The sequence below is a fragment of the Aethalodelphis obliquidens genome, unplaced genomic scaffold, assembly GCF_003676395.1.
Source record: "Aethalodelphis obliquidens isolate GAN/ISIS:26980383/991018 unplaced genomic scaffold, ASM367639v1 scaffold21, whole genome shotgun sequence".
Classification (NCBI taxonomy): domain Eukaryota; kingdom Metazoa; phylum Chordata; class Mammalia; order Artiodactyla; family Delphinidae; genus Aethalodelphis; species Aethalodelphis obliquidens.
The window spans coordinates 26,890,462-27,176,926 of record NW_020837965.1 but is presented as its reverse complement, the minus strand read 5'-3'; the positions used below and the strand labels follow the sequence as shown (position 1 = coordinate 27,176,926).

Here is a 286,465-nt window from a genome sequence, read left to right as displayed (position 1 = left end):
GAACAAACAGTATGGAGGTTCTTTTAAAAACTAAAAATAGAATTACCATATGTTAGAGCAATCCCACTCCTGGGCATATACCCAGAAAAGATGAAAACTCTAATTTGAAAAAATACATGCACCCCAATGTTCATAGCAGCGCTATTCACAATAGGCAAGACATGGGAGCAACCTAAGTGTCTCTCAACAGAGGAATGGATTAAGAAGGTGTGAGATATATCTGTGTATGTATATATCAGAATACTACTCAGCCATAAAAAAGAATGAAACAATGTTGTCTGCAGTAACATGGATGGACCTAGAGATTATCATACTAAGCGAGGTAAGTCAGATGGAAATGGCATATGATATCACTCAAATGTGGAATCTAAAAAAATAACACAAATGAACTTATTTACAAAACAGAAACAGACTCACAGACATAGAAAACAAACTTACGGTTATCAAAGTGGAAAAGGGGGATAAATTAGGAGTTTGGGATCAACACATGCACGCGACTATACATAGAATAGATAAACAACAAGGATTTACTGTATAGCACGGGGAACTATATTCAATATCTTGGGGTTTTTTAATTCTGGTTTGTTTTTTGGTTTTTTTTGGCTGCATTAGGTCTTAGTTGCGGCATGTGGGATCTTCGCTGAGGCACATGTGATCTTTCATTCCGGCACACAGGCTTCTCTCGTTGTGACGTGTGGGTTTTCTCTTCTCTAGTTGTGGCGTGAGGGTTCCAGAGCGCGTGGGCTCTATAGTTTGTGGCACGTGGGCTCTCTCGTTGAGGCGTGCGAGCTCAGGAGTTGTGATGCGCGGGCTCAGTTGCCCTGTGGCATGTGGGATCTCAGGTCCTCGACCAGGGATCAAACCCATGTCCCCTGCATTAGAAGGTAGATTCTTTACCACTGGACCACCAGGGAAGTCCCTCAATATCAATATCCCTATAAAGCAAAAGAATCTGAAAAAGAATAGATAGATAGATAGATAGATAGATAGGTAGATAGCCAGATAGGTAGATAGGTAGGTAGACAGATAGATAGGTAGGTAGATACATAGGTAGGTAGATACATAGGTAGATAGAGAGGTAGGGAGATAAATGTATACACACACACACATAACTGAATCCCTTTGCTGTACACCTGAAACGAACACAATACTGTAAATCACCTATACTTCAATAAATAAATAACACGCGCACACGCACACACACACACACAAAGAAACAGACCCAGAAGTGATGCAGATGATAAAATCAGTTCACAAGAACATTAAAACTATTTTTGTAACTATTTCAGTATGTTCAAGAAGGTCTAGGAATGCTTAAATACATTAAGCAGAGATTACACTATTAAACAGACCCAATCGAACTTCCATAGGTGGAAAATATAATGTCCATGATGACAATTACACTGATGTAATTAATACCAATTAGACACTGCAGAAGAAGCAATTATTTAGCTAGAAATAGAAACTATCCAAAGTGAAACACAGAGAAAACAAAACTGTAAACAATGAACAGAGGGGCTCCCCTGTTGCAGTGGTTAAGACTCTGCGCTCCCAATGCAGGGGGCCCGGGTTCCATCCGTGGTCAGGGAACTAGATCCTGCGTGCTGCAACTAAAGATCCCTAACGCAGCAACGAAGCTCCCATGTGCCGCAACTAACACCTGGCACAGCCACATCAATCAATCAATCAATCAATATATAAAAAAAAACAATGAACAGAGCTTCAGGGAGCTTTGGGTCAACCTCAAATGGCCTAACAGACACCATATTAAGAAGCTAGAGGGCTTCCCTGGTGGCGCAGTGGTTGAGAGTCCACCTGCCGATGCAGGGGACACGGGTTCGTGCCCCGGTCCGGGAAGATCCCACATGCCGCAGAGCGGCTGGGCCCGTGAGCCATGGCCGCTGAGCCTGCGCGTCCGGAGCCTGTGCTCCGCAACGGGAGAGGCCACACAACAGTGAGAGGCCCGCATACCGCAAAAAAAAAAAAAAAAAAGAAGAAGCTAGAAAAGCAGAACAAACAAAACCTAAAGTAAATAGAAGAAGGGAAATAACAGAGATAAAAGAGTGGAAATCAATTAAATAGAAAACAGAAAAATAATAGAGAACATTAATCAAACTCAAAGTGGGTTCTTTCAGATGATCAATAAAAATGATAAACCTCTAGCCAGGCTGAGAAAACACAAAATCATCAATATTAAGGACGGGAGGGGGGACTTCCCTAGTGGTCCAGTGGTAAAGGATTCACCTTACAATGCAGGGGATGCAGGTTCGATTCCTGGTCAGGGAACTGAGATCCCACATGCCATGGGGCAACTAAGCCCGTGCGCCACAACTACTGAGCTTGTGCGCCTCAATGAGAGAGCCCGCATGTCACAAACTACAGAGCCCACGCGCCCTGGAAACCGTACACCACAACTAGAGAGAAGCCCGTGTGCCACAACAAAGGATCCCTCATGACTCAGTGAAGATCCTGGTGCCGCAACTGAGACCTGACCCAGCCAAAAATAAACAAAGTACATAATAAATTTAAAAATCTTAAAAAAAATCCTCCCTGAAAACCATCAGGGAGTTTGGGTTTAAAAAAAAAAAAGAAGGGGAGGGGACTTCCCTGGCGGTCCAGCAGTTAAGACGCCGAGTTTCCACTGCAGGGGGGTACAGGTTCAATTCCTGGTTGGGGAACTAAGATCCCGTATGCTGGGCAGATAAATAAATAAATAAAATTTTGAAAAAATAAAAGAATGTGAGATGGGACACTGTACAGATGCTACAGATGCCAAACGAATACTAATGGAATATCATGAATAACTTTATACCAATAACTCTGACAACTTAGATTACATAAACAAATTCTTTGAAAGATACAAACTGATAAAACTCCCCTGAGAAGAAATAGATAAACCAAATAGTCCTATATCCATTAAAGATATTGAATTTGCATTTGAAAATGTTCCAAGAAAGAAAACTTCGTGCCGGGGTGGGGGGCGTTGGGGAAGGGAGGAAGTAATCGCAAAGGGCCATGTTAACCCCGTTGGGGGGTGGATCTGCTCCTTACCCTGGCAATGCAGATGGTTTCATGGATGTATGCGTAGGGCAAACGCCATCAGACTGTACGCTTTGAACAGACATTGTAGATTTTACTATATGTTAATTACCTCTCTAGACACTGAAAAAATAAAGACAAGGGTGATCCCCATATACAATGGAATATTACTCAGCCATAAAAAGGAACGAAATTGAGTTATTTGTAGTGAGGTGGATGGACCTAGAGTCTGTCATACAGGTGAAGTTAAGTCAGAAAGAGAAAAACAAATACTGTATGCTAACACATGTATATGGAATCTAAAAAAAAAATGGTTCTGAAGAACATAGGGGCAGGACAGAAATAAAGGCGCAGATGTAGAGAATGGACTTGAAGACACGGGGAAGGGGAAGGGTAAGCTGGGACAAAGTGAGAGAGTGGCATGGACATATATACACTAACAAAGGTAAAATAGATAGCTCGTGGGAAGCAGCCTCATAGCACAGGGAGATCAGCTCGGTGCTTTGTGACCACCTAGAGGGGTGGGATAGGGAGGGTGGGAGGGAGACGCAAGAGGGAGGGGATATGGGGATATATGTATATGTATAGCTGATTCACTTTGTTATACCGCAGAAACTAACACACCATTGTAAAGCAATTATACTCCAATAAAGATGTTAAAAAAAAAAACAAAGAATACCTGATTAAAGTCATCAACTATGTGTATTCAATAGTATCCATTGCAATTTCAGAGCTATTTTTTTAGATGAGGTATGATTAAAAAATAAAATAAAATAAGACTTCAAAAAAAAAAAAAGAGTGATCCCCAACGACTGGAGGGCTTGAGGGAAGCTCTCTTGGACATGTCCCCTGCCATCTGTGTGCCCCGCAGTCTTCAAGAACCACAGCAGATGCTCAGAGAGCCCGTCACAGTGGACACTCACCAAGTCACCAAGGGTGTGGAGAAAGTAGGGAACTGTCATCTGTCCCTCCTCCTCTATGAAGATTCTCAACCTCAGGGGCACTTGGACGTAGACTCACTATAGCCTGGGGGCAGCCTCCAGCAGGTTGCCCAGGCCCTAGGGACTCAGGCAGGGATGCTGGGGACAGAGGGACCGACAGGCAGTGTCTGTTCTGGGCTCTTGCTTCCCTGGGGATTAGAGGCTTGGGACATCTCCAAAAGCCACAGGTTCCGGGGTCTGTCTACCCTCATTCCTCCAATTCTTTTCTCTTGCTGAGATCGATTACTTAAGACAGTGGTTCCCAGCCTTGGGCCTCGATCAGAATCACCTGGGAACCTGGCCAAGGCGTGGGTTCCCCGTCCATCCTGCTCTGAGCCTGGGCCTGGTGACCTTCGCCAGCCCTCCCGGTGACAGCCACATGGCAAAGCTGGAGACCACTCGCTCAGAAGACTGGTTTAGCTACTTTAACAGAGACCAAAATAACAATGGCTTTAAAAAGAAGCTTAATTTCTCTTGTGGAAAAGACAAGCTGGTAAGTGGTTCAAGGAACCAGGGTGGTGGATCCCTCGAACTAGTCCAGGGTGGGGTGATCAGCTGTCCCAGTTTGCCCTGAACAAACAGGGCGCCCAGAACATGAGATCTCCAGTGTTAAAACCTGAAAGTCCCAGGCAAGCCTTGACGAGTTGGTCAGCCTCATCCAGGGAGGCTCTGCCATGGCCCAGGGTGGCCCTCTGTCTGCAAGGCCAGGGCGGGCTTAGCACCAGTGGCCTGGTTCCACCCGGAAAGGGGCAAGAGGAAGTAGAGGCAGGCCAGAACCCCACACTAGCAGCCCAGGGGGCCAAGTGCCCAGTGGACACTAGGGGCTTCCATTGCTAAAGAGATTGGGTACTGGCGACCCTGGGCATAATGCCAGAGAGAGGAGGGGGTCGGGGGGCAGGGGCAGGGGGCAGTGTATGTCAGGAGAGACAGGGCTTGTCACAGAAAGCCCCAGGGACCGAGGGGGCGTGGGCTGAGACCCCACCCCATTGCTACCTGGGCTCTTCCCCCCATCAGCCCTCCCCCACGAGGTATCACCGTCCCTGCGATAAGCTCTAGCTCTGCCCCACATCAGCGCTCTAGGAGTGGCCCTGCAGCGAGCCCCGCGAGATGGGCACTACCAGCCCCGCTGCCAGAGGAAGCAATGGGCTCTCTGAGAGGAGGGAATTGCCACGGTCACTTGCTTATGGGCGGCAAGGCTTGTAACCACGACTGACTCTCAGTCTGTGCCAGGATGGGGGAGGGGGGTGGGTACGGCCGAGGAGGGTCCTCCATCACTTCAGCCCCTAAGCCCTCCAACCTTGCCCCTCCCGGTGACCAGAGCCCAGCCAGGCTGGGCACGGTAGCAGGCAGCCGGGCGCCAGTATGGGGTGAGGTTGGAAGCAGGTGGAGCCACCTGAAGTTGGGGCCCCGGGACCAAGCCCTCTCCCCAGCCCGGCTCTTCAAGGCAGCAGCTCGAAACAGAAGGGGGGAAGGGCCCAGGGGCCTGGGTCAGGGAGGCGGGAGAAGGTTTCAGGAGGTGTCCCTTCCCCAACTAAGAGAAAGCTGGTGGCAGGGGCTAGGGGCTTGCTGGGAGACCACGGGGCCAGAGGCAAGGCAGAGGCTGGCAGCCAGGCCAGGTCGGGACCTGGCCACCCCCCTACACGACTGTCCTCATTTCTCTTCCTCTGGGGCTGGAAGGAAGAAGAGACCACGACGAGGCCCGGGGGAGAAAGGACAGCCAGCCCGGGACACGATGATGCTTTAGAACATATGTTTATTTTCATCAGTCTGTAATGTATATATTCACATCGTACAAAATGATTCCAGACCACAGACTAGGCAACACCCCATGACCCCTCACCTGGACCGCAGCAGGGGAGCCCCTGCCTCTGGGCTGCTGGGGGCACAGCAGGCGGGGCAGGAAGAACACTGTCGAATGAAGCTGCCACTGGCGGTCAGGAGACAGCGTCAGCATGCTTGCCGAGACCCTCTGGACCCCTCAGAGCACCGTGGACCCGGCCTGGCCCTGCTGTGCTCCCGAGAGGTGGCTGCAGTAGAGTTTACTGAGCAAAAGCGGAAAGTGCTGGCTGGAAGGTGGACCCTCATGCCGAGTACACGACCCCCTCCCCCAGGCAGCCAGAGGGCCCACAGCCTGGGCTGGGGCCACATCCTTCTGCGCGCGGCCAGCTCTCTCCCTCCGCGCCACGCCTCCTGTCCTCACATCCACCCTGTAGGGGCCTGGCATCCGCCCTCCCACCCCGCGAACCACCACCACCACACTCACGAGCTGGTGACTGGCCTAAAGCCATCCAGCGGGTCCGCGCGCCTCCGGTGGGCCTCAAACCCAGGCCTGTCCGACCCGCCATCCAGGCTGCCCTTCGGCTCCCCTACTCCCGGGGCCAAGGAGGCAGGGACCTTCCCTCCCCAGAGGGTGGCGCCAGACCCGCGGGCCAGGCAGGCTCCCGAGCAGGTCAGTCTCATCCTCCGGGAGGGACGCCTCGCCCTGGCGGGAGGTGGGAATGGGGTGACACTTTGCTGAGCCCCCCCTGGGGCCAGCCCCTCCCAGAGATACGCGGGCTCCCGCGGCTCCCACGGGACCTATCGGGCGCGTGCTCCCAGGACGCACTGCAGAGGGGACGCCCTGGCCAAGGCGGTCCGGCCCACCGAGTCCGCGGGCTTGTTCCCCTACCTGGGTCGTGGTCTCCCAACTTCCTCCCCCCCACACGTTTCTGTCCCTGGGGGTCCTTCATTCATTCCACACGCTGTCACTGGGCGCCTGCAATCGCCCCGCACGGGCCCCCTTCGAAGCGAAGGCTCCGGCTCTCCCCCAGCGAGCCTGAGCCCACGACCCACTCCCGCCCCGGAGGGCGCGGCCGCCGCGTCACCAGGACCGGGAGGCCGAGGGCTAGGAGAGCTCCTTCACCCCGCGCGGCCACCGCCAGAGCCCGGCTGGGAAGCCGACGGAGTTTTAAGTGTCGGAGGGGTGGGGGGGTGCTCGGGCTACAGCAGGACAGCAGTGGCTTCTCCGCGCAGGCAGCACGCCAGGAGCGTGGGCCCGGCGCGCCCAAACCCCAGCCCTTCCCAGGGCTTCCCAGCGCTTCCCAGGGCTTCCCAGCGCTTCCCAACCCTTCCCAGCGCTTCCCAGGGCTTCCCAGCGCTTGCCAGGGCTTCCCAGCCCTTCCCAGCGCTTCCCAGCCCTTCCCAGCGCTTCCCAGCGCTCGGCGCCATCACGCCCCGCCGCCTCCCGCTGCGCTCGGCCCCAGGCCCGGCCTCGGGGTCTGCCGGGCGAGGTGCAGAGGGCCTGGGCCGGCCTAGGGTGCGCGGCGCAGGGTCCGAGGGCTCCTTCCAGGCGCCCCCGCCCCCGGCCCTGCTCCCGGGCCGCGCGTGGGCCGCTCCATTGCTGTCGCTGCGTGCAGGCCCGCCGGGTCTAGTGGTCCTAAACATTTCACAATTGCGCTACAGAACTGTTGAACTGTTAAGAACCACTGAACCCAGCGCGCGATCCGCGTCCGCCGCGCTGTGGAGAGAAGAGCCCCGCCGCCCGGGACCCCGGCCGCGCGCCCCGACTCCCGGACACGCAGGGGGAGCGCGGCAGCCGGACCCAGCCCCGACCGACCGACCGCGCCCGACGAGCCCCCGCGAGCCCAGCCGTCCCGGCGGCGCGTCCCCTCTGCCCACGGCCCCGCGATGCCCGGCGGTGCGTCCGTGCGGCGGCGGCCAGTGCCGCGGCGCCTTTTAAGCGGGTGGCCGCCCTCCCCCGCCGCCGGAATGCGCCCGGGCCGCGCCGGCCCGACCGGTTTTTCCGGGCGGGGCGGCTCCCGGGCCGGCAGGTCGCGCGGCCGGTCGTCCGCGGCCCCGGTACCTGCTCGGCGCGCCCACGCGGGGGTGGCCCTGACTCACCGGCCTGCCGGCCCCGCCCGGCCCGCTGCCCCCGGCGCCCCTGGGGTCCACGCTTCGGGCCCGGGAACCATACCCGCACCGTCCCGCCAGGGACCCGGGGCGCCCGGGCTCACTGCGGGGAGGTGGGGATGGCAGCCGAGTTGGTGCCCAGGTGAGGACCGGAGCCGGCAGAAGCCCGGGACCCGGGTACCGCCCATGGGTGGCGGGAGGGCCGGCTGGACACGCCCATCCGTGTCCCTTCTCACTTCAAAGGGAACTTCGTGGGAGAGGGGAGGAAGGGAACAAATGGAAAGTGAAACTAGAGGGAGGGTGAGGACGCGCCGGCAGGTTTCTGGTTCTCAGACCCTGTCTCCTCCCAGAGGGTAAGGAGGGCAGCCCGGACCCCTCCTCAGAGCCCACGCTGGAAGCCCCATCCTGCGCCCACACTCCCCACCCTGGGCGGCAGGGGAGCCAGGGCACAACATTCCTGTCCCCGTAGAGCCCTGGGCCGGCACCCCGCAGCCCCGTGCACCCCGGCCTGCCCACTTTAGTCACCTGGACATGTTGGGGCAGCGGAGCTGCCCACTGGGGGCTAATGGCAGAGTCCAAGCTTTAGCAAAGAGAAAATTTGGAGGGAGGTGACCCCTAAAGTCCTCGGCCCAAACCCTGAGCCACTGGTGCGGCCCGGGGGTGGGGGGGGGCGGCGGGCGGTCACCATCGTTTGGCCAAGTCCAGGGTGGCCACACAAGGCCGCGCCACCAGCTGCACCCCCGTGTCCCCTGGGCTCGGGAGCCCAGGCTGGTCCCAGGTCGGGGTGCAGCCACCGAGGTGTGACGGACCCTCTAGACCTCGTCACACACGCTGTGTGCGGTTTACCTGCACCAGCACCCAGTAACGTGAGTAGCAAAGGTTTCATCGTTTCCATTTGCAGTTGGGGAAACTGAGGCTCAGAGAGAGGCAGTGACTTCTCAGAGGTCACACGGCGCTCCATGGTGGAGCTGGGACTCCACACCCCACATCTCTGCTGAGTCCACAGGCCTGAGTGGCAGTGTGTGTGGGCAGGAACTGGGGGGAGGGGGGACAGAGGTGTGTAACCAAGACAATGAGCTTGGGCGCTCCTGCCCCCCCACACACACACGCACACCCCCGTCACTGCATGGGCGGAAAGACCCCACCTCTCCTGTCCCCTGTTCTCGGCCCTGGTGCAGCCCAGTCCGGGGCAGACCTCTCCCTCCACACTGCCACTGTTGCCGGCACCAGAGGGGACTGGTAAGAGTGGAGAGGAAGAGGTGACCAGTACCAGTGCCTGGGGCCCCCACTCGCAGCAGGAGGTATTGAGGTGTGACCTGTAGCTGGGGTGAGGGCGGCCCTGACTGAGAAATCTAAGGACGGAAGACACTGGGTAAACGTGGATAACGGCCTAAATGAGAGATGTTTCCCAGCGATAACCCTGGGATCCCAGTGACAGGAGATGGGCCGTTGGGAGCCGGAGCGCCATCCCAAGTGAAATCACTGGGTGCGAGCCACGCAGCTCCGGCCCCTCCGAGACCCCGAGGGGGTCTGGGCGCCTTGCACGTGTACCCCGCCCTCGCCAAGCTCGCCTCACTCCCGCATTTCCCACCAGCCCGGCGACCTCTCCCGCTGGCACTACCTTCAAGAGGTGAGGAGGCCGGTGCAGTGCCAGGCGGGCTGGTAGCCCAGCTCTGCCACGTGCCTACCTGGGACCCTGAGCACAGGCCTGGGCCTTAGTTTCTTCAGCTGTAAAGTGGGAAGGAAGATGGGCTGGTGCCCATTCGGGGGCGTCGCGGGATGGAAGCTAGCTCCCGGTAGGTGACCCTTCAACTTTGTTATTCGCAGGGCTACCCCCGCCTTGCGCGCTGGGCAAGGAGGGCGGCCCCTTACTCCCCTGCTGCGACTTGGCCACTCTCTGAGGAATGGCCCTGGGGAACTTTCCAGACAGATGTCTGAGACTTTCCAGAGCTTCCTGGGACACCTGCCCAGTCCAGGAGCCGCTCACTGTGGGGCTCTGCATCCCCCAGGTGTGGGGAGGGGCCTGAGAAGTGGGGGCCTGGAGGGGAGCTCCCCGCATCCGCCCCGCTGGCAGAAGCCTCTCCCCTCCCCTCGATGACCCACTTGGGGAAAAGCCAGTGCAGCGAGTGCTCTCGCCCTGGGACACCGGGTTCCAGTGGGCACCCCTCCACTGGCCGGCTTTCTGGGAGGGAGGGCCCATGTGGGGTAACTTGAGGCAACGCAGCTCTCACGATCTGGGCTCCGCGGGGCCTGGGAGACGCGCTGAGTGTGGCGTGGCCGTGAGCACAGGCTCTGCCCCATCCGGTCCCCCGTCCCTTGGCAGCAGAGCCAAAGGGGATGGCTGTGTCTGGTGAGCTGCTGTGTGCCGGGCGCCACGGAGGACGTGGGGATGGGTACCGGTCGTGGGATGCGGAAGGTGCTCTCCAATTGTCCAGGTGTTTGTCCAACGGTCCTGCCGCCTCTGGCCTTCTGAGGGTCCCAGCCCACCGGCAACCGCAGGGGCTCCCGGCTCTGGAGCCCCAGGGCCCCTCTTCCCCCCAGGCCCCAGCTCACTGGGCTGTCGTCAGGGTATGGGGCCCCACCACGCTCGTGTGGTGTCACCTGTTTGTGCAAGACCCAGGCACACCCGTGTCTGGGCAAGATCTGGAAGGCTGCCAGCCCGGGCCTGGGAACCGGGCTGAGAAGCCTGGGGGTGCGGGCGGAGCCGCCCCCGGCCCAGCGCCTCTGGGAGAAGCTGCATGGTGGGTGCAACGGAGAGCTCTTTAGGGTCACCTTTGCCCTCATGCTGGGCCCAGCGGCTTCCTGAGCCCCCAGCTCAGGGGCCAGACGGACAGATTGAAGGCAGTCCTTACGGGGGCAGTTAGAGAGGGGCCAAGGTGGTGGGGGACCTGGAGCGGGGAGGCTCCTCACGCCCAGCAGGGCCGGGGGCGGGGTGGGGGCGGGAGGCCTCAGGCCAGCCCAGGCCCAAGGTCATGCCCTTGTCGCCCCACCGGACTGCTTCCGGTGCTTCCGGTTCAGGCCGTGGGTCCAAACACCTGATTTCAGCCCCAGCGGGGCCTCTGGTAAGGCACTGACACTGGCCTCAGAGAGCCACACCCACCAGGCCCGGGCCTGCCCTGCCCATCCCACACCTGCGCACAGCAGGGCGCTCCCACCCACCCAGGCTCCCCAGGATGGGCCTGGCTCATAAGAGGCAGCAGGTCTCGTGCTACCAGCAGATCAGGGGCTGCAATGAACGGGGCCAAGGGGCCGGCACACCGCAGAGGCCCCTGTGAAGAACGGATGAGGGGCACCGGGAGAGGTAGAGAGATGGTCTCCATGAGGAGAGTTCAGCAGAAGCAGATGTGGGTGGGGGCTGCCTGGAGGAGGTGACCCCAAGCTTCAAGAGGAGGTCTGGGAGGAGAGGAGATGGGGCAGAGGTTGTCTGGGGAGGGAAGAGCCTGCCCACCCCGCCCAGGGGCCCACACTCACACTCACTCCTGGTGCCTTGGGAAGGATTGGCGGACCGTCCCTCACCCCCAGGGTGCTGAAGACACGCCCTTTGACCCACAGCCTGGGGCCTGACACCCCACACACACACCCACGGTCCTGGGACCCAGACAGACCCACTGGAGCCGGGCTTTGGAGATCTCGGCAGGGAACGGCCCTCCGAGAGATTTTATTGCCACTCGACCCAACAAAGACCTTTAGGCTGCATTGTGCAAACAGGATGGGGAGCAGCTCCAGCAGCGAGGAGGGGGCAGGGGAAGGGGGCGCACAGCACAGTCAGAGCCACAGGGGTGGGTCTGCTGTCATCCTTCCAGCAGGTCTCAACAGGAAAGAATGGCTTACGCTGCAGCAGGACAGCTTCAGGTTAGACACCAGGCAGCACTTCCTGACAATGGGAGGTCTCTAGAGGAGTGGAGGCCCAGGTACTGTATGGGGCCAGAGCAGACAGACAAGCCCGGGCACCTGTCAGTGGGAAGCAGCCTTTCACAGGGGAGGGACCCAAGGACCTGAGCAAACCCAACCAGCCTGGAGGGTTTTCTGGAAGGCCAGCTGATGGGGTGGGGGTGGGGAGTCAGCTGGAACCTGGCCCACCCAGCCCAGTGGGTGCTGGTCCTGCTGGGGTGGGGCAGGGCGGGCAGGCCCCCTCCAGGCTCGGGGAGCTTCTTGACCACGGCTGGGGCCTCCAGTAACACGGCAGGGTGCGCCATGGGGCAGGGTGCACTATGGGGCGGCTTGACAGGACGGAAGCAGGGGGTCTGGGGTTGGCCCTCCCTCCAGGCAGTTTGCAGCTTCCCACAGAGGGTGCGCCCCACCCACAGGAGGGGCCCTGCAGGCCCCACTGACTTAGACCAGCTCTGTCCCCAGGACACAGTCCCCACCAGGTCCAACCCCACAGGGGGGTGGGGGACTTACTGGGCCCAGGGCCTGGTCACCAACCCCACCCTGAAGGCTCTGCAGAAGGGCCACCACTTCCAGGTTCCCAGCTGCCTCTGCCTGCAGGGTGGGTGAGGGGGAACGCGGGAGGGGCTGCCTCAGGGACTCGGACCAGCAACCTGGCCCTGAACCCCGCCTCCCACCCCCAGTGGCCCACCAGGCTGCCCTCCCACCCACGCACCAAGGACCCCATGACTCCTCCGTTGCCCTTGTCCCCACAGGTCTCGGCCCTGGGAGGGAACCTGGGACAGGAAAAGGGACAGCCCTCCCACCCCTGTGGTTCCCGCACATGAAGTGCATCCACCCGGAGAGCAGGAGTTGGGCATTTGGGAAGCGGGAGCCAATGGAGCTGTCAGGGAGGCCTTCCTGGACGAGGTGGCCTCAGAGGGCACTGGCAGCACTCACGACATGCAGGGCGCTGCGCCCATCATAGCCCGGCTGCCTCAGGTCGGCCCCTGCCTGCCACCATGCCCGCAGGCCTTCACAGTCTGCCCTGGATGCCAGCCTGGGAGGGGGAGTAGAGGACGGGGAGCCGTCAGAGACCACCGGGCACATGTCCATCTGCCCACCGGCACTTTTGCAAAGCCAGCCCCCAGCAGCTGACCCAGCAGTGCCCGAGCCCTGGGGCGGGAGCGCAGGAGTCGCTGCAGGCCAGCTGACGGCCTGGAGTCTGGTTTCACCCAGCAGGGGTGACTGGGACTCAGGTCAAGGGTGCACACACGAAGGCACACGCGTGAGGATGCACGCACGTGCACACCACACACACCCCACCGGCTGAGTGCCGCCCGCCAGTTTCACATTTCACAACACAGCTCTCCCTGGCGGGGCCCACAGAGGCAGGCCGCATGGGGGGGTCCTGGTAGGAGGGGGCCTGGGCCTGCCTGCCCTAGGGAGGTGGCGGGGGACTCACAGCGCACCTCCCGGGCCCTCGTGGGGTCGTCTGCATCCTCCCTTTGCTCTCACCCTGGGACCAGGCAGGGAAGGGGTCCAAGCCAGGTGTGCTGGCCAGGACTGCCGGGCGGAAGGGCCATCCCCCAACGGGGCCCTAGGGACTCCCTCTGGGTCAGGAAACGGCAGCAGCAGCCCCCAAAGCGGCGCTGGGTCATCCCTGAGGTGAATCACGCTGACGCTGAGGGCGCCACCACCCGCCCCGCCCCCAGATCTGCCTGCAGGCCTCTCGCGCTGGTTCCCACACACGCTCACCTCCTGGAAGAGCTGGCCAAGGGCCCCCCACAAGTCCAGCCAAGCGGCTCAGGTCGGATGACCCACTCCCGTGGGAGCTGCTGTCACCTCCCCCCTCTGCCTGTTGCCCCATCTGTCAACGGAGCCGTCGAGGCCCACCTGGGGTGCAGCTCTGAACCAAGTCACCCCAGAAGTCCCTTCAGAGCCAAGACCCTCCCCGCCTGGGCCCCGCCACCATCCCGCACATCTGAGACCCCCCAGCCCCGCCCGCCTTAGCCCTGTCGGTGCTGAGAAGAGGCAGGTCAGCCAGCAGGATTCGTCCCCCCAGGGACGCTGCACTCCAGGGAGGGAGGGGCTGAGGCCAGTGGGCTCTCTCCACCCCACTGTGTCTAGGACGGGGGCCTCCAAGGCTCGGGGGTGGGGGGATGGCCGGTGGGGACGAGGGGGCCAGAGCTTCAGGTCCTCTTCCTGGAGAGCAGGCAGCCACCCCTCCTCACACCACAGCAGCCACGGTCTAAGACACTGCCCTTGTCACCCAGCCCACGCCTGGGGGCTCTGACTTCCAAGGCGCTTCCGGCCCCCAGCCTGCCCCCCCCTCGGCCCCTCCCCTCCTCGAGGCCTCAGACCTGCCCAGGGCAGCCCGGGCTGGACACAGGAGGGGCTGGTGGGCAGGGCGGGGTGGGGGGGAGCCACGGGGAGGGTCCCGGGGACGGAGGAAGGAGCGGAGGCTGGCAGCCCTGGGCCTGCCCCCGCCCAGCCTACCACCACCCCTCCCGGGTCTCAGCCTCCCCAGGTCTGCCTGGTGGCCACTCAGAGCGGCTGGGGTCAGAGTCCTGCTGGCAGCTGACAGCCGAACGCCGACCAGGGCAGGGTAGCTGCTGGGCCTTGGTGTCCTCCCCACGGGTGAGAGCTGCCGACTGCCCTGCCCCCACCCCGTGCCCCCAACCTCCCCAAACGCAGCCCAGGCACCCTCCCAGCCGACCCCTCCACGGCCCTCCTCTACCCACACACACGCACGCACACTCTCACACGCACCCCCTTGCTGGACTGCTCCCTCTCTAGGAACAAACGCCACCCTCAAGTGCTCCAAGGGCCCAGCGGGTGCACGATGGGCTCTCTCCCCTCTGAAGCCCGCGTCCCAGGAAGCACAGGTATGCCTGCGACCCTCACCTGCAGAGCTCTGTCCCCGAGTCCTCCAGTTCCTGGGGGGACAGGCAGGCCCCAGCCCCCCGCAGCAGCCCAATGACACCCTGATGCCTGCCGTGAGAAACAGCGTGGTGACCGCCTGCCCGCCGCAGCCTCTGCGAGACGCCAGCAGGGCCTTGTCCTGTGCCCAAGACCAGGAACCCACCCTCCCCAGACTAGGGCCACCCCACCTCGGTCCCCAGCACCCAGACCCACGCCGGGGGGGCGGTCAGTCAGCCCCGGCTGTGCAGCACCTCCGTCCGCAGCACCCCCGCCAGAGGCCCCGAGGCCCCGCTCTGGGCACCTTCGGACGGCCCACCCTGGAGGAGTCTCCCTGCCGAGCTCACACCCGCCAGGGCCGAGTCTGGGAAAACGGAATCCCTTGGGCCAGTAGTCTGCCCTTGGGGATGGGGTGGGCATGAGACATTGACGGAAGAACGTGGGCGTCAGGCTGGCCCGGAGCGGGGCCCAGAGGCCTGTGGGTGTCAAGGCACCGGCTCCGAGCCCAGGAACAGAGAGCACAGAGCCCCGAGGCTGCCCCTTCCCCAGTTTGGGGGTGTACCATCAACTGCATGGTCACCCCACTTTTAGGGAGCTGGGGAGGAGAGTGGGGCCCCCCCACCCCCCCGGAGCCCTCCAGGGTGAGGCCAGCCCCTCCAGGGCACAGCAGGGCCCGCTGGGGGGTGAGCCGGGAGACCAGTTCGGGAGGCGAGGGAGCTGCCGTGACAGCCAGCTGGGGACGAGCGGGTGGGACCAGGACGGGGTGAGCTCACCACGCTGCCACCCACACCCAAGTGTGAGCCGCAGAGTCTCCAGCCAGATCACCCGGCCTGGGCGCCACGGGCACACCCCACGTGCAGCCCTCCCCCTCGGTCCCCCACCTGTTCTGAGAACCCTTTGATGCTCCCAGGAGGCTGGGAGGGAGGGGCTACCCCGCTGCCCACTGCCCCAAGGGTGAGGCGCCCTGGCCCAGGGCTGAGCCGAGCGGTCTGGTGGCCTGGGCTCTGCATAAGACTCATGAGACCCCCAGAAATGACCCAGGGTCCTGCAGGCCGAGAGCCCCTGGGGAGGGCCCGGGCCCTGGCAGACGCTAAACCGAGGCCAGCTCTGCATTCGAAACAGCAAGACTACGAGGGATGGGAAGCAAGGCCTGTGACCCCCGTGTCCCAGACACACCCTCACACCCGGGCTCCCCAGTGCGCTCACACACACACGTATGTGATGGCCCTCCCAGCTGCCGGGCAAGGGACGGGGAAACAGGTGGGAGAGTGGGCCCGCCCCTGCCCCTAGGTCTTCCCAGAAAGTTCCAGGCCTCGGAGCAACGTAAGCCCCTAGAATGCAGGGCCAAGTGGCTACCAGGCCCCACCCGTGCCCATCCGCCGTCAGAGCAGGAGAGGCCTGCCCCTCGGAGAGATGCCAGGCGGGCCGGGGAGGACAAGGAGACGGCCGCCCCAGCAGAGGACACGGGTACAGGTGTTCACCAGCCCCGATGCCTGCTCCTCCGGCCTCGGCTGGCTGGCTGCCCGCCCGCCAGGCCCAACCCCAAGGGAAGGGGTCAGAGCCTGTGACCCCGGCTCCCGGGTGGTGACCACCAGCTCGTGTGTTTTCCTTCACGTTGATCCTCACACAACCCGCCCTGCAAGGTGCCGCCGCCCCAGCCTGCAGTGCGCGTCACAGGTGAGCACACAGGGCGGCCCCTCCAGGGGGCCCCAGCCTCTGGCCTTGGCTTCAGGGCAGGGGGCCTCTGCTGCTCCTTAGAAGGAACCAGACGTCAGGTGCCCACAATGACTACCCAGGGCCCTCGGGCCTCAGCAAGAGCTCAGCTCTGCAACTCTCCACTTGGGCGGGGGCCCCCAAAAAAACCCAGGCTGGGGCCCTGCCCTAAAGAGCCAGGATTTGTTGGATGGGGCCAGCTTGGGGGACCCCCCCACTAGCATGCATGCTGAGCCTGGCCCCTTGGGGACCTGTGCTCACCAGCCCAACGTCTGGCACTATGTCACCTGCTCTGTACCTGCTCCATCCCAGTGCTGGGTTGGGGGTTTCTCCCCTTGCCCCACCCCCAGCCCCTCAGGTGGAGGACGGAGGGAACACACATGAGACCCCTGTGCTCTGTAAGCGTTTTCCTTTTCTAGAAATTCCGTGCCAGGGTCTTGCCGGGCCTGCCTGGCTCAGCTTGGTGGTCACCTCCAGGAAGCCCTCCCTGACCACCCTGCCCAGAGTCAGTCCTCCCAGTCTGTAGGGCCCAGCTGGAGGTGGGCGAGGCTCCGGGAAGCAGGCGTCCTTGGTCCTACCTGGCTGTGCCTGGGGGTGCTGTGTGACCACAGGCACACCGAAGGCCCCCTCTGAGGCATTCCTGTCCAGGCCCTGCCCACACATCCGCCACAGTGCCCGCCCCCCCCAGCCCAGTACCTGCCCCTCACGGCCAGCAGCAGCGGGCTGAGGCCATCCTTGTCCCGTGCGTTCACGTCCAGCCCTCTCTGCAGCAGCATGGTGACCACCCCAGCCTGGCCCCCTCGGGCGGCCGAGTGCAGCGGAGTTTGACCACCAAAGTCCTCCAGGCTCAGGTCACTGCCCTGGGGCGGTGCAAGGGATCACCAGCCACTGAGGGGAGGCCGGACAGGGCCAGGTAGGCCACAGGGAAGGGACAGGGTTGGGGTGCACCCAGGGGGGCCTGACACAGCCACGTGCCCCCCTCGGCTGCGGGGAGGTGAGCAAGCCCCGGGACAGGCAGTCCTGCCCACATCTGGGCAGCGCCCCACCCCCCGGGGCCTGGTGCAGCTGGAGCTGGTCCCCGAGGGCGGGCAGGGTCTCACCAGCTCCGCAAGCACCTGCAGGGCCTCCAGGTCGCCGGCGTGGGCCGCGGCGCAGGCCAGGCTGGGTACCAGGGCATCTTGCACGTCCTCAGCCTCCTGGGGTGAGGGGCGCCGCAGCACCTTGGGACCCCTGCCACTTCCTGGGGTCCTCACCACCCCCAGGAGTGGGCAGGGCCAGGAGCAGGGGAACAGGTGGGCAGAGGTGGGGCGCAGGGCCCGTGGGAACCCTGCTGGCCCACACACCGCGCCGGCAGTGAGTCCCAGGATGGGGTCCAGGGCCCCCTCAAGTCTCGACATGGTAAAAGGAAGGGGCTAGGCACCACATCCGAGGCCTACTCGGGACCCCCAGCCCTGGGAGCAAAGTCCAGGCAGGACACAGGCCACCACCTGGCTCTGTCCCATCAGCTGTGTGACCGGGGCCTGCCACCCGCCCGCTGAGACCCACGTCCTCGCCTGCCTCTCCTGCGGGCCAGGAGGCAGGGGTAACTCATAGGGCACCTGCCTGGGGGAGGGTGGGAAGGGGTGCCTGGCCCCCCCCAGCAGGAAGGGACACTTGGACCCCGTGCTGGGGTCGCCTAACAGCTCCCCAAGGCTCCAGACGGCTGGGGGTCCCATCAGAGGCCCCCGTAGGCATCCCCGCGCCAGGCACCATGGCGGGGCCTGAGATCTGGAGTCATTAAGGCCCGAGGCATCCACTGTGACGACAGGCCGCACACGTCTGGCTGCTGCCCATCCCTGGCAAACAGGTTAAGTTCCTGCCACTCTCCACTCTCCCACCCTCACTCTGCAGAGGGGAAACTGAGGCACGTGGTGTGACCCGGGTCAGCAACGGGACACAGTGCCCGTCTCCTGCCAGGCGCACCAGGTCTGGACACTTCTCCCAGAGGCCAGTGCTGGGGGTGGTGGTAAGGTGGGGCACCAGGAGGCCCCAGTCACCCCCGTGAGCCTGGCCCAGCTTAAATCTCAGATCCCAGGCCCTAAAGCAAGTCCTCGGTCCCTTCCTGGGCCTGGGCACCCTGGCTGAGAAAGGGAAGGAGCTCCAAGCCTGGCCCCTCTTCCCAGGGAGACCCCAGAGCAGACACCTCTCTCCCGCCAGCAGCAGGACGGACGGAGCGCCCATGCTGCCTGAGAGCACCCCCCTCACGAGGCGGCCCTGCACCAGGGCCAGCAGGCCCGGCCCGGCTGCCCACCGGGTGAGCGGCCACGTTCTGAGCACCGTGTGCACGCTGCAAGGGCCCCTCTCGACTGCCCGGCCCCTTCCCACACGCTGGCCCACGAGTCCCTGCAAACCCTCCCCACTGTGGCCCCGAGCCCAGAACCAGTTCGTGCCTGGTGGTTTTCTGCTCCTGGCACCAAAATGCCAGGGGGCGGGAGCCCATCCCTCAGGGACCCACCGCCCAGACCCCCTCGCCCACGCTGGACAGTACCTGGCTCAGACTAAGAAGCTGGGCGACCCCGCGGCCCAGCGTGCTGCCCTGCAGAGAGGGCCGGAGCTCATCCGTGGCGGGCAGCGTCATCTCCCCGCGCAGGTCCCTGGCCAGCAGCTGCCGGTGGGGGGGGCGCACGGAGACCCGGGCCAGCTCCATCAGGGCCCGGGCCCAGCAGCCCAGACAGACCTCGCAGGCCAGGCACCCCAGACCCCGGGAGAGGGCTGCCCAGGGCCTGAAACTCCTCCCTCGGGCTCCATGCCTGAGGCCGGAGCCTAACCCCAGGCAGAGCCCCACACCAGGCCAGCCCCACCCTCCAGCCCTCCAGCTCAGGGTCTCCCCGGGCCCCTGTGGCCTCTGCCCAGCCCCAGGGCCCAGGGACAGCCGTGTCTGAGGCCAGCCTGAAAAGCAAGAGGGAGGGGATACCCTGGGACAGTTTGGGGATCCTTAGCCCAAGCCAGACCTGGGGCTCCTCAAGGGGAGGACAGGCAGTGCCCGGGCTTGGGGTTGGCAACCGATCGGGGGAGCCCCCCCCGTCCTCGCCCCACTTCCAGACCCAGGCACACATCCCCCGGACTGGGCCCCACCGCCCACCAGTGCAGGCCCAGGTCCCCAGCCGGAGGGGCACGCACCTCCTTCCTGCCATCCAGGCTCAGGCCCGGCAGGCCAAGCACATACGACAGCTTGGCCAGGGCCGCCTCCGATGTCATGTCGGAGCCTGAAATGGTGCCGGCTCCCGCCAGGGCCTGCAGGAACGGAGGCACCGGCGGACGATGGGGCACGGGGTCAAGCCAGACTTGCCCCTGCCCTCCCTCCCAAGGCCTCGGTGTCCCCGCCCCACCGTGCCAGCACCATAGTCCGAGGTGACGGCGCCCTGAAGGCAGTGGGTGCAGTTGACGATGACTAGGCCTCGCTCAGCTGCCTCCCGCAGCTCCTGGAGCAGGTCGGGCTTGGTGGGCCCGTTTCCCGATCCGAAGGTTTCCAGGACCACGCCCTTTAGGGGGGGCTGCAGGAAGACCCGGACCTGTGGGGGCCGGGAGGCGAGGGTGAGGGGCCTGGCTTCCTGCTCCAGCAATGGGACCAACAGGCTGGCCCTGCACCCTCGGTGCCCGCCACGCTCCCCAACACATCCCCCCAAAGGGAACCTTGTCCCCTTCTAAGTGTTAAGGCCACAAACACCGTGGAAATGGGTCAGAGGTCACAAGGAGCCAGCTGGAGATGAGAAAGGCCATCAGAGGTCTCACGGAGCGAAGGGCCCCCATCCCAGCTGGGCCACCACACCGCCCCTCCCGGCCCCTGGCCCCTCCATCCGGTCCAAAGCTCTGCCCCGTCTGACACACAACAGGTGATGCTCCCAGCAAGCCAGTGTGTGGGGAAAGGGCCCTGCAGCTAAACACACACACATGCAGGGTTCTGCTTAAGCCAGGGTGCTGTCCGCACGTCCCACGAGGCTGCAAGGCTCCACTCGGAAGACAGAGGACGGGGGCTTCCCTGGTGGCGCAGTGGTTAAGAGTTCACCTGCCAGTGCAGGGAACACAGGTTCGAGCCCCGGTCCGGGAAGATCCAACATGCTGTGGAGCAACTAAGCCCGTGAGCCACAACTACTGAGCCTGCGCTCTAGAACCCGCACGCCAGAACTACTGAGCCCGCAGTGCCACAACTACTGAAGCCCACGCTCCTAGAACCCATGCTCTGCAACAAGAGAAGCCATCGCAATGAGAAGCCCACACACCGCAACGAAGAGCAGCCCCCGCTCGCCACAACTAGAGAAAGCCCACGTGCAGCAACGAAGACCCAACACAGCCAAAAATAAATTAATTAATTTAAAAAAAAAAAAAAGAAGAGGACAGGGTCTGGGGTTTACCTCAAACAAGGATGGTCCCCTCAGAGGCCACCCTGCGGGGACACCTGTTGCCCCGCTCAGCCGTGCCCTGTGTCAGCACAGAGGCCCCAGGGCTGAGCACTGTCTGTCCCTGAACCTGCTACACAGGGGGAGCCCAGAGGCCAAGCTGCTGGCCTGTGCAGCAGGCGTCCAGCCCTCTGGCTGTGCCCCACTCAGAGCCTTTCAGAACTGCCATTGGCTCCCTCTGCTTCTCCAGGTAGAGGCCAAAGGTGAAAGCAGACCTGTTGCTGGCAGATACCCGGGAACGGGGAGACTGGAGACCAGGACCCGCTGCCGCTGGAGCCTAGGTCACCAGCAGCAGGCCCTGCCCCGACAGCCCGGAAGTCCCCGTCGAGCGAAGCCCTGGGGGTCCCGTCCCCCCGCCTGAGCTCAGCGCAGCGTATGGCTCTGCACTCCCCCAGCTACGGCACGTTCTACAAAGACTTCACAGGCCGGCATGCTTTCCCAGAAGGAGCCTGTGCAGCTAAGCCCCACTTAGGATGGCAGCCTCGTGCAGTGGCCTCTGGCTACTACACGACGTAAGACCCGTGCGTGGGATCCGGCCACCAGCCCCCGGGACGACCCTCATCTTCGAGGGCAGCCCTCACTGGAGCACGCCTCCAGCAAAGCCCGTCTGTCCCCAGCGCCCTGGGAGGGGAGCAGCTCCAGTTCACAGACTGTGGCCCAGAGGTTAAAGGCAGCCCGATGCCGGGCCACCCCAGCTACAGCGACACACCTGGGAAGCCACGTGTGTCGGGTGGAAGAGGGGGCCGCAGTGCCCCGCCGGTCACAGCACTGAAGCAAGCGTGTTCTGAGCCCCTGCAGCCCCGCACTCAGTGCCAGAGACGCCCAGAGGCGCTTCTACCCGAGACCCCTCCATCCAACTGGCAGCCCAGCGTCTGGGCCTGACTCACTGGGCAGGACGGAGGCAGGCGCCGTGTCCGCCCCAGGAACAGCTGGTGGCCAAGGGGTGGACGGCAGGGACCACCAGAGCGGCCACAAGAAAGAGCAGAGTCCAGGGCCACACCCCCTCAGCCTCAGAGGAGCCCTCGGAACCCGTGCTGTGACGCCCGCAGGGACAAGCCCAGGTCACAAGTAAGGTGAACGGGCTGAGAAGGCAGCGGAGGGGCTGCAGGTCCCAGTGACACGACGGTGGGGAGGGGAGGGGGTACAGGAGGCAGGCATCGCGGGGGCTGGGCCGGGGTCCCTACCAGCGTGGCGGGGATCCCGGGGTAGAGACGCAGCAGGCCCACGTCGCGCTCCATGCCGCCGTGCACCACCAGCCGGCCCTGCCCACGGACCTTCCGCACCAGCTCCCGGTTGACTGCGAGGACAGAGGGACCGAATGCACACCTTCCGGCCACCTGCAGGCCACGGCCCCGGCCTAGCCTCCCCGGACCCCCCGGCCTCTGTCTGGTGCCTCCGGAGTCCCGTCCCCTGCCCCCTCTCCCAGCTCACTCAGGCGAGGGGCGCAGCTCCAGCCTGAGCCAGCCCCCGTGGCGGGCGTGGGGTCCAGGGGGCGAAGAGGACCCTGCAGGGACAGAGGCCTCCAGAGCCCAGCAGGCCACGCCAGTGCAGGAGAGGGGAAGGGCAGGTGGAGGAAGGGCCTTCCAGGCAGAGGGCATGGCACGTGCAATGGCGAGAAGCACAGCAGACGGGGCAGAGCTGGGGGATCACCAGGAACCTGCAATCCTGGGTCCCAGGAGCGGTCAGGGCGGCATCCTCTGACCAGCCAGCCTCACGAGCCCCTTACTGGGCACCGCCCTGGCCCACGGCCCAGCAAGTCAGTGAGTGAATGAATGACTGAGCCTTCTGGATCCCTAACCTTTGGGGAAAGGAAACCTCCATCTCATTCACCCCAAAGTCTCAGAGGCCTAACGTGAGCCCAGCCTGCTCTCCACGCCCAGGGCGGCTCCTGAGCCCCGTGGAGCGTGAAGGGGGCAGTTCCGTGGGGCCAGTGCCTGCCGTGCCGAGAACTCCCCAGACGATCAGCCTCTCCATGGGTCTAAAGGCTGCTGCTCTGCGGGGACCAAAGGCCTCCCAGGCCTTCTGCTCCAGCCATGGGCAGGGGGCAGGCGTCTGGGCGGCAGGCCTGGCCTTCGACCTTCAGGAGCCCGGCGCTGAGCCCAGGGTCAGGGTCCCGTTCTCTCGGCCCCTCGCACATGGCAGCCTCGAGCAGGCAGAGGCCCCATTGTCCAGCCCAGGGAAACTGAGGCCCAGGGAGGGAAAGGGCCTTGCCCAAGGCTGCCCAGAGTCAGGTGCGGAGCCCGGAGGGGAATGTGGGCTCCAGGGCCCCCGCCCAGGGCTCCTCACCAGCCCGGTCCCGTGGAGGGGGTGCAAGCCTGCGGGCCTCCTGCTGTTCCCACCAGAGCAGTTCTCATACGATAATAAACTGAGGAACGTTCCAGACACGTGCTGCCCTTTCGCGGGGAGCTGGACGGGTGGGAGACGCGGGGGCTCTGGGGCATGGGCTTGGGAGGAGGGCAGCCGCAGCATCCGTCAGCAGCGAGAGGCGTCCTTCAATTTCGGGCCCCGGCCCCAGCTGGGCGAGCAGATAAGACGGCGGCGGGTGGGAGCGAGGCCACCAGCCAGGAGTTATGGCTGCAGAGGGGGGTTTACGGAGACAGAGCAGGCCCACGCCGCCCCGCCCAGCCAGCCCATCCCCCTCAGAGTCCATGGGACCCCAAGTCCTTCCACCTGGGCCTACTGGACACCAGGGGACCGCTGTCCCCATGCGCAGAGGGGCCGAGAGGAGGGAAGGTGGTGTGAGGACCACCGTCCCTGCTCGTTCCTAACACTGCCACCGCAGGGCCACACAGCGGAGCCCACGTGCACAGGGGACACTGGGTTCCACGTCCCCTTCAGCTGCTGGGACCCCGCTGGCCCGAGCCTGTCGGCCTGACTCCCCCTCCCTGGGGCCACGGCTTCTGCACAGCGAGAACCTGGGGCTCCTGGAGGCCCGGTGTGACCGCACGTGCCTCACCCACTCAGGGAAGGGCAGTGCCAGCACCCACCCCCCACCCCCCACCGTGCACCCCTCCTTGCCCGGCACAGCTCCCCCACCGAGCCCCGAGCCCCTCGTCTGTGACAGCCTCACAGAGGGGAGGGAAAACGCAACAAAAAGCAGTGAGAGGGCGCCGGCCGCCCCAGTGCTGGTAGCAGCCCCCAGCCCCCGCCTCCCCAGGGGCCCCGCCGGGCACACGCCTGGCAGAGGCTGGTGTTTCTCAGCACCTGGTGCCGGGACCAGCCCGGGACCCTCACACACCACACGGGCACCCTGGCTGGGGGGACACAATCCTCCTGGGATCATGGGCTTGGGGGTCCAAGGGCGGCCTCTCCTCTCAGGGCCAGCCTCAGCCCCGCGCCCGGCCAGCCGTCCAGCCCAGCCCGCACCAGTGTGCCCTGCACCTCAAGGCCGGCGCGGGCTTGGCGTGGCACAGGTAGGGGCCTGGGGATCCAGGGTGAACTCCGCACCTGCCAGTGGGCTGTGTCCTGGGAGCTCCCCTCTGAGCCCCAGAGAAGGTGTGACTCAGCCCCCACGGGGGAGGGAGGCCTGCACAGCGGCCGCCCCCTCCTTCCCGCCCACTCCTCCTTCCTCAGCTGGCTGGCACTGGGGCAGGAGGGGCTGAGCGCCACTGCCCACGACAGCAAGGAAGCGATCCATCTGCCAGTACCAGCACATGGGCCACCTCCTCCAGGAAGCCTTCCTGACTCTGGCCCCGAGAACCCGGGCGTGCTATACACACCTTAGATGCACCAACCGTTCTGGGCCTTACCAACCCCCAGGCCACTCCAGCAAGCAGGGTGGGTGGGCAGGGGGAGGGAAATGCAAGGTAAGACCCCCAGAATGAAGTCAGGGCTCGGGGCCGCAGTGCCTCCCTGCATGGTCCTTCCCTCCTCCTGCTGTAGCCCCACAACCGCCTGGCAGAGGTCCTGCCCGCCACCACGCCTGGATGCCCACGTCTCGAAGGCACAGGAGGAGACACGGTGGGGGGGGGGGGGCGAGGGGGCAACATGTAGACGGCAGGGACCAGGCGGACAGCAAGGCCACCGGAGCGAAGCCGTCACGCCGCCTCGTGGAGGGGCTGGCCATGCCCACGGCCGGAGGGGGGGCGGGGGACCCCGGAGACACCCAGGAGAGCGGACATCCTGGGTGGAGAGAGTCTCCACGGCCATGAGGGCGGCTGAGTCGGGTGAGGCCTGAGCACCAACCCCGCGGCGCTCGCCGAGGACTCGGCTGGAGACGGCTCCTCACCAGGGCCGGCGTCGGGGGTCCCCTGGGGGGAGGGCTCAGGGTCCACCACCCACGGGAGGCGTCGGGCAACCCCAGGACGGGGGCTGGGCGGCCTGAAACACCCCTGAAAGTCCCCAGGACGAGGTCGCACTACCAGAACCATGTCCCCGGGAGGCCGAGGCGAGTGGCAGAGCCACTGACCGTCACTGAGGGACTCCTGGGCCTGGGGCCACGTGGCCGAGGGAAGGCACACGAGGCTGATCGCCCAAACTTGGCCCCTCCCGGGATGGCCCCCCGGCTCCGAGCAGGGGTTACCTGCTGGGGCCTCCCCACTCTGAGCAGCGCCCCCCGGCCCCCGGCTTCTCCGCAGCCCAGGGCAGAACCCCGAGCCGTGCACTCCCACCCAGGAGGCCCCGCACGGTCCCCACAGCAGCTCCCTGCACGCTGTGACACGACGTGACCCCTGCTCACTTACTTGTGACATCAGCGCCCACGGTGGCCAGAGGGGGCAGATTGGGGGAGCAGAAGGCCGCAAACCTGCGCGTGTCCACCTTGGTCACTCGGTTGCCCCGAAACAGCTGGTTCTGGAAGAACAGGCAGACCTGCGGGGGGCGGGGAGCAGCTCAGCGCCGGGGAGCCCCCACCCTGCTCAGGAGCTGTTCCCGTGGGGCGGGCTGGGCACCTCGGCAGTGAGACAGGCCCTGATGGCGTTCCATGAAGCCCCTCCCCAGGGCGGGCGACCCCCTCCCAGGGCTCCTCTCCCCGTCCCCTGAGATGTGAGGGGGGATCTTGTAAATGCCTCCCTGTGTCACCACGTGACCAGGAAAGATGAAGAGGAAAAAGAGCCCGTTCCAAAACCAGTACGACCTACTGATGGGAACGTGCACACGTACATATGCACATGGTATAAACAAGTATACACCATATCATAGGCATGAGACAAATATACGTAAACCACACATATATGCACATGACCCGGAGAAATCCACCACACTGTCAGCAGCAGATGTCTCGGGGGGTGAGAGGCAGCGACAGTTTCCTGCCGCCTTCTCTATTTTCCCATTTTCTCTACGGTGTACTTCACGTTCAAGGGGAGAGACAGATCTTTAAACCCTTCCAGACGCGCCCCCGTGTGTCCCCCTGAGCACCACACCCCGAGTCCCGGGCCTGGGTTCCCAGGAGCCGCAGGAAGGAGGCAGGAGGAGGTACCTCGGGGATCACGTACTGGCCAGCCAGCAGCAGGGCACCCAGCAGGTTCTCACGGCCATCGTTCCACAGGGCGTGGATGGGCACCTGGAGGAGAGGCCACGGAGAGGAGAGGGGCTGAGGCGCTGGCAGCGTAGGACGGAGCCAGTGCGGAGCCCGGGCAGGGGTCCAGGAGAGGGGGCAGGCAGGCTCGGGTCGGTGGGGACCGCTGCTCAGGGAGCTGCACCTGCTGGCCATGCCAGTCTGGCCCGCACCCCAGCGCCCTCTGCTCCCCGCAGGCCCCAGTGCCCGCTGCCGGAGGCCGGCCAGATGGGCTCCTGCCCAGGGACCCGCCACTGCCCAGCCCAGCTCCCTGGCCCCGGGGCACAGAGGCCCTGCTCCCTCACTGCCCCGGCCAGTTCTGGACCGGGTGGCCAAGGGCTGACCGTGGGTGGACGCGATGGCCAGAAGCCTCACGCAGGACCTCCGAGCACCAGGTCCCAGGCCTGCTCCCGCGTCTACGTGAGGGCCAGTGCCCCCGGGGCTGACTCTGACCCGTACCCAGATCCCCACCACTCCTGCCCAGGAAGGCAACAAAGGGGTGTGCAGACGGGCCGGCTGGGCAGGGGTGGGCCCAGGGCCTCCAGAGGACGAGCCCTGGCCTGGGGCCACAGTCCTGGGTCCTCAGAAGGGGTGTGGCAGGGGGCCAGCAGCCCCGCGCCTGGAGCCTCAGTCTCCCCTGCGTTATAACAGGGACGCTTCGTCAGGCCCGGCGCGGGGGTTAGAAGAGCACGAGCGCGATCCTTCCCCGGGGCCGGCAGTACTCAAAACCCTCCCCTTCATCCCTTGGGAGAGGCCTGATGGCGACCTACACCCAGGGGCTCAGGAGGGTCTGGGAAGGGCCAGGGTCAGCCTGCACCCCATCCCTCCACTCGAGCTCCGAGTGGGACGTGCTCGGCAGCAATGGGGTGTCTGCAGTGAGGCCCTGGGTCTCCCCTGAGTGGGGCCGCCCCACTGTGACACCCGCGGGGACCATGGACAGAGCAGGGCAGGCAGCCAGGTCAGCACCTGGCAACGGGGTTTCCCGACCTCTGACCCCGGGGAAGGCTCTCCAGGGCCTTGGGGAGGGCTGGCCCCGTGGCGCCACCGCAGGCAGCCTCTGACGGGGGTCCAGGCTTCCCCCACCACCCCCCTTCAAATCCAGCAGTTTTCTAGAATATTCCACCTGTTGGTTTTGGGGGTTGTGCTGGGTCAGGGTGAGAGAGGAGGGGGTAGCATGCGCCCAGGTGCCCAGGGATGGCATCGGTGGGAACCACAGTGGGAAGAGGATGACAGTGACAGAAGGAGGGCAGCTGGACAAGGCGGGCAGCAGGCTGTGGACCCACCAACAGGGTGGCAGGGCTGGCACCAGGCAGGACCAGGGCACTGACCAGCGCTGGCCGGCTCAGGCAGAGCAGGAACCAGCTCGGGGAGCTGCCGGACCGAGCAAGGAGCCCGGGGACCCACCTGGGCCCCCAGCAGCGCTGAACTGCCCTGTGGCCTCAGGAAGGCCCGGACCTGGTGCCCACTGGGCAGCCCGGGTTCTTACCTGGGCACCAGTGAGGATGACGGTTTTCTGCAGGTTTTCCAGCATGAAGGAGAGCACGGAGGCGGCGAAGGCCATGGTGTCGGTGCCATGGATGACCACAAAGCCATGGTACTGCCCGTAGTGTCTCTGCAGGAGGGGCGGCGAGCTCAGGCAGGCCTGGCCTTCGGGGCCACCAGGAAAAGGAAGGTAAGGGCCCCACATACAGCTGGAGGGACCCGGGGAGGTGCCAGTGGGACCCGGGTCACCGCTGGCCGGGGAAGCGCGCTGGAAATGGAGCTTCTGCCTGGAGTCCCGGCGCCCGTGCTCTCCTCGCGCCCAGAACAGCCTCATCCCGTCCCCTCGGGCCTCCCCGTGACACCCCTAACCCACGAGAGAACTCAGGTCGGGGTCTCTGAACACTCTTATCTGAGGATGGGAAGGTCTGCCCCGTGCAGTGCCCGGTCTGGGCTCCCGAGCACACTGGTCAACTCGGTGCTCCTGGAGGGCCCCTTGCACACTGGTCAGCTCGGTGCCATGGAGGGCCCCTTGCTCAGTGACCACTGCCCCTGGGGCAGCAGGGGCTGAGGGGTGAGCAAGCCTGCCAGCCTCTCGGTCCAGTGGGAGGGCCAGGCGCGGACACAAGGCACAGCCAGTGCTGGGAGCCGGCTGTGATGTGGGAGGTGGAAAGGATGCCCGCAGGCAGACGTGGGGAAGGTGCCTCCAGGCACACAGGCCACCTCTGCAGGGACGCAGCCCCGGCCACCACCTCCTAGCGGGCAGCCAAGTCTGGGCCTCAGTGGGCAGCTGGCCTGGGTTGTGGTTGCGAGGGGCACAGTCCCGGGAGACAAGGGGACCTCAGGGGACCATCTCTCGCGGCCCATTGAAAGACCAAGCCAGGCTGGGCCCGTAGCTGCAGGGGAGCCGAGCCACGTGGCGGGCTGGGGCGCCCTCTGCTGGCCACACAGTGAATCTGCGCATGGCTGGCCTCTGCGGCCAGGACCGCGGCCCTAGGCGTTCAGAGAAGCGGTCGGGCCCCAACTGTAGGATGCTGCTGGCCACAGAGCAGGGAGACTGCCCCAGAGCACGGCTACGGACATTCAGAGACACAAGGGCCGGGCCCAGGGCCGCACGCGGTCCCAGGCGCTCACCGTGAGAGGGGTGAGGCCCCGGAAGCCGTTCTGCCCCAGCAGAACAAGACAAGTGTGGAACTGGGGCCAGCGTCCTGCTGCCAGGAAGGGGCAGGCTGTGCAACAAGCCTCTCTGTGGGGAGCGGGCTTTCTTAAGGGAGGAAGGTGAGAAATGGGGTCCCTCGATGCCCACCCTCACGGGTGCAGGTAAAAGGGCCTTGGGAGCCTTGCAGCTGAGGTGCGACCCACTTGGCTCCTGGCCCCAGCCCCGCCCACACTCCCCCGTCACCTCACCTCAATGGTCTGGGCAATCTGAACCCACTCAGTGATGGTCATGTCACTGGAGTCGAAGAGAGGCTGGCACTCCAGCACCGTGTACATGACCCTCTGCTCGGGGCAGGCGGGGCTGGCAGGCCTGCAGGAGGTGGACAGCAGGCTCGCACTCTGCGCCCGCCTGCCTGCTCACTCGGCGGCCCCGGTCCCTTCTGCCCAGCCAGGCCCCCGCACCCAGGGCCGTGGCCGTGGGCTCTGCATCCCCACCGGCTCCCTTCCACTCGAGGCCCCAGGAGCAAGGACCGTGGTCCCGGGAGGGGCCAAGGACAGGCCAGGCCAGGTTGCTCCAGAGCAGTGTCCCCTCCCCTCGGTGAGCCAGGACGACCCTGGGAGGAGGGCTACTGGCAGGAGGGAGGTCAGCGACCGGGAGGGCAACTCCCCGCTCAGCCGGCCAGCAGCGAAGAGCAGCGGACAGCCTGGGCCACAAGCTGGGAAACAGAGGGACCGTCACAAGGCAGGGCACCTGGGCCAGCCCTTGCCTCTCCTATGGGCTTCAGTCCCCATGGGGCTCACTTGAAAGGGGGCTGTAGTCAGTTCTAGAGCCATCGAAATGGGAGCCCGTGGGGACAGCATCCTCTAGCAGCTCGCCATGGACACACTGAGAAGCCACAGCCTGGCAGGCGCCAGTCTCAGGATGCCCCCCACCCCATGACAGCTGGCCATCATCCCTGCCCGGGACCCCCAAGGAGCCGACACTCACGGCAGCACTAAGGTGTCCTCGGGGAGGCCACAGGCCTGGGCATGCCCCTCATCGTGGAACATGGGCAGTGTCCTCAGAACGGCGGCCAGGCCCTTGCCAGGGACGAGCACTGCAGGCGGGGTGGGGCAGGGAGGCGGAGTCAGAGGCTGGTAGCCACCACCAGCACCGCCCCCTCCACACACACCCTCCACCACCGGCCCCTCCCTCCTCACTGGGGGCCGGGCCCCAGCAGGGGTGGGGGGCTGGGAGCTGGCTGGGTGAGCTCTGGCCCTCAGGGAAGTCAGAGGCTGGGCAGACGGGCCTGCAGCTGCCCCGGGCCCTGGCAAGGATGGGCAGCTGCCCCGTGTCGGGACTGCTACTCTCACCCAGACAGCCCCAGGGCTCCGCCACCGAGGCTCAGCGGGCCCTGGCCCTCTCACAACTCGGACACCTGTGCCCACTCTTCTTCCCCCACTTCCCAGAACGTCCACACCGCTCTGCCCGTGGACACGCTGTTGGCTCTGCCTGGAAGTCCTCTATTCCTTTCCGCTTCTCACCCAGCAGGTGCTTCATCCCAGCTCAGGATACCACTTCCAGGAAGCCCTCCTTGATGTCCAGGTGCTGGTGCCATTCCCACACGCTCCCCGTTACCGTTTCTCCCTACGTGGACTGTGTGTGACACCTTCAGGGTCCAGCCCAGGCCCTCTGCCTGCAGCCTCCATGTCCAGAAACATGCATCAAAGGAGGCACTGGGCAGAAATGGTGTGTGTTCTAAGAAAACCCTGAGAAGTCACAAGTGTTTCCTGGAAACAAACAACTCCTCAGCAAAGGCTCCCAGAAGAATCTTTGCACTGGGGCCCTGGCTTTTTGCCCCACCCTGCTCCCTGCAAGCTCCGTGACCTTGGTCAAGTTGGCTAAACTTCTCTGGGCATGTGCACCCCTCACTGAGGTTCTGTTGGGCGTCTCCCACGCGCCTGGCTATGTCGAACACCTGGACACAGAGGTGAGAACAGCAGGGCCCCCCCTCGAGAAGCACCCTTGGCTGAAACATGTAAGACCTTCAGGACCAGGGTCAGTGGTCACCCTGGGCGACGACATTGCTCCCAGCCTTCACCCCTTGCCCGGTGTATCAGTCTCCTGCTGCCGCGTAATAAACTGCCCCAAGTAAATCCCAGGCCCAGCTCTTGCCAACCCCAGTAAACACAGTTGCGTTGGCCCAAGGATGTCGTGGTGCCGTCTCCCCAGCCAGAGAAGGAGACCCAAGGGGGAGCACCTTGAACAGCCCCCCAACCCAGGAAGCGCCCTTTAGGGGCTCCACACGCTTTGCTGCAGGAGTGACGGGGCTCAGTAGACAGAGGGGACATCGTGTGTGACTGCCAGCCCGGCCACCCTCCCGAGACGCCTGAAGTGTGACCAGGACACACACCTGCCTCCACAAAGGTCTGGACTCACCAGCCCTGACGGCAAGGAGGCCTGAACTCCGGACCCTGGGCATTGAGGGAGGCTCAGAGCCACCCACCCTTCTGCATCAGGCCCCCAAAGGTGTCCCCTCCTGACCCCCGGGACCTGAAATGCAAAGTTTTTGAGGCCGTGATTGAGTTAGGGTCCTGAGATGATGAGATGATGCTGGCTTATGCGGGTGGGTCCTGAGTGCCACCACTCACATCCTTGTAAGACAGAGACGGAAGAGAGCTGACACCAGAGAAGGCCGTGTAAGGACAGAGCAGAGACACGAACACACCGGCCGGCAGTGATGGAGCATCTCCCGAGAGATGCTCCTGCTGCTCTAGGCCCCCGTTTGCGGTCATGGGTCAGGGCAGCCGCAGGAAGCCCGCACGCCACTCTTCATACTAGCTGCCCTCCCAGTGGGTGTTACTGGGGTGTCCATGTAAACCTGGGGATCTGCTGACGGGGCAGGTGATGTGCACGGTCGCCTCCAGAGCGAGGCTATTGCTAGTGGACAGTGGGACACTGGCTTCCGGGGACACCCCACGCCTCGGGGCGGCAGGAAGGTGCAGGGCCAGCGAGCCCCACGCGGCCCAGACCCTGGTGTCCCCGCCTGGGGAGCGTGTGGGTGGACAGGCAAAACCAGCCGAAGAGAAGGCTAAACTCTCCTCTGTTCTATTCGCTCTGTGCAGAATTCTGCCGACACATCATTACACCAAGCAGCCAAAAGTGTGGGGAGAACAGCCTGGAGGGAGGGTCAGGAAGTCAACGAACAAAAAATATTTTTCTGGGATTTGTAACGTCCTTGGCTTTTCAGAACTAGCAGTTTGTTGTGATTTCCTTCGTCATTCTAAATAAACACCTGTCCCCCCCAAAACAAACAAAAACAAGGGGACTTCCCTGGCAATCCAGTGGTTAAGACGTCCACCGCAGGGGGCATGGGTTCGAGCCCTGGTCGGGGAACTAAGATCCCACGTGCTGCTCGGTGCAGCTAAAAAAACTAACAACAACGAAACAGACAAACAGACAAACACACACCTGCTTTTTCATCTAATTCTGATTTTGCAAATTGTAGTCTCTTTCTTAGCACGGGCCCCCAAGCCTCAGGCTCTACAGAAGCAGAAGCCGCCCTGCCCGGGCCTTGTCCCCAGGCCGTGCAGGCAGGGAGCTGTCCCTGGCAGCGGCTCCACGAGACCCACTCATCTGTAAGGGCCGTCCCAGGACAGTGAACTTGTGAACGTGTGGCAACTCGCTCAGGAAGGGGGTCTAGGCCAAGGGCGCAAGAAGCCATGGACGTCACCCCTCCGGATGAGGCTTGGCTGCCAGGCCCTCTGGTGGCCTCCTGGGATGTCCTGGCACCTTCAGCCGCCAGGCTCCGAGGCTCTACTCACCCTGCTACGCCCGCCAGGAGCCAGGCCCACCGGGACGCTCAGGGCGTCAGGGCTCCTCGGCCGCGATGTGGCTCGGCCTTGGGCTTGGGGTTACCTGCTGATACGGGATTCACGATGTCCCTTGTGACATCTTCCCCAAACTCAGAGAGGGGGTGGGTGGCGGGCGTCCCTAGCTGCCACGGCCTCTGCCCTCCCGTCACCATCCTGACCTTTGGCAGAGTTCACGTGTGGGGCGCCGAGTGCCCTGCAGGCCACTGTTTACCAGCAGGCGCAGAAGGGCTCCCAACAGCGACAATCTAAACAGCTTTGCTGTGGCCGCCCCTCACCCCCCCTCGTGGGCCGGAGCCCACATCAGCAGTGCCAGGCGAGTTAATCATTGATGCCCTCCGCCCTCCGGATCAGAATGCCCCGGGCAGGAAGGGCCTGGAGTGTCTGCGTCCCCCCAGCCCCCAGCTGGGCTCAGAGAGGGCAGAGGCCGGCAGAGCACGGCGGCCCACCGGGCCCAGGCCTGGCTCCTCCATCCATCTGGCTCCGTCCCCAGCCTGGGGTGCTGTCCTGAGGTCTCGTGGATGACTCCTGCCTGTCTGTCCTGTCCCACCACACCCCGTCTTTCTAGAGTCGGTCTCCAGGTCACCTTCCAGACGTGGGAGTTTACATCCTCTCTGGAAAATGCAGCGCCTGGGAGAGTGAGCCTAAGGGGCCCCGGGGAGGTGGGGGGCTGTGAGGGGACACGACGCAGCGCAGGTGGGATCCAGGTCAGAGTCCACCTTGTCCCTGCAGCCTGGACCCTGGAGAACAATGAGTGAGCTCAATGGAATCCCAGCAATCACAGTTGGCCAGGTGCCAAGCCTGGAGGGGCAGCGACAGGGGTGGGCCAGGGCCCCAGACAGTCCAGGGATGCAGACAGGGCCAGCCACTCCCTGCTCTCTGCCCCAGTCCTGGGGCAGCACAGGGCAGACTCCCCAGCAGCCCGGGGGGAGCAACTGGGGGGGGAAGGGTGTGAGGGGGTGTGGAAACCATGCTCTCCATCCCTGAGCGCCTCCAGGACAGGGCTCTTTGGGGGTCTGAGTCCTGGGGCCCAGCACAGAGTGGGCCTCAAGAGACGTCTGCGAATTGGCAGTTGGCGTCGGGGGGTGGCACGAACAGGCCCAGAGGACCCAGCAGCAGTTGCTGGAGCGAGAAAGTGCTAGTGGCATCTGGATAGCTGCTTCAGTGGAAACGGTGGCCAGGAGGGGGGTGCTGGGGAAGTGGCCCCAGGACCAAGAGCAAAGGCGACCGTCCTGTTAGCACGGGGCAGCTCTGGCAAGTCCCCCGCTGTGGAGCTGGCAGAGGATCCGAGTAGGGGGACACTCCAGGGCCAGGTGTGGGGTTGCCCCAGGTGTGAGGACAGCCCGGACAGGCACCTGGGGCCAGGGAGGGAGCCCGGGGGGGCCTGTGTGGAGGGCACAGACAGTGTCCGCTCTCCCGGGAGCGCTGGAACATTCTGGAGGTGTGTGCAGTCCTCTTCCCACCCCTGCGGGGCCCAGGCTCCCCAAACCCGGTCCCTGCCCGAAGGTGCTCTGCCCGGCCTGGGGGCACCCCTGCCCCAGTGGCCCGCAGAGCTCAGCGCCCGGCCCAGCAGTCACTGCCTCGAGGACCCACTCAGGCCAATGTCACAGGGGCAGAGAAACGAAACGCCCAACCTGCCCGGACTGCTCGTGCACGTGAACACTTCCCAAAGGTGTCTGGTGCCCGCTGCCCAGCCGAGCCCGGGCCGGGAACAGCGGGAAACGGCTGGGGTCGCCTTGCAGCCGCTCGGTGGTCCCCAGTGAGGGGCCTCGGCAGACTCTGAACACCTGCCCACCGGCTTGTCTGTGCGGGGAAGGGCGCTCAGACAGACGCCACGGTGGTCGAGGCTCGGCCCCGGGAGGAGCCGACGACAGCGCGGGGGAGAGGCTGTGCCCCGGGGCGGGCTGACCGCCCACCGGGAGCGGCGGGGTCAGGTGCGCGGCCCTGCGGGGCCTGGAGACCCCCGACAGGCCAAAGGGCGAGCGGACGACCCCCACCCCACCCCCGGTGCCCGGGCGCCGGCACCCACTCACCGCCGCGCTCGCTCCGCATGCCGATGGTGCCTCCGGTGTAGATGGCCAGGAGCCGCCGCTCGGGCCCCGCCGCGCGCGCCATGCCCGGGGGGACCGGGGGGACTGACGGCAGGCGGCGGGGCGCGCAGAGGGCTGCCGGGGGGAGGGGCGGAGCCTGCCGGGGGCGGGGCGGGGGAGGGAGGGACCTGCGGGGGGTGTGGAGGGACCTGCCTGGGGGCGGATACTCGCCGGAGGGTCGGGGCCTGTCCCGGGATGGGGGGAGGGGTGGGGGAGGGGCGGGGCGGGGCGGGTCCGGTCCCGGGTGGGCGGATAGGGGACAGGTCCCGAGCGATCCCAGGCGATCCGACTTCAGTGCAGCGGGCCGGGGCGTTTTGAGTAGCTGTGACTTGTGGCTCAAAGGCCAGGTGCCTCACGGACAGTGGTGCCAGAGGACCCCCAATGCGGAGCGGGGTCGCCCTCCCCTCCCAGGCAGTCCCCCCAGGCCCTGGCGCTCCAGCAGATCCAGCACTGTTGACCATGCCCTCGGTGTCCAGTGCCTGGGATGGCGGGGGCAGGCAGAGACCCCAGCCGGCCCACTCACACCGTCCAGAAGGGCCCGAGGGGACCCCTCCAGGGCTAGATAGAGCCCACCACCTTCAGTCCCAGGAGAGCCTACGGAGGGAAGGGAAGGCGGATGCAGGGTAGCGGGAGGAACAAGCCGCAGGCTTCATCTCAGATGCATTGAGTCCGTGTTTCCCTCCCTGGGTGCCGGCACACCAAGGCCCTGTACCCTGACTGGCGGTGGTGGCGGGCTCGGGGGACGACAGGGACCACGACGTGGTTTGCCAGAAAACTGATTCCTCTCCAGAGAGAGCCCTTCCCGTACTTGGTTTTGATTCCATGGAAGTGATGAAATAAAATTCCTATCTTCTGGCAAGACAAGAGTAAAAGTAATTCTGGCCTCAAGGGAACAAAATCTTCCTAGGAGGAACTGGCTTTTCTCCTATGCCTTTCAGATGTCAATGTTCTACCTGGTCCTCTCTGGGAACTTTAATCCCGGCCGTCTTTTAAAAATGCAAATTTCAGGACGGTAACTCTTAACCTAAGAAAAAACAAAAGGGAGGGGAGGGATAGGTAATTTGGAACTTGACTTGTCAAGGACAGATACAAATGTCTTCTCCCTGTATATTAGTAAAAAGGGTTTAGCCATCCAAACAGGTGACCTTGATCTGTTCCATCCGCCAGAAACCCAATTTGAAGCCAACCCCTTTTGTAACTGATGAGATTTTTTGCGGGGGTAACTTTACCTTTTATTATTATTTTTTTCACTGCAGTATAGTTGATGTAGACATTATATGTTATAGGTGTACAATATAGCGATTCACAGTTTTTAAAAGTTATGCTCTATTTATAGTTACGTGAAACAAAATTCAGATTTTATGGCGAGACAAGAAAAATGTGAACATAAAAACGCTTCTCTGCCCTTTGGCCTCCTCGCTTCCCGCACTGTGCATTGTGTGTCTGCGTTAGGCGTCGACCAGACCTCCCCCTCCCCCATCAGCAGGAATACCTGCTCAACCGTGAAGAGGAACTTTCTCCTAGCGTCGACAAGACAACTCCTCCAATGGTCACATTCCTTCTTGATCTTGTAAGGGGTCACATGACTCACCAGGATGACGCTTAGATCTGGATTATGTAAACTGTCAGTAATACGTCATCTGACGTACAGCCTTCTGTCTCAACAAATTATAGAACTGTGCCTTGACTTCTAATGGGCAGAACAGTTCTCAGAGCTTTCTGAGATGCTCTTCCCAGGTTAGAGTCCTCAAATTTGGCTCAAATAAAATTTTCCGTTTCTTTCTTAGATCGACCGATTGCTTTTCCATTGACAGTTATTATAAAATATTGGCTATATTCCCTGTGTTGTATGTAACTGATGGATTTTGTACTCTTGTACCTGACTCATGGTTGAAATTTTGGAATGGGAACTATGGGGTCTCTGTGTCTGTGTGTTGTGTCTATATATATGTGTGTGTTGTAGATGTGTGGTGTCGCCAAATTTAACTAGTAAAAGAGCTCTATTTAACTGGCTTAAAGGGAATTAAGCAGTTCTATAAACAAAGACCCAACGCAGCCAAAAATAAATAAATTTTTTTTTAAAATTTAGTTATTTTAAAAACAAAAATCTTATTCCTGTTGCAAAATTTGTCAGCAAGAAAAATAACATGATATGATGAAACTTTTAAGTAAATTAAATGTAAATAAGAGTTTCTAGGTGAATTCTTTAGGAAAAAGTATGTTTTAGGACTGTCTACTTAAAAATAGTTTCTCCAGGTTTTTGGTAACTTGAAACTGCTAAATTAAGTTAAATGATGGGAATTCATTGAATATCCATATCATTTCCAAATAAGATACTGAAACATTCATTGCTAAACGAGTCTAAGTTTACCTACTTTTGTCTTTTTTTTTTAATTTATTTATTTTATTTTTGGCTGCATTAAGTCTTCATTGCTGCACGCGGGCTTTCTCTAGTTGTGGCAAGCAGGGGCTACTCTTCATTGCGGTGGGTGGGCGTCTCATTGCAGTGGCTTCTCTTGTTGCGGAGCACGGGCTCTAGGCGCACGGGCTTAAGTAGTTGTGGCACACAGGCTCAGTAGTTGTGGCTCGTGGGCTCTAGAGCACAGGCTCAGTAGTGTGGCGCACGGGCTTAGTTGCTCCGTGGCATGTGGGATCTTTCCAGACCAGGGCGCAAACCCGTGTCCCCTGCTCCGTGGCATGTGGGATCTTTCCAGACCAGGGAGCGAACCCGTGTCCCCTGCATTGGCAGGTGGATTCTTTACACTTGCGCCACCAGGGAAGCCCTTACTTTAGTCTTCTTATTAGAGAAAAACTAAAGGTGTTTTTCTCATTGGACAGGTCTTGTATCCCACTGAGGAAAGAAATTAGTTTCTAGACTATGTTCTTAAATTTGCCAATCAGGAAATGCTGGTATGATAAATAGTTCATAATTAACTTCTTCTTGGTTTTCACTAAGGTTTTTTAAGGTTTTAAAACTAAGGTTAAAAATTGTAATTAAAATATATAATTAAAAATTAATAAGGAAAACACTACTGTATGCAAGGAAAAGGAAGGTAAAAGAAATGGAAATGTGTTTTTGTAAAGGGAAAAGAAAGTAATTTTGTCCTAAAGCTGGCTATTTCTAAATAGTATAGAAAATAAAGCACAAATTAATATGGATATAGAAAGTTGTAGAAGGTTTGCGGGGGCGGGGGAAGATCTTTAGAAGGGAATTCTAGGGACTTCCTTGGTGGTCCAGTGGTTAAGAATCCACCTTCCAATGCAGGGGACGCAGGTTCGATCCCTGGTCAGGGAAATAAGATCCCACATGCCGCAGAGCAACTAAGCCCGTGCGCTCTGGAGCCCCCGCACCACGACTAGAGAGGAGCCCACACACTGCAGCAAAGAACCCGCGCACCGCAACAAAAGATCCTGCATGCCACAACAAAGATCCTGTGTGCCGCAACTAAGACCAGATGCAGCCAAATAATTAATTTTTTAAAATAAAAAAAATAAAGGAATTCTATGGTGGTCAGGACTAAGATTTAGATTGAATTTGAGTAAATGAATTTTGTTATTAAAAATAACCTGGTGGGGGCTTCCCTGGTGGCACAGTGGCTGAGAGTCCGCCTGCCGATGCAGGGGACACGGGTTCGTGCTCCGGTCCGGGAAGATCCCACATGCTGCGGAGCGGCTGGGCCCGTGAGCCATGGCCCCTGAGCCTGTGCGTCCAGAGCCTGTGGTCCGCAACGGGAGAGGCCACAACAGTGAGAGGCCCGCGTACCGCAAAAAAAAAAAAAAAAAAAAAAAAAAAGCTGGTGGGAATTCCCTGGCAGTTCAGTGGTTAGGACTCGGCACTCTCACTGCTGGGGCCGCGGGTTCAATCCCCGGTTGGGGAACTAAGACCCCGCAAGCTGTGCGAGAAAAAGAAAAAAAAAGGCTGGCGCAAAAATGGAGTATGATTTTCTCTTTGTTAAGAGAACAAAGTTTTCTTAGAATATCAATCTGCTTTTGATAACAGACTGTAAGGTTCCTTTACCTTTTAATTAATCTATTGTAACTTTATGTATGTGCCTTTGAAATCTTTTATTGTCACTTGGTTAAGTCAATAAGTGTTGTTTCACAGAGACCTATGATCCTATTTGACAAAGGGTTTTTAAAGCCTTTTTGATATTTTTGACAAAGATCAAATTCTAATTGAAGTTTGTCTGACCTCTGACTAACTTTGAGGTTTCCCGAAGGCCCCCAGAACACCTCAAGAGAATTGTTTGCTCTTCTTATCAAAGAAGCATATTAAACTAATTAGGCTTATTTGGTTGTTAAATTACAAGGGAAGCATCATCAAATGAGTGATAAACCTTCTTAGGTTATATTGTATGGGTAAATTTTATTAAAATAGATAGTCTAGAAATTATACAGGAACGTCCCTGGTGGTGCAGGGGTTAAGAATCTGCCTGCCAATGCAGGGGACACAGGTTCGAGCCCTGGTCCAGGAAGATCCCACATGCCGCGGAGCAACTAATCCCGTGTGCCACAACTACTGAGCCTGTGCTCTAGAGCCTGCAAGCCACAGCTACTGAGCCCACGTGCCACAACTACTGAAGCCCACACACCTAGACCCTGTGCTCCTATACAAAGACAAGCCAACCCAGTGAGAAGCCCGCACACCACAATGAAGAGCAGCCCCCGCTCGCCGCAACTAAAGAAAGCCCACATGCAGCAACGAAGACCCAACACAGCCAAAACATAAATAAATAATTAATAAATTTATTTTTTAAAAAAGAAATTATATGGAACTCCTAAAAATCGGGTATATCCTGATAAAACGTTATCAATTATAATTCTTGTTAACATCTTAAAATGTTGTATGTCACAACAGTAACAAAGTTTGTCAACTGCATTGTAATCAGATCTTTAACCATGCCTTTTAAAGTCTTTTGTCATTTATAGATAGTTATTGTTTTACTCAGATGCTTTTGCAAAAATGCTCCATCTTCAAGAAGATTCATATAAAGGACTTTTGGACAAGTACAGGTTTCTGATCACTTTCAGGTCATACTGCTGAGCTGGGTAAGAAATTAAAGCTGTTAAAAGAAGATTAAGGATTAGTCACATAGACTGAGCAACCTGATGAGTATGGTTATAATTTTTGGAGTTTTTGTCTGGAATATTACTGGTTTTTAATCTGTGTTTTCCAGATATAAGGAAACCCTTCCCCTTAAGCTACTTATGGCTTAAATTTGGTAAATTATACCTTTGTAATTAGAACTGAAACACTTATCTTTTCTTTCTACCTGATCCCTCCAGAAACTGGAAACTCTTAAGTTCCCAGCAGCCTTTCCAGGTGAACAAGGAAGGCCACCTCCTGACAGGTGTAAGAATCTCAAGATACTTGGGGGACCTCTAGAAGAAAGGAATCCACCCAAATCTGTAGATATTACAGGCAGAATCTGATAACAAGACCTTGGCATGGCTTTCCTGGCCTTGAGAGGTCTTTTATTTTTATTTTTATTTATTTTTTTTTTCGATACGCGGGCCTCTCACTGCTGTGGCCTCTCCCATTGCGGAGCACAGGCTCCGGACGCACAGGCTCAGCGGCCATGGCTCATAGGCCCAGCCGCTCCGCGGCATGTGGGATCTTCCCGGACCGGGGCACGAACCCATGTCCCCTGCATTGGCAGGCGGACTCTCAACCACCGCGCCACCAGGGAAGCCCAGAGAGGTCTTTTAAAAGTTCAATTTGAGATTCTTTATAAAAAGTTCCAGCACAGCCATATTGTAAGAACCCGTATGATCAATTACACTTATGGAAATAATCAGGCCAAGTTTATTGAAACCAGACTTATTTTGCAAATTAATTAGTCTTAATTTGGCTATATCATTGGTAGAAATGAGGGTAACTTTAGAGAGAAAACGATTACATTTCAGTGAACATTAAGTTCTAGTGTTGCTGTCTTTAAGGGTGTTTTTGCTTTTGTTTTGTATTTACCACCTAAGAATCACTTCCCAGATGGCTCCTTGTTGCTATGTTACATTACCGTAAAGTTTAACTGGATTATAGTAAAAGGACATTCTAAGTTTGTTTCTGAATCTTATCGCAATTATCTATCTTTGGATGAAGATCGGATGCCCCGTGAACTTCGATCAGGAGATTATGCATACTGGAAAAGGCATCAGATAAAGGATTCTTTACAGCCAGGTTGGAAGGGACCTCAGTCCTCCTCTCTTGAATTGACTGCAACTGCTGTTTCTGACACCCTACTTACTAAGACCAGCACTACCAGACCAGGATGAGGAGACAACAAACACCTGACGTAGACGCCTGACCCAAGATGGTATACAAGACCAGGCTTGCATACCAATAACTGATAATTGTTCACACTTTTGCTTAGGAACCAAATGTATTTCTCCCTTTGGCTCAAGGTCACCTGTGGGTAGTTTTGGAGGCAGTCCCTGCCAATCTGCCTGTAATGTGAGCACCCCGGGTTTGATCGATTTTCCAATGGTATGACCACTTGGTGGCAATATTTGTCCCTTCACTTGGAATAGAATATAACATTAACCACAGAGGCTTTAACAAAGGTTACTCAGCAAGCTCTGGTAGTAATCAAGCCATTAGCTTGCTTGATTCAGAAGTCTTCATCATGAGGAAATCAGTCCTGCAGAATCGTAGAGCCCTAAATATTCTCTAACTGCTCTCCAAGGGGGAACTTGTGTTATGACACATACTGAATATTGGGTTTTTATACCTGATGAGTCTTCTAACATAATTCATCTTAAGATACATATGAAGAATCCAACTTCAGCTCTGAAGAATCCTCTTCCCAATTTAGGGGAGATACTAGGAAAATGCTATGGTTTAGCAGGATCTTTGCTTAAAACTTTACTAATGACATTGTTACTGTTATTGTCAATTTTGATTACAGTTTGTATAACATAGAAAGTGATAGTTTTGGGGGACTTCCCTGGTGGTCCAGTAGCTAAGACTCAGGGCTCCCAATGCAAGGGGCCTGGGTTTGATCCCTGGTCGGGGAACTACATCCCACATGCATGCCACAACTGAGAATTTGCATGCTGCAACTGAGAATTTGCATGCTGCAACTAAGAAGTCTGCATGCCACAACTAAGACCCAGAGCAGGCTAAATAAATAAATAAATAAACATTTATAAAAAGTAAAGTGATAGTTTCTTGCCTTTCGGTCTGTGTATCACCTACTTCTATTAAGATGATATCTAAACAACTTGAAACTATTGCTCACACCTATAGTTCTCTACAAATTAATGAACATGCACATGCAAGGTAAAATTGCCATTAAGTCCTATCGGACAAATTGGAATTCACCATTAGTCCTCGCCAAATATCTTACTAGTGCAACCCCTAAAGGGAAAGAAAGAACTGGGTTTACTAAGACCCAACATTGAGGGACATGATGGACTCAGGGCAGGTAAGCAGCCACCCTGATATTGAGGGACCAAATATTTGACCACCTAATGCTTTCTATCAAAAGATTAATGATCAAAAGGGGGAAATTGATGAAATAAAATTCGTATTTTATGGCAAGACAAGAAAAATTTAAATATAAAAATTTTCTCTGCCTGTTTGGGTTTCCTCCCTCCCCCGTAGTGTGCACTGTGCATTTGCATTAACCAGACCTCCTTAGTAGATAACATTCCTTCTTAATCTTGTTAAGGTTGAAATGACCCACCACATTCTTAACTTCTTAGGAGACAAGCTTCCTTCTTAATCCTGTAAGGGGTCATGATGACCCACTACTCACTTTGAACATGCAGATCTGAATTGTGTAAACTGTCAATATGTCCTTTGACGTATAACCCTTTTTCTCAAAATATCTTACATAAGTGTGCTTTGACCTCTAACAGACAGAACAGTCCTCAGAGCTTTATGAAAGACTGTCTCCCAGGTTATAATCCTCAGGTTGGTTCAAATAAAATTTTCCATATGTTTCTTAGATTGACTGTTGATTAATGTTTTTCATTGACAGAAGTTATTTTGATAACTGACAACAATGCAAAAGTAATTCTTGTCTACACACAAGCAAATGAACCTGTCCGGGGAGTGTTTGTGTTAATCAGCTCAGGCTGTTACAACAAAGTACCACAGACTGTGTGGTTTAAACAACAGAAGTTTATTTTCTCACAGCTCTGGAGGCTGGAAGTTCTATGTCAAGCTGAGCAGGGTGGGTTTCTTCTGAGGCCTCTCCCTGGTAAGTGGATGGCTCTCTGCACACACATCTCTTTGTCTCTTTGCATGAACACATTTCCTCTTCTTAAAAGAACACGGGTCAGACTGGATTAGGACCCACCCTAATGGCCACATTTTTTTTTTAGTTTTAACCTAATCATCTCTTTCAAGGTCCTGTCTCCAAATACAGCCCATCACATTCTGAGCTGCTGAGGAGTCAGGGCCTCACCATGTTAATATAGGGGGAGACACAGTTCAGCCCCTCCACCCAGAAAGCCCAGTTTTGCGTCTGTTTGCACATTCACATCACCGTTCCTGCTCTATATGTGTGTCTGTCATTGGGCTTCTCCCTGGAGCGGGTCCTAACACCTGCCTGGGCCCCTGCCTGTGGGGTAAGTAGACTCTTTCATACGTGCTCCTCTGTCTATCTGAGCCACAATTCACCTTGGGAAGCCATTCCTTTACAACCCACTGGTTAACCGTAAGTCCCAGGAAACCAAGTTTGTATGTCGGGCAGGGCTTTTCTGGTGATATCCTAACAGTGGCTTCTTTTCCAGGGTGTGTGACTGAATGTCGTTTGCAGACACCGTCTGGCAGCTCAGCTCCTCTGCCAGCCTTCTTCACTATTCTGCTTTGATTGTATTTTTGCTTATGGTTACTTACGTCTAAACGTTCTCTTACTTAACTGTTTACGTGACACGTGTGTGGGTCCCTGCTGTGTGCCAGGAGCTTCTCTAGGCCCTGGGGACTCAGCCCCTGTCCTCCTGGAGTACACCTTCTGGTGGGGAGGAGCAGCAACAGACGACCCTCCCCCAGTGTCGGGTGATGACAAGTGCTGTAAGGAACAACAGGGAGCAGAGTGATAGATGGTCCTGCTTCCAACAGGGTGGCAAGGGACAGTCTCTCTGAAGGGCTGATGTCTGAGCAGAGCCTAAGCAGAGAGCAAGCATGCCAGGCAGAAAGAGGCAGGGGCCAGGGCCCCAGGCAGGCACAAGCCTGAGAGTCTGAACAATGCCCAGGAGGTCAGATGCTGGCTGAGGGGCCGTGGAGCCAGGTAAGGACCCTGGGTTTAACCCTAAATGTGACTGTCAGCCCCCAGAGGGCTGGCTGGTTCGACTTAAGCTCTGCTGTGTGGAGAGAGGCAGACAGGAGGGGTCAGGAGAGCCGCTGAGGGCTGTGCAGTCAGGGTCCCGCAGAAGCGTGACAGTGGCTGGGGAGGAAGTGAGAGGTGGTCATCCCGGGAGCATGTTTTGAAGCTTGGGGTGTGAGGCAAAGACAAGACTCAGGGACGACTCGTGCTCACTCTGGCAGCACATATATGAAAACTGAAACGATAGAGAGAAGATTAGCGTGGCCTCTGCACAAAGATGACACGCAAATTCGCGAAGTGTTCCATATATTTAGGGGAATATAGCCAATATTTTGTAATAACTGTAAATGGAAAGTAACCTTTAAAATTGTATAAAAGGGACTTCCCTGGTGGTGCAGTGGTTGGGAGTCCACCTGCCAATGCAGGGGACACGGGTTCGAGCCCTGGTCCAGGGGGATCCCACATGCCGCGGAGCAGCTAGGCCTGTGCACCACAGCTGCTGAGGCCCGCGCCCCTAGAGTCCGTGCTCCGCAACAAGGGAAGCTACCACAGTGAGAGGCCCATGCACTGCGGCGATGAGTGGCTCCCGCTCGCCGCAGCTGGAGAGGGCTCCTGCACAGCAGTGAAGACCCAACGCAGCCAAAAGTAAATAAATTATTAAAAAATAAAATAAAATTGTATAAAAATAAAAATCAGGGCTTCCCTGGTGGCGCAGTGGTTGAGAGTCCGCCTGCTGATGCAGGGGACACGGGTTCGTGCCCCGGTCTGGGAAGATCCCACATGCCGCGGAGCGGCTGGGCCCGTGAGCCATGGCCGCTGAGCCTGCGCGTCCGGAGATTGTGCTTGGCAATGGGAGAGGCCACAGCAGTGAGAGGCCCGCGTACTGCAAAAATAAATAAATAAATAAATAAAAATCACTATAAAATTTTTTTTAAAACACACCACTGGACAGTGGATTAATGCAAAAGTGGAAAACAGTGACCCATGGACCAAATCTGACCCACCACTTGGGCCAGTTCCAATAAAGTTTTTTTTTTTTTAGTAAATTTATTTACTTATTTATTTATTTATTTTTGGCTGCATTGGGTCTTTGTTGCTGCACACAGGCTTTTCTCTAGTTGTGGCGAGCGGGGGCTACTCTTCGTTGCGGTCCGCGGGCTTCTCATTGTGATGGCTTCTCTTGTCGTGGAGCACGGGCTCTAGGCGCGTGGGCTTCAGTAGTTGTGGCTCATGGGCTCTGTAGTTGTGGCTCGTGGGCTCAAGAGCACAGGCTCAGCAGTTGTGACGCACGGGCTTAGCTGCTCCGCGGCACATAGGATCTTCCCGGACCAGGCCCGAACCTGTGTCTCCTGCATTGGTAGGCGGATTCTCAACCCCTGCGCCACCAGGGGAGTCTCCCAATAAAGTTTTCTGTTCTTTTTTTTAACATTTTTATTGGAGTATAATTGCTTTATAATGGTGTGTTAGTTTCTGCTCTACAACAAAGTGAATGAGTTATACATATACATATATCCCCATCCCCAATAAAGTTTTATTGGAACACTAAAAATAAAAACAGGGACAACTCAAGTTTGGACCAGAGCAGCACCTTTGATGGAGATGTTCTTTCCCAAGTCCAGAAAGCCTGGGGCAGGAACTGGGGCCATGCTGGGTGCCTTATGTTTGAGATGCCACCTGGAGAGCCCAGAGGAAACAACAGCTGTATGCTCTAGAGTCAAGAGCACAGAGATGACATTTAAAGTCATGGCAACAAGGTGTCTTGGAGTGGAAGCAGGGAGACCGAGGCCCAGCCTGAGCCTGGCATTGCAGCTGTGAAGCCAGGAAAAGGGGAGAAGCCAGGAGAGTCAGGGGTGAAGGTGGGGTCCACATGCCAACACCAGGGTTTGAGTGTGTGTGTGTGGATGGGTGGGTGGGGTGCCCAGACCCTAAGGAAGATGAAGGCCCTGGGCAACCTGACCCCCCGTTGTGGAGCAGAGGGGACAAATGACCCCTGGAGGGCTGCTTCAGTGCCCATCGTGCCCCTGCCGGAGGATCTGGCTCCTCCCACAGGGATTGGTCTTCCCAACTCAGTGGTTGGGGGTGATGACATGTGCAGCCCTCTCCCTGGGGCGGGAGCTGTCCCCAATCCTCTCTCTCCCCCTGGGGGCAGGGAACTGTCCCAGACCCTCTCCCTGGAGTGAAGAGCTGTTCCAGGATCCCCCAAGGCTCCTCCACTGGTCAAGCCTTGCCAGTGGTGCCCAGACTGGGAGGTGGGTTTGGAGGACCTGGGCAGGGCCATCAGTTCTCATCAAGGTCACCCCAACCCCTGCCTTTATCTGTTTTACTTCTCAAGTTGTTCAGAGGAACTTGTTTCTTGGACCCCCAGAGACCCCTCGTACCCTCTTTTCTCTCTCTCTTCCCATCCACACCCTTGCTAGAGCCATTTCCTGCCCCCAGCGCAGGGGTGCTCGGGGTCAGAACCCCTCCCGGGGCATTTATAAAATATGACGCCCAGCCCCACCCCAGACAGCGGGATCACGGCGTGGGAGGCGTGTCCCAGACAGCGGGATCACGGCGTGGGAGGCGTGTCCCAGACAGCGGGGTCACGGCGGGGGAGGCGTGTCCCAGACAGCGGGATCACGGCGGGGGAGGCGTGTCTGGGGCTTGGGAGCTCCTGGCTGGTCCCAATGCACCCACAGCCCCATCTACTTGCTCCCTGCTCACCCGGCACTCGTACCCGTCTTCCGGAGCAGGGCTCTCAAAGCCAGCCCTGGTCTAGAGCCTCACCTGGAACTTGGAAAGGCACACTTGGCAGACGGCCTGACTCAGAAACCCGGGGGTGGACCCTGACAATCTATGCTCCGATACCCCCGCGGGGGAACAATGACGCAAGCACAAGTTTGAGAACCACGGGCCTAGACCAGGGGCCAGCAAACCATGACTCAAGGGCCAAATGTGGCCCAGCTGTCCCCGCAAATGAAGCGTTATGGGGACAGTCACGTCCACACACTTATGTGCGGTGTGGGGAGCGACTGGCGGAGAACCGGTGGCCACGTGGTGGCTGGCCTGCCGGTGGCAGATGGGGACCCCCCTCCACTCAGCCCACCCACTGGGGCAGGCTTTCGTCCCTGGTCGTCGCCTCCGCCCTCACGGGTCTCGAGCAGCGGTCCGAGGGCCTGGCCTCTGCAGACAGACACGTGGGGACTCCATGGGGGCAGAGCAACCGCGGGTCCTGAAGGTATGGTGGGCACTGGGGAAGCAGCCCCCCACCAGTCCTCTGGGAAAAGCGCACCCCCTCTCTCCTGAGGCCCTGGCAGACACCGGGGGGCCACAGTCTCCCTCAGCTTCTCCCCCTTTAACAAAGCCATCCGAGGGGCCAGTCACTGCGGGACACCCTCACGAACACGATTCCTTCGGCCTGGGACGCACCTGTGTGTCACGTGAGGCCCCTGAGGCTCCGCGAGGCTCCTGTGGCCAGTGAGCAGGGCGGGCCTGTGGACAGCACGTGGGGGCAGCGGCAGGCACCGGCTCAGACGGCTGCAGTGGAGACTGAGGGCCGTCAGGTGGGAATGACGAGGTAAGGTGATTTTTAAGGCAAGAAAAGAAAAAGTTAACATAAAATTTTCTCTGCCGTTGGCCCCCTGCAGCACGCCCTGTGCGTCTGCGTCACACACTAACTAGACACCCCCCCCCGCCGCGAGACACGCCCAAAAGGCCGGTTCGCCTGGCGCCAGCAAAGTCACTCCTTAGGAGATAACATTCCTTTCTCAATCCCATAAGGGGTCACGATGACCCACCACTCCCCTTGCTGGACTCTGTAAAGTGTCCACATGTTACCTTGACGTATAACCCTTTGTCTCAAAAACATATACAACTGCGCTTTGACCTCTAACGGGAGGAACAGTCCTCAGAGCTTCTGAAAGACTGTCCCCCGCGTTAGAATCCTCAGGTTGGCTCGAATAAAATTTTCCATTTTTTCTCATTGAATATGGATGAATGTTTTTGTCAACAGGAGGCTCGAGAACAGAGCAGGGAGAAGAGCTGCACCTGGGACGCGGCGGGAGGCGCGGGAGGGAGAGGCGCCAAAGAAGCCCTCCCGATGGGGGATGGGAACCGGGGAGAAGAGTGGGGAGCCTCCTCGGCTACGCCCAAATGGCCCCCCGAGCTCGGAGCCCCAGCTCGGGCCTTCCTCCCAAAGGCTGCGGCTCCACACGCCCACCGCTGACACGCTCCTGCCTGAGCCCGGTCACTGGGGGCAGCAGCTGTTCCCACCCCGGGACTCAGCCCCGGGAGGGTGGCAGCAGGCCCCCTGGCATGCCCGCCCAGGCCGCTGTTAACTGCACACCAGACTCAGGCCTTGCCTCTCACCGCCTCGGGACACTCTGAGCTGTCACAGGGTAGCCCACTGCTCTGGGGACAAAGGGCGGTGTGGAGGACGAGGGACGGGCTAGAAGGGACCCAGGGTGACCCGGGCACCAGGCTGAGCCTTTCTGAGCCATGCAGAGGGTGGCGTCGGGCTGCAGGGCAGGCCCCTGCGGGGATGCGAGGTGTGGCTTGCAGAGAGATGCCACTCCTCCTTTCACTTGAACACTTAGGGGCCTTTGTAGGGGGATTAATTGGCCTGATTTCGTGCTGTCATGCCGCAGGGGATGGGGAGGCCTGGGGGGAAGAAGCGGGGGAAGGGGGGGGACGCCGGTCAGCAGTCAGAACACAGGCACATCCAACCATTAAGGTTGCCGGCTGACATGGGTGCAGTTCAAGGCGCCCCAAAACAATGACAACGTAACTTCAAAGGTCACAGGTCACCGTAACAAATACGGTAATAATAATAAAGTTTGCGATACTGAGAGAATTACCAAAACGTGACAAAGTGAGCAAATGCTTCCGGGAAAACAGTGCCAACAGACGTGCTGACGCAAGGTCACCACAAAGCTTCAGTTTGTAAAAACACACGGTATCTGCAAAGGGCAACAAAGCAGCGTCGGCCTGCAGTGTCCACCCGCCGGGAGCTGCACTGATGTGAGTGGTCCGTGATGAGGGCGCCCCCTCTGGCCTCCTGACCCCGTTTCAGTGAGGTTTCCCTCCATTAATCTTCACACCCCTTTTGGACTAATCTGGTGTAAGCACCATGTTTCCCTGAGTTCTGCGAGCCGCTCTAGCAAGTTAATTGAACCTGAGGAGGGGGTCACGGACACCTTGATCTACAGACGGTCAGTCAAAAGCCCAGGTGACAACCGAGCCTTGTGACTGGGGTCTGACGTGTGTGTGAGGCGGGGGGACCATTCTGCAGGGCTGATCCCTGGACGTGAGAGCTGACGGGACGTCCCAGGCACCTGCTGAGGCCCAGGGATTGCTTGCTGGAGGTGAGGGGGAAAACACCCCGCCTGGAAACTGGTACAAGGAGCCGAAAGGGACCACGTGGATGCCTTGCACGCGAAGACCGTGCCACGCGTGTGACCAGGGGCTCTGGGAAGAGTAGGCCGCTGTTGCCCTCCCACTCCCCGGAGGGTCCAGGCGCCCTGCAGGAGCCCCACCCCTGCCCCCGGTCAAGGAGGTGTGAGGTGTGGCCGGGCCCTGGGGTAGGCTGATTGGGGGGTGCTCTTGGGACGCAGCCCTGCAGGGCAGGGAGGTCCAGCCCCAGGGAGACCCCGGCCAGCCCAGGGCCTCGGGGCCAGCCTGCACGGCTGTCTGGAGTCAGAGAGAAGGTGCTTTCAAGCCCTGTATGGGTCAGTCACTGGATGCGCACTTCCTCTGGAGGAAAGTGTGATTTGGGAAGCAGGGGAGGGCAGGGCTTCTTCAGCAAAAAACATCCCCAGGGAGAACTGACAGCCGCGGGGCCCTGCCAGCTGGAGGAGAACGTCTGCCACCTTGAGGGGAAGCCAGTGGAGCACTGCAGCATCCAACAGGACGGGGAGGTCTGCTGCAGTAGACCCTCCAAGGGAGAATATCCTCCGCCCCGACCGCACCCCGCACAGGAGTGAACCTGACGCGGGTCACAAGCGCAAATACAAACGCTAAAACCGTAACATTTCTAGAAGAAAACACAGAAGCATTTCTCTGTGACAAAGATTTCTTAGGAAACTCAAAGGAACTAACCATAAAATCAAAATTTTAAATTAATAAACATCAAAATCCCAAACTACACTTCATCTCAAGACACTGTTAAAAAATGAGTAGACCACATATAATAAATAACTCAAAACGGCTAAAAAACCTAAACGTAAGACCTAAAACTATAAAACTCCTAGAAGAAAACACGGGAGAAAAGCTTCATGACACTGGACTCGGCAGTGATTTCTTGGATGTGACAGCAAAAGCACAGGCAACGAAAGACAAACAGACAGACAAAGGGGACGAGAGTAAACTTTAAAACTTTTGTGCATCAAAGGACACAATAAACAAAGTGAAAAGCAACCTACAGAATCAAAGAAAGTATTTGCTGATCAGGTACCTGATAAGGGGTTAACAGAATATATAAAGGATTCCTACAAATCAACAAAAATCAAATGACTCACTTTAAAAATGAACAGAGGGGCTTCCCTGGTGGCGCAGCGGTTGAGAGTCCGCCTGCCGATGCGGGGGACGCGGGTTCGTGCCCCGCTCCGGGAAGATCCCACATGCCGCGGAGCAGCTGGGCCCGTGAGCCATGGCCGCTGAGCCTGCGCGTCCAGAGCCTGTGCTCCGCAACGGGAGAGGCCACAACAGTGAGAGGCCCGCGTACTGCAAAAAAAATTAAAAAATAAAAAAAAATAAAAATGAACAAAGGACTTGGATGGACATTTCTCTAGATTATATACAAATGACCAATAAGCACCTGAAAAGATGCTCAACGTGACTAATCATCAGAGAAATGCAAACAACGCCACAACGAGACGTCACCTTATACCCAATAGTGTGGCTACCATAAAAAACAACACAACAGAAAACAACAAATAGTGGCGAGAAGGCAGAGAAACTGGAAGCTTTGTGCACTGCCGGCAGGATTTTAAAATGGTGCAGGCACTATGGAAAACAGTACGGAGGGTTCTCAAAAAATTAAAACTAGAACTACCATATGGTCCATCAATCCCACTTCTGGGTATTCATCCAAAAGAATTAAAAGCAGTGTCTTGAGGACATCTTTGCACACCCAGGCTCGCAGCAGCACTATTCACAACAGCCAAGAGGTGCGAGCCACCCAAGTGTCCATGGATGGATGAACGGAAAAGCCTGATGTCCATCCACACAATGGACTCTTGCTCAGCCTTAGAAAGGAAGTAAATTCCGGCACAGGCTGCAACACAGGTGAGTCTTGAGAACACTACACTAAACGGGATAAGCCAGTCACAAAAAGACAAATACTGCATCAACCTACTTATGTGAGGTAAGACAGAAAGGAGAGTGGTGGGTGTTGGGAGCTGAAGGAGGAGGGGCGCGTGCTCTTCAGGGGGCACAGAGTTTCAGATCCACAAGATGAAAAGGTCCTGGAGACGGGTTTCACAGCAATGTAAATACACTTAACATTTTGTAACGGTAATTGTTTTGTGTTTTTACTACAATAAAATGAATAGGCAAGGATAGACTAGGATAAAATTTTCGCAAAACATATACCTGACACAGCACTTATATCCTGAATAAAGAGCTCCTACAACTCAGTAATAAAAACACCAACCCCCAGGGGCTTCCCTGGTGGCGCGGTGGTTGCGAGTCCGCCTGCCGATGCGGGGGACACGGGTTCGTGGCCTGGTCCGGGAAGATCCCACATGCCGCGGAGCGGCTGGGCCCGTGAGCCGTGGCCGCTGAGCCTGCGCGTCCGGAGCCTGTGCTCCGCACCGGGAGAGGCCACAACAGTGAGAGGCCCAAGTGCCGCTAAAAAAAAAAAAACCAACCCCCAAAACGAAGCATAAGCCTTGAGCAAATACTTCACTGAGGAAGATACAGGTAAAATTTAATACAAAGAACAATTCATGAGAGGGGCTTCGCCACTTTAGTTCAGTGGGGCAGACGGAATTCTAAAGACACAGGAAGAGGAGGCTCCAAGCAGCCACCACTTGGGAAAGGTTGGTCAACTCCTTATAAGTCCAACCACCATCTGCTCTATGACGCAGTAATCCCACCACTCCTAGGTATTCATCCAGGAGACATGAAGACATGTATCTATAAGGACTTGTTCACAGCAGCTTCATTCGTTACAGGCCCAAAGTGAAAACAATCCGCGTGCCCATCAGCAGGAGAGCGGATAAATAAACCGCTGTTTTCGTACAATGGACAATAAAAGAACAAATGACTGGTTTATACAACGACACGAATGAACCTCAAAAATATTATGTTGAGCAAAAAGCAGCCTGGCCGAAAGAGTACATTCCGCTGTCGGATTCCACTTACATGAACTTCTACAACAGTCAAAACTACTGTGCAGTGAAGGAAGACAGAACGGTGCTTGCTGTGCACGTGGAAGCTTCAGTGCTGATGGAGACATTCTGTTCTCTTAGCAGAGGTGTGGCTGCATGAGTTCGTCAGCATTCGCTGAACGATGACTCAGATGCATACACTCCCTGTGTGTAAACTATGCCTCCATTTTTAGAAAAGGCAAAAATAGCCGCTGATTTAGAGCTGTATGAAAAAGGAGAGAACATAAAAAGACCGGGCAATATCTTTTTGTTTTATGCGTTCCCAAATCGTTATTTTGTAATAAGCCTGAGCAACCAATAATATACAAACAATAAAACTTATATACCGCTCCATATTGTTTATAAAAATGCTTCCACAAAGTTGGAAGAAATTCAGAAAAGCTTCAAAAGCGTTGCCTTTTGCTGAGGCAAAACCTGTAGTTCCAGGAGAGAGGCGCCAGAGGGCAGTGCTGTCATTCTGATGTTTCTCCACTTGCGAGGAAAAACATGTTCCCCACACTGGAATTGGTTTCCTGAAACCCAAGTATAAGTAGCTCATTATGAAATGTAATTTAAGCAAGAAAATATTATGTAAGAGATAACACGCCTCTCTCTAACTGCAGGTCTTCAAAAGCACAGTCTAATTTAAGATTCCTCTGAAGTCTTTGCCTATCATCTTTCAACATTATACTACTTCTCTGAGGTTATAAAGCCATTTTTCTCTTTTGCTTGAAAAAAAAATCTTTTCCAGTTAATGTTCTAAAACTATTGTTCCAATTCAAAAGCAAATCCAGGGAATAATCCATAACGTGACAGAAAGCAGAGCACTACATTCTGCAGCACTTCCTCACGTGGTATTTAATTGCACTCTCAGCCATCGTTCTCTAGTTTCTAGGGAGTCTTAACTTGCCGTCAGGGACTGGATCAGATCCATCTTTTGCATTCCTTAATGTACAGAGTAACTTCATGGTGGAGAGAGAAGATGCTTAGTAGAAGATGCTTTACTCACTTGGATTCTGGCAATTTGGATAATGTCTATGCTTCTAAAAGGAAGCCTGGACTTTTCAGAGTGGGAAGCAGGTGGTCAAGAGTTACTTTGAATTCAGCCAAGTGAGAACGTATAGCCTGGAAGCAAATATCCATGACTGCACTGAATCTAGACGATATCCATTTGCCTTGGTCTCTTCTTGCGATTTTCAATACTCCTCCTGTAACTGAGCACTTTGTTGACTGAACATGTATTCTTTTACTTTTTAAGTTCTTTTTTTAAAGTATATATTGTATCAAACAGGAACTATGTTCGGCTGCTTGTAACACAGACCAAAAGTAACAGAGTTTAAAAAGTTAATTTCCCTCTCACATAAAAGAAGTCTAGAGGTAGGCAGTCCAGGGCTAGTGGGATGGCTGGTTGACAGGAACCCAGATTCTGCCATTGTATGCGGGTGGTTTCCACTATCAAGGTCATCTCAAGGTTGAAGATGGCTGCTGAAGCACCAGCCATCAGGTCTGTGTTCCAGGAGAGCAGCAGGAAGAAATCTAAAAGGGCCCATCCCATCCTAGATGACAGAGGTCATTATCTAGAATGTATCCTTCCACATTTTTCTCTGTGCTCTTAGTCCCTTCCAGACAAGCATAAGCACAAATACACACACGCGTACATGTAACGTGGTTACTTATTTTTAGAATGAGATAATATGCACATTTCCGCACCTCTCTGTTCCCACTCGCCCTTCCTTGTGGAATCCCTTCAGGGAGCAGCTCTAATTCTCAGCTCACTCTTTAATGGCGGCGGCCAGATCTTTTTGAAAGTGCTGTATCATTTTAAAAGTTGCTGATGTGGAGGTGGAAGGGAAAAATATATATATATTGCTGGTAAAATATGAAGTGTTTTAGCTTCTTTGGAAGTCAATCTGGCAACATCTGTGAAAATTGAAAACAGGCCTCTCCTTTAACTTTGATATGTCAGGACAGCTGTACAGTGTGAGGCAGAAGAGAAGTGGTGACTACCCGTCAACGTCAGGGAATAGCTGCAGCTGTATGATACAGCACTTTAAAAAGTCTTGCCCACCAGTCTGTGGGTATAAAACTCGCTGGTTTCTATTTCCCTTACTCCTAAGGAATTTGAGCATTTTCATGTTTCTGGCCATTAAGATTTGCTCTTCTCTAGAACTTCTATTCATATAATTGTTGTTTTTCTGTTTGATTGTTGCTCTTTCCTGATGGGTTTTTTTTTTAAGGTTTTTGCATGGTATATATTAGCCCTTGGTCATCCACATCACAAATATTTTCCATTCTACCCGTTGACTGCTTATGGTGTCTTTTGCCATACGACGTTTTTCAGCGTTAATCAAATATGTTTGTATCTCCTTGTACAGCTTCTGGTTCTCCCATCTAGGTTAATGAGGGGCTGCCCGTACCTCAAGCAGGATTCTGTCCTTGGGCATTTGCTCATCCACATACAATTTTAAGATATTTTCATCCAAATCCAAAAAGATACCTCATTGAGATTCTTACTGGAATTGTACTATATTTGCATATCAACGACATCTTTCACGATGTAAAATCTTCCGAAGTATGCTTTTTCATCTGTTCAGATTTTGTTTCTGTCTTTCAATATCATCTCAGTTTTCTTCATGAGGGTATAGATGCTCCACCTTTATTCTGAAGCATATTTTTTCAGGATGCACATGGAAGGCCTTCTAGGCTCTCGTCGCCACGGAAGCTAATGACTTTTGTATCCCTAGCGTGTGTCCAGAAGCCTTACCAAAGGATCTTGTTGTTGCAGAGCTCACACAGCAGGCACGATACTGGACACCTGGAAAGGCTTCTGCTTGCAGGGCTGGCCTTTGCCTGGCATCTGGGAGCTTAGACTTCAGGAGGGTTCCCGCCGTTCTCTAACTGATAAGGGTGACTCACTGAGCCTAAACCCTTTGCATAAACGCTGAGGTTTATGCCGAACTGGGAGACTGGCATCGCAGCGCATGTGGGGCAGAGGGGGCCTAGGCGACCAGCCTCCAAGATGACCGACCCCTGGGCACTGAGACTCCGAGGAGATTCCTGGTGGACAGCACTTCACACAGGCTGTCACAGCTCATTGCCGGACAAATTAACGGTGTGTGACTTCCCTGGGAGAGGACTCTTGGAAGTTTGCACCTGCTGTTTTCATGGACTTTGCCCATGTGCCTGCTTCCTTTGCTGATTTTACTTTGTATCCTTTTGCTGTCATAACTCTTAGCTGTGAGTCCTGCTGGGGAATCACCAAAACTGGAGGAGGTCTTAGGGACCCCAACACACAGATTATACATCATACCAGCAAAAAAGAGCTTTATCTATGTCTAATGTTGGATCAGTTATTCCATCTTTCTAGGTTTATTGCATTTGCTAGAACCTTCGTTTTATTTTTAATAAATTTATTTACTTGTTTTTATTTTTGGCTGTGTTGGGTCTTTGTTGCTGCACGTGGGCTTTCTCTAGTTGTGGCCAGCGGGGGCTTCTCTTGTTGCGGAGCACGGGCTCTAGGCGCACTGGCTTCAGTAGTTGCGGTGCACGGGCTTAGTTGCTCCGAAGCATGTGGGATCTTCCCGGACCAGGGCACGAACCCATGTCTCCTGCATTGGCAGGCGGATTCTTAACCACTGTGCCATCAGGGAAGCCCCTTCAAGTCGTTTTAAACAATAGGGACAGGAGACATCGCCGTCCAGTTCCTAATTTTAACTGAATGGTCTGAATGCTTTGCCACTGAAGAGAACACTTACTGTGGATTTTGGGCTTTCATTCCTTTTCAGGAGCACCAGCCTCCCAACAACTCGGTTTAGACCCCAGTCCCCGCAGCGTGGTGACCGTGAGCAACTGAGCCCGGGACGAGCCAGGCGCGCGCTGAGCTCCTCCGTCCACACTGCGTTTCTCCCGAAGTCCGTCGGTCCCTGATCACTGAGTGTGTTATTTCACTCATATACAAACTGCAAAGTCTGTAGTGGCGTCGCCTCCTTGCCTCACCAGGGACAAACTCACATGATGTCTTACAAAAACGGACACTTGAAAGAGGAAATCGGCCAACTGAGGTGAAAGTGCAGCAAAGATAGGAAAAGCGCTGATAACACTGGCAGTGAAATCGGAGTGGACCCTAACGCCCCTAGAAGAGAGGCTGCAGGGGACGCAGGCCCTGCGGCTGCTCTGGGGCTGGAGGTGCGCGGCCCGGGACCTGGGGCAACGGGGAGGAGGACGCCGAGGGAGCAGGGCCAGCTTTCCGGCAAGACGGCGATGCTGGAGGCTCGTCCCGACCTAGGAAGGACTGTGACGGTTCCGTGCCAAAAGCTACACGGTGAAAAGAGGGAAGCGCTGTTCAAACCACTGTTTTTTCACTTTCTCAGTGTTTCCAATCTTTTAAATTACAGTGTACAATATGCACTAGATTGACTATTCTTTTCATTATTCTCTGTATTTGAAGCGGACAGTGTTCCACTGTTCTGACCAAGCGTCTCACAGGACAGCTTCGCAGACTGCCTGCATTTTCGCCGCCCCGCCTGCTGTGCAAGAACTGCCTGCAACTCTCTGCTGTTTCTACTTTACTTCATTTTTTTCTTTTGACTTAGCAATGGATGCTAAATTTCATGAAATGCCTTTTCAGCATCCACTGAACAGAACCACACACCTTTCCTCCTGTATTTATGTGGGACTTGACTGATGGTTCTTGACATGAAACTGCTCTTACATTCCTCGAATAGGCCCTGCTTTGTCAGTTACTTTTTTTTTTTTTTTTAACATCACTGGATTCCGTTTGGTGATAATTTAGTTTTTTCTGTCTGTATTCCTAAGCGGGCTCTATGTAGTGACATTAAAGTCATGCACCAGCTTCTTCAGATGAACTGAAGGTGGCTTGAGAGAGATTAGTCAGCATTTGGGTCATCTGTTCTCTGCAGGCTGTGAGCCAAGCTGATGCCAGACCCTTTTTTAGTGGTGGAATTTTACTCCGTTTAGCCTGTTTTGCTCCCGTTCTTATTTTTTCTCTTAGTCAGACTTGTGAAGGGCTTATCTATTTTTATGAAACCAGCTTTTTGGACTTACTTATCCTGATTAATTTCTATTTCCTGATTTTATATCTTTACTATATTTCTCTTCCAAGCAATTTCTAAAAAGTTTTTTTTAATATTTTACTTATTTTGGCTGCAACGGGTCTTCATTGTGGCATGCAGGATCTTTAGTTGTGGCATGTGAACTCTTAGGTGCGGCATGTGGGATCTAGTTCCCCGATCAGGGATCAAACCTAGGCCCCCTGCACTGGGAGCACAGAGTCTTACCCACTGGACCACCAGGGAAGTCCCAGCAATTGCTTTTCTTTGTCTAATTTCTTAAGAATACTTAGTTCCTTTTTCTTTTAGCCTGAGAATCATACACATTTCAGCACAGAGCATCTTTTCATTGCATTCTTGGCAGTTTGTAATTTTTCTTTTAATTTCTTCTTTTGATCCAAGAGTTATATATGTGCATCTTCTTTTTCTAATTTCCAAGCAGTTAAAATTTGGAAAGGAGGGGGACACCTTTTTATTATTTATGTCCAACTTTAATGGATTATAACAAAAAAATGTGGCCTTTAAATTCTCTGATTTAAAAAAATGTGTTTCTTTGTAGTCACGTACATGATCTATTTTTGTAAACATTTCACTAACCTAAGGGAAAGGATACTTGAAATGTGAGGGATGCTGGATTCTACATACATATTATATCAGCTTTATTGACTGTATGATTTAATTTCTGTATCCTAATTGGTCAATTAGAATGCTCAGGAGTGAACCCAGGTGTTCCAAGATCACCCATTAGCACTGTATTTGCATGAAATTCTCCCAGCATTTCCAGAAACTTTCTGTTCACGCTCTCCATCACTCTGCTGCTTGGTGCACACGTGTTCCTAACACACCATTAATTGTGCCTTTGACATTTCATAACATTCCTCTTAATTCAACACACTTGACCTTAAACTTCACCTCGTCTGATGTTAACTGCACATTCTGCTTTTTGTTCTCATTTATTTGGTATCTTTGCCCTCATCTTTATTTTCAACTTTCACCACTTTAAGTGTGTTCTCTTAAAACACTTAAAGCTGTGTTAGCTGTGTAGTGTAGAGCTGGGTTTTGTTTATTTCTCAGCTCTATTTAGGTACCTGTCCTTTGGTGGGAAAATTCAGTCCAGGTAATAACTAACACTTGATTCTGTTCCCTTCACCTTCATGTTTATTACTCATCACGAAGGGACTGCCTCTGACCACTCCCTCCCCAGTTTCCTGGTCTGCCCAGGTTGCAGCCACTGCATCTCTCCCCTTGCTTGTTTGTAAGTCCCCATTCAGGGCTCCCCCCCTTCCACGGCCCTTGTGACCATGGCCATCACGTGAAGACTAGTGTCCAAGTACTTCCCACGCCAAGATGTTTTCTTCCCCCATCTCCCCAACGCACTAACCATGGCCCAGGAGGCCTGTGGAACACTGACTTTTATGATCGGATCCCTACTTCTAAAAAGAAGAATGGGCAGAAGCGGAGGAAAAACAGAAGCCACGGAGAGACTGGGTCAGGAAGTTACTGGATCAGAGATGCTGGTGGCCACCAAGATGGTGACACATGATGGAACTGCAGACGTGTTTTGGAAATTAAATTCTAAGAGAAAAAATAAAATAGTTCAGTGACCACCTGTAAATTGCTCCATCCAAGACCCTTCCCTCCACCCAGATGCCTCTCCTGACCTCCAGACACCTCACAGCTTCTTATACATCTTTGCTCAACTACCCATGGGTGATTCAAGCTCAAATCCATAATCTTCCCCATTCCACCAAAACTGTTATTTTCCTGGCAAAAGATGTCACCATTGACCCAATTATCTAAATTAAACCCTAAAGGCCACCCCAGAACACTGTTCATCACTCAGTTATACATCAAGCCTACCTCCTTCAGGGGTCTGGAAATCCATTCTTCTCGCTCTCCCCAGCTCCACTGCCTGCCTCGGTCCTGGAAGGTCCCCTCCTCCTGCCCGAGCAGCTGTTCTCCCAGTCTTTGGTCTCATCATTTTCTGCTCCTATTCATTCCATCTATTCATCACCCTGAAGCCGGAATTATCTATAGTTCAGACGTTATCATGTCACTGCTCTGCTTAACACCCCTCGCTGGCAGGCACTGCCTTCATTATAAAACCCCACACTCCATTGTCTGCTGGCATTCTCTCAGACAAAACCCCAACCTGAACCAGCCTACCTGTCAAGCAGAGTTTATTATTAGACTTCTGGATGGTGTCACGGACCCCAGGGGCAGGACTGAGGCCAGAACAAAGGATTCAAATGTCCTTCCCCTGCCCCTCCCATCCCTGCTTCTCTGGACATGATGGCTTCAGCCATCACTCAGGCAGCAGGCTGGCCTTCTCCCCACAGAAGAGAACTCCAGAGCTTCAGGCCTTCTCGTTTCAGCCACTCGAGAGTGGCCTGACGCCCTGATCTCCAATTTAAAAACCTGACGGGGGGGCACAGTGGTCCAGTGAAGGCAGGTGCCCACTTCTGGATCAATATGGGGTCCACCACACAGATGGCCTGGGAGGAGAAGCAATACTCAGAAGGGGGTGTCCAGTGTCCAGAGTTCTCAGGACAGGGTCGGGGAGGTACTGCAGGGCAGACAGAAAAACAGCTGCTCCCCACCCCTTCAGTCTCCCCTCGGGCTAGTTTCCCTGCCTTTGATCCTACACCTGAGCCTTCCGGAACCTTCCAGAACCGCTCAGCCTCCCAGAACCGCTCAGTCTCCCGACCGTGCAGGCATTCCAGCGTCTTCACACAGCTGCCCCTCCGGGCCCCAACCAGTTTCCTCATCAGACTCTCCACCTGCCCTCAAAGCTCAGCAGATACGCCGAGTTCGGGGAGACTCCCCCCACGCCCACCTGCACCAGGCTAAGGCCTGCCCTCGACAAGAGCCCCCTGCGGCCCCGGCTGCCCCGTGACAACACAGACCACGCTCCTCCTGAACACTGTCTCCTCACTGAACCATGAGCTCTTGCGGGCAGGAAGCCTCCTTCACTTCTACCTCCAGCGCCCTGTGCCTGGCGCCAGCAGGTATTCACCTGTCCAGAAAGCTGCCTCTTCCTAAAACTACTTACGTTGATAATCTCCTTCTGCACTTCTAAGTCAGAACTGCTGGGATTCACTAATCCACTTCACATTTAGCAAGTCGCTCTTACATCTGAGCACAGCACTTTGACATCTCCATGGCAATAAGCCCCGTGACAGGAGGTGGCTTTGCCAGCTGCCTCGAGGCACATGCACTGGCCAGCGCCATCGGGTTTCCCTGCCGGAGAAGCCTGGACAGGCAGGAGCACCGTCTGGGTGTATGCCCGTGGCTTTCACCCTGCCCGTGGCCCTCCTGCTCCTCTCAACACAGGGCCACCCCTCAGCCCCTCCCCTCCTGACACTATGCCGATGCCTCCCTCCCTCCCCAGGCTGTGGTGGGTTCTATTCAAACCGTACTTGAATACCAAGTAGGTGTCAGGTATTTCAGATTCAGAAATGAATACAGATTCTACCCTTAAGAGACATATAATGTGAAACCCCTCTCTTAGCATTTACTAAGGGGCGGGGTCGTTTAACCCTAACCCCTCAAAAGGCAATCCAGAAATGCTTGTGGAATACATGAACCACTTCATTCTGGTAGCATAAGCAGATGCTTGGACCACCCAGGAAACGGGATCCTTAATTCTGTCCAGAGACTTACGGACAGCTTTGCAGTACAAGGGGCACCGCTGGGGGTGTACAGAGGCAGAGGAGGAATTCACCAGGGGCAAGCAGGGGCAGAAGTCAGTCCAAGCGGAAGGAACACTGTGTGCACGGACAGAATACCCAAGTACGTGCAATGCTCAGGAAATGATGAGAAATAGCCCCGTGGCACTGGGACCCAGGCTGCAAGGTTGTGTGGTGACACGACAGCCAAAGGCGCGTCCAGGCTGGACTAGAGGCATCTGAGCACTGAGGTGACGTGCATGCCACAGGGCGGAGGACGGGAGAAGGGGCAGCAACTAGACATCAGGCAGGAAGTTTCAGCTACAAGGCATTCGCCTGCCATTCTGACACCATTCTGACGAAGTGTTTGTGAATCTAAAACACATTAATTAGCATTATACCAACAATGAAAATTTTCACTGAAAAAAGTATTTTCTGGAATGAATTTCACTAAATCTGTATAATTCCCTGCTCAATTTTCTAAACAGAAAATGTTTGGGGAGGTGTGTTCTATCTATAGTTGTATTAGTCAGAGCTTCTGTCATTGTGGGATTTCTTTGGAGCCATTTTTTCCCGTGTTAGATCTTAGAAAGATGACAGCTGTGTCCATTTTTTAGCTTTCTGTGACTGCTGTAACACACTGGGGGGCTTGACACGACAGAAGTGGATTCTCTACAGCTCTGGAGGCCAGGAGTCTGAGCAAGGGACCAGCAGGGCTCCACTCTTCCCACAGCTCTAGGGGAGGTTCCCCCGCCTCTTCCAGCCTCTGGGGGCTCCGGATGGTCCTTGCCTCGTGACCACACTGCTCCAGTCTCTGCCTCCATCTTCACGTGGCCTCTTCCCTCTGGGTCCTCTGTGTGTCTGTCATAAGGATGCTGATTATGGGCTTCAGGGCCTACCCGAAATCCAGGATGATCTCATCTCAGCATCCTTAACTTACCTAATCAGATCACATTTACAGAGTCCCAGGGGTTAAGATGTGGACACAGCTTTGAGGGCAAGTTCAGCCCGCTACACTGGTGTACCGAGAACGTTCTTCCTCTCTGATTTTTCAAATCCAACCCTCTTCCCTCGTGTCCCTTCCCCTCTGGAACACACCCCAGTCCGGCCACCTGCTCTCAGCACCAGTGTCTCTCCCTGGGCCTTATCTACAGTGGTCTCACCCTGTGACCCATGCAGCAGCCAGGATGATCTTTCTCAGAAAATCAGTTGAGGCACGATACTACTGCTCAAGCCCCTCTGTGAGCCTGCCACCTCACTCAGAATAAAAGCTGGACTCTGCCCCACGGTCCCAGACCTGGCTTCTGTCTAATGTCCCCTCCTAACCATCCTTGCCCCCAGCCTCCTGGCTGGCTCTCCAAATACACCAAGCATGTGCTCCCTCCTCAGGGTCTGGGCACATTTTCCTCTGCCCAGAACACCTTTTTCCAAGATATCCCCAGATGGGATCTCTACTTGCTGTCCCCCCATCACAAAGGCTTTCCCTGACTGCCGTCTACAGGACAGTGTCACTGCCCTGCCCCTGCCCCTGCCCTCTACTGCAGGGTCAGCAAACCAACAACCATGGTCTGACACTTGTTTTTATAAATAAAGTTTTTCTGGAATGCAGCCCCACTCATTTGTTTAAGTATCACCTACAACAACTTCTGAGCTACAACTGCAGAGCTGACAAGCAGCACAGACACCACGTGGCCCACAGAGCCTAGGACATTTACCACTGGGCCCTTTATAGACAGCAGGCACCTTCTGCCCCATCCCTTCAGTCCCTTCAACGGACTTCACAGCTCTTACCACTGCCTGCCTGGTTGCCCGTCCTTTGCCTATACACACTCTGAGGTCAGCTCTGTGAGGGTGTCAGTGTCCGTAAGCACCTGCCCCAGTGCCTGGGGCACAGTATGTGCTTAATAAACACCCGCTGAAGGACTGTGCAAATGAAGAAACCACAGCCGCCTCAGAGGAGAGCTCAGCGCTGGTGGGATGGGAAGACAGACTTTTCCTACCTGCCCTTTAAAACCTTTTCATTTCACATCATGGATATGTATTACTTACTAAGTAACTTTTTTTTTTTTTTGGCGGTACGCGGGCCTCTCACTGCCACAGCCTCTCCCACTGTGGAGCACAGGCTCCGGACGCGCAGGACCAGCGGCCATGGCTGACAGGCCCAGCTGCTCCGCGGCACGTGGGACCCTCCCGGACCAGGGCATGAACCCGTGCCCCCTGCATCAGCAGGTGGACTCTCAACCACTGCACCATCAGGGAAGCCCCTAAGTAACTTTTTAAATAAAGTTACTTACTTAGCAAGTAATACATAACTTTTTAAGAATAAACAACTGTTTAAAAGTATGTGACTAGAGAATTATGCACATGAAAAGCAAGGCACTTACCCTCTAAATTAAAGTGATGTGGAAGGAGATGCCATCAAATACACTACCTGGTTTTGCAGAAAATAATATTTACACAGTTAATGTTATAAAGACCGATGACTGATTTAACCAGCAATATTGACGTGACTGTATGAGGGATGGGGAAAATAAGGTACAGAATGATGGAAAGAGCTCAATCTTCATCTATTATAGCAGCAATTAATGACTAAAGCAGAAATCATGAAAAAGCATAATTTACTTAATAAAGTACTTATCAAGATGGAGGTAATTCCAAAAACAAAAACAGGTAAGAGTTAGAATGGTTTTCTTTGAGGATGAGAACCAGAGAAATCAAAAAACTGTATTTCTTTTTTTTTTTTTAAACAAGCGTTTTGGTACTATTTAATTTTTTAACCATTCACAGAACTTTTATTCAAAAGCTAACAAGCAGAATGGGTGCTCATCAGTTCAGGTCTGTCCTCCTGCACTGCTAACCCCACAATGTGCTCACTCTGCAGACATGGGCTAACTACTTCCACCTGGCAAAGCAAAACGCAAACACCAGGGTCAAAATATCCTGCTTCTTTTCACAAGGCAGGTGAAATCTTAACCTTAAAGTTGAACAAAGGATGGTGTGTTGCTAGCCTGGTAGCACCACCTCCTGCATTAAAGTGGGAAGCGCATTCCCCAGAAACCCCCCACTGGAATGCTTCTGCTCTGGGCTGCCTCAGAAGCAGCTGAGCAAGACTGAGGCACAGGTGAAGTGGGGGCCATGTGCTCAGACGGTCGTGTCGGGCGCAGCCGCTGCTGCCGGCACACTCAGCATCCAGCGTGCTTCCTGGCTGCCGGCCCAGCACAGCCCTTGGCCAGGCCCCCAGTTTATAGAAGCTCCCCTAGACGGGGTGGTTTTCGAGTTCTCTACATGAGCTCCTGGTCATGACCCCACGTTGCTGACCAAGTATGTGTGCTCTCACAAGCCTCAAACTGTCCGCCTGTAAGCAGCCGGCTCAGGTGCACCATTTCTCCGATCCGCCCACTGGCCCTTCCAGACCTTCACTCCAGCTCCTGTCACGCTCGTGTAAGAGCTAACTCAGATCTCATTTACTGCTGCATTTACAGTGGCTCTGCTTTTCTGGTGAAACCCTGTCTGACAAAAGTTGACTTTTAAAAAGAAGTCTATATTCCTTTATAAGTTTTAGAAATTTGGATTTTTTTCAGAATGAAATACCTTTTAATCTCCTCTAATAACTGTCAGAAACAAACTCAGTCTAATGCTTTTATTGTTTTAACATAGATATACTAATGACCAGGTAATCTCTCTAATTTCCAAAATGTGGACTAAGAATTTAACTTAAGTAGAAACCTAAAATATACAAAACTGAAGTAGTTTTACCAAAATTAGGTATTTTCCTTCATGGAAAAAAAATGAGAAAATGCCACATGGTTTTGAAAAAAACACACAGCTTTCCCCTTGTGGTACACTGGGAGCCCTGGTTTCTCCTGTGCCCCAGGTTTAAATCACTGTAACAAAACAGAACATACAAGCATGTTCTAGAACCTTACATGAAAAATTAGCCACTTATATTTACCTTAGTAAATTGAAAGCAAAATACAGCTTTTTCCAAATGAAGTCTTCTTTCAGAATAACTTTTCCCCAAATGTTTATTAATACAGTGATCTTCTGTTTCTAGAAAAGACTAGACTTTTCCCGATCTTTCACTTGAACAGAAATACCACTCTCCAGCCACCATCCGAAGAGGAAAGGAACTGGGACCGAGAAGGTCTTTCAGACGGAGTGGACAGAGGGAGGCAGCCGGCGGGTGGAGCCTTTAACAGGCCTCCGTGGCCCCCAGGAGGGCTGGGTACAGCCTGCGTCCCGTCTAGGAACTGAGGACAATCAGTTTGTGCAGCTGGTACAGAAAGGTGTTCTTCCCTCTGCTGCTCTCCCGGTCTGCCTGCTCCATCACCAGCTTCAGATCAACCTATCGGGGCAAAAGGACCAGTCAGGCTCTGCAATGGGACTTTTCTAGACATAAAGTAAAACAAATAAAATTATACACACACATATACATAGACACATAAGATAGCAGAAACTACTCTTTTAATTTTCTAAAAATATTTACAGAACGCTTCTCTATTCTCACAACAATAAATACTATATATCTGCTATTTCATCTTTAAATTCATCCTAATAATATGGCAATCTTTACCCGGAAATCTCCCATACATTCCTTCCTATGTAACTGTGAACAGTAAACGTGAACAGAGGCATTAAAGCATGTAAGTTTTCTAAACCACACCAACCTCAGAATGAAATTCTGCTTTCAAAGTAAGCCCTGCTATTAGCCTCAAACACCCCCGTGGAGGCTGTAGGAGAGGTGGCTGGGGCACAGCTCTGTGCACATGATGGAGCTGGCCCCAGGGACTGGTCCTCAGGGCTCTAACAGGGGAAACCAGTCATGGAGCACATGGAGAGAAGGAACATTCTGCAGCAGAAGTCACTTCCAGACTCAGAGTGGGACAACACCATCTCCAGGGGTGGTAGCCTACTTCCACTGCCAAAGGGATGAGGAACTAGTGCCCCAGCCGGTTTATTTATAAAGACATCCTTGGCTCTAGGATTAAAGCTTCAAATTCCTCCCTGAGTTCCTTTCCTGAAATTACATTTTACTCTAAATCTTACAGACAGGAAATGTCAAGGTGCCCCATATGGGCTGTGCCCTACTTCACAACTGCTATGGACTGAATTGTGTCTTCCAAATCCCCAATGTGATGATATTTGGAGATGAGGCCTTTGCAAGGTTATTCAGGTGAGATGAGGCCTTTGCGAGGTTATTCAGGTTAGATGAGGTCATGACAGTGGGGCTCCCATGATGGGATTAGGATGGCATTAATGCCCTTATAAGAAGAGACACCAGAGAGACACCACTCTCTCTGCCATGTGAGGGCACAGTGAGAAGGTGGATGTCTCCAAGCCACTCCAACAACAACCAATGTACCCTAAAAGCTAATCCAAACATTCATACCTGTTTTATCCAAAATTAAAGGATAATAAGCCTGAGGTCTAATTTTTCACCAAGACATTACACAGAGTATACTATCCAGAAACAGCCAGTGTGGCCTGTGACCCTGCCCCGTTAACCAAAGAACCACACACTTTGCCGCCAGGCTCCCTCTGCTCCCCGGGCATCCTCCACCAACCCTGTTGGAGCCCCTGAATCCATCAAGAGTTCTGTTCCCATCAATCCTGGTGGTAGGCTGCTCACGTGGCCATCTATTTCTCACTCACCTGATTCCACTCATATGGTTTTTCATGCCACTTAGGAACAATCTTCTCTCTTGGTTTCAATGGACAGAACAAACTAAAATTTAAAAAAAGAGAGTTTAAGTCACCTTAATTATACATTAGTAATTGAAAACACTACTGTGATTTTTAAAATGAGATTTAAATCCTATGTACTTTCCCTCAGAATTGTAACTCCAATAAGTTTCTTAAAGGTCAAAATTTATGTAATTATGATCAGAGAATATTTTAACCCCCTATACATTCAAAAACAAAAAAAATGGAGCAACGTGGGTCTGTAAGACTGACCCTTGTTTTCTGTGTTCCCCTAGTAACCAGTGGAGCTGCTCCGTTACCACACATCGCCTGGGTTACTGAGTCAAGTTCTAGGAAATGTAAGAGGATCTTTTATACCATTTATTCTTAAGCAGCCATGACAAGTTGGAAATGTCATCAGCTTAAAAAGGCAGAGATAGAGAATTCTAGCAATAAGAGTGTAAAGAAGTCTGCAAATCTTCTTGCACCACCCCTCCAAGCAACTATAAAACTAGACAAAATCGTCCAAAAAACATGCCTGAAGACTCTGGATATTAACCAAAAGCAAATTCAGAAGCATTCATTCACAAAAAACTGCTGAACTCCAGGTAACAACAGTGGAGTCTGTGGAATTCATGCCTGGGGCTACTCCCACCCACCACTCACACCCACCCCACCAGCTCAACCTGGCACCCTAGTGTTCCCAGGGTGAAAACAGGCATCTTCACTGCCAGACTGAATTTACTTGATTTGGAGCAGAGGGTAAAAACCCTCATGCCTGGCAGCACTGTCAGTAAAAATGGCAACCTCAGTAGGAAATAAATGGAGAAAGCCCACAGCTCTGGGAGCCTTCTGCCCTGGTCCTGCTTGGGGCCAGCAGCAGACCAGCTGACAATCCAGAAATGCAAGAGGGAGATCCTGGAAACGAGTGCCGCAGAGGCTAGTCGGGCTCACCACACATTCCCTAGCTGACGGAGAAGCTGCACACACACGTGCAGCAGAGACCTACGAAGGCCCCTGGCCTGCCACACAGCCCTGGCCGACTAGAAGGTGGCATGCACGCACAGGAAAGCCCTGGCAAGAAATAAAAGCCAGATTTCAAAACTGCCTGAACTTTGGATGTACTACCTGACCCACACAGAGACCCACCGGCAGAGGGCAGAAGCCTTAATGACTTAGGTATTTAAGCACAACTTCTCACTAATCATTGGCTGAGCACTAAGCAACGCAGACACAAGGATGACCCCTAACAAGCCAGGCTGAAAAATAAAAAGAAGAATTAAAAAAACAGGCATTAGTGGCCTTACAACATGGTGGGGAAACTGATTCTGCAGAATTCTGCAGGGAGTAATCAAAACCCTACATTAATACACTACGTTATCTAAAATGTCCAATTTTCAGCAAAAATTATGATATTTTGTGAAGAAACAGGAATGTGTGACCCATACTCAGGAACAAAAAAAAGAACAGCCAACAGAAGCTGATTGAGTGGACTCAGATGTGGTTTTAGCAGGTAAGACTTTAAAAAAGTCACTTCAAGTACATACAAAGAATTAAAGCAAACTGTGTTTAAAGAAATAAAGGAAAATATGATGGTAATGACTCAAAGGTAATCTCAATAAAAATTTAAAACTATACACAGAACCAAAGAGAAATTTTAGAGTTGAAAGGTACAATAACTAAAATGGAAAATTCCTTATGTAGGAGACCAAAATCTGCAGGTGTGAGATGCACAAATAAAGAATCAGTAAACTTAAGGATAGATCAATAGAAGCTAACTAATCTGAACAACAGAGAGAAAAAGGACTGAAGAAAAATGACCAGAGCCTCAGAGATCAGTGGGACAACATCAATTGTACACAAACACATGTAAAATGGGAGTCCCAAAGGAGAGGAGAGCAGGAATAGGGCAGAAAAATCATTTATAAAAATTCAAAGATGCAAATAGGTTATAAGTAAAAGGATAGGAAAAGATATGCCATGCAAACAGTAACAAAACCAAGCCAGAGTAGCTATATTAATATCAGACAAAATAGACTTTAAAACAAGAAATATTACTAGAATAAAAAGAGAGATTTCATAATGACAAAAGGACTAATACATCAGAAAGATACAAAAATTATAAACATAAACGTGTCTAACAGAGCCCCAAAAGACATAAAAGAAAAGCTGACAGACTTGAAAAAAGAAATAACTCAATAATTAGTTCGAAATTTTAATATCCCAGTTTCAACATTACAGAACTAGAGAGAAAACCAGCAAAGACAGTGAGTCCTAGGACACCAACTCAATCCACCCAACATCTACAAAACACCCCCCGCAACAACAGACGTGCAGTCTTCTCAAGTGAACATGGACCATTTTCCAGGAAAGACTGTATGTCAGGCCATAAAACAAGCCTCAAAAAATTTTAAAAGAAATTCTGAAAGACTGAAATCATTCCAAGTATGTATAATACCTACACAGAAATAAATTATATATCAACATTTTAAAAAGTTGAAAAATGCCAAAATACTTGAAAATTAAACAATATACTTCTAAATAACCCATCAAAGAAGAAATCACAAGGGAAACTAGAGAATATTTTACAAAGAATAAAAATCAAAATACAACAAATCAAGAAGTATGGGATGCAGCAAAAACAGTAACGGAGAGAAATGTATAGCTTTAAACGTCTGTAACAGAAAAGAAGGTCTCAAAACAATAATTAAGCTTATAAGTTATGAAACTAGAAAAAAAGCATGCTAACCCAAAGCAATCAGAAGTAAGGGAATAATCATTATGAGAGTGAACATCAATGAAACAGAAAAAAGATAAACACTAGGGGGGAAAAAAAATCAACAAAACCAAAAGTTAGTTCTTTAAAGGGGTCAACAGAATTAATAAACTTTAGCTAAGCTAAACTGACTTAAGAAGAAAGAAAATCTGAACAGACCTAAAACACAAGAAATTAGTAATTTAAAATCTCCCCACAAAGAGAAGTCCAAGCTCAAATGATTTCATTAGTAATTTCTATCAAATATTTAAAGAAATATCCATCTTATATAAACTTGTTCAGAAAATAGCAGGAAACACCTCCTAACTCATTCTATGAAGCCAGTGCTACTCTGATACCAAATCAGACAAAGATATCACAAGAAAACTTGTGATATCTTGTGAAACCAATAACCCTCATGAACACGGATGAAATATCTTTAGCAAAAACCTATTAAAAACCTTTAACTTGTTTGCTATAAAACAAGTTTATAGGGACTTCCCTCATGGTGCAGTGGTTAAGAATCCACCTGCCAATGCAGGGGACACGGGTTTGAGCCCTGGTCCGGGAAGATCCCATATGCTGCAGAGCAACTAGGCTCGTGTGCCACAACTACTGAGCCTGCGAGCCACAGCTACTGAGCCTGCACGCCTAGAGCTCCGCAACAAGAGAAGCCACCGCAGTGAGAAGCCCGCGCACTGCAACAAAGAGTAGCCCCCGCTTGCTGCAACCAGAGAAAGTCTGCATGCAACAACAAAGACTCAACACAGCCAAAAATAAAAATAAATTTAAAAAATAAATAAAAATAAAACAAGTTTATAAAAAGAATTACACACTATGTGGAATTCATCCCAGGAATGCAGGCTAGTTTTAACAACCAAAAAGCAATTAATGTAATATACCATACAAATCAAAGAAAAAAACACATGATTATCTCACAGATACAGAAAAGGCATTTGGCAAAATGTGACATTCTTTCCTGATGAAAGCTCTCAGCAAACTAGAAATAGAAAGGAACTCCTTCAACCTGATAAAGAGCCTCTACAAAAACCCTGCAGCTAACCTGCAGCTAACATACTTAGTAGTGAAAAACGATGCTTTCTCCCCAAAACTGGGAACAAGGCAAAGATGTATGTTCTCACCACTTCTATTCAGCTCAATACAGAGAGTTCTAGCCAGTATAATAAACAGGAAAAAGAAATTAAGAGTGTACAGATTGGAAAGGAAGCAGTAAAACTGTCTTATTCATCGTAAAACTGTCTTTACTCATCCTGTATGTAGGAAATCCTAAAGAAGCTACAAAAACTACTGGCACTAACAAACAGGTTTAACAAGGTCACTGGATAAAAGATCAATATATAAAAATCGAGCTTCCTTGGTGGCGCAGTGGTTGAGAGTCGCCTGCCGATGCAGGGGACACGGGTTTTTGCCCCGATCCGGGAAGATCCCACATGCCGCAGAGCGGCTAGGCCCGTGAGCCATGGCCACTGAGCCTGCACGTCCGGAGCCTGTGCTCCGCAATGGGAGAGGCCACAACAGTGAGAGGCCCGTGTACTGCCAAAAAAAAAAAAAAAAAAAAATCAATTGTTCATTTCTAGCAATGAACAATGCAAAAATAAAGAAAACAATCTAAACTCACAATAGCATCAAAAAGACTAAAATAGAAATAATTTAACAAAATACTGCACACTTGAAAACCATAAAAAGTGTTAAGAGAAATTAAAGGATATCTAACAGACATTCCAGCTCAGTGCATTGTACAACTCAACACTGTTAAGATGGCAGTTCTCCTCAAACTGATCTACTGATTCAATACAATCCCCATCACAACCCTGCAAGGTTTGTTGTAGAAATGGACAAGCCGATCTTAAATTTTATATGGAAAGTAAAAGGATCTAAAAGAGTAAAAAAAACAACTTTGAAAAAGAAGAACAAAATATGAGGACTAACACTACCCAATTTCTATTAAAGACAGACATAAATCAACAGAACAAAATAGGAAGTTCAAAAATAAACCTTTACATTTATGGCCAATTGATTTTTGACAGGTGCCAAGGCAATTCAGAGGGGGAAAAGACAGTTCTTCAGCAAATGGTGTTATAACAACTGGATGTTCATATGTGAAAAAATGAACTTAAGACTCTTACACGTCACACCATATACAAATATCATCTCAAAATGGATCAAAGACCTCAGTACCATAAGTAAATATAAGAACTAGAGGAAAACAGAGAGAAAGAAAACTCTTCTGTGAAGTTGGGTTTAGCAAGGATTTTTCAGATATAACACCAAAAGCATAAACCATAAAATTTTTTTTTAAAAAGCTAAAGTGGACACCATCAAAATAAATAACGTGTTCTTTAGGATATGCCATTAAGAAAATGAAAAGACAAGCTATGCGATGGGGAAAATATCTGCAAATTGCATATTCGGAAGAGACTTTTAGCTAGCATTTATAAAGAACTTCTGTAACTCAATAAGACGACAATCAAACCAATTAAAAAACAGGGAAAAGATCTGAAGATACTTCACCAGAAAAGGTGTATGACTGGTTAATAAGGATATATAAAGATCTTTTATATCATTAGTTATTAAGGAAATGCAAATTAAAACCACAATAAGATACTACCGTAACTCCACTAGATTAAGTACAACAAAAAATACACTGACAATGCCAGGTGCAGGCAAGGATGTGAAGAGACTGGAACTGTCATATGTTGCTGGTGGGAATGTAATATGCGAGTCACTTTGGAAAACAGTTTGTCCATTTCTTAAAAAATTAACATAAACTTACTATACAACCTACCAATTCTACTCCTAGATATCTACCCGAGAGAGAAGAAAATATATGTTCACTCAAAGACTTTACATGACTTTCCAGAGTAGCATTATTCGTAACAGCCAAATACTGGAAACAATCCAAACATTTAATCAACTGGTGAATGGATGGATAAAGGAAATGTGGCATACACAAACAGTGGAGTATTATTCAGTTGTCAAAAAGAACAAACATGTTACAACACGGATGAACCTCAAACATATTATGCTCAATGAAAGAAGCCAGATTTTTTTTAAAAACATTATGCCATTTATATAAAATTTTCAGAGAAGGCAAATCTATGGAGACCAAGAGCAGCTCAGTGGTTGCCCCGAGTGGGGGTAGGAACAGGAGTTGCTGACAAACGTAAGAACTTGTGTTTCTAAAAACAGCTTTATTGAGGTACGTACCATGAACTAATTAAGTACACAATTTAATAATTTTAGTAAATTTATAGATTTGTGTGACTATCACCACAACTGTTCTAAGGTATTTATAAGCGAACTTTTGGGGATGACAGAACTGTTGTAAAGCTGAGTTGTGGTGATGGTTAGCACAAGTCCGCAAACTTACTAAAACCACTGAACTGCTACCCTAACCCCCACCTACCCAGAGCACAGCAAGTCAGGACACGGCCACCCTCGTCGGGGGTGGAGAGAGAGGGAATAAGGAGAGGCAAAGGAGCACCAGGTGACTGGTCCTTCCTGGCGAGAAGGCATCCTGTGCTGTTGGGAGCAGAGCTGTGTAAGAACGGGGAGCATCTGCCAACTTGGTGACCTGCCGCTCCTTCCCATACGCATTTTGGGTGATTTCTTTTAGCTTTATGAGCACTTTATGAGCACTTTATGAGCACTTCTTTATGAGCTTTATGAGCACTTCTTAAGTTTTATAACACGGTTTCCCTCACGTGGCACATTCACTGCGTGCAAACACACTGAGATGACCTGTGCACTGTACGTATGTTAAACTTCAACACAAAGTTCACGTAAAAATATTTTCAGCCTTTATCACAATGGCTAAGGCAGCTCTGTTTATCTAACACCTTTCTGAAAGGTGTCCACTGCTCCCTGTTCTCGCGCAGGACTGGATGTGCCGGGAGCCTTCTGTTTGCTCCTCCCCCATGTCTGTCCTCCCTTCTCGGCCTCCTCTAAACTGTCCAGGCTGACCTGGGCTCACGGGCTGCACCAACAAGAGCCCCTGTCCTAGGGATTCGGATTGGGTTTGGCCAACGGAGAGCCCAGCAAGTGTCGGGGGGGAGGGGGAAGCGCGACAGCGGGGCCCACTCCTGTAAGTTGGTCCTCTCCACACAGCCTCTCAGCCTCCACAGCCCAGGCCCCTTCCCTCCCTTTGCCCCTGAGGTGCCCACTGTGGTTTCCCTCCGACCTGCCTGTGCCATTTGAAAGGGTCTCTTTATCACATTCTCAAGCCGCCCCTACTTGCTGCCTGGCTCCTGGCAGACGATCAGGACACAGGTGGCTGGTGCCTCCGTCTGGCACCTCTAGCTGCCGCCCCGCGTCAGAGGATCAGTCTATCACGTCTCATAAACAATTCAAGGCATTCACAATCTAGACAGCTAAGAAAGAAAACTTGTCATCACACAACTCACCCTAAAAGTTTCTGCCGAGCATTATCCTGCAACTGTGTGATCCTTTCTGGCCCAAGACACATCGATCCATTTGGTCCATCACACACTAGCTTGTTAATAGCGGCTCTGAGAATATTAATCTGTAAATAAATGGCAACGTACTCATATGGTTCTTCTATAATTGAATTCCACTCCACATTTAAATAATTCATAAGCATTCAGATTTCATATTTTCATGATTATCATCAGTACTGTTTCTGGAAGAAATTATCAAAACACCACAAATAACACCAATAACCACTATCAATAATTTAAGAAGCAATAACAGAAAAAAAACAGCAAGGAAGGTTCAGACTTTTCAGTGTAAGCACACTTTTTAAACTTCTACTAAAATTTAATAGTTTAACCCATGGGGTTACACTGTTCAAAATCTACTTGTATCACATACACAGTAAGCCCTCTGTATCTGTGGATTCAACCAACCTTGGATCAAAAACATTCAGGAAAAAAAAATTCCATGAAGTTCCAAAAATCAAAACCTGAATTTGCCATACACTGGCAACTATTTACACAGGGTTTGCATTGTGTTGGGTCTTGTAAGTAACCCAGAGACCATCTGAGGTGTGCGGGTGGTGTGCACAGGCTATATGCAAACACTGCACCACTCTACATAAGGGACTGGGGCTTCTGCAGATTTGGGTATCTGAGGGGGGTCTTGGAACCAATCTCCCACGGATACCGAGGCAGGACCATATGTTCCTCTCACTTTGTGCGTGTCTTTTCTTCCTTAATTTTTTTTAATATTTATTTATTTGGCTGCATCAGGTCTTAGTTGAGGCACGTGGGGTCTTTCGCTGCGGCACGAACTTCTCTCTAGTTGTGGCACACGGGTTCCAGAGCACGTGGGCTTAGTAGTTGTGGCACGCAGGCTCTAGAGCACATGGGCTTAGTTGCCCCACAGCATGTGGGATCTTAGTTCACCGACCAGGGATTGAACCCACGTCCCCTGCATTGGAAGGAGGATTCTTAACCACTGGACCACCAGGGAAGTCCCTTGTGTGTGTTTTTTCAATTGAGGTACAATTGGTACATGACAGTATGTTAGTTGCAGGGGTACAAAAGAATAATTCGGTGCTTGTATACACCGCACAGTAAGTCCAGTTACCACCGGTCACCATGTACCTGACCCCTTCACCCTTTCTGCCCCTCTCGGCCCCTGCTGTCACCCTGTGTGCAACGTTCCCACAGAAGCCTGAGGAGTGCCCCCAGAGCAACAACGTGCCATATTTTGTTCCAGCCTGTGTCATAGTGTTTAATGAACCTTCTGCTTTGAGTAATCTGAAACTTAGGAAGAGCAGCGAAGACAGAACAGACGTTCCGTGCACCCCTCCCGGACGCGAACGCCTTCCACCCGCAGTCCATCTGTCACTACTCAGAGGCTGACCTGGGCACATCACTATTAACTGGAGTCCAGGCTCCATGTGGATTTGACCACCTTTTCCACTCACGTCCTCTTTCTATCCCCGGACCCAATCCAGGCCACCACACTGCACATGTTGTCACGTCTCCCCGGTCTCCTTTGGTCCAGGGCAGTTTCTTAGCCTTTTCCTGTTTTTTGAGACCTTGACAGTTCTGATTTCTGGTCAGGTATTTTGTGAGATGCCCCCTAGTCTGGGCTTATGTGACACCTTTCTCATGATTAGGTTGGGGTGGTTGAGTTCTGGGGAAAACCCCACAGAGGTGGGGGCCCTTCTCATCCCGTCCCGTCAGGACGTGTGCACCATCGCCAGGACGGATCACTGGTGATGCTGGCCTTGGCCACTTAGCCGAGGCAGTGTCTGCCAGGCTCCGTGGAAGCCAGTCACTAAGTCTAGTCCACTCTCAAAGCGGGGAGGAGGGAACAGGGGAGGTGTAAGCTCCACCTCCTGGGCACTGCTGGGAATTCTCCTGAGTGGAAGATTTGTCTCCTCGTCCCCATTTGTTTATTCAATCACTTGTTTACACCCTTTGGACACTGTGAGTTATAACCCAATACCCCGTGATTTATTCTGTTGCTCTGTCCCAACCTTGGCCACTGGCCTCCCAGGTCCCTGCGACAGGCTGCACACTTCTGTTTCTTGAGTGCTTCGTTACTTCCTGGCTCTACAAGGAGCTCCAGGCTCATCCTGTGTTTCCTCTGCCCATTTCTCCAAGGAGCCCGGGTTCCTTTTATTGGAAAATCCTATCAGAAACCGCAATCTGGGCCCTGGGTTTGTTCATGGCTACTGGGGTGTCGTCATTTGTTGCGCTCAGAGAGCTAGGTTATTGGTGCGTGCGTACGAAATCACGTATACACACGTAACTTACTTGCATGCAGTAAGTTAAACATGAATTCCTACTGAACCATGTCTCTCAGTCACCCTGTCCCACAGGGTGTGTTCTAGCCTTCCTTTCTAAGTCCATCTCTAAGTTTAGTAATAAGAAACCTGGCTCCTGCGTCCATTTACCCTGTTGCTCAAGCCCAGTAGCACACAGTTTCAGAAATGACTTGCACTCCATGAGAAACAACTTTACCAAGTAGAAGACAGGAGCCTTACCATTTCCAGTCAAAAGTGTTTTCCAAAGCTCCTTTTGCCCTCACCCCCTTCAATGCAATTATCCCCCAAATCCTAGTCGGTGGTGTGTGTGTGTGTGTGTGTGTGTGTGTGTGTGTGTGTGTGTGTGCGTGCGCGCGCATTGCATATATCAGAGTTCCACTCTTTCACGGGCCACGGACTATGTTGGGTTTTTTTTAATATTTATTTTTTTACTTATTTTTTTTTTGGACCCAATTATTTAATTAGGTTCTTTGTAAGAAGTTTAGAACACTGCTTTGTGAGGATAAATTCCGTTTGTAAGAGCGAACACAGAGCGGAGGTAGCCCTGGAGCTGAGGAGCAGCTTTGGTTCTTCGCAGAATTTGTGAGTCCACAGCTTTCTGATCAACCTTCCGCTGCTCTGTAATCTCGTATTTCTCTCTCTCTGTGTCGAAGATCTCACCTTCCTGGTGCCTGGGCTTACGCAGTTTCTTCTTCTTGAAGTAAGCATCAGTGAGATGTTCTGGGATTTTCACACCACTGATATCAATTTTGGTGGAAGTGGCAACGACAAATTTCTGGTGTGTTCTCCGCAGAGGAACTCGATTGGGAGACAGAGGCCCGGTCACAAGTAGCAAGCCACTGCTCAGCTGCTTCAGGAAAATGACCCTCTTGCCTCTGTGGCGCCCAGTGAGGATCACCAGAATGGTTCCAGGAGTGATGCTAGCGCGCAGCTTTCTCACGTGCTTACTGAAGGGTTTTCTGCGGTGACTCAACAGCTTTCGAGGCACATCTTCAGTAGGATGATACCTAGGCATTTTGCGAAGTTTAACCACCCGGGTACCACCATTCTTGTCACCACCAACTGGTTTTGTGACAGTAGCAAGAACCTTCACCTTCTTTTTCTTTTCAACCTTGGATTTAGCTGTTGAATACTTCCTCTCGTACGAGGCCTTTCTGGAATACATAGCCGATCGGGAATATCTGCCAATTCCTCTGACCAGGACAGGGTTTCGGCTGCAGTGGGGCTTCCCCTGCTTCACCTGCTTCACCTTTTTAACCTTGCCACCAGCATCAGCCTTCTTGGCTTCAGGTTTTTCTCCTTAGTATCTGGCTTCTCAGCCTTTTCACCCGCCATCTTGCAAGATGGGAAAAACTATTTTTTTACTTACTTATTTGGTTGCACCAGGTCTTAGCTGCAGCAGGTGGACTCCTTAGTTGCAGCACATGGGCTCCTTAGTTGTGGCAGGCGAACTCTTAGCTGCGGCATGCACGTGGGATCTAATTCCCTGACCAAGGATCGAACCCGGGCCCCCTGCACTGGGAGCGTGGAGTCTTAACCACTACACCAACAGGGAAGCCCCAGACTATGGGATTTTTTGTTTTTTTGTTGTTGTTTTTTTTAACATCTTCATTGGAGTACAATTGCTTTACAATGTTGTGTTAGTTTCTGCTGTATAACAAAGTGAATCAGCTATATACATACATACAACCCTATATCCCCCCCTCTTGCGTCTCCCTCTCACCCTCCCTATCCCACCCCTCTAGGTGGTCACAAGTCACCGAGCTGATCTCCCTGTGCTATGCGGCTGCTTCCCACTAGCCATCTATTTTACATTTGGTAGTCAGACTACAGGTTTTGACAAGCACACAGAGCCATGCATCTACCCCCGCAGCACACACAGGGCAGCTCCTTCACTCTCCAGTCCCTGTGGTATCCTTTGTGGTCCATCACTCCTCTGCCCCCAGGAACCACGAATCTGTTTTCCGTCCCTATAGTCTGGCCTTTTTCAGAATGTCATATGAATAGAATCATACCATCTGCAGCCCCCGAGTCCTGGCTTCTCTCACTTAATAACATGCATTTAAAATTCGCTCACGTTGTTGCAGGCATCAACTGCTCACTCCCTTTATTGCTGAGGAGTACTCCACTGTATACGGCTGTGCCACAGCTCGTCCATCCCCTGCTGAAGGACATCCTGAGTGCTTCCAGGTGTTAGCTATTATGAATGCTGCAATCCATATTCACAAACAGGTCTTATGTGGATGTAAGTTTTCAAATCTCTTTGATAAATACTTAAAAGTAGGACTCCTGGGTCTTACGGTCAGTGTATGTTTAACTTTGAAGAACCTTATCCTCCACAAAACACTAGCCCCGCTATGCACTCCCACCAGCAGTAACAGTGTTCCTGTTGCTCCACATCCTTGCCAGCACTGGGTATTTTCAGTTTTTTGGATTTTAGCCATTCTAATAGGTCTGCAGAGGTACGTCACTGAGATCTTAATTTGCATTTTCCTAATGACATATGATGTTGAACACCTTTTCATTGGTTTATTGCCATCCATATTTAATTTAGTTGCTTATTTTATTGAGTTTTAAGAGTTCACTACACATTATGAACAAAAGTCCTTCCTTAGATACATATTTGCAAATATTTCCTCCCCGTGTGTAGCTTGTCTTTTCATCCTCTTAACAGGGTCTTCTGCAGAGCAGGTTTTAATTTGATAAAGTCCAAATTATCAATTTTTTCTTTCAGATTATGCTTCATTGCATCTACAAACTCACTGCCAAACCCAAGGTCATACAGATTTTCTCCTGTATTTACTTCTAGAAGTTTTACAGCTCTACATTTCATGACTAGGTCTATGATCTAAGGAGTACTTTTAAGCCCCAAAGCCCATTTACATGAAAGAGCAGTCAAGTTCAATCAACAAAGCCACATGCCCCCTGGAGAAAGGACCAGACCGCAGGCCCCACCCAGCGCCCCTCCCCCACCCCACCCCCTCCTGCACAGCTATGCCAACCTCAGCGACGCCATGGAACTTCTAGCACTCTGGAGGAGTGCTTCCAAACTAGCTGTCCTGAAAGACCAGCTTTGTTTCTCATTTTGTAAAATGCAAGAGAACTGAGTTACTACAACAATGAAATACAAAAACAAAAGCATGTAAAACATAAGCCCAAATTTTTCATTATTAAATTCAAAAGCTATAAAATTACTTTGTCACCCAAGTCTCTAAATGGTCAGCCTTAACTTGTGCACTGATCTGGTCCCAGACCAGCATAGGTACTTCCGCTGCAGAGTCGAGTTTGCACCCAAGGGTCAGCCCAGCAAGCCCCCCACCGTGTGTGTGTGGAAAGGACCGAGTGGGGCAGGACTTTCCTCAGTCCCCAACAGGAACTAGCAAGGATGTCCAGCTGGTCCTGACTTGGGGTGAGGCCTGGGTAGACATACACGGCAGTCTTGCTGCCTGCTGTTCAGTCCTACTGCCCAGAAGGCTTACTGTGCCGGGAGGTACCTAATGAGAAATTCAGAGAGCACCACCTGTCAGGAATCTACTTTGCACAGAAAAGTAAAACAGGCAGGTCAAGGGAGAGCGAGCACCTCCAGGACCAGAGGTGTGCGCCTGCATTTTAAGCACGGCGTCAGACACAGCTCCTGTTGCTAAATGGCTGTACCAGCAAAACGAGAGCGAGCAGCAGCTCCCACTCTATGATGACCTCAGCAGCCTTACCTCTATGACATCCTCCACGCTGAACTGCACGTCAAATGCGAGCTCCATGTCATGCTCCGGCAGGAGAGGGGCCCCTGTAGTCGGATTCCACCCCAAACCACAGAGCACTCCAGTATAGCATTTGCCATCTCGATCAACTCTAAATGAAAAGTTTTGAGAAAAGTTAATATTTCAAAATTGTTAAGCCACGGGGTTTTTTGTTTTTGTTTTTTTGAATGGGCAGCCTGAGTTTATTTTATATATACAGATAGTATATATATATTTATTTACTTATTGAAGTATAGTTGATTTACAATATTGTGTTAGTTTCAGGTATACAGCACAGCAATTTGGATATATATACGTATGTATGTGTATATATCCCTCTTCAGACTCTTTTCCCTTATACGTTATTAGAAAATATTAAGGAGCTTCCCTGGTGGCGCAGTGGTTAAGAATCCAGCTGCCAATGCAGGGGACACAGGTTCGAGCCCTGGTCCGGGAAGATCCCACATGCTGTGGAGCAACTAAGCCCGTGCGTCACAACTACTGAGCTGGCACTCTAGAGCCCGCAAGCCACAACAACTGAGCCCGTGTGTCACAACTACTGAAGCCAGCGCTCTAGAGCCCGTGAGCCACAACTACTGAGCCTACATGCCACAACTACTGAAGCCCACGCGCCTAGAGACCATGCTCCACAACGAGAAGCCACCGCGATGAGCAGCCCATGCACTGCAACGAAGAGTAGCCCCCGTTCGCCGCAACTAGAGAAAGCCCACGCGCAGCAATGAAGACCCAATGCAGCCAAAAATAAATTAATTAATTAATTTAAAAAAAAAAAGCGAGCCCTGCTCACTGACACACTTCTCTTTACTAAAGCCTCTAGGAGTTCCTGTCTGATCTTGGCACGAGAAAGAGCCATCGCTGCAGTCTTACCTCGTGGCACCATCGCCAGTGGGATGGGCATGGTTTCCCACTGACAACCGGTGCCAGGAGACTTGGTGTCACAACCACAGCCCATTGACAACAGGACAGCCATCAGCGCGGTGCTGATGCTGGGCCTCCACTCCACCCACTTTGATCCCTTGCCCCACTTCAAGCCACGCTCCCGTGTGAGGCTGCGTGTCCTTGTCAGCTCTCGGAGCTTCTTTCTACACTGAGTCTCAGTGCAGCTCCGCAAATAACCATAATGCCTCCCTCAACCACACTGAAGCTGGGGGAGGTGCGGCCAGCCTCCAGACCTGCCAAGGACACTTCCATCAGCGCTTTCTCTCCAAAGGGAGGGAGGGGCCCCGTTTCTCCCACTGGGTTCGCATCTTACCAAAGCCTGGGGACAAGACGAGGGAGCACCCCATACCTGAGCTCCATGACTGGTGCAAACAGCATGCTGAGGAGCGCAGGAAGGCCGGGGATGTGCGGCATCAGCGAGGTCTCCCTCAGCAGCATGGTGGACCCTGCGGACAGTCACGGCCAAGGGCAGCGCTGGGCGCATCGTAATGAGTGTGCCATCTTCCCTCCCCACAACTCCTCCTTGTCCTCAGGCCTCCCTCCCTGTGTTGAGTCTGTGCCCACAGATGTGCCCCAGCAGAGAAGTGCTCCCTGGTGTCGGTCCCCACAGCACCCCAAGAGGAACCCCTTATCCTGAGCTTTGACCCCGTTTGGGGACCCGTGCTGTCTGGTCACTCTCGCCTTCCCTGTCTCCTCCTTAGGCTGTGGGGTTTGTCCCTGGGCCAAGCTCTTGGATTTGCTCTCCTTCGTGGCCAAGCACAGTAGAATGAGTGGATGATCAAGGAATCAGTCCACGCATCCCTGCACAGCGGGAAAGGTGATGATGCTCCAGTTCTTAACCTCCCACCAGCCAATGTACTCAGGGAACAGTCTAAAACATGGCACACAGGCGTGAGGCTGTTCACTGATTACAAGACAAGCTGTTCCGGGAACTGGAGTCAAGGGGAAGAAGAGAAGAGCAACACCGCAGGGACAGCAGGCCTTCACTCACCGGTGGCGTTAACCGAAAGGGAAGCTGCAACCAGCATCCTCTGGTGGAGGTCCTCGGGGCTGTCGCTGATGATGACAGAGTTGATGCTCTCCTTCTCAATCCGAACACGCCTGAAAGGAGAGCTGTCGGGAGACGGCTGCTCCTCCACCCGCGAGGCAGTGAGTGATGCCAAACCCGCGAGGAACACATTTCAAAGACAGTCCAACATGCAAACACAGGCCCAACAAGCGAAACACACCACGGCCCAGTCTGCACTGAGCCTCCTCACGCTGGAGCCCTGGGACTGGTCCTCCACCCCTTCCGCTCTTCCACCCCTCGTGTGATCCCAGCCATCCCTGGACCCACGTGCTGACGCTGCCCGAACCTCTACCTGCGCCCCAGACCTCTGTGCCGTGGCCACCCGCCCCCTTCCCCCCCCAGCGGAGCCCAGCAGGGCGCCCCCCACCCCCGCTCCTCCCCCATCACCAGCTCTAATCAGGCACCGGCCTGTTGGGTCCACACCGAAAGCTCTCACAAAGCTGCCCACTTCTGCACCTCCTGTCGTGGACTCGGCACGGTCCACGGTGGTCCGGCTCTGGAGCACGGTGTGAGCAGCCTCAGAGGTCTGCGCCTACCCGAGCATCCTTCATGCTGGAGCTCTGCACACTTTAAAGTGCTCAGAGCACTTGGACACCTTGTGAAAATGCAGGTTCGAAAGGTCTGGGTGGGGCTGAGCCCTGCATCTCTAACAAGCTCTTGGGGACGCGTCTGCTGCTGGTCCTGGAGGAGACTTTGAGAAGCCAGGGTCTACCCTGTAGCCGAAGTGACCATTTAAAGTGCACACAGGGCTTCCCTGGTGGCGCAGTGGTTGAGAGTCTGCCTGTCAATGCAGGGGACATGGGTTTGAGCCCTGGTCTGGGAAGATCCCACATGCCGCGGAGCAACTAAGCCCATGCACCACAACTACTGAGCCTGCGCTCTAGAGCCCGTGAGCCACAACTACTGAGCCTGCGCATCTGGAGCCTGTGCTCCGCAACAAGAGAGGCCATGACAGTGAGAGGCCCGCGCACCGCGATGAAGAGTGGCCCCCGCTCGCTGCAACCAGAGAAAGCCCTCGCACAGAAACGAAGACCCAACACACCCAAAAATAAATAAATAAATTTATAAAAAATTAAAAAAATTAAAAAATAAAGTACACACAGTGAGGCTTCCCACGTGGCTCGTGAGGCTCTGCAGCCCCCGCACTTTCCCTCCACTTCCTCAGAGGTGACCCAAGGCCCATATGCCTGCTGCTGGGATCCTCCCCACCCAGCCCTCACCCTGCCTGCCCTGACAGCTGGACTTCTCCTGGTCTAACTCCTCTGCAGGCTTCAGGTCTCAGATTTCCCTGGAAAATCTCGACGGCCTTCCGACTGTGGACAGGGGCCCCTCTTAGATGCCTTCGTAATGTTCCATGGCCCCTAACAAGACCCTCATCAACCTATCTTGAAATAAGTGGCTTTCTCTGTCCTACCCTCTGCCCACTGGACCCATAATCTGGGGGAGGACACCAACTGTGTTTGTTCACTACTGTTCTCCCCAGCTGCTCCCAGGACACAGGGGGCACTCACAGACCTGCTGAATGTATAACAATTACAGTAAGAACAGAAAAAACGAAGGCTTTGATGAAAGATACTCCAACATGTCTTATACAGAATGGCTTTCACATAAGAGAGAATGGGAACCGCAGATTTGGAGCTAGTGGAGAAGCTGGAAGGAGTCAGAAAAAGTATCACATTCCTACAGGTCAGATATAAATAAAAGTTAGTTTCTGATGAGCTCTGTAAAAAGAGGACCAGAGAAAAAAACTTCATGGGAAACTTAAGTTAATCATACCTGAACTTGGATATTCTGGTCAGACTATGACACCTCAGTTCATAAGGGTTAAAAGGCCCATGAAGTATTGCCTGTACACATAAAATATACAAGATGTTACCAGTAAGTAAAATGTCACTTCACATACATTTTAAAAATCCAAAAGCCAGCTCATAGTTTAAAAAAAGAAAAAAGCTACACCTTCGTCAGTCATAACATCTTTGAGATTTAATGGGAGAAAAATGCCTTAAAGGAGGTATTTTTCTGGTGTGCAACTGATTCCTTCCATGGTTTCGCTAACCTTCCTTTCTCTCTATATATAAATACATACACATACTTTGGTCAAAAAAAGGAAACACTGCCAAAGACTTCAGTGAAAGTATTCTTTTCATGGCAGCAGACTATTCCAGTTAAATAAGCAGGTCTACGACCCCACAGCCAAAGGCTGGGGCAGTGTAAGAGTGAGTCCCCGTCAGCCCTCCTCCAAACGGGCCAAGTGACTAGAGCACCTCCACAGGACGAAGCTAAGCCTTGACGCTGGTTCTCAAAAGCCCACACACTGTGCTTCCCCTTGCTCTGATAGACGAGCACTGGTCGCTGTGACTGAAAATGTTGCCTGCTGTCCGACTGCCTGGTTTTGTTGCAAATTCCTACACGTCCTGGCTTCTCCTTCGCCTCTTCGGAGCAGGCCCTCAGAACTACCTGAGACGCTGCCTCCCAGGCTTCAAGTCCTCAGAAAGTCCTCAGAAAGTCTGCCCAATCAAATACGATCCTCGACTTCCAGGCTGTGCATTGTTGTCACTCAACATCGCCTTTGGAAAGGTTAGTTTTAAAAAAGAACTAGTCATGGGACTTCCCTGGTGGTCCACTGGCTAAGACTCTGCGCTCCCAGTGCAGGGGACACAGGTTCGAGCCCTGGTCCGGGAAGACCCCACATGCCGCGGAACAACTAAGCTCGTGCACCTCAACTACTGAGCCTGTGCTCTAGAGCCCATGAGCCACAGCTACTGTAGCCCACGTGCCACAACTACTGAAGCCCACGTGCCTAGAGCCTGTGCTCCACAACAAGAGAAGCCACAGCAATGAGAAGCCCGTGCACCACAACGAAGAGCAGCCCCCGCTCACCACAACTAGAGAAAGCCCACGCACAGCAACGAAAACCCAACACAGCCAAAAATAAATTAATTTTAAAAAAAAACAGTAAAGAAAAAACCACCATGACTACTAGCTACAATTCAGCTTATAAATGTAGAATGATTTTTTTTTAATTTTAACTGTATTTTAAAATAGCTCCTATAAATTACCTTGCAGTTTGGGTTACCCAGTTTATTGGAAGAAAAGCTCTCTAACAAAATCCGGATCAGATACTTTTTGTCGTCTTTCAAGGGGGATGGCACGGACATGTCTGTCACATATTCTGCTGATTTGGAAAAGAGACTCTTGAGAACTTCATGGCTTTGCTGAACAAAATAAGAAAAGTTCATTTTGCTAAAAGGAAAACCAGTACTAAAAGCACTTTATTCCAAGCTAATCAAAGTATTTCATAGGCATGACCTTATTCTTAGGTGATCTTTAGATTATTAAGGTATCAAAAGATAATTTTCTCAAGTACATTTTAAAATTCAAACAAAAGAAATAAAACAATGCATTAAAGGCTCAATTCATTAGCCTTTACTACCTTTCAGCCATCAAATAACTGAAAAGAGTGAGAAAAAGAATTTTTTGTACACAAAATGTCAGTTTCGGGCTTCCCCAGTGGCGCAGTGGTTGAGAGTCCACCTGCCGATGCAGGGGACACGGGTTCGTGCCCCGGTCCGGGAGGATCCCACATGCCACGGAGCGGCTGGGCCTGTGAGCCATGGCCGCTAAGCCTGCACGTCCGGAGCCTGTGCTCCACAACGGGAGAGGCCACAGCAGTGAGAGGCCCGCGTGCCGCAAAAAAAAAAAAAAAAAAAAAAAAAGTCAGTTTCATATTGGGAATATTACCAGGATCCCCGGAAGTGTTTTCCCACATGGAAACACAACCCAGCCAGCTCCAGAGTGACGTTTTCCTGCTTGTTTGTCCCTTGCCCAACTCAGCACCTCATCCCCAGCAGAAATTACAGAAGGAAAAACAAACCACCTTCAACATGAGCCTCAATGTGGCACCTCAAACCTTCAGATCAAGAAAAATAGCTTCAGAACTGATTGTGAAAGAAACAGCTGAAAGACATTTCGACATGTTCAAAATACTTGAAACTAATATTTTATATGATTACTTTCCTTAGGGAGATAAATCTTGGAATCCATTTTTTTAAAAATCCCCAAACAGAGAACATTTTCACATATAATCTTCATTCCAAAAAAAAAAAAACAGCTCCATAATCAGAAACCAACAAGAACAGCACTCGACCACCATAATTTGGTCTCAAAGAAACTTGAAGACATTTACGAGGGCACCACAGACCTCAACGCACTGAACACTGTCCAGCTCTTCACCCCCCAATATCCTGAGAGAGGAAAAGGGCCCCCCTTCTCTCTCACTCCCCCGCCCTCTGCACACACACACTCAGACACACACACACGCTCCTAAAAGGAGGACGGAAGCGCACACCTTGGACTCATAGGGCTCCTCGGCCAGCTCGGCATAGCCCTCCTTGACGAGGACGTCTCGCACGTTGACGGCGTCCTGCAGCGCCGAGGAGAGGTAGGCGTCCACGTGTAGGACGCCGTGCACCACGGAGAAGACCTTCACGAGGAGGGCGCGGCCACTGACCAGCGAGGAGAACCGCCGGCTGGCCCTGCCGCTCCAGTGCTCGCCGCACACCCGACACCTCGCGGATGGGCGCATCTTGCAAATCTTAAACTCCAAAGCCTACGGGACAGAAGTGCACAGCTGAGCCAGTTTATAAATGTGTGAGACACTCACCCCAAATACCACTGAAAAGTGACCCTGGTGCTGGGATCCTCACCACTGATCTCCTACAAATCCTACTGAAAACAGTTTCAGGGTAAGTGAGGATTTCATAGGTAAAAAAAACTTGTTTTTCCTTTTCGAAAACAAAAAAAGTTTAGAATAACTTTTAGAAAGTGCATGTGGGAAAGCATTAGAAATTACTGCTGAATTAAAACTACCTTTTTTTGCTAAGTGTGAAACACTCCATATATTTTAACTTGCTCCAAAAGCAGTACTAGCAAAAATATCTACAGCAATATATTTTTGGGAAAAAGCAGAAACCAAATTCGAAGAGCACGACAAAACGAATGCCAGCCCTCTGGGCCTTGGCCCTGTCCATAAGCTGAGGGGCAGCCGCGTGGCCTCCAGAACCCTTCTAGCTTTACGCTCTCAGGCCACAGGGGCGACGCGACCTTACCTGAAAGGGAAGTTCAAGAAACTGACAGGGAACCTCCATTAAGACGTCCAGAGCTACGTGCGCTCTGTTTCCATAGTCTACAAAGAACACCTAGAGGATGAGGAAAGTGCCTCAGTTAGTACAGGCCCAGGCGAACACTGTGTGCCACCAACCACGGCCACGCGACCGTCCATCCCAGCTGTCGTCACAGGATTCCTCGGAACTGGGGCTTAAATCCTCACGTCACTAAGGGAAGTAACTTTTCTACTAGACCACTTTTCTAACTGTAATTAGTTTATATTTAATTTCCACTTGAGATTAGAAAAGACTTTCTATCAACTGCTATAAGTCTGTTTCATCTCCCTTTCAGTGATTTGTTACAGAAAAACATACCTCAGCAGAATTTCCAGAAACATAAAGGATTTGTGCTCTGAAGTAGCTTTCTTTATCAAAATCAGCAAAAGGAGCCAGACAGACCAAGTCCGGATGTGGGTGAACGGGCAAGGGCACCAGCTTCAGACGGCTGATTTCAGCAGTAAGCTTTTTCAGAATCTCCGAGCTTTTTTCATCAATCCTGTATCCCCAAAAGTGCCCCACTTCAACCACCTAAAAACGAGGAGGAAGAGCAGAGATGAACTCTAGCGAGGATTTCCGTCAAGAGGCACAGACTCTCAAACTGCAGCCCTGGCATTCCACCCTACTACATGTCACTAGCCAGATTCCCCGGTCCCTAAGTGTTCTACGGGGGAGGGGGTGCCCGGGTTGAGCGCGGTGAGGAACGCTGTCTGGAGGCACAAGACTTGCGGGCACACAAGCACTGTAGGCTCTGGGGGGCACGTGAGAGCAGGGCTGTTCCATCCCTGACCAGACCCCAGGGGCCCCAGGCGCCCTCTGGGTGGCGAGGGCTGGGTGCGGGGTGAACGCACAGCCCCCTGGAAGAGCAGTGAGGGGACGGGAGAGTGGATGTCCTCGCCTGCTGCCGCTGCAAGAGGGCCAGGGCCGCACTGCTGGAGCTCTCCGGTCTCCTGGCATCCAGGTTTCTAGGGGAAGTCTCCCAGTGAAGGGTAACTACGGATTTACCAGGAAGCCCGATGCATTTTAACTGAAATTTTATTTTGAAGAAATAAAAACTATACCCCAATGAATAATGGTGCCAATGCTAGTTTTGTGGATGTAAATTGAATTACACAAGCAAACAGCATTATGCCAATTAACATTTTTACATGTATCTTGTCGCCAAAACTGATTTTAAAATGTACTAACATTTTAAAAATTAAACTTTGACTCTAGAATGAATATTTGTGTTTACACATTTGTGTTACAGCCACATTTCAATTCAGCAAGTGAGAGTAATTCAAGCTCACCCAGATTTGCTACAGGTAACCCTTAAACAAGGCAGGTTTGCTCTGCGAGGGTCCGCTTACCCGGACACTTTTCAACAGTAAAGACTACAGGACTGCATGGTCTGTGGCTGGTCGAATCTGAGGATGCGGTGGGACCACGGATATGGAGGGCCGACAGTGAGTTACCCATGGATTAGCCCCACACTGTTCAAGGGTCCAGTGTAGATGACTAAGGTACACAGGCTGTGGGCGAGTGTCTCTATACATCCACTATCTCATGTATACAACATGACAGCTCTAGATTAAGAAGACAGAAAAGCACTGATGATTGGACCACACCACTCTTACCTCTGTAACATCAATTGTTAAGAAGAGATCTGTCATCAGCTGGGATCTGTCTAACGTGTTGAATGAGACTTGCACAGGATCAACTGTCTGCTTCTGGAAGTCCACATTCACCCTATTTAACACATTTTAAAAGGCAATAAAAGTATTACAAAGAAAACATGTTTACATATATGAAGTTACTGCTTGAACTATTCCACTGTTTCTATAAGAAAAGAACATTTTAATAAAATACCTAAAGCCAGAGATGACAAACGAAGTCAATCTTATCTGAAATGTGAGTTTCTGATGGCTTCCTGAGCTGCCCTGGGGGAGGGTGTGTACCCCAGTAGTTACATACTACCCTTCAGGAATATATTCTAAAGGTCAAGACTGTTACGGAATATCTACTTTTTTTTTTTTTCCCCGGAATATCTACTTTTAAGGATATAAATTCTAAATCTAGGACCCGCAATGTTTCCTAACTTGTGGTTTCAGAGGTGACTGACTCTGACTTTTAGAAAACTACAAGAATCTAAGCCTATTTAATGTTGTTAGGAAACACATACATGATTTTCTAATAACTGAAGAATTATCATTCATCCCTTGAAGCAATAATATAATAGATGCTAAAATTCCAGGAGATGAATATAAATTGATAAAAAGTTTCCTTTCCTAATAATTTTATTCTTAAATGAAGAGGAAGAATTATAAGAGATCTGATCCACCTCTCTTCCCAATTTTCCAACCCACTTATTAAACAAGAGTGACTCAGGCTAAGTTACCCAGCAAGACAGGCCTACTCCACGTTATTACAGACTGAACCCACTCAACTCCCAAACTCGCAGAATCAAACCATCCCACACTGGATGAAACTCGATGGAACATACTTCCCTACCTCAACAATTCCTCAAATCCCTGTCAAATTCCTCATGGGGTTAAAAAGATTACAAACAAGAAAAGATGCGGGAGAATTCCTACATACAGCACTGTGTGAATATGACTAAAAGGCAAAGTAATCTGTCAGAAACACTGAAGGGCGATTTAATTTGGTCCAAGAGAAGCCAGCCTGCGAACTGCACAGCAGCTGCCTGGGGGCCAAGCAGACCCGTGCAGGCAGTCCGGCCCCCCCACCCTGCTCAACAGGGACAGGTGGCCTGTGCTGGCAAGCGGCGGGCTGCTCGCAACTGCACCTGCGTCTTGTCCCGCTGCTGGCTCTGCTAAAGGCAAGGGAGACTCTCCTCTGCTTAGGAAGAGAAAGGCAGTAACTGTAAGGAGGAAGAAAGGAAACTAACATTAGGGTCAATCCCTTCGATTTAAACTGAAAATGACACAAATGGTTCTACCCAATCCTCCAAACAGCCTTGTACAACAGGTATCATAGCTATTAAACAGATGAAAACACTGAGGTTCAGAGAGGTCAAGTAATGTGCCCAAGCACACACAGCTAGATGATGAAACCAGGCTACCACGCCAGTGCTTTTAGTGTGAACTTAAGCAAGGTTAAACAGTTGTTTAAAAATAATATTGAGAATGTGAAAGCAGGTGGACAGAGTTGTGCCCGCCTCCCTTCTGGAAATACCTTGTATTCCTGAGCTTGGAAACAGCCCCTCCTTGCACCTTCCCTTCAATCTCCTCTGCAGAATGAACACTGAGTTCAAGGGAAATTTTCAGCTGAGACATCTTAATGGCCATATACACTGCAGGAAGAGTTTTAAACCTCTCTGTTGGATTGCGTGAAAACTCCACAAAGGCTCTGCTCCACAAATGTAAATAAAAAAATAAGTTTATGAGGCATGTTAATTTCTCTCAAGTTTAGACAGAGATTTTCAGTAACACCTCTCTTCAAAATACCAGCAACTCTTCCTTCAATAATTAATCAAGAAGACTTATTTAAGGGAAAATTATTCACTTAAGAGAAATAAAAGTTACAATGACATACCATTAAATTAAAACCAAGTATCATCCTCACGTATTACTCAGTATAATGCAGAATAAAGATTAAGTTCAAAAGGAATTTTCGGCTAAGAAATCTTAATTCTCATCATTAGAACAAAGTGACAGATTCAGGTTTTTGTTTTCTTCTATTTTATTGTAAAATAAAAATCAGACCGAGAAAAGCACACAACTGAGTAGTTCAGTGATCTTTCTGATCTCCCTCCAAAAAACCATCCAGTTTATCACCCAGTAATGTTGAGGCATGCCCCACCTTACGACCCAACCACATCGCAGTGTCCTATTATCACATTCCTCCCTCTGGGGGAATAAGAATCAAACATGCAGTAAGGGGACTTTCCTGGTGGCTCAGTGGTTAAGAATCTGCCTGCCAATGCAGGGGACATGGGTTTGAGCCCTGGTCCGGGAAGATTCCACATGCCGCAGAGCAACTAAGCCCGTGCACCACAACTACTGAGCCTGCGCTCTAGAGCCCGTGAGCCACAACTACTGAGCCCGTGTGCCACAACTACTGAAACCCGTGCACCTAGAGCCCATGCTCCGCAACAGGAGAGGCCACGGCAATGGGAAGCCCACACACCGCAACGAAGAGTAGCCCGCGCTCGCTGCAACTAGAGAAAGTCCGCGCGCAGCAACGAAGACCCAACGCAGCCAAAAAATAAATTAATTAAAAAAAAAAAAAACGTGCAGTAAGGGTGCCTGCCAGACACTTCCTGGTAAAAAGGAAAAAGTCTTCAAGTTTACATTTGTTTGTATATGCATGTCAACACCTCCCGGAGCAAAACATCATACTCAGAAAAATAGACTTATGACTGCTTCAACTATGGTCATGGAAATGTGTGATTTGGGGTGACCTGGAAGGACCCTGAGCTGATGAAGAGCAGCCTGTCGCGTCCCATCCCGTCCCGTCCTCCAGCCTCTCTGCAGCCTCCTGTCTCCACCGCACTGTCCCCCTGCCCTCGGCTCCCTTTCAAGCCTCCTCCACCGACCCTGGGTGAGCTCACAAGTGAGCACGTGCAGTTTCCTCCTGTCCTCGGCTCCCTTTATTCACTTCCATTTCTGCCATCTTTCTCTAGAAGGAGCCCAAGTCTCTCCTTAGAAATAATTTCTTTCAAATACTCTAGAGCACATTTCCAAGACTCTCGTCTTCCCTGAGTATTTTCAACTCAACACGTGGCGAGAGCCAAACCCGCGACATTCCCCACGCCCCCCCAGCCCCCAGCCCTGCCCTCCTGTCCACTCCCCCCGGCTGAAGTCCTGGCCCTCGCTGGCTCCTATCTCATCTTGGTCCTCCACGGGCCATCAACAGCCGAATCCAAGAGCTCTTCCCTCCCATCCGCTGCCTCCTTGGACGACCTCGGCTTGGACGACTGCCAAGTTTATGCTGGACGGCTTCGTCTCCTCTTCATCACTCCCCAATTAAGTTCTACAAAACACAGTTCTAGTCAGAACACCCAGGGCTCTCTAAATACCCACTAGTGGCGTTCATACTCGTCAGCTGGCTACAAATACCATCTGAAAGACAGCGCCTGACGCCCACTCTTCAGACTCAATCTGACACAAAACCGGCTCCCGGCAAGAGGGCTCTGGCTGCGCCTGGCACACACCCTACGCTTTCCCAAACCACAGCTCTGCTCACACTGGGCTCCTGCCCCACCTGCCAGGGCTGCCTCCCCTCCAGGCCCCTCCAACTCCTCCAGAGGAAGGCCCAGGTGAATGTCACTGCTCCTACTCCGAGCCTCCCTCAGATACGATATCTTCTTCCAACCCCCCAGGCCTCTCCCAGGACACTTCACGATGGGCAAACATCTGTGGAACTGATTTTACTCTCCATGCCGACCACTAATTTGAAAATGTCTCACAGGAGGAAACGTGCGCCCACGTACGGCCTGTGCTCCAGTGCCCTTGGTCCTGCACACAGCAGGCCCTGCTGGATCCCAAGGGGGAGGACAGTCTTGACTCAGCAACTATTTTATGTCATTCTCTGCCTTTAATACTTGATGCACAGGACTGGTATCACCAGAAGAACACTGTTACATCCCCAAGTAATTGGTATGACATTGGTATTATGACTGAACACCAGAAATCTATGAGGAATCGAATAAAATATAATTAGAATACCTATATAGATAACCCTGACAGAAAGAAGAAGAAATGAACACCAAATGCAATCCAGCAGTGAGGATTAACGAAAGAGGCTGCTGCAAGCTTAGCGAGAGCCCAGACTGCACCATCCAAATCAGCATGGAGAGCACCCACGCACGCAGAGCTGCAGGCTCAGCAAGGCAGATGGACTTTCCATATTCAAGAAAGATGGTGTAGCTACGAGGATCCAATTTTTAAGTAAGTAATTTTGTATGTGTGATTAAGAATTTGACTGCTAATTTATATAAGAATATTTAAGAAAACTTGAGACACTGTACGTTTAATTAAATCTGTACCAGTTGTTAGGAGCACCTAGAAAGACTTCACTTATTAGGGTTACATACTTGCCACGTGAGGCATTTACATGCGCACAAAGAAAATCAATATGTTAATCACAGGAATGGAACTTAAAATGTGCGAAGCAATTAATCCAAAATTTAAGCAGAATGAATGCGCTCAACTTGGGTTACTGGACGTTAATCAAAGAAAACTAAAAGTATTTCTTATTTACTAGATTGACAAAACTTTGTAAATTAATAAAATGTGTAGGACACAAGAAAATTTTTTCCAATTTTTTTTGCGGTACGCGGGCCTCTCACTGCTGTGGCCTCTCCCGTTGTGGAGCACAGGCTCCGGACGTGCAGGCTCAGCGGCCGTGGCTCACGGGCCCAGCCGCTCCGCGGCATGTGGGATCCTCCCGGACCGGGGCACGAACCCGCGTCCCCTGCATCGGCAGGCGGACTCTCAACCACTGCGCCACCAGGGAAGCCCCCAATTTTAAAAATTAAAAATCAATTTAAAAACCCTAATAGCCTTTTCTGTGCATAAGCATTCTCTCTTGGAAATGAAAACTCAGAGTGATACTCCAAAACACACCACTTACTCCTTATCTGCAATTAAAATAGGCCAAATGTAACTGAGTTTTGCAATATTTGTCTTCCAAAAATATTCAGAACATCTAAGTTCTAAATAACTATAAGCAGATAAACTCTCCTGCAGGCATCTCTGGCGGCTGGCAACTTACTGTGAAATCTCAGATGGACACACCCGAGTGCAGGGCACTTCCAGAGCACCAACCCTGAACCTCATCACGCCAGCCCTGAACCTCATCACACCAGCCCTGAACCTCATCACGCTACTGAACCTTCTCGGCACCAGACGTCCTTTAGGAGGAACGTGGTTGAAAGAGAAGATAAACTGCTCCTGACAACAAGATAAACCACAGCTGTGCTTTAAGAGCTGTGTCCTCAGCAGCCCGTCTGACGACCCATTTCCACACGCTCCCAAGTTGAAAGAATCAGCCCCTGTAAACATAAAATCTCGTGGTTCTTTCGTAATTGCGGTGGATTACAAAAATACACTACTTACTTTGCACCATCAAACACGATGGATCTGACTTGGCCGCACTGTCTAAAGAGAGACTGCAGCTGTTTATAGTAGAGAAATCCATAGGGAGGAACGTGCTTCAGCTGTAAAACACCACACTGCATTAACAGGAGCAAACACAGAGCTCACAGTCATAATGTTCACAAAAACAGAGCACGCTGTCTTTAAGCACAAGACGTAGACCCGACAGCAGGGTATTTAAGGACTAATGACTTCTAAATTATAATAAGTTTTAATAATACGTGTTAAACAAAGGCTAATTCTTCCCCTGTTAAAAGAGTCCAAAAGTCTGATACAGAAAAGTTAAGACTTATTTTTCATTTTTACCTTAAAATAACCAAGCTGACTAAATACATCTTTTTAAAACATAGTATTTCTATATAGGCAACAGCAGGAACTTAAATGTTAAAGGGAAATGCACCACTTGGTGGAGGAGGGGGTGCGTCCTCGCCCCGCAGGCTGCACTAACAGGAAAGGAGCTGCAGCAACCCCTCCCTGTCCGAGTGCTTTCTCCCTCCCATCAGGGCAATCTGTGTTCCCAGCTCCGGCGCGAAACTGGGAGTCCCCTGCCCCATGACCTGCTTATCTCAGAGCCCAGCACAGCTCCGTGAGAGGCAGTGGGTGGCTGAAAAGCAGGGGCTGGGGACTCAGGTCAAAGCTCAAGTCCTGGCTTGTCAGGGTTCTGCAGGCAGCAAGTTATGGAGCCACCCTAGGACCCAACAGCCACATCACTAATTAAGGGGGACAATAAGTCCTCAACTCAGAGAGCCAATGTGAAGCTCAGAGAAGAATGAGTAAAAAGCACTCGACAGAGGCCCTCTCAGATGATAAGCGCTACGTAAACACTAGCCACACTTAGTTTTTATAACCACACAGCAGGTAACCTTTTGGCCCCCAGAGTGCAAGGTGAACACGCTGCCTGGCTGGCAAGGTGAACAGGCTGAAGGAGGCAAGCACAGTCCACGTCTGAGGAAATGTGCGGTGGGGTCCCTCCCCTGGTGCACAGGTCAGGAGGGAGCACCACCAAGGCGTGAGAGGAAGCCAACCAGAAGGGCTTGGTCCACCATGACGGTCAGTCCAAGCAGAGGCCCAGCCACACCTCCTCGAGAGCAAAAAGGATCTAATGACTGCCCCTTCAGGTAAAACCCGCCCCAGGTACAAACTGCATCTCAGCTGCCTCTCGGCCCCAGTGTGAGCACCAGCTCCTCTCCAGTGCTCTGCAGAGACCCTCTCCCTTGTGAACTCTTACTTCTTCAGTAACAGTGTGATGGAAACAACAAGAGGAGTAAGAGCTGGCAATGCTGGCATGTTTACTTTAGGCCAGGAACTCTGCCACGTGCTCTATACCCCCTTTTTATTAGATATAGGCCGGTAATGGAACCCAGGGTCCGCTAAAAGCCCGACTGCCAAATGCTTTATTCCAGTTGCCTACCCTGAAGTGATCCTGTACTCAGGTTTAAACAAAGGGTCCACAAATGTTGATCTGATAGTCAGTGCCTGGGACTGACCATCAGATTTGCCCAAAGCTCATGTTAAACACCGATTTCCAGGCCACACTTTCTAGTTCAGATTCTGTGCCATGGGGCCTCAAATCTGAATTTCAAAATAAACACTCTCTAGGCGATTCTATTAAGCATGAATGGGGATCAGAGTTTAAATCACAGTACAAAGGTGCCAACCATATAACTCTTTACTTTGTGTAAAATGAAGTTGTCAATTAACTAAATGTTCTTAAATTTATGGAGAAGTATCTTCAATCCTTCAAAACGGGACATGAGCAGTCAAGGTTAGCCATGAATACCTAACTCTGCAAGGCTTCCTTTTTTTTTTTTTTAGGCTTTCTTTTTTAAGGCTAGGTCTGCAAAACAGGAAGCGAGACTGAGAAACTAGTGGATGCATGTGAAAAGGTCAGACAAGCCATGAAATTCACTTTAGGGGAAAAAAATCCACTTAGTACTTATAAAAATATAGAGGCAAGTGGGGAAATCAAATGTTCCGTGTTCGCCACATTGGAATGAAGCTCATCTGAAAACTGAGCACCCGGCCTCCACCCCAGAGAAGGCTGCCTATCTCTCCACCTACCACAATGGTTGTCTTTGGGTCTTTGCCCGCCAGCTCCCTCACTGCCATCTCTTCGTCGGGGTGCCCAAAAGTAAAGTAATTTGGATAAAAAGCACCTGCCAATACAACCTGGAAGAGAAACTTATTTTCATGAAGTAACAGCATTATTTCATCACTTTATCTCACCAATATACTAATCTCATGCCAGAATATCATCTACAATATAAAAGATGAGCTTAATGTTAAAAAACAAAAAAACAAAAAAACCCACTGGACCGTTAAACCAATCAAGCAGAAAGTCACAATTCTGGTTACTTCCCCATAACCAAAACACTTTCTGCATGGTCTTTCCTCCAAGGAGCCTGAGTACTTTTCAGAATGAGGTTTAGAAAACAGTGGTGAGTTGAACAAGGATACAAATGATTGTACACACAGAGCCCCGGGGGTTAGCCAACTTTTTCTACATTTTCCCTGATATACTTACTTCTATGGGTCAGGCCCTTTCCCAAATGTTTAGATAAAATTACAATTAAGACACTTAGATTTAGAGCAGCAGGCTTGCACCGAATATTCACTTCTAAAAGCATGCTGCGAGGAGTCCCTTCTTCAATAAAAATATACTATATGAAACATACACCCATGGAAGAGTCTCTCCCAAACTTCAAGTAATTTTACATCCAGAGGAACACTCCATTTCCCAGCATCCCCCAGTTTACAGGATCCACCTAGAACCCAATTCTGTATGCGTCAGCCAACACACTGACACGTACAAGAGGTACTCCTCCTCTGAGCCCCTACATCAGAAGCACTGGCCACCTTTCTAGGACACACTTCCCTCTACACAATGCCTAGATGGTTCCATCCAACAAGCTAATTTGATCATGGCCTCCAAAGTTAAAATAATTTTTCAGTGCAAGGGAAGAACCACATAATAATGTTAAGAGCATTTATACTTTCTTAAAAGGCAAAACAAAAGGATCTCTCCAGAAGCAGTAATAACATTTGGCAGTCTTTAGAAACACTACTCCAGAGATTAGAAATGGGTCTGGATCATCAACTCAGTGACATGGAAAACCTAAACTAGGTATAAGACCAGAGTTTTTCTTGGTGCCCAAACACAGTATTAACACTATGGACCTAAAATCTCCTGTGAGGCATGATTTGTGTCAGAAAGGGGAACTAGGGCTTCCCTGCTGGTGCAGTGGTTGAGAATCCACCAGCCAATGCAGGGAACACCGGTTCGAGCCCTGGTCCGGGAAGATCACACATGCCGTGGAGCACAACTAAGCCCGTGCGTCACAACTACTGAGGCTGCACTCTAGAGCCCGCAAGCCACAAATACTGAGCCCATGAGCCACAACTACTGAAGCCCGTGTACCTAGAGCCCGTGCTCCGCAACAAGAGGAGCCACTGCAATGAGAAGCCCGCGCACCGCAACGAAGTGTAGCCCCCACTCACCACAACTAGAGAAAGCCAGCGTGCAGCAACGAAGACCCAACGCAGCCAAAAATTAATTAATTAATTAAATAAAATTTTTAAAAAGCCGTCAGATTTCTAATTAATAACTGTAAGCTTTCCAAATCATTAAAAAAAAAAGGAGGAGGAAATAAGCACTGTCAAAACCACAAGACCTAATAAGCAGAAAGAACCAGGAAGAGACATCCAGGAAACTCCAGAGTACCTGCAGGATGAATCGCTGCTTGTATGTATACTCTTGGTCCATGACAGGCCGCCGGGAATCAACATACATGTTGAACTGTGAGATTCTAGTCTTCAATTCTTCATATAATTCAGCCACCTGAGAAAAACACATTGGGAGATGATGTCTCCAAGTGATTATATTATTCAGAATAGCGAATGCACTAGAAAAGTAGTACATAATGGGGAAAGCACGAGTATGTCTATGGGATGAAACACTGCAGCTATTAAGAACCATATTATTAGGACTTCCCCGGTGGCACAGTGGTTAAGAATCCACCTGCCAGTGCAGGGGACATGGGTTCGAGCCCTGGTCTGGGAAGATCCCACATGCTGTGGAGCAACTAAGCCCGTGCGCCACAACTACTGAGCCTGCGCTCTAGAGCCCGTGTGCCACAACTACTGAGCCCGCGCACCTAGAGCCCGAGCTCTGCAACAAGAGAAGCCACCTCAAAGAAGAGTAGCCCCGCTCACCGCAACTAGAGAAAGCCTGCGTGCAACAACAAAGACCCAATGCAGACAAAAATAAATAAATAAAAAATAATTTTATTAAAAAAAATCTTCTGTAAGGCTGTAGTATTGATACATACAACTTCTCTAATTAAAAATCAACTAAAAATTATGCAAGTCACTTTCTCTGATCAAAATGCAATAAAAAAAATATTAACAAAAAACAAGATACCTGAAAATATTTCTTTCTACCTGTAAACTCAAATATTCTTCTAAAAACTCTGAATCAAGGAGGAAATCAACACTAAAATAAGTTACAGACAGGGAAAACAATGAGATCCCTACACGTCACAAATCAATGAGATGTGCCCCAAACTGTGCTCATAAGAAAATTCACAGCTTTAAATACCTTTAATTAGAAAGACTGAAAGTATTAAGAAATTAAATTCTCATCTCAGTAAGACTAAAAACGTAAACCAAGAGACACAGAAAAACTAAATTAATGGAAAAAATTAAAAATCAATCCTTTGAAATCCTCCACCTTTCCCCTTCCCTCAAAACACCTGCACAGTAAAACTGACAAATCAAACCAAGAGTAAGTTCTCTGAAAATAAAAATAAAACAGATTCAAAAACAAACAAACAAACAAAAAAGACAGATTGTCTTGCAAACTGTGCAGTAAAGGATTAAGTCAGCAGGCCCGGTTATCCACACCCTGGACATTCCAAAGAAAGGTTTGGCTCCTGGCCGGTCACCTCCAGGCCCTTGGAATATCCAGCCTTGTAAGAGTGACTTTGTTTACCTGAGGTCTTGGACACAACAAACAGTTCATGGTAGCAATGTGACTTCTGTATGGTGGGGACATACAGTATCAGTAACCTCTGGAGGGGCTAAAAACTAAGGAAGTTAAGGTCAGCCATGTGGGCACCCCACACTTATGTAACCAACCCTCAATAAAACCTTGGACGCCAAGGCTCGGGACAGCCTCCCTGGCTTGCAGTACTTCACGTGGGTTGTCACACATCGTGCTGCCCAGAAGACTCCACCGGGAGAGGACGGCTGCAAGCTGGCACCTGGTCTCTGTCTCTCCTGGCTCCTCCCCACCTGCCTCTTACCTTTGCTGACCTTAATCTGTGTCCTTCAGCTGTAGTCAACTGTAACCGTGAATGGAACACATAAATTCTACCAAAGCTGGAAACGAGGATGTACTTCTTGGAATACTCTCTGCTACCCTGGGTACTGCTGGTACTTGATAAACATTTGATTAAGTCATCTTTACTTGCATTCAAAGAATTTATAACTTACCTCTCTAATTCTCTTGATCTGAATGTAATTTAACCGTCCCCAGTCAAGTTCATCCTTTAAATACATAAAAGGATAATATTCAATATTAACGTAACAAATTAGAGCTAATTTGGCTACTGTAATCCATATATCTCAGCTAAAAGTATACACCAAAAAGAAGATACACCAACAAGAAAAATAACATGGCTGACTCTGTAAAAGGTGACTTTCTCGAGTAACTCCCGTAGTTATTTTAAGGATACATCCAGGCATGGCAAATTTAAACACACAGACCTACCAACAATCTTTTGAACCTAGTCAGTTTAGAAGAAGAACAACACGCAACCACGCCCACCCCAAAAAATGAAGGCTAACAGGTTGGTTTTTTCAAGCCCATTATCTAAAACTTTGCTGAAAACAGCAGAACGAAAAGCTTCGGGTTTCTTAGTTTTGAGCCAACACGCCGAGGCACATCCCACAGGTATTTAGTACTGGCAGCTAAGAGGCTCCTGACACAGGAAGGGTCACTACTACCCAGGGGTGGGCGACAGGCAGCACGGCTGCCTCTGGGAAGTGACTACAGCTGAAGGTGAGCCCAGGAGCTGCCCTGGACTGCGGGCCCTAAGAACCGTCCACAGTGACCTCCGCTCAGGCTGAACACTGCCGGTTCACACACAGCGCTGAGGCTGAGCTAGAGAAGGCTCGGGAAGCTTCCACGACACAGGCAGCCATCCACAAAGAAACAGCTCACCGACCTTCGGATGCCGCAGCTCTCCTCTTTGTCTGCAAGTCTGCCAAGCCTAAAAACAAATGATCCAGAGTTTCAAAATAAAAAAATTCGGTTAGCGAATAAAGTAAGTCCAATTTCAAAACATTCTGACCACAGAAAATTTACAAATTTAATTTTTCCAGTCTACTTCTAGAACTGGACTCCCACCCTCATCTACTTCTCCCAACACAATTTTTTTTTTTTTGTCTGTGCCGCAAGGCTTACAGGATCTCAGCTCCCTGACCAGGGATGGCACCTGCGCCCCCTGCATTGGAAGCATGCAGTCCTAACCACTGGACCGCCAGGGAAGTCCCCATCTCCCAACACACTTTGCTTACTAATGGACATCGGCAACCCTCACAGTGCTTCTGGTAGAGACGGCATGTGCTGACAAGCGGTGGCAGCCGCCTTCACAGCTCACGCTGGGAAAACTTACCCTGAACGCTTCAACAAGCGCAGCACAGTCACTCTTACTGTTGCCACAGAAATCCACTTTGTTCCTATAAACAGACAACGAACAGTGTCACTTGACACCACTAAAACACAGTGACTCTTAAAAATATGAATGTTGGGGCTCCCCTGGTGGCCCAGTGGTTGAGAGTCCGCCTGCTGATGCAGGGGACACGGGTTCGTGCCCTGGTCCAGGAAGATCCCACATGCCGCAGAGCAGCTGGGCCCGTGAGCCATGGCTGCTAGGCCTGCGCGTCCGGAGCCTGTGCTCCGCAACGGGAGAGGCCACAACAGTGAGAGGCCCGCGTACCGCAAAAAAACCCCACAACAACAACAAAAAAAAAAAACAAATATGAATGTTAAATACCTATATCCATCAAGATGCTGCCTAAAAGGCATCGCAAAAAAATTCTTCAAAGAAAGAGATGCCGCTAACAAGAGAAAAAACAAAGAGAAGATAAGACTGTTGGAGTAGCCTTACATTACCCCCCATTCCCGCTTCTCGGCTCCCACACTCACCTATAATAAGACACTCGTCTAGACATCCAAACACATGTCCGAGGACTATGAGTTTACCAAGTTGCTGATTAACAGGAAGTTGGGCTAAAACTCTTCCTAAGAAGGTCAATTCACCATCATGGGGGTTTTCATCTCCTCTCGGCCCACTCACCGCAAGTGCTCCAACCTTTATAAAATAAATTAGTGCAATTAGCAAGCACTGATTTATTCACACTCTTTTCTTCCTTAAGGCAGGAGTTTAAAACAGGAAATGACCAAATTTTGGTGAATAAGGTTCTAAAAGATACCTAAGTCAACTTATGAAAGATTGACACTAAAGTTTTTTAATACGTGTTTTGATACTCAGAACACATTTTATTACTTTTTAATGCTGGGAGGTGATGCTCAAGCTACCCCCACAAAAGTCTACTGAAGTCCCAGATTTAACGACCATGGCACGCACGCACAGCACTAAACCAACCTCCAACCACCACGTCCCGTGGTCACTCACGGCCAAAACGTCCAGACTGTGCACAGAAAACGACGTCCTCAACTTGACTAAGTGTATTTTACGGACGCCCAAGCAGGTACCCAAGGTATCAGAGGCAGCCCCAGCTTTGAGGGTCCGAGGCAGAACGTCCACAGCCCCAACAGGCCGGGGCACTGGGCACTGCACGCAGCGAGAGCAGAGCGTGGGTCAGAGGAGAGTCAGAGAACGCACAGGAGCAGAGCAGGGCTTCCAGCAACAGGAAGAGGAGAGGCTAGCATGAGGGTGAAGAGCAGAACTAGAGGGGAAGTGGGGAGAAGGCTCACAGAGCCAGGGCAGGAGAGCAGAGCTCTATGGCTGCCATCTCCTATCCAGCGCTTCTCAGCCCCGCCAACAAACAGCAATCCCCCACGGGGGGCGGGGTGAGAGAGTAGGAGCTTCACCTTCAGACAACTAACAAAGCTGGTCTGAACAACATATATAATATCTGGAATCAAAAATTAGTCATGACATGCTTTTCCAAGCAAATGCTGATTATTTACAACTGTCAAAATACCTTAAAGATATCCACAGTATGAAACTTCTAAACTTCACCCAAAAAATCTTAGCTTTTCCTAACACCAACAAGTATCAGATGGTCCCACCTCCTTTAGCAGAAGGATGGTGCGTTCAATGTCACTCAGGCTAGGTGGAGAAAGGGCTGTTGCCAGCAGAGCCCTCGGTTCACCCATATCAAGTAATTTCACTTTCAATATTGTGCTTCCTAATGGACAACGCTGAAAAGAACAAAACTTAAATTCAGAAACAGTAAAAACAAGTAAATCAATTAACCTATTCACATGACTAGTACTTTAGAGAGAGGAGGAGAGAAAAAGAAGAAAGGAAAACAGAGAAAGAGGGGTGGGAGAAGGAGAGAGAGAAATGGGAGATGAAGAGATGGGGGAAGAGAAGGAGAGAGAGAGATAAAGAAGCGAAGATGGAAAAGGGAAAGGGTGAGAAAGAAAGGAGAGGAAGCGGGGAGAGAGGGAGAGAAAGGAGAGAGAGGCAGGAGAGGAAAGACAGAAGCCAGGTCCACAGCATGAACTATAAAAGCACACAGCAGGGCTTCCCTGGTGGCGCAGTGGTTGAGAGTCCGCCTGCCGATGCAGGGGACGCGGGTTCATGCCCCAGTCCGGGAAGATCCCACATGCAGCGGAGCGGCTGGGCCCGTGAGCCATGGCCGTTAGCCTGCGCGTCTGGAGCCTGTGCTCCGCAACGGGAGAGGCCACAGCAGTGAGAGGCCCGCGTACCGCAAAATAAATAAATAAATAAATAAACACACAGCAGCAGCGTCTGTGGACAGTCCTCCTACAGGGCCAGAAACGTGACATGGGTGTGAAGTCCCTCACTGATGCTTAGTGACTAGAAGCCAGTTCTGTGATTAAAGACGAGTTTGATCAGAAGTGATTTTTCTGGGATCAAAATCATACGACACTCAAAATTATATTAAACTATTCAGCAAAACTGTCTACAAAAAACAAACTATGTCATAAAGATGACCAAAGTTTATTACCAACATCTCAGGAATGACATGGTCGGGGATGGAGCTGTCCCAGAAATCCTTGTATATGAGTCTGTAACAGTATCCTTTAGACACTCGTCCAGCACGGCCTGCAAAGGAGAAACATTCAAACCCTGACGTTAATTACTTTAACACTAGCATAAAGATATACTTAAGAATAACCATTAAGTATTAAGAAAAACTTCTGTTATCTTCTACCAAACCAGGTCAGTTTGGCAAAAACTTCAGAATAAGTGTTAGAAGTGATCTTCTATATACAGATTAAGTGCTGACTCCTACTCAGTGATATATAGTGGAAAATCCAATGCATATTTCTAAAGAGAACCACCTTGGCCCCAAAATACAATGGCAATCTAAACATTTTAAATACCACACATCTCCTGCAAATGCATAGTTCATACTGGTAAAAATACAGAGGTCACCAAACAAAAGTAATCAAGCTGGCGAGAGAAGCCCCAGTGAAACAGATGGTTGTTACCCATCCCAACACCTCTGCAAAGGCGTCCTTCAAGACAGTGGCTTCACATGAAATGAGTGATCACACGCAAACAGCTCAAAACCAGGCCTGGACCACGGAGACCATCCTATAAACGACTGTTCTCTTGTGATGGTATTGCTTGTGCAATGGAAACTCCTTTATCCCCAAACACAATAAAATCTGAGAGACAGGAGACAGGTGGGGAGGGGGGATCCTTCACAAATACTCAGCTTTTAAAAAACAGGGCAGCCCAGGGAGGAGCTTTCCTTCCCTACCTGTGGAGCCTGGAACCCCGTCCCCTTCTGCCCCCACCCACCTGTCCTGCCACAGGAGACTGAGTGCAGAGTCCAGACTGCTGCCTCCGCCACCATCTACCCACCGTATCTTCAAATGACAGGACTGTCTAAATGGAAAATCCCAAGGTAATGACAAAACCAAAATCAACTCCTAGAACTAATCGGTGAAATCAGCAAGTCACAGGGCACAATATACCAACACACAGATCAACCACATTTCCATACACTAGAAATGAACACGGGAAAACCGGAATTAAAAACGCCATCACAATCACTATAATCCCTCCAAATTAAACTGAATACTTAGGTGTAAATCTAGCAAAACATATACAGGGATCTGTATGCTGAAAATAACAAAATGCTGATTAAACAAATCAAAGACGACCTAAATAAAGGGAGACACACTATGTTCAGGGATACGCAGCTTCATCAGAGCAAATATATCAATTCTCCACAAACTGATGTACAGGTTAACACAATTCCTAGCAAAATCACAGGAGGCTAAAAAAAAAAAAAAAAAATCACAGGAGGCTTTTTTGTGTGTGAATATAGACAAGATTATTCTAAAGTCTACATGGAAAGGCAAAGTAGAATAGCTAAAACAATTCTGAAAATGAAGAATAAAGTGGGAGGAATCCATCTGTTTCGTGATAAGTCTTACTATACAGTGATCAAGACAATGTGGTATTGGTAGAGAGAAAAACACACAGATAATAGAACATAATGAAGAATCAGAAATACACCCAGAAAAGGACACCCAAGCGATGTTTCACAAAGGTACAGAAGCCTTCAATGGGAGGAGAACAGTGGTGCAGGAACAACTGGGCATCCATAAGCAAACCTCGCACCATCTACAAAAGTTAATTCAAATGGATCACAGATACAAATGCAAAACATACCTACGAAATGTCTAGAAGAAAACACAGGAGAAAAATCTTTGCAACCTAGGGCTAGGTGAAGAGCTTTACACATGACACCAGAGGCATGATCCACAAAATGAGACACTGATGAATCAGACCACACCGAAATTTAAAACTTCTTCTCTATGAAATACCCTGTTAAGAGGATTAAAAGACAAAATATAGACTGGGTGAAATATTTAGAAACCACCTATCTAATAAAGGACTATATCTAGTATATATAATATAAAGAACTCCCAAAACTCAACAATAAAAATACAAACAATCCAGTTAGAAAATGGGCCAAAGACTTGAACAGACATTTCACTGAAGAGATACAGAAGACAAATAAGCACAAGAAAAGACATTTAAGCTCATTAGCATCAAGGAGACGCAAATTAGAATTGCAATGAGATACTATGATGTACCTTTCAGAATGGCTAGAATAAAAAATAGTGGATACCAAATGCTGCCAAGGATGTGAAAAGAACAGATCTCACACATTGCTGGTACAACTGTAAAATGGTACAGCCACCATGGAGATAGTTTGGGGCAGTTTCTTATAAAAGTAAACATATACTTCCCATACCACCCAGTAATTGCACTCCTGGGCTTTTATCCCAGAGAAATGCAATTTTATGTCCACACAAAAACTTGTACATCAATATTCACAGTAGCTTTATTTGTAATCGCCAAGAACTACAAACAGCTCAAATGTCCCTCAACAGGTGAGTGTGGTACTGTTGACCTTAAAAATAAAATAGTAATTGGGACTTCCCTGGAGGTCCAGTGGTTAAGACTCCACGCTCCCAATGCAGGGGGCCTGGGTTCGATCCCTGGTCAGGGAACTAGATCCCGCGTGCCACAACTAAAAGATCCCAAGTGCCGCAACTAAAAGATGCCGAGTACCGCAACTAAGACCCGGTGCAGCCAAATAAATAAATATTCAAAATAAATAAATAAAAACAGTAATTTTACCAGCAAAATGGGTTTATTCAGAAATAGCAGAGAATTGCAATTTGGGACAAGCAAGCTAAGGCAAAAACCATAGGCAAGTCCCATATAAAGAAGAGGAACATTATTTTATAGAGAAAAAGGAGGAAGCTGGGAGGGGTTATTTTGAACACAAGTCCACTGGAGAAAAGTGAGAGTTCAGGGTGGGGACGGTTTCTCACTGGCCGAGTTGCTGGGGCAGATGACTTCTTGTGGGAGATGCAAGGCACAGTTTTTCCTGTTGGGGCCTATAACTGATGCTTCTTTCCTGTTGCTGGTTCTTATTGGCATCTGAAGTTGACAATTCTTCCCGTAACTGAGCTCCAGTGGTACTTCAGGTGGTACCGAACAAGAGCGCCCGCTTCTGACCTCCCCCTCCATTTTAGAGAGGTTTCCCTTTACTAATTTTCAAAATACAATGGAATATTATTCAGCAATAAAAAGGAAACTTTTGACACATGCAGCAACTTGGATGGAGCTTAAGGACACTACAGCGAGTGAAGAAAGCCAATCTTAAAAGGTTACATGCAGTATGATTCCACCTAAATAATGTCCTTGAAAGGCCACAGCTATGGCTATGAAGAAGGGGTTCGAGGTCGGCAGAGAGTGGCAGGGGACAGTGTGACTAGAGATGCAGCACCAGGCAGCTCCTTCAAGGCAGCTGGAACAGTTCTGTGTCCTGACCGTGGCGGTGGCTACACATGGGATCAACTGGAGAAAAGCCTGCACAGTGTGAACCTGGGCAACTGACGAGGGTCCGCGGTCCAGCCCTGTGCTGACATCAGCTGCCTGGGCTGACGCTGCACCGAGGTAGGAGGTGTCGCCACTGACAAGCTGAGATGCTGGGGCTAGGGTTCAAGGGACTCTATGTACTATTTTTTGCAACTTCCTGTATGGGAAAAATTTTCTAATCATAGAAATTTTGAACATACAAAAAGACAAAGGATAGGGCTTCCCTGGTGTCGCAGTGGTTGAGAGCCCGCCTGCCGATGCAGGGGACGCGGGTTCGTGCCCTGGTCAGGGAGGATCCCACATGCCGCGGAGCGGCTGGGCCCGTGAACCATGGCCGCTGAGCCTGCGCATCCGGAGCCAGTGCTCCGCAGCGGGAGAGGCCACAACAGTGAGAGGCCCGCGTACCGCAAAAAAAAAAAAAAAAAAAAAAGACAAAGGATACAATTCCTATAATCTCAAGGCTGACCCAAAAATAATCACTTTAAACATTTTTGTATATCTATTGGGTTGGCTTTTTTCCATTACACCTTACGGCAAAAACCAAACGAACTTTTTGGCCAACAATATTTCTAATCACTTCTTCTAAGCATAGTTTTATGTTCTGGGTTTTTTTGGCGGGGGTGGGGGTTGAGATGATTATAACAATGCATAAGCTTTTCCCAAGGTGATGAGAAGCTCTCTATGACCATATTTCAGTGACTCCTTAATCATTCTTTTTTTTAATTAATTAATTAATTAATTTTGGGGGCTGTGTTGGGTCTTCATTGCTGCACGTGGGCTTTAGTTGCAGCGAGTGGGGGCTACTCTTCATTGCGGTGCGTGGGTTTCTCATTGCGGTGTCTTCTCTTGTTGCGAAGCACGGGCTCTAGGCGTGCGGGCTTCAGTAGTTGTGGCACGCAGGCTCAGTAGTTGTGGCTCACGGGCTCTAGAGCGCAGGCTCAGTAGTTGTGGCGCATGAGTTTAGTTGCTCCGCGGCCTGTGGGATCAGGGCTCAAACCCATGTCCCTTGCACTGGCAGGCGGATTCTTAACCACTGCGCCACCAGGGAAGTCCCTTAATCATTCTCTCTTAATCCCTCTCCAGGCAAGTCATTTCAAGAGAGGTAACACGACAACATGGTTAAAGTTGCGGGCTGTAGCCATACGTCTGGGTCCTAGTCTCGGTCCCAGCACTTCCCAGGGTAACCCGAGCAGGCTACTCCTTCTGTGTGTCGGCTGCATCACTGAGAAGTCGGGGTGTTAACAGCGCACTACCTCACTGGCGGAATGAGGGGTAAATGCGTAAGTACACGGAAAACACTTAGACTCGTGCCTGGCCTGTGGCGAGCATTCAGTAAATGTGGCCTCTATTCTGTTTTTTGATGTGGTAGCTTTATGACCCAACCCAACAGGTATTCTTGGAGCAGTCCTTCAGCTGTCCTCCCTGAAGGCTCTCTCATAAAGCACAAGCTACGTCTCAGTCCATGGCGAGAAGGCTGTGCCCTGGGGCCACTCCCTGCAGGCAACTGCACGGCCACTGTGGCCAAAGCCCCCACCCACCCCCCGACATCTTGGCCCCGACAAACGACTCCACACCCTCGTCTCCCCAGCAATACACCATGTGCACTCGCAGAAAAGGCTGACCCCTCCGTGGAGCGAGCTCAGCTCAGCAAAAAATCATCCCAGAAGGATGAAAACTTGGAGAGAGGTCAGAGGAAGGACTAGCAGCAATTAACAAGTGACCCGCACGGCTTCCGTAACTAGTCACTGTGAAAGATGACGGGACTCTCATCCAGTATGTGCAAAGGCTCTTACCTACTTCAATGGACACGAGGAGGATCGTGGATTTGAACAGAGAGCCTGACAGTATGAAATGCTGTTGCTTAGAACTTAAAACCAGTTCCAATAAAGGAAATCTCTGAATAAGACTAAAGGTACAAAAAGCAAAAAATTCAAGAAGACACCCGAATGCGCCACCAACTCCTGTTATTGTGCTGGAACACAAATGCCTTACCTTTTCTCTGATCACAACTGGTTTTAGAGGCCCAGCTCAATCGCAGGCTCTGGTAATTCGTATCTTCATCACAAACCAGAGTTCTAGTCAAACAAAAATCTATAACTGTCATTTAAAAAAGAGAATGTAAATACCAGGCTAGCAAAAAATAACTGTGTAACAATCACAGTGCATAGCGATAAGACAATTTATGAAACACACAGCCTTTAGAATTAGTGTACACACAGAAGCCTCTGGAAATGCACCAGCCATTCCCAACTGCCTAGGACGGGGAGGCCGGGGTCCCATTCTTTCTTCTAAGTCCTGGGAGTCTGGGCAGAAAGAACATATGCCCTATAAGAGCCCACACGTCATAATACGAGCCTACGCGGGCTGCAGCGACAGGCCGGCCTCACAGGGCTGCGCAGAAGCACAGGTAAAGTGGGGGACTGCCAGGTCCCAATCCCGTGTGCGCGCTGGTGGGGCGGGCAGCCGCTCTCAGCACCTCTGTGCTGCAGTGTCCCGCTCCCAGCCCCTGGGAGGAGAGCAGGCAGCTGGTGGGTGGTGCTGGCTCCTGTCCCCGCCCACCTCGGCCTCGGCCTGCTCCTCAGCGCCGCTTCCCTCCTCAGCAACCTCCTGCTCACTGACTGCGCCACCACCACCAGCCCTCCTTGCTGGCTCCCCAGGGCTCTTGAACACTCCTCCCGCCATAGCGTTTGGGGATCTCCATTCCCCAAACGGTGCTGGCAGCGCCGAGGCCCTCCGTTTCGAGACCCCATCTCCCACCTGTCTCAGCATCTCTTTCCCACCGCCCTACCTGACCCCCACTCAATCTCAATCGCAAGCATCTTTCCCTGGCACCGGACCGCTTTCCTCCCCTCCCACCCCCCCACTCCCCGTCCTGTAACCCTACCCTTAATCCCTACAAACGGACCTGCCATCTGTGCACGTCAGGGCCTGCTGCTAACTGTCCCCGCCCCTCCGCCTAATGACCTTCCTTCCCTCCTGACCAAGCCACGGGCTCCCAGCCCCCACTGTGACCGCTCCACACATCTGCCTTGACCCCTGGCCTCCTGTCACCCTGCTCTGCTCAGCTGACTCGACCCCAGGCCTGCTGATCACAGCTCTCCACCTACACCGCGCAGCCCAAGTGGCGGGAGAGGGAAGAAGAGAAACAAAACGGGCTGTAGGCTGACGGCGCCCTTTAAGCTCCCGGTCGCCAGCGGCCCTCGGGACTCAGGCTGCCCCGTCCATCCAGCCTCCTCACACCTCCGGCACTTCCTGTCCTGCTCCCTTTCAGCTGAGGCCTGGCCTCTGGCTCACGGGGAACGCAGAGGCCATCAGAGGACCCTGCGCCCCCTCGGCAGCACCCCTCCGCCCACATCAGCCTCCTCCCCAGGGTGGGAGCCAAGCCGCCCACCAGGTGCCTCGCCCCGCCCCCACGGCCGGCTCCCACGCGCCCTCTGCGCCTCTGGGCCCCGCGCCGCCTGGCACACACGTTCTCCCGGCCCGCCAGCGCTCCGGCCGCTGCCCCGGCTCTCCGCCCGCCCGTCACAGAAACCACCTCAGGAGCGCCGTCTGGCTTCACGACCCCCAGTGCCTCGGCGCCGACCCTCCGTGACCCCTCCAAGCCGGCCGCGCCTCCACAGGCTCCCCGCCTTGAACCGCCCGCTCGTGCTCCCTGGGCGGCGCGGAGCCCTGGCCCTAAGCTCCTCAAGGCCGCCACCGGGACATCCGCCGCCGTCTCAACAGCCCGGGCCAGTCTCCGCTGACCCCCGGGGGTGGGGCGCACGGCGGGGAGTCACCACGAGCCGTGAAACCGCTGCACCCGACCCCTCAGCAAGTCAAATCCCCGCAGGCTCCGCCCAGGAACGGCCGCCTCCGCCTCTGCCCCCCGGGCTCCCCTCCTAAGGCACCCGACACCCACCGGCCCTCTCCTCGGCCTCATCTCCGTCTCCCCCACCATGTCCCCCACAGGCTGTCGAGCGGACCTGACGTGCCGTCGTTCCTCCCTCACATGTCGCTGACGTCCCCGGCTCCCTCGGGAAAAGCTGGAGTCTCCGATGCCCTGGCGGCCTCCGCGCCTGGTGCCCTGGTGCCCGTGACCCCCCTGACCTCGCCCCGTCCAGCTCGCCCGGCCTCCCGGCTGTCCCGCGCTCCTTCAGGGACTTGGCACCTCCTGTCCCTTCTACAGAAACGCCCTTCCCGCAGATGCCCCCACTGGCCGCTGCCCCCGCGGCTCCGGCTGCCCCTCCCTGACCCCTGCCCCGCTCCTCCACCTCTTCCTCTGGACATGCGGCAGTCTACCTGGCGGCACGTGGCTGTTTGTCTAACTGATCGCCTGCGTGTCAACACCCGCCCCCCACGTGTCAGGAGAACGGAGCCTCGCCTGTTTGTGCACTGTCCCCGCAGCACCTGGACGGCCGCTGGCCCAGACGGAGGGCTGCCGTGGTGCCGGCTGACCTGTCCCAGCCACACTGGCCACCTTGCTGCTCCTCGCAGCTGCTCCCCACGCTGTCCCGCCTCTTTCCACTCTCACTCCTCACCCAAGTCACGCCTTCCTCAGCTATCACGTCCTCACAGAGGTGTTCCCACATCGCCCCATCTAAAAGGTCATTTACCCAATTAACTGTAACCCCTTTTTTTGATTTATTTCCCTACATAACATCTACCTCGACCTGAAATTGCACCTATTTCTTCCCCTGCTAACTGCCTGGCTCTCCCACCAGAAGACAACACGCCTCACTCGCCCCGTGCGCCTGCCCACCGCCGAGGACAGCGCCCGGCAAGCGTCAGGCTCCCGAACATGAATTAACGCAACCTCACAGCGTCATCAAGGACACACACGTGGGAGACCAGACTATGAGTGGCCTCACCCCGAGGTGACGTGGTGTCTTTCTCAACGACCTGCAGCAACGGGGCGGGCTCGGGCCCCTCCCTCCAGTCACTATGTCCAGCAGGGGCAGCCCCCAAGCTCTCCTACTGCCCACGGTGCCCCGGGGACGCCCCCGATCGCTTCCTGTGTGTGTTAGTAGCTGCGCCGCAGAGGCTGCCCGGCTGAACGGACACGTGAGCTCAGAGGAGGGCGAGGGAGAGAGAAGTACAGGAGGAACTTCGGAACCCACTTTCCTACATTCTCTCCTCCAGAACAGGGGAAGAGACGGGGAAGAACAACTCCTGAGGGACACACAGGCTACAAATACTATGGTTTACTTTGTGAGGAGAACAGCAGGATCTCACCATATTTGACGTCTGGAACCGTGACAGAACTCTCCGCAATGTTGGTAGACAGAATGACCTATCAAACATCAAAAAAAGAATCTGACATGCTCACTATATACAGGAAATCATTAGGCACTGGGCTCAAATTTTGAAATTAGCCATTTTTTCTATTTTATACAGAAGTCACTGTTAGTCAAGGGTCCTGGGGGCGGGGCACGAGGAGGAGTCAGTGCAGTGCGGGCTCGGCAGCCAAACCTGCTCTGAATCCCAGCTCTGCTCTACCCCAGCGTTGGACCCTGGACTACTTAACCTCAGTTTTCTCATCTATAAAATGGAGATAATAATATCTTCCCTATTACTTGAGTTAATAAATGTGAAATGCTTAGAACTGCTCCAGGCGTGAGCCAAGCGCTCATAAATATTAGCTATTACCTGTAGCACCAGCATCCAATCACTGGACACCTACTTCATGTCAGGCACTGCAGCACTACCACAATTTAAGTACGGACATATATTATTATAATTAACCTTCCTAACAGCTCTGCAAGGTAAATGTTATCGACTCTACTTTCTAACAGTAAAATTAAGTCTGAGAAGCGATGTGCTCAGAGGCACACACCTACAGGGGACAGAGACCCATGTCACCTGTCCAACTCCCTCCCCACGCATACTCTTAACCCCTACACCTCAATGTTAAGGTACAGCCTTTTCCTGGTGCAATCATTCCAGGGGTCCAGTGGAAGCCGCTGATGTACAGAAAACCAGGCCCATGCAACACAGAAGGTTCATAAAAGCAGCAGGCAAGAAACAGGGCAAAGACAGCTCTCCCTGACCTCAGATATGATAGCTTCAGGGGGTCTTGGAATTACCCAGGGGCACAGAGCACAACTAGGCTAAAGTTCCCAGGAAGGTCTGCAGTACATAAGAGCCCTGAGTTGCCATGCAAGGTCTAGGCTGCCCCTAGAGATGCAGAACCTTCTCACTGGAATCAAGGGGGCTGGGCTGCATGTCTGGAGTCCCTGATGATCTCAAGCAGCACTAGAAGGGCTGTGATAAGACAATCCCATCATTCACACATAAAAAAGAAAATTAAAGAAATACTCTTAAACCAGGACTAAGAATGTGGGTTCTAACCAAAACCTCCAGCGCAGTGCCAGGGACAAGAGAACAGTCCCACAGTTAGAGAACTGCTGGGGGTAAGAGGCGCTGAAATCCACTAGAAACAAGGTCCTGAGGCTGAGGAAATAAAAAACCTTAGCAAACTGGTTTATAAAATAAAGACAAAATGAAATAACATACTTGGCTCATCAGGCAAGTGCTTGTTTAGGTGACTAACCACCAGCTACAGAACATATCGTACAAACAGCTGGAATGTCAGCACTTCTCATTAGCAGAGTCTCTAAGGAAAATGTACCTAAGTGCTCAGAACTGGTCTCCCAGCTGTCCTACCTTTCTGTACCCAGGCACTGGACTTAAAAACACGTTATTCTGTTCTTCCAAAGTCACACTTGAATGGAGTGGATAGACCTGTAACCTAAGAAAGAAGTAAATGAAATAAAATATCCATAAAGACTAGATATACACGAAAATGAATAACTACTCATTGAGATCATTAAAATTATTTAAGCTAGAAACAATACAATGCTTTACAAGTAAAAATACAACAGTATCAGTTTAAACACACCTTTTATGAACCATGTTTGTGAGAAGTTCATGCATATAGTTTATTTCACCCAGACCTAGGGAAGAAAAAAAGTGGAGGGGGAAAAAAAGATTTGTATTTATTTCTAGAAAACAACCTTTAAATTAAGATGACATCTTTTATAAATAAGGCTCTACCAATTCATTTTATCTGACTTTTTTAATCCTCTTCACCTAAATATATCAGAATTACAAGTGAAAAATGCATAATGACACTGACTACCACTAACTCAAAAATATGAGAAAAACCATATTCTTTCTATGTTTTCCTTTCCACAGGAATGACTGCCTGTGAGTGCTGGCCATAGGAGATGAGTAATTTTACATTCCTCTCTTCCCCCCACTGGTTTTCCAAATGTCCTACTTTGATTATGCAAAATTTTACAACCAAAAAATAATATTTAAAAAGTCTTCGTCACAGAGATGTTTTAAATTTTTTTCATAAGGTTCATATTTGTAAATAAAGCATGATTGCAGACATAATTAGTTAAGATGAGGTCACAGTGGAGAAAAATAGGCCTTTATTCCAATAGGACTGGTGTCCTCATAAGAAGACACCCGCACAGAAAATACCACGTAACGATCAAGGCAGAGATAGAAGTATTGCAGCCACAAGCCAAGGAGGGCCAAAGACTGACAGCCAAGAGAAGCTGGGAAGAGTCAAGGAAGGATTCTACCCAGAGCCTCAGAGGGAGCAGGGCCCTGCTGACACCTTGATTTTGAACTTCTAGTCTCCAGCAGAGTGAAAGAATAAACTTCTCTTGTTCTAAGCCTTCTGGTTTATAGCACTTTGTTACAGTAGCCCTAAAAAAACTAACACAGAACCATTCCCCAAAGATCAATTAATGAAATAAATGTACTGTCAAATGAACTCACATAAACACATAAAAGAAAAACAACAAAAACTGTAAAATATCATTTATACATATTTTATTCAGGCAAGGTTTAGCAGTTAGAAAGCACTTATTTCACATCAGGTGTTCTTAAGATAGCACTGCCCTGACTCTACTTTGGTCATTTCTTCCTTGATACAATATTATGCACACAGCAATCACTGACAACTATTTATTGGGACAAGTGCAACTCCATACCACTGTCAGCTAATGCTTGTTCCCTGGATATAAAACTAATCCGTACCAACCTAAGCAAAACATGGTCAAAGTTCTAAACTCCCATGCTGCATTCCAAAGGAAAAGGTCACTTTATTCATGCCTTTTGTTCTCCACCGCGATTAGCACAAATGCTCATATGTTCTACATGTTACCTTCCAACAGCAAAGAATACATGAATTATTGTCATAAGGTTTCATAAAGCTATACCACTTGATTAAAAAATCAAAATCATCATTTTGAAAAAGTACAATTTAACAAAAATTAATCTTTAAGTATTTTAAGAGATTATTTTGTCAAATGCTGAAGAAAAAGGAACTCAAGGGCTACCCTGATGATTTTCATGGTATTACAATAATGATATTGTTATTAAATAAGCTTTAAATACAGATCGATGACAATTACTTCACATTTATAACCATATGTATGAAATAGCAAAATTAACATAGCCAATTTTTTCTGAAGGGGGTCAGACTGCCCTCAAAAAGTTAAACTGTTCATTATGAACGTTTTTAGCAACACAAAGGTTATAGTAAGAAGTCAAACCGAAAATCACATTTATTCACATTCCCAGAGTCTACAAAGAATAAACCCGCACTACAAATACCATTTTTCACAATATGTGCGAGACACAAACTAGTCTCCACCCAGCGCAGATTCTAGATCCCGGAAGAATGACACTCACCTGGCAAAAACACCAACACACTGCTCCGCTCTGACACAAATGGGGTGCCCGACCAGGTCTTGGTCCTGTTAAAATGTGAAGTGCACAAGTATTAATCAAGGCTAAGGAGCCACTGTTTTTCCAGAATCCTCGTATTATGGCTTCTGACCCTGAAAGGTTCTTACATCTAGGTCATCGAGTATAATTTTCCTTCTTCTACATAAGAAAACACAGAGGCCCCAGGACGTGAGACACTGTCCAAAGCCCCAGGATCACCCAAGGGACCCCAAGCCTCTTGACTACTTTCTCCCATAAAAACTCACTATCCGAAAAAGTCTTCTCTGAAATTCAGTTACTGTAATCCAGAACCTCAAAATACAAAACATTTAGAAAAACTACTACAAACAAAACTTCAACTCTAAGGAATCCAAACTAGTATTAGAAAGCATGTTTATAGACCAAGATCTCAAACTGTCCTCTCGCCTCCCTGCTGCTAGCAACATATTTAAGTTGTGCGAAGTCAGAACTTTCATTCCTCCACAAACCCTTGAGCCCCTCCCCTGTGCCAGGCCCTCCTCCATGCAGGCAGGCACAGCAGAAAGACAGACAAGCTCCCCACTCTTTGGAGCTTACATTCTAGCTAGAGAGACAGACAAGAAACAAGGAAATCAGCCCCTTCAGTTCAGCAGTAAGACCGTGACAAGAACAAACAGGGGACAAAGAGCCACGGAGCTGCAGTTACTAGTTTACCCCTCTCACCCCCTCCTCTTTCTTTGCGGTTACTGTTCCCAGGCACAGCATGGATTGTTGTTTCTTGACTGTTCCAAGAAAAAAATAAAGATTAGAGTGGAAATCAATGAAATAGAAAAAGAAAAACAACAGAAAAACAAAAACCTAGCTCTTTGAAAAGATCAACAAATTGATAAATCTACCTAGTTTGACCAAAAGAAAAAAAGTGAGTCCATATACTACAATGAGAAATGAAAAAGACATTACTACTAGTCCTAAAAAGACACAAACTACTGAAACTGACCCAAGAAAAAACAGACAATCTGAATAGATCTATAACAAACAACAAGATTGAATTAGTAATTTTAAAACTACCCATAAAGAAAGCCCAGACCTCAATGGCTTCACAGCTGAATTCCAAAAAACATTCAAAGAAGTAATACCAATTCTTCACAAACTCTTCCGAAAAAACAGAACATTTCCCAACTCATTTTATGAGGCCAATATTACCCTGATACCAAAACCAGACAGACATAAGAAAACTACAGACCAATACCTTAAGAATATGAATGTAAAAATCCTCAACAAAATACTAAGTAAACCAAATCCAGCAACATATAAAAAGAAGTATACACCATGACCAAGTGGGATTTACCCGAGGGATGCAAAGTTGATTTAACATCTAAAAAATCAACAAAGACTAAAATCACATGATTATCTCAATAGACAAAAATCATCTAACAAAATCTAACACGCTTTCATTTAAAAAACACTCAGCAGGACATCCCTGGTGGCACAGTGGTTAAGAATCCGCCTGCCAATGCAGAAGACATGGGTTTGAGCCCTGGTCCAGGAAGACCCCACATGCTGCGGAGGAACTAAGCCCGTGTGCCACAACTACTGAGCCTGCACTCTAGAGCCCACGAGCCACAACTACTGAAGCCTACGCACCCAGAGCCCACGCTCCACAACAAGAAAAGCTACCACAATGAGAAGCCTGCGCACTGCAATGAAGAATAGCCCCCACTCGCTGCAACTAGAGAGAGCCCATGCACAGTAACAAAGACCCAACGCAGCCAAAAATAAATAAAGTAATTAATTAATTCAAAAAAAAGAACACTCAACAAACTAGAAATAGAAGTGAACTTTCTCAACCTGATGAAGGTCATCTACAAAAAGCCCTCAGCAAACATGATAACCTAACAGAGAAAGATGGATGTTTTCCCCCTATGATCAGTAACAAGACAAGGGTATCCACACTTGACACTTCTTTTCAACAATGTACTGGAGGTTCTAGCCAGGGCAGTTAGGCAAGAAAAAGAAATACAAGGCATCCAGATTGGAAAAGAAGAAATAAAACTATCTTTATTCAGTAGATGACATGATCTTATATACAGAAACCCTAAAGAATCCTCCTAGAACTAATAAATGAGTTCAACAAAGTTGCAGAATATAAGATCAATAAACAAAAATCAATTGTTGGGGACCTTCAAGATGGCAGAGGAGTAAGACATGCAGATCACCTTCCTTCCACATCAAAAATACATCTACATGTGGAACAACCCTGGCAGAAGACCTCAGACTTCCCAAAACGCAAGAAAATCCCCAGGTACCTGGGTAGGGCAAAAGAAAAAAGAAAAAACAGAGACAGAAGAAACAATAGGGACAGGACCTGCACCTCTAGGAGGGAGCTGTGAAGGAGGAAAAGTTTCCACACGCTAGGAAGATGCCTCACTGGCGGAGACGGGGAGTGGCGGGGGGAAGCTTCGGAGCCACGGAGAAGAGCGCAGCAACAGGGTGCAGAGGGCAAAGCGGAGACCTCCCTGCACAGAGGATCCGGGCCGACCAGCACTCAGCAGCCCGAGAGGCTTGTCTGCTCACCCGCCCAGGGGCAGATGGGGGCTGGGAGATGAGGCTCGAGCTTCGGAGGTCAGATCCCAGGGAGAGGACTGGGGTTGGCTGCGTGAACACAGCCTGAGAGGGCTAGTGTATCACAGCTAGCCAGGAGGGAGTCTGCGAAAAAGTCTGGACCTGCCTAAGAGGCAAGAGACCACTGTTTCGGGGTGCGCAAGAGAGGGGATTCCTTCCCTGTCTACCCACAGAAGGCAGAGCACCGCCTAAGCAAGCTCCAGAGATGGGCATGAGCCGCGGCTATCAGCTTGGACCCCAGAAACAGGCATGAAACGCTAACGCTGCTGCTGCTGCCACCAAAAAACCAGTGTGAAAAGCGCAGGTCACTATCCACCCCCCAACCCCCTGCCCCAGGAGCCTATGCAGCCTGTCACTGCCAGGGTCCCGTGATCCAGGGACAACTTCCCCGGGAGAACACACGGCGCGCCCCAAGCTGTTGCCACATCACAGCAGCCTCTGCCGCTGCAGGCTCGCCCCGCATTACAATTATGACCACCTTACCCCTCACTTCCCCCTGGCCTGAGTGAGCAATAGTCCCCTAATCAGCCGCTGCTTTAACCCCCTCCTGTCTGGGCGGGAACAGATGCCTGAGGGCAACCTACATGCAGAGGAGGGGCCGAAACCAAAGCTGAACCCCAGGAGCTGTTCGAACTAAGAAGAGAAAGGGAAATCTCTCCCAGCAGCCTCAGGAGCAGTGGATTAAATCCCCACAATCAACTTGATGTACCTGCATCTACGGAATACCTGAATAGACAACAAATCATCCCAAAACTGAGGCAGTGGACTTGGGAGAAACTGCAGACTTGGGGTTTGCCCTCTGCGACTGATTTGTTTCTGATTTTTGTGTTGATCTTAGTTTAGTTTTTAGCACTTGTTATCATTGGTGGGTTTGTTTACTGGTTTGGTTGCTCTCTTTTTTTTTCTTTTTTTTTATTATTTTAATAATTTTTAAACTTTTTTTTATTTCCTTTTTTCTCCCTTTTCGTCTGAGCCATGTGGCTGACAGGGTCTTGGTACTCTGGCCTGATGTCAGGCCTGAGCCTCTGAGGTGGAAGAGCCGAGTTCAGGACACTGGACCACCAGACACCTCCCAGCCCCAGGTAATATCAATTGGCGAGGGCTCTCCCAGAGATCTCCATCTCAACACTAAGACCCAGCTCCACCCAATGGCCAGTAAGCTCCAGTGCTGGACACCCCATGCCAAACAACTAGCAAGACAGGAACACAACCCCATCCATTAGCAGAGAGGCTGCCTAAAATCATACTAAGTTCACAGACCCCCCCAAAACACCACCGGATGCAGCACTGCCCACGAGGAAGACAAGATCCAGCCTCATCCACCAGAACACAGGCGCTAGTCCCCTCCACCAGGAAGCCTACACAACCCACTGAACCAACCTCACCCACTGGGGGCAGTCACCAAAAACAATGGGAATTACGAACCTGCAGCCTGCAAAAAAGGAGACCCCAAGCACAGCAAGTTAAACAAAATGGGAAGACAGAGGAATATTCAGCAGATGAAGGAGCAAGGTAAAAACCCACCTGACCAAACAAATGAAGAGGAAATAGGCAGTCTACCTGAAAAAGAATTCAGAGTAATGACAGTAAAGATGATCCAAAATCTTGAAAACAGGATGGAGAAAATACAAGAAATGTTCAGCAAGGACACAGAAGAACTAAAGAGCAAACAATGATGAACAACAAAATAAGTGAAATTAAAAATTCTCTAGAAGGAATCAATAGCAGAATAACTGAGGCAAAAGAACGGGTAAGTAACTTGGAAGATGGAACAGTGGAAATAACTACCGCAGAGCAGAATAAAGAAAAGAGAAGGAAAAGAATTGAGGACAGTCTGAGAGACCTCTGGGACAACATTAAACACAACAACATTCGAATTACAGGGGTCCCAGAAGAAGAAGACAAAAAGAAAGGGTCTATGAAAATATCTGAAAAGATTATAGTTGAAAACTTCCCTAACATAGGAAAGGGAAAAGTCAATCAAGTCCAGGAAGCACAGAGAGTCCCATACAGGATAAATCCAAGGAGAAACACAACAAGACACATATTAATCAAACTATCAAAAATTAAATACAAAGAAAAAATATTAAAAGCAGCAAGGGAAAAGCAACAAATAACATACAAGGGAATCCCCATAAGGTTAACAGCTGATCTTTCAGCAGAAACTCTGCAAGCCAGAAGGGACCGGCAGGACATATTTAAAGTGATGAAAGGGAAAAACCTACAACCAAGATTACTCTACCCAGCAAGGATCTCATTCACATTCGATGGAGAAATTAAAACCTTTACAGACAAGTAAAAGTTAAGAGAATTCAGCACCACCAAACCAGTTTTACAACAAATGCTAAAGGAACTTCTCTAGGCAGGAAACACAAGAGAGGGAAAAGACCTAAAACAACAAACCCAAAACAAGTAAGAAAATGGTAATAGGAACATACATATCGATAATTAACTTAAATGTAAATGGATTAAATGCTCCAACCAAAAGACACAGACTGGCTGAATGCATACAAAAACAAGACCTGTACATATGCTGTCTACAAGAGACCCACATCAGACCTAGGGACACATACAGACTGAAAGTGAGGGGATGGAAAAAGATATTCCATGCAAATGGAAATCAAAAGAAAGCTGGAGTAGCAATTCTCATATCAGACAAAATAGACTTTATTTTTATTTTTTTATTTTTGTGGTACGCAGGCCTCTCACTGTTGTGGCCTCTCCCGTTGCGGAGCATAGGCTCCGGACGCGCAGGCTCAGCGGCCATGGCTCATGGACCTAGCCACTCCGCGGCATGTGGGATCCTCCCGGACCGGGGCACGAACCCATGTCCCCTGCATTGGCAGGCGGACTCTCAACCACTGCGCCACCAGGGAAGCCCCAGACAAAATAGACTTTAAAATAAAGACTATTACAAGAGACAAAGAAGGATACTACATAATGATCAAGGGATCAATCCAAGAAGAAGATATAACAATTGTAAATATTTATGCACCCAACATAGGAGCATCTCAATACATAAGGCAAATGCTAAGAGCCATAAAAGGGGAAATCAACAGTAACACCATAACAGTATGGGACTTTAACACCCCTCTTTCACCAATGGACAGATCATACAAAATGCAAATGAATAAGGAAACACAAGCTTTAAATGACACATTAGACAAGATGGACTTAATTGATATTTATAGGACATTCCATCCCAAAACAACAGAATACACTTTCTTCTCAAGTGCTCATCGAACATTCTCCAGGATAGATCATATCTTGGGTCACAAATCAAGCCTTGGTAAATTTAAGAAAATGGAAATCATATCAAGTATCTTTTCCGACCACAATGCTATGAGACTAGATATCAATTACAGGAAAAAAACTATAAAAAATACAAACACATGGAGACTGAACAATACGTTACTAAATTACCAAGAGATCACTGAAGAAGTCAAAGAGGAAATCAAAAACTACCTAGAAACAAATGACAATGGAGACACGACGACCCAAAACCTATGGTACACAGCAAGAGCAGTTCTAAGAGGGAAGTTTATAGCAATACAATCCGACCTCAAGAAACAAGAAACATCTCAAATAAACAACCTAACGTTACACCTAAAGCAATTAGACAAACAAGAACAAAAAAACCACAAGTTAGCAGAAGGAGAGAAATCATAAAGATCAGATCAGAAATAAATGAAAAAGAAATGAAGGAAACAATAGCAAAGATCAATAAAACTAAAAGCTGGTTCTTTGAGAAGATAAACAAAATTGATAAACCATTAGCCAGACTCATCAAGAAAAAAAAAGAGAAGACTCAAATCAATAGAATTAGAAATGAAAAAGGAGAAGTAACAAGTGACACTGCAGAAATACAAAGGATCATGATGAGAGATTACTACAAGCACCTATATGCCAATAAAATGGACAACCTAGAAGAAATGGACAAATTCTTAGAAAAGTACAAACTTCTGAGACTGAACCAGGAAGAAATAGAAAATATAAACAGACCAATCACAAGCACTGAAATTGAAACTGTGATTAAAAATTTTCCAACAAACAAAAGCCCAGGACCAGATGGCTTCACAGATGAATTCTATCAAACATTTAGAGAAGAGCTGACACCCATCCTTCTCAAACTCTTCCAAAATATAGCTGAGGGAGGAACACTCCCAAACTCATTCTATGAGGCCACCATCACCCTGATACCAAAACCAGACAAAGATGTCATTAAAAAAGGAAACTACAGGACTATATCACTGATGAACATAGATGCAAAAATCCTCAACAAAATACTAGCAAACAGAATCCAACAGCACATTAAAAGGATCATACACCATGATCAAGTGGGGTTTATCCCAGGAATGCAAGGATTCTTCAATATACGCAAATCAATGTGATACACCATATTAACAAACTGAAGGAGAAAAACCATATGATCATCTCAGTAGATGCAGGAAAAACTTTTGACATAATTCAACATCCATTTATGATAAAAACCCTCCAGAAAGTAGGCATACAGGGAACTTACCTCAACATAATAAAGGCCATACATGACAAACCCACAGCCAACATCGTTCTCAATGGTGAAAAACTGAAACCATTTCCTCTAAGATCAGAACAAGACAGGGTGGCCCACTCTCACCACTATTTTTCAAAACAGTTTTGGAAGTTTTAGCCACGGCAGTCACAGAAGAAAAAAGAAATAAAAGGAATCCAAATCGGAAAAGAAGAGGTAAAACTGTCACTGTTTGCAGAAGACACGATACTATACATAGAGAATCCTAAAGATGCTACCAGAAAACTACTAGAGCTCATCAATGAATTTGGTAAAGTTGTAGGATACAAAATTAAGGCACAGAAATCTCCTGCATTCCTATACACTAATGATGAAAAATCTGAAGGAGAAATTAAGGAAACACTCCCATTTACCACTGCAACAGAAAGAGTAAAATACCTAGGAATAAACCTACCTGAGGAGAGAAAAGACCTGTAGGCAGAAAACTATAAGACACTGATGAAAGAAATTAAAGATGATACCAACAGATGGAGAGATATACCATGTTCTTGGATTGGAAGAGTCAACACTGTGAAAATGACTATACTACCCAAAGCAGTCTACAGATTCACTGCAATCCCTATCAATCAACCAATGGTGTTTTTCACAGAAATAGAACAAAAAATTTCACAATTTGTATGGAAACACAAAAGACGCTGAAGAGCCAAAGCAATCTTGAGAAAGAAAAATGGAGCTGGAGGAATCAGATTCCCGGACTTCAAACTATACTACAAAGCTAGAGTAATCAAGACAGTATGGAACTGGTATGGAAAACAGAAATACAGATCAATGGAACAGGATAGAAAGTCCAGAGATAAACCCACACACATATGGTCACCTTATCTTTGATAAAGGAGCCAAGAATATACAATGGAGAAAAGACAGCCTCTTCAATAAGTGGTGCTGGGAAAACTGGAGAGATACATGTAAAAGAATGAAATCAGAACATTCCCTAACACCAGGGCTTCCCTGGTGGCACAGTGGTTGAGAGTCCGCCTGCTGATGCAGGGGACACAGGTTCGTGCCCCGGTCCGGGAAGATCCCACATGCTGCGGAGCAGCTGGGCCTGTGAGCCATGGCTGCTGAGCCTGCGTGTCTGGAGCCTGTGCTCCGCAACGGGAGGGGCCACAACAGTGAGAGGCCCACGTACCGCAAAAAAAAAAAGAATAGGGAAATATATACAAAGACAGAGAGTTGATTAGTGGTTGCTTAGGTGCAGGGGTGACGGGAAAGACGAGGAGCAACAATTAAAGGGTTCAAGTTTTCTTTCTGAGGTGATGAAAATATTCTAAAATTGACTATGGTGATGGCTGCACATATATGTGAATATACCAGAAACTACTGAAATGTACACTTTAAATGTGTGAACTGTACAGTATGTGAATTATATCTCAATAAAGCCATTTTTAAACTGAGGGGAGAAAAAGGAAGGAGAATGGAGGGCTTAGATGGGGACAAGTACAATAAGTTCCTTGTTTGCCACAAAGGTAGCAAGTGGAAGTCGAAGAATATTTTCTTAGGTTAACATATATGATGTCATCTGCAAACAGTACAGTTTTATGACTTCTTTTCCAGTTTGGATGCCTTTTATTGCTTTTTCTTCTCTGACTGACGTGACTAGGACTTCCAAAACTACGTTGAAGGGGCTTCCCTGGTGGCACAGTGGTTGAGTCTGCCTGCCGATGCAGGGGACACGGGTTCGTGCCCTGGTCTGGGAGGATCCCATGTGCCGCAAAGCGGCTGGGCCCGTGAACCATGGCCGCTGAGCCTCCGCATCCAGAGCCTGTGCTCTGCAACGGGAGAGGCCACAGCAGTTAGAGCCCCGCGTACCGGAAAAAAAAAAGACAAACTACGTTGAATTAAACTGGTGAGAGTGGGCATCCTTGTCTTGCTCCTGATCTTAGAAGAAATACTTTCAGCTTTTCACCATTGACTATAATGTTAGCTGTGAGTTTGTCACATATGGCCCTTCTTATGTTGAGGTAGGTTCCCTCTATGCCCACTTCCTGGAGAGTTTTTATCATAAATGGATGTTGAATATTATCAAAAGCTTTTTCTGCGTCTATTGAGATGATCATATGATCACAGAACAAAAAATTTTTTAATTTGTATGGAAACATAAATGACCCTGAATGGCCAAAGCAATCTTGACAAAGAAAAATGGAGCTGGAGGAATCAGGCTGCCTGGCTTAAGATTATACTACAAAGCCACAGTAATCAAAACAGTACGGTGCTGTCACGAAAACAGAAATATACATCAATGGAACAGGATGGAAAGCCCAGAAATAAACCCACATACCTGTGGTCTAGTAATCTATGACAAAGGAGGTAAGAATACACAATGGAGAAAAGACAGTCTTTTCAATAAGTGGAGCTGGGAAAACTGGACAGCTACATATTAAAAAATGAAATCAGAACATTCTCTAACACCATGCACAAAAATAAACTCAAAATGGATTAAAGACCTAAATGTAAAACTGGATACTATAAAACTTCTAGAGGAAAACATAGGCAGAACACTCTTTGACATAAACTGAAGCAATATCTTTTTGGATCCATCTCCTAGAGTAATGGAAATAAAAACAAAAATAAACAAATGGGACCTAATTAAACTTAAAAGCTTTTGCATAGCAAAGGAAACCATAAATGAAATGAAAAGACAACCTACAGAGTGGGAGAAAATATTTGCAAACAATGCAACCGACAAGGGATTAATTTTCAAAATAAACAAATAGCTCATATAGCTCAATACCAAAAAAACAACCCAATCACAAAATGGGTAGAAGACCTAAAGAGACACATCTCCAGAAGGAATACAGATGGCCAATAGGCACAGGAAAAAACGCTCAGCATTGCTAATCATTAGAGAAATGCAAGTCAAAACTACAATGAGGTACCACCTCATTCCGGTTAGAATGGCCATCATCAAAAAGTCTACAAATAACAAATGCTGGAAAGGGTGTGGAGAAAAGCAAATCTTCCTACACTGTTGGTGGGAATGTTAAAATTGATGAAGCCACTATGGAAAAAGAGTATGGAGGTGCCTCAGAAAACTAAAAATAGAATTACCATATGATCCAGCAATCCCACTCCTGAGCATGGAGAAAACTGTAAGTCGAAAAGATACAATGTACCCCTATGTTCAGAGCAGCACTATTTATAATAGCTGAGACATGGAAGTAACCAACTTGTCCATGGACAGATGAATGGATAAGAAAGATGTGGTGCATGTACATATACAATGGAATACAACTCAGCCATAAAAAGAATGAAATAATGCCATTTGCAGCGGCATGGATGGACCTAGAGATTATCATACTAAGTGAAGTAAGCCAGACAGAGAAAGACAAATACCATATGATACTACTTATATGTGGAATCTTAAAAAGAAAAAAAGGTATAACTTATTCACAAAACAGAAATAGACCCACAGACATAGAAAATAAATTTATGGTTACCAAAGGGGAAAGGTTGGGGGAGGGATAAATAAGGAGTTTGGGATTAACACATACCCACTACTATGCATAAAACAGATAACCAGATCCACCAGAGGGTAGACAGCAGAAGCAAGAAGAACTACAATCCTACAGCCTGTGGTACAAAAACCACATTCACAGAAAGAGAGACAAGATGAAAAGGCAGAGGGCTAGGTACCAGATGAAGGAACAACTTAAAACCCCAGAAAAACGACAAAATGAAGTGGAGATAAGCAACCTTCCAGAAAAAGAATTCAGAATAATGAGAGTGAAGATGATCCAGGACCTCGGAAAAAGAATGGAGGCAAAGATCAAGAAGATGCAAGAAATATTTAACAAAGACCTAGAAGAATTAAAGAACAAACAGAGATGAACACCACAATAACTGAAATGAAAAATACACTAGAAGGAATCAATAGCAGAATAACTGAGGCAGAAGAATGGATAAGTGACCTGGAAGACAGAATGGTGGAATTCACTGCTGCAGAACAGAGTAAAGAAAAAAGAATGAAAAGAAATGAAGACAGCCTAAGAAACCTCTGGGACAACATTAAATGCAGCAACATTCGCATTATAGGGGTCCCAGAAGGAGAAGAGAGAGAGAAAGGACCAGAGAAAATATTTCAAGAGATTATAGTCGAAAACTTCCCTAACACGGGAAAGGAAATAGCCACCCAAGTCCAGGAAGTGCAGAGAGTCCCATACCAGATAAACCCAAGGAGAAACACGCCAGGACACATAGTAATCAAACTGGCAAAAGTTGAAGACAAAGAAAAATTACTGAAAGCAGCAAGGGAAGAATGACAAATAACATACAAGGGAACTCCCATAAGGTTAACATAAGGTTAACAGCTGATTTCTCAGTAGAAACTCTACAAGCCAGAAGGGAGTAGCATGATATACTTAAAGTGATGAAAGGAAAGAACCTACAGCCAAGATTACTCTACCCAGCAAGGATCTCATTCAGATTCGATGGAGAAATCAAAAGTTTTACAGACAAGCAAAAGCTAAGAGAATTCAGCACCACCAAACCAGTTCTACAACAAATGCTAAAGGAACTTCTCTAAGTGGGAAACACAAGAGAAGAAAAGGACCTACAAAAACAAACCCAAAACAATTACGAAAATGGTAATAGGAACATACATATCGATAACCACCTTAAACGTGAATGGATTAAATGCTCCAACCAAAAGACACAGGCTTGCTGAATGGATACAAAAACAAGACCCATATATACGCTGTCTACAAGAGACCCACTTCAGACCTAGGGACACATACAGACTGCAAGTGAGGGGATGGAAAAAGATATTCCATGCAAATGGAAATCAAAAGAAAGCTGGAGTAGCAATACTCATATCAGATGAAATAGACTTTAAAAAAAAGAATGTTACAAGGAAGGACACTACGTAATGATCAAGGGATCAATCCAAGAAGAAGATATAACAATTATAAATATATATGCACCCAACATAGGAGCACCTCAATACATAAGGCAACTGCTAACACCTATAAAAGAGGAAACTGACAGTAACACAATAATAGTGGGGGACTTTAACACCTCATTTACACCAATGAACAGATCATCCAAACGGAAAATTAATAAGGACACACAAGCTTTAAATGACACAATAGACCAGAGAGATTTAATTGATATTTATAGGACATTCCATCCAAAAACAGCAGATTACACTTTCTTCTCAAGTGCACACAGAACATTCTCCGGGATAGATCACATCTTGGGTCACAAATCAAGCCTCAGTAACTTTAAGAAAATTGAAATCATATCAAGCATCTTTTCTGACCACAACACTATGAGATTAAGAAATCAATTACAGGGGGAAAAAAACATAAAAAACACAAACACATGGAGGCTAAACAATACGTTACTAAATTACAAAGAGATCACTGAAGAAATCAAAGAGGAAATCAAAAAATACCTAGAGACAAATGGTAATTAAAACATGACGATCCAAAACCTATGGGATGCAGCAAAAGCAGTTCAAAGAGGGAAGTTTATAGCTATACAAGCCTACCTCAAGAAGCAAGAAAAATCTCAAATAAACAACCTAAACTTACACCTAAAGGAACTAGAGAAAGAAGAACAAACAAAACCCAAAGTTAGCAGAAGAAAGAAATCATAAAGATCAGAGCAGAAATAAATGAAATAGAAACAAAGAAAACAATAGCAAAGGTCAATAAAACTAAAAGCTGGTTCTTTGAGAAGATAAACAAAGTTGATAAACCATTAGCCAGACTCATCAAGAAAAAGACAGGGTTTCCCTGGTGGTGCAGTGGTTGAGAATCTGCCTGCCAATGCAGGGGACACGGGTTCGAGCCCTGGTCTGGGAAGATCCCACGTGCCGCGGAGCAACTTGGCCCGTGAGCCACAACTACTGAGCCTGTGTATCTGGAGCCTGTGCTCCGCAAGAAGAGAGGCCACGATAGTGAGAGGCCCGTGCATGGCGATGAAGAGCAGCCCCCACTTGCCACAATTCAAGAAAGCCCTCGCACAGAAATGAAGACCCAACACAGCCAAAAATAAATAATAAATAAATTTTTTAAAAAAAGAAAAAGATGGAGAGGACTCAAATCAATAAAATTAGAAATGAAAAAGGAGAAGTTACAACAGACACTGCAGAAATACAAAGCTTCCTAAGAGACTACTACAAGTAACTCTATGCCAATAAAATGGACAACCTGGAAGAAATGGGCAAATTCTTACAAAGGTATAACCTCCAAGACTGAATCAGGAGGAAACAGAAAATATGAACAGACCAATCACAAGTAATGAAATTGAAACCGTGATTAAAAATCTCCCAACAACGGCTTCCCTGGTGGCGCAGTGGTTGAGAGTCCACCTGCCGATGCAGGGGACACAGGTTTGTGCCCCGGTGCGGGAAGATCCCACGTGCCACGGAGCGGCTGGGCCCGTGAGCCATGGCCGCTGAGCCTGCGCGTCCTGAGCCTGTGCTCCACAACGGGAAAGGCCACAACAGTGAGAGGTCCGCGTACCGCAAAAAAAAAAAAATCTTCCAACAAACAAAAGCCCAGGACCAGATGGCTTCACAGGTGAATTCTATCAAACATTTAAAGAAGACCTAACACCCATCCTTCTCAAATTCTTCCAAAAAATTGCAGAGGAAGGAACACTCCCAAACTCATTCTATGAGGCCCCTTTCAGCCTGATACCAAAACCAGAGAAAGATACTACAAAAAAAGAAAATTACAGACCAATATCACTGATGAATTTAGATGCAAAAATCCTCAACAAAATACTAGCAAACAGAATCCAACAACACATTAAAAGGATCATACACCATGATCAAGTGGGGTTTATCCCAGGAATGCAAGGATTCTTCAATATACGCATATCAATCAATGTGACACACCATATTCACAAATTGAAGGAGAAAAACCATATGATCATCTCAACAGATGCAGAAAAAACTTTTGACAAAATTCAACACCCATTTATGATAAAAACTCTCCAGAAAGTGGGCATAGAGGGAACCTACCTCAACATAATAAAAGCCACATATGTCAAACCCACAGCAAACATCATTCTCAATGGTGAAAAACTGAAAGCATTTCCTCTAAGATCAGGAACAAGACAAGGATGTCCACTCTCACCACTATTATTCAACACAGTTTTGGAAGTCCTAGCCACAGCAATCAGAGAAGAAAAAGATATAAAAGGAATACAAATTGGAAAAGAAGTAAAACTGGCACTGTCTGCAGATGACATGATACTGTACACAGAGAGTCCTAACGATGCCACCAGAAAACTACTAGAGCTAATCAATGAATTTGGTAAAGTTGCAGGATACAAAATTAAGGCACAGAAATCTCTTGCATTCCTACACACTAACAATGAAAGATCAGAAAGAGAAATTAAGGAAATACTCTCATTTACCACTGCAACAAAAAGAGTAAAATACCTAGGAATAAACCTACCTAGGGAGACAAAAGACCTGTATGCAGAAAACTATAAGACTCTGTTGAAAGAAATTAAAGATGATACCAACAGATGGAGAGATATACTATGTTCTTGGATTGGAAGAGTCAACATTGTGGAAATGACTATACTACCCAAAGCAATCTACAGATTAAATGCAATCCCTATCAAATTACCATTGGCAATTTTTTACAGAACTAGAACAAAAAAATCTTAAAATTTGTATGGAGACACAAAAGACCCCAAATAGCCAAAGCAGTCTTGAGGGAAAAAAATGGAGCTGGAGGAATCAGAATCCCTGACTTGAGACTATACTACAAAGCTACAGTAATCAAGACAATATGGTACTGGCACAAAAGCAGAAATATAGATCAATGGAACAAGATAGAAAGCACAGAGATAAACCCACGCACCTATGGTCAACTAATCTATGACAAAGAAGGCAAGGATATACAATGGAGAAAAGACAGTCTCTTCAATAAGTGGTGCTGGGAAAACTGGACAGCCACATAAAAAAGAATGAAATTAGAACACTCCCTAATACCATACACAAAAATAAACTCAAAATGGATTAGAGACCTAAATGTAAGACTGGACACTATAAAACTCTTAGAGGAAAACATAGGAAGAACACTCTTTGACATAAATCACAGCAAGATCTTTTTTGATCCATCTCCTAGAGTAATGGAAATAAAAACAAAAATAAACAAATGGGGGCTTCCCTGGTGGTGCAGTGGTTGAGAGTCCGCCTGCCGATGCAGGGGACACGGGTTCGTGCCCCAGTCTGGGAAGATCCCACATGCCGCGAAGCAGCTGGGCCCGTGAGCCATGGCCGCTGAGCCTGCGCGTCTGGAGGCTGTGCTCCGCAACGGGAGAGGCCACAGCAGTGAGAGGCCCGCATACCGCAAAAAAAAAATAATAACAATAAGTAAATAAAATAAAATAAACAAATGGGATCTTTCAAAGCTTTTGCAAAGCAAAGGAAACTACAAACAAAACGAAAAGACAACCCTCAGAATGGGGAAAAATATTGCAAACAAATCAAGGGATTGATCTCCAAAATATATAAACAGCTCATGCAGCTCAATATTAAAAAAAACTAATAACCCAATCAAAAAATGGGCAGAAGACCTAAATAGACATTTCTCCAAAGAGGACATACAGATGGCCAAGGAACACATGAAAAGCTGTTTAAAATCACTAATTATTAGAGAAATGCAAATCAAAACTACAATCAGGTATCACCTCACACCAGTTAGAATGGGCATCATCAGAAAATCTACAAACAACAAATGCTGGAGAGGGTGTGGAGAAAAGGGAATTCTCTTGCACTGTTGGTGGGAATGTAAATTGATACAGCCACTACAGAGAACAATATGGAGTTTCCTTCAAAAACTAAAAACAGAATTACCATATGACCCAGCAATCCCACTACTGGGCATACACCCAGAGAAAACCACAATTCAAAAAGACACATGCACCCCAATGTTCACTGCAGCACTATTTACAATAGTCAGGTCACGGAAGCAACCTAAATGCCCATTGACAGACGAGTGGATAAAGATGTGCTACATATATACAATGGAATATTACTCAACCATAAAAAGGAATGAAATTGGGTCCTTTGTAGAGATGTGGATGAATCTAGAGACTGTCATACAGAGTGAAGTAAGTCAGAAAGAGAAAAACAAATATGGCATATTAACACATATATGTGGAACCTAGAAAAATGGTACCAATGAACTGGTCTGCAGGGCAGAAATAGAGACACAGATGTAGAGAAAAAACATATGGACACCAAGGGGGGAAGCAGCGGGGGGGCGGGGGGCGGGAGCGTGTGCTGAACTTGGAGATTGGGATGGACATGCGTACACTGATGTGTATGAAATGGATGACTAATAAGAACCTGCTATATAAAAAAATAAATAAAATTCAAAAAAAATAGATAACTAACAAGGACTTACTGTATAGCACAGGGAACTATACTCAGTATTTTGTAATAACCTATAAGGGAAAAGAACCTGAAAAAGTATATATATATATACACACACACACACATATATAAAACTGAATCAATATGCTGTATACCTAAAACACAATATTGCAAATCAACTATATGTCAGTTTAAAAAAATTGGAAAAAAAACAAATATAAGAAGCCTATGTAACATATGGGCCTTATATAAAGGTATTAAAGGTAAACACAAAAACAAAAGTATAAACATCCCTAACTACCAAGAAAAAATTCAAAACATAAAAAGAAAAGGAAGGACCATGCAATAAATATGACATATCTGAGGCTGAACACATGAGTCATGCATCAGTAAGCCTGGATGGCTGAAGCCAATGAGCAAAAGAAGAAGATTTTCAAGTAGCTCACAAAGCAAAACCAACTCTATGCTATACGCAAAACTCACACTTAGACACTAAGCAATTCAGAAAATGAAAACAAATGGATGGCAAAGATTTTAGAGGTAAAGACAAACAAAAGAAAGCAAGAGTTGCAATCTTGATATATGACAAAGTAGAATTCAGACTCCACAGTATTAAGCCAGGCAAAGAAGGGCACAGTATAATGCAGAAGGCCATAGTTCACGACACTGTGACAGTTATGAGTATCTAGCGGCAAAAGACTGGAGCAGCCCTCTTCACAAAGCAGAAACCACACATGATGAAGGCAGAAACAGAAATACACTAATAAGAGGAGACTTCACACACCAGTCTCATTCCACAACCATTCCAAAGGTCAAATAATAAATTTAGGGACCTCCCTGGCGGTCCAGTGGTTAAGACTTCGCCTTCCAATGCAGGGGGTGCTGGTTTGATCCCTGGTCGGGGAGCTGAGATCCCACATGCCTTGGGGCCAAAAAACCAAAACATAAAGCAGAAGCGGTATTGTAACAAATACAATAAAGACTTTAAAACATGGTCCGCATCAAAAAAAATTCTAAAAAAATAAATAAATTTAAAAAGCTAACAACATAATGGATAGTGTGCAACTTATGACCATATGTCAAACTTTTCACTCTGCTAATAAAAACTGTCATTTCAAGGGCATGCAGAGTATTCATGACAACTGACCATGTGCTAGATCACAGGAAAAACAAACACTTCAGTTCCATGAAGCAAAAATAATACAAATAATATTTTATGATAACAATTCCATCAAACTTGACATTATTAGTAAAAAGTGCTTAAAGGCCCTTTTATCAAAAGAATTTAAATTTCTCTTGGGTCAAAGGGGAAATATAAGCCAAATTGAGACTGTCTCAAAAATAATAACAAAAACACTATATATCAGAACATATGGGACACAATCACAGAAGTCACCAAATAAAAATTCATGGATTAAATACTTCTATCAATAAAATAAAAGGATGAAACTAAAATAACAATCAATTTAATAGTTAAAAAACAGTAACAAAGTAAACCAAAAAAGTGGAAGGAAGGAAATTATGGCAAATAATCAATTAAAATAGGGTTCTTTAAAATGTTTTAAATAGGCAACTAATAAACAAATGAACCTAGGTGTAAAATAAACTGATTACCAAACAGAGAGGATTATTATTTAAAGTAATATTTGAAAACAGCTCTCTCTGACTGTATATCCAGTGGGATATATTCTAAGAACAAAAGGAACAGCAAAGCAGTTTTATACTTCACTCACAGGTTTAGTTTTAGAAGGAATATCACTATTTACTTGTTAAACTATTTTTTATTATATTATGGGGGAAAACAAATAAGTAAATAATGTTTCAGCAACCAAAAGTTTTGGTGTTTAAGAAAAGCACTAAAAATGTAATCAAGCAGGACCCTATGGGGCCTTCCCAGGACAGAAACCACCCCACACACACACCATGTCCTCCACCTTCCTCTTATTTGTAGAAAAACTTTAGCCTCCTAGGCCTTCCGAGAGTTCCAAAGAGCAAATTTAATCAGAGAAGTGAAAAAATGCAGAAACAAAGGAAAACAGTCAAGCAAGACAAAATAATAATAGTTTAGCCATTAAACAAAGTCAAGGACCTTTAGTTCCTCCTCAAGGGCAATAGGTACTATTCTGAGCCACATCCTTTGAGCTGTTTTGCAGATACTGAAACCCCCACCAGGTGGAAGAAGTTAACTGCATGGTGACCACAAGCCTGTAGACCCCAGACCAGTTGGAACCAGAAGGCTGAGGATGTTGACTCCCGATTACCTCATCAACAACCAATCAGACGAGCGTCCACGAGCTGATCAGGCACCCCACAACCCTCCCTCACCCTGTCTTTAAAAACCCGTCTTTAAAAGCCTTTAAAGGCTTTCAAGGAGTTCGGGCTTTTTGAGCATTAGCTGCCTGGACTCCTTGCTTGGTGCCTGCAATAAACCCTGCACTTTTCTTCACCACAACCAGTGTCAGTAGACTGGCTTTACTGCACATGGGTGAGCAGACCCGAGTTTGGTTCAGTAACAAACATATAAAAGAAATGCTAAGAAAAGAACAATATTAAATTTGAGTTTAAATATCATTTCATGTATGACAGTTAAAATAAATTACCAACAACAACAACAAAAAACAAACAAAAAATGGGCAGAAATAGACATTTCCAAATAGACATTTTTCCAAAGAAGACATACAGATGGGCAACAGGCACATGAAAAAATGTTCAACATTGCTAATTATTAGAGAAATGCAAGTCAAAACTACAATGAGGTACCACCTCACACCAGTCAGAATGGCCATCATTAAAAAGTCTACAAATAACAAATGCTGGAGAGGGTGTGGAGAAAAGGGAACCCTCCTACACTGTTAATGGGAATGTAAGTTGATGCAGCCACTATGGAGAAGAGTATGGCGGTTCCTTCAATAACTAAAAATAGAATTACCATATGATAGAGCAATCCCACTCCTGGGCATATATCCAGACAAAACTATAACTCAAAAAGATATATGCACCCCTATGTTCACAGCAGACTATTCAAATAGCCAAGACATGGAAACAACCTAAATGTCCACTGACAGATGAACAGATAAAGAAGATGTGGTACATATATATACAATGAAATATTACTCCAGTGGAATATAACCTATAATTGAGAAGAATCTGAAAAAGAATATATATATATATACACGAATCCCTTTGCTGTACACCTGGAACTAACACAACATTGTAAATCAACTATACTTCAATAAAATAAATAAATAATACATTTCCAGCTACAGCCACTGAAAAGACTTAGAAGCAATGACAGACACCCCAGTAGCAATGAGCACACTTAGAATCCAAATCCTGTTTTCTAAAAACATTCCTCACTACAAGAATCAGTTCCTTGGAGAAATGATTCTTGGTCTAGTGCAGGGAAAGAACAAGATGAATGGCTTGGAACACCTTGTGCCAGAAAGCAAATAAATGCCCCAAAACTAAGGAAGTCACGTCAAATAATACAGGAGCCAACTTACCAAAGGCTCCCACTGGCCAAATTTTGGACAACTGACTGTTAAAAAAATAAAACTGATTAACTTTGACACTTTAAATAAATAAAATCCATGAGTCTCAAGAGAATGAGAAGACAAACCACAGACCAAGAGGAAACATCTGCAAAACACATATATGATAAAAAGACCTGTTATCCTAAATATATATATAATGCTTTTAGAATGCAACAATAAGAATATGAACAATCCAAGTAAAAAATGGGCAAAAGCCCTGAAAAGACACATCACCAAATAAGACACACAGATGTCAAATAAACCTATGAAAAGATGCTCCACAACATACGTCATCAGGGAAATGCAAATTAAAAAATACCACTGCATACCTATTAGAACTGTCAGAACACTGACAGCACCAAACGCTGGCGAGGATGTGGAGCAACAGGAACTCTTGTTCATTGCTAGTGGGAATGCAAAACAGTGCAGCCACTTCGGAGCACAATTTCGCAGTTTCTTACAAAACTAAACGTACTCTTACCATATGATCTAACAAATGCACTCGTTGGTATTTACTCAAATGAAATGAAAACTTACATCCACACAAAAACCTGCACTTGGAGGTTTATAGTGGCTTTATTCACAACTGCCAAAACTTGAAAGCAACCAAGATGTCCTTCAGTAGGTGAACAGGTAAACAGACTGTGGTGCATCCAGATGATGAAATATGATTCAGCACTAAAAAGCCCTGAAAGGACATGGAGGAACTTTAACTGCTTATTTCTAAGTGAAAGAAGCCAATCTGAAAGCTGCAATATGTACGATTCCAACTCTATTACATTCTGGAAAAGGCAAAACCATGGAGACAGTAAAAGGTCAGTGATTGCCAGAGGTTATGGAGGAGGAAGGGATGAACAGCTCAAGCACAGAGGATTTCTAGGAATCTTTAGGGTTAAGAGTGAACCCTAAACTATAGTCTCTGAGTGATAATGATGTGTCAATTGTAACAAATGTGCTACTCTGGTAGGAGACTTGATAGGAGGGGAGGCTGTGCATCTGTAGGAGAGGGGGTACACAGGAACTATTTGTACTTTCTGCTCAATTTTGCCTTGAACCTAAAACTGCTCTAAAAAATAAAATCTATTTAAAACGAAAAAAAAATCCATGAGTCCACTGTGACATGAAAAGAGAGAGAGAGAAGGAGAAAAGAGGCAGGGTAATAAAAGGAAAATTCCTCTTTATAGAACAATCTCAGAGAATAATTAGAACAAGTGATAAAATCAGAACCTCACTAATGTACCAATGACGCAGGAGAGAGCATCAGTGGATACTACTGGATGAAAGGTTGCTGGGCAACACCCAAGCCACCACCATTCAGACTCCCTGAGTCCACTGAGCCTCAAGCAAGATCAATGAAAAGACTGCCACACCTACTCACAGCAGTCAAACCACAGGACAAAGACAAGGAAGGAGGCTGAACGTTAACCAGGCAAAGGCAGATTTACCGACAAGGAACAGCTGAACCAAAAGGTAACCTCTCACCATAATAAGAGAAGCCAGAATATCATGGGAAAATATCATAAAATATTGAAAGACAAAAAAAATTTGTATACTTAGTATATGTAAATTATACCTCAATAAAGTTACTTAAGAAATTAGAAAAAGTAAAAAAGGAAAGTCTAAGATGAAACTGATGAATAAAATGATATATATCTGAGTAAAGCTAAACACACTGATCATATTAAAAAAAACAAAAAAATTGTGGGAGCTTAAAAACAGAGCTGCATGTAACTTGGGTTTTCCAACTCATGTGTCAAGCACTACTCAAGGCACCAGACACATGGAGATCCTGGCACATCCCTGACCCCGGCACTGGAGAAACGGGGGAGTCAGAATCCGAACACACAAAAGTGAAATGTCTGGCAGGAAATCTATTCTGAAGGCACAGAATACAGCCACCTCACTGCAAGGTACTGTTCACCAGGAATGTAAGACAATGAATACCTTGAGGAGGAACTAGAGACAGTGAATACCTTGACACTTTCTGTATGTTTACGTTACACAACTAACAACTAAAAGAAGAGAAATACCATGTCTGTGTGTGTCTAGGGCCTATAAGAGAACAGCTTTCCCAGCAACCGAGTGCTGGTTACTATGAGGAGGTGGAATCTATATTCTGTTTGTTGTCCCAATATATAAATGGCATTTATGAGCTGTAGCAAAATGAGCACAGTAAAAGGTCTTAATATGGCATAATATTTTGAAAATTAAGACTCTAACTACCACTTGGAACCTAAAATTGTCCTTAAGGGAAAAATAAATATGTTCTAGGTTTCAAAGAGCCAGCTAAATGAAAAAACGTCTGGATTACAATGGGAGACTGCTTAGAATCGGGAATATATCTTTACAGTAAATGGAAACAAAGGCAAAGAAAGGCTTTCAACAGTTTCTCCTAATGTGGTCCTTTGAGTTTTACCTTAGGACTTGACTGACAGGACTGTCAGTGGCTTGACTGACATGACTTCCTTTTTTTTTTTAAAGATTTTTATTAGCTTTTGGTTTTATCTTTCTACTTTTTAATTAATTAATTAACTTTTGCCTGTGTTGGGTCTTGGTTGCTGCGCGTGGGCTTTCTCTAGTTGCAGTGAGCGGGGGCTACTCTTCGTTGCGGTGCACGGGCTTCTCATTGCGGTGGCTTCTCTTGCTGCAGAGCACGGGCTCTAGGCCCCCGGGCTTCAGTAGTTGTGGCACATGGGCTCAGTAGTTGTGGCTTGCAGGCTTTAGAGAGCAGGCTCAGTAGTTGTGGCACACGGGCTTAGTTGCTCCACGCCATGTGAGATCTTCCCGGACCAGGGCTCGAACCCATGTCCCCTGCATTGGCAGGCGGATTCCCAACCACCGCGCCACCAGGGAAGCCCTGACACGACTTCTGCGTGTCTGGAAAAACTATTCTATCTTCAGGCTGCAGTTTCTAGCTTTAAACACAGTCAGTCCTAAACTGTTCTTAGCATGATTTTAACTACTTTAAAATAGAAGTTTCCAGTAAAAAAATTTGCAAGATACTGACATTATTTTAAAATATACACAGTGACTACTGAAACAGTATCTACAGTTACTATTACAAAAACAGTAAAAAGCTTCAGAACGAATAAAGATTTCTTAATTCTCAGATACATTCAAGTACACTGCCACGTGGAGCACCTCTTACCCACTCTCCTTCATGTCCAAGTCATCAAACATCTGAATGAGGGAGACGGCAACTTCATAGATGTCCTTGGTTATCACTGGCTCCTCCAAGAGGTGAGGAGAAAGCTAGAAAGAGGAAGAGGAAAAGCCAAAACAGGATCACCAAGGAAACTCGTGTTGGATGGGTGACCCGCGAGTTTACCACCATAACAAATACCCCGAACCAACATGGCATCGTTTGCAGCCAGTATCTGGTGAATGCTAAGCGTCAAGCCCTTCTCAAGGCCCCGACACTCACGGCACACACGTCGCGGGAGCAACGGAGGAGTCAGGGTCCACACGTACAGAAGTGAGACCTCTGGTGGGAAATCTATTCCGAAAACGAGGGAAAAGTTGCTCCCAATGCCGGTGGAGCCAGGAAGAGCTTCTGGTCAGAGGCAGTGCTCATGCCCTCGACCTCAGAGCGCCTGAGGACTGCAACAGCATCATGTGGAAAGTAGCCCTAAAAATCACAAGTACTGGGAGAAGGCAACAGCCCGTCTGTATCTGCCAGTTTACAGTAATAATATAACCATGTCATATTATAGCTACCAAGCTTTTTGAGGGGGTCCCTAGACTACTTTTAATTGTGTATTAAAACAAAGCCACATGGAGGGCAGTTCCTTTAAACTTGCCCTTCAGGTGCTTCTCTGGAACACTGGGGTTCAACCACATCCACAGACTCCCTGGTGAGGTTAGAATTACCAGCCTGAGCTGAGAGTGTTCATAGGACCAAGGCCATCACTGCATATCTCTCCAGAATATCCAGCATTAGGTTATGTCATTGTTGCCATAAAATCTATTTTATAGCCATACTGAGTTTTTTCACCAAGAATATTTTTGTTTATTTTGTTTATTTAATAATTTTACTTATCAAGTACTGTATGAAAGACACAACATTTGATTTTGTGAAAAACAGATCAGAAGACTTCAGGAGAAACTCCTTTTCCAATTTTTACTTAGAGTAAATTAAGTCAGCTAGTATTCAAATAATCCATGTTTCATTAAAATTACAATTCTACTAATATAAATATGACAAATTGACTCTTAATCAATAATTTTGAATAAGCATTCTTGACGTTCAACCTTTAAATAATTTGCTACTTTACCCAAACAATAACCAGTATTTACCATAACACAACCAGACAAAAAAGAAATAGAAGAAAAGGTATACTTTTCACAAACTCCAACAGGAGATCCAAATCCATCTAGAATTGTTTTCCTACAAACAAGTTGTGGGAAAAGCATGACATCAGTTCACAAGTGATTTCACTGAGTTCTAGAATCCAAGCCTAGAGAATATTTTTTGAACACACTGCTAAGATACCAAACATAGCCCTGCTTTCTCCAAGCCAGCCTTGACACAGGTGACAAAGGACATACACTAGTCACAGCCCACCCATCGACCTGTTGAACCCATCCCCTTCTGTTTGCGGAGAGGAAACCAGGAGGAGGCATGACAGACAAGCCTCCGCATTCCCGGAGAGCACGGTGTGGGCAGGCAGTGGAGTGAAGTGCACTGCAGAGGGCATGCTCAGTCAGGAGCGGGACTGTGGAGGGAAGCGCTGCTATTCACAGAGGCGGGGCCAGGGTGGCTCCAGTCAGCCCACCCACCGGTGCCCAGTGTTCAGCGACCATGATGTTTCTGTTCCAAGCTGAGGCCCTGGAGCCCTGCCTGTCTGCCTCCATCCCAGTCGGCCTCGCCCAGGCCAACCAGCCTGTCCGGGAAGCAACCCGTCCCACACCATCCTCCCAATTCCCCTTCAAATGGATTACAGCAAAACCAAGCAGAATTATAGAACGGTGATGCTCTAGGGTGCTGGAATGTGCTCCGAAAAGAACCCACGGGGAGGCCTGGGGAGTGGGCCATGCTCTGCTGCTGGACCAGGCTGCAGATCACGGGTGGCCACAATTTATCCCAGTTCGCGATTACATTTTATGTCCTTTCCTACGGGCAGGTTTTGTGAGGGTTTTTTGGCGATTAAAAAAAAAGTTGAAAATGAAGCATGAAAAGGGCTCTTCAAAGGACACCGAAAGTAACAGCCAGAGTTGGTAACAGAAAGACCAGGAGGGCATCATGGGACCCAGGGGAATGGTGAGTTTCAAGAAAATGAAAGTGGCCAACAGGGTCAAATATTAGAGAGAGCTCAGGGGGTGTAGGGCCGAGTGCTCTGGCCCTCACGAGGTGGTTACCTGTGACACTGGGGGGTGCAGTCCTGGCTGAGAGGCGGCAGTGAGTGGGGGGAGGGGGGAGAAGTGGGCACTGGGAGTTCAAAGTCTGGCAAAAGCTATGAGAAACAGCGCACCTAACGTGGGTGTCTCTTAAGATGAGAGAGACTCAGTGCCGTTTAAATGTGGACAAGATGCTAGGAAAGACACAGAGAGGAGGGCAGTAAATCAGACGAGGCCCCTAAGGAGGTGGGAAGGTATGAGACAACCACAGGGTGGAGAGGCCGCTGCTCTGGAGGAGGAGGACCTTCTCCCTCGCAACACGAGACAGCGTGCTGAGTAATCACATGACAGCACGACTAATCACGGTAATAAAACTGTGATTTTAACAAAGGCCCTCTGACTCCAAAAATTATAATAGAATCTACATAAAGCACCTTTTCTGTAAGGCTTAAAATTAATACAGAGTTAAATCTTGAGTATCGGTTCATTGAAACCCTAAGTGACACCGATCAGGACATACGGTAAACAGCGCTGGGGCCAGATGTCCTCTAGCAGGTGAACACGATGCACCCATCTGCTGCCAGGGCCTACACGGGCTCAGGGCACGTGCGCAGGCCAGACCCCGCTCCTCAGCATATCCACAAGGAATCAAACACAAAATACACATCAACAGAAGTCAATCAGACATTGGCCAGGTGAAAAGACTAGTAAAGCATTATTACTCTCATATTCCAAAATGGGTCAGACAAGGCACAATGGTTCAATGTTATAAATACGGGCCCTCTCCCCTCCACCTTGAATACGGGCTGCACTTAGAGAGACTTGTTTCCAACCACGGAGTCCAGTAAGAAAAGGAAAGAATGTGTCTCCTTACTCTGTTCATAACCTTGGGGGGGGGGGCAGTGACAGACAATAAACAAACAAACTAACCTAATATACATATATACATATATACATATACATATATACATATATACATATACATATATACATATATACGTATATATATATACACACACATACACATATATGGAAAAAGAAAAGGAGGGCAGAGTAACGCTACAAGGGAGAAACCTGGTAACCACCACCGGGGCCAGGAGATAAGGGCATGTCACCAGCGATGAGCCGTGCTGCTGGTCACTATGTGATGGAACGACACTTCCCCCCGGTGGTCTTCCTCCCCCAAACTCATAGCCCCGGTCTAATCATGAGAAAAACACCAGAAAAATTCCAGTAATGGGGCATCCTACAAAATACCTGGCCAGTTCTCCTAAAAATCATCAAGCTCATCAAAAATAAGAGAAGTCTGAGAAACTGTCACAGCCCAGGGGAACCTAAGGAGACATGACCGCTAAACACAATGTGGGATCCTAGAGCAGAAAAAGAACATTAGGGAAAACCAGTGAAATCCAAACAAACTCAAGTTCAGCTAATAGTAATGTTCCAGTGTTAGTTTCTTAGTTCTGACAGGTTTGGGGTTTTTTGAAGTGCTACAAAGTAAATGTTAACTGTAGACTCTAGGTGATGGACACACGGGTGTTCACTACAAAATTTCTTTCAACTTTTCTGTTTTGAAATACTGTCATTTTAAAAGCTGGGAGAGGACCTCCCTGGTGGCGCAGTGGTTAAGAACCCGCCTGCCAATGCAGGGGACACGGGTTTTGAGCCCTGGTCTGGGAATACCCCACATGCCACGGGGCAACTAAGCCCGTGCACCACAACTACTGAATCTGCGCTCTAGAGCCCGCGAGCCACAACTACTGAGCCCGTGTGCCACAACTACCGAAGCCCACGTGCCTAGAGCCCATGCTCCGCAACAAGAGGAGCCACTGCAGTGAGAAGCCCGTGCACTGCAACGGAGAGTAGCCCCGCTCGCCGCAGCTAAAGCCCACGCGCAGCAACAAAGACCCAATGCAGCCAAAAATAAATAAACTAATTAATTTTTTTAAAAAAATTAAAAGCTGGGAGGAAAAAAAAGAAGTGCTACATTCTAATGGCCATCACTGGCCTCCCTCTGACATGATTAGATTTGACAAAATACATCTTCTAATGAGGTGAACCCTAGTCAGCCAACTCATTGTAGTAGAGACTGTTTACTTTAACATTACAGATTTTTTTTTTTTTTGGCCGAGCTGCGCGGCATGCGGGATCTTAGTTCCCCAACCAGGGATCAAACCCATGTCCCCTACATTGGGAGCCCGGAGTCTTAACCACTGGACCGCCAGGGAAGTCCCTACAGATGTTTCTAATAAAAGTCAAACTCTTATATAGAGCAATTTGGCAACGCGAATCAAAATTCTAAATGCACACATCCTCTGACCCACTTCCAGGAAGGCACAACCTACACAGGGGTCCTCGAAAGAGGTGTTTTACTCCCATCCCAGGGATGTCCAGAAACATTTTTGGTTGTCACAGGGGGGTGGGGATGGGAAGGAGCCCTACTTGCATCTGGTGGTCAAGGCCAGCAGAGCTATTAAATATCAAGCATCCTACAATGCACAGGACAGCCCCCGCCATACAGAATTACCTGGCCCAAAATACCAACTGTGCTGAGGCTAAGAAACCCTGGCCTACAAGATGTACCTTCACATGCACAAAGATGTTCTCTTTAGCACTGTTTTTAATAAGAAAAGATAAGAAACACTGGAGATTAGTTAAATAAAGAATAATCGTTACTACATGCACCCCAACGTTCATAGCAGCACTATTCACAATAGCCAAGGCATAGAAGCAACCTAAATGTCCATCGACAGATGAATGGGTAAAGAAGATGTGGTACATATACACAATGGCATACTACTCAGCCATAGAAAAGAATGAAATAATGCCATTTGCAGCAACATGGATGGACCTAGAGATTATCATACTAAGTGAAGTAAGTCAGAGAAAGACAAATACCATATGATATCTCTTACATGTGGAATCTAAAATATGATACAAATGAACTTATTTGCAAAAAGACTCAGAGACATAGAAAACAAACTTCTGGTTATGAAAGGGGAAAAGGGGTGGGGGAGAGATAAATTAGGAGTTTGGGATTAGCAGATACCAACTACTACATATAAAATACATAAACAGTTAAGGTCCTACTGTATAGCACAGGGAACTATATTCAAGACCCTGTAATAAACCATAATGGAAAAGAATATGAAAAAGAATATATATACACACACAATATATATATAACCGAATCACTTTGTACACCAGAAACTAACACAACATTGTAAATCAACCATACTTCAATTTTAAAAAAAGAATAACCTTTATATTTATATTCACATAAAAGAATGTTATGTAGCTCTAAAAAGGGAATGAAGAAACTATATGACATGTAAAAAATGTGAAAAGGTAAGTGAAAAAAAAACAAGATGCACACAGAATGCTATCATTCTGTAAAAAAGAGAAACAATACATCCATATTTGCTTGTAAATATGGAAAGATCCAGAGAAATTAAAGACAATAATTTAGTGGGGGAACTGGGCAGACAATGGACAGGAGTAGGAAGGAGGTATTTTATACCTGCACATACTCTTCGATCTTCAAATCCTATAAATGTATTACCCACGTGAAAACAACTGTAAATCAACTGCAACTTTTCCTAAGAATATGTTATCACACACTGTTCCCACAATGCAATCCTTCTTCAGTTTAGAGCAATACAACTTACATTAGAAAATTTAATTTAACAGAAATAAAATTACCTCCTACCCTCAGCTGAATCTGCAATTTTGTAGCTGACCAAAAGCTGACATTTTTTTCTTCAACATCAATAAAGTACAAAAGCAGTTTGAATAAATTTCACCGGGATACAGAGTGCTTATCATGCTCACGTTTACGACAACAAACCCCGGAGTTTCCTTCCTCTTATTCTTCTCCAGCCCCATCCCACACCATCTCTCTGCTCCAATTTTAAGCTCCAAAAGAGCCTTGCAATTGTAGCTAATAAATGCAGGTGTGATCAAATACAAAAGTACATTCACTGTAAAAGAAACAATGCATTCCAGCATACCCTGCTATGATGAACGTGCTCCAAATCATTAAGGTAATACTCCTCAACTGCATAGGGCTTTCCTTCCACTTCAAAAATATAAGCAGGGTTCACCTTGTTCTGAAGAGGAACAGCAAAGTAATCTGCAAACTCTTTACAGTTGATGGTGGCTGACATCAGGACTACCTACAGAGTAAGAAAAACCATTAAAACAGACAAAATGATGATGATAATAATAACTGAAATGAAATATTTTTACAATTCTAGGCTTGTCTTCTGTTTTAATAATTTTCAAAACTTTAACTGAATACTTCAATTTGATCTCCAGTGTAATTCAAATTACTACAGTTTAAAGAATGCTCAGAGATGCCAACTTTTAAATTTCTCTTCAATTGCTTTATCAAGTGAGAAACTACATTTCTCCAATTATGCTAAATTACAACCATTAACCTAAAAGGACACTTTGCATCAGAAAGCTAACTTAAGGGCTTCCCTGATGGTGCAGTGGTTAAGAATCCGCCTGCCAATGCAGGGGACACAGGTTCAAGCCCTGGTCCGGGAAGATCCCACATGCCGTGGAGCAACTAAACCCGTGCGCCACAACTACTGAGCCTGCGCTCTAGAGCCCGTGAGCCACAGCTACTGAGCCCACATGCCACAACTACTAAAGCCTGCGCACCTAGAGCCCGTGCTCCACAGCAAGAGAAGCCACTGCAATGAGAAGCCCATGCACCGCAACAGAGTAGCCCCCGCTCGCCACAACTAGAGAAAGCCCACGTGCAGCAACGAAGACCCAACACAGCCGAAAATAAAATAAATAAAATAATTTATATAAAAAAAAAAACTACAGCTAAAAAAAAAAGCTAACTTAAGACAGAATAAGCTACTAGATGTTATGCTCCAGAAAAATGAGGGCGTAAAAAGCACCAAAGAGAGGGCTTCCCTGGTGGCGCAGTGATTAAGAATCTGCTTGCCAATGTAGGGGACACGGGTTCGAGCCCTGGTCCGGGAAGATCCCACATGCCGCAGAGCAACGAATCCCATGTGCCACAACAGAGCCTGTGCTCTGGAGCCTGCAAGCCACAACTACTGAGCCCACGAGCCACAACTACTGAGCCCACGTGCCACAACTACTGAAGCCCACATGCCTAGAGCCTGTGCTCCGCAACAAGAGAAGCCACTGCAATGAGAAGACGGCACACTGCAACAAAGAGTAACCCCCGCTCGCTGCAACTAGAAAAAGCCCATGCGCAGCAACAAAGACCCAACGCAGACAAAAATAAATTAATTAAATAAATAAATTTATTAAAAATATAAAAAAGCTCTTTAAAAAAAAGGCACGAAAGAGGAAGAAGAAAAGGGGCCCATAAAACCTTGACTCTAAGCCGAGAAACTGGAGAAGCCCCAGGACGGCCGCTGTGCAGCAGCCCAGGGGAACCAGTCCAGACCAAGTGGGACAGCAGAGGCTCAGGGACTCACCACAGGTTTCAGTTTTGCCAAAAAGCAAATATGGGATGACATCCTTAAGAAACTCAGCCATGAATACCAGAGGCAGCATCCACAGCCCATCAGCTGTGCCCTGGAGAAGGTGGCAGCGTTACAAAGGGTCTGCGCCATCCACCAGTCTCCAAAATGCTAAGCAGGAGGTAAACACAGCTATCTGCTGACCACTGACTACCTACTACGTTTCTGAAGTGTAAATCTTAGCAGAAAAGTAAAAACTTTACACAGGTATTATTAATACACTTACTGGGTAAACAAAATGTCTGTATTTTCCCAGCTAATGTTAGATACAAGAGGTCAAAGTCCTGCTGACCAGAACTCACTGAGACAAGATGCTTGTGGTTAGAAGGCAGGCTCTGAGAAACCACTTGGGGTGTAAGAGTGGCCCCCAAGGGGCACACCCATTGCAGCAGATGTTCTCTAAACCACCTACCAAGGAACAGTGAGGCTAAGGAACTGCAAGGCTTTTGTTCTACTGAGGCAGCAGGCGACGAAAGGTCAAATCTGGACTGCTCAAAGCTACGAGGTTCCGTGCTGCCACCAACTTCCCTGTCGTGCGCCCTCCCCCAAGCAGCTCTCAGCCTCTCCTCCAGACAGACCATTCAACAGCCTGCCCAAGACACCTGCTTGTCCAGGGTGGCCTGGGCTGAGTCTGGTCAGCCAGCGGTGACAGCAGGGTCAGCAGGCTGGGGGATGGCACAAAGCCAGGGACCTCTAAAGGTTTGGGTGGGGAGCGGAAGGGGGGACTGGAAGGCGCATCTGCCTGTGCTCCTGCATCTAAGTCTCTGACAGCCACTCTCTTTCTAAAAAGTAAGGAAAAAGGAATTTTGGGGCTTCCCTCGTGGCGCAGTGGTTAAGAATCCGCCTGCCAATGCAGGGTATACGGGTTCGAGCCCTGGTCCGGGAAGATCCCACATGCCATGAAGCAACTAAACCCATGCACCACAACTACTGAGCCTGCGCTCTAGAGCCTGCAAGTCACAACTACTGAGCCCGTGAGCCACAACTACTGAAGCCCATGCACCTAGAGCCCGTGCTCCACAACAAGAGAGGCCACTGCAATGAGAAGCCCACGCACCACAACGAAGAATAGCCCCTACTCACCACAACTAGAGAAAGCCCACGTGCAGCAACAAAGACCCAACGCAGGCAAAAATAAATAAATTTATTAAAAAAAAAAAGGTCCAGATTCTGGGGACTTCCTTGGCAGTCCAGTGGTTAAGACTTCACATTTCCTATGCAGGGGGCATGGGTTCAATCCCTGGTCAGGAAACTGAGATCCCACATGCCCCAAGGCACGGCCAAAAAACAAAAAAAAAAGAAAAAGAATGGTCCAGACTTGTTGAACAACCTTCAATGTCATCTTTAAGATTCAGAAAAAGGAATGAAATAGCCAAATTCTCTCATTCATTTTATAGTCATCTCAAGCAATAAGACAACTTATTGCAAATTTCAGGTTCCATTTAGTCAGCACCCACCAGGTGAGACTGTGAGCCTCCTAAGGGTGATGTCCCCACCTCGGGGCAGGGTGGGAACGTCTCCCTGAACGGACAGAGAGACGAAACACTTGAAGACAAAGTATGTTATGACTTAGAGGGCATCTGCTTTCCAATAACAGCAAATCCTTCCACAGTTCCTTTATATAATGAATGACATGCACCCAATCACTGCTGCTTCTGAAAGACTCCTACTTGGCATGGCTGGGTTGACCTATGTCTAAACTGCATAATAATTATAAACCTTTTGCTATTTTGGCCTAGTTCACTTCTTTGTCCTTTTTGCTCAAACAGAATGTAAGCAATGTTTACCATTTTTGCCACGGACTTCCAGTTAGCTCCTAACTCAAGTCTCCTATAATAACAGTGCATATAACTATTCTCAAACTTCAATGTGACTCAGTGCTACTTTTAAAACAGAGATTACAGATATAGTCACATATCTTCAGATTATGGTACCTATTCAACCAAAAGCAGTGCTCTAATACCCAGCATTTCATTAGCGTCAACTATCATCAGCTCATTTTCTGCAGCCTGGAGAATATTTCACAATTTAATGCAACATAATAACCAAAAAGTACTCCATAGTCTGATCATACGACAGCTCCCTTTAGCCAGCTTCCTAGCAAGATCTGGAGGACTACACAAGACAGTGAACAACTAGTTTCTATTAAAATAAAGAGAAACAAAACTAAACAATAAATCTTAACCCTAAATGTTTCAGTTACTCATGAAATCAACTTTACCTTCACAAAACGTGAATTTGTTCTTAGAAGTTTGCGGACGACCAACAACAGGAAATCCATTTCTTCAGTTCGCTCGTGTACCTGCAAAATAGAAAGGGGGCACCCCCAACGTGGGAAGGAACATGTCACCTCTGAGTGACTGGAGGGCAAGGGGTTCAACGGTGCGCCTAGGGGCCTGGGGACTAAGTCTCTGCGCTAAACGCCGTTCCTCAGGAAACTATCACTCCTGGTTAAAAGGAAGCAAAGAACGGTGGCCCACAAACCAGAGAGCACACGAGGGGCGTGTGCGTCACTGTCGCCCCCAGCGCCCGTGCTTCTCTGTAGGGCCCTACTGGCATCTGGACAGAGGAATGTTTAGCGCTCTCGGCCCTGCCCACTGCGACAACACAAAGCATCCCACCACCGAGAAGCAGCAGACCAGCCTCCCTCTGCCGCTCCCGGCCCACAGCACCCCTCTGCATGGGCATATTTACGCTACTACTTCAGCAAGGGAGTGCAGGGCGGTGGCTATGCCCTGGCAGCAGTGCCCCCTGCCTGGCAGGCTGGAGCTCACAGGGTGGGCTCCGGAAGAGCTGGCTCAGTCAGAACAGGTAGCGCAGGGCTGGGTGAAGAGCTGAGGGCAATCGGAAGCCCCGCAGTAGCACCCGGGGAAATGGGGCTGCGGGGTCCCCTGGGGGCCTGCTGCTCAGGCAGCGCCCTCCAGGCCGGGTCCCCGAGGGCCTGTCCCGAACCAGCCAACACCCAGGGCTAAGTCACGTGTGGCCGTTTCTCTACACTTAGTCGGGCTCCCCAAGGCACAAGGGGACAGCAGATTCTACTCTGGGACATTCCTCTGCCCAAGTGGAGAGATTAGCTGAGTCTGAAAGAGGGCGCTCCCTTCTCCTCCAGGCCAAAGGCTCCATTGTTTGTTCTCTAGCCAGCTCCTTCCCGGCCGCACTTCCCACTGAAGCAGGTATGGACAAAAGTAGTACAGAGAAAAGAAAAAAAACAGCAGCTGAAAAGTATTTAACGTTCTGGCCTAACGGCTGGAAACCCTAACAGACACCTTATTAATCTAACTCTCATTTCATTCTATCACCAAACCCCAGAGCACTTCCTCAACACAAACATCCTGCCTCGCGTACTTAACAAAGAAAAATAAAGGCTGTGCTCAGGCAAGAGCCCCAAAGTGACCTCTCCTTAGCGCTGAGACTCCCCTGGCCTCCACACCACCACTACAGCCTCCAGAGCTCTGACTTCACACAACCCGGCTTCTCCCAGTTGCTGGAGGCCGGGCTGCCTCCCCCTCCGGCCCTGAGGACCCCACTCACCCCTATATCCCAGGATGCCCACAGTCCTCTCCCTGCCCCAGGCCCTTCTCCGTTGCCCATAATTACACATATCTCAGTAGATGTGTGTCTCCCCAGCAGAGGGGCTAAGAGCAGAAACTACAACTCCCGCATCTTTATAACCTCAGCACCTAATGAGGCAGGTACTCAAAAAATGTTTACTAAACGAATGATTCACCTGAAACTAGTTTATTCTTTTTCAAGCGCTAAGAACTTAAGGACATGATCATTTTCAACTGCCTGGCCACCTTCAACTTCGTAGATTTCTTTTGGAATTCAAATCATCCTGCACAATAGGAACAATAGTCTTTGTAAAACTGAAACTTCAGGTCTATCCAACCCATTAATTCTTTAAGCAAATAGTTATTAGAACACCTACGAGGCGCTGGGGACACGGTGGTAGAGTAGGAAGCTGCTCGTGTAACCAAGTGACGAGGCAGTCCCTGTAGGACAAGCTCCTGCACAGCGTAGCTGACCTGTGTTCAGCTACCATCACACAGCTTCAGGAAAGAATGCACCCAGTAACGCAGTGTGCATGGGCATGTCCACGCCACTCACGCGTGTGTGTGCAAAGATACCTCCTAACACAGTCAGAAAGTTGCTGGATCTACAGAAATAAATGGAGGCATGAGAAGTAGAGCTCTGGAGTGAACTACCCCACAACACCATGCTATCTGGAGGCCTCAGTAAAAGGCTCAACAACAAACGGTAGCTACTGTGGACTGTGTAATACCACCTTTGGGCATACTGCCTAAGTTTGAATTTCATCACTACCTAAAGACACTCAAAACTGCCAAAAGTCATAAAGAAAAATTATGAACCATACTGCACATCACACTGTATTGCAAAGAATAACAACATATTTTCCACCTTTTACTCTCCCAAACAACAGTAATTTAAAACCAAGTAAAGGTACACGAGCTAGTAAATGCACCCATTCAGCTTTCCCTGCAGCATCGATGGAAGAAATGTTCACATATTAAGGTACGGGGAAGCCATTCTGGCTTATACATGGCGCGCTTGGGCTTTATGCTAATTATGCTAATAACTAGAACAGCCTTGTTTTGTGGCCTGTAACACAGGCATTGTGCATGCGCTTTAACCACTAACGACGAGAATGCACCTAAACACAAAAGCGGAGTAACTATGGTCAGGCATCCAAAATGGAGCCGGGTGGCCCTTGTGGATGTGGTTTCAGACACGTCCCTCCATCACTTGGAACCTGAACTTTCTGAACTGCATCAGACTCAAGGACACCTCCAGCCATTCTCAAAACAGTATCCGCCGGCAGGTGCCGACTGCAACCTTATTATGGTCTCAAGGTCTCCGCTTGTAACTATGCAACCATTCCAGACCCCAACCGATCCCTGCTTAACTAGCACCCTTATTTCTCTCCAGCTCCAATCCTAATTCTCAACAAACAACTTGTATTTTTCAGTTTTTGCCTTTATAAGCCCCCCATTTTGTAGTCCAGCAGAACCCAATTCAAGTGCTTCTTTAATCTGTGTGTCCCAGGCTATAGTCCTCAGTTTGGCTCAAATAACACTCTTTTCTATTCCTATTATAGATTGTTTACTGATTATTTCCATTGGCAGTATGTTTTGGTATTATACTGATCACACAACATATCAAGAGAATGGAGAGACCTTTCCCTAAAGGGCTGCTCAGGGGGTTTCATTCCAGCCTCCATCAGGTACTCCAGCCCCACCTCACAGTCTCCCACAAATCCTATTTATTTGCTGATGTTTCTAACGCCACAAGAAATAAGTAAAGCTTCTCAAGGCATAATTACTGATGAGGTTTAAAACTCAAGAGTTTGGGGTAGAGGCATTTCCAAAGCTCCTGGGAAAACTGTTTGAACACAGCATCTCCCCACCTCAAAAAACTCTATGAACAAAATTGGGAATTCCCTGGTGGTCCAGCGGTTAGGACTCGGCGTTCTCACTGCAGAGGGCGCAGGTTCAATCCCTGGTCAGGGAACTAAGATCCCACAAGCCGCGTGGCGCGGCCTAAACAGAACGGAATAGAATCAAATCAAAATCAATTAAATATTCCATCCTTACTGAGAAAAGTCGAGAAAGCTAAGACTGGCACAAAGACAGTGTTCACAATACTTTATTAGAGATTTTTTTAGAAAAGTGAATAGATCAATATCATCTATTTACTTTATTCATTTTCTTAAAAGATATTATTATCCTTGTTTTACTAGATGGAAAGTATCTGTAAGGCACTAAAAATACCTACAGACAATTAAAGTTCTTAATTGTCTGATGTGGCTAACACTCTAAACCAGGGTCAGCAGCCTTTCCCTGTAAAAGGCCAGAGGGCAAATACTTCCAGCTTCACAGAACATACGGTCCTGTTCCAACTATTCATCTCTTCTGTAGAACACCAGCAATCATAAACAAAGAGCAAAACTGTGTGCCAATAAAACTTTGCTTACAAAAACAGGGGCCAACTCTGGCCTGAGGGCTGTAGTCTGCCAACCCCTGCTCTAAACAAGGATTCACAGTCCTCAACCTCCCCACCTGCATTTTGGAAGTAAGAGCAAAGGATAAAAACAGAAAATCAACATTCTAAGTAGAATAAGCAGATATAGACCCAAATTACTTTTTGACACTTTACAAGTAACTTGCACTGTGTTCTCTTATCAAATAGGAATATGAACATAAGAGCAGAGCACTTACTTCATCGATGAAGACATGTGTGAATTCCATCAAACTCTTGGCACTAACTATTTTCTGAAGCAGCACTCCGGTTGTCATATAAATTAACTTGGTGTCTTCTGTCGCTATTTTCTCCAACCCTACCTAAAATTGGGGAAGGAAAAAAGAAAGGAGAAATTTTTCAGTTTAAATGGTTCACATTTAATTACCAAAAAATGCTATGCTCATTTCATAATGAAGGTAAGAAAGGGAAAAAAAATTACTGTATATCACAAAAAATATAGGGTCTAAATTAAAACTGAAATTCTCAAGTTGATTTTTCTTCTTTTTCTTCTTCTTTGGTGATGGGTGGAGAGATTGGCCTATCTAGTCCTACTTCCCGTATCATTTTTATGTTAAAATGATTGTGTATGAAGACATCTTCAACATAAAGATATAATTGAAAGATAAAATTATATGAAAGCCATTCTCAAGTCTGAGCATTCTCACTTCTTTTCTATTCAACTGAGAAAGAAACTAAAGTTATCAATATTTTCAAGAACTTCAGAGATTCACTGTTTTTAAAATTATGTCATAATTCTGCTCTATAAGCAACCGATTTCATTTTCTTTTCCAGCAGAAAATAATCACACCTTATCATCAACTTATATAAAATAAAAAATTAACAAAGAGGGACTTCCCTGGCGGTCCAATGGTTAAGACTCTGCGCTTGCAACACAGGGGGCATGGGTTCAATCCCTGGTCAAGGAACTAAGATCCCACATGCCATGTGGCATGGCCAAAAAGTAAATTAAAAAAAAAAATTAACAGAGAGAGATGGCTCCCTCTCTCAGTCTCACCTGATAGCCCACCAAACCACCCAAAGTCCAGGCGCGCTCTTTACTGATCCACCTGGCGATGCTGCTGGCCCCGATCTTCCGTGGCTGGGTGACCACAATGTTGCAGTAGGTAGAGCGTTGGATGTAATGGTCCAAGATATACTGCGGGAGCTGAGTACTTTTACCACTACCGGTGGCACCGTGTATAATTACCACAGAATTACTTTCTATCAAAGAAATGACCTAGAATTAAAACAAAAAACAAACCTTCAAAATTGCCACAAATTTAACAATGATGTAATAAAGTATTACCTATGAACCAAAAGCTTTATCTCAAGAAGACTTTCAGAATTTATTTTCTTTTCATCCTTAAAAGTTAAATTATTACCTAACCACCTAAACATCACAAACGAGAGAAAGAAGGTTACTAATGGCTGCTGAATTTGAAACCAATTTGAACACTGTGAACAATAACTAATGGCCACAGAAATTCAGGCCAAGTTCACTGATCCCTATGTCTCAATTTCTTCGTCTATAAATATGAAAACACCAAAATGAATTTCTATAGCTCTTGCTAAGTCTAAATTTCTATTATTTTAAAATTTTGTAATGAACTTCCGTGTAATTCTACTGAGAAACATGAAAACACAGCTGTTATTACACTCAAGTGGCTTTAAATTCTCATTTGAAACTCTTCAGACACACTTTAAAACAATGAACTTCCAGTGCGCCACATACAGACTGCATGGAGCGGCCCGAGAACGCCAGCCCGATCTCTCCCCACCGCTCCCCACCTCCACCCTAGATATGTGTAAGCTCTTATCACTCTAGCAATTGCCATGGTCAGGGAATACAAATTAATTTGAATACTGGCCTCTTAAAAATTAATAAAGTATATCTACTCTACAAAAGCTGCATGATTCGATCTAAAGCAAAATAAAAATTAAATTCAGAACATTTACAATTTATTCCTATCTATAACGACTTCTGCTGCTAGTATAGTTAAGGTTTCAATACGCTTACTTTTACCCATGTTTAATAACATGTAACTAATTAAAAGTGTAATCATCCTGCTGCTATATTGCCCAACATTGTTCTTAAAATTACATATCAATGACTGATCAATCACCAGGCAAACAAACGAGGCAGAGCGTAAAGAAAACCCAGTGGAATGCTAGAGAGACTGCGGCTGAGGGCATTATTTGCTTTCTAAAAAGTCTGGGCAGCCGGTATTGCCAGAAGCAGCTCTCCTGGGGCCCAGCAGGTGTTTACTCACACTTATTTCAGAGCAGGGACGACTAGGTGAATAATTAAATGCGAGGAGATGAGCTCAGGGGAAGGCTGAACAAGTGAAGCACCGCCGAAAGGAAGGCCATCCACACGCTTATTACACAAAACCACCTCCCCCGGGTGCCTGCCCAGCACCTCATCACCTTCAGACCAGAAACCAAGGGCTGGGTCGCCGGCATTTAGTCAAACAACAAAATTACATTATGACAAAAGTAATTTTACCTCTTCCTTACATCGATTTATAGGCAAATCAGGATACTTATAAGTTGTCTCTGGGATGCACATCACACTGCTTGATTCAGCTAGAGGTGGCCTTGGACCTGGATTCAGACAAAACAAATACAATGCTATTTCTTATACGAAAAAAGACAAGGTAAACAACCTAGTGTTTTATCTATATACACAGCAAGCTGTACACACACACAAATACATATTCTACAGGCTAACACTGTGAGCAGGGTAATTAGGAAATTTCCTTAGCACCCACTGCGAATAATTTATACAAGCTGAGCACCATCTTACCCTCCATCACAGCAATCACTGTTGTAGGCTCAGCACTACCTTCTAAGATAAAAGATCTGCAGAGCACAGTACTCATCACTTGAAAATGGCACAAAAATGTTTAGCTTAAAGAACAAACTTTTATTTGAAATTTCACACCAATTTGTTAAGTGTTCATTCCTTGCTACTAAATCCGTAGTAGACAACCAAACACCATAAGGATACCTTAGGAACAAGCACCCTGGAAGGGACAACGTTACTCTGACAAAGACACACCCTGGGGCGCTTCCCTGGTGGTACAGTGGTTGACAGTCCGCCTGCCAATACAGGGGACACGGGTTCGATCCCTGGTCCGGGAAGATCCTACATGCCGTGGAGCAACTAAGCCCGTGTGTCACAACTACTGAGCCTGCGCTCTAGAGCCCGTGAGACACGACTACTGAGCCCACGTGCCACAACTACTGAAGCCCGCGTGCCTACAGCCCGTGCTCCACAATGAGAAAAGCCACCGCAATGAGAAGCCCGTGCACTGCAATGAAGAGTAGCCCCTGCTCGCTGCAACTAAAGAAGGCCTGTTAAGCAGCAAATAAGGCCCAACACAGCCAAAAATAAATAAATTAAATAAAATAAATTTATTATTTAAAAAAAAAGAAAGAAAGACACACCCTGGGGAGCTCTGCCCAGCTCCGCTATTGAACGTCCTCCTGTAAATACACGCACTATACTCCGGGGATGCCACAAATTCTTGATAAATCATCAAAATTCACAGGATACAGACTTCTATTGGGAAATAAGTTTTACTTCCAAAGTAAATGAACTTTGAACGCTTCCCTGTCCCCCCCAAACTCAGCACTGAGCTGGCTCCCTCCCCAGGTCTCCCCTCAACGCCCCCCTCCCTGTCCCTCCCAGCCCTTCGCTTCTCTGACCCAACCTCTCCCTCTGCTCTGCCGTCACCCTTCCCACTTGACACACGTGTCCATGCTTTGTTTTTGCTCCCCTACATTTTCTCCTACACATACTCTTAGTTTCAAAATCGGTCTAACTATATAATGAAAATATGGCTATTTTCCTATAGCTGAATCAAGATGTGCAGTACTTGTTCTGAATTTTAAGAACAGAGGAGCCAGTTCTGTTCTCTCTCAAAGCAAAAACAGCTTCTTTGTGGAAACAGAGTTCCTTCTAGGGCATCACAGCACTGACTTCGGAGGAAAGTTCTCTAAGTCCTGCCCTCAACAGCTTTCTAACTTCTAGTCACCTCACTACTGACCGCCAAACTCCACAAAGTGTGCACTTCTGTCCACTCTCACATCTCACTCTCCTTCCGTTGCTCCGCTTAGCTTTCAAGAAACACAATCACTGACGCTGTCCTGTGTTCCCACTGGTATACTTGCGCTCAATCTCACCCCTTCCAGAAGCACTCTCAGCTAAAAAGCCCTTTAATTTAACCACACTACCTTCAAAACATGTAGCAAAACTCAATGTGTAAACAGTTCCTAACTTACAAATGGTTCCAAGATTTTATTAAATTATGTAGAATTCTAAATGATGGCTGGGTACCCAGGCCAGTCTACAAATGCAAGAACTGAGATGATATATGCATAAATAGGGAAAAAATAGAGACCTTCCCATTCTTGGTGTTGGTAGGCTTATCAATCAATAATAGGCCTTTTTAACACAAAGGGAAGGGATGAGACTCCATGCGGCCCACCGAACGAGGAGAGACAGAGGGAGGAGCTCCTGAGCTGCTACATCGCTGGGAGATGCAGTGACAGGGAGTGGGACACAGGGTGAGAGGGACAAGGCCTGCATGGGGAAGAGAGGTGACACAGACTCTTTAGAAAGACAGAAAGGCAGCAGCTGTATTTTTTGCTCAGAACCTGCAGCCGTGGCTCACGGTGCTGCTGAACGAGCCATCACCTTGACAACACTGATGTGACTTACATTCCTTGATTACATGCATTTTGAAGGTTGCTGCTTAAAGACAGAAATGCTACAAGAAAAAAACTGCAGAAGTCCTAACTGTATTGTCTAAACCACAGCCCTCTCTCTATTTAACAAGAAACACAGGCTGACATTTTTAGGTCACTGGCTGCAGCCGACCTGAGCGCAAATCGAGTCCAGCCTCCACATCCACCGCCAGAGGGAAGACCACAAGCAAAAGACATGTTCACGGCTGTGCAGCTCTTTCACCTGTGCAGCAGCAACCAAATCAAAGGAGGGGCCGGGAAATATGGCAGGCACGTTCTCAGAGAAGACAGGTGACAACGCGAATCAACAAACCACATACAGCAAAGCGTAATCCAAACGTGGTACCAGAAATACCTCAACCTCCAATTTTATTTTCCTGTTATCTCTTTATCTGAGGTTATTAACATTAAAATATCTCACATGAACTGGAAAAAACTGGAAACCATGAAAATTGCTAGTTTCTCAAATACAAAAAATCTAACCAAAAAAATTCAGCAGTCAGGGTTCCAAACAGTATATAATGGATTTTAACTGGAGAACATAATAACGTTTCTTATCATAAAATCTAGACACTGTACACTACAGAAAATAAGTTTAATTACTACATTGCTGATTTAAGTATAAAATTAAATCTTCAAAATAATTACATATCACTTTTTCCAAGTATGGGTTGGTATTCCAAACACAAAATTAAACTTAATTTGAATATTTCCCTTTTCAGTTATTAAAAACTCCAGACAGGCCATTCTCCTAAACTCAAAAGAAAAGCTATCAAAGGGATGGAAACCACCACCAAAAATATCACCAAATTAAAAGGGAGGTAGCACTGTGGCCTTTAATCACAACTAAGGACACCATGCCAGGACAAATTCAAAACTGCTATATGAAAACAACAGAAACCCCGCAGGAGTCCACAGCCTGGAACCAAGGTCAAGCTGTTCAGAAATGCTATTAAATCTCAATTTTTAAAAAATGATTTACTTTAAACTATATACAATGATTCTAATGTAATTCACAGAAATTCACTGAATGTGCATTCTTGGATTTCTACTCAGAAATGATTTTCTAAAACAGTTATATAGATGAAATAACACCTGTATCACGCCAAAAGCAAAGGTATTTTTTTAATTATTATTATTTTTTAATTTATTATTTATTTATTTATTTTGGCTATGTTGGGTCTTTGTTGCAGTACATGGGCTTCTCACTGTGGTGGCTTCTCTTGTTGCAGAGCACGGGCTCTAGACACACGGGCTTCAGTAGTTGTGGCATGCAGGCTCAGTAGTTGTGACTTGCGGGCTCCAGAGCGCAGGCTCAGTAGTTGCGGCTCACGGGCTTAGTTGCTACATGGCATGTGGGATCTTCCCAGACCAGGGCTCGAATCCATGTCCCCTGCTGGCAGGTTGATTCTTAACCACTGCACCACCAGGGAAGTCCCAGCAAAGGTATTTTGAATCAAAGTATTTTAAACTGGATATAACAAAATTTTCACGTTGAAACCTTGGGGCTGGACTGGAATTAGAGGTACCAGTGCATTCTCACAGTTTTAATGTAAACAGACAGAATAGGGATAGAAATAGCTGTGTACACACACACACACACACACACACACACACACACACACACACACACACACACACACACACACGGGAACCTCATCTCCTTCCCATAGGCACTGCCGCACTTCAAAGCATGGAGCAGCACCTCCTGCTTCCTGCGGCCCCTCTCCTCCCTCACATCCCCATCCATGCATCACCTGGTCCTGTCCAGCCATCCCACGACCAGCTCCCCACTCCATGCCATCACCCCAGTCATCAGTCACCATCCAGTCTCACCTGGACTTCTCCTCATGTCCATGCTGGTCCCCACCAGTCCAGTCTCTCCAATATGACCAGAGTGGTCTTCTCAAAACACTGATCTCATCCCTTGATGTTCCCCCACCCACACACACTCATGCCAAGGTAAACCTAGAACTTTCAACAGCTTCCCCTTGCTCTGAGTATTAAGACTAAAATTCTTGGGCTTCCCTGGTGGCGCAGTGGTTGAGAGTCCGCCTGCCAATGCGGGAGACACGGGTTCGTGCCCTGGTCCAGGAAGATCCCACATGCCGCGGAGCGGCTGGGCCTGTGAGCCATGGCCGCTGAGCCGCGTCCGGAGCCTGTGCTGCGCAGTGGGAGAGGCCACAACAGTGAGAGGCCCGCGTACCGCAAAAACAAAAAAACAAACAAAAAAAAACCCTAAAATTCTTAGTCACGGCCCCAGGCCCTATCACCAGTTGTGCCTGTATCTCATCCAGCCTCATCCAACACAACCTCACTCGTCTTCTACTGCTCCTGTGACACGTGATCCCAACCTTAGTAGCTTAAAACAACACACATTTACAGTATTCTCTTACAGCTCTGAGTGTCAGAGGTCCAAAAGCAGTCTGGGCTAAGATCCAGAGGTCTGCACAGCTGGTTCCTTCTGGAGGCTCTGTGGGGAAGAACCCATTCCCCACCTCTTCAGCTTCAAGAAGCCGCCTGCACTCCCTAGCTCACCGCCCCCTCCTTGTATCACTCCGGCTTCTGTCCTTACATCTACGACTGACTCTGCTTACAGCCCTGCGATTACACCAGACCCACCCCCAGTCCCTCCACCTCAAGCTCCTCAACTTAATCTGTAAAGTTCCTTTTACCATGTGATGTAGCACAGTCACCACATGTTCTGAAGAGGAGGGTGAGGATCTCTGTGGAGGGCTATTATTCAGTCTCCAACTGACCCTGCCCACCCACACCCCAGGCTTTCTCCTATTACAGGCCCTCTGTATACATTTTCCCCTCCCCCGAGCCCCAAACTGTCTAGGTAACTTCTATAACTTATTAATTCTTCAGCTCCAAGCTCAATTGTTACTTTCCTGATACCCCAGCTAAAGGCAGAACCCCTTGTCCTAAGTCCCCAGAGAGTTTATCTTTCAGAGGATTTACCTCCAAAAGCATTTATTTGTGTAACTACATGATTAAATGATAATCTCTGTAAGAGGAGGGACCAGGTCTTTTTAACTTACATTCTCATTGCTTCACACCGTCCCTGGCACACACCTTGATAAACGTTGGTCGTTGAGTCAATCCTCCAAGTGCAGTCAAAGCTATATGACTGCCTAGTGAAAAGCTCCAAATATATTGAGATGCCATGGACAGAGAAAGCAAATAGCAGTTTCAAATATGAATCCAAATCAAAAGTTATAAGAGCAGACACTTGCACTTGCAGGCACTCATTTTTCATCTAGCCATCTCCACACAGCGGCAATCCCTATGGCAGGCTCCAGGACCCACAGTGGTGTGCTCGGGGTTTGTATATGTGAGTGCAACAAGAAGGATCACATCATCAAGAGTCTTCTGAAAACTAACACACTTCCCCAAAAGGAAATATTAAATGACAGATGTCTTTCCACAATAACACACAGCTATTTCAGGCTTCTATCAAAGTCCACACACTCCCCTACACAGATAAAAATCACCAGGCCTCTGTTCACTGACATTTAAGAGACTTCTAAGGCTTCCCATAAATAAGCAACAGTGCAATAAATGTTCTTACATGTACTACGCTGTACTTTTCTTAGAATAAGTAAATATTGAATCAAAGGACACACTATCTCTTTGAACTATCACTTCTGGTAATAATGTACTGGGTTGTTCACACAAATATTCCTCCTGAGGACAACTAAAGATGCTAGACAAAATATACAAACATCATGTTTAAAAAACCGAAAGCTTGGCAAGAGAGAGAGGAAACACCAGGCCAAAGTCTATAATAAGGCAAGGACACAGAGAGGAAGACAAAGAACTCAAAGCTGCTTCTGCCTTAGGAGAAAGATGAACAATGAGAAATTAGTCTGCATATAGTAGAGTGACCAAAAAAATGAAAAATACAAAACTGCATGAGAGAGTGGAGCATAGATAATGGCTCAGAATTTTCCAGAATTGATGAAAGATACCAATATTTTATATTGTCAAGAAACCCAAATAAAGACCAAGAAGAATAAGGATTAGTATACTTTTATGTATGGACTATATTTCATAATTTTCAAAAAGGCTGGAAAATATTACTCTAACCCCAACTTCTGTCCCTAAGTCCGAGCATAAGTACACAGAGTAGAAAGAAAGGAGGCAGAACTTCCTGACTGAATTGGTAGGAAGCTTGTGACGGATAACCTTTTATAAAGCAAAAAAATCAAAAACTTACTTCTGTCATATGAATACGGTCTAATGCTAATAAGACAATCAGCTCACTAAAAGAAAGTGCATACTCACAGAAAGTAACTAGCTTAACCTAAAGTCTGAACAGTTGTATCCTTGTATCTCCTCCTTGGGAGGAGGAGAGGTTAAGAAGGACCTTTACCTTTTATTGTATACATTTATGTACTATTTAAAATTTTGTTTTAATATGATTATTATTTTAAAAACTATAATAATTTTAATAACAATAAAATAATTTTATAATAATATAATATATTATTGTATTGTTATTATTAAAATTATAGTAACAATTTTAAGTAATTCTAATTAATAGTAAGGTCAGGGACCGTTATTAGTCTTCCAAAGGACAGACTATTTAGACACTGTACTTAAGAGAGGAAAACATGAGCAGCTCACAACATATCATCACACACTCACAATTTATAATCTGTCATATACTCCTCCCCCCAAAATCCTGAATTAACAAGCAATACGGATTCTTTATTGATCAAAATACACTTCTTAAACACTTTTAAGAAGTTAATGTTTTAGGGTTTCCCTGGTGGCGCAGTGGTTGAGAGTCTGCCTGCCGATGCAGGGGACGCGGGTTCGTGCCCCGGTCCGGGAAGATCCCACATGCCGCGGAGCGGCTGGGCCCGTGAGCCATGGCCGCTGAGCCTGCGCGTCCGGAGCCTGTGCTCCGCAACAGGAGAGGCCACAACAGTGAGAGGCCCGCGTACCGCAAAAAAAAAAAAAGAAGTTAATGTTTTAACATGTGAACAACTCACATACCATATTTTATGATATTTAAAGATACTCGTTTACCTGGCCCACTGGTTGAATGATCACTGCCATACATATCAAACTCTTGTGCTTCAAGTTTTCTGTATTTGTTAATATACTCCGTCTCTGAGCTCTTCTGGCTCAGTGGCCTGCAAAGAATTTTAAAAGTTAGTACACTGTTTACAGAAAGCCAAGGAATTCCCACATGCTAGGAGAATGCTTGAATAGTTACTTTTACATTAAGTCCTATAAAAAAAACTGCAAATTGTCAATAAACAAATGAAAATACACTCAAATTCACAGTCAGTCACCAAATAGATGCAAATTGAAACAATGAGAAACCTTTTCCACCCTTTGAATTGGCAAGAAGTACAACTATGCTTAGGTTACGAGGAGAGGGAGGCAGATGGGTACAAGTGGTTACTCTGCAGAGCACTGTGACCTGTCCTATTAACCTCAGAACACATCTCCTGCCAGCTGACACTTCTTTCCTCAGTATCTTCCCCAAGGGCAGTATTCACAGCACCTGTAGACAAGGAAGCATATGCAAAGACATGTATGGGAGCTGTAGGGGTTCAGAATAAGCCTCCCCAAAATGTGTCACTTTTACATGAGGATTATTTTGAACTAAAGGCAGTCAAGACGCTACAGGTTCAGGAGAGCACAGAAGCAAAACATCCTCTGACATAAATCGTAGCAATGCGTTTTCTTAGGTCAGTCTCCCAAGGCAGTAGAAATAAAAGCAAAAATAAACAAAGGGACCTAATCAAACTTACAACCTTTTGCACAGCAAAGGAAACCATAAAAAAAAAAAAGACAACCTACAGAATGGGAGAAAATATTTGCAAATGATGCGACAGACAAGGGCTTAATTTCCAAACTATACAAATGGGTCACACAGCTCAGTATCAAAAAAAAACAACCCAATCAAAAAATGGGCAGAAGACCTGAGTAGACATTTCTCCACAGAAGACATCCAGGTGGCCAAGAGGCACATGAAAAGATGCTCAACATTGCTAATTATTAGAGAAATGCAAATCAAAAGTGCAATGAGGTATCACCTCACACTAGTCAGAATGGCCATCATCGAAAAATCTACAAATAATAAAATGCTGGAGAGGGTGTGGAGAAGAGAACCTTCCTACACTGTTGGTGGAAACATAAAGTGGCTGTTTTCCAAAACGCAGCCACTATGGAGAACAGTATGGAGGTTCTTTAAAAAACTAAAAATAGAGCTACCATATGGTCCAGCAGGAAAGGGGACTCCAAATACTCAAAACGGGGGCAGTGCACACCTTACATTTTTCTTTTCTCCATTCTCTCACAAGCCAGGTGCGGCCGGAGCATCAAACTCTGAGGGAGGGAAACTCCCTCTATAAGAGGGTGGGGCCAACTCTCACTGCCTTTTTTCTTTCTCTGCCCTCCCACTGCTTGGCCTGGGAGACAGACATCACTGCAGGAAGTGCCTGGCAGAGCAGGGCAACAAAGCCCCTGTCTTCTGGCCAGAGGACCAGAAAAGGGAGGCCCTGGGCTGGGAAAGCACCAGGGAGATTGCAGACACCTGAGAACCTTTAGGAACTGCTGGGTGCACCCCTGGGCTGGCAGGCGTGCCCTGACCCCAAACAGCCCATCACAGACTTTGAGAACTGAGCTACAGGACGGCCACTAGATGGCACAGTGCAACACAGATCCAGACAGCCCTGCAAAGGCTCTGAAAACCAGAGGGACCACTGCCCAAAGGAAGCTGGCTGGAACTTGCAGCCTGAACACAGCTGGTCAGCTGCAATCCCCACAGGATTTAAGCAAGACCCAGAGTCCCATAATATAACATAATATTCAAAATACCCAGGATATGCCACACGGTTACTGGGCGTACTAGGAATCAGGAAAATCTCCTGGGTGGAACAATGACTACTTACTTTGAATAATGATTATCCAATTTGGGGACCCCTACACCTCAAACCAATCTCAAATCAATTTCAAACCAACTCAACACCCAGGAGTACTTATTTTTTTAAGCCTAAAAAGCTGACCTTCTTCTGTATGTTATAACTTTGAAGTAAAGAAGGGCTTAAACAAGAACACAAAAAAGGAAAAGTCAAAAAAGGAAAATAACAAACTAAACTATAATGTAAAACTTATGAACAACGTCTATAAGGGTTACAGAGCAAGAACAGTGGTCTCTCTCGAGTGAACATTTGCAGCACAGAACGCAGACGCACACTAAGAATTCTCTTAAGTCAATAAGATGTGGACAACCCAATAGAATAGGATTTTTAACATGAAAAAGTACATCTTAGTGTGTTTCAATCAGAGTATTTTAAAGAGGGAATTAATATTGGGAAAAGGAATTTAACATCACAGTTTCTCAAATATTAACTGCATCTTTAATAGCCAAAAAGAACCAACCAATAATTCAGAACTCTGAATTCAGTAGCAAAGGAATTAAAAACAGAAAGATATCAGTCCTCTCACAATGAAAAATCTTCCTTTAATTGCAATCAAATGCTGCTGAGAACTGTATAAGGCCCCCTGACCATAAATATATACAAGTTGTATATAAACAACCTGGCTCCTTAGCCTGCCCTTCGAGATTCCAAAATTTTGTCTTTTTAGACTTAAGTACTTCCTTACACATCTTAAACTTCTACACACACACACACACACAGACACACACAATGAATGATACGATCCTATCTCACTTCAAGTCATAAAACTTTTTGCTGTTCAGCTAAGAAGATAAAGCCTAGAAAACCATGACAAAGACCAAAAAGAAATTAACCTAACTGCGTCATAGTTTAAGCTTTATGTCTTCCACACAAAATAGCCTAATGAGGTTGCAATCCATTAGAAATAATTCATTTATTCAACTTACTAAAATGTGTGACGAATAAAATCCAACATTAATCTGGTTATACTCCCAACAAACAGGAAGGATTAATGCAAAGGTACTTCCTTACCTTGATCTACAAATATTTCTGTTCTCTATCTACATGGTAGTAGGGGAACTACTGTAATCAGAGAATGCCATTTGGGCATAACAATCTCCGGAGACAGGACAGAAAAAATAAAATGTATAATAATGCAAGTAGCACACACTAAGTACTAGGAAAATTGGCTTACCCGAGGAAGATCAAAGGAAAACGCACTGAATGTGAGCCGAGGTGTAAGGAAAGCTCCGTGAAGGCCAGACTTGAATCTCAATAGCCAGCTAGGCGCTAACAGGCCAAGCTGAGGAGGGAGCTGGCCGCATGAAGCGCGTTGTGTGGCTTCCTCGCTGGTCTTTAAACCTCTGCTCAAAGGACAGCCCCTACCCAGAAAGGCCTTCCCTGACCTCCACAGTGAACTGGGGAGACCTCGAGTGTATCATGACCACTGCACTAGGTGATTTGGGTCCTCGGGTTCATCTTTCCACTAGAACACGGGCTCCATGAGGACAGAGAATAGGTCTGTCTGGTCCACTGCTGCATCCCCAGTCCCTAACCTGCATCTAGGACATGGCACAGTCAAAACTATCTGCTGAGCTAATGAGAGCTGCAAATAAGTGGAGGACAGACAGAACCTAGTTGTAAAGGACTATTAGTTTAACAATAAAGAGAAATAAAACCGGAATTCAAAGGAACAGGGCGTGGGGGCCAAGGGAAAAACGTTTTTCCCTCAGACAGAAGAAAAAATTAGTTGGTATCGAAACTGAGCCCTGAAAAAGAGTTAAAGTATAGGGACTTCCCTGGGGGAACAGTAGTTTAAAATCTGCCTGCCAGTGCAGGGGACACGGGTTCGATCCTTGGTCCGGAAAGATCTCACATGCGACGGAGCAACTAAGCCCGTGCGCCACAACTACTGAGCCCGTGTGCCACAACTACTGAGCCTGCGCTCTAGAGCTTGCGAGCCACAACTACTGAGCCCATGCACCACAACTACTGAGCCTGCGCACCACAACTACTGAGCCCACGCACCACAACTACGGAGCCCGCACGCCACAACTACTGAAGCCCATGCGCCCTAGAGCCTGCGTGCCGCAACTACTGAAGCCTGCAAGCCTAGAGGCCATGCTCCACAAGAGAAGCCACCGCAATGAGAAGCCCGCGCACCGCAACGAAGAGTAGCCCCCGCTCACCGCGACTAGAGAAATCTCTCGCGCAGCAACGAAGACCCAACACAGGCAAAAATAAATAAGAGAATTACAGTGTAGGTACATGGAAAAGAAAAACGAGCGACTCAGAAGAGAGTCAGTGTGACCAAAGCTGAAATGCCAGAGGGAGCACGGCCTGTGTGGGGCAGTCAGGCTTGGCTGACACGACAGACAGATTCAGGTAGAGCAAGAGAGCAAGCCGGAGAAGAAGGGACAGGCAAGACTAAAGAGGGCCTGGAACAGAAAGTCGGTTTATGCTCCACATCCAATACATTTTTGATATTTTTGTTACCATTTCAGAGGCAAAAAATTTAAAAATTAAAGCAATGACAACAAGTCTATTGAAAGGGAGAAGCAGCCTGACTCATCATAACTATAGTAGAAAATCAGATAGGACAGTTCTGTCATGATAAACTTTACTCCCTTCCCTTTCACAGTACTATACACAATGCAATATGAAAACCTTCTAGTTACAGATAATGAATCCTGACATCTGGGTTTTTCTAACATATAAGTAACAGGAGCTGGAGGATGACCACACACATCACTCTTTATCATGCATGACATGCAGGTCTGATGTAAACGAGGTCTATTCTTCACAGTTCATTTGAAGGAAAAAGCAACAGAAGGAACAAATATTGTAAAAGGAAAAGCCACTACACAGTCATTTAACACAGAACTACAGAGTAACGAACCTGTCCATGCTTAAACCAAAGACACAAACCTCTCTGGAATAGAAAACTAGCACAATAAAGACCAATTACACATCAGTACTCGCCCAAACTGTGAGTATAAGTTTCACTTTCAGCTACAAAAGAAAACACGAAAATGATTTTCTATAATGAACTATAAGATTTTGTTGTGAACTTGATATGTTGTCATGTCTCTATTTTTTTTCTGACCTTAATCTATTATTGTCTTATCACCATGTTTTTAGAGATTATAAAGTATATTTTAAAGTTATCTACTTATGTGTATATAATGTCCTCGAGCATTACAACTTGTTTAAATATACAAATTTAAATACTATTTAGAAAAACAAAATGTGTACAGAATATAACATTTACTAAATATTTCACACGACTGATATCAGCATTCTTTGCCTACTTTGCTCAATTGTAACGAGGTTTCTCAGAATGTATATTGTGCAAATAGTCAAGTCTGATCTATTTTTCCTGCTTTCATTAGAGGGGACAGTGACCTGGCTTCTAAACCGCCTGAAAGTTAAGCTGAAGAATAAAAGCAACATGGTTATTTTTAGAGCTCTACAGGCATAAAAATACAGCACTAAACTGTGACCCGCAGCTATGCACAGCAAAGCATCACATCGTGCGACAGTCTTCACTTGAGCTGGCAGCGCATCTGTGGTGCTTCAGACGACCTTTCTTCGTTTCTTTATCAAAGATATGTCTAAATGCATTTAGGACCAGAATCTGTAGCTGCCGGCATCTCTTTCAAATACACTGAGCTACATTCAAAAGGCAAACCATTATATAATTTGTAAAGATTAAATAGTAAGTTATTTTTGTCATTTCTTCTAGCTTACTTACAAGGTGAATTAATGAGCATTCTCTCCAAATGAAGACATCACAACCTCATTCCTAACACAGAAGGTTAGTTATTTCAAATACAGTTTCGGTGGGTAAAGGAGGAGAATCATTCTTTCAACAGGGGACACATCCAGGAGAAGGAGATATGCCTGAGTGAAGCACACCTTCATCACCAATTCAAGTAAACTCCTCGGCAACATCACCACATCGGATCCATCAACTTCACAGGTAATCTTTAAACCTTTTCTGTACAAAACATAAGTCAAAAGTATGTTTGCAGATAGCACTTTCCTATATGTTCATATTTTAAAGCCTCCTAAGAACTTTTAATAGCAAGTGTTAGTGGTATTTTCAGAAAATTGTTCAGTCTGTAGATTATCTGACTGCATTTCATTTCTCCTTAGCTACATAAAAGTATTTTCAAAGCCTGGTTTTTGGCACTGACCTAGTTAGAAATTAAGACTTTAATCCCTTCTAATCTTATTTTGACCTGTATATCTAACCAGTGAAAAATTCATGCACTTTTCTGGCAAAGTTACTGTAAAGAAACAAATATTTGCTCATCAGAACCATAATATTTTATGCAAATAAACAAGTGAGAATATTTCCATAGGCTAAAAATGCCACTTTTTGGCTGGATGAAATGGCCAAAACACAATTCCTACAAATCCACACGCTACCCTGACTCAGAAGTAGTGACAAAGACTCTGCTTCGGGAATTAAAATGGCATCTAAAGGAACGAGAGAGATTAATACAAGAGATCGAAAGTGAGCAAAAAGTGAAAAGAACAGGTGTGGATTACAATTGGCTGAGAAACTATCAGAATCCCCACGCAACCATCCCAGCTACTGAACAAAGACAACTTGAAGTTCTTTGCTCACAGGTTCAACCTTGTCAAACTGGAGCTATTCTCAGCAGGTAAAAATACTACGTTCCCTTCTTGTGATATTTGCTGTCAAGTTTAAGCTCCTCACATCTTTAGATTGGAAATCGTATTATATCATATAAATTTTTTAATCATGTGTATCAACTACCCAGCAACCAAAATCCCTAAGGATGGGCCGGACACACACACACACACACAAAAAACCACTGTTGGTATTTCACTGGCTAGGAAATGTTTTAAAGTCTCTTTTGAAATTTCTTTACTAGAAGTATAATTTTAAAGCAATGTGCAGTTTACTCAAAAGGTGGGTAACTACTATATGGTCACATTATCTAAGCTGAATTTTGGAGACAAAGGGATACGACAAAAGAGATTTTCTGAATTGAATACTGATAACTGCTTTGCCTCTAGATTTCGAGAAGTTCTGGCAGAAAATGATGTACTGCCATGGGAAATTGTCTACATCTTCAAGCAAGTTCTGAAGGACTTCTTAAGTAGTACTGACAAAGGCAGTCAGCAAGAAGGCGTGGAAGAGTCACAGAGCGCAGCCTGTCCTGTTCGCTCCATGATCCCAGGAGAAAGCTCCAAGAGTCCAGACAAGGATGAAATACCCACTATTTCAAGTTACGTAGACAAAAACACAAAGACCAGGTTCCCAACATTCTCACATACGATATGGAACCTACCATATTATTACCCATCAAGTTAAATTACTTGTAAACAGAGGAGTTTTTGACAGTCTTAGTATCGGAACCCTTAATATTAAGAAAAAAGAGAAAGTGATGTGACTTAATGCTACTCTTTGTCGCAAGATCAGAAGTTAAAATTCCTGTCGATGTAGCCTATGTTTTAAATAGTGTTCCTTTTTTAACCACTCTAAAAATGCAATGTTTTCATTGAACAGTATGCTTTTAACTAAAATGTTTCCTAAATATTTTCAAAAAATGTTTGAAGTATTTTCTTATACCTCAAACACATCCCAACAGGAACTAAGGCATTTTATTTTGAAATATGAAATATGAAATTTGTATGAAAGTACCAAGTATGAAATTCGATAAATTAACTTTGACATTAACCTTGTTTTTATTCTAAAAAGAACTATGTATAGAATAAAATAAATGATTGATGTGAATCTTATCTTTACAATATAACAATGAATCAGTCATTCTCTGTGGGGGAGGGGGAAGACGGCAGTGAGGGAAAAAATAATGTGCAGTTTGAAAACAAAGCAGTGCTTCATCCCAACACTGAGATTCGTTTTTAATCTCAACCAGCATTAAGGAAAAGTATTTAAAAAAACAGCTCTATATTACATGAGCAAAAAAGAAATGGACTAGTTTAACAACATTAGTAACAGCTACTCAAAGAAAAACAGTCAATGCCAATCTATAATCTAAACCAATATTATGTTCATTTAAAATAGCAAAATATTTAACATAAAATTCAACCTCTCAGAATTTCATTAAAGTAGGGAACTATTCATTAGTCAGATTTATTTCTATGATTAAGTGCTAGAATCTATACCATTCTTAAAAGTAAATCCAAGGAACCTAATGTCCATAACTTTATATTTGGAGATTTATTCGAGTGAGTTTTTTTCCATTAAAAAGAAAAAAAAGGGGCTTCCCTGGTGGCGCAGTGGTTGAGAGTCCACCTGCCGATGCAGGGGACACGGGTTCGTGTCCTGGTCCGGGAGGATCCCACATGCCACGGAGTGGCTGGGCCCGTGAGCCATGGCCGCTGAGCCTGCGCGTCCGGAGCCTGTGCTCCGCTGCAGGAGAGGCCACAACAGTGAGAGGCCTGCATACCGCAAAAAAAAAAAAAAAAAAAAGCTTACAGTGACTGAAGAAGCTATAGACGTTAGGTTATCCCACTAGTCCAGGATGAAGACGAACCCCACACCACTCTAAGTCACCCACGATGCAGTGAGTCAACTGTACAACCAGACTTTTAAAGGGACTGGAAAAATACAAAAGGGACTTTAGTATTCTGAGTTTCTACCTCTCACATTTGTTTTTGGCAATAACCTAATAACCATGTTTCCTATGTCAGTACTGGTGTGTATAACTGAAATCTATGGTTGTTTCTAAAAAATTGACAAATCAGGTAGAAATTATAACACAAATAACTTCCTGAATGTTAATAGATCCACACTTTTATACACTGGGCTACTTATAGTACCTAAAATTGGGAAAAGAATGAGCGTTAAAAATATAAAGTGGGTGCAGATGGGGGAGAGGACTACTAGGAAAGCTTCAGGTATGTTTTACAAAGATAAAGTACTGGCACAGTAGCTAAAAGTTTTAAGTAGGGAATAGCAAGGAATAAATACACTAACCCACGTAAAAGGATTCTGATAACCTGACATATAGTAAGCTCTGAAAAGGAGGCATTATTAACCAGCCGAATCCATTTAATAACATGAAAGTCATTCTGCTACATGCCAGGCACTGTGCTAACCACTGTATGTATGTACATCTCATTTAATCCTAAACTTGAAAGTAGGTGATGTTATTCCCATCTGACAGATAAGCAAACAGCCTCACACCTGTTCGATGCCTTCGCCCAATATCACAAGAGATACTGAATGGCAGGGCTAGGATTCACATCAGCCTGGCAGGCCCCTACACCACCTCCAGCCCCAACTTACGTCTGAGCTCCAAATGCATACAGGCAATTGCCTACTTGACACCTCCTCTGGGAGACCTACAGGCAACTTAAATCAACATGCTCAAAACCAAATCATAGAGGTTTGTTTCCTAAAAGGATAAATAAAATTCAAGAAAGGAACAGAGGAATCAAAACAACACACTTTACACAAACTAAAAGCATAACTCTTCGAACACCTCAACTAGTGTTTTCCAGTCATTTCTCAGGAAATGACAACCCTACCTATCCATCCAATTCTACAAGCCAGAAATCTCAGAATCATTCTGGCCCCCCAACAATGGTGGAGGACCCTAAAACACATCACAAACAGCAAGACTTGGGGCAAGTGATAAGTGCTTTAGAGGAGGAGAAAAAGTTCACAAAGACTAGAGAGACTGCCAAAGAAGGTGGGGGAGGACTTCTGTAGTTATAGAGGTCACAGGAGACTTCTTGAAGGAGCAGAGCCCCGAATGATGAAAGGAGCCTGTCATGGGAAGAAACAGGGCAGGAATGGAAGAGGGCAGGCACTCCAGGCACAAGACAGACAGGTGTGGAAGCCCCAGTGTGGAAAGGAGTGTGGTGTCTTCAAGACATAGAAAAATGCCAATGTGTCCAGAATGCAGTGAAAGACAGCAGGAGGTGAGTCAGGTGCCAGATGGAGGAACACTGGGTAAGCCACGATCAGAGTCTACATCTTGTTCTAATAGCCATCTACCCCACAGAAAGTCGCACATGTGCTCCTCAAACCTTACGTGTGAATGTTTACTCAAGGATTCCTTCATTCAGGGCTTCCCTGGTGGCGCAGTGGTTGAGAGTCCGCCTGCCGATGCAGGGGACGCGGGTTCATGCCCCGGAACAGCTGGGCCCGTGAGCCATGGCCGTTGAGCCTGCGCGTCCGGAGCCTGTGCTCCGCAACGGGAGAGGCTGCAGCAGTGAGAGGCCCGCGTACCGCAAAAAAAAACAAAAAACAAGGATTCCTTCATTCAAGAAATATCAACTGGGCATCTACCTCACGCCAGGTATTCTTCTAGGTGCTAAAATAAATTATTAGGGGCAAAGACAGGAAGCCAGGAGACCAAAAATAGAAGGCTTTTGTAATAATCCAGGCAAGAGATGACGGTGGTTTATTCAGACCAGGGTGGTGATCGTATACACAGTGAGACACTCTTCTTCTAGAAATACTTTACGGCACAGTTGCCAGGATATGCTGATTTTTATCGGACTGATTGTACACATACACACACACACACTCACTCACGCACACCCCTACCTTAGGGAAATCAGCTCTGGTCAGAGGAATAACTCAGATTTCAGGATTCACTCAAGGTAGGAGCAAATGAGGAAGCAACTCTCATCATTTCTAGAATAAGGACCGAGCACATTGTAAGCAATCAATAATTGGGACCTACGAAGGCAGTTCATTCATCCAAACAGACATCTGAGTTCCCACTATATGCCAGGTACTGTGCTAAGAGGTGGAGATTCAGTGAAAATCTGCACCCTCAAGAAGTTCTTATGTGGGGAAAACAACGCATAAAATAATTCCTTGGGACTTCCCTGGTGGCACAGCAGTTAAGAATCCGCCTGCCAGTGCAGGGGACACAGGTTCAAGCCCTGGTCCAGGAAGATCCCACATGCTGCGGAGCAACTAAGCCCGTGTGCCACAACTACTGAGCCCCTGCACCACAACTACTGCAGCCTTCACACCTAGAGCCTGTGCTCCACAACAAGAAGCCACCGCAATGAGAAGCCCGCACGCCGCAATGAAGAGCAGCCCCCGCTCGCCGCAACTAGAGGAAGCCCGCGTGCAGCAACGAAGACCCAACGCAGCCAAAAAATAAAAAGTAGAAATAAATAAATTAAATAGATAAATAAATAAATAATTCCTTCAAAGTACTAAGAGATGCACATACAGGGCACTAAGCAAGCAGTTGTTTAAAACAGGCTCGCTCGCTTGGTTTTCCTCGGACCCTGCTAGTGGTTCCTTCTCGGTCTCCTTTGCATTTTTTCTCACCAACCTCTAAACATTCAGGTGCTCCAGGCTTGGGTCCTTAGGCCTCCCCTCTCTCTGCACTCACCCACCAGGCTCCATCACCCAGAGCCTCACTGGCCTCAGAGCCTTAAACTCCCAAACATCTAGCTCCATAACCAGACTTCTTTCCTCAATTCATGCACTTACTGTTATCTAACAGGATTTTCAGAGTTAGCATGTTCAAAATCAAACACCTCGTATTCCCCCAAAACCAGCTCTTCCTGCGGTCTGGCCTTTCTCAGTGGATGGCAACACCTTCCAAATGCTCAGCTGGAAACCTTGGTGTCACCCGTGACTGCTTCCCCATTCCTATTCTATACCTGGTCCAGCTACAAAGTTCCCGCCTCTTAGTAATATACCCTGAATTCCACCATCGCTTGCCACCTCCACTGCTACTGTCCTGGTCTAAACCATCGTCCTCTCTCTTGCTTGGATGATGTATTAGTAAGGGTTCTCCAAAGAAACAGAACCAACAGGACATCTGTATATACAGAGATTAGTTTTAAGGTATTAGCTTACACAATTGTAGAGGTGCAAGCCCAAAATCTGCTGGAGACCCAGGTCAGTTGCAGTCTGAGTCTAAAGGGAGTTTGCTGGCAGAATTCCTTCTTGCTCAGGGGAGATCAGTCTTTGTTCTACTCAGGCCATAATTGTTCTACTCAGCCTCTAATTGCATGAGGCTCACCCACATTATGGAGGTTAACCTGCTTTACTCAAAATCCGCCTATTTAAATGTTAATTCTATCCAAAAAATATCTTCACTGAAAGACCCAGAGTAATGTTTGACCAAATATCTGGGCACCATGGTGCAACCAAGTTTACACATAAAGTTGACACCTGACCTCCCTGTTTCTGCCCTCGGCCCCCTTCATTCATTCAACTGGCAGTGACCCTGTTAGAGCGGAGACCACACGCGGCAGCTATGCCCAAAATCTCCAAGCGCCCTCCAGTGGGCTCCCCGATGTCAAAGATGAAGCAGCAGGCTGCTCACTGAGACTGAACAAGGAACTCCTGACCTGGCACCCTGCTGCCTCTCTGACTTCATGTCCTCCCTCCCTCTCAATCCCTCTACTCCAGCTGCACGTGGTAGATACAGAATAGACACTCAAATAGTTTTTCAATTAACGGGAAAATTACCTAATAGACTAAATCTGTTAAACAGACAAAGGTTTTTAAAAAACATGGACTTTTGTGGGTGAACAGAAAACAGTAACACAAGCAAATACTACCATCTAGGGAAGGCCTAAATACTGAAAGACAAGGCAAAAAGGAAAAAGTCACATGCTTTGGAGTCAAATACACCCATTGTACAACATAACAGATACATGGGCTGCGATAAGTTTCTCAACTTACCTGATCTTTGACTTCCTCAGCTATAAGATGGGACTTGCCTCGTCTGTCAGGAAGAGTGAGATTGCTTGCACTGCCTGCGTCACCTGACACAATGCCCAACGCAGTAGGCATTCAGCTTATAGTAAGACATTTCAAGAAGGAAACGTGAAATTAACAAAAAAGGAAACTGGGTAACAGCATCACCAGATGCTTTTGAAAAGCGATTTGAAAGCTTTCTGTAGTGGAGTTTCTCTGTGACAAAGTACATTTTAAGGTACTGGAGAGTCAAAGCGAGAATTAAGCAAGACCGTCATGAGCCCAGGAGTTCGCGTGAGTTAGGAAGACAGAGGGAAGTCCACACACAAAGAAAGCAACACTGGGCAGAAGGGCAATGGGAGTGCAGCGAGGCTGCCAGCCACAATCTGAGGACCATGCCCTGCATTCCAAAGGAAAGCTGGCACAGACAACCCTGGAGGAAAACACAACGGCCTAACACAGCCACTAAGTTTCTCTTTTTCATATGCCAAGGTGAAGAAACAGGAATGTAAAAACAAAAGCAAGCACACCCCAGGACTTCCCTGGTGGTGCAGTGATTAAGAATCCGCCTTCCAATGCAGGGGACACGGGTTCAATCCCTGGTCGGGAAACTAAGATCCCACATGCCACAGAGCAACGAAACCCGCGCACCACAACTAGAGAGAAGCCTGCAACGAAGACCCAGCACAGCCAAAAGAAAAAGAAAAAAGGGAAAGCATCTCCCACAATCAGCACAAAGGAGTGAAAATACAATAACATGTGGAAAACAAGACGGGAGGAAATTCATAGGATCACTGAATATATCATTTGCAAACCTTATTCAACTACCCCTACTCACTTTACCACCCTTCCCAACTCCTGGTCCTGGCTCACTTCTCACCACAGGAACTCAAGCAGGGCTTTCTTTCAGAAAGAAACTCACACTGTGACTCTGTACTCACCACACAGACATAGGTCCATCTCACAGAGCAATTCTTATTTGAACTACCATGATACAGTCTGGTATTTTCTATTGCTCTTTTTCTGGTCACAACTCATATGACTCATTAAGCTGATTTAACAGCACCCACAGACTGGACTCCGGGGACTCAATGCAAGCTAATCTTCCCACCTGAGTGACTGCCCTCTCAAATACCTTTTCACTATGCGATACCCTATACCTATAAAGCCTGCCTTCCCCTACATCGAATGTTTTCTCACCAACATCAAAACTCTCCTTCAGGGCTTCCCTGGTGGCACAGTGGTTAAGAATCCGCCTGCCAATGCAGGGGACAGAGGTTTGAGCCCTGGTCTAGGAAGATCCCACATGCCGCAGAGCAACTAAGCCCGTTGCGCCACAACTACTGAGCCTGCGCTCTAGAGCCCGCGAGCCACAACTACTGAGCCCACATGCCACAACTACTGAAGCCCGCGCACCTAGAGCCCATGCTCCGCAACAAGAAAAGCCACCGCGATGAGAAGCCTGCACACTGCAATGAAGAGTAGCCCCCATTCGCCGCAACTAGAGCAGCCCACATGTAGCAATGAGGACCCAACGCAGCCAAAAATAAATTAATTAAATAAATAAATTTATTTTTTAAAAAAACTCTCCTTCACTGGGAAGACATCACTCAACAAGCCTCTGAGCAGCCGTTGTCTGCCAGGCACTGGAGCTGCCACAGCTTCACGGTCAGCTTATCTAAGTCTGAGTCCCAGCTCTACCACTGTATTAGTCTCCTGCTGCTGCCACAGGTCACCACAAGTTCAGCAGATTAAAACAACACAAGTTCATTATCTCTCAGTTTCTGTAAATCACAAGTCCAGGTGGACCAACTGGGTCCTCTGTCTAGGGTCCCACAAGGCCAAAATCAAGGTGCTGGCAGGGCTGCACTCCCTAAGCTGGAGGCTCATTCAGGTCGTTGGCCAAATTCAGCTCCTTGAAGCTGTAGAACTGAGGTCCCCATTTCCTTGCTGGCTGTCAGCCAGGATCCAGTCTTTGCTCTTAGCTGCCCACATTCCTTCTCAAGCTTTCCATGTGGCCCCTCTAACAATGACCAGTCAAGTCCCTCTCAAGTTTCAAATCCCTGACTCTACCCAGAAAAGGTCTCTGCTTTTAAGAGCTCATTTGATTAGATAATCCAGGTAATCTCCCTATTTTAGGATCTGTAACCTTAATTACATCTGCAAAATCCCTTTTGCCACATTACATAAAATGCTCACAGGTTCCAGTGGATATCTTTTGGGGGTGGGGGAGGAAGTCATTCTACCTACCTTGACCATTTATTCCTGGAAACCAGGCAAGTCACTTTACCACCCAAGTGTGTTTCCTCATCTATAAAATCAAGGTAATGCCAGCAACCTCAAGGGGTTGTTTTGAGGATTAAATAATATAGCTATATTTAACTGAGTGCCTACTATTTGCTAGAGACTCTGGCATTAGATGAGCATTAAGGGTCCAGGAAGTTAAAAGGACATTTAAATCCATGCTTGGCGTTTCTGCCAAGGTCAATAATAGCTTACTTCAGTACCACAGTGAGTCATTTAAAAGCAATACTGTTCTGCCCATTAAGTCTATGGAGCAAGCAGGGGAGTGGGGGCAGGGGGCGGATCTAAGGGATCATTCGCCAGAGTAATTAAAGGAAACAAAGTGTGTGAAAACGTAAACAAAACAGCCACTCTAAAGCTGTACCAGAGTCTCTCTGTCCCCTCCCTGCCTCCAAGAAACAGATTTACCAACGATCCCAAGTTGCACTTGACTTTACAAAGGCTCAAAACAACCCATGAGACCTTGACTCAGACTCTTGAGTCCATCCACTAGATCAAATGGGGGTGAAGGCTGGGGGCAATGCACAATGGTAACTTAAAAAAAATTAAAATCAAAACCATCTTCTCAACGGTAAAGGGTGTTGAACTCAGGGGGAAGAGGCCAAGCAGTGATGCAGATACCCCAAGCAGGGGATACTTCCACAGTGACCTTCTTTAAAGAGGGAGAAGGTGTTTCTACTCACCAGGTCTAGGTCTCCTACAAATATAAGCATCCTCTTGCCTTATTTCCACTAAAATCATGTGAACAGATTAACTGACAGCACCCAAGTCAAGGAATAATGGGAGGAGAAGCACTCATAAAACTGAACAAAGATCCAGCATTAGTGCTCCTCGGTATTTACCCAAATGCGCCGAAACTTCTGAGCCCACAAAAACCTGCGCAAGAATGTTTACAGCAGCTTTATTTATAACTGCCAAAACTTGGAAGCCACCGAGATATTCTTCAGTGGTGATCGGGCCGTGGTGCATCCAGACAATGGAATATTATTCAGCACTAAAAAGAAATGAGCTACCAAGCCCTAAAAACACATGGAGGAGGGCTTCCCTGGTGGCGCAGTGGTTGAGAGTCCACCTGCCGATGCGGGGGACATGGGTTCGTGCCCCGGTCCGGGAGGGTCCCACGTGCCACGGAGCGGCTGGGCCCGTGAGCCATGGCCGCTGAGCCTGCGCGTCCGGAGCCTGTGCTCCGCGGCGGGAGGGGCCGCAGCAGTGAGAGGCCCGTGTACAGCAAGGAAAAAAAAAGGATGAACCCTCGTCTTATCGACGGATTTAGTTAATAATAATAAACATACCACAGTAAAGCTAGATGCTGACAATGAGAGAAACTGTTTGGGGAGCAGGAGGTACATGGGGCTCTACTTTCTGTTCAATTTCTCCATAAACTTAAATTGCTCTAAAAAGTAAATAAATAAAGCCTACCAATAAAAAGTTTTTAAACTGAACCAAACTCTGGAGCGGCTCCACTTCTGGTAGGGAGAAGTCCACCTGGCCCAGGCCACGGGGTGGGGCTTGCCTGGTGGCCAGCTCACTCTGGGACGGCCAGACATCTCACCAGAGCGGCCGAGGCCAGCGACATGGTCATGCGGGGTCGGGGAGGCCTAGGTCCTCGTTGCCCAGGCCCGCACCTGCGCCCGCCCCCGTCTCTCCCCCCCAGCCTCCTTACCTCCCGGGCAGCACCAGCCTGGCCTGGGCCTGGGCCTGGGCCGGGGCCGGGGCCTCATGGCCCACGTCCCTGCGCTGCACCTCATCCCGGGCCACCTCGGCCGGGAGGGCGGGCGGCGAGCCCAGCAGCTCCACATCGGTCACCATCTTGCCGATGGTGAACCAGTCATTGATCTGGTCGAGGGTGAGCTTGCGCAGCATGCTCACAGGCCGGCGTCCGCGCCTCTTCAACCTCGGGTCAGCGAAGCGGGAACACGTCGCACCACGACGCAGCGCCCGCACGACGCAGCGCCCGCACGACGCAGCGCCCGCACGACGCAGCGCCCGCACGACGCAGCGCCCGCACGACGCAGCGTCGGCAGGCCCGCGGCCCCGCCCCGCCGCAAGCCCTCCAATCAGAGCGCTCCACACGCGCCACGCGCCCCCACGCGCCACCCTGACCTTGTGCCACCGGCCCCGCCCCGCCCCGCTGCGCCGTGTGAAGCCTGTCGGAAGCGCTTGCCCGTCAGCGACGCCGAAGTCCGGTTGCTGGGGGTCGGCCACCAGGTACCGAAGTTGGAAAAACGAGTCCCTCAGGGCCCTTCGGCCGTCTGGGGGCGCGGCCCAGCATCAGCGAACCCGGGATGTGCAAGAACAAGGCCTCCAGTCTCTCTCCAATCTCCCGCTTTGAGGGCTACTCCATCTGAGTTTTGGTGGGCGCTCTGGGCCAACACGGGACAGACGTTTATTGAGCACCAGCTGTGTGCCTGGCCCAGCGCAGGGTCGTGGTAATAGACCTCAGCATGGAGAAGATGGAAGGCAAACCAGAGCCTGCTAACCTGGGACACCTTGCACCTAATTTGGGGAAGGGAGCAAGGAAGTCGGGGAAGGCTTCTTGGAGAAAATGACACCTAAGTGGAAACCTGCAGAAGAACCAGGAACAAGCCCGGCGAAAGAGGACTCGGAGGGGGAGGTAGTCCGCTGATGAAGGCCTGAAGGCAGGTGGCCCTGCTGGCTGAATTGAGGATCTGCAAGAAGTTCAGTGGGGCGAGATCTTGACCAAACTGAGTTCATCTTCCTTCCTTCCTTCCTTCCTTCCTAAATCCGCGTGTCAGGGGCGGTGTCCTCCCCACAGCTAGACAGAAACAGGTGGTGAGAGGTTCGCATTTGGAAGTTGTCAGCAAATGGATGGTGGTTAAAACCACCCTGGGAGCCGCTGAAATGGTCCAGGCCAGAGCGAGTGAAAGTAGACACAAAGTAGGAAGCAGCCTGAAAGAAGGGTCAGAGAGGAAAAATCCAGTAAAGATATACAAAGGAAGAAAGGCAACAGGGAGAATCGGAAGAGTGACGTTACTGCCTGCCCACCTTCACACCGTCAGTGCCCAGTGCAGTGTGGGCTCACAGGAAAGAGCCCTGTGAAGAAATAGGTGGGAGGAATCCAGAGCATGGCACTGGTCAACAGTGTGAGGGCCAATCAGTTAAACAAACACTGGAAAATGCCCAAGAGTGGCAGATAGGAGGTCAGCCTGAGAACAGTGCAGAGAGAAGTCAGACTAGGCCGGGTTGAGCTATTGGTTTCTTACAAAAAACAAACCCAGCATGGTACTGAGCTAGAAGTCCCAGGCCCTATCTTGGCCACACCACTAACGTATTATGAGCTCTGGGCCTCGTATTTTGACTGTTCCAAATAGTGCAGGCTTCAAAAGTCCCCCTCACACGCACATATTTTGGCAAGGAAAAAAGAACATATTTTTCAATAAGTAAGAAAATGTGATCATAAAGTCATTTAGACTCTCAGTATGTCATTCAGCATTGGTTGGAAAATACTGCAACTTCATCCATTTTGTGAAGGCTAGCACATGTTCTGAATTTCACAAGATAGGCCAAAACCACTTCAAACAACTCTGCCAATCCCATTTGTGTTTCCTAGTTCGTTACTGTTCCCACACTACCTTCCTTTGTTGATGTTACAGTGAGTGTGTTTCTAAGTGGAAGTTGCTCTTTTTCTGAAGAAAGTGCCTTTCACGCAGATGTTTTCTGAAGGGCTTTTTCTGTTCTTTGATCCTTTTGGCTTACTACCTCCTTCGGTCCTCCCGAGGTTTGAGTTTTTAACTGCAGTTGAAGGACACCGTCTTGATGCTTCTTCAGTTTTGAAATGTGTTGTCATTTAACTGCCACTTTCCAGACGAAACACTGGTTAACATTCGGTGTCGTGACAGAGTAAATGGCTTTGAGCACCTTCATTTCATGAGTAGTTCTTGGTTCTCTTTAGTCATCTAGCCCAGCTCATCTGGCATTCCTGCCCAAAGTCCAGAGTAAAAAGAGGCAGCTTCATAGTTCCGTATAGGCATGTAGGCATCTAGGCCAGAGCAAAGGGGAAGGCCACGGAGCGGGCCTTGGTGGAAGTTTCACATATTTGCATCCCCAGAGCAGTTGGAGCTGCAGGCCCAAAGGGAAAACAGCTGAGAGCAATTCCAAGTGATGTTGATGCTGTGAAGTGGGAGGAGCTTTGCCCAAAATACCATCATATCTTCAGTGACCTTCCCAGCCACAAAATACAGCATTTTGCATTTTGAATTAATCTGCTGGGATGACCCTTTCTTTAAACATTGTTTTCTTTGAACATGTGTTTTTCATGGGCTACGTTGGATTAACAACTGAGGACATTAAAATTCTGTTGCTCTCAAGTCGAGTTTGAAGTTTAAAAGATTTGTCTTGAAATAGCTTTACAATGATGATGCTCTTCCTTAAGTTCTTCCTAAGTGCTTATTGTCCTCTGCGGTTTTCTAGCTCATTATAAGTCTAAAACATTCTTTTTCTAAGACAGTGTTTCTCAAACCTTGTCCTTGTCTCAGGACCCACTTACATGCTTAAAAATTGTTGAAGAGGGCTTCCCTGGTGGCACAGTGATTGAGAGTCCGCCTGCCGATGCAGGGGACATGGGTTCGTGCCCCGGTCCGGGAAGATCCCACATGCCGCGGAGCGGCTGGGCCCGTGAGCCGTGGCCGCTGAGCCTGCGCGTCCGGAGCCTGTGCTCCGAAACGGGAGAGGCCACAGCAGTGAGAGCCCCACGTACCGCAAAAAAAAAAAAAAAAAAAAAATTGTTGAAGAAAAAAATTGTTGAAGACCCTACAGAGCTTTTGTTTACGTGGGTTCTATCTGCTTTATTTAGGGATTACAACTGAGAAATGTTTTATTCTTAAATTCATTTTAAAATGATGATAATAAGACCAGTTGATGTTAAAGGGAATCATTATGAAAAGTCACTATATTTGCCCCCCAATTTTTGTGTTTGAGAAGAGTAAAAGACGCTTACATTTTCACAGACCTCTTAATGTCTGCCGTAATGGAAGATAGCTGAATTCTCCTGTTTTTGTACTCATTCCGTTGTGGCATCACAAGCCACACAGCCTCTGGGAAACTCCACCATACACTTGTGAGAGAACTCTAGTGAAAAAGACGAGTAACATCTTACCATTATTACGAACAATAGTTTCGGCCCTCGGGGGCCTTGGGTACCCCGAGACCACACTTTGAGCATCACTACCCTAAGTTTTCCAAGTTTTGCATGCAGCTTCATTTGATCCTAAGCTCCTTTCACTTCGAAGTAGGATCAAGTCTGTTGCTCTTCCTTTCACCCTCCCCATCCTTCCTCTGAGCTCACTTTCCTTCTGCGTGAATAATGAACGTTGATTTTTTTTTTTAATCTGCAGACCTACTGGTGATTATTCCCTCAGTTCTTAGTTGGCCCAAAATGTCATTTCGCCTTCTGTTCTGAATGCTAATTTCCTCACGCATGGAATTCTAGATTGGCAGTTATACTAAGACACCAGTTACATCTATGATAGACTTTCTTGCTGTTCCTTTCTCTTTTGTCTGTGTTCCTGAATGGTTTCTTCTAACCCAGCCTCCAATTCAGTAATTCTTCAACTGTCTAATCTGTTGCTAAATCAATCCAACTTCTATTGGGCACTTTTTCAAGTCAGCTAAGTGGCTTTCTTTTGTTTAACTTTTTACAGTTTCCAGTTTTCTGCTGAGATTTTCAGTCTTGTTTTTTAATTTCTTGCACATATTAAGCATGGTTTTTATTTATTTTTTAATATTTATTTATTTTGGCTGCACGGGTCTTAGTTGTGGGATCTTCGTTGTGGCATGTTTAGTTGCGGCATGCAGGATCTTTTAGTTGTGGCAATGCGAACCCTTAGTTGTGGCATGTGGACTCTTAGTTGTGGTATGCACGTGGGATCTAGTTCCAGGACCAGGGATCGAACCTCGGCCCCCTGCATTGGGAGCACAGAGTCTTACCCACTGAACCACCAGGAGGTCCCAAGCATGGTTATTTTTAAAGCCTGCGTCTTTTAGGTCCAGTGTCTTGCACCCCTGTGAAGTCTTTAGATTGTCTGTTGAGTAGAATTACGATGCACAGAATTGATACATAAAAATATGCAGAGCGAAAAATGTTAACACAGAGATGGCAAGAAAATCAGAGACGGGAGATGCAACTTTTCTGCGTTTAACACCAGTAAAGATTCCCTTTTTCGGGTAGACCGACTCGTCGGTTTTGTCCAAGACCTTCTCAGTTTCAGCACTGAAAGTCCCACTCCCAGGCAAATACGAATGGTTAAGTCACGTGATTGTCGCGCGCGCGCGCGCGCGCGCGCGTCCCCTCCCCCAACCCTCCAGGCGGCCGAACCCGGGCGGCCGCTGGGGGCGCTGGGGTGCGCAGGCGCGGCCGGCGGAGGCGCGCTGGTCTAGGGCGACGCCGCTCCTTCCGCCTTCCCGGCAGGCCCCGCGCGGCGCCTGCGCGCTCAGTGACCTTTCCGAGTCGTCAGCTTTGAGTTGGGGCTGGCTGAGGCGCTAGTCTTTCGCCGAGGTGAGAGCGGGGCTGGGGTCGGCGCTCGGCGCGGGGTAGCCGGTACGGTGAGGGGCCGGATCGCGGGCGGCGAGGACCTGGGGCCCGGAGTGGCCTCCGCAGCGGGTGGGAGCCTCCCCGGTCCCACCGCGGCCACACCTCCATCCCCGCTGACCTTGAGGTCCAACTCTTCTACCTGCCCACGCGCACTTTTTACTTGGGTCCCCAAAACTGTAAAGGGAGGTCGTCCTGGGGTTAGCTGTTATTAGTCGAGGCCGCGCTACGCCTTTTCCTTTGGCCGTGAGAGGTTCAACCACCTAACCGAGCTTACAGGGCAGGTTAGTGATGGAGTCAGGATCCAAGCCGAGAGCTCTTTCCCCACGTTTACTCCCTTCTCTCCTTTACACCTCAAGTTTCCTTGCAAGCACACTGTTCTCGGAGCTACACTGTACGTATGACAGGGCTTTGGGAGAGGGGGAAACGGGGACCAAAACGGGATCGGAGGTTATTGCAATTGTACGGACCTCAGCCTGTGAAGCCCGGTCTGAGGCTCAGCGGGTCAGACGTTTCCTGTTTCCAGTGTAAGGTCAGGTGACAGTTTGCTGTTAATGTAACATACCAACCACTTTGCAGACTTAAACGGACACAGCCGACACCCACTTGGCCTTTGAATAGGATGGGTCTTTGAAGGAATGGGCACTAATAAAACTTACACAGCTGGGAAACGATGCTAGATAGAGTGAACTCAGGCAGAAAAAGTAGGGGGCCTCATTTTGTAAACATTGGGAACATGTCGCTTGTCCAGCCAGATATGTCAGCCTTGGGCCAAAGGCGGGGTGAGAGGTAAGCATTTGCCGTGTACCTACCCTGAAGCACTCTTGGGTAATTCTAGGTGAGGAGACAACACCAGGGGCCTGGGCCCCGAGCAAACTATGGAGATAACAGAAGTTTCTTTGGCCCCTTCTTACCTCCTTTACACCCTCCTAGTTTGCTTTGCTCTTTTCCTTCTAGATCCTCTTCTGGCCTTGCTCTAAGGCCCCTACCTGACCTGGGCCTTGCCCTCAGCTTCTTAAGGCCTTCCTCGTAGAATCTCAGGAGCTTAGTACTGTAGTAGTCAGCTGGGCATCTGCAGAAATTCTTTCTGCTCTTGCTGCGATCATTTACTGAGTTTTTATTCCACACCAGGCAGTAGGTTGGGGTCCTTTACTTTGAGAGCCCAGTGGGGCAGGTGGAGCTATCCCTGTTTCACAGAAAGGGAAACCTCTGAAATGACAGCTTCAAGACATTGCCAGGATCGAGGGCAAAACAGGCTGAACTGGTGTAGGAACCTAGGATTCGCAGGCTTCTGACCCCATCAGTCTTCCTTCCCAGTCAGTGCTGGGCACAGGGAGGAGAGGAATTGGCTCAGTGCCTCTGAACTCTTCCTGTCCAGGGCTTCCAGAGGCTTCCTCCACATCCTGTTTGGATCTTCTCATCTGCCTTTTCAGGGCAGGGCTGTTGGTTTCTTGGAATGTTATGCTCTGGCAGAGCATCCTGGTACTGCCTGAAGACAGGAAATGTGAGGGCAGACACGTCTGCAAGCGGTTCCAGGAGGAGGACACAGCCACGTCTTCCTGGGTCACTCAGGGGGCTGGCTAGCCTTCAGGCCTGGGTCTCAGCCTGGGTATGTTCTCTCTTTGGAAGAGCTGGAAGCCAGGCCTCAGAGCAGATTCTCAGTAATAAGGAGCAGATCCAGCTGGGTGACTAGGTTCAACTGTGTGATCTCAGGCAACTGTGACCAGCCAGATATGTCCAAGTAGTGCAGGAGATAAGCAAGTAAAGCACTTCATGAATGCTGTTAAATTTGCATGACATTCTGAGAATAAAAGCTGCGCTCTTTGCTGTGGCCTGCAAGGCCCTGTATGACCTGGCCATCTTCTGTCCACTAGCCCAGCCATGACACTTTATGTAACAAGCACTTGCTGTAGGACAGCAGATACTGCAATTGACACAGAGCAACTCCTCGGAGCTACACTTCGTAACAGCTCCATCTTCGTAACAGCCCTCTGAGGCGGGTGCTGTTTTAGAGATGAGGAAACCGAGGCAGTTTAAGTTAGCTGGAAAGTGACAGAGCCAGGATTTGAATCTGAGTGACCACAGTGGCCTTCTCGCTGTTCCTCCCACTCCGAGCATGTTCTGACCTTGGGTCTTGGCCCGTGAGCTGCCTCTACCAAGGACACTGCTCTCCCAGATGCTCTGGCTCCTTAGAGAACTGAAAGTTCTCTCCAAAAAAAAAAAAAGTGAGGTGATGGATGTGTTAATCACCTAGACAGGGGAAGTCCCTACACATCGTGCACATGTATCAAGTCACCACCATGGTGTACACCGTAAATGACTTACAGTTTTATATGTCAGTTATGCCTCAATACAGCTGAGATTCAAACAAAACAAAAGAAGGACTGAGATACAGCTGATGAATGTGAGCCCAAGCCTGGGTGTTAGTGTCACAGGGAAATCACCATGCCTTGACCATGTTCTTTCCCAGCTTTGAACGCCAACAGTTCTTAACATGGTGATGCAGGTATGCTAGTTTCTTCAAAAGTGTGTAATTCTTGGCATAATTTGGGGGCATTCGTGGACGATAGCCTTCGGAGAGGGGGACCATTGATGACAGTGCGGGACAGCACGGGCTGGGAGAGCTCTGAGGCTGGAGGAATGTGAAGTGAGGAGTGCCCGGATGGCCAAGGTCAGGGGATGGTGAGAGGTGAGTGGAGCTTGGAAAGCTGTTGAGAGCAGGAGTCCCCATGTAGATGTTGGAATGGCTTCGGGTAGCAGGTCTGGCATAGGGGCTGCTCCCTGTTGAATAGTTTGGGAAATAGGGTCAAACTTAATAAATGGAAACCTCTTACCAGTTAAGTTTAAAACAATAGTCATGGTAATATTTATCACTGTGTTCCTTTTCAGATGCTTCAAAGCCTTATTAAGAATGTTTGGGTCCCCATGAAGCCCTACTATACCCAAGTTTACCAGGAGATTTGGGCAGGAATGGGGCTGATGGCTTTTATCGTTTATAAAATCAGGAGTGCTGGTAAGTTTCTTTGTGTTTGATTCATTGGAGGTCAAGAAGAAAATTATTTTCAAGAGGAATCACAATTCATATTGTAAAGAAACTGTGGTTCTTAACTAGGAGTGAACATCCGAACCCCTGGTGGTCCTTTGTTAAAATGTGGGGAGTGTAAGAACTATGTCAGCAATAAGAAATTTGAACAAGACCTTGATATCGGAATTGTTAATTTTCTTAGGTGTGGCAATGGTATTTAGAATGCATAGGAGATATCCTTAGTTTTCAGAGATGCAGGTTAAAATATTTAGGGATGAAGTGTCATGGTATGCAGTATATTACTGTACCTTTTCCATTGATCTGAATGTTTAAATATTTTCTTAATAAAAATAGGGGCAGAGTAACCATTTGGTTCTCAGTGAAGCAGAGATGAGGCCCAACTGTGTATGAATGAGCGATTGGTTAAAAAGAGGAAAGAAAGGAGAAACTTTAAACTGCAAGACTGGAGGTTAGGATCTGGTAGAGAGTGAAGAGTCCTGCAGATTCTGAAGGGCTATTTAACTGTTGAGAGAACATCTGTGGTAGAATTTTTACCACTTCTTGGCTTTGAGACACTATAGGAATTCCTATTTTCTGAAAGCTTCATTTAATAGCTTTGCCTAAGCTCTGAACTTTTCAGCCAAATGATGATTTCGACAGTGAGTCGACTAAAGGCATTTTTGTAAAGCATTGACATGACCAATTTTTCTTTCCATTTATTTTAGATAAAAGAAGTAAAGCCTTGAAAGGTAAGATTTCTGCTTCTTAAAATGGATGGGGAATGAAAAAACCCCATCGTACCTTTTTGGGACAAGGTATATCCCTGTTGTGAATTGAAGCTGCTGCGTGGTTCACTAAGCACGCAGAGGCAGTAGGAGCACTTCAGAACGTGGAGAGCGCTGGCCTGCTGGAAGCGGACTCTGAAGTTCTGCCCCCTACAGTCTGTGTGTTAAAAACCGTTGCTCAAAAAAAAAAAAAAAAAAAACCGTTGCTCACCCCTTGGGCCAAGTACAGCTTCCAGGAGTGAAATGACTTGATCGGAGCTAGCTGGTGTCACCAGTAGGCAAGAGGAGTTAGCTGTGCCAGTGGGCTGCCCTGTAGAGCGTGTTTTGAAAGCAAGAACCACATAAATTTGTGCCCTAGTGCTGGGCGTTCCTTCACTTCGCTTCCAGATGACAGTGAAACTCTAGGCATCTGATTCCTGTGCAAACTTAGGACTGGCCCTTGACCTTGGGGAGAAGACATTTCCATGCCGCTTGCTCTTTGCGCCTGCACGTGAGCTGCATGCCCATGTTGATTCCACAGACCCTCCTGTACATCCGTATAGAAATAACCCTCCATGTGCTCCATCATGTTGAAAGTTGTCCTTTGCATCTTCTGGCTTGTCAGTACATACCTATATAATGAACCACAGTCTGCTTGTTCCTTTCCTCCTAAATTGTATCTGTGTCGTGCTTCTCTTTGAAAAGCTTCCAGTCCTGAGCCTGCTCGTGGTCATCATTAACAAGCTCTCCTTGGATGGGACGTCGGTCTGGCTGTGTTGTGGGAACGTGGGACATCGGGTTGACTTGCAGCAGTGCCGCTGCCCTTGGGCATGAATAAACGTACCTGTGAGACCCCCGCTGCCTGCGCCCGTGTCCCTCCCTTCGGCCCGCCCCCGCCACACTCCGAGTAGGTCTGCGTGCGCCAGGTGCAGCCAGAGTCTCGCCGAGCTGCCCTGTCCTTAGGAAATCCAAGGGGCCGATGAGTGAACACCTCGGTTAGCACAGGGGTGGAGGGCGGATCTAGGCTTCACACTCTGAAGGTCAGTAAATGGTAAGCAGATGATTCTGCTACTTAACTCCTATGACCTCCCTGAGCCTCTGTTTTCTCATCTGGAAAATGGAGATAATGTGTAAGTTCTAACTTAGAGTTACTGTGGAGTGCAGTAAGAGAAAGTATGCAAGAGCATTATTTAAACTGTACAATGCCTTTTTAAAAGAAATTTTATTGGAGTATACTTGATTTACAATGTTATGTTAGTTTCAGGTGTACAGCAAAGTTATGTAAAATGCTTTAGAAATAGGCAATATTAGATCACATCGTGGATGGAATTATAAGCTCTAGAAAATTTTATCCAGAAATCACTTCTAAGGCAAGGTACATAAATTTTTTTTTTAAAATCAATTGATACTTCTTGTAGTTTGGCTAATATCAAGTGAATGCTGCATAATGTTTTTCTCCATTTAAGGCGATTACCAAAACCCCTAAAATTGCGTTTAAAAAATAGATTCTAAAGCAGTAAGCGTAGGGGTGGAATTGAGTCCAGTTTGAAATCTGGTGCTTTGCAGGTGACGGGGGTCTGCCTGTGGAATAGAAATGGTGGCCCAGGTCTTGGTCCTGGTCTCTCGCTATGGTTGGTGCCTGACAAATGGCTGCCACTTTTGGGTGGAGTCTCTGAGCCTTGGTTTCTTCTGTTGTAAAATGGGGATAAAACCCACTTATCAGGCTCACTGACTGCCTCACGGTTGTTGGCTCAACGGGGAACTGGCGTGAAAGCGTCGTACAGCCCCAGTGAGAGCTGGCATTGGAGCTGGGAGCAGGGTTCCATTCTAAAGCAGGGATCACATTTTCTCCGATAAGCTTTTGTTCTCTTCTCCCTCCAGAGGGTGAGTCAGCACTGTGGATCAGAAAGTCCTAATCTTAAAAATTACTCACGTGGGCCATCTTTTCTGAGACAGGCATCACCTGGAGGGTGGTCAGCAAGGACTAGCAGGGCCCAGCATTTCTGCTTCCATTGGTGTGGCAAGGGGCCTGAGAACTTGTATCTCTCACAAGTTCCCGGGACGTGCTGATGCCCAGGGACCACGCTTTGAGAACCACTGATCCGTACAAAGAACGTCCCGTCCCCTCCCACCCCGAGCCCTTACATCCACTACATCAGCGTCCACCCATGTTCCCCCTGGTGCTGTGCCTCTTAGCACACTGAGTCCTAAGAACCGAATGAGGTAGGGCTGCAGTCCCATTTTACATAGGAGGAAACTGAGGCTGAGAGAGGGCAGTGAAGTGCCAGAGGCCAGCTAGCCTATGCTGGGACCGGGACTTGCGCTCCGGGAGGCTGAGCTCTTACCCGGAGAAGGAGAAGGTGAGGCCTGGGCAGCCAGCCCCTGGAGTCAGCAGAGGAGCTGGTGTGCAAACCCTGGGAGTGTGTCCCTGTCTACCGCTTGTGGGTTCCTTGAGTTATCATCAGTAAATAAAAACCCATCATGGACCAGTTGCCCGTGCAGAATGGGGTGAGGGGCTCTTGCGATGTATGTTGTGAAGGGAACTTGGCTGAGGTGGAGTATCTCCTATGAAAGGTGGACCCTGTGGCCTGTGAGAGCGGCAGGTTGGAGGATGTTGAGGAGAGACCTGCTCTACCCCCATCCCCACCCCTGGAGATTGAGCCCAGCGTCAACCATGCCTTAAAGAGTGGAGCAAAACTGTCTTCCTGCTGCACCAAGTGGTTTCCCGTCCCTAGTTCCTAAGTGGAGACAGCGTGTTTTGTCGCAGAAAGGAGTTTTGTTGCTGCCCAGAACCCACTTGACGTTTGCACACAAGCCGGTCATGTCCCGAGGTGGCCTGCAGGTGGAGCCAGTGCATGCCGCCAGCCTGTCATCACCAGGCTTCCTGTGGGCGCTGAGTACAGATGTGGGAGCTGTGCTGGGCACGGGGGGCACCCTGTTCAGAGCAGCGCTCGGGCGGTGCCGGCAAAAGAGAGACGTCTGTCTACAGAAGCAGAGAGGGCCTCGAACTCACCCGTGGGCAGGGGCAGCCAGCTTCCAGGTGGAGCTCCACGGAGGCCCTTTATCCTGAGGTCCACACGTCGCGCCCATCCGTGCTTCGTCAGTGTTCTTCAGAGTGGCCTGTGGAGGACCCTAAAGGCAGAGGGAGGAGAACGTGGTCCCAGCATCTGAAGGGGTAACTTTCAACAATGTGTTTCAGCCACCAGGGAGCCTCTGGAGGGGGCATGTGTTTCTTGCTTGTCATTGTATTAATATATCCCAGGGGTGCGTGTGCCCCAGTCGAGCTGTGTGGCACCTGTAAGATGATTGATTTGGGACTTCCCTGGTGGCGCAGTGGTTGAGAGTCCGCCTGCCAGTGCAGGGGACATGGGTTCGAGCCCTGGTCCGGGAAGATACCACATGCCACGGAGCAGCTAAGCCCGTGCGCCACAACTACTGAGCCTGTGCTCTAGAGCCCACAAGCCACAACTACCGAAGCCTGCGCGCCTAGAGCCCGTGCTCTGCGACAAGAGAGGCCACCGCAATGAGAGGCCCACGCACTGCAACTAGAGAAGGCCTGTGTGCGGCAACAAAGACCCAACACAGCCAAAAATAAATAATAAATCAAATTAATTTTTTAAAAAAATTTCAGGACTTCCCTGGTGACACAGTGGTTGAGAGTCTGCCTGCCGATGCAGGGGACACGGGTTCGTGCCCCGGTCCGGGAAGATCCCACATGCCGCGGAGCGGCTAGGCCCGTAAGCCGTGGCCGCTGAACCTGCGTGTCCAGAGCCTGTGCTCCGCAACGGGAGAGGCCACAACAGTGAGAGGCCTGCGTACCACAAAAAAAAAAAAAAATTTCAGAAATAAAAAGCAGAGGACTTTCTAAAAAAGAATAAAATAGCGGATTTATGTAAAGGACACTAATTCATCTCTTTCCACCTGGTATCTCACATAGGACCAGGCATTTGTAGTAGGCACTCAGTGAAAGCAGAAGCTTGTTCTTTGAGAAGATAAATAAAATGGACACTCTAGCTAGACTGATGAAGAAAAAATAAAGGAAGAAGAAAAAAGTAATATCAGGAATGAGGGAGGTGCCGTTACTACAGATTCTACAGATATTAAAAGGATAAGGGAATATCACAAAGAGCTTGAAACCAGAAAATTCTACAGGGTGTATGAAATGGACAAGTTCCTTGTGAGACACCACTGAAGCTCGCTCAAGAAGAATGGAGAACCCGAATAGCCCTAAATCAAAGAAATTTAATCTGTAGTTGAAAACTTGCTCAGAAAACTCCAGGCTCAGATGGCTTCCCTGATGAGTTACACCAGATATTGAAGAATGAAATAATATCAATTATACACAAATTCTTCCTTAACAGAACAGGGGGAAACACTCCCCAGCTCATTCTGTGAGAGCAGCACCAGCATGATTCAAAAGTAGAACGACATTAAGAGAAAACCACAGACCAATATTCCTCTTGAACGTAGATGCCAAAGTTTTTAACAAAATTTTAGCAAATTGAATCCAATGAAAAGTAAAAAGTCATGACCAAGGAAGGGTTGGGTTAACATTCAAAAATCAATGAGATGTGGATTTTAATCAATGGCAACATTCAATAGAGAGAATAGAGAGAAATTGAGATGTTTAAGAAACCCTGAATAGGGTCAGGTTACGCTGGCAGGTTCCCCAAGAGAAAGAATCTGGCAAACAGCAGAGAACCTACTGATTCTTAAGAACAAAGACTAGATAATGACATAATCCTCAGCTGACTGACTGATAATCTGTCTACAGCATTGTTTTCTCCAGGGAGCAGGGATTACTGGCGTATTTTTTGATATACATGATGACCTATATTTGTAAATGCACATATTAATGCTGAAACTAAAGTAGTAGTGGTGGGGGAGGGATGGAGTGGGAGGTTGGGGTTAGCAGATGTAAGCTTTTATATGTAGAATAGATAAACAACAAGGTCCTACTATGTAGCACAGAGAACTATATTCAATATCCTATGGTAAATCATAATGGAAAAAAAATTTTTTAATGTGTATATACATATATGTACGTATGTATAATTGAATCACCTTGCTGTACAGCAGTAACTAACACAACATTGAAAATCAGCTGTATTTCAATAAGAAAAAATAGTAGTAGTTGTTTCTTAGGGCAGTGTGCTGTTATGTGTAGCAGAAATAAGGTGTTCTTTGCTTAACTAAAAAAAAAAAAATCAATGTAGCTCACCATATTACTCCAATAACAAGGAAAAACAATAGCATCTCAATAGATGCCAAAAAAAAAAAAAAAGCATTAGACAAAATTTAACATCCATTTGTGTAAAGTTTCTCAGCAAAGTAGGGATGGAACGGGACGTCCACAATATAAGTGCGTCTAGGAATTCCCTGGTGGCGCAGTGGTTAAGAATCCATCTGCCAATGCAGGAGACATGGCTTTGAGCCCTGGTCCAGGAAGATCCCATATGCTGTGGAGCAGCTAAGCCCATGCACCACAACTACTGAGCCTGCGCTCTAGAGCCCGTCAGCCACAACTGCTGAGCCCATCTGCTGCAACTACTGAAGCCCATGCGCCTAGAGCCCATACGCTGCAACAAAGAGGAGCCACCACAATAGGAAGCCCGTGCACCGCAACGAAGAGTACCCCCCTCACTACAACTAGTGAAAGCCCACGCGCAGCAGCAAAGACCCAACGCAGCCAAAAATGAATAAATAAATAAATTTATTTAAAATATACATATAGGGCTTCCCTTGTGGCGCAGTGGTTGAGAGTCTGCCTGCCGATGCAGGGGACACAGGTTTGTGTCCCGGTCCAGGAAGATCCCACATGCTGCGGAGCAACTAAGCCCGTGTGCCACAACTGCTGAGCCTGCACTCTAGAGCCCGTGAGCCACAGCTACTGAGTCTGCATGCCACAACTACTGAAGCCCACGCACCTAGAGCCTGTGCTCTGCCACCTCAATGAGAAGCTTGCGTACCACAATGAAGAGTAGCTTCTGCCTGCCACAACTAGAGAAAGCCCACACACAGCAAGAAAGACCCAATACAGCCAAAAATAAATAAAATAAATTTTTTAAAAAATTGTTTGTTTACATCTCCTTTCTGATGTTTCATTGTTAGTGTAAAGAAATACAACCAATTTCTGTAAGTTAAACTTGTATCCTACAACCTTGCTGAATTCATTTATCAGTTATAGTAGTGTTTGTATGGAGTCTTCAGGGTTTTCTATATATAGTGTTCTGTCATCTGCATATAATGACAATTTTACCTCTTCCCTGCCAATTTGACTACTTTTTTTTTTTTTTTGCTTGTCTGATTGCTATGGCTAAGATTTCCAATACTGTGTTGAAGAAAAGTGGTGAAAGTGGGCATCCTTTGTCTTATTCCAGATTTTAGGGGAAAGGATTATCAGCATTTCACCATTGAGTATTATATTGGCTGTGGGTTTGTCATAAATAGCTTTTATTATTTGAGATATATTCCCTCTATTCCACTTTTTAAGGGTTTTTATCATGAATAGATGTTGAATTTTATCAGATTTTTTTCTGCATCTATTGTGATGATCATGTGGGTTTTATCTTTTCTTCTGTTGATGTGGTGTATCACATTGATTGATTTGCATATGTTGAACCATCCTTGTGCCCCTGGGATGAATCCAGCTTGGTCATGGTGTATGATCTTTTTTATGTATTGTTGGATTCAGTTTCCTAATTTTTTTAAATATAAATTTATTTACTTATTTATTTTTGGCTGCATTGGGTCTTCATTGCTGCACATGGGCTTTCTCTAGTTGCGTTGAGCGGGGGCTACCCTTCGTTGTGGTGCACAAGCCTCTCATTGCGGTGGCTTCTCCTGCAGAGCGCAGGCTCTAGGTGCGCAGACTTCAGTAGTTGTGGCACATGGGCTCAGTAGTTGTGGCTCGCGGGCTCTAGAGCGCAGGCTCAGTAGTTGTGTTGCATGGGCTTAGTTGTCCGTGGCATGTGGGATCTTCCCGGACCAGGGCTCAAACCCGTGTCCCCTGCATTGGCAGGCAGGTTCCTAACCACTGCGCCACCAGGGAAGTCCAGTTTGCTAATATTTTGTTGAGAATTTTTGCATCTATATTCATCAAAGATATTGGCCAGTAATTTTCTTTTTTGGTGGTGTCTTTGTCTGGGTTTGATGTCAGGGTGATGGTAGCTTCATATAATGTCTTTGGGAGTGTTCCCTCTTCAGTCTTTTGGAAGAGTTTGAGAAGAATTGGTATAAATTCATCTTTGTATGTTTGGTAGAATTCGCTTGTGAAGCCATCTGGTCCTGGACTTTTGTTTGTAGGGAGGTTTTTTTTGTTTTGTTTTCATTTATTTTATTTATTTATTTTTGGCTGCATTAGGTCTTCATTGCTGTGCGGGGGCTACTCTTCGTTGCGGTGTGTGGGCTTCTCATTGCGGTGGCTTCTCTTGTTGTGGAGCACGGGCTCTAGAGTGCAGGCTCAGTAGTTGTGGCTCACAGGCTCAGTAGTTGTGGCACACGGGCTCTAGAGTGCAGGCTCAGTAGTTGTGGCGCACGGGCTCTAGAGTGCAGGCTCAGTAGTTGTGGCGCATGAGCTTAGTTGCTCTGCGGCATGTGGGATCTTCCCGGACCAGGGCTCAAACCCGTGTCCCCTGCGTTGGCAGGCGGATTCTTAACCACTGAGCCACCAGGGAAGCCCCCTGTAAGGAGTTTTTTTATTACAGGTTTTATTTCACATCTAGTGATCGGTCTTTTCAAGTTGTCTGTTTCTACTGTATTCAGTTTTGGTGGGCTGTATGTTTCTAGAAAGTTGTACATTTCTTCTAGGTTGTCGAATTTGTTGGCACATGATAATTCATAGTGCTCTCTTCCGGTGTTTTGTGCTTCTGCAGTATCAGTTGTGACTTCTCCTCTTGCACTTCTTGTTTTGTTTATTTGGGTTTTCTCTTTTCTTCATGGTGAGCCTTTGCCCAGCATTCTCCAGCTCTCCCTGAGCCAAGGGACAGCGCAGGAAGCCCCAAGATGGAATCCACACCTCCTGCTCTCACCATGTTTTGCATACGCCCTTCTGGTGTCACTAAGCTCTTTTATTTTTTTTTTAATTGAAGTGTAGTTAATTTATAATGTGTTAGTTTCAAGTGTATAGCACAGTGATTCAGTTATATATGCATATATATCTCTCTATATATATATTCTTTTTCAGATTCTATTCCATTATGGGTTATAATCACTAAGCTCTTTTAATCATTACACATCTCCCTTGGTAGATGAATTTCTTAAAAGAATTACAAGGACGTTTTCCTTCCCATCTTGAAGGGTCTATGGAGGACTCAGGTAGGGTGGCTGCTGTCACTGCTGCCGCAGACCCCTGGGATCTGCTCATGGCCCTGAGTGCCCTCCCGGCTTTGCTGGCCTCCCCCATTGCAGCCCCTGCAAAGTTGCTTTTGGGGACTGGCCCAGGGAGGAGCCAGGAGTGCCGCGAGTTCACGTCCCCCGGGGCCGCCCTCCCCTGTGGAACCCCCGGATTGGCTTCTTCCTCTTGCAGAGTGTTACAAAGCCTGCTCCTCTCCGCCCTCGCGGTCTCCCCTGGGGCCACTTCCCCAAGAAGCCACCCGCACCCGCGTCCTCTCCCGGGAGTCAGCTTCTGACCACCCATCCTGAGCCTCCAGACACCTTTCAAATGAACGTGACAGGAATCCCAGGGGTGCCCAGTACACGGCCCTGCATACAGGTACCTCGGCATGGCAGCCATGCCTCTGCGCTCTCCCCTGACCTTCATATCACCTTCCTTCAGGTGACTTGATACCCCAGCCTGTGGCTTGGGAACATCACAGCGGACCTGCCAGTGTCCTGAAGCATCCAGGAGACTGGCGGGGGCCCAGCGCCTCCCCCACCCCACAAAGGGACTCCTGTGGGGAGCACAGGAGCCGCCTGTCCTGGAGGCTGGGGTTCTACCTCCTGCAAACAATGGCCGGACTCAGTGCAGACACTGCCATTGAAGTGCGGGCATTCTGTCTTTTGAAAAGGGCAGAGAGGAGCCTTGTGTTTGCATCTCCTCTCTGGCCTCAAAACCCAGTGGCTTTTCCAGTGAAAGCAGCACTGTGGCCTCCCATGCCCTCACCCGGGGAGCCGGAGCAGCTCCAAAGTCCATCCCGTGTGCTGAGGCGCCGCTGGCCTCAGAGCCTCTGCCAGCCATCGAAGTGGGGTCCCTGGGTCCCCATCCCTGCCAAGAAGCCCTTTCCACAGGTGAGCTGTGCCCTGAGCTCCAGGCACTGCCTAGAGGTCTCCGCACCCCACCTTCAGGAAGGAAGCAGGGCTCTGCCCTCACTCCGCAGATCCCTGCCCTCGAGCCCCAGCACCCTGGAGACAGTGGTCCAGGAGAGGTGATTCAAGTGCACTGGACAGGGCTGCAGCCCCCTTCCAAAAGGAAGCAGGTGCAGAATGATTGAAAATAAGGCCTCTCTGAAATGGCTTCAGCCACAGCGGTGGCTCTCAAAGTGGGGTCCCGGGGCCACTGCAGCGGCAGCAGCATCTGGGAACCGGTAGGAAATGCAGGTCCTCAGGCCCCACCCAGACCTGCGGCATCACACACTCGGGGAGGCGGCGGCCTGTGCTTTAAGGAGCCCTCAAGGAGCTTCTGATCACACAAGTTCAAGACCCTTGGAAGAGCCTGCCTCTGAAGGAAGCCTGGAGCAGAGGCTCCAGCAAGGTCATCAGCCACCTGCAGTTCTGCCCAGCCAGTGAGTCAGACGTGAGCACAGCAGGTTTTCCTAACACAGGGCCCAGTGCCCAGGTGTCACCGGGGAAGAGCTGCATATCTGAACACTTGCTTCCCTTCCCTTCCCGCGATCCCTGACCAAGGCTGGGGGCCCCACTGCACCAGTGTCTGGGGGCCACAGTTAGTCTTGTGGCCCTAAGCTCAATTTCTGGTGACCTGGAGGGTGGCCTTGGGCCCAGTGTCATCTCCCCTCCAGCCCCCTGGTGCACCCAGGTAGCAGGCTGAGCTGGCCCGCTGCCTCCCAGCCACTGTTTGAGCACAAGGCTGGGCATCAGAGGTCCTGCCTTCCTGCCTGGCTCTGTCCCCTCTCTCCAGGAGACGGACTGTCTTCCAGTCCCCGGTTTGCAGTCAGATACAGGTATAACACAGATGGAGCTAGTGTCACTACTGGCCAGGACCTCCCCTGGGCCCTTCCCACCCACACTGTCCCTCTGTTCACCAGGCCCCTCCCACAGGTGGGCCACCTGCACCCGACACCTACAGCCAGGTGCTAGCATCCCAGCTTGTGAGCCAATGCGAGCTGACCTACATTTACCTGAAGGTGGCCATTGGACTGTACAGAGCCACCCTCGTGTGCAGGGGACAGCCCGACTCCACTCTTGCCCCTCCTGTAAACCAAGGCAGACCAGAAGGAGGCCAGGCTCCAGTGTCCACAGACGTCCATCCCAAGATGCTCTCACTTGGCTTGTCTTCACGCCGGCCTGGACAGGACAGGATCCCTGGGGAACCCAAGGAAAGCATTGGGGCTTCTGGGCCTCCTGGAAGCAGAACTGGATCTGGGAGAAGGAAGGTCTCGGCATCCCTTAGGCCTCCCCCTGCTAGCATTTCTTCTCCCTGGTGCCTGTTCTGCCCACTCCTCTCCTCCTCCTGGTCTTGGCCCGAGGATGAGGTCATGATGCTGTGTGGGGCCCATGTGACATTTTGCTGCATTACCCTCCTCTCTGGGGCATCTCCCCTGCTCTCTTCCTGGTCCAGATACCCGAGGGGGACATCTGACTGGCCCAGCCCATCTTTCTGCACCAGGCTACAGGGCATGGCCAGCCTGTGCGTGAGCTGCCTTCAGGTCAGGTGTCCACCTGATCCAATCGGTGTGACAAGCAGAGACTGGCAGCCGGCTTTCCTTCACGACAGCTCTGACCATCACCTCTCACTCCATTGACTGGGCTTTGAAATTTTTGATTGTAAAAGCCCCAAGTTCGTGAAGTTATATTTAACCTTTAAAGATTGATGTGTCGAGTATGTCAACCCAGTGATCCTGACCTAGAAGTCCAGGGTTGGTGGCAGTGCTGTGGGTGTGTGCTGGGTCCTGGTGCCAGGGACCTGTCTGGACACCTGCATGCCCCCTTCTCCGGCTAGGAGCCCAAGTCCACTCGTGTTCTCTCCAGGTGGGAACTGAACAGACCAGAGGAAGACACGTGTTTGCAGAGCCTCTGGTTTCACTGCCCAGACAGCGAGGACTCGCTGGTCACTGCCACTCTTCTTCAGGGAAGACTGAGGCTGGCCCTCAGGACCAGGGTTCTCAGGGTGAACCTGGGGTCCGGGTGATGGCCACGGCCAGCCTCTCTGACCGCCACGGGGAGTGGTTAACAAACCCCTGGGCTGGCGGAGGGACGCCTTTCTTCCAGGAAATTAGTTCAGGAGAGCTTGGTGGCCTGGATCAGGTCTCCTGTTAAAGAGTAACTTACACCCCATATTACATTTGAGTCCCGGGAGTAAATATCCAGGGGAAGTGTTTATTTTAACGGGTGAACAAAGCATCCTTTGTGGGCCAGCTCTGCCAGCGCCAGGATCTCCTTTGATAGGAACTGGCTGGCACAGCCCCTGGGAACATGCAGCCTTGTGGTTGACCAGTTAACCACTTTCCAGGTGGGTTTATCCACTCTGGTCTTTGCTTTCCCAAGCACGGGATTGCTGGGGCTGTCAGCACCCCCTCCAGACCCTCCACGTCAGAGTGGGATGGGATCTCTCTCCCTCGTCTGGAGTGAAGGTGCCACGCGCCCTCAGAGGGGGCCGTCCAAACCTGAACGTCTAGGTCAGGGTTGTTGGGCTGACACCCCATGTACCACCGCTCTGGGGTCTCGCGGTGTCTCCCAGACCCTCCTGGAAGCAGCTCCACAGATCGGCTGGCTCGAAACCCTCCCCACTGGCTGCACCTCTGTGTCTCCCAGGAAGGAGCTTTGCTAAAATACACTTTTTCTGGGCCCCAGCCTGGATGACTCGATTAAATTGCTGGGGGTGAGAGTCTGGCACTTGTACTTAAAAAAAAATAGCTAAAAGATAAAAACCTCCTTTGTCTGATTCAAAACAATGTCGGGAGAAGGGGAACTGGGTAGAGTATAAATAAAACAAGATGGGCACGAGTTGATGGTTGGTACCGGGATATGACAGTTCAGTATAAATCCTGTCTACTTCTGTAAAAAGTTCGATGTAAAATATTAACAATGTTCCACATAATGAAAGTTTTTAGAAAATGCTCCCCAAGAGATTCTGCTCTGCAGCCAAACTGAGAGCTCCAGAAGTGAGCCCCACGGGGTTTACTGGGAGGAAGGCTGCTTGGGCGAGATACAGACTCAGAAAGCGGAGATGCTGCTGACCCCGACGCAGCAGCCTGTGGTCAGCTCGCTCCGTTCCTCCTGAACACCGGGCTCTGTCTGATCCAGGTAACGGCGTGTGGGATGGAATCTGAGGGTCTCCACTGTAAGTCAGGAAGCCTGAAGGGCCAGAGGTAGCTGGTCCAAGTCATACAGCCAGGAGAGCAGCAGGGCCTGGGGTGCACGGAACCTGCAGACCAAGCCCGGGGACGCTCCTCCCTGGGACTCTTTTGGGAAGGCCCCGACTGACAGCCTGCTGGCAGCGATGCCCCTGAGCTGCTGGGCACAAGTGGCCTTGTGAATAAGCCAGTGGCTTCCAAGGGGACAGGCACAAGGTGGTCAGGTGGGGCACAGCCCTAGGAAACCAGGCCGAGAATGCTGCATGGGCGCTGGCACCATGGACACACCCCGGCCGCACCCACCCCACCCCTCGGGATTGCCTTGGCCTCTTTCAGCCAAATGCCTGGGAAGTGGGTCAGCTGAGGCAGGCGCATGTAGGGAGCGTGGGGCAAGGTCCATCTCCCGGCAGGTGCTCCTAAGTCTGGGAAGGTTTGGTGACTTCCCGCCACAGGTGGGCAGGCCAGCAGTGAGTCAGGAGGAAGCAACCGTTGAGGAGGCTGGAAGCCACTTCCCTGCGTCCTTCCACCTCTTCAGGAAGCCCGCCCCAGTCAGCACCTTGGCCGGCTCGGCCTTCGTGGGAAGCACTGCAGGTCACACCCTGGGCCCGCCCGGGTGGCCTGGTCTTTCCGGCACGTGCCTCACCCTGACATAAGTCCTGGGGAATGAGCACCTGGCAGAGTACATCCAGAGCTGGTGTCATGGGGATGTGGGGGACGGACGTGGGCAGTACCTGCCCCTGCCCCTGGGCCCGCCTGGCATGGCAGTGGGCCCAGGCCATGTGTCCTGGAGGACAGGGCCCACTCGGTCATTGCCCAGCCCTGAGCACCCCGGCCACAGAGTCTCAGGGGAGTCGGGCCCCGGAAGGGAGAGCGAGCGTGTGGCCAGGCGGGGCCTGCAGAATTCTTCGGCTTCCAGCGGAGGGCCAGCTTCCTGCCTGATCCATCCGGAATCGCTGAGACTCCCAGAGGCCCTGATTGATTTCCTCCCTCGGGCATCTGGACTCTGCCCTTGGGGTCCCCTTCACCTGCCACTCCTTTCTTTGTGCTCCACACTCAGCAGTCCCACCTGCCCCTCTCCCAGTGCCTGCCAGACCCAACCCTCAAACAGCTGGAGGTGACGCTGGGCAAGTCACCCAACCTCTCTGAGCCTCAACTTCTTCATCCATAAAATGGGCATGCTGACTCCTGTGGGGGCCATTGCTGTAGCCTTGGGTCCTCCGCAGCAGACGCAGGTCATAAGGAAGATCTATGCACACTGACAGGATCTCCAAGATTTAGTCTGCTCAAGGGAAAAGCAGTTTACAGCATGATACATACAGAGCGACACCCTTTGAGTTTAAACACACACACAGGCACAACACTCAAACTATGTGTTTATATAGGCACGAACTTGGGTATCAGTAAAAATCTGGCAAAGTAGGCGCCGAAACAAAACGGGATATACTGGGAGTCGGGGGCACAATAAAGGGGCTTGATCAAGATGGATTTGGATTTTATTGGTAACACTGTGATTTATATGAGACTGTGTTCAAGAATGAACTGTGTGTGGGACTTCCCTGGTGGCACAGTGGTTAAGAATCCACCTGCCAACGCAGGGGACACGGGTTCGAGCCCTGGTCCGGGAAGGTCCCATATGCTGCAGAGCAACTAAGCCCGTGCACCACAACTACTGAGCCTGCGTGCCACAACTACTGAAGCCCGTGCACCTAGAGCCCGTGCTCTGCAACAAGAGAAGCCCCTGCAATAATAAGCCCGCGCACCGCAACGAAGAGTAGCCTGCGCTCGCTGCAACTAGAGAAAGCCTGTGCGCAGCAACAGAGAACCAACACAGCCAAAAATAAATTAATTAATTACTTTTTTTAAAAAAAGAATTACTGTGTGATTTCAAATAAATAAAAATGTAAATTGCACCCTCCTTGCAAGGGCAAGAAGAATTACACCCTGAGAGCCTAACGCAGCCCTGCCCTCCTGCCTGGCTTCTCTCACCTTCTTGGCGCCTCTGTTCCGGGAACCGTCCCCCAGCCAGGTCGGTTATTCATTCAACAAGCAGGTGCTGCTGCCTCTATGCTGGCCTCAGCCTGGACTCTGGGTCAGAGGCGGTTCCAAGGTGGGCCTGACCTGACCTGGAGAGGCTCCCAGCCCCGAGGGACACTGCAGGCAGACTTGATGCCCAGCTCGGCTTCCACATGTGTCTCCTAAATGTTTGGAGGTGCCAGAAAACCCAGCAATAGTATTTTTCAGGTCAAACACACACGAATAAACATTTACTTCCAAAAAGAAAGTTTGTCAGACCAAGATAGATTAGCCAAACAGTAAAACACGCAGCAGAACTAAAGGAGGCTGGATAATCTGCACCCCGACACCAATGAAGTCACAGGAAACAGGTGACTTGGAGGCTTTTTCACGCCCCTGCAACCCCCCTGCAAGGTGTTCTGAACTTGAGACCCTCCTAGCGGACCCCTTAGGCACCAGCGTTGATTGCAGCGCCCCCCAGCATTCTGCACTTGGCCCTGCCCCTTCTCAGCACCCGCCCCTTTCTGATATCCTTTCGCATTCACTACTCTCAGCCCAAACCAGGCCCAGGCGTCTCTAAGCCAAGTGTGCCCATGAGCTACCTGTCCCCGGGGCACAGTTGGCAAACACAGAAGGCCTGCTCTGGGCGAGATCCTGGGGACGCAGCATCCAGACACAAGCCCAGCTTCCCAGGTCACCCCAGGGGCTCTGGGAGGTTCCCCAGATCTGGCCACCCTCGCCCCCGAAGTTTCACACCTAGACCTGGGGAAAATGTGTTTTGGGGTCGGTGGAATGCAGTCCCCAGGAGGGCGCCAAGAAGAACAAGTTCCAAGGTTGGCCTCCCAGGAGGTCACACCTGCTGCCTGGTCACCGCTGGGCTCTGGGAGCCCCTGCTCCCCGAAGATGGGCGGCAGCATCGTGTCTATAGCATCAGGGCCTGGAGAGCCGAGTGTGGGCGGGGAGCTGGGAGACGGGGGAAGGGCTTGGAATGGTTCTAATCAAATTCAGCCACTTAGTACTGTGTGGCTTTGGACACGTGAACATCGTCCCCCAAGCCTCAGTTTCCGTATCTGTAAAATGGAGTTGTGACGGCCACATCAGCAACTCACGGTGAGACTTCATGAGAATGAATTAGGTGATCTGTGTTCCTCAGGACATGATGCTCTGGTTTGGGCTAAGGGGCTCATCACTAAAATCAGGGCCACAGAAATGCACAGCACAGAGTTCCTCTGCAGGACCCCTGTCTTCCGTGCTCCCCAGAGGAGCCTCATGCACGCAGCCCAGCCTAGGTCTTCAGGTGCCTGCGCGTGGCTGAAAGGGGTCACCCCGCGCCCGCCAGCTCTCAGTGGCCTCCCCTAAGCCCGGGAAGTACCAGGGTATCAGAGCAGCCCAGCCCCAGATCCGGCAGCAGGAAGCAGCTGGAGAAGCAAGATGGGCAGTCACCCTGTGGGCTGTGGCCACCAGCGGCTGGAGGACTGTGCCAGCATCTGCTCTCAGTCCCCACTCCTGCCCTCACCTCCCAGGACTGTGCAGAAAATACCCTCATTTTTGGTCAGCTTTAGGTTGGGAGGCCGGGGTGCAGACCCTGTCTGTCTGCCAGCAGCCTTACGCAGCTGTGTCCCAAAGGACGGTGACTAAATCTTTTTTGTCATCCTGCTGCTGATACTGATGAATTGCGACAGTCTGCGTCACCTCCCCATCCATGAACCATGAACCAAGCTAATAGCACCACCCACTCAGTGCTCACAGGTCTTTATCGTGAGCTTGGATCGCTTCCGTAATCAAAAAATAACAACAGGGCACTTTAAAAACAATAAAGTAATAATCCCCCAGCCCAGCCAGCCAGGGCAGCATCAGTGAGATCGCGTGGGGAGGGGCTTCCTGAGCTCCCGGCCATTCGGTGTCCAGACATCCCACACCAGCAGCCTGACCACCCACGATGGGCACTGGTGTTATTACCACGATCACGGTCACAGCGGCCGCGCCTCGAGGAAGCCGCAGGATGGTTCAGCTCCCACTGCCCCAGCCTTTCATTAGCGGCTGTGCCCGTGCCCTCTGTCCACGTCCAGAGCGTTTCTGCCCCTTTGTCACCAGCTGAGGCTGTGCAGGTGCTGCCTTCTACCAGGAAGGACAGACAGACCCTGCCCCCAGACCTGCTCTTGGTGGGGGCCCTCGGGCAGCCCTCGCGGTCCGTACCCCACGAAGCCAACTCCTGACTCCCAACCCAGACCCAAGGCCTCAGTGTCCCCCATGTACTTAGAAAAGCTTGCAGGGCTGGGACCAGGGTCAAGCGAGTGAAGTGCCCAGGGCCCATCGCTGAAGGGGAGCTCATTCTAAGGGCCCACGACACTGCCCGACGCTGCCCAGCCCCTCCAGTGCCCCTCCCCTGCCCTGTCCCAGCCCTGGGAGCTTAGACCTTTGAAGTGGCTTTACCAAAGGGCCTCAGAGGCCAGAGCCACTTCCACTGGATGAGGATTTTTAAATAAATAAAATGTTTTGGGTTTTGTTTTTTTTCTTTTTGCGGTACGCGGGCTTCTCACTGTTGTGGCCTCTCCCGTTGCGAAGCACAGGCTCCGGAGGCGCAGGCTCAGCGGCCATGGCTCACGGGCCCAGCCGCTCCATGGCATGTGGGATCTTCCCGGACCAGGGAACGAACCTGTGTCCCCTGCATCGGCAGGCGGACTCTCAACCACTGCGCCACCAGGGAAGCCCTATTTATTTTTTAATTGAAGTATAGTTGATTTACAATGTTGTGTTAGCTTCAGGTGTACAGCAAAGTGATTCAGTTATATACGTATGTAGGTATGTGTATATATATATAGATAGATAGATAGATATAGATAGATAGCTATAGATATTCTTTTGAGATTCTTTTCCCTTATAGATTATTACAAAATATTGAGCATAGTCCCTTGGGTAAAATTTTTAAATGCCAAACCCAACTTACAAACACTGATACAGTTTAAAGTTTACATTTCCCAGTGTCACCTCTCACTCGCCCTGAACCCCCTGAATTAACCTCACTGGAGCAGGTGCCAAAGGCTCACAGCTGAGGGTGGCTCCAGGCGGGCACGGCCCCCATCCCCGCTCTGTGCCCGCGCTTCCCAGCAGCCTGGAGGCGGCGCTCAGCCTGTGGTCCTCAGAGCCAGGGCCCAACGCAGCCTGCAGGGACAGAGCAGGTGCGGAGGGGGACAGAGGCCGCTGGAGCTCGGGCGTCACCCGGCAGTGACATCACTCTTCCTCTGTCGGCCTCTCAGGGAGGCAGTCCCGGTACTAACCCACTTCCTCCTCCGGCTCCATGATTCACCGGCACTCGGGCCATCATCGCACCTGACTCACCTTCAGCATCAACTGAGTGTGGCCGGAAGATGACCGACTCCGCGGGGACCCAGGGGCAGGAGGGGAACGTGGGGTGGAGGCGGGGCGGCTGGCAGGAGCTGCAGGTGCTTCTCTGTTGCGGCCTCAGAGAGAAACCCTGCTTCCTGCAGGGGGCAGCAGCCCTTCGCGTCCGCACGGGACTTTACAGTTTACATAGCTCCGTCTCCCATTCTCTTAGGGAGGCGGAAGCTGAATTACCTTTTGGCTGATGGGGAAACAGAGGTCGCAGGGGACCTTGACTGCCCAGGGAGGGACACAGCAGAATGGCAGGCCGGCCTCGGGGCCACACGCAGTGCCTTCCCGCTGCATCGGGCAGAAGCTGGAATCGGTGGGTCCTGGGGCAGTGCCGGGAGGATGAGCTGGGAGGGGCTGCAGCGCTGGCTGGTCTTTGGAAAGATAGTCATGAGCCCCACCCCTGCCTCTTCGCAGGCCTTCAATCTAACCTGCCTGGGAAAGGTTAGAGGTCAGAGGCAGCTCCAGAGGGGGCAGCCCCTCTGGGTGGGGGTTGGGCAGAGGTGTGGGAGGCGCCACATCTCTAGCACACGCACTGGGTGCTGTGTGTGTGGCTCACCCAGCCCAGCAGCCCCGGAGGGAAGCTGTCGCCAGCGGTGCACAGAAGCCATGCTGGTGGCCGGCCCCGTGAATCACAGCGCCCGCCCAGAGGCCTTGTGGCCCGTACATGTGCCTCCCGGGGCTGGGGGCCCAGGAGGCATCCGGGAAGCCAGAGAGGAGGGAGGTCCGGCAGGCGTTCCTCCCAGGCTGGGCGCGCCGAGCCCAACCTTCAGAAGAAGGAAGACGTGAGGCCTGCCAACTCCAGTCCTGCCCCGACTGGCTGTAGCGTCTATTTTTACATCCCCACTTCCCGCTTCTTTTCCTGTTCTCAGGAAAAGCTGATGGAGCTCCATGGGGCCTAGGGTTTCTCCCTGGAGCCAGAGGCAGCTGGGCAGCACCTCTGACCTGATCCAGATCCCTGAAGGGACTCTCCTCCTGCAGGTGGCCTTGGGGACACCTCTCCTGGCGAGGGCCTCGCAGGGTGGGGGACCCAGGGATGCTGTAGGAACCAGCCTCGTGCCCAGAGGGGGTGGCACCTGAGAGGCTCTGGAGCAGCCATTGCCCACTTGTCTGGTCTGTCCACCCTCGCCATCCTCTCACCCCCAGTCTCATTCTCCCAGCTCCATCCTGCTGTGACCCCGGCCTAAGTGCAAACAGAGGAAGAACCAGGAAGGAAGGAAAGAGTGGGCAGGAGAAACTGGGAAGGAAGCTGCTCACCTTTCCTTACAAAGAACAAGCTGCACATGAATTCTTGGAACCTGGCCCTGGACCCACAGCGGGGCCCCGGGCAAGGCAGCTAACTCCCCAGGCCCCGGTGTCCTCACCTGTGAAACGGGTCCGCGGCTGCAGGGGTGATGAGTGACACTTGGGCTCGCTCCGAGGCACAGCCACGGCAGGAAGGCCACGTTAGTTCTTAGGCCACCAGCACTCAGAATCCAGCTCTGGGCAGCTCAGGCCAAAAGGAGACAGTCAGGAAGGAGGTGAGGCGTCTCCCAGGTCAAGAAGGAGCGCGACCAGCGAGCCGGCAGCGCTGACCTTGGGGGGCCTTCAAGAGGCACAGCAGGCTCAGTGCCCCCCAAATTGTTTTTATTTCTTCTCAAATCGGAAGGAAAAGAAATGAGCTTTTAGGCTGAAGAAAATATTTCCACATATAATATGCATATACTCGTCTTTATGCCAACATGTTTGGAAAATGTCATTTTTAATATTCTTTTATGGATGAGGAAGGGCCCCTGCCGCCAGGTGTGGCCCTCAGGGCTCCTCTGTGGGCCAATCAGAGCCAGATTTCCAGGAAGGAAATTCTGATTGGTCAGCTTGAGTCAGGGGCCCACGCCGAGACCAGCAACTGAGGCCAGTAGGCAGGGTGACCAGGCCCAGACTTGGCCGCTGGGCACCCCATGTAAGGGGCTTTCCTGGAGAAGGGAAGTGGCTGGGAGCCCCACGGTGTGGGTCTACGCTGATCATTGGGTCCCCTCCAGGGGCTGCTGTTAGATTCTCCTGTTTCAGGGCTGGGCACCATCCTTTGTTCGGCCTCCGTGCACTCAGAGACGGACATCCACCAGGGACGCTGACAGCTGCCTCCTGAGTGCAGGGGACTTCGGGCCGCAGGCAGGGCTGGAGGCCTCACCACCAGCTTTGGATCTGCTGCCCTCAGAGCAGCCCAGCAGAGACCACTGTGGCCATGACCACTTTCAAGGTCAGCATTGCCAGTCCTGACCTTGGCCAGGGGAAGCCTCAGGGACACTCCTGAGTGCCTGTAGTTTGCGGGAGGGACCACCAGGGTGGGCGTCCACCAGGCTCCCCTGATCGGTGGGGTGGAGAGGGACTCTGGGCCAAAGGAATTTGGGATGCGGTACAGTATGGTCCATCCTTGCTGGCCATGGTGGACTTCTTTGGTCCCCTCCGGTCCCAGTGATAAAAAAGACTTGGATTTAAAGCCGATCTGGCCTTAGACCAACAGTGGGACTCTGAGAGCTCTTTCCTCTCTGAGCCTTGTTTTCCTCTTTTGTAAAGAAACTCAACTGCAGGGAGCAGACCTCATAGCATTGCAGGGGCAGCAGGGACAGGAGAAGGGTCAGGAGAACTCCAGAGACAGGACAGATTCTCAGCTAACATTTTCCACCCCTCACTCTGTGCTCTTGCTGGGTCCTTTAGGGCAACTTGGGAATTTTAAATGGAAATGTTAGCCCAGGCCCCCAGCCAGCTGGTCTGCACTGTCCAGAGGCCCTGACAGGCAGCAGAGGGCAGGGAACGCCCAGGAGGAAAGTTCTGGTAGGCCGCCCTTCTCGGCCTTCGGCCAGGCCCAATCGGGACCAGCCCTTCCCTGCCATCCTTTTGTTCGGCCCCTCCCCCCAGCCTCTGAGCATGCAGTCTTCCTGGGGCTTTGCAGTTTCCAGGCGTCCTATGCCCTCTGCTGGGGTACCCTTGTCCTCGTGGTCAGCCTGGCTCACCCAGAGCAGACACAGGATGAGAAGCCTTCCCTCCCTACCCCAGGGAGCCCCTTGCCCCGCTGCACCTGGGCGTGCACCCAGGCCCCATGCCGTGCCCTGACCACTTGCCAGGTGCCAGGATTATGTCACCTCCATCCTCCGAGCACCCTGAGGCAGTGCCCTGATTCTTGTCCCCGTTTTATAGATGCAGAGACTGAGGCTCTGGTAATCGAGGCTCTTGTATGTCTGTCTGTCTATGTCTATCGAGGCTCTTGTGTGTCTATGTCTATGTCTATCGAGGCTCTTGTGTGTCTATGTCTATGTCTATCGAGGCTCTTGTGTGTCTATGTCTGTCTCTGTTGCCTCTACACATGCGTCATCCTTACCACAGCACCTCATAAAGAGCGACCTCCCCGCTGGTCTCTTAAAGGCTCTGGGGCTGGGACAGGGCTGGTTCACCTCAGCCGTCTGGGAAGTGTCGGGTATGCAGGGGAGGGCTGACAGGGCCTCTGCCAGGCCTCCCCTCACAGGCTGCCCCCCGTGGCACTGAACTGGAGAGGACTGCGTGGGGCACGTCATTTCCCTGCCCGGTGTGGAGCGCCCAACTCTGGTCCTCACAGGCCTGCATGTGGGTGTCAGCAGGGTCCGAGGGCCCCACCCAGGCCAGCGGCCTCCCTGTGCTCCCTCCTGCCCCAGGGCCCAAGCGCTGCCATTGGCTGCACACCCAAAGCATCCCACCAAGCTGGGCGTGGGCAGTGTGGGGAATGGGAGACGGCTCCCAAGACGTCTGGAAAACCTCGGCTCCCTCTGCCACATGGCACTGGAGATAACAGCCTGTTTGTTTGGGGAGATGCAGGTCCCTGACCCTGCATGGGGCCCAGTGGACAGGGTGGCATCCTTGGCCTTTGTTTTCGCTGGATGTCTGGCCCAGGGAGCAGCCGGCCACGCCCCTCTCCGGGCAAGGGCGCCGCTCCCCTCCTCGGGCGGGTCCACGCGCCCAGACTTTCTTCTAAACGTTTCTGACTTCTTGTTGTTTACATTCAGCGCTTTCATCCCTCCGGGACGTATCTGTGAAGCAAACCCTGCCTACACAAGAGTCTGTCCCCCGACCCCACAGTCCCTGCAGCCACCTCTTTGTGAGTCAAGTTAAGATTTCAAGTCTCTTCCTAAAGCAACAGGGACCAGTAAACGACTCGAATCCAAGGAGCCGGCCCAAGGGTGGACAGGGCCACAGCAAGGACGAAGCAGGGCGACCGGCCGGGCAGCCACTGCCCTGGTCCAGGGGGCATGGCAGCAGCAGGGGTGCAAAGGAGAGGGCAGACGTGGAGGGGACTTGGAGGGTCTGCTCCCCGCGAGGCCCCAGCTGCCCTCCCCCCTGAGCACCACCCCGCTTCTGGGCAGCAGGGTCTGGCTTCCCCGGCAGAGCCAAGAACAGGGCCGGGAGTCCTGCAGCAAGACAGAGGCGGGGCCACTAGGCCCCTGGGGGTCCTGCCTGAGTCCTTAATTTCCTGGATTCCAGGAAGGCTCCCAGGGGGACAGTGGGCAAGCCCCTAACAGGGTGTGCCCATCCTGCCTTTCCAGGCAGCTCTTCCGGTGCCACGGGAGCCCCGCACCCGGCCAGCCGGAGGCTCTGGGAGTGTCTGGCCATCTGGAGCCGGGGCTGGCTGGCAGGAAGGCCCCGAAGCCCCACAGGGTGGTGGGGAGATGACGCCCAGCGACCAGGGTCACAGAGCAGAGCCCCACAGGGAAGCCCGCGGCTACTTGGGCAAAACAGGCAGTAGTGGGGACTGCCCTGGCAGTCCAGTGGTTAAGACCGCCTTCCAGTGCAAGGAATGCGGGTTCCATCCCTGGTCGGGAAACTAAGATCCCACATGCCCCGGGGCAACTGAGCCTCTGCGCCACAACCAGTGAGCCCGTGTGCCTCAACTAGAGAGCCCACACACTGCAACTACTGAGCCCGCATGCTCTGAAGCCCGTGTGCCACAACTAGAGAGAAGCCCACGCGCTGCAACAAAAGATCCCACGTTCTGAAATTAAGACCCGACGCAGCCAAAAATAAATAGATAAATATTTTTAAAAAAACAAAACAAAAACAGGCAGTGGCTGTGGCATAGAAGTGTGCAGGCTCTGGCCTGCCCCTCAGTGTACCTGGCCCCTGTGGCCCTTCTGCGTCTGAGAACTTCTGACACACTGGCCTCCAAGTCCCTTCCAGTTGACAAGCTGGGAGTGTCCGAGGTCGTGCCCATCCGGGTGCTGACCGTGTGGTCACCCCTGAGCAAACCCGTGCTGACTGGCCCCCCCGATACTGGCACTGCAGCAGGGGACAGGGGACGGGCCAGCTCGAGGGGAATTGCAGCGCAGGGGAAGGTGGGAGATTCTGAGGTTTCAGCCTCAGGTTTCTGGGGAGGAGTGGGGCAGGGCTCAGGCAGCAGAGATGCAGGAGGGCAGGAAGGCAGAGGGTCCCTTGAAGGAGACCGGGTCAGCCACCACCCTCCTCCCAAGCAGGCCTCTCTCAACCGGGCTCCCCCTCCAGCCAGCTGCTCCGGCAACGGCAACGCCCCGAGCAGCAGAAAGGCAGCGCCCACCCCCCCCCCCCCCCCCCCCCCCCGCAGCTCACGATGGGAGGCCCCGTGCCTCCCAGGGCCGTTCCCAGGAGAGGGCGGGGGAGGCGGGTCTCAGTGGCAGTCAGGGAGGCAGGGTGCAGGGGAAGGAGGATGGGGGAGGACGCGTGGCTTCGGTACCTGGCGGTGACTCCCGAAAGCCGGCTCAGGTCAGGGGGAACCCTGAGTGGGCGCCCCAGCTTGGAGTCCGCCCGGGATGGGGAGTTCACTCCCATGCCAGGCAGCGGCTGCTCCTCCCAGGGGTGACGAGAGGTGGGTGTTGAAGCCTGGGCCCCACCCCGGGCTGGAAGGGTGCGGGGCTGTTGATCTCAGCGGCTTCTCGCTGGGGGAGCCTAGAGCCAACAGGGGCCTGGCTTCTGGGGGGTCTGCCCTGAGCGGTGCTGCTCCGGCCACTCTGCCAGCCTCAGAACTGCACGTGGGGGTGAGGCCACCACGCAGCCGCAGGGCCAGCAGATGTTCTAGAACCTACTTCACGGCCGCCAAAAGGCAGGTCCCACGGTTGCCTTCCACGGAGGCCGAGAGGCCAATGCGGTTAACGGACTCCTCTGTATTCCAGCTTTATCAGCGAATGGCAGCTAAGAGTGATTTTACACGAAATAGTGTGTCAGAGGTAATTGTTCCTGGGCACAGCTCCCAAATTCCAACCTGAAATCAAAGGCCAAATGTGCCCGTTAATGATTAAACCTCTAGAATGGGCATTGAGGCGCTGAGCAACAGGGAGAGGCTCCTGGCGGCGGCCCAGCGGCTGGCCCTGCCACGCCGGGGAGGGGCAACACTTCTCCTCCGAGGGAAAGCTAAACATTGTCTAATCCGGCACCCGGGAAGGCAAACAGGCTTCCCATTGTCTGTCAGGAAGCAGGTCACGGTCACGGCCCAGGTTGCACCCACCTGAGGTCAGGATGAAGCCCAGGGGGGCCGGAGCATCCTGGTACCAGGTGGGCGGCAAGGGGGCCTGGGGGGTGGGAGCCCTTGCCTCTACTGCCTTCCTCTGCACCGAAGGACGTTCTCGAGATAGGTCTTGCATCGCACAAAGGGCTTAAAACATAAAATGAACGGGTCTACGTGAGCACCAGCGTAAGAAAACCCATACCTGGAGACAGAAAGCAAATGTGGGCTGTTCTCCCAGGTGGCCAAGAGTTTTGGATTTACACTCTGGGCTCTCCTCCCAGCTCTGCCACGTTCTAGCAGTCCTGTGATGTCTCTAAGCCTCAGTTTCCTCCTCTGTAAAATGGGGACACGGTGCCTGACCTCAAGTCATCCTGAGGCTTAATGAGATGCATGTAAAACACACAGCACCGTCACCTTGGCACAGGGTGAGTATCCAATGCACAGCACTTATTCTTTTAAATCACACTTATGACCACAACAGGATTCTGGTCCTTTGCAAGATCCTCTCCCAACCTCAGCCCCCCATCTGTCAGTATGTGTTCGCAGGTTGATGTTGGACAGTGTTCAGGTTCACTGTTTGGGGCTGACTGAGGAGGGATGGGGGAATGCCGGGGGGGGCGGGACCAGTGACCTTGCCTCCCCGAGGCTGGGTCAGAAGTGAATGTGAACGAATAGATATATATTTTTTAACTTATTTTATTGAAGTATAGTTGATTTACAATGTCGCGTTAGTTTCTGCTCAAAGCGATTCAGTTATACATCTATATACATTCTTTTTCATATTCTTTTCCATTATGGTTTATCACACCATACTGAATATAGTTCCCTGTGCTATACAGTAGGACCTTGTTGTTTATCCATTCTGTATATAATAGTTTGCATCTGCTAATCCCAAACTCCCAGTCCGTCCCTCTCCCTTGACAACCACAGGTCTGTTATCTATGTCTGTGAGTCTGTTTCTGTTTCATAGATAAGCTCATTTGTGTTATGTTTTAGATTCCACATATAAGTGGTATCATAGGGTATTTGTCTTTCTCTGTCTGTCTGACTTCACTTAGCAGGATAATCTCTAGGTCCATCCATGTTGCTGCAAATGGCATTATTTCATTCTTTTTAATGGCTGAGAAATATTCCACTGTATATGTATACTACATCTTCTTTACCCAATGAGTACATATTTTTACATATAACAGCTTTATTGATAGATGTCACCCAGCATAAAACGCGCCCTTTTAAAGTGTGTGATTCTGCGGGGTTTTGTCCATTGGCAAGGTTGTGCAAGCATCACTGCTGTCTACTTGCATCATTGTCATCGCCCCACAAAGAAACCCTATACTCACTGGCAGTCTATTTCTCCTGTTTCTCCCTCCCCACCAGCCCTGAGCATCCACAGCTCTACTGTCTCTCTCTACGCATTTGCCTATTCTGGACATTCCACATAAACTGAATCACACAATATGTGTTTTGTGTGTGTCTGGCTTCTTTCACTTAGCATAGTGTGTTCAGTGGTAAAGCCTGTCTCAGTACTTCATTCCTTTTTTTTTTTTAATTTTATATATTTATTTTTGGCTGTGTTGGGTCTTCGTTGCTGCACGCGGGCTTTCTCTAGTTGTGGCGAGTGGGGGCTACTCTTCGTTGTGGTGCGCGGGCTTCTCATTGCGGTGGCTTCTCTTGTTGTGGAACACGGGCTCTAGGCAGACAGGCTTCAGTAGGTGTGGCTTGTGGGCTCTAGAGCGCAGGCTCAGTAGTTGTGGCACATGGGCTTAGTTGCTCCGTGGCATGTGAGATCTTCCCAGACCAGGGCTCGAACCCGTGTCCCCTGCATTGGCAGGTAGATTCTTAACCACTGCGCCACCAGGGAAGTCCCCATTCCTTTTTATAATTGAATAATATTCCATTGTGGGAATGGACTGCATATTATTTAACCATTCGTCAGCTGCTGGATGTTTGAGTTGTTTTCCCCTTTTTGACTATCGTGAGTCATGCTGCTATGAACATTTATGTACAGGTTTTTGTATGAACATGTTTTCTTTTTTTTTGGCTGTGCTGCGCGGCATGCGGGATTTTAGTTCCCCGACCAGGGATCGAACCCGTGCCCCCTGCAGTGGAAGCGACGAGTCCTAACCACTGGACTGCCAGGGAAGTCCCGTGGACACGTTATCATTTCTCTTAGGTATATACCTAGCAGCGGAATTGCTAGGCTATATGGTAGAAAGAATGTTATTTAAAGTTACCAAAAAAACAATAGCAGAATAAAAGTAGCTATGTAAACATGAAAAATAGGAGGGTCGTGTGCAGCGGACCCTTGAACAACATGGGTTTGAACTGCATGAGTCCACTTATACGCGGGGTTTTGTTTTTTTTTTCTCACTCAATACATACCGTAGCACTACCCAACCCGAGGTGGGTTGAATCCTCGGATGTGGAACCTCAGATCAGAAGGCCACCTGTAAAGTTACACTGAGATTTTTGACTGCACAGGAGCTCGGCACCCCTAACTCTCGCATTGTTCAAGGGTCAACGGTAATGTTCTTGAATTTCCACCTCTCACACTGAGGAGTCCATAGTGTCTGAAATTTGGCAAGTCAGAGATGAGAGGTAGATGTGGTGTGTACAGCTGCAGGGGCCGCTGTGAGCCTCACTGAGCCCCATGGGATCAAGGAGCAGACTGGGGGAGGGTGGCTGGGCACTGTGTGGCTTCGCATCATACGCACCTCTGTGTATTTCATTTGTGACTGTCAGTGTGTTGCTTGCAACAAAAAGACACTTTGTTAATTGGAACATGTTTGGAGTCACAGACCATTTGGAACTGAAAATGTAAGTTAGCAAGAAAACCGGTTCCGTTTACCATTTGTCAGGAACACAGCAGGAGAGGAGGCAGGCTCCAGCAGTTGGCTTTGCCTCAAGACACCATCTGCCTCCCTCCCACTTCCCGCACTAGTCCTGGGTTCATCCCTAGAGCCATGAGGTTAGGAGGGGGTGTCCTTGCCTCTCCCAGTGGAGAGCCCTCCAAACCCTCAAAGGCGCCTCTTCTGCTCCCCTGAGGCTTGTCTTCTACAGGCTGAGCTTCACCCACCTCCTCAGCTGTTTTATGAACAGGCTCTGTGATCCTTTCCTGGCCTGGAGCCTTGGGGCACTCAGGGTGTGCAGGGAGGTCTGCTGGCCTTTGTTGGGAACATGGTATCTGCCCACCCACCCACCCATCCACCCATCCATCCACCTACCCATCCACCCACCCATCCACCCACTCACATATCCATCCATCCATCCACCCATCCACCCATCCATCCACCCACCCATCCATCCACCCACTCACATATCCATTCACCCATCCACCCACCCATCCATCCACCCACTCACATATCCATCCATCCATCCATCCATCCACCCACCCACCCATCCACCCACCCATCCATCCACCCACTCACATATCCACCCACCCATCCACCCACCCATCCACCCACCCATCCCTCCACCCACCCATCCATCCACCCACCCATCCACCCACTCACATATCCATCCACCCACCCATCCATCCACCCACCTACCCAGCGTGGGCAGACCCCAAGCCAATTGTGAGGAAAGTGTGCCAGCAGATTCTGCCTGGTGGAGACATCCTTCTCACCCAGCTATGGTTCCAGAAACCTCCATTTACCCTTGAAAAACATCAGGACTTCCCAGCTGTAGGGGGCTGGGGGTGAGTGAGACTTGGCTCTTCCTCTTGGAGACCCCACCCTGCTCTGGGAGAAAGGACCCTCGTCAGCTTCCTGGCCCCTCAGGACTGCAAGTCACAAGCCGTAGGAAGACTCCATCCTAGGTCTTGTAGCAAAAGATCCTTGTAGCCGAGTTGGGCCGTGTTGCTGGTGGCCATTGTGGAAGCCACCTAGCCACGGCACATCTGATTGGCCTCTGGAAGCCTGGCCTTAGGGACACTGATGACACCGTTGCTGGGAGGTTGTGGGCTGTGTCTGGGAGGGGGTGACAGAGTATGATTCTCAGAGGTGAGAAGTTAAACTGGGTCCACATCTGGGAGGGAGTACTTTTGAGGAGGGTCTGGAGGATGGGCAGGTTTAGAGAGCTGAGCCAGGGCGGTCAGCAGGGAGTGGGAGGGTCTGGGTAGAGGCTCTGGCCGGGCGGGATGTCTCCAGAGGACCCCCCCCCCCCCCCCCGGGGGGGGCGTCCGCAAGGAGAAAACCCAAGATCCTCTTTTTTTTTTTTTTTTTTTATAAATTTATTTTTTTTTTTTTTGGGTTTCTTGGGTCTCCGTTTTCTGCCCTCGGCTTTTTTCCGGTTGGGGGGAGCAGGAGCTTCTTTTTTTTTTTTTTTTTTTAGGAGCTACTCTTCGTTGCGGTGCGCGGGTTTCTCATTGCAGTGGCTTCTCTTGTTGCAGAGCACCAGCTCTAGGCACGTGTGCTTCAGTAGTTGTGGCATGCAGGCTTTAGTAGTTGTGGCACGTGGGCTTCAGTAGTTGTGGCTCGCGGGCTCTAGAGCGCAGGCTCAGTAGTTGTCGGGCACGGGCTTAGTTGCTCCGCGGCATGTGGGATCTTCCGGGACCAGGGCTCAAACCCGTATCCCCTGTATGGCAGGCAGATTCTTAACCACTGTGCCACCAGGGAAGTCCCCAAAGCTCTTCTTATCGTCCACGTTGTCATTGTCACCACGTCTAGGACATAGGATCGGAGGGGAGGGCCCAGCGCCAGGGGGAAAGAGCAGCAGGACCACCAAGCAAGACGTAAGCCCCCAACCAGAAGGAAGCGTGGCAGGCGAGAGGGGCCCACAGGTCTCGGAAAGCAGGCCCCGCCCCTCCCGTTGAAGCCTCGCCCACTATCGAGGCCACGCCCCCAGTCCGTGTCGGAGCATCCTAGGACCTCTGCAGACCCCAGGGCGCACCCGCCTCGCTGGCCACCCTCCTCCCGTGCCCTCCGTGGCATTCCGCCCCCATCCTTTGCGTGCTCATCCTCACACGGGTTCCTTACACTGTGGTGTGGGGATGTCAGGGTGTGACGACCAGGACAACAGAAGGTCCAGGGATGAAGAGGGTCATGGGCCTACCCTCCTGCCAGTCCCAGGGCAGGAGGACACAACCTGGGCAGGTGGGCTGCTTGGAGCCCTTCATCTGGACCCCCTCTTTGGAACAGGAAGCACTGTCCCCAGACATGGGACAAGAACACCAACCATAGCCATCATAGAGGCTACCATGGCAGACCTGCACACACCTGGGGATTATTGCTCCAGTAACCAGGGGTGCTACTTGTCCAGAAGCCATGCCCAGGGAGGATGGTCCTGGGACCCAGCTAGCAGGTGATCAGAGTCAGCGACAGGTATGGGAAGGTGTACTTGGTCCAGCTGGCAGCAAGACAACACAGAGTGCAAATCACAGGGCAGAGGGTAACCAGGGCATGGGACCCAGAACAAGGCCTGATGGACAGAAGACCCCTCCAGGTTGGGAGAGCTGTAAGAGGGTTCTGCCTCTGAGCTACAGAGCAGGGACTTACCTGGTCAGCCCCCTCCAGCCTCAAAGCTGGCTCGGCCCCTGGGGCTGGGTTAGAGCTAGGGGTGGAGGCAGGGGAAGAAGAGCCAGTCATGTGGCTCCAGCTATCTTGGGGCACGAAGTTAAGCCTGACCTGAGACTCCACCTGCAGGGGTCAGAGGCCCAGTTCTGTGCCCCATCTGCCATTCTGACCAAAGCCACACTGTTTCCGCTGAGGTCGTCTGAGGCCCAGGCCTGGAAGGGGTTGAACGGTGGAGCCTCAGGAGCTCTGGTTGCTAAGAGACAGTTGGAGGGAAAGCTGGTCCCAGGATGCGGCCCCAGCAGCAAAACCTCTTGGGAGGGGCTTCCCTGGTGGCGCAGTGGTTAAGAATCTGCCTTCCAATGCAAGGGACACGGGTTCGAGGCCTGGTCTGGGAAGACCCCACATGCTGCGGAGCAACTAAGCCCGTGCGCCACAACTACTGAGCCTGAGTTCTAGAGCCCACGAGCCACAACTACTGAGCCCACATGCCACAACTACTGAGCCCACGTGCCACAACTACTGAAGCCCAAGCTCCTAGAGCCCGTGCTCCGCAGCAAGAGAAGCCACGACAATGAGAGGTCTGAGCACCGCAACGAAGAGTAGCCCCCACTCGCCACAACTAGAGAAAGCCCACATGCAGCAACGAAGACCCAACGCAGCCAAAAAAAACCACCAAAAAACAAAAACCTCTTGGGAATATCCTACAGTGCCCCAACATTATCGCTGGACACACCATCTCACACCCAGCCACACTCACAGATGCCCTCACGCTTGCACACCCAGGGTTAGGAAAGCCGTGTTCGGCCCAGCAGCTCAGTGCAGTCTGGGTGGCCTGGCCACATATGGACAAGGCTCACAGCCACCACCACCTCCTGCCTGGGGAACACCCCATTCCTCCCTCTTAAGGGCAGTCCAGACACTAGAGGCAGAGATGGAGGCCCTTGAATGCCAGGTACAGGAAGTCGGACTTCATCCTACAGGCAAGCGGGAGTGAGGGTGGCCTGGTCAGATCCGGGTTTCATCAGGCTGCTGTGGACACTCGGGAAGAACGTGGTTGGGGACAGGATGCCCAGCGAGTGGTACTGCTGTGTGTGAAGGGGTGAAGTAGGGGCCTGAGCTGGGTGGGGCCTGGCAGGCTGCAGCAGTGGGGCTGGGGGCTGGGGAAAGTCAAGGCCTCTGGCATTCTCCCTGGGATGCCTGGGGACGGCTCACACCTCCAGGGGTCTTTGGGGGCCCCGTTGTGGAGACCCAGCAGAGGCAGTGCTACTCAGCTTTCCAGAAGCCCTTCGTAAGTGTGGCTTGCTCCACTCCCATCCCAGCTGCCCAGGCTGCCGTGGACACCCAGACAGACACCTGAGCTCCTGTCAGGGCAGGTGCAGAACGACACAGCAGTGTCCCCAGGATGCTCGTTGCCCTGAAACTGACCTGTAACTGCAGCTCCTGGAGCCTTCCGGAACCCAGATCTCTACCTGAGATCAAACCAAAGACTTAGTTTAAGGTCCCTCGCTTGGCTCGCAGCCTCCCAACACTGACCCACTTCACTGTGTCCTTGGGCCTCCCCCTGACCTCCTTGGGCCTTGGCTTTCCCACCTGCAAAATGAGAGGGGGCTGAGATGTCTCCCTCACCCTCACTCCCACCCCATGCACTTCTGGGTGCCAGGCCCCTGCAGACTGATGGGGCCACGGAGGGGTGCAGACACACTGGAGGGACAGACAGGTACTAGGAAGGTGACACTCATGACACATGAAATGGAGAAGAGGGGGAGGGGGGAGGAGTTCAGGGTGGGGACGTCAAGGTGCTCCTGAAGGCTGGAAGGGGGGAGAGCCCCGCCCCTCCCTCCTCAGCCCAGCGAGCAGCACCGGCTCCTGCCCACAGCCCTGTCGATGAACAGATAAGCTGTCATTAGTAGCAGCTACCAGTAACCACCAATAGGTGTGAAGCCTATTGAGTTAGAGGCCTGAGTCATCCAGCAGCGCACACCTGGGCCTTAAAGTAACTCTAAGATATCGTCATTCAGAAATGAGGAGACAGACGAGTGGTGCACGTCACTCACTGTCAGTGAGTGGCCACGTAGGGTGGCTGTGACCCTAGACGGGGGAGGCGTGCAGCCCTGGGGGCCAGGGTCGGCAGGGTGCTGAGGACCCCTCCCTGTAGCCCTGGGCAGCCGGTCCGGAGAGCCTTTGGAGTGAAGCCCAGGTCCACCACCCCGGGATCCAGGAGCCTAGGGCCCAGTCCACACCCTTCCCTCTGGCCTGCCCTGAGTTTTGGAACAGGAAGTGGGAAAAAGGGTCACCCGCCTCCCCGCATCCCGCCCCACCAAGGCTGTGTCTGGTGGCTGTTAGGATTTCAAGAGATAAAGCCTACTAAGTACTTAGCCCAATGCCTGGCGGAGACGAGGTGAGAAGGGAGTGGACCAGAGGAGGATTCTAACCAGAGAAGATGGAAGCCAGGGCACCCTGGGGTCCAGTGACAGCAGCAGCCAAGGCGGTGGGAAGGGGCAGGTGAGGGAGTGACAAAGGGGATGCCGGAGCGGGGTGGGACCAGCCCCCAGAGGAGCTAGAATGGAGGGCCCAGGGGATCAGGAGCCAGGCCTCCTTCAACACGTGCCCGCCCCCCACCCCAGGTCAGCAGCAGATCACTTCTGTGCTGAGCTCTGAAGGGGGCACCAAGGAGGGCTGGGGAGCATCACCACCTCCCAGACCACCCACCACTGTTGTTTGCCCACAAGGCCAGACCCCAGAGCAGCACACTGTGCCCGGCTAGGACCCAGCTCAGTCAGTGGCCCCTGGGCAGGAGGGTGCAGGGCTTGGGGGGCCAGGGGTCCCAACTGGCTGGTGAGAGAGATGAAAGTCCCTCTGAGATGAGAAATCTGGGTCCAACATGTAACCCGATGGATTCCTTTTTGGCCTAACAGGCCCAGAGCCAGTACCTGCAGGCCCAGGCGTGACTGCCACCCTCCAGCCCCACCTCCCACGCAGCACTGCCTGGCACCCCGTTCAGCTGGGCCCTGGGCAGAGGTGCTTTGCTGTTGGAACTGCAGGCACAGGCGCTGCTGCCTGCAGGTGTGGGAGCTCGTGGGCTCCAGGCCCTCTCCTGCGGGTGTGAACTTGAGTGGCAGGTTATCGATCCTCTCTGGCCTCAGTTTACTCATCCGTCAAATGGGGATGTGGTAGCAGCACTCACTTACCAGGGGCGGGAAGTGGCGAGGATAAAAATGTGTGTAGAAGCGCCCTCGGGGAGCTGACGGAAGGCAGACTCATGCAGCCATGAAACCATGTCAGAGTTACCTGACCAGTCCCCTCAACCTCTGGGGAGGTCACGAGGCAGCAGGAGGTGCTGGGAAGCTTCCAGCAGGCAGGGTTCTGGAACACAGGCCATGGGAGCGCTTTACCTCTCCTCCTAGTTCCTAGTTCCCCCTCTTCTACAGGGCAGGGTGGGTCCGGGCCCCTCCTCTGAGCCCTGCGGTGTTAATGTGGGCCTTTGGGACAGAATGGCTGGAGCTGCTCACTGTTAGGCGTGGCCTGTCACTCTCAGCGGAGAAGGGCACCTGCACAGTCCCTATCCTGGGGCCCCTGCTGCCTGGGGGTATGGGGGGGGCGAGTCCCTCTGCAGCCCCTCCCCAGCTTGGAAGCACCGAGAAGCACCCCTGTCCTTTTTGAGGTACTGTCCCCAGGCTGCTTCCTCTCAGGATGAGGGAGATGGGCATTGCCCTGCCCCGCCGCCGAGGCTCTGGAAGCCCCTGGAAAGAGCTGCGAGCCCTGGTGACACTCGGCCTGTAGCCCAGCCTCCCCAGAGCCTAATCCCAGGAACAATACAGGCTCCCAGCAGGAGGCTTTGTCAGGGCTGGCGCTCCCCACCCAACATCTCCAGTCTGGACAAGCACCCAGCCGGGGGCATGTGAACTGTTAGAGCCAGAGGCTCAGGTTCAAGTCCCCACCCAGCAGCTGTGCAGCCTCGGGGAAGTTGCTCGACCTCTCCTGCTCAGCTCACCCACCTACAAAGTGGGAGTCACGTGGTAAGAGCTTTCTCTGAGAATCATAGTTTTACCAAGTTGGCAAGTACCTACAAAGGAGCCTGGCCCTTAGGGCTAAAAATCTAAATTTCAGAGGAGGGGCAGGGCTGAGAATGGCCAAGGGGCTGCTCAGACAGGCTGAGTGGGCAGTGGGTCACAGCTGCCGCTTTCCAGAATTCCACAGCACCAAGCGCCCGGCAACAAGCCCACAAGGGCAGCAGCAGGATGTGATACAGAGCCCAAGGGTCCAGCAGTGGTTCTGAAGGTGGAGAGCAGCGGGAGATGAGCTGGCAGGTCCGAGGAAGCTGCAAAGGGATGCCACAGGAAGGAAGCCCGTCCATCCACTCATTCATTCATTTATTCACTGATTCACTCACTTTTTTGTTCATTCAATGTGTTTATTGAGCACCTCTTATGTGCTGGGCGGTGTTCTAGGTGCTGGGGAGATTTCTTCCCCACCTCCTCCACGTATGAATCATCTGTTCCAGAGGTGAGAGGCAGGCTTTAAACAGTATGTACAAGGCCAGCTGGAGTGCAGGGAAAGGGTGTACCAGGCGTGGGGGGAGGGGTCAGGGGTGGCCTCACTGATGAGACAGAGCAAGGAAAGCATGTCTAGGACCAGCTTCATGGACCAGCACAGGGTCCCAACCCAGGACTTATGCTCTGCCCGCTGTCTTGAGAGTCTTGATAATTTTACCTTTGGATGTGTGTTTCCCTGCCTCTTGACTGCCCACTCCTCTGCTGGCTGGCGCCCCGGACCCCATCAGAGCCACACACACAGACCAGACCAGCAGCTGCTGCCATCTTCTGCCCCCCCTGGGAACCTGGGCACAGGGAGGGTCAGGGGCTGTCACACACGGCCCCCGGCATCTCAGGGTAGGACATGGAGGCGGCTGCCCCATGCTGGCCAGCTACACAGCATGTTCAGCATGTTCTGTAGGAGATCTGGCAGCCCCTTGGGGGTCACCCATGGTAAGGGGCGATCGCTTTTCTAGTAGGGGTTACTCAGCAGCCTGTGATTTGTGCATGCGCAAGTGTGGGACCCTGTGTACCCGTCAGGGTCTGCAAGTCCATGGCAAGCATCCCTTTGCCCCAGGGACTGCAACATTAAATAACAAATTAAAAAGACCTTGACAGGTCAAGAGAGAGCCTCTCTCTTGGAAGAAATGAAAACCTTTTATATTTTGGTACTTTTAATGATACCTTTTTTTCCACTGCTCTTTGAATGAGGATTCCCACATTTTCATTTCTGCACTGGACCCCACAAATTACAGAGTCAGCTTTGGTCATGTGGAATCTGGGAGGACTTCCCAAGCGGAGGGAAAAGCAGCTACAAAGGCCCTGAGGCAGGAGTGTGGTTGGCACAATCGAGCAAGGCGGCCAGTGTGGCTGGATTAGAGTTAGCGAGGGGACAGCTGCTGGGCATGAGGTGAGAGAGGGCACGGGAGGTGGCAGTGTGTCAACGCAGTAGTAGGCTTTTGCTGGGTGAGATGAAGAGCCAGTGAGAGTTCAGAGAGAGGAGTGAAATGATCTTATTCATTTTAAGAGGATCATGCTGGGTGCTAGGTTGAAAATGGGCTCAAAGGTGGGTGGTGGGTGGTAAGTGGGCAGCAAAAGCAGAAACAGGGGGACCACTTTGGAGGCTTTTGTAGTGATCCGAGCAAGGGATGATGCCCTCTTGGCCTGGAGTGGTTGCCGTGGAGGTGGCGAGACCTGGTAAGATTCTGAAGATGTTCTCAACGTAGAGCTGAAAGAATTTCCTGGTAGACTGGATATGGGGTATGGGTCAAAGAGGACTCAAGGACCACTCCGAGGTTATGGCCTGAGCGATTGGAAAGATGGGGGTGCCCTCAACTGACATGAGAAAGTCTGTGGGAGAAGTGAGGGGGGGAACCAATCAGCTTCCGATCACTGCTAGAACACATTACTGCAAAGGGAACCAATCAGTTTCCGATCACTGCTAGAACACATTACTGCAAAGGGAACCAATCAGTTTCCGATCACTGCTAGAACACATTACTGCAAACTTGGGGGTTTAAAGCAGCGCATTTTTTATCTTACAGTTCTGGAGCCCAGACGTTTGAAATCAGTTTCACTGGCCTAAAGGCAAGGTGTCAGCAGGGCCAGTTCCTTCTGAAAAACTGTGTCCTTGTCTTTTCTAGCTTCTGGGGGCCACCTGCTTTATTTGCTTCATGACCCCTTCCTCACATCACTCCAACCACTTGCTTCTGCTGTCACATCTCCTACTTCCTCCTCTGACCATCTCCCCTCCCTTTTTTGTGTTTTTTTGGCCACTCCTGGTGGCATGTGGGATCTTAGTTCCCTGACCAGGGATAGTGTCCCCTGCATTGGAAGTGCAGAGTCTTAACCAATGGACCACCAGGGAAGTCCCTCCCCTCGCTTTTATAAGGACACACGTGATGGCATTTAGGACTCACTCAATACAGGATCATCTCCTCATCTCAAGAGCCTTAACTTAATCATACCTGCAAGTCCTTTTTGCCATATAAGGTAACATCCACAGGTTCCGGGGATTAGGAAGTATTTATATTTTGGGAGCCATTGTTCAGCCTAGCACAGGGAGTTAGAAACCAGACATTCAGTTCTGGATCTATTAAGCCAAGATGTTTATTAGATACGCAAGGAGAGATGCTGAGAAGCTGGTTAGACAGAGGAATATCGAATTTAGAGGAGAGGGCCAGGCTGGAGTCACGAGTGTGCAAATAGCATTTAAAGCCGTGAAACTGGATAAGATCATCTTGGGATCATCATTTCATCAAGTTGAAGAAATCTCCCAAAAGACAGAGATAGAAATGAGGAGAGAAATTTTAATAAGAAAATTAAAAAACTAAACCAGCAGGTCCAACATCTGAATGTCAGGAATTCCACAAAGAAAAAAAAAAACAGAGAAAACAGAAGAAATGAAATTATCAAAGAAAAATGTTAAGAAAAACTCCCAGAATGGAAGGATATAAGTATCCACATGAAAAAAAATCCCACCAAGTTACCAGCGTAATTAATAGATAAAAATTCACATCAGTGCACTTCATCTTGAAATTTCAAACCAATGAGGATAAAGATAAAACTTCCAAAGAGGGGAATTCCCTGGCGGTCCAGTGGTTAGGACTCTGGGCTTCCACTGCAGGGGGCCTGGGCTCGATCCCTGGTCAGGGAAATAAGATCCCACAAGCTGCGTGGCACGACCAAAAAACGGGGGAAAAGAAAGACTTCCAAAGAGAAAAAAGAAGGTCATTTTCAAAGGAAGAGGTAGCAGAATCTCTTCCACAAAAATACTGGAAGCAAAATAACAATGGAATTGACACCTTCAAAATTCTGATAGTGATGATTTCCAACCTGAAGTTCTATACCCAGCCAAACTATCAGTTAATTGTGAGAGCAGAATAAAGACACTTTCAGAATGCAAAGTCTTAGAAAATTCACCTCCTATGCACCCTGTCTCAATAAGCTACTGGTAGATGTGCTTTGCCATGAAGAAGATGCAAACTCAAGAAAGAGGATGACAAAGGAGACAGGAAACAGATGCCCATGCAGGAGAGAGGTCAAGAGACAACAGCCATGGGCAGACTGGAGAGCAACCCATCCATATAACTCCTAGAAGAACAAAAAATTATAGAGGAAAGGAGATGTAATCATAACTGAAATATTTTTGCTATAATTATATATAAATGTTCCTTTAAAATCTTGCCTTCTGTAAAGTCATTCACTGAAAAATAACAGGGCTTACAGAGAAAAGAGGGTTACACACTTAAAACCTGTGGAACATCTTTAAGAAGTTGAGTTTATTGAGGTATAATTTGTACATAGTAAAATTTTTTCTTTTGAAGTGTATCATTTGATGAGGTTTTAAACATGTAAACGGTCATGTAACCATCACCACTATCAAGATACAGAACCTCTCCATCATCCCCAAAAGTTGCCTCAGACCCTACTGCAGTCATTTCCCCTTAATCTTTCAGGAACTACTGATCTAATTACTGTCCTTATGATATTTCTGTCCCTATGACTTTCCAGAATGTCATAGAATCATACAGTATGTAATCTTTTGTGTCTGAATCCATTCACTTAGCATAATGCTATTTTAGTTGTGTCCATTTTACTGTGTATATCACTTAGTTTGTCCCTTTTTATTGCTGGAGTCATATTCCACCGTATAGAGGTACCACATTAACCATTTGAATAGAGGTTGGGTTATTTCCAGTTTGGGGTTACAGTGACTAAAGCTGCCTGTATGCAGGTCTTTGTGTGAACTTATATCTTCATTTCTCAAGGGTAAATGACTAGAAGTGGGACTGCTTCTCATTTCATAAATACGCACACACGAAAATACCAAACTGAGAGCCCAGAAATAAACTCACACACCTATGGTCAATTCATCTATGACAAAGGAGCCAAGAAAATACAATGGAGAAAAGACAGTCTCTTCAACAAGTGGTGCTGGGAAAGCTGGACAGCTACATGGAAATCAATATTAGAACACTCCCTAACACCAGATACAAAACTAAACTCCAAATGGTTTAAAGACCTAAATATAAGACTTGACACCATCAAACTCCTGGAACAGATCATAGGCAAAACATTCTTGGATATAAATTGTAGGAATATTTTGTTAGATCATTTTCCCAAGGCAAAAGAAATAAAAGCAAAAATAAACAAATGGGACTTAATCAAACTTATTATCTTTTGCATGACAAAGGACACCATCAACAAAACAAAAAGACAACCTATGGAATAGGAGAAAATATTGTAAATGATGTGACTGACAAGGGGTTAATATCCAAAATATATAAACAGCTCATAAAACTCAATACCAAGAAAACAAACAACCCAATCAAAAAATGGGCAGAAGACCTAAATAAATGTTTCTCCAAAGAAGACATAGAGATGGGCAACAGGCATATGAAAAGATGCTCGATATCACTAATAATTAGAGAAATGCAAATCAAAACCACAATGAGGTATCACCTCACACCGGTCAGAATGGCTATCACCAAAAAGTCTACAAATAATAAATGCTGGAAAAGGAAACTCTCCTACCCTGTTGGTGGGAATGTAAATTGGTGCAGCCACTATGGAGAACAGTATGAAGGTTCCTTAAAAAACTAAAAATAGAGTTACCATACGATCCTGCAATCCCACTCCTGGGCATATACACAGAAAAGATGAAAACTCTAATTCAAAAAGATACATGTACCCCAGTGTTCATAGCAGCACTATTTACAGTAGCCAAGACATGGAAGCAACCCAAGTGCCCATCAACAGATGAATGGATAAAGAAGATGTGGGGACTTCCCAGGTGGCACAGTGGTTGAGAATCTGCCTGCCAATGCAGGGGACACGGGTTCGAGCCCTGGTCTGGGAAGATCCCACATGCCGCGGAGCGACTGGGCCCGTGAGCCACAACTACTGAGCCTGCGTGTCTGGAGCCTGTGCTCCGCAACAAGAGAGGCCACAATAGTGAGAGGCCCGCGCATCGCGATGAAGAGTGGCCCTCGCTCACTGCAACTAAAGAAAGTCCTTGCACAGAAATGAAGACCCAATACAGCTAAAAAGAAAGAAAGAAAGAAAGAAAGAAGATGTGGTATATATATACAATGGAATATTACTTAACCATGAAAAAGAATGAAATAATGCCATTTGCAGCAACATAAATGGACCTAGAGATTATCATACTAAGTGAAGTGAGTCAGACAAAGACAAATATCATATGATATCACTTACATGTAGAATCTAAAATATAATACAAATGAATCTATATACAAAACAGAAATAGACTCACAGACATAGAAAGAAAAAACTCATGGTTATCAAAAAGGAAAGGGAGAGGGGGAAGGATAAATTAGAAGTATGGGATTAACAGATACAAACTACTCTATATAAAATAGATAAGCAACAAGGATTCACTGTATAGCACAGGGAATTATATTCAATATATTATAATAACCTACACTGGAAAATAACCTGACATATATATATTATACTGAATCACTTTGCTGTACAACCGAAACTCACACAATATTGTAAATCAATTATACTTCAATTTCAAAAAATAAAAGAAAATTTCAGGGCTTCCCTGGTGGCGCAGTGGTTGAGAGTCCACCTGCCGATGCAGGGGACATGGGTTCGTGCCCCGGTCCGGGAAGATCCGACATGCCGTGGATCGGCTGGGCCCGTGAGCCATGACCGCTGAGCCTGCAAGTCCAGAGTGGGTGCTCCGCAACGGGAGAGGCCACAACAGTGAGAGGCCCGAGTACCTCAAAAAAAAAAAAAAAAAAGAAAGAAAATGTCAAACTTTTTCAAAGGGGCTGAACTGTTTTGCATTCCCAGCAGCCGTGTATGAGAGTTCCAGGTGCCCCACCTCCTTGTCAACACTAAATATTGTCAGTCTTATTCATTTTAGCCTTTATAGCAGGTGTGTGATGGTATCTCATTGATGACGACCAATGATGATCTTTTCATGTGCTTATATGTGATGTATATTTCTGCTGAAGTGTCTCTTCAAAATCTTTTTTTTTTAATAAATAAATTATTTGTTTATTTATTCTTTGGCTACATTGGGTCATCGTTGCTGCATGTGGGCTTCCTCTAGCGCTGAGCCAGGGCTACTCTTCATTGTGGTGTGCAGGCCTCTCATTGGGGTGGCTTCTTTTGGTGTGGAGCATGGGCTCTAGGTGCACGGGCTTCAGTAGTTGTGGCACACGGGCTCAGTTGTTGTGGCTCACAGTCTCTAGAGCGCAGGCTCAGAAGTTGTGGCTCATGGGCTTAGTTGCTCCGCGCCATGTGGGATCTTCCCGGACCAGGGCTCGAACCCGTGTCCCCTGCATTGGCAGGCGGATGCTTAACCATTGCACCATCAGGGAAGTTCCTCTTCAAAATCTTTTGCTCATTTTTTTATTGGGTTGTTTGTCTTATTATTGAGTCATAAGAATTCTTTATATATTCTGGATACACTTCCTTTATTAAGTTTATATTTTTGCATAGCTCTATAACCAGAGCCCTAATAAGACCAACAATGATACTAATAAAGATACTAACACAGTCATTTCTCCACTGGCATTAGCACCTAAAATCACAGCTAGACTCTTCTTTGCAGCCTTAGGCTTTAGGCTTCTGCTTCCTCCTTGAAGATGTTGACCCTTGAAGATGTTCACCTCTAAAAGAGACTGGTTTCATCAACAATAAAAATACAATCTAGAGGTAGCTTTCTCTATCCATCAAAGACAAAATGTTTTAATATGAGAGCACACCTTTGCAGCTTCTTCATCTGCACGCTCAGCTTCCCCAGACAGATTGAACACAAAGGGGAGTGAAGTGGTCCTACACTACATTATTCTTGCTCTAAAGGAAGACTTTCTGTGGGATTTTTCAGCTTACCTAATTATTTAAGGCCTTCATATATTGCTAAGGCCCTCTTTTAATTGTTGTAATCCTTGTCCTTGCTGACTTCAAAAACATTAATACACTGGGAAAAACTGCATAAGAACTATCCAGCTTCCGGGTTGTACTTATGCCTTGCCCCTGCCTACCAATCACCTGTGAGCTAATATGCATAAATAAAACACGTGTCAGGGACTTCCCTGGTGGCGCAGGGGTTAAGAATCCACCTGCCAATGCAGGGGACACAGGTTCAATCCCTGGTCTGGGAGTTTCCCACATGCTGTGGAGGAACTAAGCCCGTGAGCCACAACTACTGAGCCTGCATGCCACAACTACTGAAGCCCGCGCGCCTAGAGCCCGTGCTCCACAGCAAGAGAAGCCACCGCAATGAGAGGCCCGCACACCACAAGGAAGAGTAGCCCACTCGCCACAACTAGAGAAAGGCTGCATGCAGCAACAAAGACCCAACGCAACCAAAAATGAATAAAATTCTTTAAAAAAAAAACCAATAACAAAAAAAAAAAAAATGCAGGGGAAGTGGGTTCGATCCCTGGTCTGGGAAGATCCCACATGCCGCGGAGCAACTAAGCCCGTGAGTCACAACTACTGAGCCTGTGCTCTAGAGCCCACGAGGCACAACTACTGAGCCCACGTGCCACAACTACTGAAGCCCGCGCTCCTAGAGCCCGTGCTCCGCAACAAGAAGCCACCGCAATGAGAAGGCCGCGCAACGCAACGAAGAGTAGCCCCCGCTCGCCACAACTAGAGAAAGCCTGGGCACAGGAAGGAAGACCCAACGCTGCCAAAAATAAATTAAAAATTAAATCTTAAAAAAAAAAAAATCAGGGCTTCCCTGGTGGTGCAGTGGTTGAGAGTCCGCCTGACGATTCAGGGGACATGGGTTCGTGCCCCGGTCCGGGAAGATCCCACATGCCACGGAGCAGCTGGGCCCGTGAGCCATGGCCACTGAGCCTGCGCATCCGGAGCCTGTGCTCTGCAACGGGAGAGGCCACAACAGTGAGAGGCCCGCGTACCACAAAAAAAAAAAAACCAAATCCGCGGATTATTTTGATAAGAATATGAATTAATTTTAAACATAAAGTGAGGTATTTTGTCCAAACAGAACTATTTTTGCACATTTGCATTTTTGAATTGGAATTTGAATCAGAACTTTCTGACTCTAATCACTATATTACAAGTAGAGAGCATTAGAAGCCGATTGGGGAGGTGACAAGCAAGTGATAAGCTGTGACCTATAGCTCTGCGTGTGTGTGTGTGTGTGTGTGTGTGTGTGTGTGTGTCGTGTAAATCCCCCTTCTGGGCCAGCGGGACCCACCTGTCAAGACCAATGTTCTCCAGCAAGGCTCCCACATGGCCTTGACGTGCTCTGCGCACCTCATTCAGCTGAACCGCCCTCTTTGCTCAGCCAGGCAGGCTAAGGGGTTGGCAATTACCCTTCTGGCTCACTAGGAGGCAAGCCCAGTGTCCTCCTCATTCACTTGAAGGAGTTTCCGGAACTTGTCCAGAGTTGTCTCAGGCATCCCGGGACAAATGGCAGCAGTCAGTCACGTTCTCTCCACATACCAAGAGGGCCAACCCTGCTGCCAGATGCCTTCTTTGGGGTTGGCAAAAAGGACAGGTCACCCTGTTCCGGATTGTGCTGTATTGTGTCTGTGCAGAGGAAACTGCGAGGGGGAAGAGAAGGGGGGAGTAGACACTGCTCTTTAGCTGGTGGGGGCTTTTTAAGGTCAGGCTGGCATACCCGGGCACCCAAGGCTGCAGATCAGTGGGTGAGCACAGTGGTTCTGAGAGCAGGGACCCTCCTGCTCTGGCAGCAGTATCTCACCCAGTTCAGGGTAACAGCAAATGCCCGTTTGGCATTCACTGTGTGCCACACTTATCATTGTATGTAATCCAGACAAAAATCCTTGAGGAAGGCACTGTTATTATCCCCATTTTGCAGATGAGCAAACTGACGCACAGAAAGTTTGCATAACTTACCCCAAATTACACAGCCAGACCTAAATAGCAGGTGGTCTAGCTCCACAGTCCAAAGGCAGAGCTCCTATGTGAAAGCTAATTTGGTTAACTTCTTGCTACAAAATAACAAAGTAGTTATTGTGAAATGGATTCTAAGCTCATAAAACAACATAAAGTGTGTATAGAGTGCAGGATTTAGCATTAGAACTATGTTTGAATCTCCGCTACTCTCCAGGGGAGGCCCATCTCCAGGGACTGCATCCACAGGTTCCTGGTACTCAGAACCCAGTGGGTTGGCCCAGTGAAGTGCCCTAGTGGGAGGTCAGGGGGCCTTGGACAGGCTGTCACTTGACCGAACGTCACTGCTCTCAAGGACGCAGGCATCCCCTTGGTGACTCTCTTTTTTCATTTGCTGGTGACCTCCCCTCCTGCTTCCCTCCAGCCCTACGGGTGGTAACTGTCCCCCCTGTGCTGGTCCTGGAGGCTTACACTCTCCCTCTGGTTCCCTCACCCCCGCGGCCCTGCCCCTTCGGTAAGCAGTCCCCCTTTGTAAGTAACCCTCCTGGAATTTCCCTAATTTGCGGAAGCCATCTGTTTTCCCACAGGACCCTGACTGATGTGAGAGCGTCATGAATAATGGGGGAAACTGGAAGCACCTGAAGTGTGTGTGGGCGGGGGGAGAGGAGGGAGGGCTGGTTAGGGGACCCTGCACAGCGGCTGGGCGGGAGGGGCTGCATCCCGCGGAAATGATGTTCCGGGAGTGGGGAAGGGAATGCTGAGGGTAGGACGGTTGGGTAAGAACGAAAGACTGGGGACTAAATTGCCCAAATTGCATTCTGTCATGACCTCTAACAAGCTGCCTGCGGGCAGGGAGATGCAACCTGGTAGCCTCAAGTCCAGCACGGAGGACACAGTCAAGGTCAGAAATGAATGAAGGAATGACTGTCTGGGCCCAGCACTGGCTTCTCTCCTTCCCACAGGGGCCCTAGGCGGATCCCAGGAGGAGAGCAGAATGCGGTTCAGGCCTCAGACCAGGACGAGGGGTCTGTGATGTGTGTGTGGTGTGTGGTATAGTGGTGTAGTGGGGTGTGTGTGTGTGTGTGTGTGTGTGTGTGCGTGCGTGTGCGTGTGTGTGTCTGGCTTAGCCAAGGCGCCCCGAAGACCCTCTCCGGGCGAGAAGGCCCCGCCCACCTGGGCGGAGCCTGCGGCGCCGGGAGCCCCGGAGGCTGCGTCCGATTGGAAGAGCGCGCCTGGACCCGCGGCCGCGGGGCGGACTCCGACTCTGTCAGGTTAGAGCCCCAGCCACCGTAGGTCCCCGCCCCGTGACCCTGCACAAGTGGCGAACACCTGCCTCACGAGGTCCCCGCGGGGATGAGCAGAGGCTTCTGTGTACCGAGCACTGGCCGCGTCCTGGGCATGTGGACCCCTCCCCCAGCGCTGAGCCGCCGACCCCGGGGCGGTGACCGGGCACCTCTGCACCCGTGGCAGCAGCGGCGGCCTGTGTGGGAGTGAACGCAGCTCCCCAGCTGCCGAGCCCCCGCCCTGAGGTTCGTCTGCCTGGGGGTCTGCTGTGCGTTTCCTGAGGTGGAGGCGGCGGTGGGGTGCGCGTTAGGCGCCACTCGGTGCTGGGCGCGGAGGACCCCGCGGCGGACACACCCCCTCAGGGCCCGCCCAGCAGAGCAAAACACGGGAAGCAGATCGCTGTGTTCCTGTCAAGTTCTCTTCTCACCTTGATCAAAAATATTACTATTTTAATGCCCCTGAGGACCGAACGGAACCACGATTGGTTCGCAGCCAGGGTTTGTGGAATCAGGCTTCCCTTGGAACTGTGGGGGCGGGACACGAGGCTTCGTCCAGACTGTCCCCACCCCCGCACGAAGGGGACACAGGGGTTGTGGGGTGGCGGGCTGCCTTCAGGCGGAGTGGGAGGGGTAGGAGTTCACCTGGGGCTGGTGGAGGTGGGAAATGAGCCTGGGGGGTGAAACCATGCACCTCAGGTTGGGACTCGAACACACGCGCCCAGGACTCCAACGCAGCCAAAACCCGCAGTCTTCCAACTGAGATCACACACCTGGTTTCAGGACTTAATCGAGCTCAGGTGCTTGACATCTCATCGCAGAAAGAATTCAGTGAGAGGCAAGGTGATAGGTAAGAAGTGGATTTATTTAGACAGAAACACACTTCAGAGAGTGTGGGCCATCTCAGAAAGTGAGAAAGGCACCAGAGTACGGGGTCGCCAGTTTTTATAGTGGTGGGTAATTTCATAGGCTAATGAGTGGGAGGAGTATTCCAGCTATTTTAGGAAGGGGCGGGGATTTCCAGGAATTGGACCACCGCCCACTTTTTGATTCTTCTGGTCAGTTCAGTCTTGGAACCGTCATGGCCCCCGTGGGCGTGTCATTTAGCTTGCTGATGTGAGCATATACTGAGGCTCAAGGTCTAGTGGAAAAAGTCGACTTGCCCACCATCTTGGACCCATTTGGTTCTAATCAGTTTGTGTCGTGTCCTCGGGCTATGTCATTCTTTCAAAGGTTGTGCCCTGCCTCCTTCCCTCCTGTTTCAGGGAGAGGCGGCCCAAACCCGAAGGGGTTTAACAACCCCCTGCCCCCTGAAGGGAGCCACTGAGAGGGTCCCACTGGGGCAGTCGGCCGGTATGATTTCCACATCAGAAACACCCCCCTGGCCGAAAAGAGTTTAATGGAGACGAGAGGTGAGGGTGGTTCCTGTTGCAGTGGGGCAGGGGGAGAAAAGGGATGGGGTAGGCAGCAGTCAGGGATGGTGGGCAGAGGCCGGGCCATGCCTGACGCCTGCCTGGAGTGCTGGATGAAAGGCTGGGTGGGGAGCGGGTTCAGCCTGGTCAGAGGCAGGGGAGTCCTGAAATGTGGGCCTTCGGGGACCACGTGGCCAAGCAGGACGTCAGCACTGGACCTACTAGCTCCTGCTTGCTAAGTATGCCGGAGGCTCTGTGGGCACCAGACAGCCTCGCTTAAACCCCAGCCCCCAGCACTGGGCAGAAGGCTGGGGGCCGTCCCAGGTCCTTCCTTCTCAAGCCCCACCCCTTAAAAGCACATTCCAAATGGGACCCCTTCCCTGCATCCACCACCTACACCTCAGTCCCCCTAAGGGGCCTCCTTCCCCCACTCTTGCCACACGCCAGCCAGCCTCCCCATGGTGGCCACTGGGCATTGGAAAACACACATCTGGTCTCTCTACCTGCCCAGAATAAAATGCAGGCTCCTGGCCCACAAACCCAAACCTGACGTCACCTCCCTCCATTCTCCCCTGCTGTGCCTGCTGAGCCCCCAGGGCTGCCCCCAGAGCTGCCCTCAGCTCATTCCTTTCTTACCTGTTCTCCCTCCTCCTTCACGTACCCCTCCTCAGGAGCCCCAGAAGGTGCCTCCTCAGTATTCAAGTCCCATCTCAAATGTCACCTTCTCCTGGCAAAAGCAGTTATCTCTGTCACATTGATCTGGTTTACTGCGTTTGTTGTATATGCTTACCAGCATTTGAAGAGTTATTTTATTTGCTTGCGTTCTTGTTTATCATCTTCTCCCTGACCAGACTATAAGCTCCGTGAGAACAGGGACCATGTTTGTCTTACTCAAGGTTGTGTTGCCGGGGCCTGGACCCGTGCTGGGCACACTGGAGAAAGCCAGTGAACACTTATTACCTAAATGAGCCCACTGGCCCCTGGGGGAGATAGGTACGTCTCCAGACCTAAGGTAGCAGGATGTGACGAGAGAGCCAGGTCTAAGCAGTCTGGGGGAAGGTGGTAGAGGTGAGTTCTCCTGGGGGGAATCTGGAAAAACCTTGAAGAAGAGGAAGGATTTGAATTGTGACAGGAGCAGGTAGCACTTCTTGAGGAAATTGCAGAAGCATTTCTGTAGGCATAGGGTCCTGGACGAGGGGAGGGCCCAGCCTCTGGATGGCTGGGGTATAAGATCCAGATGTGCAGGAATTCCCTGGCAGTCCAGTGGCTAGGACTCGACGCTTTCACTGCCGGGGCCCAAGTCCGATCCCTAGTTGGGGAACTAAGATCCCACAAGCTGAGTTGCCAAAAAAAAAAAAAAAAAAAAAAAAAAAAATTCCAGATGTGGGGTGCTGGGAGCATAGGAGATTAACCTGAAAAGGTAGAAGGTAGACTGGGCCAGGCTATGAAGTGTCTTGTTAGGGACTGAATTGTGTCCCCCCAAGATTCATATGTTGAAGTCTTAACCCCTAACACACCTCTGAATGTGACTGTATTTGGAGATAGGGCCTTTAAAGAGGTAATCAAGATTCAATGGAGGGCTTCCCTGGTGACGCAGTGGTTAAGAATCCACCTACCAACAATGCAGGGGACACGGGTTCGATCCCTGGTCCAGAAGATCCCACATGCTGCAAAGCAACTAAGCCCGTGTGCCACAACTACTGAGCCTGTGCTTTAAAGTCCGTGAGCCACAACTACTGAAGTCCGCATGCCTAGAGCCCGTACTCCGCAAGGAGAGTAGCCACCGCAATGAGAAGCCTGCGCACTGCAACGGAGAGTAGCCCCCGCTCGCCGCCGCAACTAGAGAAGCCTGTGCACAGCAACAAAGACCCAACGCAGCCAAAAAAAAAAAAAAAAAAAGATTCAATGGAGGCCATATGGATAGGCCCTAATCCAGTAGACTGATATCCTTATAAAAACAGGGTGAGACACCAGGGATGCGTGCACAAGAGAAAAGACCATGTGAAGAGCTGGCGAGAGGGCAGCCATCTGCAAGCCAAGGAGAGAGGCCTCAGAAGAACCCAACCTTGCCAACACCTTGAGCTACGACTTCCAGCCTCCAGAACTGTGAGAAAATAAATTTCTGTTGTTTAAGCCGCTCATGCTGTGATCTTTTGTTATGGCAGCCCTAGCAAACTAATACAGGTCTTAAGATTGAAATTTTAAAATTTTAAATAGTACTTTATTCACCTGGTTCAAAAATCAAACAGGAAAGGTAATAGTGACCAGGTGATCAGGTCAACCACAACAGTGAAATGGCAGGTTGATAGTATGCACCTTTGATATGATGTGATGAAAATGGCATTTTACCTCTGCGACATTCCTCCCCAAATCCCATAAACTCAATCTAATCATGAGGAAAATAGCAGCTAAATCTCAAGTGAGAAATATTCTACAAAGTACCTAACCAGTATTCCTCATTAATTGTCAAGGTCATAAAAAATAAGGAAGGTCTGGGGAAGTGTCATAGCCAAGAGGAGCCGAAGGTGACATCACTAAGTGTAACGTGGTGTCCTGGATGGGATCCTGGAACAAAGGACATTGGGTAAAACTAAGGGAATTTACCCAATGAATAAAGTATGGACTTAGTTAATAAAAATGTATCAATATTGGTTCATTAGTTTTAATGAATGTACCACACTAATATAAGATGTTAATAGTAGGGAAAATAGGGTGGAGGCTGGGGGAAGGAAGATGGGAACTCTGTATTATCTTTGCAAGTCTTCTGTAAATCTAAAACTGCTATAAAGTTTACTTTTAAAAAGCAATAGTGGGGCTTCCCTGGTGGCGCAGTGGTTGAGAGTCCGCCTGCCGATGCAGGGGACACAGGTTCACGCCCCGGTCCGGGAAGATCCCACATGCCGCGGAGCGGCTGGGCCCGTGAGCCATGGCCGCTGAGCCTGCGCGTCCGGAGCCTGTGCCCCGCAACGGGAGAGGCCACAACAGTGAGAGGACCACGTACCGCAAAAAAAAAAAAAAAAAAAAAAAAAAGCAATAGTGAAAATTTGGGACTTCCCTGGTGATCCAGTGGGTAAAACTCCGCGCTCCCAATGCAGGGGGCCCGGGGTTCGATCCCTGGTTGGGGAACTAGATTCCACATGCAAGCCACAACCAAGGAGTCCGCATGCCTCAAATAAAAGACCCCGCATGCCACAACTAAGACCAGGCGCAGCCAAAATAAACATAAAACAAATAATAAGTAAATAAATATTTTAAAAAAGTAATAGTGAAAATTCTTACTCTGATTTCTGTCCCTAATCCACCCAGTTCCCATTCCCATCTGCAATCATTACTTTATTAGTGTTCCTGATCATTCAAGAATTCCTTTATGCAAATATGAATCTATACTGATTTTCTCCCCAAATGGGTTTTTTATTTGCTTTAAAGAGTAATCATTTTTTTAAATATAAAATAGTTCAAACATACAAAGTAGAGAGAAAAGGACAATGTATCCCACGTACCCATCACACAGATTCAACAATTACCAAGAATTGGCCGAGCACGCATAAGCTATCCCACCTGCCTCGCTCTCCTTTGCTGAACTGTTTTGCTAGTATTCCTCTCTGAACAACCCAGACATCTTCTTAGACCACCCTAAAAACCACATCCCAGCATCAACAGTGACTCCTGAAGGGCCTCTTGTGAACTTTAATCTGGGTGATGTGGAGACACAGAGGGCTTTGCAGGGTCGGGGGTGTTTGTGTGTGACCTAATTATGTCCATGTGTGGGATGGTCCAGGCGTGGAGGTCAGAGAAGGGAGGCCAATTATGTACGACCTTGGTCTGGGTACCAGGTGATGGGGCCTGATGCTTGGAGCTTGCAGCAGGATGGAGAGGAGTGGCAGCAGCTGGAGAGCCTCTGTGGCGGGCCAGTGACCAGCCTGTCTTCAGAAGGTGCCTGCCTGGAGGACAGAGAGTACCTTGGTGTGAGAGCAGGGCAGCTGCCACTGTCTGTGCCCACAGGTCCTACAGGCAAGAGTGGGAATCCAATGGCCAAGCCTCCCCTTCTCAGGAGAGTGAGCTCATTTTGACCACCTCATCCCAGGTGGCGCTTCTCTGCCGTGCCCTGGCCAAGCCTGTCCCTTGCCTGGCTTAGTGGGCCGGTACCCACTCCTTCACGACTCGTGACCATAGCATGTCAGGGCTGAAAGACCCTCAGAGATCACGGAATCTAACCCCTTCCTGGTTAGAGATGGGGAAACTGACACCCAGAGAAGAGATGCAAGTTGCTTAGGGCCACACAGGGAGTCAGAAGTAGAGCTGGAATTGGAACCCAGGTCTCTGACTTTCAACCTAGGATCTCCCGTTACCTAGAGCTTCCTCTTCTCTCCAAACCCTGCTCCCACGAGAGATGTGTCATTAGCCATCGAGGCCCAGTGTGTATAAATTTTAAAATCCCTGCATAATCCCTCTCTCAGGGGATTACCTGGGATACATGTATATACTAAGCCTGCTTCCTAATGATAGCGTAACTACAGAAAACTACTATTTATGGAGCAGCTCCCATGGGCCACAAACTGCTAAATCTCCCTAAATATGAGGCAGGTGTTATGATTCCTGTAATTTCCCATTACAGAGATGGGCAAATTGAGATACAGAGAGAAGATGTAGCTTGTCTAAGATCATACTGTGAGGGTGTGGCCGAGGCAGTGTCTGTCTAACTGGAAAGTCCTACACTCTCAACCACTAACCCCCTTGGCCAAGAGGAGTATGGTGTTGCTCTCTGGCCTCTTTGTCCCTCAGCCCCACCCAGCAGCCTCAGGCCCCTCAAAGGAGCAGACAGGCTAGGGATGGACTCTGACCACCACCTGCTGTCATCTCTAAGTAGCTGAGCCTTTCCCAAGGTGGGTTTGGGGCCATAAACAGACCCCTATGCTCCGGATGCTCAAGGAAGTTTTAGAGCTGCCTGTGGAGTGCATCAGTTACCATCTCATCTCTCTCAGGGTTCCAGTGAGTGGTACAGTGTGGAGGGCACAGAAAGGATGCCTGCCCATTGGCCGGCCTTCACTGAGAGTCTGCTCAGCCCCTGCCCTGGCCTCTGTTACTCGGGCGCTCAGACCTGAGTGGGTGGCGTCACGGGAGAGAGGGCTGTAAAGAGAGACCCGGACCCTGGAGAGACGGACTGGGCGCTGCCCGGAGACGTCTGAGCATCGAAGGATGCTGGTACAGGTGCGCACAGGCATTCTAGGCCGGGGGTATCGCCTGTGTGAAGGGCCAAGGCTGAAGAGCGGTCACGTGCCCGGGAAGGTCGGCTGGCCGTAGGGAAAGGGCAGCGGGAGTCGCAGAACACGCGGGGAGGTAGTGGTGTCGGGGAACAGGTGCCCAGGGACCGAGCGCCACGCCGGTTCGTGGGTTCATCTTGAGCAATGCGGAGCCGGGTCACTAGCATGGTTTGGGGCGCACCTACACCCTTCCAATTCGGCCCCTGACCTGCAGTCCCACCGGGCGCCGGGAGCCGGGGGTCAGGACGCGGTCAAAGGCGGGCGCGCGCGCCGTCGCCACGGGATGCGCCCCGCCCCCTCTGGCCTCCCTGAGTTGGGGTTCGAGTCTCGGCCCTACCGTGACCCGCTGCGGTGCCCCGGCCGGACCCTTCCTTCTTTGGACCTCGGTTTTCCCATGCCCGACGTCTCCGAGGGTCCGGGATCTTGGCCCCGCACGGCCTGGAGCCCACAGGCCGTCACGCCGGGCGGGGCAGCGGTCCAGCTTCCGCAGCACTCCCGCCCCTCCCCCGCCCGCGGGAGCGCGGACGCGCTCGTACCTGGCCGCGGCCGGGAGCGAGGTTGGGCGGGCGGGGCAGAGATGCCCCACCCCCGGACCCGCCCCCAGCACAGTCGGGCCAATCGGAGGGGGCGGCTGGCCCCGTGTGGGGCGACGCGCTGGGGGCAGGGCCTGCGGGGGCTGAGGGGAGTCCGCGGGCTGGCGGCGGGAGGCGGTCGGGCGGAGGTGGTGGCGACGACGACCGGTCCTGAGACAGCGACGCAGCGAGCCGGCGGCCACGACAGGGCCGGCCAGGCTCCGCAGCCCGCTGCAGCCGCCGCCTCGCCGTGAGGGCCCGAGAGCGCGGCGGCGGGCGCGCGGCCTGTGAAGGCGGCCGGAGCGGCGGGCGCGGCGCGGCGCGACGCCGAGCGTCCTGTCAGGCGGCGGAGGGCGCCGCGGACCCGCGCCGCGATGATGCCGGTGGGTGCGGGCGGCGGCGGTTTCCTCCGCGGGCGGCTGGCCAAGCCTCCTTCCTCCCGCGGCTCCCGGCCCTCGGTGCCCGCGCGAGCCCGGCGGGCCGGGCGGGCGGGGAAGGAAGTGGCCTGGCGGGCGCGCCCGGCCCCGGCGCCCCCCGGGCGGGCAGGTGGGGCGGCGCCGGCTGTCAGCGAGGGCTGAGCCGGCGTCCGGGGGTCCTTGGTCCGGGGGTCGCTTCGGGGTCCGGGTGCGGGGGCCGGCGTGGTCGGGGGTAGGTCCGGGCGGGGGTCCCGGGCCGGCGCCCCCTCCCTTGGCCGCGGTGCGGCCCTTCCTGCCGAGCCTCCCCGGCCGCACTGCCCGGGAGGGGAAGCCGGAGGTGAAATTGGAGCCGGTCGGTTTTCCCCGTGCGTCCCGGCGGGGGGTCGGACGGGGAGGCAGGGGTGTCGTTTGGCGCTCGCCCCGTTTCGGGGTCTCGAGGCGCCTCTGCCCCCCGCCTGAAATGGGCCGGTGTCGTATTTGGTGTCGGCAGTGTGGGCACCCCCGTGTGGTGTTCCCACGCTAGAAACCCACATTTCTCCGTAGCCCTTTCCTGATTCTGGAATCCTGTTGTATTATATTTAGGAATTTACTTTACATTCCTTACTTAGGAATGGATTTAGAGAGACGTTTTAGGAATTCCCTTTCACCGTGCCTTCGAGATGTGTACATTTTGCGTTAACTGGCCTGTTGTCAGTGTGCTTTGAAGGTTGAACTAGGTTCGTTTGTGGTGGTGCCGCCTTTGTCCTGCCCTCAAGGATGCGTTGTACTAGGAAGAAGACAGTGCTCATTAAATTTGCCATTCTCCTACCTGACCTTTTCCTTTACCTGTAATCTAAATAGCAGTGGGTGCTGAATTATAATTTTTTCATCTGGCTTTTTGTGAAGTAAATGTCATGACTTGTGAAAAAAATGAAGGGCTGGTGGTACCCTGTTGGATGTATTGGTTTTCTGAGTGCCTGTATATTAAGTAAAATTCTCAAACACATTTATAGTAAAGTAACAACAAAATCGTTCTTTTAGCCTACAATTTCTACATTGAAAATCACATTTCAGAAGGAAAGTACCGTTTCTCTGCATTTTCTGCTTGAATACTGTTATTCTGCTATGCCTGCACCCAAGGACATTTAGATCAGAATTTTTTTTCCCTGATCTTTCAAGTCATTTCCTGTCTCTTGATAATCTCTTCTCCCCTTTTTGAACTGATTCCAACACACCGTGTTTGCAGAGTCTTAAGGTTTGACCTAGTTGATCCTTAGATCCCTCTTTGGCATCAGAGCTTGTTGTATTTTTAAACGTTTGGTTTTAAATGAGTGATTGTCTTGTAATGGAAGGAGAACTGGATGAGCCTCAGAAGAACCAGAATCAAGTACTGGTTCTGCTACTTTTTAGCAATGTGACCTTGAACAAGTCAAGGTCTCCAAGCCTGGAATTACCTCTAAAGCAGGGATAAAAACATCCCAATATCTGAGGGCTGTCCTGAGGATCAAAAAGGATGATGTGTCCAATAGTGCTTGTCAAACAGAATGCGCTGCAAATATTTTTTATGGTTAATATGGCTCTGAATTGTCGATTTCTAATTTTAACATCTGCAAGATAAGGCATTTGGAAACAGTTCCCTCCCTATTTCTCACTGGCTAGATTTGGAAAAGGCACTATGGTGTTTTGGAATTTTGAAACCACTTTTAGTTAAATCCTGTAACAGTTGATGCCATAGTAATATTGAAGGATATCTATAAAATTTTGACTGGTTTCATCATTGTATGATGTTTCATTTTAAATACCCTGTTAAGAAATTTGGCTTACATTTTCCATATGGTACACTCAGACATTTTACTTCTATTCCTCACATAGTTAGAATTTCTAGTCTGAACCTTACCAGGTTTCCTTTTTACGACGTTTGCTTAGCTGGCAATTGGGAAATTTCTTTATGATACTCATAATAATCAAATGTTGTTTTTAAAAAACAGGCCTACTATTTAAAACACACTGCTTTTATTTTTAAATGCCTTCTAGAAACAGATGGTATTTCTCTTAGTCCCTCTTTTGTGGTCTTTACTTTGTATTTCCTTCTTGTTCCCTAAAAGTACGACTTTTAGGATTGAGTCCTTCCTCTATAAATGTAGTTGGCGTTGGTTGTAAATTTAATAGAAGTTTTAAGAACACGCCATTCTTACTTGATACTATCTTAAACTATGTATCCAAGGTATAAATGAGATTTTTTTCTTTATTATATATTTGGTGTTCATCATCATCGTCATGAATCATCAAAGGAGGGTTAGATCGCATTTTGCATAGTTTGTATAGAGTAGCACTACCCAATAGGAATGTAATGAGTGACACAAATGGGACTTAAGTTTTTCTAGTAATCGGTATTATTATTATTATTATTTGCGGTACGCGGGCCTCTCACTGCTGAGGCCTCTCCCGTTGCGGAGCACAGGCTCCGGACGCGCAGGCTCAGCGGCCATGGCTCACGGGCCCAGCCGCTCCGCGGCATGTGGGATCTTCCCAGACCGGGGCACGAACCCGCGTCCCCTGCATCGGCAGGCGGACTCTCAACCGCTGCGCCACCAGGGAAGCCCTTGGTATTATTTTTAATAGTATCTTTTATTAACTCAGTATATCAAAAATATTATCATTTTAACATGTAATCAGTATGAAAAATTTACTAATGGGTATTTTACTTTTTTTTGGTACTAAGTCATTGAAAGCCAGTGTGAATCCAGTAAAGTTTTACATATATAGCACACCTCATTTCAGATTAGGACATTTCAACTGCTCAGTAGCTACATGTAGCTGGTGGCTACTCTATTGAACAACACAGGTTTAGAGTATATTCTACTTATTTGAGAGTCTGTAATAACTTTTAATTGATCAGATGGCTTACTGCAGCACCCAGTCTCTCAGCTGTTGGAAATAAGTATCTGGCTGTGTTCTCATCTGACACAATAATGTCTTTGTAGAAATGTTCAATTTGCCTGTTACACAAAGTTTCATGATTGTCTACTTTTAAACAAAGCTGTATTTTGGAATTTTCCCTTATTAAAATATTATGGCATTTTAGTATTTGTGGTCATTCACCTTTTTTCAGTGGGTGACATTTTAAAACTGTTTTCCCAAGGAAAAAAGAGGGCTATACTTTAAAGATTACTCGTTGGCTGGTCCCTAAAGTCTAGACCTGAAATCATTTAGGCCATACCTAAACAGATTTGATAGAAATAAGAATTTTTTTAAAAACTAAATTTATTTATTTATTTATGTCTGCGTTGGGTCTTTGTTGCTGCACGCGGGCTTTCTCTAGTTGAGGCGAGCGGGAGCTACTCTTCATTATGGTGTGCAGGCTTCTCATTGCGGTGGCCTTTCACCGCATGCGGAGCATGGGCTCTAGGCGTTCAGGCTTCAGTAGTTGTGGCATGTGGGCTCAGTAGTTGTGGCTCACAGGCTCTAGAACACAGGCTCAGTAGTTGTGGCGCACAGGCTTAGTTGCTCTGCGGCATGTGGGATCTTCCCGGACCAGGGCTCAAACCCGTGTCCCCTGCATTGGCAGGCGGATTCTTAACCACTGTGCCACCAGGGAAGTCCTGCTTAATCATTAAGTCATTTGATAGGCTTGAATTTACAGGCTAACTCAGTAAACAAAACACAGGACTAGAGAAGATTTTTTTTTTAACTGGTTTCTTTAAGACAAAATTATGAACATAATATTACCATTTAAAATAATAAAACTATTTCTAGCCTTTGGAGTGCCCAAAAAATTCACAAAAGGAAAAGCAGAGTTTCGCTCATACAAAGATGTGTATATAAAAGATTTTATTGGGCTTCTCTGGTGGTGCAGTGGTTGAGAGTCCACCTGCCGTTGCAGGGGACACGGGTTTGTGCCCCGGTCCGGGAAGATCCCATAGGCCGCGGAGCGGCTGGGCCCGTGAGCCATGGCCACTGAGCCTGCGCGTCCGGAGCCTGTGCTCCCCAAAGGGAGAGGCCAAAAAAATAAAAAGCCCCCGAACCAAAAAAAAAAAAAAAAAAAAAAGATTTTATTAGTACAGTTTTATTGAAATAAAGACTAGTCTATAGGGATAACTCTTCTGAAGACTACAGTATTAAGTACAGCAACAAAGTTTTTTTTTTGTTGTTGTTGTTGTTGTTCTTTTAGCGGCACTTGGGCCTCTCACTGCTGTGGCCTCTCCCGTTGCGGAGCACAGGCTCCGGACGCGCAGGCTCAGCGGCCATGGCTCACGGGCCCAGCCGCTCCGCAGCCTGTGGGATTTTCCCGGACCGGGGCACGAACCCGTGTCCCCTACATCGGCAGGCGGACTCTCAACCACTGCGCCACCAGGGAAGCCCAAGCAACAAAGTTTTGCAGCTATTTAACTTCCTACAATTCAGTTTAGTTATAGTGAGCAGTCAGTGTATGGTGTTTGTCATTATGCGCTAAAGCACTGCATCTTAAAAGCTTTGTGGTGGTGTCTCTATTTTTATGGAGAACTGAGGCTCAGGAAGTAAAACTTGGCTAAGGTCCCCCAGATAGTAAGTGGTAAAACAAGGTTTGAAAACAAACTGTCTGACTGAAAAGCCTTTGCTCCCAGCCTTTGTACCAGTCACTTACTTGCTATGTAGTCAAGGCATTTTGCTAGAGGTGCTGGTAAGTTGAATTGGGCTAAATATTTTCCCCTGATGCTTAGCTCAAATGGAGCTTAATATTTAAAAGATTCTCATGGTGAATCTTTTTGATAAAAGGCGATAGTTTTCGCCATCTTGAGTTTGGGGACAACTCTGTTTTTTTGGTTTTTTGTTTGTTTGTTTTTGCGATACGCGGGCCTCTCACTGTTGTGGCCTCTCCCGTTGCGGAACACAGGCTCCGGACACGCAGGCTCAGCAGCCATGGCTCACGGGCCCAGCCGCTCTGCAGCATGTGGGATCTTCCCGGACCGGGGCACAAACCCGCGTCCCCTGCATCGGCAGGCGGACTCCCAACCACTGCGCCACCGGGGAAGCCCGACAACTCTATTTTAAATGTAAATGTGTTAAATGTCTCTTTTTTTTCTCAGCGTCCTACTTTGAAAAGTTTATGCCAGCATATATGCCTAAGAGTTACTTAGAATTTTTAGCATGATAGAAACTTAAAATATCACCAGGTTACTGTATTGAAGTTATATAACTGGTTGTCAACATGCATTTTTGTGTGTTTGCACAGATGGGCAGTAACTTCCCAGCAAATTTTGGTGGGATTTTGATGCCTTGAAGTGCTGTTGCCATAGTTATTTCACAAACTGTGGTTCTAGGGCTGAACAGAGGAATGGTGGTAGTCAGGTTCTATTGTGACACTTTCTTGGCTCGATTGCTTTGTTTTATTTCACTGCAAAGATAGCCGTATGACTGTTGTTCACACTAATTGGTAAGCAAAAGCTGCTGTTACTAGATTTTGTAAAATAAAAATCTTTGCATGGTGACATCATACAGAACAATAAAAGACTGGAAAATGAGGTAGTTTTGATTAAAATTAATAAGAGACATTCGAAATGTTAGTGTCTAATTCAGAACAGGGTCTTGCTAGGAGTATTGTTAAGTGTGTCTAGAGAAAATGTTAACTGAAGTTTTGGCAGCATCATGATTTATAACATATGTTGTGATTGCAGTCATAGTAGGTCAAGCAAATGCAAAGGCCCTGTGGTAGGAGTGTGCCCAACATTCTGGAGAAACAAAAGGAGGCCTTTGTGGCTGGAGCAGAGTATGTGGGGGGGCGGGGCGCGAGAGTGGAGAAGATGAAGTCAGGAAGGTAATGGTGGTGAGCGGATGAGTTAGGATCTTAAAGGGCCTTTTAAGGGCCTTATAGAGGACATGGAGAGAAATTTCTTTTGGAAGAAATGAAACACAGTGGTTTACTTATTGTATCATAAGTAGCTCTGAATAGCAGGCATTGCCCAGGTGACTTCACTGTAGCAGAGTATGGGCCCTGGTGTCAGTTGGCTGAAGTGTGGATTCTGACATCACCGTTTATTGGCTCTCTGACCCTGGGTAAAGTTACTTGATTCCTCAGTTCTTTGTCTTTAAACTGAGAATAATAATAATAGTAACCTTAGGGTTGTTAGGAGGATCAGATGGATTATTACAGCAAAAGGTGCCTGTTGTGTGGTAAATGCAAATGTTAGTTATATGTAATAAGTTTCATTTCCTCTGGAAAGCTTTCCCATCTTTGCCTTGGCCAAATACACCAGTAGAGGCCTTCAACCTGGTGTGCCTTTTTTTTTTTTAAAGATATAATTCACATACCATAAAATTTACCTTTTAAGGTGTACAATTTAGTGGTTTTCAGTGTATTTACAAGATTGTACAACCTTTGCCACTATTTGATTCCAGAACATTTTGCCTGGTCTACCTTTGCAATACTTGTAGTGCAGTCTTAAACATTTGTTTGTGTGACTGGTAAATGTCTTTCTTGTCCTAGACTGTAATTTTCATGGCAGCAGGAGCTGTCTCTTTTTATTTGCTATTTACCACCAGTGCCTGTCCCAGTGACTGGCCGCATAGTTGGTGTTTGGTGACGATTTTTTGAATGAAAGAAGGTATGATGTGGAAAGTAGTGTCAGACCCCATTGTGAAGAGGTGTGTGTGTGTTCTAATGGGGTTCGCACTTGATCCCGTCGGTGATCAGAAACCACCAAACGTTTTTAAGAAGTGGAATGATGCAGTCAAATTTGTATGGTAGAGGGAGAATTCTGGAGCCAAGGCCGGGGGATGGACTGTGGAGGAAGGGAAATTAAAAAGAAACAGGAAGAACAGTTAGGAGACCAGCTGGTGCAGGTCAGACTTGACATGAAGGTCAAGGGAAAGAGCCAGTCAATAGGAGGTAAAATAGATCTGATGGAGTGAGAGGGTGTGTGAGAGTGTGCGTACATGTGAGTGTGTGTACTGACGTGTAAGTGTGTGTGATTAACAGGAAGGAAGTACAGTGGCTGGAGTTGAGGATAACAGGTTTATTGCTTCAGCAGCCGGGCTTGTCTTTCCTGTAACCAAGATAGAGAACACGTGAGAAGGAATAGGTTTAGAGGGCTGTAAGGGGATGAATGAGGTTTATTTTGGGTGTGTTGAGCTTGAGATGCCTGCTATATCCTGCCTGAAAGATGTTACTCTTAAATCTTAAGGTAAAATAAACATATTGAGTTAAAAAAATCATTTGCCCTATATTAAGTGATTTTTAAGGTTGTGTTTTTGGTGTTCTAGATTACTGCCTGGGCATTTGTGGCATGCCACACACATGTGTCATCCCTTGTACTTGTCATTTTGCCTGATCAGCCCCACCCAGAGCCCCCACTAGACCCAGCTTCATGGGACAGTGGCTGGCCTGGGCCTCCTCCATCTTTGTGGAGTATATATGCACACTTTTTATAGCACTGTAATCTGTGTCTCTGTATTGATAGTTTGTATTTTGCTTTTTGCTCTATTGCATGCTTATAGTTCTATCTCATGGCAGTCTTGAAAATAACATCAGTAAATAATTAAACTCAAAAAAAAATTAAACTCAAATGATCAAAATATAGACAGATTTTTGTGTTAGAATAGGAATGAGAAGTGAGATTTTGTCAAAATGTGAAGAACGATGAAGTAAAGTTTGATGATTTCAGGATTAACAGAAAAAAAAAACCCAACAATACGAACAGAGTATTTATGATAGAAATACAGATGTAAAACAGGGGGCATAGTGATTATCAGCTCAAACTCTGAAGCTAAGACTGTCTGGTTTCAAAGTCTAGCTTTGCCACTTAGCAGCTCTGTGACCTTGGACAAATTATTTAACCTCTTTGTGTCTTATTTTCCTCTTTAAAAATGGGTTTTAATAGCAGTGTATTTCAAAACGTGGTTGTGAGGATTGTCAACTGCTTAGTGCATTCTGTTGATAACATCTGCTCCTCTTAGTTTTCTCTAGCAACCATAAGGCCTCATGGCAGAGAGGATTCAGTCAGCAAAGGACCATAAGTGAACTTTACGCCACCTAGGTAGAATACCTGTGTTCTTTCTGCCAGGAGAACTAGGTGGTAGTTGCAAAATCTATCAAGTTGATAGGACAGAGCGGGATGGTTTGTGTTTCTTAGAAATGAAGGTTTACCTTCTCTTTCCAGTACCCTCTGTTATCCAGACCACAGCTCAAAACCAGCTCAGATTCACTTCACTCAGTGTTTCGTCAGCAGAAAAGCTCACCCCTGCTCTCTGGTCTCTACCTAATTGGCACGTTCCAGGCCACCCTGTATAAAACGTCCCTCCCTGATTGTACTTCATTTTTCTTTATAGTACTTATGTCCACCTAGCAGATATTTGTGGAGGCTCCATGAAAGTGGGGCTTCATTTTCTTTTCCCACTGCAGGATCCCCAGTGCTTAGGATACTGCCTGCCTCTGGTCGGCATTCAGTAAGTACTTGTTTACTGAATGACCTCAGCAGGCATTTAGGGCACATCCCTTATATGCTGGGTCTGTGCCAGGGCTGGCACAGTCCCTGCTCTCAGTGAGCTCACGGTGGGGAACAATCATGTAAATAAAAAGTGCCATTCTGAAAGATAAAGACTGTGCGCCTGGCAGAGTGCAAGCTATGTACGGCAGGGCACAGTGGTGAGAGGAGTCTTCTCAGCCTTGGGATGTCGGGGGAATTTTCACAGAGGAGGTGACATTTGAATGGAGTTGAGAAGGATGAGGAAGAAGGGATTTTAGGTAGAGGCCTTAATGTTTGCAGGGCATTGAGATCTGAATTGGTGTAGTATATTGAGGGAAGTTGCTTGGAGCTTAAGGCCAGATGAAGCAAGGGGGCTAGAAAGGAGGTCAGTAGAGGTCAGATTCTGAGGGCCATGTGTGACCTGCATGAAAGTTTGAACTTGATCCTGAGAAAGATATGAAACTGTTGAAGTTGGTTGTTTTTTTTTAAACTGCGGTAAAATATACATAACAAAATTTACCATTTTAACCATTTTTAAGTGTACAGTTCTGCGGAATTAAGCACATTCACATTGTTCAGTAGCCATCGCCACCATTCATCTTCAGAACTTTTTCATCTCAAACTGAAACTACCGTTGCAGGATTTTAAGGAGAGTTGTAAATGCTCTAATTTATGTTAAAGTTGGCATTAAGTGTCTGGAATCAATGAGAAGAGTCTATCAGGATAGTCAAGGCAGAAAAGGGTCTCCGAGCAGTCAAAGTAGTTGTCAAAGAATCATGCATTGAAGCTAACTTGGAGGTGATCCTCCTCAGCCCTCACTTATCATTGATTCGTAGGTGTTAGTTCTAATTTACCTGGCTTCTAAATCTTTAGAAGCTGCATCCGAGGTTGCTGGAGGGGTGTAGCTGTGGGCAGACATGCTGCTGGAAACCGTAGAAAGAAACAGCTTTAAGAAAACCTGAGGTTGTGGTCTGAGGGTGGGCATCCTGACCTCAGTCAACACCAAAGATAGCACAATGACAGATTACAGACTACACACAGGGTGGTGGTTAAAGGTCCTCATGATGACTGAGTCATCAAGAAAAGACTAAATAATATCAGTAATGTAGACAGCAGCTGGACACATTTTAGATGAGCTCTGTCCAGTAGGAACATAATGTGAGCCAAAAATGCAATTTTAAATTTTCTGGTAGCCACATAAAAAAGTGAAATTAATTTTAATAATATATTTTATTTAACTCACTATATCCAAAAATTATTTAAACATGCATTTAATATTAAAACATGATGGGTGAGGTGTTTTACATTCATTTTTTTCATACTAAGCCTCTCAAATTCCAGGACACATTGTATACATACAGCACACCTGATTTTGGACTAGCCACATTTCAAGTTCTCAGTAGCCATGTGTGCCTAGTGGCCATATCAAATGGACAGCACAGTTTCAGATTTTGGCTCAGACAAAGGGGTTAGATGCTCAGCTATTCAGAGAATGCTATCATTCATAAGAATTAATTCCTCAAGGATTATACATGGCTGGTGTTTTGTTTTATTTATTTTTTTAATTAATTATTTATTTTTGGCCGCGTTGGGTCTTCATTGCTGTGCGCGGGCTTTCTCTAGTTGCAGCAAGCAGGGGGCTACTCTTCGTTGCGGTGGCTTCTCTTGTGGAGCACGGGCTCTAGGCGTGCGGGCTTCAGTAGTGTGGCACGTGGGCTCAGTAGTTGTGGCTCGTGGGCTCCAGAGCGCAAGCTCAGTAGTTGTGGTTCATGGGCCCAGCCGCTCCGCAGCATGTGGGATCTTCCCAGATCACTGCTCAAACCTGTGTCTCCTGCATTGGCAGGCAGATTCTTAACCACTGTGCCACCAGCGAAGTCCCTGGTGTTTTATTACAGTAGTTTTCATTTACTAATTTTTGCTTTTATTTTCGAAAAACTATTGAGGGACAGTGTAATGCAGTAGTTAAAGAGCACGGATTTGGGGGTAGACTGTCTGGGCTTGAATTTCAACTATTTAATTTCCTACCTATGTGATCTCGGGTGAGTTAATCTCTCTGTGTCTTAGTGTCCTCATCTGTAAAATGGAGGTCATAGTAGTACCTACCTCGCTGGTTTTGTAAGTATTAAATGAGTTATATATAAAGAACCTATAACAGTGCCTGGTCTATTATAATAAGCACTATAGATGTGTGCTTTTATCCTCCAAATGTTGAGCATCTCCAGAATGTTAAATGATCTTGATTCAGTACATTTAAAAAACATTTTTGCTTTGGAGACTGCTTAATTTAGATAGGTATTTAACAAGTTTTCACAGGTGAAAAATTGTAATTTTGTGAGGATATATTCTAATTGATGTCTTTGGGTAACTAATTTTATTGTTTGCTGGGACATTAAGGGTGCTTAACAACCACAGAAATAGTGTAATTAATAATTAAAGGATTTAGGATTCTAATTAGGAAAAATTTGAGAGGATGATTTTATCAACATTTAACTACTAGTACTGTTACAGTTAAACTACTCTCTCTCAGAAACACTTCATCAGCCCTAGTATGTCTGGGAAGACTACCTAGTTCAGTTTTCCTTCAGTATATTCTAACACTGAATTATTTTGAGAGTTTCACCTTCTACTGTCATTTGTAAATAGAGTAGAAAAGAATAGCAAAAGTAAACCCAAAATATAAAAAGAACACTGTGGAAGACATTTAAGAGGAGGTCCTTTATCACCTTCTAGAGTGAAGCATGGCTGGAAACATAACCAAATTAGGGTATGGTTATTTAAATGTCAAGTTTTTGGCACAGAAGAAGGCAGTGCCTAATGGGGTTTATTTAATCATGGCTGTTTTCATCTGTCATTGATTGGTGGTCTGTGGAACAGTTAAGCAGACTCTCTGCTTAGAGCATAATCTCCATACACAAAAATAAACTCAAAATGGATTAAAGACCTAAATGTAAGACCAGATACTATAAAACTCTTAGAGGAAAACATAGGCAGAACACCCTCTGACATAAATCACAGAAAAATCTTTTTTGGTCCACCTCCTGGAGTAATGAAAATAAAAACAGAAATAAACAAATGGGGCTTAATTAAACTTAGAAGCTTTTGCACAGTAAAGGAAACCATCAGCACAACGACAAGAAAACGCACATAATGGGAGAAAATATTTGCAAACGAAGCGACTGACAAGGGATTAATCTCCAAAATATACAAACAGCTCATGTTTAATATCAAAAAACAACCCAATCAAAAAATAGGCGCCCTGGTGGCGCAGTGGTCCATCTAAATGTCCATCGACAGAGGAATGGATAAAGAAGATGTGGTACATATATACAATGGAGTATTAGCCATAAACAAAGAACGAAATAATGCCATTTGCAGCAACATGGATGGACCTAGAGATTGTAATAGTGAGTGAAGTAAGTCAGACAGAGAAAGACAAATATCATTTGATAGCGCTTCCATGTAGAATTTAAAGAAATGGTACAGGGCTTCCCTGGTGGTGCAGTGGTCAAGAAGCTGCCTGCCAATGCAGGGGACATGGGTTCGGGCCCTGGTCCGGGAAGATCCCACATGCCGCGGAGAAACTAAGCCCATGCCCCACGACTACTGAGCCTGTGCTCGAGAGCCTGCGAACCACGACTCCTGAGCCTGTGTGCCACAACTACTGAAGCCCGTGCACCTAGAGCTCTGCAACAAGAGAAGCCACCGCAAAGAGAAGCACGCACACCACAACGAAGAGTAAGTATTCCCTGCTCGCCTCAGCTTGAGAAAGCCCACGCACGGCAATGAAGACCCAACACAACCAAAAAATAAGTAAATAAATTTATAATTTAAAAAAAAGAAACACATTAGAAAAAAAAGAAATATGGTACAAATGAACCTATTTACAAAACAGCAGTTGAGTCACAGATGTAGAAAACAAACTTGTGGTTACCAAGGGGGAAAGGAGAGAGGAGGGATAAATCGGGAGATTGGGAATGACATATACACACTACTATATATAGAACAGATAATTAATAAGAACCTACTGAATAGCATGGGGAACTCTATTCAATACTCTGTAATGACCTATATGGGAATAGAATCTAAAAAAAGTGGATATATGTTTATGTATAACTGACTCACTTTGCTGTACAGCAGAAACTAACACAACATTGTAAATCAACTATACTCCAATTAAAAAATGAATAAAAATTAAAAAAAAAAAACAAAAGAACATAATCTACTTACCCCCTGGCTCCCGCACGCATTCTCCACTCCCCTTCAAGGCTAACTCCTTTAGTCTCAGCCTACATGTTGCTTCCTTTGGGAAGTCTTCCCTGGTGCTGGCATCTGGATCAGGCTGTCCTTCTGTGGGGTCTCATGGCACTCTGCAGTTTCCCACTGTAGTTTCCTGGTGTCTCTTCTCTGTCTCAGCTCAAGGTTCAGTGACTGGGGCGATGTTGACAGTCTGTGTCCTGAGCCTGGCCCAGGGCCATGTCGGGCTCAGTAAAATTTTCCTAAATGAATGAGTGATCCTGTAAGTGTGTCCAGTTTATGTTATATACATTGTAATACTTTGCTTTACATTATGGGTTTTGGTTTTTTGTGTCTATTATACTGCAGTGTCTTGTCATAAACACGGGAGGATAATTATCTCCTTATATGGTTATTTGCCTCTAGAATCGAACAAATCCTCAAATATCATGGTTAACAGAGAATACCTCATGGTCCAGTTGGTTTCTGGTGGGAGTCCTTTTGGAGAGTTGCTGATAATCAGATACTAAGGCTCATATGGGGTAACTGGGAGGGAAAATGGGATATTTTTATAGTAGCAGTAGCAGCTGCTTATGCTTTTTTTTTTTTTTGATGTGGACCATTTTTAAAGTCTTTACTGAATTTGTTACAATATTGCTTCTGTTTTATGTTTTTTTGTTTGTTTGGTTTTTGGCCCTGAGGCATGTGGGATCTTAGCTCCCCAACCAGAGATTGACCTCACCCCCTGCATCAGAAGGCAAAGTCTTAACCACTGGACCGTCAGGGAAGTCCCCTGCTTATACTTTTTTTTTTTTGCGGTACGAGGGCCTCTCACTGTTGTGGTCTCTCCCTTTGCGGAGCACAGGCTCCCGGACGTGCAGGCTCAGCGGCCATGGCTCACGGGCGCAGCCACTCCGCGGCATGTTGGGATCCTCCCAGACCGGGGCATGAACCTGTGTCCCCTGCATCGGCAGGCAGACTCTCAACCACTGCGCCACCAGGGAAGCCCCCCTGCTTATACTTTTGATAGTCAAGTCAAAGTAGCTAAGTTCCATGACTAAATTTAATGGAAAATTATCTTTTGTTTTTGTTTTGCCAGTTTTTTTTGTTACGCAAAATTAAGAGATTAAATTAAGAGATTAAATTAAGAGATTAAAATCTCTTAATCTGAAGCTTTATGGTTAGTCATACAATAGAAGAGCCCATTTCTATCAGTTGATGAGGTTTTGGCTAATATTCAGAGAAGTCTGGTGCTAGAGGTTACCAAGGTCAAAATTCTGCACCACCATGGAGTCAGGCAGGACGAGACTATAAACTCAGGGTTAGTAGTCTTTTGGAGGCTCAAGTAGACATTTAAATTGTTGCAGAATTTCACTGCCTTCGTATCTTGCCATCCCCCTCCTCAAGTAGTACCTAGCAAAATCTACTTTAAGTGCCTTGCACTTTGGTTTTGAAATTTTTAATTTCTTGTGGGTTGAAGACTTATTAGTTTGTCATAAAACCATGGATTACGATCTCTATTACTACAGAGTGAGGAGGGGTACAGGATGAATAACTGCTAAGATTGTTTCTAGTGCTAACTTTTTATGATGTTGTATTAGAGCTGAATAGAGGGATCTCCATGTGAAAGCCCTCTGTTAGGGAAGCTCCTGGAGAAGCAGGTGGGTCTGAGCTGGCATTACAGGTGAATTCTGAGATGGAGAGAGGCCAAGTGACCCAGACCGAGAATGGCGTTAGAGCTATACTTTCAACAGATATGTTTGTGCCTCCATGATATGCCAGGGCACTGTGAAAGATATGAATGGCATAGGAGGGAAGGTAAACGAGGTACAAAAAAAGTGACATTCATCAGATATTTACACAACAAATATTTATTAACTCTTATTATATGCCAACACAATGCTAGGCATTGGAGACTTAAAGACACTGATTCCCTGTCTTCAAGGGGTTTGTAGTCTAGTTGACAGAAACTTTCAAAACAAGTACCTTGTGGGACCGAGTGTCTGAGAACACAGACTTTGGAATCAGGTAGGCCTGGGTCCAGCCTTGGCCCTGCCACTTACTCTGTGACCTTAAACAAGTCACATACCTGTTGGAGTTTATCTCCTCATCTGAAAGTAACAGTGTCTCTCAATAAATAATGGTGTGGCCATAGGGAGAAATAATATATAGCCTAAAAAAAAGGAGTAGAACTGTGTGAATTCTTATGGAAAAATGCCCCAAATGTAGTGTTGGCTGAAAAACCCGTTTTCTACTTAATGTGATCTCACTGTAAAAAAGAAGAAAAGAGGGCTTCCCTGGTGGCGCAGTGGTTGAGAGTCCGCCTGCCGATGCAGGGGACACGGGTTCGTGCCCCGGTCCAGGAAGATCCCACAGGCCGCGGAGCAGCTGGGCCCGTGAGCCGTGGCTGCTGAGCCTGCGCGTCCGGAGCCTCTGCTCCGCAATGGGAGAGGCCACAACAGTGAGAGGCCCGCGTAACGCAAAAAAAAAAAAAAAAAAAAGAAGAAAAGAGTTTTGTGGTGGAGAGAAAGGTCTGAAAGGATATATACCAGCTGTTTAAAAGTGTGAGTCTTTAGGGGGACTGTCTGTTTTTTATTACATCTGTTGTTAGACTCTAAAAAAAAATTACGTGGGTGTTAATTTGCCACCTAAAAAATAATAAGGATAATAGAAAAAAAAGAAAAAACCCCAAAGAAAAACAAAAACCTCTTCCCAGGATTTCTGGCAGGATTGAACAATATTATGCATTGGAGAATGCTCAGCATGAGGTCTAGCACATAGTGTCAATCAGTAAATGGGTGCCGTTACTTTTATTGCTGTTCACAGCAGCTGAGGAGGAAGATGGGTGCTGGACTGCAGAACCCTTGAAAGTTGAAGTTAGGTTCTGTGGTTTGAATTTCCAAGGTCAGTTGACTCCTTGGATGTAGGATCTTGGTTGTCCTGTGGGTGTCCTTGGTTATCCCACGGGGCCCAGATCTGGTGACTAGGGTCGTTGTGGTCCATGAGCTTTTTCTGGCCTTGGCTGAAAGAGAGAGACCCACAGCTGGGTGAGGTGTGCCAAACCTACATGCCAAGCCCATCCCCCCTCCCCTCATTCTCTTTTGAGGATAGAAACACTGTCTGCCTCATCTTGAAGGGAGGGAGAGAGGTGGCCTGCCAAGCTGTGCTGTCTGTCCTAAAAGAGACCTGGGACTCTGATGGGCCTTGTAGCTTTTGGAGTCATCCCCGAGTTTAGATTCGGACCTTGCGTGACGTATCAAGACTCTCTTGGGGGCTTCCCTGGTGGCACAGTGGTTGAGAATCTGCCTGCCAATGCAGGGGACACGGGTCCGAGCCCTGGTCTGGGAAGATCCCACATGCCGCGGAGCAACTAGGCCCGTGAGCCACAACTACTGAGCCTGCGCGTCTGGAGCCTGTGCTCCGCAACAAGAGAGGCTGCAATAGTGAGAGACCCGCGCATCGCGATGAAGAGTGGCCCTCGCTTGCTGCAACTCGAGAAAGTCCTTGCACAGAAACGAAGACCCAACACAGCCAAAAATAAATAATAAAAAAATAATAAGTAAATTAAAAAAAAAATTCTCTTGACCCTGCTTCTTCATCTGTAAAATGGGGATGATGCTCCTACCTCTTTCACTTGCATGTCATAAATGGTTCTTTTCCTTGTTTCTGTTGGATTAAGGGTGGAAAAGAATTTTTTTGAGGTATGATTGATGAGTCATTTTATAAGGCTTACTTTTTAAAAAATATTTATTGCTGCAGTGGGGTGGCTTCTCTTGTTGCAAAGCACGGGCTCTAGCCACACGGGCTTTAGCCGCACGGGCTTCAGTAGTTGTGGCACTCGGGCTCAGTAGTTGTGGTGCACGGGCTTACTAGCTCCACGGCATCCCGGACCAGGGCTCAAACCCATGTCCCCTGCATTGGCAGGCGGATTCTTAACCACAGCACCACCAGGGAGGTCAGGGCTTACTTTTCATCTGCCGGTGAAGTAGATAGTTGGAATGAATATTCATGGAAAAAAAAAAATCTATTCTGTAGTTTTCATTTTCTCTTTAGTCCTGATTTTTAAAATATTTGTTGCTTTGTGGTACTCATCTCTTGGGAGTGTTTTCTTGCAGATGAAACAATGTAGTTTTCCATAGGTGTGATTTATACTGGGTGCCCATACATCCAGGTGTGCAAGAGAACATCTTGGTTTTTGCCTGTTGTCCTGGCATTCTGTTTTGTTAGCTTTTTTTCCCCACTCAAAGTGACCATGTTTGGTTCTTAATTATATGGTCACCTAGTTATATCCCAATTGAATGCCTTTTTAACAAATAGTGTCACTTAGCTTACATTTTTCAGGATCCCATTGATAGTCATGGAGTCATTTTCAAAATTTATTATAGGTCTGTTTTCTGATCAGCTACCTTTTATAATTTGCACTTGATAATGTGTTCCTCTGTCAATTTTGTTTCATGGTTCTCTTTTGTAATTTAATTTCAATTCATTTCTATAATTTTAGTTCTGGCGTTTTTCTAACTTTTGCAGTGCCCAGGGTTGTTGCCAGGTATTTAAATAAACAAGAAAGGAAGGAAATTAGATTTGAGAGAATATTGTATGTCAGGCTTCTTGCTGGACATTTCACAGACCTTCTCATTCAATATTAAGTAAACAGTGTAACTAAATAAACTGCTGAAAGGGAGGCAGCCTGCTGGGCTGAGAATTGAGAGACCTGATTTCAGTCTTGGTTTTGTTACTAATAAGATTTATTAACCTTGACAAATTATTTCCTTCTCTGGGCTTCTGCTTCCTCATCTGTAAAATGGGGAAAGGGTGGTGGTTAGGTAAGTCTCCTTTCTGGCTCTAAGATTTGATGACTGATCTTTATGATAGCTTAAATTTGAAACTCTCAGCATGTCCCTTTTAATTGCATTGAATGCTTTTATGAATGGATTAAGAAGCAAGTGGTTATTTACTCTAAAATAACTCAAATTACCAAAAAAATTTTTTATCCTTTCTTTTTCCCCAAACAACTTTACTGACTATTGAAAAAAAATTGAGGCACCTGTGTACTGTCCTCTCAAATTTGCAGCTTAAAATGTATGCTTTTTGTAGGACTGGTATGACTGTTACCTCAGGAAACACAACATTTTATTTTTGTGTTAAAACGTGGATCCTTGTGAGATCACTCTGAGTGCTGAGCCAACAATAATACGTTAACTGTTTTTGTGACCAGAGGGGGAAGAAAACTATTTTGTGGCAGTGTAGGGAGATGATAAGACCAAAGGAAAGGTGATCTGTCAACCTGAGCCCCATTTCCTCTCTTCTTCTGGATGGAGACAGTTGGAGCTTTCAACTTGGTACAGAGCTGGGACTTCCATGTGTTTGCGGAACAGAGTTGCTGAGGCCCTTGACCCTGTGGGGTGGAGGGAAAGGGAGGTAGGTCTCCGTAACAGGATGATCCTGCTTCTCATGTCTTGTGAAATGCTGGCCCTGAAGCGGGTTTTCTTGCTGACCTTTTCTCCCTACTTCCCTCCCACTTTTGCTTTTGGTTTTGTTTTGCTTTTATGCTCTCTGTGCCTGTTTGCAGGTAGAGGACTAGTCAAGGCCTGGGAGGCAGTGTGGCACAGGTTTTCGGGAGCCAGGCAGCCTTGTGTGTTCACATCTGAACTCAGCCACCCAGGAACTGCTGTGCCTTGGATGAGCGCTGAACCATTTTTATACCTCAGGTTTCTCATTTGTAAAACGATAGCAACTTTAGTAGTTGAGTTGATTTTGGTTGCAAGTACTTTCTAAAATCTTAGAAAAGGGACTTCCCTGGCGGTCCAGTGGTTAAGACTGCGCTTCCAGTGCAGGGGGTGTGGGTTCGATCCCTGGTCAGGGAACTAAGATCCCACATGCCGTGAGGTGTGGCCAAAAAATTAAAAAAAAAAATCTTAGAAGGGGCTTTATTGGAAGGATGCTGGAGGGAGAGCTGAACAATGGAATCTTCAGGTGGAGCAGGAACTGGGACGACTCTGGGGACCTTGGCATCAGGGGTGGTGGGCCCCCTCTCTACGGCACAGCTTCTTTCTCAGCATCCACTCCATCAGCAGATCAGAGCTACCTTCACAGTCTAGCCAGCTTCTGTTCTGCACTGCCTCCGGGATTCTCTCTCTCTCCTGGATTCCTGGGTTCGTCTTCTAAGGGCCTTCCTGTTTCTGTGCTTCTTCACCCTCAGTCTGTTCTCAACAAAGCAGCCGAGTGAGTCTGTAAATCATGATGGTAAAACATGCCACTTCTTAGCTGAACTCTAAGGACTTACAAGCTCCCTCTGAGCAGAAGCCTAATTAGTAGTTTACCTCTCATCACTTACTCTTCTCCCCTTGATTTCTCTGCTCCAGCCAAGCTGACTCCTTGTTGATTCTGAATCGTACCAGGCATTCCTTCTGCCTCAGGGCCTTTGCACTTGTTCCCTCTGCCTGAGTGCTCTTCTGTCAGGCTGTCTGCAGGCTCATTCTCTCACCTCCTTCCCAGAGGCCTTTTCTAACCACCTTACTTAAAATTAAAATTGCCTTGTTCCCAATCTCCTTTGCCTGCTTTGCTTTTCTCCATAGTATACATCACCACCCACCATACGATACATGTTCTACCTACTTATTTTGTCTCTTTCCTCAAACTATAATGAAAACTCCACAAGCAGACACAAGAACACTGTCTGCTTTGTCAGTGCTGAATCTCCAGCACCTGGCACACAGTAGGCACTCAGTGGATATCTGTGGGACAAAGAACATTTTTCATCACGTATCTTCCTTAGTTTGAGTCAGCAATGGCAAGAGGGATGGGCATGTAAAATAAGCCTGACCCCTGAAAACTTGCCAAGTGTGCGTCCCAGAGAAGAGGGGAGAGAATTGTCATCTGAAAGCCATCCCAGTTGGGGTCTCTGAGGTTGCCGTGAGGACTGAATTGGTGTATGATTGCCTAGTAGGGGCTAAGAAAATGTTCATTCTTTTCTCTTTCTGAAAACATATAACTTCCTGACAATATTAATACTCAGAAATTCAGTCAGATCTCCATAATAGAGCTTTTTGTTTGGAAAGGTAAAAATTTGGATGTGTGATAATAAGAAAACTTATATGCAGCCTCATGTTGTAATGAGTGATGGAATACATAATTCTCTCTTCAAAAGGAATGGTTTTGAAGTTTTGCAAATTGTACACAGGTTTTTATAAAGGTTCTTCTGGTATCTGAGCAGATCCAAATCTCAGGACCCAGGTCAGGTCAAGAAAGAGGTGAAGACGTGGAGTGGGAAGGCATCAGTTTTCAGTTTAGTCTTTGTTAGTAGGAATTTTTTCCCAGAGGCAGTCTAGGCTGTGGAGTACATTCATCTTTGGATTTTATGATGAGTCTCTATGAATTTACTGTTTTGTATTCATACTTACAGTGTTTTGCTTTTCAAAGGAATGTGTACATTATATATTTGAAGTGAGTTCTTCCATTATAAAAAAAATAGTTTACGTTTCTGATAACTTTTGAATAGAGATTGTTTCTTACTGTTTCATAGGGATGAAGAACTTGAATAGTTGTGTTGTTTTTTGTTTTGTTTTTAAAGGTGTTCACAGCTTTGTTCCTGAGCTATTCAAGTAGAAACTTAAGCTTTGGAGTCAGACACTCTTGGGTCAGACACTCTGGCACTTCTTAGTCACGTGACCTTGGGCAGTCCTTCAGTCTGTATGCAGTGACACGATCATCCTAGCACCTAGCTCCGTAGACCTGTTGGGAGAGTTCAGAGATATAATATGGGTAAACAGAAGGCCTGTCTGTGAACATAGTAAGCACTGAAATAATAGCTATTTTTATTATTAATAAATTGGAAAAGTCCTTTGAAGTTAAGTATCTTGTTATAAACTTCATTCGATTTTAAGCACCTAAGGTATGTCAGAACTAGCATAATTTGAAAAAAACAATTGTAGCTCTGTATGTGTCCTACTTCCAACAAGCAATTTTCCTAAGCATAACATACCAACAAGGCATTTATTATGAAAACTTATTTAAAAACCTTGAGGTTTCTCTTTTTAAAGTTGATGACGAAATTTAGGCAAGTCTTTTTTTTTTAACAGTGGGTTTTATATGGAGATTAGTAAATTAATGTTTAGTTTTCCTTTTCATAGTGATTTCTAGATCCTGGTTACAGTTGTTATTGAACAGTGCTAACACCAAACTTTTTCTTCCGTGGAACTCACCTAATTAGGTGAAACTTTATCCACCATATCACTCTGCTGTAACAACAGTGGTCTGTCTTGTTTCATTAGGACATCTTATCATGGTTCATGTCATTAGTGCCTGAATTTAGATTCCATGAGGCCTAAGGGACACCTATTGAAGTATTTTTCCTTTGTAAATGGCATAGATAATCTCCAGGCACTGGGACTTTTGTTTTCTACACTTGAGTTTTGCTTATTTTTCTAGAGAAATATTTTGAGAATGGTAACTCAGAGCATTATAGGCAAATTCAAAGTAGCATCATGGTTTTTAAGAGCTGGCTCAAACCTGAAAGACAAAATGGACGGAGTCATTTGTAAAGAGATAGGAGGGCTATTGGACTTACTTTTCCTTCATAAATTTTATTCTGATTTTGTACAGATGATGGTATTTGCTATGGTGTCTATACGCGTGATTATATTAAAGTGTTCTTCAGAGACATTACTAATTATCCTTGTTTTGAGCTTTGTTTTCTGCTGGCAAAAGGATTAGTACTCAACTTTTGGTATTAGCAGACATGAAAAAACAGGATTTGTACAATTATAAATCTTTATTACTAGAGAAAAGAAAAATATATACAAGGAAATGATATTTATTTATTTATTTATGGTTGCATTGGGTCTTTGTTGATGCACACGGGCTTTCTCTAGTTGTGGCAAGTGGGGGCCACTCTTTGTTGTGGTGTGCCAGCTTCTCATTGCGGTGGCTTCTCGTTGTGGAGCACGGGCTCTAGGCATGTGGGCTTCAGTAGTTGTGGCACGTGAGCTCAGTAGTTATGGCTTGCGGGCTCCAGAGCACAAGCCCAGTGGTTGTGGCGCACGGGCTTAGTTGCTCCGCGGCATGTGGGATCTTCCCGGACCAGGGCTCGAACCCGTGTCCCCTGCATTGGCAGACGGATTCTTAACCACTGCGCCACCAGGGAAGTCCCATAATATTTATTTAAAGTTGTTTCCATTGGGAAAAATATTTTACTGATTATATAGGTTGAATAATTGGTATAGCTAGATATTTTTTAAATACAGCTTTATTGACATGTATTTCACATAACATTCACTCCTTTGAAGTATGCAGTTTAGTGGTTTTAACATATTCACAGACTTGTGTAACTGTTACCACTATCTAATTTTAGAACATTTTCATCACCCCAAGAAGAAACTGTACCCATTAGCAGTCACTTCCTATTCTTCCTTCCCCTTATTCCCTGGCAACCACTAATCTACTTCCTGTCTCTATGGATTTGCCTATTCTGGACATCTCATGTAAATGGAATCACACAACATGTGACCTTTTGTATCTGGCATCTTTCACTTGGCAGTGTTTCTAAGGTTGATCCATGTTTGTAGCATTCACTTCATTCCTTTTTATGATCAAGTAATATTCCATTGTATAGATAGATATACGACATTTGTTTATCCGTTCATCAGTTTGGGCTGTTTCCACTTTTTGGCTGTTATGAGTAATGGTGCTATAAACTTTTTTGTTCAAGTTTTTGTGTAGACATATGTTTTTAATTTTCTTGGGTATATACCTAGGAGTAGATAAATATTTTTTAAAAAATACTTACAGGAATATATTTTCTTGAATTTTACAAAGAAATATGTAGAAAGAGGAAGCCTTATTCTGAAAATTGTTGGTACACCTAATTTAAAATTTTGTAAGGTCAAGAAAATTTAATTAGAACATCTATTAGTGAGATCATCTTTATAGTTGAATAATTAGAAAAAATGCATGATTCTTTGTTCTGGTTCCCTTGTATGATTAACTTTGCATTTTAGATAGCTTCAACTGTAGACACTGGATAAAATTTGGTTAGTTGAGAAGTTATCTAATAATGGGGAGTATACTGTAAGTAGAAGGTATTTATTAAAATTCTGCTGTTTTGCTTTTTTTCTTTTGAAGTGGTTTAGAGTAGTGGTTCAGACCATAGCTTTGGAGTCGGTCAGACCAGGGTTAAATCCAATCCTACTCTGGCATTTATTAGCTCAGTGACCTTGGACAAGTTATTTAACCTCTCCAAGCTTCCTTTCCCTAATCTGTAAAATGAAGGTTGGTATTTATCTCACAAAGTTGGTGTGCGAATTGAGAATGTGTGAAGTGTGTATCACAGTGCCTAGTAATAAGCACTGATAAATGTTGATGGGAGTGCTTTTCCCCCAGTGTAGTGATTTTTTCATTTAATCCTGGGGGGTTTCATGAGGCCCTGAGAGCAGTTTCTTCCAAACTTCTTGGACCATGACCCACACCAAGAAACACCTTTTACAACGTGACCCAGTCTTACACACAATCCTGTATCTCTCTATATGGATATATGTAGTCAGAATTTCAGGAGACAGGACTCAACCTTTACCACATGTAGTGTATTGTTTTATTCTTTATTTTAACTTAATAGACTCTGCTTTTTAGAGCAGTTTTAGGTTTACAGAAAGATTGAACCCCAACAGTTTTCCCTATTATTAACATCTTGCTTTAATGGGGTACCTTTGTTATAATTAATGAACTAATGTTCATACATTATTATTAACTAAAGTCCATAGTTTACATGAGGGTTCACTCTTTCTGTTGTACAGTTCTGTGAGTTTTGACAAATGTGGAGTGTCATTTATCTACCAATATGGTATCATACAGAGTAGTTTCACTGCCCTAAAAAATTCTTTTCCTTCCACTTACTCATCCTTCTTTCCACCCTCAGCTCCTGGCAACCACTGATCGTTTTACTGTCTCCACAGTTTTTTCTTTTCCAGAATGTCATATAGTTGGAATCATACAGTATGTAGTCTTTTCAGACTGGTTTCTTTCACTTAGCCATGTGCATTTATGTTTCCTCCATGTCTTTTTGTGACTTGATAGCTCATTTCTTTTTATCACTGCATGATATTCCATTTTCTGGATGCACCACAGTTTATTTATCCATTCACCTACCGAAGGATATCTTGGTGATTTCCAAGTTTTGGCAGTTATGAATAAAAAGCTACTATAAACATTCGTGTGTAGGTTTTTGTGTAGATATAAATTTTCAATTCATTTGGGTAAATACCAAGAATCTTAATTGCTGGATCTCATGGTGAGAATATGTTTAGTTTCGTAAGAAACTGCCAGACTGTCTTCCAAAGTGGGTGTGCCATTTCACATTTCCACCAGCAGGTTCCTATTGCTCTACATCTTTGTCAGCATTTGGTATTGTCAGTGTTCTGGATTTTGGACATTCTGTTAGGTGTGTAGTGGTTTCTCATTGTTGTTTTAATTTGCAATTCCCTAATGACCTCTGATGAACGTCTCTTCACATGCTGATTTGCCATCTGTGTATCTTCTTTGATGAGGTATATGGATCTTTTGTTCATTTTTTGATTGGGTTCTTTGTTTTCTTATTGAGTTTTAAGAGTTCTGTGTATATTTAGGATACAGATTCTTTATCAGATATGTGTTTTATAAATATTTTCTCCCAGGCTGGTCTTTTCGTTCTTTTTTTAAATTTATTTATTTATTTATGTATGTGTGTATGTATGTATGGCTGCGCGGGCTTTCTCTAGTTGTGTTGAGCTCGGGCTACTCTTCGTTGCAGTGCACGGGCTTCTCATTGCAGTGGCTTCTCTTGTTGCAGAGCACGGGCTCTAGGTATGAGGCCTTCGGTAGTTGTGGCTCGCAGGCTCTACAGCGCCGGCTCAGTAGTGTGGCGCACGGGCTTAGTTGCTCCACGGCATGTGGGATCTTCCCGGACCAGGGATCAAACCTGTGTCCCCTGCATAGGCAGGCAGATTCTTAACCACTGAGCCACCAGGGAAGTCCCTTTTCATTCTCTTAATACTGTTTTTCTTTTTTTGATGTGTGTTTTGTTTTAATTTTTATTTTATATTAGAGTATAGTTGATTTACAGTGTTGTGTTAGAATACTATTTTATATTGTTCTTCTCCATTAAAAAACAAAACTGGCCCTGAGGGCACTAATTGATTATACAGCACATTAGTAGGTCACAACCTGTGGTTTGAAAATCAGTTCTGCTTCCATAATGTTCACATGGACAATGTCAGTAAAGCAACCATCATTCTGAGCAGTGATTCTCAACATTGATGAACAAGGGTGTCAGAGTTGATACTGCCCTGTTCCTATTTTAGAGGATTCTTTAAGTTATAATGAACAGATTATATTTGGTCAGCTGCATCACCTCCACACATGGTATGGAGTAATAGCATATCTAGACATTACAAGAAGCTTCGTGAGTTTTGTATTTCTACAAGGTTTTAGACGGGTTTCCTCAAAATGCATATGCTTTTAAATACTGGAGGGATTAAGTAAGTAAGGTGAAGGGAAGCTGAGATGTATATTTTGTATTCCCAGGAATAGCGTGTGACCAGATTTCACCAATTCAAGCTGGTGAGAGGAAATTTTTATATGATGGAATATATACTTTTAAAATATTAAAATTATTAAAGCAAAGGGACTTCCCTGGTGGCGCAGTGGTTAAGAATCCGCCTGCCAGGGCTTCCCTGGTGGCGCAGTGGCTGAGAGTCCGCCTGCCGATTCAGGGGACACGGGTTCGTGCCTTGGTCCGGGAAGATCCCACATGCCACGGAGCGGCTGGGCCCGTGAGCCATGGCTGCTGAGCCTGCGCGACCGGAGCCTGTGCTCCGCAACGGGAGAGGCCACAACAGTGAGAGGCCCGGGTATCGCAAAAAAAAAAAAAAAAAAAAAAGGCAAAAAACAGTGACTTGAACTAATTGATATGGTTATTGAGGATCTAATTTAATGGTCATTTAACTGTATTAGTCTCTTATGAGTAGATGCTACTTAAATATTTAAATGTATCTGTCCTCTCAAGAGTCTTAAATATTTACTTCTTGCTTATTTAGAAAAAAATTCTTCATTGATCTTGAAAGGCTAGTTCTAGTTCTTTGCCAAAATAACACGAATTCCAATTACGAAAATTGAGTGTAATATCTTACCAAACTCTTTGTTCATTTTCTTTGGAGTTAATTCGTTTCCCCAAAATTTGAAGGAGTAAGGGTGGGACTCCCCCCCCCCCCCCCCCCCGACACCCTGCAGTGCCACCTTGTGGAAGGAGGGAAAACTTTAACAAGGGATTTCTGTGATGTCTAGTTTTGAGTAAAATCTGCCAAATATCATATGCATGTGTATAGGCTTCTGACTTTTACGCTAACATTTAAAAATTTTTTTTAATTCATTTTTTGGCTGCCTTGGGTCTCATTGCTGCATGCAGGCCTTCTCTAGTTGCGGCGAGCGGGAGCTACTCTTCGTTGCGGTACGTGGGCTTCTCATTGCGGTGGCTTCTCTTGTTGTGGAGCACGGTCTCTAGGCACGCGGGCTTCAGTAGTTGTGACACGCAGGCTCAGTAGCTGTGGCTCGCAGGCTCTAGAGCGCAGGCTCAGTAGTTATGGTGCACGGGCTTAGTTGCCCCGCACCATATGGGATCTTCCCAGACCAGGGCTCGAACCTGTGTCCCCTGCATTGGCAGGCGGATTCTTAACCACTGCGCCACCAGGGAAGTCCCCAACACTAACATTTTTAAAAGATTTTTATCCTTCTCCTCTCTGATGTGGAGTAACTCAGTGATAAGGGGGGTAAAATATTGTTTGTTTGTTTGTTTTCCTATGGAGACCTTGAAGATAAGAAGGCAGACACCTACCCTTTGTGACTCAACCTATTTTAAAAAGAAATGTTTTATATACTTGGGGGAGTTTACTGAGTGCCTACTATGTGCCAGGCTTTACTCCAGGCACTAGTGATAGAGCAGTGAACTAACTAAAATCCCTGCTCTCAGGGAGCTTATGTTCTAGTGGGAGGAGACAGAGGATAAACAAGTAAATAAATATACAACATAGATCAGGTGGTGATGAAAACGAAGAAGAAAAAAAGCAGAGTGAGATAGAGGAGTGCTGTTTTAGATAGGTTGGTTAGGTGAGCAAATGTTTTAAAGGCTCTCCTATGTAGATGACTTACATTAGTGGTAGATTCCCAGTGATTTTCTTTATGTAGCTCAAATGTTCTTGAGAGTGAGGAGAAGTTGACCTCTTAATCTGATATGGTTATGCAGTTAGCTGCCTGCTAGGCTGCTTCCATCTTTTATTTACTGAGCACACATATTTTACTCAGGCACTGAGTTAGAGAACACAGGTCCTGCCCTCAGTGGCCTTATGGCCATTCTAGGTTTTTTTAAAACAACTTTAAATAAAAATATGTGCAGCTTGAGACCCACTTAGATGATTTCAAGAGCAGGTGATGGGTCACAACTCACTCCTGTGAGTCACAAACACTGTTCCAGTAGAGGATGTAATCATGAAAACCATTGATAATTTAGTGTAAGAATGTTATGCCAGAAATAGCCACAGTCTGTTATAGGAGAGCAAAAGAGGAGGCCCTGACTCACATTGGGTCAGGATGGGTAGACAGTTGCGTCAGGAGATACTTCCAAGAGGAGGTGGATGTTTGCGGATGATGGAGAAGGACAGACAGGCGGGCAAGGTCTGATAACGTGACTTGTCTGGGCAGAGGGAACAGTTTGAAGAAAGGCATATAAGGCATTTTATCATCACGTGCCATTCTGGTTACAGCACATAGTATAAATCTTTGTGTGTTTTTCTAACTGTAGTTAACCAAATCTTTTATTTTCAACATATTAATCTTTTAGGAAGAATAAAACATTAACTTCTTTACTTTGTTTTCTTTGTCTTCTTAATCCTTAACCCTGTTGGGTTTCATCTCCATACATACTATTAAGAAAGAAAAAAAATAACACTACCCATTAGATTGTGACATGCTATCAGTTGTAAGATATATTGTGATTTCAAAGATATTAAAAAAAGTGCATCTAGGATTAATACTTATGATATTTATGTTGGAGATTCTTCAGTTTCTTTTAATCTAAGAAATACTTGCTAGAATAATGGTAGCAGTCCCATGCCTTTTCAGCTCCAATTTTAGGGGTTGCTCTAGGGAAGTATGTACCATCCAGGTCAATGCCAGCTTAATTTATCTCGAGAGCTTTTAAATCTGTGATGATTATAATGATATTAGCTTTGATTGAGTAGTAGAGATTAGGGGAAATGGATTTTGCTAAGATTAGGAAAGATAGGGTTTACTAAAGACTATAAAATAGAATTAAAAACTGAAGTAATGTGTAGTGACTTTCGGATAAATTATCTGTGAGTTCTTAGCTTTCAAAAAATAAATGTTCAAACTCACAACTCTGCCATTCTGCCCCTCCTCCCCTTCCCCCATCATGTTGAACTTATTCACTAGCTGAAAAGTCTTGGTAATTCAAAAGTGTCCCTGAAGAGTGTCACGCCATGGTTCATTCTGACAGCAGGTTCCTAAAGAATTCTGCTTTCCGAGCAGAGAAACACAAGCCATGCCTTTACGGGTGCCACTGTGTGCCCATGGTGGGTGATGAGCATGCGAGACTGGTTCTGGCCAGAGGCCCGGCTTCCAGAAGCAGATGGTTGTGTAAACCTTCACTAGCTCACAGTATGGAGAACAAATCATGGATCCTGTAGTAGACACAAGCGGTACAGGATGAGGAATGAAAAGGCTGAAACACCGCGGAAAACAGGACCCACTCCTGGTTATTAGTGAAATGTAGTTACAGCACTTAAAGAGAAGATAATTTTTAAAAATATTCTCACTGATTTGAAATTTTGATCTATAAACTGTGGTTTGGGAAAATATATTATTAGATCTTAAAAAGCATAGGCTATGAGGGGACTTCCCAGGTGGTCCAGTGGCTAAGACTCTGCACTCCCAATGCAGGGGGCCCGGATTTGATCCCTGGTCAGGGAACTAGATTCCACATGCCACAATGCAGATCCCGCGTGCTGTAACTAAGACCCGGCGCAGCCAAACAAACAAATAAATAAATAACTAAATTTAAAGCATAGGCTGTGAAATCACATGGGACAATATTTACCATTAGAAGAATAAAATAACTATGAGTAAACAAGAATAAAAATATATTCCAAGGGCTTACCTGGTGGTGCAGTGGTTGAGAATCCGCCTGCCAGTGCAGGGGACATGGGTTCAAGCCCTGGTCCGGAAAGATCCCGCATGCCACAGAGCAGGTAAGCCCGTGGGCCACAACTACTGAGCCTGCGCTCTAGAGCCCACGAGCCACAACAACTGAAGCCCGCGTGTCTAGAGCCCGTGCTCCACAACAAGAGAAGCCACCGCAGTGAGAAGCCCGCACACCGCAACAGTAGCCCCTGCTCGCTGCAACTAGAGAAAGCCTGTGCACAGCAACAAAGACCCAATGCAGCCAAAAATAAATAAGTAAATAAATTTATTTTAAAAAAATTCCACTTGTTCTGATGAAACTGGTATAGCATTAAGGCCCTTCAGTTCTGGACTTGTTTGCACTGGATCCAGGAATTACCAATTTTATTCCAAATTCTATAGATTCCAGGCCATTTATGTTAGTATTTAAAAGACCCCAACTTTTTTTTTTTTTTTTTTTGCAGTACGCGGGCCTCTCACTGCCGTGGCCTCTCCCGTTGCGGAGTACAGGCTCCGGACGCGCAGGCTCAGCGGCCATGGCTCACGGGCCCAGCCGCTCCGCGGCATGTGGGATCCTCCCGGACCGGGGCACGAACCCGTGTCCCCTGCATCGGCAGGTGGACTCTCAACCACTGCGCCCCAGGGAAGCCCAAAAGACCCCAACTTTTAAAGATAAATTCCTCTGTGGGTTAGTGAGCAGAAATAACTGTTTTATTTCTTATAAAAGAGAAATGTGTTTATAACATCCTAGAAGAACTGAAGGAAAAGTGCTTGTTCAACAGACTGGGTGTATCTTACTTAGATCATGAGTAGTGTTTCCTCAGTTCTGTGGTATGGTGGAGGTTTTATATTTTGTCTGTCATTCGTGGAGTCGACCAGATTTCACAGTGCCTCCCATACGTCAGATACTGATCAGGCAACGGGAACAAAAGATTCAAAAGTGAATTGCTTGGAGGCACGTAGAGCCTAGGGTGATGTAATAAAGATGTGTGTGAAGAGCTACTGGATCACAAAGGAAGGAACATGTAGCCTCCTTGGTGAGAGGAGGTGGTGAAGGGAGGTTTTGCAAAGGTGTAGCATATGAGCTGAGTTTCGAAGGGTGAATAGGAGTTTACAGGCAAACAGTAAGGGCACTGGGGCAGAGGGACAGCGGCCTGGGAGAACTTGGACTTGAGGGAGCAAGGTTCATTGTGGGAAGGCACTAGGACTGGAAGGCTAGGAAGGTTGTGAGGAATCTTTTACCTGTGATAGGAGTTTGCAGTTTATCCTGTAGTCTAGGCTTTCTCGGAGGGCATTCTGTGGAAATCCAAGCCCCATAAGAGTCTCTGGGGGAGAAAAGTTAGAGATTCACATGAACATTACAATGTTAGACTCTTGAGTGCTCAGTAAAGAAACCAGTTTCCTGTTTATAAACTCGAATAAATGTTTTGGGAAGGATTGCTATTAGGCAGCGCAGGGCTCCTGAATATTTTAAGCAAGGGAATGACTTCAACTGATTTACATTTAGGAAATTAACTGGCAACAGTGAAGGGGGGGTAGGTTGGAGTAAGGGGAGATTGGTGGCAAGAGAACAGTTCATAACTATTACTAGTTTTGGTAATAAAATCTGGCTGTCAGTATAGAGATGTTTAATCTCAAAATTTAGGAATTTAGGGCACTTCTAAGAAAAAAATATTTTAACAATGAACTAAAATACTTAGTTGACAGCCGAGATTTTGAGAGGAGAATTTTGGGACAAATGCAGATTTTGTTTCTGACTTTGATCAAAGATTAAACAGGGCTTCCCTGGTGGCGCAGTGGCTGAGAGTCCGCCTGCCGATTCAGGGGACACGGGTTCGTGCCCCGGTCCAGGAAGATCCCACATGCCACGGAGCGGTTAGGCCCGTGAGCCATGGCTGCTGAGCCTGTGCATCCGGAGCCTGTGCTCCACAATGAGAGAGGCCACAACAGTGAGAGTCCCGTGTACCGCAAAAAAAAAAAAAAAAAAAAAGATTAAAGAAAATCTTTGGTTTAAATTTTACTTTAGGAGTAATGTTTTTTAAAAATCCCTTGTGATACAATCTCTTGAGTTCTTAGATCAAAGTGGTAGGGTTTTTAAAAGTTTTTTTAAAATAATGCTGGACAATTTTTATTTTTTAATTTTTCAAATACATTATAATATACCTTCATTTAAGGACCATTTTCATTTCTTTTACTGTGATATATTATTTCTTCAGTCAATTTTTTAAAATAAATTGGATTTTTGGTCTTTCTGGTACCAGTTTTTAGGAGCCTTTTATATATTGAGGAGATTGGCTTTTTATATGTGATATTAGTTACAAATATTTTTCCCCAGTTAGTCTTTTTTGCTTTGTAAAAGATCCCTGTGTTTTATTACCTGAATATATCTTTTTCTGTGGTGTCTGGTTTTTGAGTCATAGGTAGAAAGGGCTCTGTACTCCAAGGTTATAAAAAGGAATTTATCCAGTTTTAGTCTGGAATCTTTACAATTTTGTGATTTGTATTTAAATATTTGATCTATTAGGAACTTATGCTTGTGTATGATATGCAATATGAATCATTTTTTTCCAGATGGGTATTTTAATTGCTCAGGCATCATTCATTATATAGTCTTTTCCTTCCTCAGTTTTGAGATACCTGCTTCATCATTTACCATTTTCTGTTTCTGGACTTTATAATTTGTCCCGTTGATCTATTTATGTGCTGTTGCCATACTGTTTTGAGGCTTTATAATATCTAGTAGTGCTAGTTTCCTTCTAATACTCCTCTTTTGGCATTTTCCTGACTTGTCTTATATTTCAATCTTTCTACATGAACTTTAGGATCAGCTTAACCTGTCCCGTAAGCATTCTGGCAGGGCGGAGTGGCAGTGGGGGACTGGGGTGGTGGGGGGATCACTTTTAATTTACAGATTAATCTCTTTATTGATGGATGACTCTAAGTTGTAGCTTTAATTTAATCTTTCTCTTACAGATGATATTAACCGTGTTCTTGAGCAACAATGAACAGATTTTAACAGAAGTTCCCATAACACCAGAAACAACATGTCGGGATGTTGTAGAATTTTGCAAGGAACCTGGAGAAGGCAGTTGCCATTTAGCTGAAGTGTGGAGAGGAAATGGTATGTATTAGGCTCTATAAAGATGACTAAGTACATGAAATCCAGTGTTTATTGAATACAGAATGTTGTTTCCGGTTCTTTGTTATCTGAGGTAATAAGGAATTGAGTAAAGTAAAAACTATTTTATTGCATGAGGATAGGATGTTATAAATGCTGTTTGCAAAGAAGTGTGTTCTGTGATTTGACCCTCACCGTAGCCATGTGGAAGAAGCTGGGAAAGCAGATCCGGTTCTTGTGTGAAGGCTTTCTGACATCACTACTGACCAAACGAGAGTTCTCTGTCCACTGAGACCTTACAGTGTTTTGTTTGTTGCATGTCAGGTTGTTCATCTGCTTTTCTTCTCCCTACGATAACTTCACGAAGACAAAAACACTATCGTGTTCCCCTGTGTACAAAGCCTTTTAAATAGTAAGTGCTTCATAAATATTTGTTTATTAAGTTGAGAAGAGTTAATACTGGCTCTTACATTTAAGGATTTGTCAGCTAGCTGGGCAGAGATGATCAGTGTAGGTAATATAATTACCGAATACAGAAAATTCTGCAAAATAATGTGGATTCTCGTGGAGATGTGGAATTGAACTGGGATAGGATACACCAGGCGAGGGGAGCAGTGTGAGGGAAGGACAAGAGAAGAGCATGGAGAAGGCGTGCTCCTCAGACAGCACTGAGAGGAGGGGCCCAGGAGGGTGGGAACTAGACTGGCAAGGCCACCTGCTCTGGCAGCGTGTGGAAGGAGGTAGCTGTGTGCATGGATGGGTCTGAGTCAGGAAGCAAGAGAGTGGTCAGTTGGAACATGCTGTGTATGAGGTGGGTGTCCAGATGGATGTGTTTAAAGGACACTTAGGGATAATCAGTGAATTCTTACACTTTTTAAAAATAATTTTTTAATTGAGGTATAATTGACATACAACATTTTATTAGTTTGAAATGTACTATATAATTATTTGATATTTGTGTATATTGTGAAATGATCACCACAGTAAGTCTAGTTAGCATCCATTTCTGCACACAGTTACAGAATGTTTTTTCGTGTGATGAGAACTTTTAAGGTCTACTCTTTTAGCAACTTCAAATATGCAGTATGTTTTTTTTTTAAATTCATTTTTGGTGGCATTGGGTCTACGTTGCTGTGCACAGGCTTTCTCTAGTTGCAGCGAGTGGGGGCTACTTTTCATTGTGGTGCGTGGGCTTCTCATTGCGGTGGCTTCTCTTGTTGCAGAACATGGGCTGTAGGTGCGTGGGCTTCAGTAGTTGTGGCACACGGGCTCATTAGTTGTGGCTCACAGGTTCTAGAGCACAGGCTCAGTAGTTGTTGCTCCGCAGCATGTAGGATCTTCCCGGACCAGGAATCGAACCCATGTCCCCTGAATTGGCAGGCAGATTCTTAACCACTGCGCCACCAGGGAAGTCCCTGCAGTATGTATTGTTAACTCTGGTCACCATGATGTACATTACATCCCCAGTAAGAGTTCTTTATATATTGTAGATACAAGTCCCTTATTAGGTGTATGATTTGTAAATATTTTCTTCCAAAGTCTTGTGCTTTTAACGTTATCCTTCAGATTCAGAGTAAAAACTTTAAGGACACATTGAGAGAAACTTGACTTTGATAAATGGTGGACTATTTACTAAAGTAGAAGTAAGAGGCCAGGTCCTCAGTTATCAGTCTGATATCAGCTACAGGAAGAGGGGTGTTAAGTAATTGCAGTTTTTAGAGGACTAATGTTAGAGGCTGGTCATTCCATCATTGTTTGCTCTCCTCTAGCCTCTTAGCACTCTTGCTTTTTGTGGCTTGCTGTCACTTCTTATTCCTTATCTGCCCCTTATATTAGTCTGGGAGAGCCCCAGTGGTCCCTGGCCGCTTGAGTCACTCATTTGTTGCAGTCCTTGGCTCCAGGGCCATCTGAAATCATAACCTGTGGTCTAGCCTCATCAGGAATGAGGCCTACCTCCTCGGAGCACAGAGGGTCACAGCCACTGCTCCCACTGTCTAGAGCAGTCCCTAGCACCCACGCACCTTTGCCTCTAATCCCTTCCTTGAATCTCAGAGTGTGTTAAGGGTCCCTCCCCTTTGCTCCAGTACTGTCATTGTATTTATCAAAACATAATATGGTAGCTTTCATCTCTCTCTGTCTTATTGGACTAAAATTCCTGAAGGCAGGAACTTGTTTGTTCACCATCATACCGCCAGTGCCCAGCCTGTTTCTCATAATAGGCCCTGAGTAAACACTTAAATCATTGAGTAAATTGGAGCAGCAAAGCGAGGTCTTGAAGAGATGGTGGTGGATGAGATTCAAAGGAAGGGGAAAAAGCACAGCCTTTCTCAGTCTTTTTTACCCCAGAGGAACCCTTAAGGTAATATTCAGATTTTGGAGAACGCTTTGCATAAAAATGATTGCATCCATAACACATGGTATACTCATGTCATCAGTATTCAGAAATATGATACTCCAATGTAATTGTCAGTGCTTTTGAGAAGAGAATATTTCTCTGTGGATCTGTGTATTACTTTGCTCAGGCCGCCATAACAAAGTAACACAAACTGGGTGGCTTAAATAAGAGAAATTTATCTTTTCACAATTCTGGAGGCTAGAGGTCTGAGATCAAGGTGTCAGCAAGGTTGGTTTCTCCTGAGGCCTCTCTCCTTGGCTTGTAGACAGCAGTCTTCTCCCTGTGTCCTTACATGGCCTTCCGTCTGTATCTGTGTCCTAATCTCTTCTTAAAGGGACACCAGTCATTTAGATTAGGGTGCACCCTAATGACCTCATTTTAACTTATTACCTCTTTAAAGATCCTGTCTTCAAATAAGGTCACATTCTGAGGTACTAGGGGTTAGGACTTCAGCATATGAATTTGTGTGTGAAGGGACACAACCCAGCCTGTAACAATCTGTTAACTTGGCCAGCTTATTCTCCTGATCTTTTTGTGGTTCCCTTCCTCGAGTATGTCAGCTCTAATGCAAATCAGGAGTGTAGGTAGGACCTTCAGTTTTTCTTTTTGTGAAATTTCCTACTTGATTTTCTTTTTGCCTTATCCAAGAATGGCTGAAAGTCTTATCATAGATTTCTCCATTACATAAGATGCTAATGAGGTATAGTATGCTATTAATTCTACATGATACATGTGGGGTAGTTTTGTTTTCGCTTTAAAACAGAAATACGTTTTAGTTAACCCTTCTTATTTAAAAAAGGTAGTGAAGCTTAGCTTGCTTTTCTTGAAGTTAGTCTTTAAAATTTTTTTATTTATAAAGGGAAACATTTTTTTCAATAACTGGCTTTAAGGCAAAATTGGAGTTTTAACTTTATAAAGTTATGCTCAGACTTGGTAGATTTAAGTGGAGATTGTAAACTGATTTTAATTAATGTGAAAAAAATTTGTAAGCCAAAGCAATATGAATAAAAATATGGCCTAAGACAATTTTATGTAAAACCAAGGGACACGATTAGGCTTAAACATGGACCTCACAGCTATAAAACTACAATATACAAGTTCCTAAAAATCTTTTTTATAGGCCTATATCCATAAAAAGTGTTACTTTCAAAACTAAAAATATGGAATGATATTACTTCATTAGTGTTCAGTTTGTGCTTGCTTTTCGTTGTACAAATACTCAGTTCAGAGTTGAACTAAGCACACACAGACTTCATTTTCAACTGAGATGAGATGATTTATGTCCTTGCCCTTGATGTTGGCTGAATAGGCAAAGCTTGCCTGCACATGTAGGAAGATGAAACGGCAGCAGCACAATGTGCGCTGCATTTCTATGAATGGTGGGGTTTTCTTCCTTACGGAAGTCTGGCACTTATCTAGGACTGAACAGTAAATCACACCTTGAATGTATGACAAGGCTGCAGCTTGCACAGCTCTTTCTCTTGACTCAGTGTCGGGTTCTCAGGCTGAGCAGGAGGAGCCTCTCGCCCAGACATACTCCTGTGTTGAAAGGAGCCAAAATATGGTTCGGTTTTGTCCTGCTCCTCTCCCGCGCCAGGCCGTTTGCTGTGAGCCTTGGAACTTGCCGATATCCTTTCTCTCTTTCAAGCACAAGCAGCAGTGGGAACATTTCAAGATTTCCTTTTAATTGAGATAAAATTCACATAGCATAAAAATCCCCATTTTAGTGTACAACTTCGTGGTTTTCAGGACATTCTCAGTGTTGTACAACTATCTCCAAACTCTGTACCTCCCCATTCCTTCCTCCCCCAGGCAACCACTGTATTACTTTCTGGCTCTATGTGTTTGACTATTTTAGGCATCTCATATAAATTGTATCATACAATATGTGACTTTTTAAAAAAATTATTTATTTATTTTTAATGTGTGACTTTTTGATCTAGCTTTTTTCTCTTAGCATGTTTTCAGGATTCATCCATGTTGTAGCATGTATCAATACTTAATTTCTTTTTTTGGCTGCAAATATCCATTGTATGATACACAACAGTTTATTTATCCTTTCATCAGTTAATGGACACTTGGGTTGTTTCCACTTTTTGGCTACTATGAATATTGCTGCTGTGAACATTCACGTACAAGTGTTTGTGTGGGCTAGCTGTATTGCCAGCAAGTGCGTTGTCAAGCCTTTATACATCTGATTGCCACCTGTAACATTTTAATGAATAACAAGATTCAGCCAATTTGTTAATGTGTTTCTTTGAAAGAGTGGGAGGCATACTGCTTCATGATAAATATACTAAAGGACATTTTTTTCACTGTTCCCCATTTAATGTTGCAAAATTGCTTTTATGTTTACTTCTTTGTTTATATGTTACCTAAATTATTTCCCCTTCATGGTCTTGTTTTCACTTCATTAAAGTTAAAATTCAGTGCTTGTAATATCCTTGAATTCTAATATATGTGTACATTTATTTTAAATTATTTTTATTCATTTTTTACTTTTGGTATGAGTCATTTTGTTTCTGAGAAAAGTAAGATTTTTTGTTTGTTTGTTTTTTTCCTAGAGCGTCCCATACCCTTTGATTATATGATGTATGAACATCTTCAGAAGTGGGGGCCACGAAGGGAAGAAGTGAAATTTTTTCTTCGACATGAAGATTCCCCAACCGAGAGCAGTGAACAAGGTAGATAAGTGCTTTTTTCCCCCATTTGCTAATTTTTGCCATAAAAGTTAATTTAAACATTAAATTAATTAAAATTAATTTAAGAATTAACAGGAGTAAATATTAAATTATTCACATGACTTTCCCCCCTTCACTTACAAGTGGTGAGAGGGAGAGTTGGTATCTCACAGGTTTTTTGACCTCTGTTATTGCAGTTTATGATTATTTCAAACTTTCAGCCTCCTCCTCAGGATCCTAAGTTAGTCACGTAATGCACTGAAACACGTAAGGGGACCTGCTGTTGAAAGGGATTGCTTTTGATAAATATCACATGGATGAAATCTCTAGATTTTAAGAATAAATGAAACCATGAAAGGATCATAAAAATTCTGGGAAATATATATATATATATTTATATAGTATCTATATATGTGTATATATACACATATATGTATATGGAGAGAGAAAGAAAAACAGAAAAATAAGAACAAGACCTAAGTGGGGAGTTCTCTGGTGGCCTAGTGGTTAGGATTCCAGGCTTTCACTGCCACAGCCTGGGTTCAGTCCCTGGTTGGGGAACTGAGATCCTGCAAGCTGCACGGTGTGGCCAAAAAAAAAAAAAAAGGAACAAGGCCTAAGTGTAACTAACTCTAAACCATAATAGAAAAGACAAACCGAATTATTAAAATAAAAAACCAAAAAAAACCCTCTTTGCATGGCAGTAACCACATTAAAGCAAGGTCAAAAGACAAATTATAAACTGGGAAACAGCATGTATAGCTCATATTGCAAAGGGCTAATTTCCTTTACGTAAAATGATAAGAAGAAAAACAGTAAAAAAAAAAAAGACAAAATATACAAACCCGATGTTCACAGAAAAGGAAATATTCATGACCCAGAAATATATGCAAAGAAGTTCAGCCTTACTCCTAATAAAAGAAATGTAGGAAAAACACTGAGATACTGTAGTTCACCTGTCACGTGGCCAAGATTAGAACATTTAATAACACAGTGTTGGCAAGAATGCTGAAAAACAGGCAGTCTTCCACATTGTTGGCAGCTTCTGTAGAGGGCAGTTTGGTGGTATCTGTTAAGCTTACAAAAGCATGAAACCTTTCACCCAGCAATCTCACTTTTGAGAATTTATCCTAAAGCTGTGTCTGCACACATACAAAATGACATATACATAGTGTAAGTCATGGGCACTGCTGGTAGGAGCAGCCTTCAATGCCTCCAGGGGCGTCGGCTGAAGAAACCGGAGTACATCTGCTCTGTGCCCTGTCCCAAACCACTTCCTGCACTTGTCACTTGAATAAGCACAGTGTACACACATGCTGCCTCCTGTGTAACAGAGATGAAAGAGTAATGACGTATTCTGTGTTGGCTTGTGTGTATGAAATACCTTTGGAACGATAAGTAAGAAACTGGCAACATGGCTAGCCTGGGGGGAAGGCTGCTGGGTAGGGGAAGGAGGGAGGGAAAATTGGTCATTTATATCTTTTGGTTCCTTTTGAATTTTTTTAAAAAATTTATTTTATTTATTTTTGGCTGTGTGGGTCTTCGTTGTGGCCCGCGGGCTTCTCATTGAGGTGGCTTCTCTTGTTGCACAGCATGGGCTCTAGGCACGCGGACTTCAGTAGTTGTGGTGTGCAGGCTCAATAGTTGTGGCTCGTGGGCTGTAGAGCGCAGGCTTAGTAGTCGTGGTGCACGGGCCTAGTTGCTCTGCGGCATGTGGGACCTTCCTGGACCAGGGCTCGAACCCATGTCCCCTGCATTGGCAGGCAGATTCTCAACAACTGCACCACCAGAGAAGCCTGTTTCCTTTTGAATTTTGAATGATAGGAATATACTACTTTTTAAAAAAAATTTTATTGGAGTATAGTACATTTACAATGTTGTGTTAGTTTCAGGTATACAGCAAAATGAATCTATTATACATATACATATATCCACTCTTTTTTAGATTCTTTTCTCAAATAGGCCATTACAGAGTACTGAGTAGAGTTCCCTGTGCTGTACAGTAGATCCTTATTAGTTATCTGTTTTATATATAGCAGTGTGTATATGTCAATACCAATTTCCCATAAACTACTTATTTTTTAATTAAAATTTAAAATAAGGGAATCTTTTTTTTGGAAAGCATATATACTGTACAGTTAAGAAAGAAACCTTTGTTATTTAACGGTGATTATGGATTACTTCTGGTATTTAAAAAAAAACAATGAAAGGACATCCTTTTGTAAAAAGAAGATTCCTTTATTACCAGTTATCCCTCTTTATTTATTTTTTGCTGAGCCACATGGCTTATGGGATCTGAGTTCCCCGACCAGGGATTGAACCCACGTCTTCTGCATTGGAAGCACAGAGTCTTAAGCACTGGACCGCCAGGGTAGTCCCTAGCTGTATTTTTTTTTAATACCTATTTATTTTTTTGGCTACTTCAGGTCTTTGTTGCAGCGCATGGGTTCCTCGTTGTAGTGCGCGGGCTTCTCTCTAGTGGTATGCAGGTTTTTCTGTGTCTGGTTGTGGTGCACGGGCTCCAGGGCGCATGGGCTCTGTAGTTTGTGGCATGCGGGCTCTCTCGTTGAGGTGCGCAAGCTCAGTAGTTGTGGCGCGTGGGCTTAGTTGCCCCATGGTGTGTGGGATCTTAGTTCCTTGACCAGGGGTCGAACCTGCGTCCCTTGCATTAGAAGGCGGATTCTTTACCCCTGGACCACCAAGGAAGTCCCTGTATTTTTAATTAAAGGATATTTTGCCCCTAGGATGAGCTACTGTCTGCTTTAAAATCATCTTCCCATAGCTGTAAATATCATGCTGTTTTTCACAATGCATCATTACTTCTGTTTTTTTTGTTTGTTTTTCTTTTTGCGGTACGCGGGCCTCTCACTGTTGTGGCCTCTCCCACCGCAGAGCACAGGCTCCGGATGCGCAGGCTCAGCGGCCATGGCTCATGGGCCCAGCTGCTCCATGGCACGCGGGATCCTCCCGGACCGGGGCACGAACCCGCGTCCCCTGCGTCGGCAGGCGGACCCCCAACCACTGCACCACCAGGGAAGCCCTACTTCTCGTTTTTATTCCACTGGGTGCTGGTCATCTGGAGTCAGGAGACCAAGACTCCAGGCCTAGCTCTTCATCCATTTCTACCTTAGAAAAGGGCCCTGCCTCTCTGGACGGACTCCTCCTGAGGAGGATTAGACTAGCTGGCAGTTAAAGTGCTGTTCTAGTGCTAAGAACTTACTTTAACTCTCTACCTGAGTGCTTCAAATATTTATACCCTATAGTTAAATGAAAAGTTTTATATTTTACTTTAATCATTATAATATATGTACATAACCCTTACTGTCCCAGGATGGTGGAATGGGGGGAAGGTCTTATATTGTTCTCACTCTGTAAAGTCTGGAAGCGTTAGGGATACTTGAGAGAACTGTCTAGAGTTACAAGGAATGGGACAGCACTGACCTTCCAGTTGACCTTCATTGTCACACCGGATGCTGCTCAGTCTCGTTGTGCTGACGTGGCAAGTACACCTGAGACAGTGGAAGAGCTGGATGCTGAGCTGTTTGAGGTTAGGGAGACAATGCGTCCCAGGGGGATGGGGCTCGAGACGAGGGCCTTGAAGAGGGAGTCGGACCTGGAGGGGAGAGTAGAGAGCTGCTGCACTGAAGGCAGGAGACCAGGATGAGGGAGGCTCCGAGGGGAGTGGTGCCAGGGAGTACACCTTTCTCGACCCGGGCTGGTATGGAGGATTGGTCAGGATTGGAAGAACCAAATTCATCACACGACTCTCATCACTTTTCACGACTTTCAGCAAAGTCCCTGCTTCCCTATTTAATACTCCTCAGCTTAGCTTTGATGGCATTTGTAATGGGACCCTGCTCATCTCCTCAACCTCACTGTCTCTTCTTTCTCTCTTCCACCATATTCTTAGTTGCATATTCATTCCCTGTCGTGCCCTAACTCAGAATTCCATCTTCCTCCAGCTGTGATGCTCCACCCTCTTCCCTTTTTCCTCTGCCTGTGCTTCTGCATGTTCTGCCTCTCTCTCAGAGCTCAAGAAAAAAGGTGGCAGGTAGAACAGCTCTCATTGGGTGCTGTGTTCCGTTTTATTTCTGTTCACTGAACTTCTCCTCCAGCTTTTTTTTTTTTTTTTTTTTTTTTGCGGTACCCGGGCCTCTCACTGTTGTGGCCTCTCCCGTTGTGGAGCACAGGCTCCGGACGTGCAGGCTCAGCGGCCATGGCTCACAGGCCCAGCCGCTCCGCGGCATGTGGGATCTTCCCGGACTGGGGAACGAACCTGTGTCCCCTGCATCGGCAGGCGGACTCTCAACCACTGCGCCACCAGGGAAGCCCTCCAGCTTATATTCTAAGCAGCCAGAGGTGAAGATCCAAGACTCATGTTTCCTCTCTGCTCCCCACAGAGCTGAGGACAAGCCAGTTGTCAGTGATATATATTGTTTAAAAGGAGTTACATTTGAGTATTTATTGCCTGTAGAACTATAAGATATAACAAGAAGTAAAGGACAACCCTGACTTAAAACAGTAGGAATTCTCTTTATGGAAGCTAGAGGAGAGTGTGGAGGACATTTCCTTCAATCACCTTGTATACCTGGGGGAACAGAAGCTTAATGTGTAAAGTAACTCGGTGCAGGTCATGTGCAGAGTGTAAGCTAGAATCCGGGGGCTGGTGTGATGGAGTTTGGAGCGAGGCCTCCTGGGTTCAGCACCGGCCCTGCTGCTTACTCAGTTTGGACCTTGGGCACGTGACTTCCATCCCTGTGGCTCCGTTTCCTTACGTGCGGGTGCATTGGCTTGTGGTGGCAGTTAATGAGGCGTCCTGGCGCAGTGCTCACTAAGTGTCAGCTCTTACTATTACTTTCTGACTCCAGAATGCAAGACCATCAAGTTTCTTCTTTACTATCAAAGATTAAGTGGCACTTGATATAATTCCAATGTTGTGTGTTCTATAGTATTCTAATTTGATGGCTTGCTGTTTGCAAGAGGCAGCAATGATAGAATATTAAATTAACCCGAGTACCTTATTTCTTAAAAGTACTAATAACTAAGAATTTAATTTACCCTGTAAACTGATAGATGCTGTAGTCTAGGATGTGTGTATGCGTAATTTCTGCTAATAGGAAATATAATAGCTGTGATGAAATGGCTATTGTATATTCGACTGTGTTCAGTGGCATACTCTGTCATTCCCATTTGTTTAACCTCATTTTTCATTATCACCTCCCTAAGGGCCCTTTACTGGATATAGTATTCTTACTTGCCCCTGTCTTCCCCCTATCAGATGTACTGTATATCTGTTTATGTACCCAGTAGCTTTGCTTTATACATAAGAAGAGTAAGATTTTTTTTTTAATAAATTTATTTATTTATTTTTGGCTGCGTAGGGTCTTCGTTGCTGTGCACAGGCTTTCTCTAGTTGTGGCGAGCAGGGGCTACTCTTCGTTGCAGTGCACAGGCTTCTCATTGCAGTGGCTTCTCTTGTTGCGGAGCACGGGCTCTAGGCGCATGGACTTCAGTAGTTGTGGCACGCGGGCTCAGTAGTTGGGGCTCGCGGACTCTAGAGCGCAGGCCCAGTAGCTGTGGCGCACGGGCTTAGTTGCTCCGCCGCATGTGGGATCTTCCCGGAGCAGGGCTCAAACCCGTGTCCCCTGCATTGGCAGCTGGATTTGTAACCACTGTGCCACCAGGGAAGTCCAAGCTTTAATTTTTAATAAAAATTAATTGTGGTAAAACAACAGAGAAGAAACTCTGAAGTCTGGCTGTGAGCAAAGAGGCACCACTGGAAGGTGTGCTTCTTCTTGGACCCTCCCCTGCGGTCAGGGGTGCTGCAGCTCCCACCCAGCCTCCAGTCTGGGGCACAGAGTCACTCTCTGCACGGGGTGCAGCTGGTCGGAGGCTCAGAGCTGACCGGGAGGTAGCCTGTTCCAGCCAGCATTTCATCCAGGACCCAAGAGGGCTCCAGGAACCGGAAGGCGAAGGCCCAGGTCTGAGGACCGTGTCCTCAGGTCACAGAGCAGAGGAGGCCCAGGCAGTGCCAGGAGTCAAGGTGAGGTTGGCAGGGGACAGGCCGCCCAGGAGGGGAGCCCCTGTGAGGCCCGAGAGCACCCCTCAGAAGAAGACCTGCCCATGGTCCCCATCTGTCACCCCTGCCCACACTCCTGTCGGCGGCCCGATCCCAGTCATCAGGCCCCTGGTCCAGATGAGTGAGCTCTGCAAGCCTGAGGCAGACCTTCAGGCCCCAGTCCAGGCCCAGGGCCCAGTGGAGGTGCAGCTGTTCGGGACTGAGGGGGAGGAGGCTGCATCCCCCTCCTCCTCCTCCTCCCCAGTCCGTGCCCGCCCCCCAACCCAGGCCGAGTCCTTGTCCCAGGAGGCACTTGGTGTGCTGATGGCTGACCTGGCGGGGTTCCTGCTCCTTAAGTATCGCGCCAAGGAGCTGACCTCCAAGGCGGAGATGCTGAGTATGATCCTCCGGGACCATTGGGACCACTTCCCCGTGGTCTTCAGCCATGCCTGCGAGTGCATGCAGCTGTCTGTGGCATGGACGTGAAGGAGGTGGACCCCAGCAAGCACACCTATGTCCTGGTCCCCACCCTGGGCCTCACCTGGGATGCCATGTTGACCGATGCGCAGAGCATGTCCAAGGTTGGCCTCCTGGTGATGCTTCTGGCCGTGATCCTCCTGCAGGGTGAATGTGCCTCTGAGCAGGAGGTCTGGGAAGCACTGAGCGTCATGGGGGTGTATGCAGGAAGCAGCACTGCATCTATGGGGAGCCCAGGGAGCTGCTCACCAAAGTGTGGGTGCAGGAGGGCTACCTGGAGTACCAGCAGGTGCCCCACAGCAACCCGGCCCACTACGAGTTCCTGTGGGGTCCCCGGGGCCAACATGGAGACCAGCAAGTGGCAGGTCCTGGAGTATCTGCTCAGGGTCCATCGATGGGATCCCAGGTCCTTCCCATCCCTGTCTGCAGAGGCTGTGAGCATTGAGGAAGAGGGGCCCTGAGCCAGAGCAGCAGCCAGGCTCCTTCCAGGCCCACGTCCAGCAGCTTTTCTTGCAGGGCAGGAAGGGAGGCTGATCCTCCACTGTGAGTTTGAAGAGGGAGCAGCCAGCCTTCTAAGTAGTGAGGGTCTGGGAGAGTTAGGGGAACACGGTGTATAGCATCTTTGGGTTCCTGTTGTGTATGATGACATGGAATTTCATCTCTATTTTCTTTAGGAATTCTTCAAATATTGTTCCTTTTAAAAGAAGGCTTAATAAGCTTTGGTATCTAAGTTTGTGAATGGCATTGATCACACACGTATTTGTGCTAATTCAGTTCAACGACAAGAGTTTTGCTATTTTGTAAAACAGATTGTAAGATTCCCATATTATTTTGTGATCCTGAACAAGATAACATGGCATTGGAATATGAATCTCTTGGAAATGAGAAAGAACTTTAGAATAAAATTGATGAGGTCAAGAAAAAGAGAAATAAAAGTAAAAGTTAATTCTAAAAAATATATACACACACACACACACACACATAAACGTAAAATTTACCATCTTGACCATTTTCTAAGTGTTAGAAACTTTTTGATATAAAGCAATTTCAAAATTCTGAAATAGAATATTAGAAAAAATTTTCATTTAAACAACTTTATGTATGCAGGTTGATTATAAGACATTTTTTCAACTGTACTAATTTTTGAGTTGTCCAGCCTGGTATTTTATGCTTGTGTTCAATAAATATTTGAATAAGTGAAGAAATGATAAAATATCGCTTTTCTAGTATGTCTTTTAGTAAGTTTGGCCTTCATTTCTCTAGGTGGCCATCAGACCCAAGAGCAAAGAACTCAGAGAAATGTAATAAATGTACCTGGAGAAAAACGCACTGAAAATGGGGTAAGTAATAGTGAATTAAATTGAAAAATTTTAATTGCTTTTTATAGGTACTAATGAATTGGGGTTATAATTTATTTTTAAAGAATTAATTTTGGGGTAGTGCTAACCGAAAACAATAAAACAGCCAATTATTTTACCAGCAAAACAAGTTTATTTGGGAACGGTGAAGAATTGCAATTCAGGACCCGCAGCTCTGGACAACCACATCCCAGTCCTCTAAAGCAAAAGGAAACTCTTTTTTAGAGGAGAAGGGGAAGTTGGGAGGGGCCGCTGTCAACAAAAAGTCTGTTGGAGGAACCTGGGAGTTTGAAGTATGGTGGCTTTACATTGGCTGAATTGTTGTCAGGCAAAGAGGAGATTGTTCTTCCTGCTGCTGGTGGCAGTAGAATGGTGTTACTTCCTCTGGGGATGCACAGTACATCTCTTCCTGTTGGGATCTGCACCAGTGTCTAGTGGTATGTGTGTGAGAGCTCCCCATTGTGGCTTCCCAACTTCATTTTCCTGAGGTTGCCCTTTATTTTCACAGAAGTTGTCATTTCTGTTGAATATTTCAAACATTTTTATGAAGTTATAAAGTGGCAGTCACTTGAGTGGTAATGGTTTTATCAGTCCATACCATGGCCCATGCACTGGATGGTCTCAAGCAGAGCAGTGCTCTCCATGCCCGTTACATGTTGCCGCCCACAGCATGTCCTGGAGCAGCAGCTGCATGTGTGCCTCTGTGCTCATGACAATGGCCTGTCTCCAGGAAGCAAATGGTCTAGTCTCTAGACTAAGAGATGGACAGGCAGACTTGCTTTGTATCTTCAGTGTTGATGTCTTGATCCTTCTGTCAGGTCTTAAAAGACAAAGTGGCTGGTGGGTTGAAGTCTTCATAGGTGCCTCCAGGAAAGAGAACTTCCTTTATCATATGGTGTAGAGTTGGAGCATAGGCCTAACATTGATATAGGTGAGGAATTTTGTCTAAGTAGAAGCGTTCTTTTTTTTTCTTCTTTTTAAATATTTATTTATTTTATCTGGTTGCATCGGGTCTTCGTTGCAGCAGGTGGGCTCCTTTGTGACTTGCAGGCTCCTTTGTTGTGGCACATGGGCTCCTTAGCTGTGGCATGCGTGTGGAATCTAGTTTCCTGACCAGGGATTGAACCTGGCCCCCTGCATTGGGAGCACTGAGTCTTATCCACTGCGCCACCAGGGAAGTCCTAAAGGGTTCTTTTTAAGAAATACATGTTAAAAGAATGAGCAGAAATGAATGAATGAGGGTGAATGAATGAGAGAAGGAAGAATGAGAAATTTTCACCATGGTCTTTTCTGGAAGTTTTAGTAATAAGTTTTCCAAATAATTTTCAGGCTGGAGAATTAGTTTCTTTTTCTGGCTCTGCCACTAACTAGGTGTGTAGCCTTGGGCGGGTCACCCCCTGGCATGTGCTTGGCACAGCTATACACTGGAAAAAGCACCGGCCTGGAGTGCGGAGGGCCCACGCTCAGACACGGCTTCAGAACTTTCTAACAAG

General features: G+C 48.4%; 6 protein-coding genes, 3 long non-coding RNA genes, 1 other non-coding gene and 1 pseudogene across 49 annotated transcripts in view; 6 read left to right on the top strand and 5 right to left on the bottom strand.

Annotated features, from left to right (window-relative positions):
- The first annotated feature begins 7,184 nt into the window (after positions 1-7,184).
- On the top strand, positions 7,185-32,356 carry LOC113627716 (translation initiation factor IF-2-like). 37 transcript variants are annotated; one of them, XR_003435694.1, is made up of 4 exons: positions 7,185-8,049; positions 11,714-11,759; positions 14,296-14,414; positions 14,574-17,119. XR_003435694.1 is itself a non-coding variant. In XM_027120734.1 (4 exons), the coding sequence occupies exons 1-4, from the start codon at positions 7,686-7,688 to the stop codon at positions 15,984-15,986; spliced, it is 738 nt and encodes a 245-aa protein (XP_026976535.1). In that variant the 5' UTR covers positions 7,185-7,685; the 3' UTR covers positions 15,987-17,119. The 37 variants fall into 37 exon arrangements, 3 of the variants coding, with proteins under 3 accessions (XP_026976535.1, XP_026976533.1, XP_026976536.1); XR_003435683.1 differs by having other exon boundaries at positions 12,551-14,414; XR_003435692.1 differs by having other exon boundaries at positions 11,711-11,759.
- Positions 12,214-34,943, bottom strand: ASPG (asparaginase). The gene is made up of 15 exons (XM_027120736.1): positions 34,862-34,943; positions 29,965-30,073; positions 29,226-29,337; positions 27,826-27,951; positions 26,262-26,345; positions 25,528-25,654; positions 22,030-22,142; positions 19,778-19,960; positions 19,569-19,682; positions 18,937-19,053; positions 17,510-17,605; positions 17,106-17,269; positions 14,682-14,768; positions 12,735-12,834; positions 12,214-12,389 (listed from the first exon to the last, which is right to left on the bottom strand). The coding sequence occupies exons 1-15, from the start codon at positions 34,941-34,943 to the stop codon at positions 12,240-12,242; spliced, it is 1,764 nt and encodes a 587-aa protein (XP_026976537.1). The 3' UTR covers positions 12,214-12,239.
- Positions 34,944-44,395: 9,452 nt separating this feature from the next.
- On the top strand, positions 44,396-44,502 carry LOC113627852 (U6 spliceosomal RNA). Its single transcript, XR_003435768.1, has one exon. It is a non-coding gene; the product is annotated as a U6 spliceosomal RNA (small nuclear RNA).
- Positions 44,503-64,901: 20,399 nt separating this feature from the next.
- Positions 64,902-179,330, bottom strand: TDRD9 (tudor domain containing 9). The gene is made up of 36 exons (XM_027120685.1): positions 179,131-179,330; positions 162,588-162,694; positions 155,302-155,399; positions 153,811-154,032; positions 152,993-153,115; positions 148,978-149,058; positions 145,254-145,418; positions 139,055-139,158; positions 115,824-115,888; positions 114,013-114,067; positions 113,778-113,862; positions 112,347-112,404; positions 109,128-109,232; positions 103,729-103,826; positions 102,821-102,952; positions 101,711-101,876; positions 101,559-101,622; positions 101,178-101,241; positions 100,728-100,772; positions 99,994-100,047; positions 98,222-98,338; positions 96,562-96,669; positions 94,462-94,562; positions 90,575-90,748; positions 89,017-89,128; positions 87,719-87,931; positions 87,347-87,436; positions 86,587-86,847; positions 85,298-85,453; positions 84,015-84,085; positions 82,161-82,270; positions 81,519-81,615; positions 80,183-80,321; positions 74,137-74,255; positions 66,928-67,000; positions 64,902-65,620 (listed from the first exon to the last, which is right to left on the bottom strand). The coding sequence occupies exons 1-36, from the start codon at positions 179,328-179,330 to the stop codon at positions 65,519-65,521; spliced, it is 4,134 nt and encodes a 1,377-aa protein (XP_026976486.1). The 3' UTR covers positions 64,902-65,518.
- On the top strand, positions 168,848-169,860 carry RD3L (RD3 like). The gene is made up of 2 exons (XM_027120729.1): positions 168,848-169,146; positions 169,526-169,860. The coding sequence occupies exons 1-2, from the start codon at positions 168,848-168,850 to the stop codon at positions 169,821-169,823; spliced, it is 597 nt and encodes a 198-aa protein (XP_026976530.1). The 3' UTR covers positions 169,824-169,860.
- Positions 179,331-183,873: 4,543 nt separating the features above from the next.
- On the top strand, positions 183,874-188,658 carry ATP5MJ (ATP synthase membrane subunit j). Of its 2 annotated transcripts, none has more exons than XM_027120731.1 (4): positions 183,874-183,981; positions 186,904-187,027; positions 187,765-187,788; positions 188,509-188,658. In XM_027120731.1, exons 2-4 carry the CDS (start codon positions 186,904-186,906, stop codon positions 188,541-188,543), a joined length of 183 nt encoding a protein of 60 aa, XP_026976532.1. In that variant the 5' UTR covers positions 183,874-183,981; the 3' UTR covers positions 188,544-188,658. The 2 variants fall into 2 exon arrangements, with proteins under 2 accessions (XP_026976532.1, XP_026976531.1); XM_027120730.1 differs by lacking the exon at positions 183,874-183,981 and adding an exon at positions 186,356-186,520.
- A 348-nt stretch (positions 188,659-189,006) lies between these two features.
- On the bottom strand, positions 189,007-191,201 carry LOC113627714 (uncharacterized). Its single transcript, XR_003435664.1, has 2 exons — positions 190,817-191,201; positions 189,007-189,698 (listed from the first exon to the last, which is right to left on the bottom strand). It is a non-coding gene; the product is annotated as an uncharacterized LOC113627714 (long non-coding RNA).
- A 45,951-nt stretch (positions 191,202-237,152) lies between these two features.
- LOC113627713 (uncharacterized) lies at positions 237,153-239,546 on the bottom strand. The gene is made up of 2 exons (XR_003435663.1): positions 239,364-239,546; positions 237,153-237,706 (listed from the first exon to the last, which is right to left on the bottom strand). It is a non-coding gene; the product is annotated as an uncharacterized LOC113627713 (long non-coding RNA).
- A 177-nt stretch (positions 239,547-239,723) lies between these two features.
- The window catches only part of PPP1R13B (protein phosphatase 1 regulatory subunit 13B), a 73,692-nt gene continuing 26,950 nt past the window's right edge, over positions 239,724-286,465 (top strand). The window contains exons 1-4 of one of the 3 annotated variants that reach the window (XM_027120686.1): positions 239,724-239,981; positions 271,859-272,006; positions 276,963-277,082; positions 284,878-284,954. In XM_027120686.1, the coding sequence (XP_026976487.1) occupies positions 239,973-239,981; positions 271,859-272,006; positions 276,963-277,082; positions 284,878-284,954 (354 nt within the window). In that variant the 5' untranslated portion in view covers positions 239,724-239,972. Of the gene's footprint in view, positions 239,982-271,858; positions 272,007-272,327; positions 272,416-276,962; positions 277,083-284,877; positions 284,955-286,465 lie in introns of those variants that run through there. The other 2 variants (XM_027120687.1, XM_027120688.1) reach the window with 2 other exon arrangements.
- LOC113627715 (uncharacterized) overlaps positions 281,376-286,465 on the bottom strand; it is a 28,489-nt gene continuing 23,399 nt past the window's right edge. The window contains exon 3 of the long non-coding RNA XR_003435666.1: positions 281,376-281,410. This is a non-coding gene — a long non-coding RNA (uncharacterized LOC113627715). The remainder of the gene's footprint in view (positions 281,411-286,465) is intronic.
- On the top strand, positions 282,728-284,870 carry LOC113627707 (melanoma-associated antigen 10-like; annotated as a pseudogene).

Excerpts from the sequence above, each read along its gene's own strand:
- LOC113627716 (XM_027120732.1), top strand. The coding sequence starts at position 7,686 with ATGCCCGGCGGTGCGTCCGTGCGGCGGCGGCCAGTGCCGCGGCGCCTT. Across the intron at positions 8,050-11,710 it reads GCAGCCGAGTTGGTGCCCAG|CAGGTCTCAACAGGAAAGAA; the intron begins GTGAGGACCGGA and ends TCATCCTTCCAG. Across the intron at positions 11,760-14,573 it reads CTGCAGCAGGACAGCTTCAG|GAACAAACGCCACCCTCAAG; the intron begins GTTAGACACCAG and ends CTCCCTCTCTAG.
- ASPG (XM_027120736.1), bottom strand. The coding sequence starts at position 34,943 with ATGGCGCGCGCGGCGGGGCCCGAGCGGCGGCTCCTGGCCATCTACACC. Across the intron at positions 19,683-19,777 it reads CGGACTATGGTGCTGGCACG|GCCCTGGCGGGAGCCGGCAC; the intron begins GTGGGGCGGGGA and ends CCGTTCCTGCAG. Across the intron at positions 17,270-17,509 it reads TGCAGGTGCTTGCGGAGCTG|GGCAGTGACCTGAGCCTGGA; the intron begins GTGAGACCCTGC and ends GCACCGCCCCAG.
- RD3L (XM_027120729.1), top strand. The coding sequence starts at position 168,848 with ATGCCACTTTTTGGCTGGATGAAATGGCCAAAACACAATTCCTACAAA. Across the intron at positions 169,147-169,525 it reads ACTGGAGCTATTCTCAGCAG|ATTTCGAGAAGTTCTGGCAG; the intron begins GTAAAAATACTA and ends CTTTGCCTCTAG.
- TDRD9 (XM_027120685.1), bottom strand. The coding sequence starts at position 179,330 with ATGCTGCGCAAGCTCACCCTCGACCAGATCAATGACTGGTTCACCATC. Across the intron at positions 102,953-103,728 it reads ATGTCATTCCTGAGATGTTG|CGTTGTCCATTAGGAAGCAC; the intron begins GTAATAAACTTT and ends TGTTCTTTTCAG. Across the intron at positions 96,670-98,221 it reads AGCAGCGATTCATCCTGCAG|GTTGTATTGGCAGGTGCTTT; the intron begins GTACTCTGGAGT and ends TTTCTCTTCCAG.
- ATP5MJ (XM_027120730.1), top strand. Across the intron at positions 187,028-187,764 it reads TTATAAAATCAGGAGTGCTG|ATAAAAGAAGTAAAGCCTTG; the intron begins GTAAGTTTCTTT and ends CATTTATTTTAG. Across the intron at positions 187,789-188,508 it reads AAGAAGTAAAGCCTTGAAAG|CTTCCAGTCCTGAGCCTGCT; the intron begins GTAAGATTTCTG and ends CTCTTTGAAAAG.